Genomic DNA, 270,051 nt, shown 5'->3' on the forward strand with positions numbered 1-270,051 from the left:
CACACACACATATAATATATACATATATATATATATATATATATATATATATAGAGAGAGAGAGAGAGAGAGAGAGGGAGAGAGAGAGAGGGAGAGAGAAAGTAAGAGGAGTGTGTGAGAGAGAGAGGGAGGGAGAGAGAGAGACAGGGAGAGAGAGTTGCACCCAGCTGGAGAGAGGAGGTGGAGAGCACACTCTGAGCTCCTCCGAGCACATAATGAACGCAGGATGACAGAGAAGAGGAGAGAGAGACACCTGCAGCCTCAGGAAACTTTCTGCCGTACTGGTGTGTGTGTTGTGTGTGTGTGTGTGTGTGTGTGTGTGACAGAGCGAGAGCGCTAGGTAGAGGAGGGGAGAGCAGAGCTGAGTGGAGCTGAGAGAGGAGTCCAGCGGCCAGATAAGAGGTCAGAACAGAGGGAGCAGCAGAAGGACATGCTGCTCTGACCTCCAGGCTAAAGCACCTTCGGGAAGCAGGAATGCTCACTCAAAACGGATTTCTAAGGATTTTCTGTGATGCTCCTCTTCAACCCTAAAGTTCTGTACTTCATGGTGAGTGTCTTTAATTCTTTTATGTGTCTTTAGCCTAAAACCACCCTTATATTTGATATAACAGTGTATTTGTCAAGTAATTACAAATACAAATCCTGAGGAAACAAATAAAAAGAGCCAATTAAAAGAACAGCCGGCGGTCACATCTACCTCTTTAAGGAAAAGATGGAAACGTTGTTGCCTTTTAAATTATGCAAATGACAACAAAATATTATAAATATGGATGAGGTCAACGTAATCAGAATTTAACAATCAGAGCAGAAAGTGCTTTTTCTGTTTGTTCTTACAAGCAATTTGAACTGTTTCCATTCACATTCTGAAGACTAAACTTCCAAAGGCATTCCAGAAACACAGTACATTTTTACCCAGTAGCCAAAACAAAAAAAATCAACAAATTAACTGCAGAAATGGCACAGTGCTCTTGCTCTCATCACTTACATTTCTATATTACCGTACTTTGCTTTCTTTGCTCATGTAACAGGTGGACAGATCCACTGACCATTAGTGAATATAAACTGCTGGTCAAGTTCAGACACACTGAACTGAATATGCATTTTTAATCATTTTAAAGGCATTTTTATAAAGAGGAATATTCTTGATTGCCAATGAAATAAGAGCCAACTAACAGCCATTAAGTACATATAAGTTGTCCACCAGATAATTATACAGAAGCCACAAAACAACGGTCCATGCTTTGCCTTTATTACAGCTTCCTTTCCTTTTAGAAGATTTGCTTTAAGTTTTCCAAAGGAATCTGCAGGATTATCCGCAGGAAGTCTAAGATGTTGGTTACATTTTCTGCTTTTCACAATCCAAGTAATCCCAAACACATTCAGTGATGTTGAGGTCTGGACTCTGAAGTGGTCAGTCCATTGTTCTTTGTTTGATTTGTAATTTTTTTTTAAATCTATTTTTTTTTCTCAGTAACAGCTTCTTGACAGCCACACATCCTTTCAGACACATAGTGTTGAGTTGTTCTTCTCACAGCGGAAGGATGGACAGAAACAGCTGTGGATTTTTTTTATACTTGAATCAAGAGTGGAGCTTGATTTTCTCAGGTCTAAGAGTTCTAAGAGTTCCATTTTCTCTGTAACTTCTAATCTCCTCATAAATATCTCCTGAAAAAATGAATAACTTGTACTGAATACAAGATACTGATTGGTTTAACATTGTTTGGTCATTGCACAATTTCATATGTGTTATTTCACAGCTTTGTTGTCCTCACTATAGTTCCAAAAAGTGGAAAATAGTAAAAAGGGGAAAGCCCCTTCTATGAGTAGTGGTGTCCAAATGTTTAACTGGCAGCATTTGCGTCTTAAAGTTTCATATTTTATCCTGTATACTGTGTTCCACAGTGTGTAAGCAATCACAGCTAATAAGTTCACACTCCCCCACCACTGACCTCTTCCTCAGCACAGAATTCGGCCAAACAACGCTTCGACACTCACGTGGTATCTACACAGCTAGTTTATTGCTAGAGCTTTATTATCACAGGTCTTGGAAGCAGGGGAAGCTGACCCACTAACGAAACCTGCCGCCCACCCACACACGGGCCTTGGCCACGGGGCACGCACTGACATGGGTTGCTTTTTATCTCCATCGCTCCTCTGAAACTGCTCTTTTTAACAAGCAGCTGTTGTCCCATCTGCTCACAGCTGATCTGGGGCTTCATTTAGAGCTATTTAATCTCTAGTCATTTGGAACCTCACACAGTGGACATGGTCCAAAAGAACCGGACCAAAATCACTGGCTGGTGTCTGGAGCCCGGACAGGTACTTCTGTTGGCAGCTGAAGAGCATGGCAGCTGTTCCACCATGAACAAGAGCAGTTCCCTGTTAAGTGCACCAATGCTAACATATAAAGGTGACACCTGGATTCCATCACCATGCAGCTAATTAGGCCTATTATATCAATTAGGTTTAATTTATAGAGCTCTTGGGAGCTGTGGCGTCTCTGCCTCAGCTTTACATATTAGTGAGACTGGGAAATTAAGACTATTAATAAATACTAATAAATAAGCTCCTAAATGGTGCACCTGGTAGAAAGCAAGGCTTGGTGAATGCACAGTTGTGCCCTGTGGCTGAGGCTCACATTTGAAATGGGTGAAAGAATGGCAGAACAGCTGAGTCCTTTTTCCACTGCACAGCAGGCGTCAGCGGCATCAAACTGGTGCTGCTGACATGCTGGGTAGAGGGAATTGACTTTGATGTACCTGTGAGAAGATATTATATATATATATAAAAAGTTGACAAGTAATAGTTAACACAGCTAAAAAACTCTGCAGTTCATCAGCTATACTTCACTAAACACTATGTACAGGTTTCCTGGACACAGATTAAGCCTAATCTTGAACTAAATTGCAGTGTCAATGGTGAATCACCACTGGAAATTCTTTTTTTGTCTACGCTTAAGCTTAACCTAGGTCTAGGCCTGTCCCACTTTGTTGTAGTAACAGCCTTTATTTTTTTGAGAAAGCTTTAGAGTAGATGTTGGAACACTGCTGTGATAATTTTACTGCATTCAGCCACAAGAGCATTAGTGAGGTCAGGTACTGATGATGTATGATTAGATCGGGATCACAAATGCAACTCCAACTCATCCCAAAAGTACTGGATGGAGGTCCATCTTTCCAGAGAACGCAGTTCCACTGCCCCACAGCCCAATTTTTGGGGGGCTTTATAACCCTCTAGCTGACACTTGGCACTGGGCAAGGAGACGTTAGAGCATCCCATTCTATTGGCAGTCCTTTTCTATGGAAATTATCCAAGCTGTGTGTGCGCAAGTTTCACGTAATCGCATATAGCACTTCAGTACATAGCATACTTATATGATACAATTAATGTAAAAATAAACTGAAGTACCCAGATAAGAATAGATATAAGCTAACGGCATCATCCACACTTACTTGCAAAGGCAATTCAAAAAACTCTTTCACAGTGACTTGCCTTGAGGAATCATGTGGCGTTAATTTTCCTTTGTTTTCCCTTCTCATTCCACCATGCTGCGCAATTATGGTTCTCCTGGCACCTGGAGAGTGAGAAACAAGTTCATTAAGCCTTATAGCCACCTGACAGAGGGATCCACAGGTTGCTATGGTTTTGAGGCCTATGGTGGCATGTCCTGCCCACCTTTCCTGCCTGCCACTTCACATGATTTGGTGTGGTAAAGACAATTACTTCACATCTTGGGAGCAGCAAAGGGTGGAGGGCTTGTGGGTCGAGGAGGTGCTACTGAACATGCTATTTCAAGAATATAGTCAGTCCCTCAGGGTTAAATCTGTCAAATCCATCTTCCACGTTCGTGCTGAGAAGGAGGGGCTGGCGTTTCTGTAAAACTGGGCTGCCTGTCTTCGAACTCAGACAACAATAGAGAGCGAAGAAAAAATGAAGAAAAACAACTATGTCGGAACAGTTTACACCTACGCTCATCTCGTCACAATCGCAGAGTTCCCTGTGGAAGAGACTAGAGCGACTGAGTTTGCTTGTAATTCAGCAGCAGCTTGTGCCGTCGAATGCGGGAGTTCAGAAGCAGCATGAAAGGCTGTCACATGTGGAGCCTGTGAAAGGGCTCTCTCCAGCACGAGGCCACATTGGAGCAAGGGACTTTATTTAGCCAGTGGCTGTGCTATTGAGTATGTGTAGGTGTGTGTACACATGCAGCCACTAAGTTAAGGGGCAGTCAGACGGATAGCACTAACAGCAGCACAGCAGGTGCTCGTTACAACCACCAAACAATGCTTAGGGAGAAAAACAAAAACAGAGACTTACCCTCAGTTTATTTTCTTTTTAGCACTGACTTCCTACTTACACCATCCAAACTTTGTAGCTTTAACATTGTCCTACACACGTCACATTAGTTCATGTTAGCAAGGATTTACTTCAGTTTCAAGGAATTGTGGTTAACTGGAATCATTAGCAATTGGTATGCTGTCTAATATGAGTTAAAGATATATATCTTCTGTGATTGGCTACTGAACCTCGTCAATTCAACATAAACTCATACACATTCTTGTCAAGTTATCTTCACCATAAGGTTTTGATGAAAAATCGAAATGCATTCCAGGATATGGCACTGCATGAAGCCTATAGTTATGTAGACTCACTCAAGTCAAGTCAAGGGCTGAAGGACCTGCTGAATTCTTAACCCTATTTGGAGAATCAGAAGGTTTTTAATATGGCGGTGGGGATTCCCTCAAATCCAAGTCAGAGACATTCAGAACATTCATGTTAATGTTGACATTCCCGTTGAAATCTGAATGGATTAGCTTCTAACAGTGAAGATAACGGCCTGAGGGTGTTGCCAAGTTTGCTCCAGGGTAAACATACTCACAGTCTTAAAAATAAAATGGTTCTTTGGTACGATGCCATAAAAGAACCACTTTTGGTTCCCTAGATGAACCTTTCGATGTATTGTTCTTGAACAACTGTGTAAATGCCGTGCAAGTGTGAAAACCCTTTAAAAGTCAATTCATCATATCCTTACAAAGACTACATTGTTGTTTCTTTTTCTGACATTTTATTATGTTGCTATGCACCACTGGAGAAGCAACATTATACAGTCATGGGCAAAAGTTGAAATGACATGTTTTGTTAAAGGGAAAACAAGCTTCTGAATGTAATGTTGGAAAAAATAAAATAAAATTTGCACATACTGCATTTTAGTTTTTTTCCCCCAATGTGTTAAATTCAGCAAATAAACAGTAATTGTGCATTAAAATGTGCAGGCATTTTCTTTCTAGAGGATGTGTTAACCTTTTTTCACTGAGAAAATCAACATGCACTTTGACCAGTATGTTGTCCCTCCCCCTCCTCCTGCATCTCCTGTAGTACCGATTTTGTCCCCCTCCTACAATGCAAGGTGTTGCATAAGGCGAGTAGTCCTCTTCAACCAACTGCAGACTGGTGTCCGGGTCTGATTCCATGTTCATTTTGGAAAGCCCCCTTTTCATGATCCAATCAAATCCCGAAAGATCAAAATCATATCCCATCCATAAATCCCGCCTGAAGTCATGCTTTAGAAATGCGTCATGTTAAGCAAATAAAAAATATGTGCTAATCTGATTTCCGATTCATGTTAGTTTTAAATTTTAAAGAACCTCCACAGAAGAGGGTTAAAACCATAAACAAAGCACATAAACACCGAGATGCATACCTACACAACCAGCATAAACACCAAATACCCAAAACAGATGAAGATGTAAACGCCATAGCTAACATGCATGCAAACCTTCTGAGAATACGCAACCCGCTACAATCTTCCAGCTGGCCTCATCTCTGACTGAGGCTGGCGCTGTTCCTGCAGCTGATCTCTCAATTCATCTCATCACTGTCACTGTCCTCACAGTCTTCTGTTTCAGGAATTGGCTCAGTCTCTCGTGTCTTCCTCTGTTCCTTCTTCTAACTTTACTAATCGCTTGAATTGACAGCGATAGTGGGGCGGTGGTGTCCGCGGAAGAGTTTATAGCTCTTGGCACGTTAATGAAATTTCCCTTGTTTGGTGCAAACAGACATCTCTTTAAAATCTCATTACAATCTCCTGCCTGCCGTTTACACACAATGGCAGAATACAACCAACACCTCCACTGCCATGAGAAGTCTATACACCACTCTATCTTCACATGTAGAGAACAGCCCCTGTGAACACACACCACCGAATGCATTCATTCTGTTTATCATGGAAATTAAATGTGTTCTGAATACTAATAAATACGCTGAAAGACAGAAGCCGCTGACTGATCTTAGACATGGCACGATCAATGCTAAAGCACGGCAGTTTGCTTTGATTGAAAGATGGAGAATGAGCTAATCACGGATTTTATTGATGTCAGACTGTGCCTATGTGTGAGCGTGAAAATAAATGAAGCTGAATTCTTCTCACAGTTTCTTTATAACTGTTTAGTTTAGCCAGCAGCCGATGACAGGAAAGCTTTACTAGATTATGCTAGGAAAGCCCTTCATTAACCTCTGGGACAGAGATGTAAGGATGTAATCGATGGATGGACAGCAAGTGCTGCCACATGCATATAATTGCTCATATGTTACACACATACAGATCACCACATGACATCCTTTAGACTCATGCAGCTTAACACATCAGTCAATCAGTGTTGTAAAAATCAGAGATTCCCTCTAGTTTATTCAATTTCCGGTCAAAATGCAGATCAAATCCAAGTTATTCTTTTTTGTGTCAGATAAAAATAGTAAACATATATTTAACACACATAGAAGCATCCAACATTGAGTGAGTTTACACGCACTCAATAATTCAATCATAATCGGATTTCTGCAGTTATCTGATTATTCAAATGGTCATGTGAACACCATACTCTGATCTAGAAATCTGATTAAGAAATCTGATAAAGAGTGCTGGATTTTAGCTCAGTAATCAGATTTCTCAGTACATGTGAAACTCTTCCCCAGGTTTCTTTCGTATTTCTCAGTTAAACAGTAAAACGCTTTTGGAGCGATGCTAAAACCAATGACATGCTTGAAGAAATGAAGGACTTTTATATTTATATTTACATTTATATTTCAGGTAAAGTTTGAGTTTCACATTATGTTTACGTCATGTCTTCTTCTGTGAGTTTACTGGCTGGCAGCAAAGCAGAAATCCAATTACTGTCTGAGTCATGTAGACCCAGAGTTTCACATTATCTGATCACTTAAGTGAATATGAACACGTTGACTGAGTATAATATTGGATATGCTAACAACCGTGCAACACCTGGTAGACCACCAAAACTGTCACCATCAACAGAATTTAAAGCTTTTATCTTGGAGGGAGACGAGAAAATCAAGCTCCACTCTTGCTTCAGGTCTGAAAAATCCACAGGTGTTTCTGTCCATCCTTCCACTGTGAGAAGAACGACTCAGCACTATGAGTCTGAAAGGATGTGTAGCTGTAAAGAAGCTGTTTATGAGAAAACAAACTGGACAAAACAGAAAAAAAACATGCTTGAATGTGTTGGGGATTACTTGGATCATGAGAAGCAGAATGTGCAATCACCTTCTAAGACAGAACTTTGGAGATGTTGAAAAATAAGATTTTTTTGAAAAACAAAAAACTTAATTCCTGTAAAGCAGTGACCTTGTAATAAAGGCAAAGTGTGGACACATTAAACACTGAAGATGTTGTTATACTTACTTGTTGAGCTTTTGTATCATTTTCATTAAAATACATGCATTTCACCTTTTCCCCCCATGATGCTCAAAAATGAATAGATCGTACTTGATGGGGGTTTTGACTGGAAGTTACATTCCAGTCATGAAGAGTGTGCTCTGTCATTTGTACAGCCCAGCACACACACCAGCACACACTTGATAAAGACAAATAGCCATAATTACAAAATCTTTGTGGTGGCGCTTATGCATACTGCATGTGCAAATACACTCACAGCTGATCTATTTGTGTGTGCTGAAGCCTTTTTTCATGCACACAGGGTCGCCACTGAGATGCAGGTTTTAACAAGCCTGACTCCATTAGTTTATATTGTATGGAGTGTCACTGTTGGTCTGCAAAATAGGAGTAAAACTGATGAATCTAAACTGTCTCTGTGAAACGGGAAGCAAGATAAGCAGAGGGAGGTGCAAATACTTTGGAAATGGATACAGCCCTTTTTGTGAAAAGGTTCACAGGAACATGGTGGGCTGGTGGAGGATAGGGGGTGATAAAGCGAAGGGAGAATATTCAGAGAATATCACAGAATTATCCTCTTTCAGATTTGTGATTAACTCATTTTCACAGTAGCCACGAAAGCAATTTGTGCCTCTTCTGGAGGTCCCTCAGTCAGAACTGAGCTGTTTACTTCAATAAAGTTGCGGGAATAGATTTTAGATGGGAATGTGTATGATTTACAAAACCAATTGGACTTTCATCTTTGTAGGTGAGCAAGCAAGTCAGCAAGTCAACATTTATTGAGGTGTTTGATTGTATTTAAATGCTATTTTTTAATATTTTACTGTAGTTGTACTGTCCATTTTATCTCAGCACGGCCATCTTTGTTTAGAGATGTGAATTGTTTTTACAGTAGGGGGTTCTTACTCCTCCCCTTTCAACCCATCATTGCTCACTAGCAGCTCAACACAGAGTCACAATGTTTCAGACACAGGCAGCCAACAGTGCTCTAGTTAATGTGATATCAGAGTTGTAGTTGAAAGAGTTGAATTCCATTCTGCTGCAGAAACAGGCCACAGGCAAACTTCTATTTGTATCTTCAGATCTACTCTCTCATGACTCAAAACCAGGTGGTAACAGAGTCTGGGGGCTCGTTATACGGAGCCTTGCTGGTGACATCCCGTATAAATAAAAATAATGCTTGGCCACGACTTAGTAAGGCGTGGGAACAAGATAATTAAGTCGTGGCCATGACTTAGTAAGGCATGGGAATGAGATAATTAAGTTGTGGCCACGCATTAGGATCTTGTCCGCACACCTCACTAAGTCATGGGCACGACTTAATTATTTCATTCCCATGCCTTACAAATGCATGGCCATGACTTAGTAAGGCCTGGGAATGAGATAATTAAGTCATGGACATGCATTAGGATTTCGTCCCCATGCCTTACTAGGCCATGGCCATGACTTAATTATCTCATTCCCACATCTTACTAAGGCGCAGTACTACACTCAGAAAAAAAGGTACTAAATGTCTCAAGGGTATGTCTTTATTTAGGGAACATAACTATCATTTTCCATTACAGTTACATTTTTTAAGTTTCACTGATTCCACACACCCTGTCTTGACTCCAACATATTTAAGGTACAGTATCTTCGTTCCAGGCAGTGTATGGTCACTAAATTTTAGTGCGAGCACTCCTTAGTGGCCCCGTGGGGTGCTCATACATACACCTCAGACGCACATACATTGGCAGGTTCTTGTCTTCTCCATCCCCACTGAGCATCTATAAAAGGGGAATGTTGAAAAGGCTAGCAAAAGCTTGCTGTCTCATGACACAAATACCCTTTCAGTGCCCTCACAGGCATATCAGAATCCATCTCACACACATACAAACCAACATCCACATGAATTCACCCCCCATCCACCCAGGAATCTATAACCCTGATGGTTTCCCTTGCCTCCCACCAGAGACTGCATTGTCCCTAATGTCTCCCCCACCTCTCTGCCTGTCGGGGCCCTGATGGCTCCGCTCAATAGCCAGGTTGTTATAAATCTTCAAAAAGACATTCAGACTTACAAAGGAAATGTCACAGGCCACCGCCTGGTCGAATATCTCCAGCGCTTCCTCATAAATCAAAAGACTAATGGTGAAAAACACTTTCTGTCTCGACTTCTCTGACCATCTCAGGACAGGGAAAATTGTAACATGGTCCGATTTTCTACAAAATGTTCACACATGAAGCGCTTTGCTGAAGGTTTGACAGTACTGCTACTCTTTAGAACAAAACTGAACCCTTCAATGGCTTTAGTCACTTTTCCTTTCACACTCTGCAAGTGCGCTATGTCTTTTGTTGAATGAGCAGTGCCATGTGAGAAGCAGTTCCAGCTCAGACCTGCTGCGCTTTGATTGGAAGAGTGGTAATGAGAGACAGAAGGAGGGCTATAATTATAAATAACAGTAACAAGGGACAGAAGGAGGGCTGTAATTACCTTGACCACTCTTCATTGTTCCTGTTCTAGAGGAATGTGGCTGATTTGGCTCTTTCTGCAGTCTGGCTGCCGATTAGAGAGCCTGTGGAGCAGGAAATCTGTATGTGCTGGGCATGGCACAGAAAAGAGAAAAAAACAATTGGTTCACTCCAAGCAGAACCAATATTTTAATGTTTCTGTTTTATAACGTTCTCAAACCAGTTAGACCAGAAGTGAAAATATGCTCAATTCCGTTCCAGGTACACAGACCGTATGTAGGCCTAATATAATAAAATCGTAGGTTTGGAAAGCTGTTAGGTGTGTTTGTACTGGTGTAGACACGTCCACACACAGGCTATGGATAATAACTTATAGGTTATGATCAAAGTAAGTCCAAATGCAGTGTTACATGCTGTCAATAGTGTTCCCTGTTTAAAAATGCATAGACATGCTATGTGAATTGAATACAGCACATAGTCTCTTTGAATGCATAACATTTGTGGTTTTAAGCTTAAAATTTACAGCTTCAAAGAAATGTTACATCTGAGCAGACACCGCACAGGCTGCCAGCTTACACAAGTTGCAGCTAATAAAACTGTCTGGCTTGATGACTATCCTTTTAACCTCTCCCCTCACTACAACTGGCTACTGTCACTGACCACCAACTCTCACAAGGCCCACTGTCTACTTATAGGTCTTGATAACCAAATTAATCTATAGCTTAAGCACCAAGCATACCATTTACATGCCATAGAGATTTTGTAAAAAGAGACATGATGTTGATCCAAAATCATTTGGGAGTTTGGAAGTTATTAACCAGTAGGAGAGATGTAAAATTGAGGTTTCTGTTCTGGAGCAGTTAAAGATGATTACATTTTCTGAAAATGTTTTAAAGGAGAAAGTGAAAACCATTCAGTAATACAACCCCAATTCCAAAGAAGGTGGGACGCTGTGTAAAATGTAAATAAATGTAAATAAATGTAAATGCAATGATTTGCAAATGCAACGCAAATGTAATGATTTCCAAATCTCATAGACCCATATTTTATTAACAACAGAACATAGAACACGTATCAGATGTTGAAAGTGAGACATTTTACCATTTCATTAAAAACATTAACTCATTTAGAACTCGATGGCAGCAACACATCTCAAAAAAGTTGAGACAGGGGCAAGAAAAAGCTGGAAAAATGATTCAGAGCCAAAGCTCATTTAAAATGGACTGAGGCAAAATGGAAAACTGACCTGTGGTCAGATGAATCAAAATTTGAAATTCTTTTTGGAAACCACGGATGCTGTGTCCTGCAGACTCAAGAAGAGAGGGACCATCCAGCTTGTTATGAAGTGCACAGTTCAAAAGCCTGCACCTCTGATGGTATGGGGTTGCATTAGTGCCTATGGTGTGGGCAGCTTACACATCTGGGAAGTCACTATCAATGCTGAACAGTGTATAGAGGTTTTAGAATAACATATATTCCCATCCAGACAGCGTCTCTTTCAGGGAAGGCCTTGCATATTTCAGCAAGACAATGCTAAACCACACACTGCATCCATCACAACAGCATGGCTTCGCAGAAGAAGAGTCCGGGTGCTGAAATGGTCTGCCTGCAGTATGAAATACGACAGAAAAACAAGTTAATTTTAAGTTAATAAAATTAATTTAATTCTCTGAGCTAACACTCAGAGCTGGGTAGAGTAAAAGCCCATCCTTAAAATAATGATTCAAGTGGAAGTGAAAGCTTTTACCAGAAACAGCTTCACCAGTAGTAAAGATGCGTATATAAATACATACATCTGTGTAAAAGGAACCAGCTTCTATCCACCTCTGCATACGTCCATACATCCGGCTCTCTGAAGAGTACCTGCGTAGATGAGATTAGCAGGCATCCAGCCCCACTCGCAGTAAAAACAAGGTTTTGAATCAGTGTGTGCGGCTAATAAAGCGGCTCTAATCAGAGAACAGACGTTTGAGTGAACACAATGGAAAAGCCCTCATGCGTGAAGGTGGGGATGATTTGTAACATTTGCAATTGGCTTACGTGGCCACCGTGGTATTTAAAAGTTTATTAACGTGATTATTTTCACTGGACAAAAATGGATGTCCTTGTTTACCTCTGAGAAGACCAACTGTGTGCTGCTCAGGATTTGTGTTGTTTTATTAGCAGCTTCAAACATCCTGATCCTGATAAAAATCTCACCCTGTGTGCAATTTGTGGTGTTTTTTTTAATATGCTCCGTTCTTGTACGTTGCCTTCGTCCTGTCGCTCCTGTTACGCTGCGATCCCACTCGGGGTGACATTTACAGCGGAACGCTGGGTACAAGAGCCGTACAGATGGATTACCTGACTGACGAGTGCCAGGGACGCATCGGGGGAGTGTATGTGCGTGCGTGCATGTGTGTGTGTGTTTGTGTTCGGACAGCAGGGGATTAAGCAGATGCCTCGCAGACAAGCTTTTAAATTTCAATTAAAATCTACACAGTTAAACAGGCAGGAAGAGCTGTGAAGAGGAGTGTGAACAGCAGTGATGAAACTGCGAGTGTCGGCGATGGTGCTTGAGGGCAAGAATGAGGGAGGCCTTTAAAACACAGAGGATATCAAACAGATAATACAGACTCAAATCAAATGACATTTGGGACACCTTATGTTTAGGCTTTGATGGGTAGAACTGAGAGAGAGAGAGAGAGAGAGAGAGAGAGAGAGAGAGAGAGAGAGGGAAATAAAGAAAAAGAAGAGAAAAAGAGTAAGACGGAGAGAAATAAAAGAAAAAGGAGAGAGAGTCAATTGAAAAAGTGCAAGAAAGAAACAGAGAGAGAGGGTGTGAGAGAGTGAGAGACAGGGCAGGGGAGAAAAAAGAAAGAGAAAAGGACACAAAGAGAGAGAGGTAGAGAGAGAAGGGGGGAGAAAGAAAGAAAGAAAAAAGGAAGAGAACAAGAGTGAGACAGCGAGAGAAATAAAAGAAAGAGAGAGGGAGAAGATTGGAAACAAAGAAAAAGAAGGGAGGAGAGAGAAACAGAGAGAGAGAGAGAGAGATACCAACAGAGTGAGAGACGGGGCAGGGGAGAAAAAGAATGAGAAAGGGACACAGAGAGGGAGAGAGAGAGAGAGAGAGAGAGAGAGACGGAGAACAAAAAAGGTAGACAGCGAGGAAAGGTGAGAGGGAGAAAGAGTACAAAAAGAAAGAGATGTAAACACACAGAGATAGGGAGAGAGAAAAAGAGTGAGAGACAGAGAATGAAAACAATGGAGATAGAAAGAGAGAACAAAGAGAGAGAGGGATAAACAGGAAGACAGACAGAGAGAGTACAAGAAAGAGAGATGTAAAAGGACAGGGAGAAAGAGAGAAAGACAGAGGGGGGGGGACAGAAAGAGTGAAAGGTGAGGGTGAATGAGAGAGAGAGAGAGAGAGAGAGAGAGAGGATGTTCCTAGTCTTTATAAGTGTTGACAGAAAAGGAAAAAAAAACTTCTCTCAATTATGCGTTCTGATTAGGAGAAGCGGGCAGAGCCGCCTCATGTGAAGGAGGGAAACGGTGCGTCTGGGATTTTTATTTATGTGCATGTCGACAAGTGCCTCTCTTTTTATTCCGCTACGCACACCGCTGGGTGTCATGGCAACCCTCACCTGTAGTAGAGAGAGGAGAGAATTTCAAACGGTGCTACGGCGCGCTCTCATAGACGACCAGCGTCTTCTGATCCCCCTCTCCACGCTGCCTCACAGGAAACAGCGACTTCAGAGGCTTATCATAACAACAATGCTATTTCTGGAGACGCCATCAAAGACGCATCATTTACAATACCACCTAGTTTAAACCAATAAGAACAACAGTACACTGGAACAGCTTTAAGCTTGATTAAACACAGAAGGCAGAGTAGATAACAGAATTACAGAGTATTACCGCTGTTGGAATTAACCTCTCCAAAAGTTCATAGGAGAGGAAAAGAATGTTCTTAACGTTAATATATGAGATTTTTTTTCAGGTAAATCTGAACCATTTCTATTGATTTTGTGAAAGAGACTACTTAGGCAGTGTAAAGGGCAGTTGACATTTTCAAATTATGTAAGCAAACAAAAAAAGAAATTATGAGGTTATTGCTGATGACATGAAACATGGAGGACAGCAGGTAATGAACATGAGGAAAAACATGGATAGTAGTAAACAGGTTCCAGGAAAACATGCTTTTAGTCAAATTCTCATAGCAACATCGTCTGAGAATTTTGACAGCAATCAGACAGACATTTCTCAAGATGGACTCTTAAGACTGTTTTTATACTGATTATTGAGTGTGTATAATCACTCTCAATTATCGGTATAAAGTTCACACCTGTAATCCTTTTAATTTCATTGTTGGTGTCTATAATACCATATATTATATACCATTAAAATAATATAAGTACCATTTCGAAGCATGTCAACAAAGCACAGTCAGAGCTAACCAGGCTAAAGTACAGCCTCCATATGGCATGGTTAAGTTTAACTAGGGATGTGCAAAAGGGAAAAAAAAAGGAATTTGACCAAAAGTAGCATTCAGCTGTAGGCATACTTTTTAGATGACATATCTGGGGGTTAAAATTTGAAGTTTTTCTTATTTAAAAACAAGAGAAATCAATATGTTTTCATGTTGGGTGATTAATGGAAGTGACACTGATTAGCTCTACAACATGAGACTCATCTTCTTCCACATGAGGTCTTTTATCCTCAGTGGACAATGTACCAACATGTTATTTGTCAGAGAAATATACTGTCACTGTTTCTGGACCTCACACCAGCTAGAGTAGTTAACCTAGTTAGCCAAAAAAGCCACACCAGAACACGTCCTCAGTCACGTCTTTAATGACACATTCTTGGCAATGCACTCACATTCAGGCACTCGTTTCTGTAGTAGCGAAGTCTAATATATTTACTCATAAAACTGTCATATTTTACACGATTAGAAAGGAATTTTTAGTGTTTGAATACTGGCACCTCGAGTGGTTAACCAAGTACTCAAACACCTGTGCACATCCCCAGTTTTAATAGGGTGTTACAACTAAGCCTGCTAAAAAAATAAGAAAAGTCCATAATCCCCCCTATAATTTCAGACAGTCCATTTTTGGACATTTGCATGCACAGATTAATCAAAAGTGTATACAGAGGTCATATGATGGATTGAAATATATTTCAGTTTCACTGTGCCAATATTTATTTTAATACAATATTTGTATTAAAAACTGCCAAATTGTATTTGTTTTTCTCAAATACTTTGGTCCCTTCATGGCTGTGAGTGACTAAGAACCTTGCCTGATTAAGCACACCTCTTTTTTCGATCCTTTTTTTTTAGCAAGAGCAGTGATGACACTTACGGCATCTCTGTGACACTGTAGAGCTAAAAACTTGAAGTGAACTGCAATCAAACTTTTCCAAAAACAGCAAGTCGAGCACACATCCTATTCGCAGTTCTTTTCTAGCCTTGTTTTCACACGCGGTATCAGTGATGCAGATTGTGCCTGTACACAGTCGAGGCAGCCGTTTCAATTATCACCCCTCTTCTACTCCCACAGGTGCGTTTGCCTCCAGAAGTGAGGTGTGAGCATGGCAGCCGCGTGCACTGAAAACACGTCCTGGATGTTTGCCGCATGGAACCGGAACACGAGCCCCGTGGATGCTGACGCCATCGACCACGCCGCACCCAGCGCAGCGTTCTATGGGACTTTCTCAAGGTATACAGTGAGGAGAGATTAGAACAGCACCCATGATCTGCCAGAGTGGTTCAATGTGGGAATACATCTGTCCTCTATTTGGAAGTGAAGGAACATCAAATGGGACCATTTGTTATTTGATGATGACAGAGAGAGGGAGAGAGAGAGACAAAGTGTTAAGGCTACAATGTATATCATCGGCACACAACAGCTGTGTCTCAAAAGCCAAGGATGCAGCCGAAGAAGGCTGCGTTTCTCAGCTGTAACGTCTCATTTGTCCATATTTACATCATATCCATTCAGCTCTCTACAGTGTAATACTCCAGTACCCCCAGTGTAATAATGCAAACATACTGTACAATGCAATGGCGAACCGCAACTATTAGAGCTATTAGAGCTTCAATTTGGACCACAAATGTCAAGACTCAGTCAAAACATTAAGGAAAAAAAAACACCTCATCAATGATACTTACTAATTTATTCTAGCGTCCCTTTAGTACTTTGTTAAACTTGCTGACAGGGCTAAACTAAGCTACTTACTCAAATTATCTTTTCCACCTTAAGCAGTGCAGCAGTTACATTCTGGCACCTAAACGCACCCAAATTTAACTGCTGTAGCATTTAAGGCGAAATGGAAAATTTGTTGGCACCAGAATGTAACTGCTGCACTGTTTAAGGTGGGACAGAGCAGCTCTAGATTAAACACATCTGTAGCTTAAAATAATTCCTGATTGGCCAATTTTATCAGGTTTTTATTAACTGTATTGCATGATGGTGCAAACGTCACTAAAACTGTGAATGAAACTAACAATGAAATATATTTTAATATTTGTGTTTTCTCAGAAACATCTCCAAAAATCATGTTCTTTTTTTTTGGCTATGAAAATGGAGAGTAAACACCATGCCTGACTCTGTCAGGGTTTTGCGGTGTATACATATTACAAAAAACAAGGCATTTTCTATCGTTACAGTGGTGATTTCATAATTCAACTAACCACCAGGACACTTAAGCTGTACAGAAATTACTGCAAAGGTTACTCAGTAAATCACACACAGCAGAGACAATGGTAGATTTCACTCTACTGTAGCCTTTTAAAGGCCCCATTATAACTCAGCGTTAAAGTGAATAAAACATTATTTGTACATATGTATATACAAACAGGACCAGATGAACATTCTCTCCTTGTTTGAGCTAGCTGCTCTGGTCTAATAGCCAGTCACTTTAGCTCGGTTGTTTTACTGCAGCAAGTCATTTTGAAACAAGCTGAAGTTACAAAGCACGTCAGCATTTATTTTTATATATATATATTATATATTAGTTTTTTAACAAACTCTCTCTCTTTCTCAAACAAAAACTGACCTGCACCCCAAGGTTAGGCAGAGCTTATAATGGATTTGAGACACCTGGTTTAATATTACTCCAGTGACATCCCGCTGTCACTATAAGCTAAGGTGAGTGGCTGCACCTGCACTGAAAATGTAAGAATTATAGCGGCTGCAGTGACTGTGCAGCAGTTAGCCATGCAGCTAAACTAGCAGCTTACTTCACTATCTTATAAATATTACATAATTAATAGAGCATCCATCTGTGGAGCATTGGCCTCTCAGAAAAAGCCATCTGAAGCTAAATATTCGGTTACCTCACATGAGAACGTATTTTTGCCCATTAGCGTTATTAATTTTAGAACAGAGACATATTGCTTTGCTCACAATGACAGAGTTGCTATAAAGCTGTCAGATGTTTGCAAACATCCCAATTGAATTTAAAACTCTATTCACAGCCAAAATATATTGTTGATGTTTTGTTTGTTTATTGCCAGCAATGGTAGACATGCAAACACACAACCATGCAGACTCACTCATTCATTACACCGCTCACACAACTCCATAACCCTATTAAACTCCCCCACAGATGTTGACTACAGGCCAGCGTCAGAATCCGGGGGCACCATGGCCAGTAATGTGACGCCCAGCGATGGGCTGGAAGAGGCCCATGAACAGTACAACTACCTGGCTTTGGTGTGTGGCGTGCCCCTCATCCTCATCATAATCCTGGGCAATGTGCTTGTGTGCCTCAGCGTACTGACTGAGAGGTCCCTCAAAACTGCCACCAACTACTTTATCGTGAGCCTGGCAGTGGCAGACTTGCTGTTGGCAGTTCTAGTCCTGCCACTGTATGTGTACTCAGAGGTGAGTGCAGGATATGTCCTGTGGTGAATGATAAGGGCACTACTTCAAGTTATTGCCACCTATGAGCAGGATTCTAGGTCCATTTCCAGCCAAATGTTTGGACACACCAACTCTTAGAAGGATACAGTGGGGTCCAAAAGTCTGAGACCACTGGTGTAAATGATTATATTTTGTATTTGAGTGAAAAGTAGAAATGTTGAATGTTGAATTTTAGAGTTTAGATTTTAGAATTTCTAAGTCCCTTTTTTGCTTTAATGACTGCGCACTCGAGCTGGCATGGACTTCCTGAGAGTGGGCTGAACATGTGTTTCAATGTGTTTCATGTACAAAGGCCTTAACATGATCGATTTCACAAATTTGCTTAAAACTCGATTCGTTTTGAATAGTGATCTAGAAATAGTGCAGAATATTTATTCATTTTATTAGTCATACATTTTCTCTGTTATAACTTTTTCAAGATTCTAAAACTTTCTGTTGCTTATTTCTAGATTTAACTGGAAAAGATATCAGATTTTCAATGTGGTCTCAGACTTTTGGACTCCACTGTATTTCAGAATAATAGTGAAAGCATAAAAGCCATGAAATCACATAGCAACCAAAAAGCTTCAATCAAAACAATGTAATATCTTGTATTCTTTAAAAAGTAGCCTCATTTGCCCTCATGCAGCTTTATATACTCTTGGTATTCTTTCAAGCAGCTTCATGAAGGGATGCTTTTCAAGACGTTCCACAAATCAGCTGTGTCCAAACTTTGGCTTGCGCTGTAGCGGATGTAACACTGTTTGATCATGGTGATGGTGTAATGTGGTCTCTCACCTTTATTGAACTGCACTTCAAAAAGTTGCCCAAAAGCCTCTTTTAAATATCAGATGATAGATCTCTACCTCACCTTACACTGACTTCAGTTATCTAACACAGAGTTACTGTTAATAATACTTTTGGGAAGCCTCGCTTTAAAAAAGATCTTTATGTGGTTGGAGGCTTCCCAAAAACAAGTGAGTCCTTCAGGAGCTGTGTTGTCTATATTTGTCTGCTTTTCAGACGCTAGGAGAAGAGCTGTAACTTCTTGAAAGATCCCCTGACAACACCTCATTTACTGACTTTTTGCACTGTGAAGTCATCTTCCGCAGAGAATATCTCTGTTTTACTGTTGACGTTCTGCATTAAGGAAGGTTGTGCAAAGTTTGCGAATCAAATTCAGTATGATCCCCATACGCAGAGATGGGTAGTAACTGGTTTCATTATTCTCCATTTTTCGTGTCCTCAAGTAACATGTTTATATATTTGTACTATCCTGAGTGTTTTTAAATGATAATATTTTTACTTCCATTCAGGTATATTTGTGAGGAAATAATCTGTTTTTTTTATAATAATCAGTGCTTTCTTTCCTCTCACTTGCTTTAGCATTTTATTTTAAACCACTACACTCTCAGAATAAAAGGTATGAAACTGTCACTAGGGCAGTACCGCTCTTGTCACTGGGATCTCAGTACATTTAGACAGGGAACATAATTGTACCATAATCCATTGAAATGATATTTTCCACACCCCCCGTCTCGTCTCCAGGCTTTTTATTTTATTGTTCTGTTTTAAAACATTAGGATAGGAAAAGATACAAATGTGTACTTTTCACCTGGGAAAAACTTATTTACGGTACACAATGGGACCTTAAAACCACTGTTGCACCTTTGACGTTACATTTATGTTGTTTGCACCAAGATGCGTGAAAAATGTACCTGCACAGAACCTTTATTTCTAACAGTGTACAAAGAGTAGAGCCTAACAAACTTCAGTTCCTATGCTGATAGATGTAGTAAGATGTACTAAGAAGTTACTCAAGCAGTTTTGTCACTTGCCACTTCTGTGCTTTTACCCAATATGTTTTTGAAGAATTTCACTTTTCCTTGAGTTATTACTTCACAAACATAACAACACTTCTACTAGTGTTTGAGTTTTACTCTACTCACCTCCATCGATACGTTTTTTCAGCTGACCCATGTTTCACCCACAAATGCATTTTTATGTAGCTACTGTTGTGAGGTTGAACAGAATGCTGACAAAAAGCCCATTTCACCTAAAATTGAATATTTACTTGTAATTCAGTCTTTGTAAAAAGTATCTATATTTAGAGTGCAATATTAATTTCAAAAGGTTTTTATTTTGTATGTGTATGAAGGGTCAGACTCTTAGCACTGCGGCTGGCCAAACGTTAGCACGGTGACAGATTCTATGCTGTTGTTGTTTGCAACTTGTCCAATTTTGCTTAGCTACAAGTACATAGTGCAGCTCTGTAGCATAGCATTTTAATCAATGTTATCTAGCAGCCAATGGCGTCTCTACATTAGGGGCCGGTGTGGCCTGGCCCCACCAGATGTTGCTGTGGAGCAGTGCATGACATGATCAACAATTTAGTATAACAACTAATGTATATAAATATACGTAATATATTTGCAACAATGTTAGTTACGAAGGAAAAAAAAACAAAATGTGTGTGTGTGTATATATATATATATAAATATATATATATATATATATATATATAAATATATATATATATATATTACATATCACAATGGTAGTGCTGTCCAATACATTCCAAATATTTTCCTGTACATGTTGTGTAAATGCCAGTAGGCTACCTATTTCTCCTAGCAGTCTTCATTTGGTGAGCATAAGGCCGGCCCGTCAGCGTTTGTCTAACCGAGTGAACGGTTAAAAAACACTCTGCGCATATTCAAAGCGCCTTCAATAGCCAGCTGTGGGGCCCGGTCACATTGGTGCCATGCTGAGAGCAGCCAATAAAAAATTATAAATTTACATATGTCCAGACGTTTAGTAACGTCATTTATGGTATGGGTGATGCTATGCAGCTAACCACTGTTCTTCATCAGTTGCGATGGCCACTCATAATAACAAGGCAATATAATAAGTCAAGTCGAAAATGTAATAAAAGTTAAATTTGGTTTCCTGCCATTAGAGCAGAGATGAGAAATTAAATGTCTGGGACCACACCAGCCAGAGGATTTCAACATCATTCAGTCTGGAAAGGACAAAAACTGTTCCTTCAATCCAGAGAGGTTCAAGAGAAAAACGTGGCTAACTGCGAGTGCAGCTAAAAACACTCTTCTGCTCTCCTTGCCTGCCCCTGCTATGCCATCACTTGAATTCATTCATGGATTGGTGGAAAAGTTTTTGACGAGTTTGCCCAGATGAAAGATCGTTGTGCAGCTTTTCTTTTCAAGCAGTGAACGTCTCTGGTGAGTCATTCTGCATTATTATAAGGCGTGTTATTCATAATGCCTGGAAAGCGATGTGTTTCCCTGCTCTGATATGTTGCTTTGGATATGTAGTTGCAGACCACAGTGATCGTAATACTGTTAGATAACTTTGGATTTGTAATGTGATGCTGTATAACAAGGTTTCAAGGTTCATTGATGGAGTGTGTTTGTGTTTGGATCAGGTTTGTGTGTAGTTTCATTGACGAGTCGGCTGCTGCCCCTACAGTTTATTGTGCCCCACCAGGCTTTCTGTGCCAGAGACGTCACTGGTAGCAGCTATGATCAAATACTGTAATAGCCCAATGTGAATAAAAACTAAGCTGTCCACTACATTTCTCTTTGGGCTCAAATGAATTTTTGCCATCATTCTGTAAAGCCTGTCCAGCCTCACGACATATGGATATAAAACAATGCATCTGTGGGTGGAACATGGAAAGGTCAATTAATCTGAAACCAAGGGTCATGAAAAACTACACTCTATGCTCAGTTGAGCACTTAAAGAAGAGAGGCATTGCAACAGGATGTCCTGATAACAGCATCATATCCTCTGTGTCTGTAGGTATGTCTGACAGTGTGGGATATGTTGTTGGTAATGACTGTGTATGTTTTAGTTCCTTGGAGGAAAGTGGACTCTCAGCATGTATATTTGTGATGCCTTGATGACCATGGATGTGATGCTCTGCACTGCGTCCATCCTGAATCTTTGCGCTATCAGTGTCGACAGGTAAGACGAGTATAAACACCCACTGGAAAACTTATTTTGGAACATTTTAACAAACTGTTCTTATCTTTAGAGCTCTAGCACCAGAGGTTAGAAGAAACCAAAGCTTCTGAATGCTCACACTAGTAAAAACTGGAAAAATGTAGTGAAAAATTGTTTATCTATGACAAAACCAGTGTGGCATTTTCTGTGTGTGTTCAGAGGACAAAAATAACAGCGTAAACAACAAGATATTGGGCCACTTTCTTCATCTGAATAAAAATTTAATTTTGCGCACATTCAGCAGTTGCTCGGTGGTCTCTCGCCTTCCCTACGGTGAAGTAAGATGGTGAATCAGAAGCCAGTGCTTAAATACGGCCACTGCTCGCTGGGACTGCCTCCTGAGCGCAGCGTGAAACTAAACTCCTCTAATGAAGCCACCCAGCAAGCACGACCCCAGGCAAAGCACTCTACCTCCACACATGCAGTAAACAACATTTTACCACTTCAAGAGCTCCCAGGGCATAGAGGCACTACAAAAGCAGGCTTTGTTGGATGTGTTAAATATTTAATAGTCTCTGCATGTCTCTGGGATTTAATGTTTGAAATCTAATTCTAAAAGTGTAAATAGGAGACCATTTAATCACAGATAATTGTAGATAAAAATCCACAAATTTAAGGATATAAAAAATACTTTCAGCTGCACACACTGTGATTCCCAAGACAACTGAGTCCTACCCAGAAGCCAACTTAACCAGTGCTAATTACATGAATAAACAAAATCTCTCAAGCTAAATAAGAGCTTTGGCGTTTTTTACACTGCTGCAAAATCAGATGTGTTTATTTTACTGTTCTTCTGTACTGACAAACTGCCACACGTGAATGAAAAACAGAGGATAGAGTAAGACAGAATAAACACTTCAGCTACATCACTATCCTTGGTGCCCAATATTTGGTGTGCAACCCAAGAGAAAAATATTTTTTTCCAGATTTTGAATCACTGTGTGTAAAGAAACTGTTGTCTGGTTTGAGCTTGTGTGCTTGAGTGCAACAAAACTGTCTATAATCAATAACCAGAAAACACAGTCAGTATGTTCAGGACTTTAGTTGCTGTGATTCATGTTGTTAAACATTCTTCCTACACTGCCACTCAAAAAGAATGACTCATGCACACACATATGCTATCTAGTGATGTTTAGTTTTTATTTGTTTATGTGTCTGTTTAAGAAGAAAAACAGAACAAACGACTGATATTGTGACAAGACAGGATGACACACAGTTCATTAAGTGAAACTAACTGAGATTATGTGGGGTTACATTACATTGGGAAATGTGTAGAGAAGAAAAATCCAACCACTACACATGGAGTGTGGATAGGAGTAAAGAATGAGTGGGAAGCAGTTGAAATTAAAAACATTAGGAAAGTATGACAAGGCATACAAGGCTGTCTTCAAGACTAGAGAAGCACTACACTGTCAACAAGAATAGCTCAAAGGTTTTTTGTAATGATCACTGAATCACCAAAAAATGAAAGTAGAAGCATTTAATTATAGTGTTTATCAGAATTTTGTAGCTCCTTTAGTCCTGAAGGCAACCTCACACTACTTTGTACTTTGCATATTTTTTAGAAAAGGTTTAAATAAACTACTCCCCACACATTCTTCACTGCTGTCCTCAGACCACCCATAGTGGTTGGATATTTCTTCTCCACACTGAATTTCAAATAATGAACTGGATGGCCATCAGTGTATGACATACATGCATGTGAGTAGGGCTGTAACAGTTACTCAACATAACGACAGCAATAATGTTGACAATAGAAATCGTCCAAAAATATTGTTGTTGTTGATTTTCTGTTTACATTTTCAAAGTGACATCCAAACTTGAGTAATCATGACTTAACGTGAAGAAGGCAGCAGTTCACTTACACTGTCATACCTGTGTGAGCAGATAGAGACAGAAAAAGAACAGTTGCGGCTGAAAGTTAAAAAAACCTTTCTGTTGCAGGTACATAGCAGTGGTCGTTCCTCTGAAATACAACCGGAACCAGTTTAGTGTTCGTCAGCTGGCCCTGATCACGGCCACATGGGTGCTGTCCCTGGGTGTGGCCAGTCCCGTCATATTCGGCCTGAACCAGGTGCCCAACAGGAACAAGCACGTGTGCAAGCTGGAAGACAACAACTTTGTGGTCTACTCCTCCGTGTGCTCTTTCTTCGTACCCTGTCCTGTGATGCTCCTGCTCTACTACTGGATGTTCAGGGGCTTGAAGCGCTGGAGCTCGGGCCGCAGCCGCTCGCACCTCAGCCGGGCCCCCGGGGGCCGCCACAGTCTTTCTCTGCGACTGGGGGCAGCGCTGCAGAGGGAGAAGGGCAGGGCTAGAGAGAAAGTGGTGTACCTCATGCCGGGTGGCCTCAGCCCCACCTCGCTCTCAGCAGTGCCCGCCAGCCCGCTGTCCCCCACCAGCCCAGTCACCCTCAGCCCAGATGAGCTACCAGAGGGGCAAAGCCCAGCGGCTGACAGCGACCCAATGACCACACAGATGGACAGCGTGTCAGACGCGGAGAATGCGGAAAGGGCCGCTGAGGGTGGAAGCGTGCGAGAGAACGGCTTGGGGAAGCACCACGAGGTTCGAAGGGCACGGAGACACAGCAAGAGCAGCAGAGTGAGCGGGCGTGAACGCAAAGCCATGAAGGTGTTGCCTGTCGTTGTAGGTAAGCTGTTTTTCATTGTTTTCAGGCCACATACACATACAGTTGGTACAGCAGCTTAAAACCATACCAGAGTACAAAAACTGCTACCTGAATTAAATAATAACTTAAGTAGAAGTAAAAGTAGCAACTAAAGTTGGAGTAGGTTTGTCACAATCATGTAATGTTAGCTGATGATGTATTGCCATATAAATAACTGTAATGAACAACTGAACTGTCTTTATTTGAAAGACATTAAAGTGGCCAAATGGGCTAAGTAGCTATCTTGATTAACTATTTGTCGATGCTTAAACACTCCAAACTGACAACAGATACAGCTCAAGCTTAAATAAAAAAGCATCACTCACCGCTAAAAGCATTACAGCACTCTTCAGCAGTTAGAACATTTTCTGCTCTTTTATATGCTTTTGCCCCAACCCAACAGATAAAAACACACTAAAACATTACATAAAAAAAAATATGACTGTGGAAGCTAACAGCTGTGAAAAATAACAGCGGTCAGATGATTATGTAATAAGTGTGACAGGCATAAGTTCCCCATACAACTGCAATGGCACTTTTTAGTGCACCTAGCAACTATCAGCATTGGAACTAAGGGAGCAACAACTTAAATTCAGTACTGTAAAACTGAAAGAATAATGTTCAAACAGTGTATCAAAATTTTCTTCCAGTGACCTCTCATTTGCTGTTTTTTTTGTGGAAACCACAAACCATGAGAGAATTGTAACAGTGACTTAGTTGTAGGTAACACTCAGTATCAAAGTGTAGATTTTGCACATTTTGAGATCTCCAGAACCAAGACATTTAAACACATCAAATATAAAAAAAAACAACAAAAAAAAAAACCAATAAACAAAAAAACAAATCTTGAATCTTGACCTCATGTTGGAATCGTATCAAATCTGAAACTATATCATTACATCAGTAATAGGAAAGGACACTTGTTAGGCCCTGCTCTTCTCTTTGTGGCACTGACCAGTACCTCTTGGCAGTTTTAGGTTGGTTAAGGAATAAGCTTGAATTTACAGTGTTTAATTGGTCACTGCTGTTTTCTGAGAGAAAGAGAAAATGTACTGTAAACTGTACAAAATCTGCCTTTGTGTAGATAAAATGCAAGGAATATCAAAACAGTTTTTTTTTTTCAAATCGTACATAATCACAATTTGCATTCAAAGTCAAGCCGCAAGCCTTGAAACTGCTTCAGGTCAATTAAGAGGAAAAGGTTTTCTGTCAGGTTCTCTGCGTGCCATGACTTCTAATTAACCATTCTTGCATTACATACATATAAGATCAAAAGCTGATTATAACTTTTAGGCCAGAGTCTCTGACAATTTCACAAACTACACACAGCTGGATGTGGGAGCAGGCCACTTCTGCCACAGACCGAAAACTGCTCATACTGCTCTCTGAAACTGCTCATACTGCTCTCTATTTTAGCTGAACATAAATGTCCAATGAAGTAAACAAAAATTACTTGACCTGAAAACATGTTTGAGCCTGCCTGTACATCATATCACAGAAAGAATCTTTCAAATTCTTTCAAACTCAGAAACATAGACACTTCCATATGCAGGCCTTCACATGAATGCTGAAAGGCTCTACATTTACTTTTATATTTTGATGCTGAGACTTAAAAAATACTGTTTAAAAAATCTACGTAATATTGGAGATTCATCAGGTGCACAACCCTTTCAGACACAGCTAATATAGCTTATATGGACATATGAATCTCATTTCTGTGCCATCAATCTACTACTTAAATCTACTATCTTCTTGACTGTACATTAAAAGATAAATGAATAAATGAGTGGGTGAATTTCATATAATGAGTAGATAAATACATCAACAACAAACTAGCCAGATATTAGTGTAATGTTTAAATTGGGTTGTAGATGTTTCAAATACAAATTATGTGTCATTATTTTGTTACAAATCAAGCCTTAATTCATCAAATTTGTGTAACAAAGTCACATTGCTGAATCCCACCTTAATTACACAATCAAGACTATCAAACCTGCCTGTAGGTCTAATTAACATCTCTTACAGATTACTTTACACAGTTTACATTCGTTGAGTACAGCATATAGGGTTCTCACATGTCTTTTCTGTTCTGTACCATCAGTTTATCCAAAATGAACACAATACACACTCTGTCCTCACTCAAGATTGTGAACACACTGTTTGTGCAGGTATCAAAAAGTCTAGGAATGCACCAACCCAAGTTTTTCTCTTTTGATACCAATCCCAATATCTGAACTCAGGGTGTCAGCCAGTACCAATTAAATATCAGTGCTCTATTAAGACATTTATACTAGTAAAGCAATACTATATACAATACAACAGATAAGGGAGAGCGAGGCACAAACCAAGGACATTTTATGTAGTTGACAGGTTCAAGTAGAATGTGCTTTTAGTCATCTTCTCATATTCCCACAGCAACTGTGAATCATCTGTGAATTTTGATACCAATCAGACAGATGGATCCTGAAACCTGTTTTTGTACCATAGAAGTATTTTTTTCATTGATTACTGAGTTGTGTGTATAGGTCACAGAATTCACATCCATATGGTTTTATTCTCACTTTTGGTGTCTGAAACAAAGCACCGTTTTGAAGCATGTAAACAACTCCCAATGAGAGCTCGCCAGGCTAAAGCAACCACATGGCAGGGTTAGTTGTAATGCAGCACCCTAAAGTAAACAAAGAGAGAAGTCTATTTCCACCATATAAATTCAGAAGTTTTTTTTTTTTTAAAGTTTTTATACACAGATTAAAACATACGTCATTTAAATAAAGTACACTTCTTTTATAATAAGTTTATTGGTTTGATAATTGCTTTTTACTTTGTAGTCAAAAACAAATTTGACGCATTCAACACAGCCTTCTTTCACTAATGATACTTATTTTGATGAATATATTTAAGGTTGGAAAGCTAGTTTCAAAAACATAGAACTGCATTCATTTACCAGGCCTTAAGCAACTGCTACTACTCGCCACTGCATTAGTTACAATTAACCCCACCAACGGAGTGAGTTGTAACGTTTGCAGTAACTTGATTTTCAACTGTACTATTCATAGATGGGAGGTGTTTGAAACATAGTTTATGTTTTTCATAATAATTTTTTATTTATTCAACAAAAAACAAAATGTCTTGCACTGTGCTCTGCTCTCCCCTATTATATTGTCTCTTGTTGCTCTGACAAGCAGGTAAGTGCTACTAGCAGGCAGGCATTTGATTCTCTCCCACTCAGAATATCTTTTTAATCTGTATTTTATAATGATCACACACCAAATTATTTTTAGGATTGTGCAAAATGTTTAAATTCTTTTAGAAGGCTTATAAAACTGCATTGTTACTATTTCCTAATGACCGTGACTAAGAAACAAGATCTAACTTTGGATCGATCATGTCTGACTAATATCTCATTTCGCTTAACGTCAGTACCAGTGCTGACTGAGCCAGCATTTTGGATTGATACATCATTAAAAACATCTATAGGCTGAATGTCAGCAGTGTCCCCTAACTAACAGCTTATATGTTTCTCTCCAGGTGTGTTCCTGGCCTGTTGGACGCCCTTCTTTGTAGTCCATGTGACCAAAGTACTGTGTGAGTCATGTGACATTGGACCAACGCTGATCAGCGTGGTCACGTGGCTTGGGTACGTCAACAGTGCTGTCAACCCCATCATCTACACTGCCTTCAATGCTGAGTTCAGGAACGTCTTTCACAAACTCCTGTGCTGTCGGTCAGGAGACTGAGTTGTTCGGGGGGGGGCCTGGTTTCCTAGACTAATGCACAATGGTCCTTTATCAAGGTCGAATGGCTGTGAGGCTTGTGGGAAATGACTTGGTGTTGGACACCTGTTCACTCCTGGTAGCAGAACGACACTTTTGGAAAATGGAACCTTTGAGAATGAACTACTGACTTGATCAACACGCTTCAAATAAAAAGAAAGAGCAGATGGAGGAGTGTGTGATAAAGAAATACTACTGAGGCCTTAGTTGACAAAACTGATAAAAAGACTTTTTTCTTGTAAAATTGTTGCTTAACTACAATAGATTACTGAGTACTACTGATATCATAGCCCAGAGGCATAAAATATGTGAAAATGTGCACATTTGACATGATGGTTGTTGGTGTTTAATATGTGATCGTTATCAATGTTGATTTCATGATGTTCAAAATGGCCAAATGTTCTTCATCTGCTTTCTTGCATTTAGACAGTTTATATAAAGATGAGGCAAGTAGCTTCTAATGCATAGTCACAGCGAAGGCAGGGTTTTGGTCCTCACAACACCTGACGTACCTTAACAGACGCTCAACCTATAAATCTGAAACTCAAGTGTCAAATCGGAGCTGTAATGAAACTCAGTGGGAGCATATGATTTGGGAAGGAAGGTTGCTTACTTCAGCTCTGTTTATCAGTGTGAGAGAGTGTAACTTGAAGAGATTTAACACAGTATTGTTTCAATAAATCAAAATCATTGTACATAGAGCTGACCAAGTTAGCCAATGTTTTTTTTTTGCATTTGCTCACTGAGTTGACTAACATATTCAGCCTGTGGAATATGTATTCGTTACAAGCCTCCGCACTGACATAGCAATTCTGGAGGTCATGGGTGTTGTTGGAATTAAAATATTACTCATACGGTTAATAAATAGTAAACGTGTTGATGTTCTGTGAAGAGGCTAAAGCAGAAAAAGCTTTTGCTTTAAATACTGAGGGAAAATGTCAGTTGCTTTATTAAAAGGTTGTTTCTGCTCAGCAAGTTGTACACATACAATGTAATTTGACCTATTCATAATAAATATCTATTTCCAACAGTCATTAAGGGTGAGCCGAATCTTATTAGTGGCACTAACTGCAATTATATCAAACCATTCTCCACAGCACTCCTCAATGCACATAGCCAGAGAGTAACTGTAAACACTGACTTTGATGTGCTGTGAGTCATAAACAAGGACAAACTAGGCTGAAACAAAACCATAACCCACTCGAGAGCCGTGCCAGTACAGTCTTGTGCAAAAAAAATGGGCCAAGCCCAAAATACTAATGGTTATTACTCATGGTTTTGGTCTGGTCAGAGTCCAGATTTAAACTCTATAGAGAATGTTTGGTCTCATATTAAACACAAACTGGAAGAATATTGACTTTTCTTTCTGTTTAATGATTTGTTGTTGAGACTATTAAAAGTTAAATGTTTTGCCCCTTTGGGCTTTTATTTTGCACGGAGTGTGGCTACATATGGCACGCTGCGATTTAAAAATACTGTTACAGAATTACTGCATTAAAATGATCAGGAGATGCATCTTAGACAGCATGAATGATCATGTTCTCCACGGGCTGATAAGATAGCAAGCATGTAATTCCACCTCAAGCCTGATGCTTCAGCTGGCAGTTAATTGGACCACCTCCACACCGCTAAACCAACACAGCTGTCAAACTCAAGACGAGAATCCACCAGCGAGCTGACAAATGGGCGATGATGAGATATGTGGGTAATTTGGCACATCCATAGAATCAGAGGAGAACGCACAAGCCCAAAACACTTACAAGTAGTCATATACTCTCTTCCTACGATGTAACGTTCCCTAGAAATGACGAAGGAAGAATGAAAAAGTCATAACCCGCTCACCCACAGAAATATCACTTACAGGAGCAACAATCCTAAGTGAAAACAGATCCTACGGCTGACAGAAGGTAAACACAGCATGCCGATCAGTGCGCATAAGCGCATCGACTCTTTACAGTCTCATACAGTGAGTAGGTGTCCACATTCTCAGTGCACGAAAATAGATTAAAGAACGGTGCAATTGCTATGCGAACCTCTGAGTAACCACGGAAACAAGGCACAATGAGGCGGAGCGGAGGGCACACTTCATCTTAAGTGCACCAGGGCTATCAGCGTTCCGGCCCAACCACTCGACACCATCAATCCACTGAGTTTAATGGTCACCACGGCGGATTTTAAATGTCAAACACTGTCATCATGGTGCATATCTCTTATAAAGGTCCACTCTCACATGACAAGGTTAATGTGATTGCACCCGAAAGGCTGGTAAACACCAGCTTGGTGGCTTCTAAATGAAACACTGTGACATGCAAGAGATCATAAAATAAAATATATATGGCTTTAAATATATTAATGCAATAGACCACCCAGCAAAAGATAATCCTTAAGCACCAATATATCCCAGTCTCCGCACACAGGGAGGACTCAGCTGAAGCTAATCATCACACGCACCTGCAGGTGCTCAGAAATCAACATAGCTCAAAAGAGAAAAGAATGAGTGCGTGGGTGAGTCCAGTTGATCCCTGTTGTTCTGCTCTTGCAGACTTTAAGACAGAATCCAACTAGGCTGCCATTACTGCCTGAGCACTTCACAAGACAGCTTTTCCCCCACACAGACCCTATGAGAGAACACTACTGCTCCCTCTGTTGCCCTGTCTTACTCTCTTCACACCTGTCAAAGCGTCTACTGCTCCCAGGCTCAGGGATGTCAGGTAGGTCAGAGTCCATCTACTTTTACATGTACCATCCATTTGTATAGCATTTCAAATAGGCTAGGTAAACTACGCAACCGTCCAGACAATATAGAGGAGGCAGCTGCACTTGTTGAATCTCCAGACATATTCTTGAGCCAAGTGTTACGACACTCTCTGAATATGAACATGAAAGATTGCTCAAATGGTGGGAAATGAGCTAAAATCTTTTTACTTGAGTTAACACATTAATGTTAAAATTTATTAATATTTTCATGAAGAATTGTTCAAATAAAAGAGGACATGGTCTTAAAAATGAAAGCATTTAATCATAAATTAAAATGTTCCAAGAGTCTTACAGTATTTATAGCTTCACTATTACAAACACCTCTAAGCTGCTGGGGGTGCACAATCGGAATCAGCCAAAATTCGAATAGACATATTTTTGCTTTAACATGCAATCATAAATTGGCCATTTTATTATTTGATTTTGGTTGACCTGTGTTAAAATTTTAGAGGGGAAAATAACGTGAGTAACAATGCATGAGTTGTGCTAAACAGTCAGTTACTTTCGATGTAGCACTCATGTTATTTAAATAAGCAAACAATTTTTCATTTAAATGCCAGTTTTGCTTGTTGAAGAGTAAATAATGTTATTTAAAGTGCGACTTTGGTTTAAAAAATGGCTAATAAGAAATACCCTTAAAATATAGCAAGTTTGGTTGTAAAGAAATCGGAACTGGCCATAAAAAGTCACGATCGCGGATCCCTATCAGTTACTGCATACTTGATTCAAGCAAGATAATCCTTACAACAAGTGTGGGGAACTTGGTCCTGGAGGGCTGCATTTCTGCACACCATAGGGATTTTGCTGCTCAAACACACTTTTTACAGGTTTAGTTGGTGTGTTTGAGAAGGGAAATCACCAAACTGTACTGGACTCCAGCCCCAAGTTCCCCAACCCCGCCTTACAATCAAGCCTGTTGTGCAGGAACACTGTTACAAGAGTTAGGGTGCTGACATGCTAGAAGCTGACGCAGCATCAAAAACGCAGCTCATTCAATGTATTTTAGTTAGGACACTGCGTTAGCTCTGACAGACTAGAAAACACGCCTGTATTCAGAGAAAAGATGCTCCGTCGAACGTCTAAAGACAGGCAAAGTCAGAATACTTATTTGCTCGCTTGAATTCGAACCGTTTAAACCACATCCCCACTCCAGCTAGGCACATGCCTTCTAGACGGACGATCTGCATTTGCAACTATCATTCCATTCTTACTTTGTCTAGTGTAAGCAACCACAGCCAAGCACAACCGATTAACCATAATTAAACAGTGCTTACATAAAAAAAGAACAAAACTGTTCCTTTAATACAAGCACTCTGTTACAGGCACTCTGAATACAGGCAGTGGCATGAGAAGTGTCCAGCAACTGTCAACTACAGTCCAAGAGAAGTTATAAATCACTGCCTAGGCGTGGAGAATGGGCAGTGGTTGTATCTATTTTGGAGGGTTGTCCCAAAAGAAGCTCCATCTCCACACCCTGTTAGTGTACCTCACAACAAAGGAAGGCCATTCATGTCATCCTTTCCAGCAATGTGCAGAGATGCTCAATTTCCTCTCTGCACAGCAGAGAAGGCTGTTCCATTTACCAAAAGTAATGGTGAGGGAGATCCTGACCTTTCAACATGGGCCCTGGCAAGGGTGTTTTGCTGAGAGGTGTGAAGAGAGTGAAGAGAAAGGGAACAGCCTGGTCATGTCCTTTCCCCAGAAAAAGTGCTTCACCCGTTAAAAAGCGATTTGGTGGACATGGCAGACCTAGCGTCCAGCCATATTTTGCGAGAGTGAGAACAGGGCTCAACTGGGCTCAACTATGCTCACCACTACTGGGATGATGTCTGAGTGCTTGCAGGTGTGCGTGATGATTGACTGAGTGCGCTCCCCTCCTTATCCGTATGGTTCTTCTTCATAACTGTGCTGCAGTATGACAGACAGATCTTTTCTGTGACTGTGCGTCAGGCTGATGGAGCCAGAATTATCGCAAACAAAACTTCATCTGAAGCAAGTGTCTGCTTTTCAGACGCAACACACTCTAGGAGAATCCTAGACCACATCACTAAGAGAACATTACCAGTCCTGATTACTGATTTAATAACTTGGAGAGGGACCACTAACTGATGATGAAGGAAGACAATTCTGTACTTAACTAATAAAGCCACTGTAAAATAAATTTATGGTCAATCTTCAATGGCTCAGCGTCGGCCCTGGAACAGAGCTTGTGCATCAGTTTGAGTGCACAAGCTTCATCGCAACTGGGTGCCTCTGGTGTCAAACTGGAGTCTGTGACAATTTCCCCTCAGTAACTCTGACCTAACATGGTGTAGGTGCATCACCACAATGCTAAAAAACCCTCCAAACAAAGCACCAGTAATCTCTTCATAGCGCCACATTCCATAAGATGGATATTGTGTAGTATGGGTCACTAATAACATAGCAAACCATGTTGGGGATGCTGTGCAAAAATGTAAATAAATGTAAATTAAAACAGAATGCAAAGAGGGGATTCTACACAATGGTAGACATGGCCCTGTCCCAACTTCGAGATGTGTTGCTGCCATCAAGTTCTAAATGAGTTAAGATTTTTCATGAAATAGTAAAATGTCTCACTTTCAACATCTGATATGTGTTCTATGTTCTGTCGTGAATAAAACATGGGTCTATGAGATTTACAAATCATTGCATTCTGTTTTTATTTACATTTATTTACATTTTACACAGCATTTTTGGAATTGGGGTTCTAGTATCATACACTACACTTAACACTACAACTGTTGTGGAAAAAACTAGATTCAACGCATTGCTTCACTCTGAAACATGATTACACTGTTTCTCTAGATCAGCGTTCACACAATTTGCTATAAATTTAATGACATTTAATTCAAGTTCAGGTCACCCTTTTGTCCCCTTGAGCCCCAGCCCTCCAAAATGTCTGCGCAACAGGTCAAGCACAAAAAGTGTTGTTCCCTAACTGAATCTTAATACTTTGGACAGACAAAGTGGAGGCAAGTGAGCCTAAAGATGACTGTGACACTAAAACCTATGGCACTACGGCAAAAAAGAGCACTGAGGAAAATCTCATTCATAGGCCATCTGATTCATTCAGTAATGTCATAATGCCCTCCATGTAATGACTCATTTCAAGCTATTCAGGCTTCATGATCCGGTCTTTTCAAAGTGTTTAAATAAGAAATAACTTTCTGGTCCTATCCTTATAACTCTCACACTCTCCCTTCTTATCATACTGTCTCACTTCTGGGCCAACTACCATCTAAAGATTTGATTTTACCCCTCAAGCCTTCCCAGAGTGAATAATCAAATGGTGGATGGAGCTCTTTTCATATCCAGCAAGAGACACAAAGCCTGGACAGCTCTCAATTTTCATCTTATTCACACCTTCCTTGTATAAAGGTATAACTCATCCTCTGCATCCTTACACTCTGAAGGTTGAACATGCTTTGGTAAAAGCCTTCCTACAAAAAGTTAAAAGGAGAAGAAAGAAAAAGGTTACAAACTACATAATATATTAAAAGATTATATAAAAAGTCTGGCTATGTGAAATCAGGCAACACTGAGATCTTAGTAGAGCAAATAACTCTGATCTAATTATCTTAGTCATTGTTTTTTTTTAATTCAAAACTCTTCAATAGTTGCATATAATAGGAGTGGATGGTGTGGCTGACAGCCAAATCTTGGCAGGCTATCTACTGTTAGTGCACCTATAATACTCGTCACACCATCAGACTGGTAACCAACCACAAGACATGTTTTCAAAAGTGTTACTGCTGTAGTAATCAGTCATGTTTTTAGAATATTTAGCACTTCTTCATTAGTGCTGACTTCTAATCCACATTTACACTCCACAGGCCATTTTACACTTACTCTGAAGATGCAGATCCAGTTCAGGTCTTCATCTTCACCACATAAGGCCTTCGTTGTCATGTTTTGCACTTCATAATGCCCCACACATGTTCAATATGAGATAGGCATGCCAGTCTAGCACACCTATTCTCTGATTATCAGCCATGCTGCTTTAACATGTGAGGATTGTTTCTTGGCATTGTCATGTTGAAATAAGTAGGGATGCCCCTGAAAAAGACGGTGTCTAAAAGGCAGCGTATGTTGCTGCAAAATGTGTATACATCAATCAGTGTTCATGGTGCTTTCACAAATGTGCAAGTTACCCACTGATAACCTCCCTCACACCATGACAGACATTAGCATTTGAACTTTATACTAGTAACAATCTAGATAGTCCTTTACTACTTTGGCCCAGAGAACACAACATCCATTATTTCCATAAACAATCTGACCACAATACACATTTCCATTGTGCATCAGTCCATTTCAGATGAGCTCAAGCCCAGAGATGTCAACAGCATTTCTGGATGTTCTAGGTACAACCACATCGCATGCACACACAATACTGAATATGACATATAACAGCATTGAAACACAATGCACAGCAGAGCATTCCTTCATTGGTCACTGGCATTCAGTTGTGGTTTTTGGCTTTGCTTTTATGCATAGAGATTTGCACTGAATCTTTTGATAATATTATGCGCCGTACAGGATGAAATACTTATTTGTATTTCATATACTGTCCCGACTGTTTTGGAATGTAGAATGTGGGTTTGTAAATGAAAACTTGCCAGATAAAATACTGCAGTGATCGCAGTGAACAATGATGAGACCAAGTTAAGCATGTGGCTGTTTATTAGAAGGAATAGTGGCAAAAACCTGAAATGGAAACTGTTTAATAGTGAGGGGTGCAGACACAATATTCTCATTCAGAATATTCTGAGGTTACTTAAACTTCCAATTTACTGCACTTTAGTTTCACTTTCCCTTTTTTACACACGGTAGTCATCTCAAATTTTTTTTAGACATGTTAGACATTTTTAGACACGTTTATGTCGCTGTGCACACATCATCGGTTGTTTGCTAACAGACATAAAATCGATTATGGACCTCCATAAAATAGCACTTCCTAACTTGAGATAAGATAATGTGCTATAAGATGCAATTCCTAAATCAAGATAAGACTGGCTTCTGTAATACTAATCTGTGAAAATTCTTATCTTGACCTTGTCAGATCTTAACTTAGGACCGAAGACAGAATGTTTCCGTAACACGGCCCCTGAAGTAATGTTTTATTTTTTTGTTTAAATCAATTTATTTGACTATGTTATCACATTAAGTATATTTTTAGGTTGAACCTACAGCAAGTTTTTACAGCACAACAGTCACCAATGATTCAGTCAATTATGCTGAAATAACTGATAACAATCAGCTTACACGTGATTACACTTTTCTACCACTAAGAGTTTCTTACATACACATGGTCAGGAGTTAAAATATACAAACTCTCACGTAGAGAGAATGTAATAATGTACTTAATGTATTTAATCAGGATCATTATAAATTTTATTATCGTGATACACAAGATGCTTTTCAGAGCCATTCAGAGCATATTGTGGATATCGCCTATATATAAAGACCACAGAGCTACTGCTTTATTCTTCAAAATAGAACATAATTAGTGCACTTTAACTGGATTTAGTGCAGTGCCACATGTACACTGTTGAATAAAAAAAAGTCTGCTGTGATACGTATCATGTGTCATGAAAATGTCTTTAAGCATGATCATTTTGCCATATCGCCCACACCTACACAAGAAAATCATTGGTAAATCACATTCTATACATAAAACATGCATATACATTATTAATGCATAAACCTGTGCATTCACATGATTGACAAATAAGACCTCTTTCTCTTGATTGGATATTTTTAGGTGCATGACAACAGACAGCTGCAGTCTGGACAACTGTGAACAACTGTACAATTCTGACTTACATAAAGAGTGCAGGGAGTTTTAATAGAATGTAGGAGTTTCTCATCACGTGGAAGGTAAGTGTATGTACATACAGTGCACTACTTGATCCTTTAAATTAATCTGGTAATAATACCCTTTAGAAATACCTGTTTAATTGGGGCTTTAAGGAAGTCTCTTATAAAAAGGTTTTACAACATTTATTAACTCTTTCATTAAAGCGCAAGAATATAAATAATATCAAGGGCTTACTGGGGGCTCACTAACCCTTATTGCATGGAGTTGCTATAATGAGGGTAAGCCTGAAGCTTATTGTGCATCACACTGGCATTGATTCATGAGCCAGTTTAGCAGCGGAGTGATGGCGCTAGGAAATATGAACTCTCAAAAGGAGGGCTGTTATTTGTTATAGTTCCCCTAATCAGTGCATGTGTTCTGAACAAATTACAGCCACCTCAGAAGTCCGACAGCTTTGTTCTCTGGTCTGCCCTGGATTACAACATTACCAAAACTGAGTAAGTGACTAAGAGAACGAGGGAGGCAGTTAATAAGCGCGTGAGAGAGCAAACGCTTAGATGGGTGAATAAGCAAATTAACCTAATTATTCATCACAATCTGTTAACTTCACAGTCTGTTTCTGTTGATGTTTCAGTGTTTAATGTTTGAGTTTTTTAATTGCCTTTTGCACTGAATCAAAATGCATCTGTTTTGAACACACTGTGATCTTATAAAAAGTGACATATGCATTTATCTTTTAATAACTGTAATGAGTCAGAACGCAATATACCCAAGAACTGCATTAAATACTGTCAATTCTATTTTCTGGCTACCTCTTCATTTCTTATGCAACTGTAATAAAGTACAAAAATCTAACTGTGATTCTTCTGTATCTATATTGCAATGCACTTTAAATACCATGAATTTCTATAAAGTATGTTCCAGTTTTTTGCACATCTATTTGAATGCAGTGTGCCAGACTACGAGTTCACAAGCTCTGCAAACCTAAGAAAATGTTGAATAATGTATGAGTTCTTGTTTTTTTAGGTTGTTCACTATGCAAAAGTCTCACGTTTACAGTTCTCTTTGTGGGATGCTGAAGATGTTCTTCATGTCTGGTAAAGAGATGTCATGATGACAGATCCAGAGTATGACAAAGAATATATTTATTTATAGTTTGATACTGAACCATAAAAAATGAAAAACAATAAGAAAAAGAAATGGTATAGTCTAGTTTAGATCATAGTGTCCATACTGGAGTCATGCATACTAATACATTAAATAAGGATTGTGTGCAAGAGACACCTGAGCTGTTTCGATGGTTTATGAATAAGACTAATAGCATCCTTATGCTGTCTAGGGTTGTGGTGGGGAAATCTCGAGTGAGTAAAAACATACAGTACTTGAAAAGGCCTAAATTAGTTTGGTGGAAATTACTACAGCTTGGTTTGGAAACCTAACTGCCAGAAATAGGGTCGAGCTTTCCAGCAACATTGGCTGGCAAACTTACAGGTAGGCAGAAGAAGCAGCTAGATGAGCTGCATAGGGCTGCAGTAGGTTGAACTAAGTATTGTAAGGATTAATATTTGTAAGAATTGATGTTTTCTGTTATACATTGTTTGTTGAGAATGTTTGTACTATGATAGAGGAAGAAAAAAGACAAATGTTCAACACCGTTGGACAATAAAGTTGTATTCTATTCTATTATATTCTCTGCAGTGGGAACAGCAGGCCAGTTCCTCTAGGAATTGAAATGACAAATTCCAGCCCTTGCAACATCTATAAGGGCTTGTAATTTTGTCCCATGACTGCATTATTTTCACTTAACATTTGTAAATCACACAATTATTGTAAGTGTGCATCTTCTGTGCTACAGATAATGCTAATTGATTGATAATTGATAATCCTGATTTTTAAACAAGAAAATATGGTGCTAATTATTTCTAATATCACCAAGGCCTAGCTTAAAATAACATACTGGATGTTCCACCAAAATAAGTTAGAGAGCACTTTATTTTACTTCTTACTTCTTTATTTTACTTTCCTAAGTATTTTAAAGTAGAAGTACAATGCCATTTGTGAATACTAATAGTAAGTTGCAGTATATAATTTCAATATAAAATAATAAAACTTTTCTTTGAGAATATAAAATAAGTGTTAAAACATTTTTACATCTTAACTCTGTATGTACGTACAGTCATGTGACACAAATGAGGACACTCCATTACATATTTAATTCTTTATTAAGAACTATAGAAATATCAATATTTGATCTTCTTCCAAACAATATCTATGGATAAAGTGGTGTCATTCCTAACAGCTTGTATTTCCTCCTTTGGCTGAAATAACCTAATTAGATATTTCCTATAACCAGTCTCTGACATCAACTGAGAGAAAGTTTTTCCCACTCCTACATGCAGAATTCTTTCAGGTGGATAATGCTTGAAGGGTTTTCTTGCATGCACAGCCCATTTCAAATCACCCCACAGCAACAGGATTAAAATCTTGGCTTTGACTCTGCCATTCCAGGACTCTCCCTTTCTTTCTTTTGGGCCATTCCTTGGCGGATTTACTGGAATGTTATGGGTCATTGTCAAGTTGCGTGTTCTTCTCTGTTTCAGCTTCAGTTTTTGGACAGATGGTCTCACGTTTTCCTCAAGCACCCTCTGATACAATAACGAATTCATAGTAGATTCTATGATGAAGAGCTTGCCAGGCCCTGCTGCAGCAAAGCAGCCCCAAACCATGACACGTCCACCTCCATGTTTCACAGCTAATATGAGGTTCTTGTGCTCAAATGCAGTGTTTGGTTTGCGCCAAACATGTCTTCTGTTACTGAGCCTAAATAATTCAACTTTGGATTCATCTGTCTAAAGCACACTGTTCCAGAAGTCCTAGTCTTTGTCTAGGTGTTCTCTGGCAAACTTTAGTCTTGTCCTGATGGGTATTCTTTTGACAACAATGGTTTCCTCCTTGCACAGCTCCCATGAAAATCAAATTTGTGCAGTCTCTTTCTGACGGTAGATGCATGTACTTTGACATCAGCTGTGGCAAGAGTTACACGTAGGTCCTGTGATGACATTTTAGGATTGTTGGAGACTTTTTACGCATTTTACGGTCTGCCTTTGAGCTGAACTTGCTAGGACGGCCTGACCTGGCCATGGTGGCAGTTGTTTAAATGTCCTCCACTTGTAAATTATTTTACAGACAGTGGAATGGCTGATTTCTAATTGTTTTGAGACCATTTTAAATCCATTCCCAGACTCATGTGCATCCACCTCCGAGAGCTCTTTGGATCTAACCATGGTAATACCACTCACTTCAACAATCAAGAGCAAACAAAACTAAATGTCTGAGGATTAAATAAGACAGACTCCCCCAAAATCCTCTCTAACGATGTTCTAGTCATTTGCAGCTGATGTGGAGCACCTGATTGTTGTAATAAATGTGGGGGTGTCCTAAATTTTTCCTTTCAAGAAAACTGCATTCCTATTAATTACATTTTACAAATTACTTTTCAAAGATTTTCTTCAGTTTTACTTGTTTAGTTATATTATCTCCATCTCACAATATTGTGACAATGAAGATCAAATGTCCATCTGTTCAAATATGTTAAAAAACACAAAGGTTTCATGGGGTGTCCTAATTTTTTCACAAGTGTATGTTCTCGTTGTTCTCGTATTCATTTTCAAGTTCACTAGCATTTGAAACAAATTGAAGAAATATATCACAATCATTCCAAAGTTTTATTTCAACCCCCACCCCACCCCAACAAAAAACAAATTTATTCAAATATTGCTGCACATATTGAGAAAAGATGCTGCAGATTCAAGCATTTTAGCCCACATCAACCCAAAAAAGGCTGTGAGATCCTGGTGGGACTGACAAGCGATGATCAAAAACCACAAAACTACACAGAAAATTAAGACAGAAAATAGTTCAAAGCCTCAAAATGCTTTGCAAACTTAATGGACAAGCAGAAGAGAATAGACACAGGTACTTATCTCAATCCTAATGAGTCCTAAAATGAGGAACAGGTGTGGTTAATTAGTATTGGGAGACTGCTATGGTGGAGATATTCAGTAAGCTGGTGAAGCTGATAGACTGAGGAAAAAGAGGGTTCAGACAAGAGTGTGATACACTTTCAACATTAACGTTGCCAAAATATTTACTGACAGTCACAAAATTGAACTGAGTTCCTGTTTCATGCAAAAATTAGGCAGTAAGAGTGAGCGATATGGCAAAAAATCTAACATCAAAATACTTAAAGGCATTTTCAGATTCACAACATGTATCTCAATATGAGGTTTCTCTGAGGTTGGAATCGTCAAAATGCATCATCAAAAGACCAGTGCTACAATTTAAAAAGGCTATGAAAAACTGAGGTTAATGATCTGTTCAGAGAGCAAAAATAAGCTTTTTTTTAAAATGGAACAGGAAGACACAAACCTAGCAATTAGTAAATATGAATGAATAAAATAAGATAATGGCATAATGGGCTGCCACCCAGTCAGCTACTTGTTACTGTGCAGTAATACACTAGTTGTAATTCACAGGTTCTTTACAATTAGTTTACATCTGTTCTTTTTTAAAGATAAATTCTGTCCACTGTTATTTATGCACTGATAATACCTGGTATCCTCACGAAAGTGTTGTAATTCATTAAAATAACATTGTTCCAAAGCCCACCTCAATTAGGCAAGTTATTATTTGAGAACTGAGGGCCTTTTGGATGCACTGATATAACGAAAGGAACCGCAGATGAGGAGCTGAATGATGGGAAACTGTAAACCTGGGTTTATGTACCTAACATCCTGATTCATTTAGAAAAATATTCCTGACTCGAGTGCTCCCACCGTCTTGTTTAATTGTGTTGCCAGTCTTGAAGAAAGGTCAGCGGATTAGAACAATGGCAGAACGGTCACTAAACAAAATCAAGCCAAGTGAAGAAATTGGCCTTTAAAAGGGAGAGAGAAACAAAAGAGAAGTGATAGCATGAGACAGCGGGGGGTGTGGATGGTGAGTGACCCTATATGAGAACCTGTGCGCGTGAAAAAGAGAACAGAAATGCGAACATAAGCGTATGTGGTTTTAAGAAGTGAAGCAGACACAGACCAATATTTTCTGCTCATTAAATAGGACACTGGAAATGTGTCTCACAAATTAACGAGCACTTTTCAGAGCTCTTCTGAAAGGAATGCCAGTAAATGAGCCAATTATTCATTCAACAGTCAATCCCAATTGCTCGCTTTCATGCAGGCAGGACTTCCGTGCATTTCCTCTGAAACACTGCCCTCTAGCAGTGACCAGTGAGATAAACAGAACGGCTTCTACATTAGAGCATAGTTCATCTCACACAGTCCTCTAAGATATATATGTACAGAGGAGCAAGCCTGTATCGTCACAGAAAGCAACTGATGGCATAATTACAGTGAAGGAAACTATTATATTAAACTTAACTATGATATTTTTCTCATTCTCTACATATGAGGGAGCATTGCCTTGTTGCATGGCAACAAGTATTTCTATTAGGTGACAGGAACTGTTATGCAAGGTAGTCTGGTGAGAATAACAAATGCTTTGTTACTGTAATAGATGTGAGTGACCCAGAATCCTGAAAAGTTAATACAGAAACACTAATCTAAATCTGAATCAATTCCTCACACACACTGCACTCTGAGCCTGCTGTAACATGAAACATGAAATAATCACAGGGCTTTTTACGCAGTTAAATACAGGAAGAGGGTCTTTATGTTTACATTTCTAATACACTGTATGTCCACATGCTCATCCACTTCTTCTGAGATTAAGGATATTAGAATAGAAAGCGTGTCTCTTGGCCTCTACTCTTCTGGGAAGGCTTTACACTAGATGTTGGAACATTGCTGTGAGGATTTGAATGCCACAAGAGCATTAGTGAGGTCAGGTACTGATGTTGAATGATTAGTTCTGGATCACAAACGTCATTCCAACTCATCCCAAAGATATCGGATGGAGCTTCATCACTCCAGTCACACTGTTTCAGTGTTGCTTTATACCCCTCTAGCCAACATTTTTCTATGGGCATGGTGATCTTCTAAGGTTCATATGCAGCTGCTCAAGAGCATTCCATTCTACGCTTTTCTATGGAGATTATATAAGCTGTGTGTACACAACTGAACACCTGTGTCAGCTGTGAGTGCACCTTAAATTAGCCGAATTCACTCAGAAGGGTGTCTGGATACTTTTGGACATACATTACAAAATTTTGGAACTACTTTTTAGTTTTCAATAATATCAATCCAGTCTTACTGCAGAAAAATGTATAAAATAATTCTAATATGGTAGTCCTGGACAACAGTTTCAAACAATTAGTAGGACACAAGAAAGCTGCAAAAAAGAGTTACATGCATCCAGAACAATGAACGGAGCCTTACAAGATTCTGAAATGACTAAGAAAGTTTTATAACATTTAGAATTAATATCCAAATTTCACATTACTGCAAAAGCGGAATAAAAGCAGATAACTTGATAAAAAATGAATATGAATAGATAACTGCATTTCATTCCTTTTTTGTTAATAAAATTGTTTTTATAAAACATTAAATAAACCATTTTAAATTGTTTACAACATGTAAATCCACACTGTAAAGTTTTTGTTGTATATAAAAAATGTTAATAATCCAAGTAACTCCACAGTTTTGAATGCTAGCATGAAGCGTAACTGTTATGATCCTAAAAAATCAGTTGCAAAGTGTTTGGACACAAAAATCAGAGCAACCTTAACGTCAGTCGAGTGGCGCAACAACAGAATAACATGAGCTTAAACCCCAGCAATGTCACCAGTCTTGGAAGCCCAAAAGTAGAAAATGTCTAGTGGGATTGTGTGATGAAGACTAGCGGGGAATTTGAGTAAAACTTTTTTTTAAAGCACAAAAACTGATCACTATATAGACATTTGACCAAAGCTTATTTTAAATATGACATTGTTATAATTACTTGCAAATACAAGACATCATATTTAAATCGAACTCACTGATTATTCTGCCAAATGAGACTTTAAAGCCAAAAATTTAAGCCATCACTTGGAAACTAAACACAGCAAGTATGTATGTTTGCAGGTTTTATTTGCATTTGCAGCTTTCTGCTCTCCAGCCTGACATCCAGCCCTTGCTAGCCGCCAAACAACATGAGCCATCTGATTAGATGAGTCAGAAAAAATGATTAGTTGGGTTAAATCTTCTTGTGGTTGTTTGTGTGCAAAAGGTTGAGAACCCCTGGAGTGACAATATATTCTATACTCTACACTGAGATGCAGAACTAAACGAAATAGTTGAGGAAAACTTCTGACTAAATTAAGAAGTTTGAGCTGGGTGAACTCCAGTGCCCTCAAGTTGACTTAACCCAAAAAAGCTGTGTAGTAAGCTATCTTACAACTTTAAATTACTTCTTAAGTTACGGGACTACTATATTCTTATATGTAGCTATAAAAGGAATATTACACAGTGCATATTTGCATGCAATGCCTGTTCTCCTCCTGTGAGAATGCATGCTTGTGTGCATGACCCTTTAAGCGTGTTTGCAAATCTGACTCTGATCTCACACACGTGCACACCCGTATGTCTATATGTGTGGTGGCATGTGTACCAGTGTGTGTACTGAGCTTTAGTGTGTAACTGTCCTCACATGCGGGAGCAAAGGATCTAGAGGTGATCTCAGTCTAAGGCTGATCGATTCGAACTCTAGCGCAAGACAATCTCAAGCGGCCTTTGCGATCATTATAAGATAACGACAGGGAGGTGAGGGAGATTGTGAAGAATACCACCTGATGATCTAAGTCTATTCAACAGGCCCCAGTAATCAATGTAACGCAATTTTCCAGTTCACCTGATGATCCACAGACGAGAGGTACGTGGAAGAGCTGTCTGAAGTATGTGTAAATAGGTCTGCGGTGCCACATTATAGCTGGGAACAGTGGACACGTTTAATCTGTAATGGTGGTTAATCAGAGCACATGGGTAAAGGAGCCTAAGCCAATTTTTAATTATCACTTAGCTACACCCAAGGCTTTTACAGGGACCAGACATAATCAGTGCAACAGTCGCGTCCAACTGGCATCTAAAAGTAGGGGGGGGGGCGGTGGCCCAGCCTGAAGGCTGCATTTGACTTTGACATGCAGTGAAGAGGAGAGACAGAGAAACACCAGGCAGGCACTGTAATCCCTTGTCAAAGGTAATTAAAGGTCTGTGGAGTCAGCCAGAGGCTCCTGAAAGGTGACTTAGAGACAGGAGAGACAGGTGTGGATGCTCTCTCGCTGTGGCAGAGGAGCAACTATTCCTGCCAAAAGCAACTTCTCTGCTGTACTCCAGCTGAGTTCTACGTCTACTGATTCTGCACAACAAAGATATTTAACACTGGTGATATGCCGAAATGAAAGTCCTTGGCCAAAAAAACAAAACCAAGACCAAAACAGCTGACAATAAATAAAAACAGTTTACATAAGACGAACGTACTAAAATTATTACAGAAATTCAACATCCCTTAACGACAGAAACAGTTGGCCATTCAAGGCAGTGAATTCATTTTTTTTAGTTACGTTTTGATTGTTGGTACTGCCATTTGTAAAATTTTTCATCATTTCAAAAAATTCTTCAATTGATTTGCTATTTTCAAGTTGTATCAGATCTGTAGTTGAGAACTCATGGAGCACTGTAAGTGCTTGTCCCTCATTGAAACCATGAAAGTTCCACAAGGTCGATCATTTCTGTGTTAATATGCTGCTCTAACTGTTTAAACGCATCTGCTGACTGGCACAGGAGAATGACAGCAACAGCTTTTTTACTTACTATATCTCATTTTCATTACCATAAAAATAATTTGTAAATAAGATGGAACATAAGGTAGTATGCAAATAAAAACAGAAAGTAGTGACTTGTCAATTGATTTCGACCTTTATAATATTTAATGATTTAAAGATTCAAACTTCATCTTTTTTGTAAACATACGCTCATTCTGAAACATGTTCCAAACTATTTTGGTCAGGGGTTATTCAGGACTAGGAATGTTGTAAAATGTTCCAAAACATCCTAAACAGGTGATGCAGTCATGCGTGGGTATAAAAGGAGCTTTGGGAATACTTCAGAAAACGCTTGTCAATAAACACCATCAGTCGCTCCATCTACAAATGCAAGTTAAGACTACCACTCAAAATGGAAGTCATAGGTCAACAACATCCACAAACACCAATGACATCTCTGGGCTAAAGCTCATCCGAGATGGACTGATGCAAAGTGGAAACGTGCTGTGGCCCGATGAGTCCACCCCTCATATTATATGTAAAAATAAATGTCATGTTCCTCCGGGCTGAAAAAGAAAAGGGCTATTTCAATTGTCCATATGCAATTTGGAGCAACATATGCTGCCATCTAGATGACATATTTTTCAGGGATGTATCTGCTTGTTTCAGCTAGACAGTGCCAAGCCACGTTCTGCATGTGTTACAACAGCAGGGCTTTGTAGAAAAAGAATGCAGGTGCTAGACCGGCCTGCCTGCAGTCCAAACTTGTCTCCCACTGAAAATGTTTGGCGCATTATGTAGCACAATATACAACAAAAGAGACCCTGTTGTATTAAGTGTTATATCAAGCTAGAATGGAAAAATTCCACTTTCAACTACAACAATTGTTGTCTTCAGTCTCCAAACAATTACTGAATGTTCTTAAAAGGAAAGATGAAGTACCACAGTGGTAAATATGCCCCTATCCCCACATTTTTGGAGCAGGTTGCAGGCATCAAATTCAGAATAAGCAAATATGTACGTATATAAAACAATAATGCTAATTATGCTTAATCTTTGTCATTTTTAGTAAACATTTTCAGTCATAAATTTTCGGTGTCCATTTCAGTGCATCCCAAATTAACAAACCAAACACACCTCCCAGCTATGTGTTTCCAGCAACAGCATTGGTGGAGAAAGCGCTGTGCACACTCAACTTGGACAGCGTTAGCTCTTTAGCCCTTGTTCTCACTTTAACCTGTCTATCAGCAGGCAGAGAGTTATCCCGTCCTGGAAATGCCCTCTAAGCCCCATGTCTGCTCTACACGGAAGCTCTTAATACTCTCCAGCTAAACACTTTTCACTTGCTCTGACTCTCTCTCCCCCACTCTCTCTCTTCTCTTGTGGGACAGCTTGGCAGGCAGGGGAAATCCGTCACATTTGTTGCTGTGGCTCGGCTGCCGTCCTAAGCTGCACAGAGTCCAGACATCTAACCCCAAACAGCGGTGTGAGGCATGAGGCCGGGGAGGAAGGAGGCCACTATAGGGATGGGCTGCTGGATCCCCTGAGCTCGAAGCTAACAGCCACACAGAAAAGGTGAGGAAGACTGAGAGAAAGAAGTGTGGCTGTAGGTTTAAGCTGATAGTGTGCGCAGCTTGCAGCTGAATCTGAGTGTGTGTACTTTGTTCTCTATTTGTGTCCTTGAGTCCTTTTTTTGTTTCAGAGACCACTGGATGGTATCTGTTTGTGAATAAAACCATTGGAGCATAGTGTATGGAGGTCACTCTTAGAGACCACAATGGCACTGTGCACAGGGCTGCAATGCTCTGCTGTGCATTGTTAAATCGGTTCAGCATAGAGAAAGTTTCTGCTGGAGGCGTCAGAGAGAAAATGGATCAGACCAGTCATGACATCATAAATAGACCCTCAAGTCTCTAAAGCAGTCTGGCTACAACAGTCTGATAGAAAAAGCTTTTAATCTGTGTATACTTTTGTACTGGGTGTTTAGACAGTGAGCTTCACTTTTTAATACCAGTCAACAGTCTAATTCAATTGAAGTTATGTTTGTATGAAATAATGTAATCAATGACCTCATGGCTCAGCCCTGTTTAGTTCCGCTTTAACTTTAACTTTAGTAGCGTCACTCACTTCAACCTCACCTTTTGTTACAGACCCTTTTAAAAACACTGTTTTTCTTTCCTTTGTTTTTGTTCAGAGACCACTCAACCCTTATTGCATCTCACTAATTGCCTCCAAACTGCTCCATTTACATAGCTGGGCTAATGAGTTTGAAGGGCTTTTTTTTTGCAGACACAGGGTCATTAGGCTTCTATAGTAGCATTCCTTGATTTTGCCTCACAGGCCATTTCAACAGTGTTGTGCTCAAAACTATAAATCATTACTGAATACACTACAGCTTTCAATTTTCTGACTGGAACTAGGCATTGCAACAGAGGCAAATCTTTTATTTATACTTGTATAAGAGCATTAAATTTATCAAACAGCACCCATACACACACATACTACGCACAAGGCCAGGGTGACGTAGTGCACAAGGATACGAAATCATATTCTCACTGTGGTAATCTTATAATCTAAGAAGTGAAACAGACCTACTTCCTGTTTCACTAATCCTTATAGAGCCAGGAGTCCACAGGCAGCAGCTATTCCAGTAATCTGATAGTAAGTCTTACTGACACTGCCACCAATATCAGCTGTCTGCAGAATCAGAAGGGTTTTTTTGATTGTCTGTGTGTAATCAGACGGCGAAAAGGGAAAGAGAAAGTTTATTATATGGTTAAGATTCAGAGTGGTTTGATGTGAAATGTGCCGTTCTAGAGAAACTTAAGAGTCAGAATTAATCACAGTGGTGACAGGAACTGGACGTCTAACGCCTCTAAAAGCTACATCACATAATTACATGAAATGTTGACACTGAGATTGTTTTATATCAGTTTTTCTATATATTAAAGGCAGAGAGGTACATGCAGAGTGTTGTAAGGCAAAATAGTTAACAAAGAAAACTTATCTTTTCAGATTTACCAATATTGTACTATTATCAACAATACATGTAAAAACCTAGAAGACACATGTAGGATTGATTTGGACAGTAAATATACTGGCTATTTTTGTGTGGTTGACATCGTAAATTCCGGTTCCTGTCACCACCACTGTCAAGAAATTAGTACGTTTCCCTACAGTACTTAATTTCATATCAGAACATGCTGAATAACTTTTTATATCTTTTTTATATCTGTTTATATCTTAATAAGCAAAAGCATAACATTAAGAACACAGACCCTAAAATAACTTGGTCATTTAAAAAGCAATTTAAGAGCACGAGGAATAAAAGAGAGTTCATGTTATTTGGTTCTGCTCTTGAGCACTACACATCCCCTGCACTGACGAAGCAAGTAAGCGAGTGTTGAGACTGCAGGCAAGAAATCATGCAGTGGGGATGAACTATCCTTGAATATGTTTGCCAGGGTAGTGCAGTGAAAGGTGTGATGAGGCCACCCTCATTACACCTTTCACTCAGGAATATATATATTTTAAACCCTCTCCAGCTCCTTGGAAAGGCCTTTTGTCAGCCCACCCCAAAAAGACCGTCTCTTTTGGCAACACAGAGGTAATGGATCCTTGGCCTTGTCTTTGAGAGCAAGTAGTTAATGTGTGCATCCCAAGATAAATTAGATTATATGTAAACTCCAAACAGATTAAAAGGTGGAGACTCTGATATTTTACCATATATATGGTATTACTTCCATTCACTGCCAGTGAAAACCTCTGTCCTCATTCAACCACAGAATACAAGGCTTTCTGAGCCAAGCCAGGTAGAGACCCCATCAGGAAATCCATGATTGTAAGGTCATCGGCATATTTCAGAGATAGCAGAGGGAGGCAGATGTGAATCCAGGCTGTTGATGCAAATGACACCAAGCAATGGGAATAATAGCCCCCCTGGGGGACACCGGCTGGTACCGCCCAGGGATCAGACACTGCAGGAACCCCACTGCACCCTTTGCACTCTGTCACTCAGATAGCTTCTCACAATGAGCCAGAGGCAGCATCCGCATCTGCCAGACATGTCAACCAGTGTATGAAGCAACTGACAGTGCTTTATTGTGTAAACCAGACGTGGGAGAAATCAACAAAAACAGCATGAACATCCATTTTGGGATTGTGATTAAGTCCTGCATCGCAGGATCTGCATCAGAGCAGTGAGAGTTGATCTATTAGTCAGTGAACTATGTTGTGATGGGGCAATTTTGGAAATTGTGTCCTCCAGTAGGGCATCCCTTAGGAGTCCTACATAAACTTTGTCAACACAGCTGAATAATGAGATTTATGAAATGAAAACTGTGTCTAAAGAAGGCTAGCAGGCGGCCACCCTGGACCTGACCTTCGCCAGGTTCCTTAAGTATTTACTCGAGAAGTTCAAGGTAAGGTTACTCTCGTTTTACTAGTGTCAGTGGCATGGTTTTAACATTAAACAGCCTGACAGCCTAAACAGGATTGCCATTCATAATCTGGAGCCACTTTTGCAGGTAGCAGAAAACTGATGATGTGCACCATCTAGTGGTCATTTATTATTATTACACACATGAATGTTGCAGAATCTAGTTGATGAATCTTGTCAACCAAAATGAAACCATGGGGTCAAGGAACAAAATCAAACTGCTCAAAGTGAAAATTAGTAGAGCCACAGACAGGACTGTAGTTGGTGGGAAAAAATATATCTTAGACAGCTCTGTAGACATCACGTGTGGAGCCGAAAAAAAAGCATTATGGTGGTGGTGAAGTGTGTGCTGGTGTGTGTGTGTGTGTGTGTGTGTGCATGTGTGAGAGAGAGATAAGATACTAAAGTTAACCAAGGTCACATTACCAGCAGCTCAGTCAAAGGACATGGCTAATTACAAAGTACTAGGGTTTAAGCACTGGACAAAGAATAAAAAATGATTCTGGAATAAACTGATGAAAAGTAAAATCATATTAAGATTAATATTGAACTATTATAATAAAATTAAGTCTCCCACTTGATTGTTGAACTCATTCGAATCCTGTTTCTTTTACAGCGGGACACAGAGCAGGGAAAAGGCAAGGTGTTCCACCATGCTGGTGCCTTGGAGGGCACTCTTCTATCAGATGGTGCTAAATGTATCCTATCACATTGTAAAAGGTGTGTAAGACTCATGATATCATATATTCTGTAGAGCAACATAGTGAAGGGGAAGTTTTTTAATGGAGAAATGACTGAAATTTATAATCTACTTAACAGCCAGCACACAGCCACTGCCAGTGTGTGTGTGTTTTCCTCTCATGCAAAGATATGAATGAATGTGGCATGTTAACAAGCTTGATCTTGCACGTTTTGATAATAACTGTCCTGATGCATGAAGTACTGGGCAACAGCCAGAGACCACCCTTCATTTATTTAATTTCCAGTCAAAACAGCCTTTAAGTACAAGTTATTCATTTTAAAAGCCCCTTAAAAGCACTTAAAGCCCCATGGAAACAAAACCAATTTTTTCTTTCTAAGTGGGTTCATCTTCCTCTTGTACAAACATACTTGCACAATATACATATGCATGTTTTACATATACATGTTTTGCCACCATAGTCTTCTCTTGATGTGAACTGGGCAGTCCTAATCTTGGATAGAGCATATGTAAGCAATAGGGGTGGGAATCTCTAGGCACCTCACGATTCGTTTCGATTACGATTCAGAGGGCTGCGATGCGATTATAAAACGATTATCGATGCATCTTTTTTTATATACAGGATTTCTATTTTCTCATTGTGTGAGGATTTGATACTTTTAAAGCAAACTGTTTGTAATTATCTATAATGAATTCACTTCCAATAAATTTTATTAATAAATCAAATGGAAGTGATGTGGCAAGTGAACTGAACGACTCTCATTCACTGCTGTTGTCTGGAGCACGAGAAGCTGCTGCCACTCATCTGCGATAAAATGCGCAGTTATGGTGAAATAAGATCCAGTGGTAATGAATGACCACACAGCACGTTACAGCCGTCCTGCCCGTTTTCTTTAGTGATCTTATAACTTCGGTTTTGGTCTCGTTGTAGAGACGGGGGGGATCGCTGTGTCAGTAAAGTATCTTTGAGACGGGACGTGTTCGCATTTATAAGCAGCGCAGTTGGTTTCCTGGTACGTTAAATCTGCAACGAGAGACTGTCAAACACTAAAAAGTGAATGTCCTAGTATAATTTAGGTTAAAAATATAAACGAAAACGCGGACTTACTTCGCTCTGCTATAAGCTTCAATAGCCGCTTTTCACCCATCTCTGCCAGAAAACGTTTCCTCAAAAGTAGATCAGGTTCTTGTAAAATGTCTCTCAACGTTCGACTGTTTTACGAGGCGGAAGTCGCTTCTTATTCTCCAGCTTCTTGTTCGAATTCTCCCGTTCCACCTTAAATGGTGCCGCATTTACATTCGGCGCCTCAGTCAGAATTTAAGGTGGAACGGGAAACTCTGCACCACTCACATGCTGACTGTGAAAAGACAACTCAAAGCTATGAATCTGAAAGGACGTGTACATGTGAACAGGCCCATACTGAGAAACAAAAATAGACAAAAAGAAGAAAACGTGCAATAAAATAAAGAAGCTGCCGGTGTTCTCAGAGCAATGGACTGACTAGCCCAGAGTCCAGAACTCAAAATCACTGAATGTGTTTGGGATTACTTGGGATTATAAGCAGATGAAAATGCAATAAATGTCTCAGACCGAACTGAAAGCAAGTCTCCCAAAAAGAATGTAAGGTGTAAGTGTTGTTTAATCCAGAGCAACTTACAAAACATGGAAACAGTAGATGCCAGTACTGCAAGAATAAAAGACAAGAGCCATATCATAGATTGACACATTGTGGAGAATGAACTAAGTGCATTTTTTCATAATGTAATAAAGCACAGAGGTAAAGCGCAGAAGACTGAATAGAAAAGACGCAGTGATTCAGACATGAAGTGTGAATGAGCGCATTAAAGAACTGAGCAACTGTGCAGTGCTGAGGTCAGGCGCAAGTTCATTCCACCACTGAGGGGTAAGGACACTAAAGCAGCAAGACAGCCTTATGAGCATGTTTAGATTTTAAGCAAGGACATGTCAAGAGCCCAGAAGTTGAAGACCTCAGCTGTCATGCAGGTGTGCTATTCAGGTGCAGAGGTAGTCAGGAGCTGAGCTCACTGCAGCCTGGAATGTGAGAAGCAGAGCTTTTTTATCTGACTCCTGCTTCCACAGGAAGCAAGTGGAGTGATCTCAGCAGACAAGGCATAAATGGTGCCGCATTTACATTCGGCGCCTCAGTCAGAATTTAAGGTGGAACGGGAAAATACGAACAAGAAGCTGGAGAATAAGAAGCGACTTCCGCCTCGTAAAACAGTCGAACGTTGAGAGACATTTTACAAGAACCTGATCTACTTTTGAGGAAACGTTTTCTGGCAGAGATGGGTGAAAAGCGGCTATCGAAGCTTATAGCAGAGCGAAGTAAGTCCGCGTTTTCGTTTATATTTTTAACCTAAATTATACTAGGACATTCACACATACTGACACATACTGGACATTAAATGTTGCGGCTCCCAAGGTGGTTTGATTTTTGTTGAATGGACAAAATGTCTCTTCTTATCATGTGTGTTGTGACTGCTGATCTAACCTGGTTATTAATGCAGAGGGAGCCGGTCGGATTTCTCACTCATCCACTCGTGTTTTTGTTATGTGCCGCCACAGACTGTCCGGGCGCTGCACTTTCCCACTTCCAAGTTCCGCCCTTTGCGTTCCGTCAACATTACGTTATAAATTAAATATTTAGAAAATCTAAATTTTTGATTCAGAATCGTTCACGTCCGCATCGCGATGCATCTAAGAATCAATTTTTTCCCGCACCCCTAGTAAGCAGTGTCCGCACAGTTTTCACTTAAGTCTGATAAGTGATTTTAAGCCATGTTTAATTATAATTCCGTCTTTTTTCTTTCAACTCTGCTGGTTGTTTAATATTTTAATGTTATATAAACATTTTTAATAATGTACACTGTGTTTCCTTTGAGTTTAAAGTTTTCATCTTTGAGGGATATGCTTCAGATCTGAAAAAAATTATTGCCATTATTAAACGAAAAACTAGTTAAACATTGTATTATTGGCAGAACTTTGTTGCGATCTGTGAGAATTTCCACTATCTAGGTCTGATGAACAGCTCTGCAGCACAGACGCTGTGTACAAATGCACATCACATGCGAGCTGCAGCAGTCACTGTCACATCACTTGTGTCACACAGAGGACTGTCTGGCTCGCAGGATGGAGCAATTCTGAAGTGAGAGGGAACACTGATGCTTCAACTTTCTAAAAAGCTGCTCTGCGCTCTGCCATAAATCACATTGCTCCGCTCCCACTCTGCACCACTCACATGCTGACTGTGAAAAGACAACTCAAAGCTATGAATCTGAAAGGACGTGTACATGTGAACAGGCCCATACTGAGAAACAAAAATAGACAAAAAGAAGAAAACGTGCAATAAAATAAAGAAGCTGCCGGTGTTCTCAGAGCAATGGACTGACTAGCCCAGAGTCCAGAACTCAAAATCACTGAATGTGTTTGGGATTACTTGAGATTATAAGCAGATGAAAATGCAATAAATGTCTCAGACCGAACTGAAAGCAAGTCTCCCAAAAAGAATGTAATGTGTAAGTGTTGTTTAATCCAGAGCAACTTACAAAACATGGAAACAGTAGATGCCAGTACTGCAAGAATAAAAGACAAGAGCCATATCATAGATTGACACACTGTGGAGAATGAACTAAGTGCATTTTTTCATAATGTAATAAAGCACAGAGGTAAAGCGCAGAAGACTGAATAGAAAAGACACAGTGATTCAGACATGAAGTGTGAATGAGCACATTAAAGAACTGAGCAACTGTGCAGTGCTGAGGTCAGGCGGAAGTTCATTCCACCACTGAGGGGTAAGAACACTAAAGCAGCAAGACACAGCCTTATGAGCATGTTTAGATTTTAAGCAAGGACATGTCAAGAGCCCAGCAGTTGAAGACCTCAGCTGTCATGCAGGTGTGCTATTCAGGTGCAGAGGTAGTCAGGAGCTGAGCTCACTGCAGCCTGGAATGTGAGAAGCAGAGCTTTTTTATCTGACTCCTGCTTCCACAGGAAGCAAGTGGAGTGATCTCAGCAGACAAGTCACAGTGGAAAACTGGAGGTTATAGACCATACAAGCTGCAGCATTCCAAATGTTCTGTGGAGGAGAAATGAGGTATGATGGAAGGCCAGCAAGGGAGGAATTGCAAAAGTCTGGAAGCAACTGGAGCTTGAAGAAGAACTTCAGCAGCCTCTGCAGTCAGGAACGGTAGTATTCTCCTGATGCTGTGAAGTAGAATTCTGCAGATGTTATGCGATCTGAGAAATCTCAAGTTGAACGTTCAGGATAACTCAGAGGACTTCCTGAAAGGAAGGATGGTGAAGGAATCAATAATGATAGAGAGGTGTAGGGGAGTGCTTTGCAGGTGGCTGAATTGATGTTGTCTCGTATAGATTCATTTTCAGGTGGTGGGTTGTGATCAATGAAGAGCCAGTTGGATATCATCTATGAGGTGTCAGAGGTGGAAAGAAAACATAAAACTGGATGTAATCAGCATAAATTTCTATTTTCCCTGATTTCTTCCTGACACTTGAAAATGAACTTGTACTTATTGGCTGCTTTGACTTGAACTTAAACAAATGAATGGTGGTCTCTGACTTTTGCACAGTACTCTATTTACCATGAGAGGATTCATACACTCACCGTCCACTTTCTCAGAAACACCTACTTTGTACTTCTGCTCACTGGCCACTTTACAAGGTCCGCCTACCCTGTACATCCACTACATAGGTGTACAAGGTGTACAATTATACAATGTAATCTGTAATCTGTTGCCGCACAGTTTGATCCCTGTGCTGTCCTCAATCCTATTCATCATTGGTCAGTTTCTGACCACAAAGACCAATGATCACAGTTATTATTAGGGTGATGTATCATTCACAACACAGCAGTAACAGTGACACGGTAGTGTGGGTGGTACTGGTATGAGTGTATCACAGTGGTGTTGTGGAGTTTTTATACACCTCAGTGTCACTGCTAAGTTAAGAGTGGTCCACCACCCAAACATATTCAGCAAAGAGCAGCTCTATGATCAAAAACTTGGCATGCGTTATCTAACTGTACACAAGAAAGGCACAGAGGTGCAAGGTTGGTATCACTAATAAAACGACCAGTGAGTTTGCAATTCTTGTTGGTTCACAATCCAATGTCTCTTTTTTTTTTTTACCGACAGCCAGTTTATGCCATGGTGGTCATGACATTTTTGCAACGGTCAAAGAGAACAGTCCCATGGGGGAATTCATTGCAAACATCACCATTGCTGCAGAACCAGGGGCCAATAGCATTCGTCTGTGCCTCACTGGGGAGAATGCTGGTTGGTTTTACCTCGAGGGTCGAACAATCAGATTAAACTCATCGTTTTCAAGGGGCTTGGACCGAGAGGTAATCACATTTACTGGAATGTAGATCACAGCATAACAGTGAACACAGGGAACAGTGCACCTTAAAAGTGGTGGTCGACATTCCTGAGTGTTGTATGACTTTAAAGTGCTGTTTCACCAGGACTAGAGTCACGGATCGGCACGCAAAACGCTCATGCTTGCAAAAAGGAAACAAAAAAAAACATAAATTCTACTGAACAATTTCATAGCCGTTATTGATAATTACTGGGAAATTGATAAGTGGCTCCAGCCCTAGTAATAAACCAATAAACAAACAAGTACTAAACCATTAATTACATTTAATCAAATCATATTTGGGTTTCAGTGGCTTGTTACCCAATTTGTGATCCATCAACAGGTCCAGGGGCCAATTCTGATAGCCTCCTTAACATGTTATGAAGAGGACATGAAACAGGTATAGTGCGCCCGGGGGATTATCTTTCTGACCTAAAGAATACAAATCATACACTCACAGAGTTATGTAACCAGAAAGACACACACCAATCAAAACACACCAAAACTTGCTGTGAACAGGGTGTCTCTCATTTTTTTCAGAATGAATACAGAGTTATGGTGGAGATCTTGGATGAAAATGACAACATGCCATATTTTATTGAAAAGACTATTCAACCACGGTCTATTAGCGAGGTGAGGTGTGATATTTGTGGCATATTTAAAACAATCAAGTTAAAATTATATATATCTAAAGATTATTTAGAAAGCTAACTTTGTTGTACATTGCCTTGCCTTGTTTTTCTGCAGCTGACAGCAGTGAACTCCGTGGCATTTTCAGTTAAAGCCAAAGATGCAGATGGGGACACAATCACATATGTCATTGATAAATCGTCTGTAAGTTATGTTCTTACTGCGTCTCAAAGCTGCTGTGTACTTAAGACTATTCTGCTTGAGCCGCATGAAAAAAGTCTACAAAAATTCCATCTATTTTCCATTTGTCTTCTTCTTAGCCTGATGCCAGCTATTTTAGAATTGACCTTCCCAACAGTGGAATTGTCATCCTGAACAAACCGCTAGACTATGAAACTAAAACCCAGCTCGAGGTGGTCATTTATGCTGTGGTAAGTTATGAAACGATTTTCATTGTCAACAATTAATAACAAAAAAGAAGCTTTCCTTATCTCTTATTGGAACGTGTTATGATAACTACCAGCCCAATATAAATTTGACCCAAAACCCACAAGCAATTTGTCATCTGTAATAATCTGTCTTTGATTCTAAATGTTAAGGAAATGAACACAGCTGAGAAGTACAACACGACAGCAACAGTAAGAGTGAATGTGCTGGATGGAGATGACCAATATCCTCAGTTTCTGCCCTGCTCTCCAGTTTCAGAGCACACTATCTGCACCAATCCTCTATACATCGCTAACATCTCAGAGGAGGAGGAGGTAGTGTATATTTACAAGTGAAGTTGTCAGCACATTTCTCTTTCATACCACTCAGTGCACCCCTGGTACCACATAGACTGCACAGCCAAACATATGCAGATACCTGAAAAACTCATTCATATGTGCTTGCTGAACATCTCACAGAAAAACCATGGGCATTAATACGGAGCTGGTCTCTGTCTGCTGCCCTAACAGCCTTCACTCTTCCGGGAAGGCGTTCCATTAGATGTTGGAACATGGCTGAGAGCACTTTCTTCAGCCACAAGCGCATTAGTTGAGCACTGATGTTGAGACATAAGACCTGTCTTCCAGTGGCATTCCCATTCATCCCACAGGTGTTTCATGGGGTTGAGGTCAGGGCTCTGTGCAAGCTAGTCTTCTGCGGTTCTTCCACACCAAACTTGCCAAACCATATTCTGTACTTCACTGTTGCCAAGTTGGAAGCACACAATTCTCCTGGTATCCACCAAACCTAGATTTGTCTGTCAGACTGTGTAATTCATCAGCCCAGAGAATGTGTTTCCACTGCTCTAGAGTCCCACGATGACGCTGTCCACCACTCCAGGCAATGCTTGGCATTACTCATGGTGATCTTACACTTGTGTGTGGCTGCGCATCTACGGAAACGCAAACCATAAAGCTCCCAACAAACAGTTCTTGTTCTGATGCTGTATCCAGAGGCCTCGGTAGTGAGTAGACAGACACAATTTTACATTCTACATGCATCAACTCTCAGCACTCCGTTCTGTGTGTGTGTGCTTCACGGCTGAGCTGTTGCTCCAGACAGTTCCACTGCACAGCAACAGCATGTACAGCTGACCAGGCAGCTCTAAAATTGACAAACGGACATTTTGGACAGGCAGCATCCTATGACAGTGCCATGTTAAAAGTCACTTAGCTCTTCACTTTGACCCATTATACTGTTAATGTTTGTCTAAGGAGATTACACAGCTGTATGTGTAATTTTCGGCTAAACTAGCTATACTAACTAATTAGAAGGGGTGTCCGCATACTTTTGGCCATGTATGAGTGATAATTAACCCTAGGTGGAGGCAGGTGCATTGAAGTCTACCTGACATCATATAAGTGAGGCTTCAAACACACACTTTATGAAAACAATACCACTTCATAGAACGATACAAAACCTTTGTTTTTCACTTTCAAGCTTACTTATGAGATTAAATAAGCGAAGAATGAAGAACCATTGCAGGACATGGTCTTTTTTGGTCGGTTTTGCAGAACTCTGTCTTGCATTTCTCCCCTGGTCCCATTCATGCCGAGGACGGAGACAGAGACATAATGACACCCTTGATCTACACCATCTTGTCAGGTATCTGAGGCTTTAGCTATGTGTAAGGCTGCACGGCATATCTTTGTTAATCATTATATTATATTGGCCATCACAATAGTATCACAGAAGGCTTACAAATTAGCCCTCTAACCAATCTATGGTTTCTAACTTTGTGCTCTGAGCATCTTGACTAGTCACAGCTTCACACCAATTAGAATGTTTCTGCAGGTATTTTGATGAATCAAGGTATTCACATAATCCAACAAGTCAAATTTGTGGTAATAATGAGGTGATGCAGCACAATTAAAATATGTAGCAAAATAATTGCAGTACTAGTATTTGGACTGTATTGTGCATTTTATTATTATTATTTAATTAATTTAATCAATGGCTACAGGTGATGACAACGACAGATTTACCATCAACTATGAAACAGGTGAAATTACCCTGAGACGGCGCATTCACAGCAGACTGATGACTCCTTCTTTCCGACTTCTTATCATGGTATGGGTGATTTAACATAACAGCTGGATGTTAAAGATGGAAAAGTGGCACATACTAATTACAACCCAACAATTTGTTAAAATAACAAATGTTTCAGACTACCAAAGCACAACCAGACACTAGTAGTGGCTACTAGTTCGCAATGTTTTTCACCTTTCTCCCAACTGTTGTCAACAAAGCGGGTGGACAGGCAATTTATTGGTCTTATTTCTGTGTGGTTAGATGGACGTATTTGTAATGAGGACACAAAAATTCATCTCTTGTGATATTATAACAGTAGCAACGCTCTGTTTTTGACTGGCTTTCTGTTAACCCATGAAAGGCTGCCCAGGTGAATGATCCAAAAAAATACACCGTGACCACTGCATTGGTGCGTGTGGTGGCAGAGAACCGCTTTCCTCCCTACTTCAACAAGACCATCTACAAGGGTTTTGTCATTGAGAACTCAAGTCCTGCCTCACTGGTCTCCACGTATGGAAATGAGGTCCTCATAATTCAGGCAACAGACAGAGACTTCAGAGATGTACGGTGATAAACCTTTTCAAAAAAAAGCATACTATTAATCACAGATGCCCCAAAGCCAGCCCAATGTAGTCAATATGTGGCCACTACTGCATATCTGTTTCTCAGCACAAACCATTTTGTAACTTGCTTCAGGGAATCAACCCAAAAATTATCTACGCCCTTCACCCTGTGGCCTCCAGCGCCAAGCTGTACCATATCACTGAGGATGGTATCCTGATTGCAAAGGCCACTCACCTCAGCGCCTTTGACAGACACATCCTTGAGGTGACTATAAATCTAATGCATCCGGGCCAACACACTACAGTGTGTTGAATGTCTGAAGTACAACTGAGAGGAATACAATATGCACACAGCACCTAAAAGAGTACACGCTTCATATGCTCACTGCTACAGTGACATCTGTTGTTTTTACAGGTGGTAGCAACAGACCAAGAGTCAGGTGAGATTGCCAACGCTACCGTGGACATTGAAGTTCTACAAAGAGGTCAAGCAGGTAAACAGTGAGACAGATATTTCCTTTGAGTCCCAATATATATATTTCTAATCTGCTAATGTTATTGTAGTCTGTTGTGGTTATTAGGCCTTTAGGCTGAGCTATATTAAGTAGAATTGTTTACATTTGACAAGTTTGATGTAACTTCAAAATAACTTAAGCCCAAGCTCATGTTTCATGTGGGAAGATGTTCCATGCATGAGAGGTTAAAGCACAGCTTTATCTGTTAAGCAATTAGTGCTTTTAGGATCCCATTTGGTTCTATAAATAGGTGTAACCGCAATTAAACAATTTATTGGAAGAATGAAGTTGACTTTTAGCTTTGTGTCAACTATGCATCAGTAAATTATATCTATAGCACTCATCGTATTCTCTCAAACAGCTTCTTGAGGAGCCACCTGAAATTTAAAAAAGGGTAATAACAAAACTCCAGGACCGGAGTTTAAGACATCTGCATTCAACAGTACCAATGAACAGCTCTGCAATGACTGCAGCAGCAGTGCCTTTCTAACCATCTAATGATGCTCCAGTGAAAAAGCACATGCTTCTAGGCAGATTCAAGCTTGCAGAGGAAGTTTCACTGTCCTCTATTTCTCTTTACTGAAACGCTCCAATAGTTCCAAGAAGCCCCTTTGGAGAGGAGCGGTTATTCGGGGACGTGAATGTGGGCATAGCCGGAGGTCTGGCCTCTGTGCTGCTGCTGCTGCTGGCAGTGGCAGCACTTTGTCTGCTGGTTCGATTGCTGAGAAGATGGAGACACAGACGGGACCCTACAGACAGAGGGTCTGTGGCACTGGGCAAGCACCCAAATGTGGTAAGAAGTACATTAGTATGCTTTAGCTTGTTTGTTCTGTCTTAGAGGGTGAGTAGTTCCATCAGTGGCTTCTCTGTGCTGAGACAGATCTTAAACCTTTGAACTCTCGGCTAATATGTTATTTACGCAGGTGTTACAGTTTAGGAGGTTAAATAAATATATCATACTTACAGTCAAATGCAAAAGTCACGTTTTGTTGATTTTTTAAAACGAAAATAAGTAAGAAAAGTTAACACATCTCTACAGAGAGCACATTTTAAAGCACTATTACTGTTCATTTGCTGAATTTAACATAGCGGGAAAAAGCAAAACATAAAATATGACCTGTGCAAAAGTTTACTACATTTTATATTTTATGTTTTATGTCTTTTCCAATTGTTAAACTCAGCAAATACAACCGTTTCCAAAAAAGTTGGGACGCTTTGCAAAGTGTAAATAAAAAACAGAATGCAATGATGTGCAAATCATTTAAACCCTATATTTAATTGAAAATAGTAGAAAGACAAATATCAAAAATTGAAACTGAGAAATTGTATTGTTTTTTTTTTAAATATATGCCCATTTTGAATTTGACACCAACAACATATTTCAAAAAAGTTGGGACGGGTGCAACAAAAGACTGGTGAAGTTGTGTACTGCTAAAAAACACCTTGGCAATAAGATAGTAACATTTTTGTGTACAAAAAGAACATCCCAGAGAGGCTGAGTCTTTCAGAAGTAAAGATGGGGAGGAGTTCACCACTCTGAGAAAGACTGCATGGGCAAAATAGTGCAACAATTCTCGAATAACCTTTCTCATCGTAAAATAGCAAAGAACTTGGGGATTGTACATAAAAATTGTTCACTTAAATTTGCAGAAAAGGCTACCATAATTGGATGTGGTGAGGTGTTAACTTATTTTTACTTAGAAAATCAACAAAACACATACTTCAACCAAAAGTGGTAAAACTTTTACATACGACTGTCCATATACTCTTACATACAAGGGGGAAGTCCACTGCATGTCCCTTATACATTTATGTTTTTGAATGGACCTTGATACACATCTAAATTGGAATCTTTATCCAGCAATATTGATATTGAGAGGTATAATGTCATTAGAGCAAACAGGTATGCAAGATGAGGCACATATACATTGGTTCTGTGAGAATTCTTCTGAGCCCCTAAAGCTGCATTTGGCCTGGATGTCACAGGAACAGTAAATGAAACACTCAAGCTCCAGAGTCATAAATATCAAATCCATGAAATGGAAACATAATCCAAGTAAGAAAGCTAATAGATGGACTAAATTCACTGGTATGATAAGAGATGATGCAGAATGTCAGCGTCTGCTGTGACTCAGCCAGACAACCCTCTGCCCTTGTCACCCTTTCCCGATGCATCCCACAATAACGCCACTCATGTAGGTCTTAAAGTGGTTCCATCAGGTAAGTGTCTGAAATAAGCTCGCTTGTCGTGTGTACTGACGTGACGTGACTGTGGTTCGTGAAGGTTAAGCGTATTCGTGTGTGACGTCTGCGCTGTACAGAGACCAGCTTTAACAAGGATCTCAAAGTCACAACCTTCACTACTGAGTGATGTGCTGTAAGAATGACTCACGTATCCTGGCTAAGACTGGTCAGAATGTATGTGTATGTTTGGTGTCCAACTCTGTGTCCCAATGTGCATTTGGCCTGTTATTATACTGCTTAGGCTGTATGTTGTGTGCTTTGTGAAACTGTCTGCAGTGAACTGTGACAATAATAAATAACCAGTATTAAAGGGGCCATATCCAACATTGTTCTTGTATTTTATTTTATCTTCTAAGTCAGATGTCTGTCAAAAACAGCCATAATTCACTTTTATATTATACTTTCCCCAACTTCTTTTATCCATTTATTATTAAACAGACTGTTTTGTTACTGTGCCTGTAAGACTGTTAGAAGTACTTTAGAGATGACTCAGAATATTTGAATACTCAAATAGTCACGATTATTCAACACGATTACTCACTGACTTTGAAAACAAAAATATACTGTATCAAGATGCAAAAACAGAAATACACATTTATTGAACTTCGAACAGATTGAATTTCAGATGATTAAACAAATTGGTTGTATTGCCTTGTGCAGATACCACCGTGTAACAAATCATGCACAGCATCTGCTGTTATTCCTTGTCTGACTCCTTGAAACCAAAGACCCCAATTTATACCGGGTCACTTTATGCGACCAGTATCCGGATTGTATCCTGATAAGATTTTAGCCACACGCATTTACACTTGGAGGTTAAATGGGTCTCTGGTGTGGGATGGTGTGTGTATGCGACGGAATATGATGTGCGTATGGGACGGAATATGCAAATCCGCTGGTTATGTAGGAAACAATTACAAATTGCTTATTAAGACATCTGCAGTTTGTTTTGCACAGTAGTGTCTGTCCATATTGCTATTAAGCATGGGTGCGTTAACACTTGCATTTTTATGTACCTTGGCCTTATCCAGATATAATCCTGATACTAAGGACGCATGAAGTGACCAGATGTAAATGGGGTCAAAGTGTTTCCAAACAGCTCAACTGTCCACACATTTTCTTTCACTTACTTTTAGTTTTTTCTTTCATTCATCTCAATGTTAATCTAACTGAGCTTTTTAAGTTCATTTACAGCCAGGTCTTATGGCTGTAAACCACTCAACCATTCCCAGTTAACTCCGCAATCCAGGACTCTGTATAACGGACTAGCTATTAGAAGCTAAATCTCGCTGTGGAGTTTCTTCTTCAGCTTATTCAGAACCGGCACTTGGCACCAGTGTAGCTACTGCAACTCGCGTTTTCTTTTAGCTCTAGTAACTGAGACATTTGGTGAGTTATTGCATCTGATTCAGCTCCCCCTCAAATTCACAATCCCCTTTACAAATCAGGCCCTCGAGCATGCAAATTTACCAAACAGAAATCAATGCCAAGCAACACTGTAAATATGGAAAGCAAAAAAAAGTTAATGTTACACAGTCATTTGTTATTGATTGTGTCAGCCATAGAGTCTTCTTGAACTTTTTTGCTTTTCATAGTTCAGTGTTATCTGCTGTTAACTTCTGAAACCATTGACACTGTCACAAATTTTACTGCATGAAATCTAACAGACAAGCATGTACAGTCTCGTGACCCCTGTATTGGAAAAAAACGAGACCTTCATTATGAAACTGAATGCGGCACAATAACTGTTTCACCTCGGTTATCCTAATTTGATTAATCGCCCAGCTCTAAATTTAAGATTTTGATATGAAAATTAGTTTCTTCCTAACATTCAAGGTCTCACATATAAGAACTGTGAGAGACTCTATATTGATCTATTTAGTCCAAAGAAGGAAGCAAAGAAAGACTACTGTAGCCAGCTAAAGACTTCTGCTAGAGCAAAGCAGCAGACAGTACAAAGCGCAGCTATAGTTCATAGGAAGAGCTGCAGCAAAGCAATAATAAATAACAGGCTGAAATTCATTTTACACTCTATTCAGATAAATAACTCGTGATAAACTTATTCTTTTTGAGCTAAAAGGTATAAGGTGAAACTAGGCTAATAATGCTGAGGTGAAAACAGATGATTAGCATTTGTCTGCTGATCTAAAGACTTTTGACTGACACCTTTCTTGGTGTAAACTTACAGCCACATGTCATCCATTATGGATTCATGGCCTGGATCTGGGTAAAATAAGAGAGATGCTGAGTTTTATGATGCTGCACAGTGCATTTTGTCTGCCTGATGCTTCCCATGTGTGTTAGCCCATAGTAAAAAATAAAATGAGGTTTTCCATGATATGGGCCCCTTTAAAACTTGCTAAACAGTTAAATGTTGCAAAATGAATGTGCTGCTTTTGTAAGTCGCTCTGGATAAGATAAAATGCCATAAATCTAACTGTTAATGTCTATGTGACTGTTCTGTGAGCAGCAATGGACTTCTGTTCAGTTCAGCACCGGATATGCCAAGCACAATAAAAAATAGCCTGTTACAAGGTTGTTGGAGAAGAAGCTAAATGCCCTCTCTCCGTGATCAACAGGTCAAGTCAGGACAGCCCAAGTCTTTTTTAGAGGAAGCTGCCTACAACAACGAGGCATTCATGGACCACGAAGCCACCAACTCCAGCGGTTTGACTGGAAGGCCAGGGCTGTACACAAAAAGGGACGAAATGCCCCCGCTACCTGGCAGGGTGTATGGTAACAGATCCATGCCTCTTTCCGACATGCTGCCCATTCTGATGCCTCCAGAGTCCCTGCCTAAAATCAGCTCATTGTCTGTCACATCCAATGGAAAAACACCAGAAAAGTGTGTCTCGTTCGCAGACGAAATGGCAAAGAAGGTGAAAGAGAACCATTTTGGAGATCAAAATCGAACAGAGACCAGGGTAGATATTCTGATGCCCACCTCACAGCAGGCTACTTTTATGGCTGCATCAGAGGTGGCAAGTGCAGCGAACACTCAGGAGAGAGAAGATGTGAAGAGGATTGCAGGAGACAGCTGCGAACCAGAAATCTCGAGTGGACCAAGAGAGCAATGCACACCAGGAGTAGCAGACAAATCAAGTCATCGAGTGGAGACGAGGGTGAATGTTCTGATGCCCACCTCACCGCAGGCTACTTTTTTCCCTCCAGTAGAGAATATTCAAGAGAGACAGGACACAGAGAATGCAGCTGCCAGCTGTATGGAAAAAACCTTAACAGAACAAAGAGGAAGGTGCAGCTGTGATAACGATGATGACGGCAAAGACAACCCATACAGGTCTATGCACTCTGTGTTCTGTGTTGGTGATGATGAGGACACCACCACTGACGAAGAACAGCTTCACAAGGCCTGCAACATGGGCAACAGCCTACCTAGGCTTAAGAATGCAAAAGATCTGCATAAAGACGAGCTGTCAGAGTGTAGTGACCAAGAAACAATGAAACGGAATGAAACTCCTAGGAACAGACTGATGCCTAGTTCTTCAGTCCAAGGACCTTTATACTTTGTGGAGGATTCACCTGAGTTTTAATTTTTCCTTTTTTAAGGACGCTTGTGAAACGCAGTTCTCAGAATCATCAGAAGAAGAGTGAGTGATGGAAAAACACAATTATTTATAAAACCTAACCAAAGGTACTGCTTACCTGGAGAGACTGTACACGTCAAGTTTAAAACAGAACCCTGAAGAAGTTGTTAATGTATAATCACTAGATCAATTTACTCAACAATGTACACTTACATTCTGTTCACACCTCACACACACATGCGCTCCATTACCTGAACTGAAACACAAACACAGATTTTTTTAGCACTATGCTGAACTTTATAAGCTGCAGAAGAAGGAGACGTGCACCTGTCACCTCACACATTCTGTGTGTTTCCATGACGGCCGATGTTGTTGATCTGTACGAGTCGGAAAGCTCGGATGAGCTGTGCTACATGCTGTATTGCGTGCTCTGTGATGTCCAGGATGGGCTGCAGTATGTCCCTGACCCCAGCTGTCACACCAGTGAGACAGGTGATGAGTGGCTGAAGTGTTCTGTAATACACTGCCTCTGTGAGGGGCAAAATCACCTGCTCTCCTACCACTGCAACCAGTCCCACTACCAAACCCTGAGTACAAGCAAGAATTTTATATGCATAAGATTAGTGCTTGTCACAACTGCGAGCTGATAATTAAATGTCATAAATAATTGTGATTAACAATTTAACTGTCTTACGCAACTATTAAAGTATAAGCCTTAAGTGGACAGATTGGTTGATTAGCTATTCTGCCTCAGTGCTGTTGATAGTTAATAGCTCCCAACTGATCACAGACAAAGCTCAAGCTCATGTACACAAACACCCCGTCCTCTAAAGTAGTTATAATGCCAAGAAAAAGTTAGAACTTTTATTGTTTTCTTAAGATCCGTGATGTGTCTCAATATTTGCAGTCCGGAATCTTCTTTTTGCTTTTTTTGTTTCTTTTTTTACCACCAATGAAGTTTCAATAAGATGAGAATTCTCATCTTGGTAGATCTTGGATTTGAATGTCGTGAATGATCACTGCATGAATATGACTGCCGTGACTGTTAAACTACTGCAAGTTTATGATGTCTGAATTTCAGGATCTGCAAAAAGTCTGTCCTTCGTAAAGCTCTTACCTTAAACAGAGTCTGCATGAGGAAACTTAGCAGTTCAATAATGAAGATTGAGGTTATGCTGATAGGCACACTGATGCTCAGGAAGACTCTCCGCCAGCAGTGATGCATACACAGATTCAGTCTGCAAAACAGGTTCACTCTTATTAGTTCACATCTGTTCATAAGCATATGAAAGAAGTTTTTAAGTGTATTATGAATATACCACGTGCTCATACTTCTAAAATCTATAAATAAAATCAAAGCGTTGTTAGTAAACCTGACACATATTGGAAATTAAATGTTTGTAGGAAACCATTACACATTTAACACGTTGCTTAAGGGTATACACAGTATAGTGTATTAAATATGTAATTGTGTTTTTAAACAAAATACCTGCTCTATAGAAATCTACATTAAAAATAACATTTTTAAAACAAAACAAAAGTTACACTTTCTCCTATGTCCTCCGGGCATAATATAATTGTATGAACTTTAAGAAATACCATATCTAAACCTAAAACTTCAGGATATGTGCTTTAAGAAAGCAAATGTTTTTTCATCTACTGAAAATGGTAGTAATTCAATTGCTTCATTACAACCTTTGAATGAAGTTGTCCGAGGAGTCCTCTTTTTTGTCTGTTGAAACATTATCTGGTTCTCTTCTATAAGGAATAACATTAAAAGTGAATGTGTGAGGAAAATATTCAAAGAATTGTTTTATGGGAAATATAATTAGTTAAGCACATGCTATAAATCTTCTACAAAATGTTATTATGCCACAACATTGGTAGTTTTAGTTTACCTATCATCTGTGCTACAATCTGTCTCACTACTGTCATCCGTCTGTCTGTCTGCAGGAGCCTTCTTCTCCCATCCAGACTCACCAGGCCCCTTAGGAAGTAAAAGGCCACATCTGAATTACAGTTGTTCCAAACCCGACTGGTCATACTATACTTTACAGGACAGTTCTGGACTACAGAACTGCAGAACAGCAATTATCCCTGCCAGTGACAATCTCAGCACACTTTTTGGGAACCCTGACCCAGACCTATATGCTAAGGGGCTGGTATGTGATCAATGGGTTACCATGGACGTTGGAATCTCCGTACTCTCAGACTGTGGCTGCTGGCTTGAGTGGCTGTCATGGTCCGTCATCCTGCTATCCAGCTTTAGAAGGAGTTTCTGAAGTTTGTCCTTTTTGAGAGACAGCTCTTTGAAAAGAACACATGACTGACTTCAGGAGAGAAATCGTAGATTTTTCATAAATCAGCTGATCATTTCATGAATGACCAAATAAGCAGTCAGCATTTTAGCACACCTCTGTACATAACTCTTAATTCTTTTATTTAAGATTTGAATGTGTAAATTGTTAATGTTTTCCTAACAGAAAACGTCAAATATTTTATACAAAAGAATAGAAAACTGTTTTTATATTACTACACTTTAGCAGCCCGGATGACACTGTGCATAAAACTGCCAGAACAGTATTTATACACTGTGTATTTACACTACTACTCCAAAATGTAGAATCAAGTGTCATAAATAGTATTTTAATTTTAATTTATTTTATGCCATTTTGCAAACGTCTGCAATTCCATTTTATATTCTGGACACGCCTAAAATTATTTAAGACCTACAACATTCCACTGTACTAGGATCATATTAGAATCATTTTAATTATGTGTACACAATAAACATGGTTTTACACTATAAACATTGCGTTCAAATATTTGAGCATGAGTACCTGCCTCCAGTCCCTCTGTAATCTCAGAATTCTAATTATCACAGAAGTTACTTACTCACAAAAGTAGTCACCTTTCACACGAATGGACTAACTAAAAGCTCAAACTAAAAATTAAAAGACTAAAAGATTACTTTGTACCTTTCACATGCTTTTTCTTTTGAGCCTGGATGTGAGAGCTGGCTTGTTTCCTCATTAATAGTAAATACTCCATCTTATTCAGGGGCTCACCATCATCAGCATCTTTGTCCTCATCTTCATCAGATTTGGAGGGCTTGGGCTGGGGTGGTGTCTCTTTGGATGAAGATGGGAGCCCTGCAATCCTAGGATTATCCAGGGATGCCTCCACATACCGAAGGTTGCTGCTTATTAGGGTATTTTCAGACCATGCACTGCAAAAAATAATCAACTTCTATTTACACTCTTCTGGTTCTTCAAGGGTTCTTTACTAAAGACAGTGGTTCTATATAGAATCATTAACACTCAAAGAACCATCTGCATGCTTGGTGAAACTGTTATTCAGATAGATGGAGAATGTGTTGTATGTGGTTCTATGTAGCACCAAAGAAGGTTCTTCTGTTGTTGTGATGTCAAGCTTGTAACAACAGCAGAACCCTTTTTGGTGCTATAAAGAACCATTTTCAAAAAGGTTCTATATCAAACTATATACAACACATTTTCCATCAATCTGTTAAACTATTTCACCATGCAAAGAACCATTTAAGCATGCAAATGGCTCTCTGAATGTTCTTGGCCCTATACAGAACCAAGGTCTTTACTAAACCCTTTTTTAAGAGTGTAGTTAAAGGTAGTAAACACAAAAGCTGAATCCTTCGTTTTATTTTCAATATTCATCTTTTCGGCGCTAATAACATTTGAATGGACTGAGGAAGCCAGTAAAGACTCACATATTCACAAGAGTACCACCACAACATGTGATGCACACCTTTTCTTTTGTGGTTTGGGTGACATTTAATGTAATGTACCCTTTAATGTACCCTTCTTTATGTGTTAATAACCGAAAAACTGAGTCAAGATTTCCAATCAGAATAAAACGCATGCATTTCCAGACCACACCTACATCCGGGCACACGCATTTGTTTTCTCTCAAATTGCTTCAGTGCATTTAAAGTTCATTTTACTGTTCCAGTTAACAACAGACATAGTAAAGAAACATCCAAAAAATAGCTCCATAACCAAAAATTGATGTTACCTGTATACTGATATAAATTCTGTTTGATGATGGATGTTCAACATTTGGCAGACATTCACAGTTTTTAAGGTTCAATAAATGCTTAACTGTCTAGAATGTTTATTTGAAAAATTGTTTCCAGTCACATGAGAGTAACTGGAAACAATTTGACTGGAGAGTGAGAGAAAACATCTTATTTATTTTAAGTGGAATTATTTAATTGCAACTCAAAGATTTATAAACCCACCAAATACTCAGCCAGTCAAGTTAGGTTCCGTCTTCAAATAGACCACTTGGAGATATAACAGCACATCTGCAGTTGTGTCTGAATATTATTAATGAATGTAAAATATACATTGTATTATACCCAAAGTTGTCCATTATCCTAAAATCAGCTATAAAATGTGCAAACAGGTCACATTCATGATGGACAACCTATCCCAGCGATCTTTCGGCGGAAGGCAGGAAACACCCTGGACAGGTCACAATTAAATACCTCATTTACATTTTTAAATTTGAATTGCATTTCAACCACATTATATACAACGATAAAATCAACCACAAATGGTGCAAATAAGTGGGAATGATGACATGCAACTTTATTTTAAATGTAATACTTTACGTAATTTTTTTTTTTCCTTTTTGAGTTTCAATATCATTTTAGCTGCATTACATTCAACAGCGAAATCAGCAGTGTTTGGTGCAGCTAGGTGTCAGTAATGATGTATAAATTTTGAATTTTCACTTTGGATGTAATGCAGCGTATTTTAGTGCTGTATGTAATGCAGTTAAAATCCTTTTGAAATTAAAGATGGAAATATAAAGTAGTTATTGTATTATTTGTATTAATTAAGTCCAGAGGTTGTGCATTATTGCTGTAACTTAGCTACACCATTCACTACCAATTTTAGTATGGTACATAATGCAGCTGAAATGCTACTGAATGCTACATCCAAAATCCAAAGGTTGCAAATCATTGCTGACACTTCGCCACACCATACACCGTTGTTTTTAGTGTTGTATGTAATGCGACTGAAATATTATTGAAATTCTGAACAGATAAAAAATTAATGTAAAGCAGACATTGCTTTATATCCACAATCAAAAAATGTGCATGATTGATCAAATCTAGCTGCCCCATACACAGTTGTTTTTGGCGCTGTATGTAATGTGGCTGAAATGCTACAGAAAATCAAAATATATAAAATTCAAATAAAGTAGTTATTGTATTAAAATGCAAAATCTAAAGGTTGCGCATCGTTGCTGACACCTCGCTGCACTATACACAACTGTTTTAAACTGTTCATGACTGAGGTGACGGAATGTGCTAGCACACATGCTAACATTAGTGTTAGCTGCCTAACGTCAGTCAGTGTATTTTACCAGGGGTGGACAGTAATGAAGTAAATGTAATTCGTTACTGTACTTAAGTAGTTTTTTATGTATCTGTACTTTACTGAAGTATTTCATTTTGGGTGACTTTTTACTTTCACTCCACTACATTTCAAAGTCAAATATCTTACATTTACTCCACTACATTATGAGGAATCTGTCATTCCTTTTGGCTTATGTGTGTATAAAAACATAACATGTCAAAACGAAAGTAGTGTGAAACAAGCACACCAATCAGGGCACAGTGCACACTTTGTTTTGAGCTTGTTTTGACCTGTTGGACATACCGACCCAGCGCAAGCATACGGTTCAACGTCAGTGCAACAGCGTAGAATTTTGGGAGAGTCTATTCAACATAAATGAACTAACCTGACTTTGTGTAAATAGATCACAATATAGAAATATGTACACATATGCAGTTGAGACTGGCGTGTCTTTTTTCTGAATTTATACAAACAGAATTTCATTTTATAGAAAAGTTGTTTTTCCTAGTTTATGTTTATGAACAGAGACCTACAGATGTAATATAGTAAAGGAAAACTCATTTGCGAACCTGAGTTTAAATTAAGTTTTTATTAAACTTAAACTTGTAGCTAAGTTGCAAATAAGTCTTACACTGAAACTTTGCTTGTTCACAAAAAGTTATTTCAGAGCCACTCAGTTCTACCTAATGGAAATAGTTTGCCTTCAGTGTTTTGTGCTTATGATAATTTTAATAGACACAGCGTCAGACTAATTAATGACATTCTATAAAGATTGGTTCATGAAGAGCGACACTGGAGTAGTTTCATCTAAATGAGTTAATGAAGCAAGAGTTGTGTTACAAAAATGATAATAGGACATCAGAGCCATAATTAATCTTTTAGTACTTTCACTTTTAAAACTTAAGTACATCTGAAGGCAAATACTTTTGTGCTTTTACTCAAGTGGAGGTCTAAAGGGAGGAACTTCTACTTTTACTGGAGTAATATTTTACCTTGGGTATCTCTACTTTAACTCAAGTACAAGATTTGTGTACTTCGTCCACCACTGTATTTTACAACTAGCTTCAGTCTAATTAAACCAGAGTATTAACAGAGATTATGTATTTACAGAAAGCATTAAATTCTCAATAAGAACTCATTTTTATTTGCTAAGACTGGTCATGAAAATCCTCTTGGTTTGGAGGAAGAGAGGTGAACGGAGGCGTAATTTAACGTGAGGGGATTTTAGCTCATTTCTCTCTGCAGACTGTTCCACTGCTACCAGAACGTAAACTCGAAATGCATGTTGATGTGCTGACTGTCATTTTTAGAATTACCGTTGTGTAAAGAGTTCACTTTAGCTAACGAACACGAGTCTTGTCTTACCTCAGCCCACCCGCAGCAGCCTCCGAGGCCATCCTCAGTCACTCAGCAGTTCTGAGTCTGACTCTTGGTTGGTGACGCACTTATCTATTTATTTGTTCGAAGAAATCTGGAACGTTCGATCTCGAACAGATTCCACTGATTCTGTATGACGTATCCTTTTTGAACCCAGGTGTTCTAATGTGCGGTATACAGGGAGCGGGCCTACCGAGCATGCGCAAATCATAGTGCAGTAACTTAATGTTTCAAACGTTTTATTGTACTTTAATGTTAATTCAGTACAGACTCAGCTTAGTATTACTTCTTAACTGCCCGAAAAGGTGATTAGATTTAAAAGGGTAATATCCTAATTATTCTTTTAAATCTAGTAACGTTTTCTGATAGGGCGAGGATTTACATGCATATATTGAAAACATGCACAGCAATTAATTCGTTTTCATTGCTCTGTTAAAAAGCCAAATATATCACCGTATCTACTGTAACGCTAGTGCATATGTAACAAAAATCATATTACTACTACAATATTAAAGTAAAATGAAAACAGTTGCCAGATGAGTCTTTATTTCAGTCTCACAAACCTGGCAACAGCAAATAGTACCAGCATGTTTCAGCACTAGAATATTACGTGAATGATAAGAGCTCTGACAAAAATGACGCTATTAAAGATCGTGTGTACAACAGAGCAGCAGATATCACAAACCATTAAATCCATCCATCCGTGGTGTAAATTTGAGGAAGCACCACAAGAGGGAGCCATAATCTTCTCTTAAGAGGGGGTCTTTGCTGTACTCCGGGTTCTTTTAGTAGCAGAGATGAAAAACTGATGACTGATGTCCAGCAGTGCTGGGCAAGATGTGCGAAATGAAGTTATAGCTTTTAAGAAAAATCAGTGAATGGTAAACATGTTCACACTTGCCTGCTAAATGGAAAAAGAGGCAGACAAAGGCTTGTGCTATTTTTTTAGTTTTATTTTTTATTTTTTTGATGTCCCCGTGGACATCAGTATTGGTAGCCCTGATTGTAGACCCTACTGTGAGAATGTGAGTGCTGGAGAGGGACCTAAGGTAATAAGGACATAAGCTTCACAACATCAATAAAAAAGTAATGTCATATTCAAAGCACCTCCCCGGAGAGCTGTATCTGAGTCTGCTCTCCCTCAGCTGTAGTCTCAGCCTGTGCACATGCAGTGCACAGTTAAAGGAGAACGCCACCGAATTTTCAAAAACTCTACATAATTAAATGGTTGAGATGTAAACAAAGTCATTCAGAGTGGTTTGGTGTGAAAGGGTCTGTTCTAGAGAAACTAGAACAGTTTCTCTGGTGGTGATAGGAACCAGACATCCCCCTCTAAAAGCTCCCTCACGGATAGTTTTACATTAAATAGTCAGATATATGCTGCCTGATGTCTGAGATTTTTTTTTTTTATTTTATGATTGTTTTGTGACAAAGTTTTGGCTTAAAATGTATTTTAATCCATTTATTTTACTTAATTCATGGCGGAGGGGTACATGCAGGGCATTGGGGGGCAAAATAGTCCCCCAGAAAACATATTATTTTCAGGTTTATGACTGTTTTACCATCAATAACATTACATATAAAACTCAAAAGGTAAGTGTAGGTTCACTCGTGGCTTTGGATAATGAACCATTTTACATCAAACCACTCTGAACGACTCTGTTTACATCTCTGAATTATTCAGAAGTTTTGAAAAATGAGTAGAATTCCTCTTTAAATAGTCTGTATGTACTGACTGTTTCTGTTCGGTCACTTCATCATGTCGCTGTTGGACTTGTGCCGCCACAGTCCTAGGTCTTGTTGCTGGTTTGTTCTGCTCAGCTGACCATGACTAGGAACCTGACACATTGGGACACAACACGCATGCAACACACACACACGCGCACACACACTGCCCTCCTCTCTTACTGAGATCCTCAGGCCATCATTGGCTTCCTAACAACTATCAATGAGGCTAAAGAACATTTTGTGGAAAGATTTGGTGGACAAAGCTGGGTTACATAATTATCAAATAACCTCCCTCGGACATTTAGAATAATTGAAGATGATTGACTTACATACCGTGATGTTACGGGTTAGTGGCATCTTCTAATACACATCACAAACGGAATGGAAGCAGGATGCTTAATGAAGATAAAGGAAGGGTTGGCTGCACTGTGCATGTGAATATTTAACTTACTGTGAGCATGCACAGGCACACAGCCACATAAATGTGCTTCAAACAATTAGTTTAATCGGGTAGTAAAGAAAGATGTGCATTAAAAGGACTCCAGTTGCGTAATTGAAATAGAAAACAAATTCATCCATTCATCTTCTAAGCCACTTATCCTCCTGAGTCATGGGGAGTCCTGGAGCCTATCCCCGTGGTCATTGGGCAGAGGGCGGGAAACACCCTGGACAGGTTGCCAGTCCATCACAGGACAGACACACAGACATATACATTACACCTAGGGGCAATTTAGCATGTCCAGTTCTGTGTGATTACACAACTTAATCCCTTGGCATCGTCAGTGTGTTGCTACATGGCTGCTAGAGTGTTTTCACATGGTTGCTCTAGTGTTCCAGGTGGTTGCTAAGCTGTTTTCTAGGAGGTTGTTATGTTATCCCAGGTTGCTGCAGGGGTGTAGCTAAACATTTTCCAGGCTGTATCTAGGTGATTGCTGTTACAAAAATATAAACTGTTCTCCTTGACAGTCCCTTTATCCTAACAGTCGTCTACATAATCCTTGTGATAACCATTAGCTACGAATCCTGAATTAAAGGGCCTGTATTATAAAGAACCAAATTTCTTCACATTTTTGAAATAAGATTTTTAAAAAATCTGTTTTCTACTGGATAAAGACAGGTTGGACAATGTGATGTAAAAATTAATAACTGTTTTTGGCACATAAAACTACAAGTGGACCTTTCACTTTCATATTTTCATTAACCTGCATTGAACCAAAGTACGGAATCTCTGGTAGACAGACAGGTTTTCGTCTGAACTGTGGAACTACTGTGGCGTGGCCGCACCACGACAGATGTGTCAGCATACCCCTTCAGGACAGCAGCCTGCCAGTCCACCGTGATAGATTGCATCTTTCTCTCCACCTGCTGAGGTACCGCAAGCCCCACTTGTTTATTTCCAGCCTTTGCAGCTGTAGCTCTCCACCATCTGTGACCATCAGATGAGCTTGCTTTCATCAGAAAGAAAACTTTGTGAAGTTTCATCCAAAATATGTCTTAGGCTAATGACTGCGTATCACTTTCCTCACAGTGGTGCACTAGGTTGAGAACCGGACTGTTTGGGACGGGGCCTAGAATACGAGTTCGAGTGAGGCCTAAAACGCTCAAGACGATGTCTCATTAGAGTATGTGCGGTTGTGTTTCTCAGTCAGTGTGTCTCTGACACATACCCAAGATGGCTAGAGGGAGGCCAATGCTTATGTAAGAGTGAATCAGTCTTCAAGCAGATCTGTGTTATTCAAAACCGAGGGCTTACACTGTCATAGAACATCTGCACAGCTTTGACATTCTAGTATATATTCTGAAGCAGCTATGGTGGACACAAATGTAAGCAGAATCTAGGTGTAATTTGCTAACAAAGTCTAGAAGTGGTATCTGACTGTTGTCCCTTTAGTGCCATGTGGCTGTGACTGGGGTTGTGGAGAATGCTGTTGGCCCCTCGTGGAGAGCAAGGGCGATCTTTGCACTAGACAAAGGTAGCCCAGGCCCCCCATGAGACAAGGGCTTCACAAAAGTACAAATGTTATTCATATATTGTGTGCTATGTATTGCCCACTCAGGGGGGTGGTGAGTGTGTACAGTAGTGATATCACCCTGATTGGTGAAACTGGGGGTTACAACTCACCCCATGTTATGCAAAAACACCTGTTGTTGGGGCTATTTGTATGTATAGGCAATCAAAAAAAAAAACAGCCCTCATCTAAATAGACAGGACACCAATCTAATCTACTGATTTTGACCTGGAACATGAAGTGGCTCTACTCTATTGTTTAAGTCGTTTTTAGCTTCATGCAGCAAGTTGTGATTCATTTGTAGACAACCTAGAAAGAAAAATGGGAAAACACCAGGAGTCTGTCTCACTAAGCAAGTTCAGCTTAGACAGGGTTCCTAAATAAGTTTGAGCTCAACCTAACAAATGGAAGTGCAGTTAACTCATTTTACAAAGGCAGTTAACAACTTCCTCTGTTGACCTAATTTAGATAAGCTATGATTCGAGTGGCTAAATTCTCAAAGAAGGAAGATGTGACCTTGTAACTGCATTTTTAATCATTTGAAAATGCCAGCTGCAGTTTACACTGTGTGGGAATTCCATGACAAATGAAAATGCTCCAATATTACTTGAAAAATGACATTAAATTACATTAAAGCTGCACTATGTAGGTTTTGGGGATTTGGGGACCTCTCTGGTGGTAATGTATAACTGCATACAACGTGCAGAAGAACAATTTGTAATGTGGGTTGTGCTTCAGACCCCTTCTCCAAAGGGGAAGAATCTGATGATTGTGAGTACGTTGAAAGATTGTTCAAAGAGATTTCAGTCAAAACTTGAAGGACATATGTGAATTATCTACTATTGACATCATGTCTTCATAAACATAATGTTGATTTTGCATTTAACCCCTAAACATTGAGCCTGATCTTCTTTTTGAGCCTGTGCGCGTGATGTTCATACATAATGACGTACAACACTATCCAAAACTCCTGCGACCCAACATCTCTGGCTTTTAAATCTGGCTTTTAAATGAATATTTCAGGCTTTACAGTAATGCTACTTCTTTGTAAATCCTTACGTAGTGTCGATTTTTTCCCCCCTATTCTATGATGTTACCATTTTGGAGAAAAAAGCTTTTGTTCCAACAGACATTATGTAATTTTCTGTCAGAAAACCATAATAGATGCCCCAAATAAATGAGAAGTCGTATTAAATCTGCAATCTATCAGTCATGCTACTCACACCTGGTTATGAGCCTGAACCCATCAAAAGAAATCGATGGTTTCTCAATAAACACAACTGAACAAAAAGCCTTTTATAAACAGAAGAACCCAAAGGTGAGAACTGCTTCAGTGATTTTTCAAAGCCACTGTGTCTGTCTTTTATTTATTTTGCTTTAAAAGAAAGTTTAGCAAGTGTCCTTGCCTGACGTATAGTTGTATTGCAATACTTCTCTTGTATTGCAGCCACATGAAAGAGTCTGAAGGACCCTGAAAGGACATAAGAGAGCGAATGTGTCCACTTTGATCAGTGGACATCTGTCTCTTCTCTCACAATATGATCACTCTCTTCCATCCACATTGTCTCTCTCCCTCTCCTATCTTTCCCATCTGGACTTCTGAAGAGCTCTTTGTGGTCCAGTTTCAGCATCAGTGCTGCTGCAAAGTCTCTGTGTTTGAGTTTGTTGGCTTGGTTGAGTTCAGAGAAGTTCAAGCACTAACACCTGGCGCTAGAAATCAAAGTGTAAAAGAAAAACAAAACGTAAATTTGTCTTTTGCTGTAGTTGAACCCTCATCATCTTAGTCCTGATAGCCAGCTGCCATTTCTAACCTGAGCTCAGCCCTCATTCCAGCATGTGTGCAGCTTTATTTGCCCCACACAAGCTAACATTTCCAGCTGATGTCACGCAAGTCCTGCTGGCTAAGGCTGCCCTTAAGAGGACGGAGAGCCAGAAACTGATGATTTTACAGATGAAGAACGCTGTCTATAATCTGGAGAGCATGAGGAGGGATGTCAGTATCACACACCATCCACATTACCAGAGTCTTGGCAGACTGGGCAGTGGCACTGCTCCTGTTTTCATCAAAATGACTTTTCAAAGCAGCAGCCAGAGTGCGTGTGCTGCGGTGGGCTGCTCCTCTCCACGCATCTGCTCTCGCTTGGCCCTGGCCAGAGATAAGTTGCGTGAAACATTAGAAAGCAGGAACACAATTACAGCCTGGCTGTGTAGATAAACGGCCTGTCTATCTGGGTCTTTACTGAATGACTGGACCTTTCTGGGGCCCTATGTTTAGAGAAAGAATCAGTTTTAAAGGTTCTGCTGAGAGATAGGAAAAGGGTGTGCTGTCTTTTACCTCAGACTGACATCAGTTGGGGAGAATGGTGAATGTCACATGCACTCCTGATCTCAGAATGGGTTAGTTTCAGTTTGACAGGTGAAGCATTACATGAAAGTCAATGTTGTTGTTGTTGAGGCTGATCTATGCCAGGTGAATGACAAGAGGGAGGAATGGTACCTGCAACAATCAAGCACAGTTTTCAATGCAATGAATAACTGTTCCCAAGTGCTACAACCTGTTGCTGATAGCCACTGATGGTTTTGTTCAAAGCATGTCTAAAGCATTTTGTTGCTATACAAGGAAAAAAGAAAAAAAATAGATTTTTATTATGCTACATTCATTTAAACACCGCTGCTTTTTACATTGTATGAACATTTTATGATGAATGGACCATCAGAGATGCTCCAGAAGTCTCCATACACTATATTTTCATAGTTTATTCCAGATGCTTGGTCTGTCCTTTCAACGGAATATCTATTAAATGCTACTGAACTGAGGCTGAGCGTGATAGATTGTATTAAATCTAACCTTAATGCTAAGCTTAAAGGGGAATTTCATCAGTTTTTTAAAACTCCTGCATTGTTCAATCATTGAGATGGAAACATAATCATTCAGACTGGTTTGATGTGAAATGGTTCACTGTAAAGAAAACTTACCAGCTCAGATTTCTTTACAGTGGTGGTGATTGGAACTAGGGACTGCAATGCCTAGTAAAACCAAATATGTTCCTTTCATTTAATATTCAAGCCCAGTGAACCTACACATGTTCTCAGTTTTTATATGTAATGTTCATGATGCTAAAACAATGAATGAATTAAACAAAATATGTTTTGAGCCAAAACCTTCTCAAAACTATCACAAAAAAACAGCAATGCCTCATTCACCAAGCAGGGTATTCAAAGCCATTTCATGTAATAATTTTCCATGAGGGAGCTTTCAGAGATGGACATCTTTCCATCTTTATCACCACCACTGTGAACAATTCTGATGTGGTATTTTTCTCTAGAATGGAGCATTTCACACCAGACCACTCTAAATGACTTTGTTTATATTGCACTGCTTTAATTATGTGGATATTTTGAAAAATTGGTGGATTTTCCCTTTAACCTCAACCCAAAACCTACACCTACTCATTAAATCATTAATCATTAAATATTTAATAAAATAATATTTATTTCAGAAAAAAGCCAGAACATCAAACTGATGATGGACTATTTGTGTGGAGAAAGCCTGAAGGAGAATTCCAACCAGACTGCACTGAGAGTACTGTAAAGCTGTGGAAATATAAAACAGGGCTGTTTTTCTTACAGTGGTCTTGGTGAGGTAATTAGGTGTAGAAAGGAATTTGGGATGCAAAATCGCAGAAGTCTGCAATGAAATATTGAGTCAAAACAAACCAGCCACTTTTGTTATAATACTGCATTCAACATCATAATCCCAGATCCAGTGGCCAAAGCAATTTGTGAGCTCATCATTGCAGTTCTGGCAGAATACAGTATTTGACTATATGTAATATGTTTCACTCACAAATTATTTCTTTTAGTGCACTGAGCTACATTATGTATGTACTCCATTACTTCTAATTGAGCAAACTGGTCATGACATTTTTGTTGTCCAGACTAGATAAGATCCCGCTGCGGAAAATCAATGCAGGCTGCCTACTTTATTGAACTTTTGTTTTCTTCACATAGATTTAGTGTCAAGTCACACAAGTAAGTTTAAAGAAAATTCCTTTCAATGTAGAGATACAAATATGTGACCTTTTACTTTCAGTTTCTAATTACTGGAGATGAAATTTTTATGATTAAAGTTTTTTTAGTAAGCAATTCAATCTGAAATGTTTTTGTAGACTCCTCGTTGCTTAATGTTGCTGGGAAAACGCATTAAAGGCATTTTAGGGGAAGAACAGAGTATGAATGCCAGGATGCACTTTGTCAGTTAAGATCCTATGCAGTGCTCCTTTAGCGCAGCAGACAGATTCAGGTTAAGATTTGGAAAAGCCATCATAAATATATGAAGACCTCAGCATAGGACATAAAGTTCTGTTGTATTGTGTTATCCTGTGTTTGTGACACCACAGGAAAAACTTTCTCTCATGACCTCCCTTCAACTTCAGTTTTCTGTGAGAAACTGACATAGATTTGTGTTTGCCCCTCTTTGATCCAAAAAGATATGAATGTTTTCCACTGCACCCTCCTAGAATTCCCTTCAAAGCTGACTTTCATGAGAAAGTCATGGGAAAGAGCGAGGCTCTCTCTGCTAGACTATTGTGTTACAAGTCTTTTAGGTAAATGTACAAATATTGTTATTATCTGAAAAAATGTACTGATTTATGAATACTGTTTACAGCATTTATGTTTTTCTGATGGTAAATTACAATTACAATCTAAAGGTCAGTAGTCAATGGCTGCATTCGTGAATAGACCATACTGTCCCCCAGCCGCAATACATTTCTATAGGTTATATTTTGTCATGACATTGAAGACAGCATTGTGGTCCAAAAGAGTGTCTGTTAGATCACGTCACAATGGTTTAATCTCAAATGGCTCCCTATTGCCTACATAGTGCGCTACATTAGACTTTAAATACTGGGTCCTGCACCCAAACAGTGCATAATATGTCTAATAAATTGCCATTTGGGATACAGCCACATATGCAACTTCATACCCGACAAATAGAGTACTATTTGAGTGCAGAAGCCAGAATTTCATAAGATACATAGTGCACTATATAGGAAGGAGGGAGCTGACTGAGATTCAGCCAATGTTATTTTGTGCCAAAGTCGTAAGGCACACAAAGTCTGCATCAATTAGAAATCATAACGCATTTTACTTACATAAAGTGACGTATATCTGAGTATAAGGGAGGGTCCCTGAGCTAGCTAAGCTTTTTCTCTCCGAAGACAGGTGGAGTGGTCGTTGGGGGAAGTGAAACATGATATTTTGATATGATATGTTGAACCATGCTTAATATGATCAGGGACATGAAGTAACATGGTAAAAAAGGTCAGGTTGACTTTAAGGCTTTTAATAAACATGATAAACCAAAGTGTCCAGTTTAGCATGCAGGAACATCGGAAGGTGAAGGATAGAGTTTTTATCTTGAATATTTTATGTGTGTATATATATATATATTTACAAAGAACTACTCTCTCTTTGATGGTCACCAAACACACACGCACTCTCACTAACTCTGAGCTGGACACAAAATAACACAGTAAACACGTACACACACTGTAACTGAAGAACAATAACATAACAACATTAAATAACAATATTAACAGTCTGCGACCTGTTCAGGGTGTATCTTGCCTTCCGCCCAATGACAGCTGGGATAGGCTCCAGCACCCCACCGCGACCCAGAAGGATAAGCGGTTTAGATGATGTATGTATGTATGTATATTAACAGTCTGTTCAGCAGGTGGGGGGGGGCAAGGCTACAACACTTTACAGCATTATAATAGTATTCATTGTTTTATCTCAAGGTTCATTCCATATTTCCTGTTTGGCTTGCCATAATATATACATGTATTTATATATATATATATATACACACACACACACACACATGGCAATATGGTATGGTATATATATATATGGGTGGACATGGTGTTTAAAAACTCCAGCAGCACTGCTGTGTCTGATCCACTCGTACCAGCACAACACACACTAACACACCACCACCACGTCAGTGTTATTGCAGTGCTGAGAATGATCCACCACCCAAATAGTACCTGCTCTGTGAGGGTCCATGGGGGTCCTGGCCACTGAAGAACAGGGTAAAAGGGGGCTACAAAGTATGCAGAGAAACAGATGGACTACAGTCTGTAACTGTAGAACTACAAAGTGCACCTATATAGTAAGTGCAGCTGATAAAATGGACAATGAGCGTAGAAACAAGGTCATAATGTTATGCCTGATTAGTGTATATATTGTCGATATGGTAATAAGTAACAATCTGTAACCTTGTTAAGTAATTAATAAGGTTCATTTTAGACAATTCTCTGCTTCCAACTTTGTGGCAGCAGTTTGGGGAAGGCCCTTTCCTGTCCAGCATGACTGTGCCCCTGTGCACAATACAAGCTCAATAAATACATGGTTTGATGGCTTTGGGGTAGAGGAAGTACAGTTGCCTAAACAGAGCCCTCACTGACCACCATTGGGGACACCTTTGAATGTTGATTGCAAGCCAGGCCTTCTTGCCCAACATCAGTATCTGACCTCACAAATGCTCTTTTGAAAGAATGAGCACAAATTCCCACAGACACACTCCAGAATGTTGCAGAAAGCTGGCCCCAGAACAGTGGAGGCCATTATAGATGCAAAGGGGTGCAACTCCATATTAATCGCCATGGTTTTGGAATGGGCTGGCCAACAAGCTCATTTAGGTGTCCACACACTTTTGGCCATATAGTACAGCTTGATCTTTGATAAAAGACATTTTAACATAGACACTGTTTACTACACAGAAATATGCTTAAATGGTGCTGTGGACTCTCAACTCCCCTCATACTGTACTTGCCTTGACTGGGTCACGCATGCAGGCCTTACTGTATCTTGCCTGGCCAGGTAACACATAAAGGCTATGCTGGCACCACAGGAACATTTCAACAGCTCATGTTATTGAAAGGGGTCCCAATTAAAATGTAAAAGTCCTCAGTTGCCCTGGAAACAATTTCTCTGGGAGAATTAATGAATAAATTTGACTTGGCAGACCATGTGGGAAAAAGCCATTTTTTTCCACAGTGATTTTCATATCTCTTTAATTTGCAGCCATGCACACTTGTGAGGTGTTACAAGAACACAAGAAGAATTGTATAACAGAATGGATCATTTTCCCCTCTGAATTTTTTTTCATTCTAGGTTATGTACAGTACTGTAAAAAACAGTATTTGCCCTTTTTCTTATTTTCTCTATTTCTGCAAATTCACCACTCTTTGAAGAAAATGTAATATTAGACAAAGAGAACTGATTCATACACTAAACATATTTTTAATTTTTTTAGTTAAATGATTAAAGAAGCAAAGTTATCCTACCGGAAAATCACCCTTGTAAAAAAAATAATTGCCCCTGTAGTTACTCAAGCAATAGACTGACTAAATTCATTTGAAAATGAGATTCAGCTGATTGAACACAGCCAGGTCTGAATGAAGCCAACTCTGTTCAAGGAAAACTTAACTAGATCATGATCCAAAGAAAACCCAAAAGCTGTTGAAATATATCAGTCTAGAAAGGGTTCCTATAATTATGACATCAGTGAACCAGAGTGAGAGCCATTATTCACAAATTGAGAACTCTAGGAACATTGGTGAATCTTCCCAGGAGTGACTGGCCTGCCAAAATTTGGTATAGAGGGCACAGAAGCAACTCATTCTGGAAGTCATCAAAGGTTTCAGGAGAACATCCAAGGGCCTGCAGGTCTCTCCAGCCTCTGCTAAGGTCAGTGTTCATGACTTCATAGTAAGAAAGGGACTGGGCAAAAGTGTAAAAATGGCACTGCTAACCTCATCTCACTTTTTTCTTTTTTTTGCAAGAAATTATATATATATATACACACACACACACACACACACACACACACATACACACACACACACACACACACACATATATATATATATATATATATATATATATATATATATATATATATATATATATGTATATATATATGTCCCTAAGGCTTTTGGGATAACTTTCTAAGGACAGGCCAGTTTGAAGTGTAAGTTGCTGGACAAGACACAAGACAGGTCTCTTTATTATAGCCCCTTTTCTGCCACTGAAAAAAAATATATAGCCACTTAGTAAGTCATAAAAATGATAAAATGTCCCAGAATTATGACTCAGTATCTCATAATTATGATACATCATCTCATAATTATGACTTACTATCTCACTATTATGGCATAGCATCTCATAATTGTGAGCTAATAAGTCATTATAATGAGATCTCAAGTCATAATTATTAGAAACGTTCTCATTATTATGAGACACAAAATCATTATTATGAAATAGTAAGTCTTAACTTTCTCATTATTATAACATACTATATGGCTTGCATACTTTATATCTGCCATAAAGCAGAGAACAGAGAAGGAAAGTGTCAGTTTATCAAAATAATCAGGTTATGTAACCAGGGAGCAATTACTTTTTTCACATAGGAGATTCACATGGATATCTTTGCCCCTTTAAGAAATGAAATAATAATTTGGAAAATGTGTTTTGCGTTTTAATAAGGTTCTCTTTGTTCACAATTACATTTTGTTTAAATATACAAAAGCATTCACTGTGACAAATATACAGCAATCAGGAAACATCAGGGCTAAATACTTTTTCATGGCACTGTCATTATTGCAACCTTGTCATTTCCTAAGTGGGAGCTTGGTTATCCCATAAGATCTGCTGCTACCTGCTTCATTCTCTATATTCATATATTTAAGTACAGATAAATCATCCCAAAGAATTGTATGTGAATGATGCAGGGATGAAGAGATTTTATGTATTTTTATAGTTGCTGCTTGTCAGGATAAGTGTCTGTAAACTGTATTTGATCTTGAGTCCTCCAACATTTTCAGAGTTCTGTCTTGGGCATTCTTTGATATGTGCAAGGGATTTTGCAATGCATGTGAATGAATTTCCATAATTACTCCCTCGTTGCCATCCCTAACTGTTTTCATCTGTTTAACTGACATTTGTTTTGCTTGTTGTCTAAACCTATGCGCTTCAAGGCTTCCCCCATTACTATTTTAAATCAAAGCTTAATGGAAATAGAAAGCATAAAGGCTTCCACAGCACGAAAGCGCAGTCACAAAGGCTACGCCAAAAGAGATTTCTACTATAGCTTTTATAGACTTTTAATTTCAGTGTAACGCCTGGGGAGAATTTCCACCCCAGATCATCAAGAAATCATTTTAATAAAATGTAAATTGCTCTTTGCCCTGCAAATGCATTTTAATGAGCTACAGCATGTTTAAGAGGTTCTTCTCTTCACATTTTGCTTTTGTTTACTATTACTGGCAGTGGTAATTAGATGTTGAAACGAACTAGTTAAGCCCAAGAATTGGTTATAGAGGAAGAGTAGGTAGAACTGTCAAATGATGTGGATCATCCCGTTGTTAAGTACATTAATGGTGTCGTTTTTAAGTAACTTTATTACATAAAATGGACGAAACCAATGTAAGTACATTTCAATAAAAGAAAAATGTTTATGTTGAGCTAGCGAGAATTTTTTCCATCAACAATTGAATTTTGATTAGATTTTAATTTTAATTAGAATAGATTTTTTAAATAGATAACAAAGTTCCCATATATCAGCTATACTCAATTTGATTGAATGGAAATGTGTGGCATAATTAAGTTCATACAACAAATTATTTTTGTGAGTGTAGCAGCCTAAAACTAAAACTCAGTAACGCATTGGCTAAGTACATGTTAGTACTGTAGGTCTAAATGTTAAATCCCTGTTACGAGATGCAACAGATATGTTATTGTGATGAAGGGGAATTACGCTGATTCGCAAAACGCCTGCATGATTCAATCGTTGAGATGTAAACAACATAAATCAGAATGATTTAATGTAAATTGGTGCATTGTAGAGAACCTTACTATGTCAGTAAATTCTCACATGAAAGTTGAGGATGCTAGTATTTAACAGAGGAGCTGCAACAAGTCTTAGTAATAATAGTTATAATTATGCATTCATATTTTTTTTCTTTTCAGTCAATTGCTGGAAAACAAAGTACTTACTCAGCTGACATCTGGCAACATCTAGCCATGAGCTTCAAAGACTGAAGGTTTAATGTGAGCCTGAAACCATTCACCTTGCACAGCACAGTTACTGACTCGTCTATATCAACATCCAGTTCTTGAATAAGTGGCATTGTGAATTACCAATTGTGGCATCACACTTGATTTTAGAATGCATGGAAGGACATTTGTTGCACCCAAACCACCAATTTCCATCCACCCTAGGCTGCTCTGCTCCATCTCTCTCACTTTTAGCTCTCTCTTCATCAAGCCACTGTGAAGTCTTCATACTCTGCCATTATCCTTAACCCCATGTGTCAAACACAAGGCCCGCAGGCCAAGTCAGGCCCGTGGCCAGCGAAATTATTTTAATTTTCTATTATTATCATTAGCCCATATCACCCTGAGATGCACTACAGTTCCCAGCATGCACTGCAACATAATGTGCATTCCAACCTCCTTTCCCCAACAGTCTATGGGCCAGTGGTTACATAAAAAGCTACCGAAAACAATTTAATTTTATTTAGAATTATTTTTGAATACATATTCAGTGTCTATTTGCTGTTGCAGTTTTGGCATATTTAGAATATGCCAAACAATGGCCTGTTCAAAATGGCCCTCAGATTTGTTGAGATTTTTTTAATATGGCCCTTTTAGTGGTTGAGTTTGACACCCCTGCTCTTAACGATTGAATTATGCAGAAATTCCCCTTTCACTATCATTTCCTTAGAGTAGCACCCCCACTAACTGACTGTATACCAGTTGATGTCCTAACCCTGGTTTCATAAGAGTTAGCACTGTCATGACCAGCTGTGTTTACCCCATTGCTAATCCCTTACTAGCCATGACCACAAAGTCAATATCTGATAATACAGCAGCTGGTGCACGGCAAGTAATGAAGAAACATGGATAATACCTAAGCTATTAGTGTGGTGCTAGCTGGTGATACTCATTAGCTACTACTGCACTGGCACGTCCCATAACTGCTACTGCTCTCTCTTAGCTGTAGCAGTATCTACAATACCTCTAGCAGAGCTATGTTTCACTATCACACTGTGCATTACTTAGCCTATTATAGGCTGTGCCGGGCACCATTAAAGCCCCATCACAGTTGTGAGGTGGGCCCAGGCAGAACTGTGTGTGGACTGATGCGTGGTGTTAAAGCACATAGTGCCCACTGCTGCACAGAGGCTTTTAAAATAATAAAGGCTAATAAAGGCCACTGCCCTGCATGAAAGGTAGAACATTTCTTATTGTGCATAGATCTAATTAGGACCTTATCAATGGCACTCTATCCAGGCTCCATTCCTTCGACTGCTACTGTACTTGCTGAAGTTACTACCTGGTATCCTACCTGAGGTTTCTTACCCCTCAACGCTGATGGTCACAACAGACTCTTTTTTTTGACTCCTAATGCAGGACTCCACAGACACTACTTTGCTGCTTAGCTCTATACTCTCTGAGGATGCAACTTGTGACTCATGTCCAGCGGAGAGGCTGCCTTGTAAAGCACTATTAAATAAGTGGCTCATTAAGGTGTGTATATACCTCCCTCCTTCCCTAGCCTCCAGGTCCAGCTTAGTTTTTCTGCCTGCTTGCAGCATCACCTGAGTTTGCTATGCTAGCGTGCAAGCTTACTAATGCCTATACGGCTCACTTTTTGCGCTTGTGACCCAGCACAACAGCGAGAGGGAGAGCCAGCGTTCTCATTTGTAATCAAATCAGGTTTTTACTCCAATGTGCTGATGTGGAGCTGGCTGCTGGGAACTTCTTGAATCCTTCCACACTACAGTGGTTGAGATAGTGGCAAGCTTTTGTCTTCTATGACTTGTTCCTGCTGGCAAGTTTGACTGGATTAGTACCCACCTCCCTGAAACTTGTAGGTGCCTGCATGTCCACGTGTCCGCAGTAGCCCTCAAAGACAGAAGACAGACAGCAGGAGTGACCTGGCTTTGGGTTACATGCACTGTAAACACCAAGCCCCTTTCCTGAGGAAATAAGTCCTCTCACTAGCAGAGGCAAGGAAGTAGATCCTGCTGTTCGCATGTTTTTTTTAGTTGCCAGATATGTTGGTTTTAGATCTACATATGCTTAATTCTTTAGATGAACATTACCCTTGTGATAAATGACTATAGCTCTTCTTGGTTTTGCCCTAAAAACCGGTTGAGATCTGCAAAAGAGGGTTTCAGTTACCCATTGCCCCAACCACAGACAATTAATTTGTTTGCCTTCCAAGGTCAGGAATGCATCATTCGGTCTAGCCCCAAGCATACACATCAGGCCACACTGTTCTGACTACAATAAAAGGAGATTCTCCCATATGATCTCATATGAACAGAGCAGCTTTTTTGGAGCATGTGTCATGTTTTTTTTATATAGACCATCCAGTTCAAGGGCCTTCACACCTGGGACACTTTTGGTCTTCTTTTCCACATCAGGCTGGGCAAATTATGAAATTGATAATGCACTCTTTTCATAATTGACTGATTTGCTTACCTACAGTGACTTACGTTACATTCTAATAACATGCAACCCAATGACAATTGGGTGTATTTATAAAGACATGTATTTGAACTCACATTTTCTTTTGATTTCTTGTTGGTCAAGCAGCTATAAACATTTAAGCCTATTTACTGTGATTGGTCTTAGCCTCTATAGCAAGAAATTCTGGGAAACAGAAAACTGTTGAGTCTTTATTAATGCAGGCTTTGCTAAAAGCTGCACTAAGGGCACATAGGGGGTGCTCATGATCGCTGCTTTGACTCTCAAAATTAAAAATGGGACATGGAAACTTTGGCAGACATCACAGCAATGCAAAAATGCAGACCACAAGACTTTAAGTGCATCATCTGTGACATTCCCTTACCAGTTCCAGTTTTAGCAAATAGGCTTGCATTTACTTCCCCACAGATAGATGGTTCACAGTTATACCAGTGACTGTGGGGTTAGAGGTGCTTCTCTTGCACTGTGAGCCAGCACTCTGCGATACTTTTGGTCATGTGAGAGCCTTGTTGAAACATCATGTGTGCTCAGTGGCGCTATGGTTCCTACAGGGCTTACTGGTTAAAGCTGTTCTCCATTCACTCCTAAAGTGTACTGCTGCCTGATGACCACCATGTGGATGGACTGTCCCTAGATGCAGATAATTTAATCTGTGCGCAATATCTTCACCCACCACGCTTACACAGGAGCTCACTGTGGGATTGGACTTTATTAGACTTTATGTGCAACCACACCTAGAGCTGCTGACATAAGCAGAATTTAAGTGGATTTCACTGAAAACCACAAAAGCTGAGAGTATGAGGGAGCTGCAAGACCTGTCTGTGGGGCTGCTATGCATTTGGTGTATTTCTGATGATCTCATTGTCAGGCTCTGGCCAATGCGGTGTTTGTCTTTACAGCCTTATTGCCTCAATATTCGAATCAGGTCAGTGTCTCCAACTAAGTTCTGTGTGTTTTGCCTGCTTTAATACAGCAGATTGATTGAGCTCAAGAAGGACTTGATAGTTAGCTCATGATAAGAATCAGGTACAGGAAAAACACTAAACTGTAGAGTATGTGGATCTCCAAGACTGGAGTAAGGAAACACATTCAAATCAACTGCTGGACTGTCAAAAAATTGTGGAATTGTGGAAAAAAGTGGAAGTAATCCCCCTGCTAGGAAAAAACAGCAAAACCATTATATGTTGTGTTTTGATGCTGGAATGCTGTTCAGCAGCGATGAAAGTTAATATGCTGGTGACTAGAAAACCAGCATATGTTGTGTTTTGGATGCAGCACAACTGTGCTGGATGATCAGCTAAATCAGCACCAGAGCATCACAAGCCAGCAGGGTTAGTTTTTCAGTAGGGTTGTATGGCCTGCAAGTCCATCTAGCTGCCAATACTGAGTGGATGTTTTATCATTCTAGCCATAGTTTATCTTTGTCCTGGGCAATGCTGAAGGGTTTCAGGGCAGCCGCTACTTGGTCATTGACCTCTACACTCTCCTACTGCTAGGTGTCTATGTGGCCTGCATTGAGTTTGGATGTGCTACTTATCTCAGCATAACTCTGGGCTAGGGGTGCCCAAACCTTTTGTCTTGGGACGCCAAAGTGCAATGTTTGTGTTGGGCAGAGGGACAAAACAGTATACAAATAAAAATCTAGGTTGGCTTCAAATTGAGGTATTAAAATACGCAAACGCTATATTTACACTTTAATGTTCTTGTGAGCCAATTTTGGGTGTGGGCAGCCTTGAGCGATTGCCATTTGTTGGGACTTTATAGTTATTAATGTAACCGTGGTTCTTGATTCTGGATGACTAAAAGAATTATCAGATGGTTTCTTTGAAAAACTGAAACCAATTCTCCTGAACACAATGGAAGCTGTAATAATGGTAAAGAGTGGACACAGTAAATACAGAAGAATTTAATATTATGTTTAGTTGTTGAGACTTCTCTGTAATTTTCTGTTAATGTTTTCTGCTTTTTTTCCTGACACTGAAGAATGAATAACTTGTACTCAATAGCTGTTTTGACAGGAAATTAAATAAATGTGGAGTGTTTTTTGACTTTTGTTTATACCGTATGGGTTTTTGTTTCTCTTTTGCTTGGCCTATCACTATAATAGGAATCGGCTTGAGTGCCTTCTGGGTGGCTGCATCAGGGGGCGCTCCACTATACCGGGAGACAGGGAGAGCAACATGGAGGCGCTGGCTGCTTTTATCACACATGTAGGGGGTGAATTCCATGTTTTATTTATACTATGCTTGCTCCTGATTGTGATATAGATAGTTGGGTTTTGGGTGTCAGCTCACCCGAGGCCATTTTTCCGTTCTTATGATATTTTACTACTTCAGAATGAAAACACTGCTAATTCAAGCTGACAAAATCAAAGTGCTTAAAATGTGTAGGCCTCTAGCCTCCAGAACCAGGGCTGAGAGACACTGATCTAAGCTACTCTCTGCATCCCACCCACCGAGGCAGGGGTTCCCAAAGCCAGACCTAGTGACTCCACACTATGCACATTTTTGTGCTTTGTCTAATTGAGCACTCCTAGTTCAACTCATTAACTATTTATTAATCTCCTTGTGGGCTGTGCCAGGGGTGTTGAGTGAGGAAAATGCAAAAATGTGCAAAGCATGAGGTCACCAGTAGTAGAGTTGGGAACCCCTGCACTAAGCCAACCTCTAGTGACCCAAACAGCAGCTTCCCTCCCCCCAGTGAGGCCCACACTAATTCGAGAGATCCATAACATCACGCTCACCATCGTTTAGTGCTGAACTATGCAAAGCTGCCAGTTTGGATGAGGTAATATGGCGTAACGGGTGACCGGTCCCACTGTGAATGCACGCTGGCTTAGTCACTGTTTGTTTCATTCTTCCCTTTTTTTCCCCTTTTGCATTGAGAAAAAAGGCAGTACTACTCTTTTTTTCTCTGTCCATTTGCTTGTCCTCCTGTGACACCTTACTCCGCTTCCTTTCTTCAGTGCCATCTCTGAGGTGTGTTTGCTGACTGACATAGGGGAGTCTTGTGTGGTTGTGAGGAGACAGTGTAGCGTTGCTAGGCGACGGCCAAGAGCAGTGAATCCCCAGATAGCCGGCACTTAAAGCCCCACCTGCCCGTGCCACTAAACTCATTCAGCAAAAGCACATCCTGACTGACTTGAACACTGGGCTACAGGGATCAACCCTAGACTGTTTTTCTTCATTTCCTTTCATTATCATATATGGTGGAATTCTAAGCACCTTAGCAACCTGGCCTTAAATATGTTAGCAGGTTTTTAAGGCAGTTTTCCCAGTTATTATTCTCAGTAAAGTACATAACTCTCTAAGAGCAAGAGAAGAAACCTTGAGAGGAACCAAGACTTAAAGGGGAAGCCATCCTCCTCTGTTTGATGCTGAACAGCAAAACAATAACATAAGAGCCATATAAAGCTTAGAGAATCGACAATGAACACACAGTAGTGAACATGGCCTAAGAAAAGAAGTTAGTCTGTCAATGGACAGAAGTATTTAGATTAACCGATGATAACCAATAATGAAAGCATTAACATTAACCTGCCTAGTGCTAAGACACTCTGTTAGAGGCTTATCAGAGTAAAAGTGAGAATAATTTAAGAGAGCAAAACCAGTGACTTCTGTTTGAAGCCTATTATGACAACACATAAGTATGAATATGTAATTCAAAACAAAACTGTCTAATGTCACTTTGCAAAGATCCTCTACATGATAATACAGACTTTTTAGGGGTTTAACAAAAAACCGACTCATAAAATAGATTCGCATTGTATCATTTGAAAGAGGGATATACACATCCCTAGTCTTTTGGAAAAATGTTTGTGTCAGATGTTGCTAATACCATAGAATCACATATGAGCCATAAAACAAGGAGCAAGTTTGCCTAAAATCTTCATATGCCCTTGTGACATGTTCATTACTGTGAAGAGTCTTGTGGGGTGTATTATATTATATAAGTCTACAGTTTGCATTAGGCCTGCCCAACCCTATTCCTGGTGGTCTGCCCTACAAAGTTTGGTTACAGCCCTAATTTAACTCATCCACCTCTACTGTTCACATAATCCTGACTTGTTGATTAGATGAATCAAGTAAACCAAATTGGGGCTGGAAATAAAACCTGCAGGATGAGTGTGTCCCCAGGAGCAGGATTGGGCAACCCTGGGTTAGAATGTAAGTCTGTAGCATAAGGCAGCAGAATACATGCACTGAGTACCTTTATTTGGGGGCTTCCAACACTCATACAGCTATATATGAAAGCTTGGGTTAAAATAAGTTAACACATCCTCTACAGAGAACACACTTCTGCACATTTTAACAGACAATTACTGTTTATTTGCTGAATTTAACATATTGGGCAAGAAATAAAACATAAATGTGGCCTGTGCAAAAGTTATAGCACATTTTATATTTTAGATTTTTTTCCAATATGTTAAATTCAGCAAATAATCAGAAATTGTGCACTGAATGATGCAGAAAAACTATACTTAAGTTCCCTGTAGACGATGTATTAAAGAAAATCAACAAAACATGCAATTTGACAAGGGATGGACATGTAGTCATCATAACAGGCAGTGGTTAATGCAAGTGCATGAAGGTAAAAACACAGGGATGATCCAAAATCACAAACCAGAAAAAGACAGAGCAAAGGTCAAAACACCAGATGGAATAGATAATATAAACAAAAGGGAACCCGACTGCACGCCATTGCAGAGAAACACAGAAAGGAAAGACTTTGTAAATTACAAAGACAAACTAGGGATATATATAGTATATGTGAGTTAACGAGTCCTGAAACAAACTACAGGTGTGGGTGATTATGAGTAAGTGAAGCCAGGGTGGAGCTGGACAGCCCATGTGCAATAAACATTATAATACATACATTATTCATATGTTATACATTATATACATTGAGTCTTTTTTAGTCTCACTAAGTGCAGTGTGATTGTCTGCTTTTGGATCTCATCCACTTCACTCACACACACACAAACACACTCAGCTCCTCTAATATGCCCTGAACACAATCCTCATATTTGCTGAGCGCAGAGCGCCCTGCTTATTTGCTCGGTAAATACAGATTTCTCAGGTGTAATAGAAACTAAGGCAAGAGGCTTACTCCTTTTCACAGACCTACCCTGGCTGCAAACACAGCACATCCTTAATAGCACTGAAATCAACAGATCACACTACGTTCTCCAATATTAAACTTTAATTATTTGTATTGATTCACAATTTCTTTTTGTGAGACTTTGAAAATAATATTGCTGGGCATTGGCATTTACCACAAATGGTAATGGAAAATCTCATTGTGAGCAGAATCACAACATGTCTTATGTACATTATATTCACAAAGAAATGTCTTTTTTATATGTGGGATAAAAAGTTACTTTGTGAAAAGCAAATGATAGTTTGGGACAAAGAACCAGTTACTTCACTGTTGAAGTCAGCCTTCATTTTTAGTCACAGTCAGTCTTGTCGACAGCACAAAATTTCCCAGAAGATAAAAATAAATGGCTGGTGCTGGTTATTTTATAGTTCACTGGGCTGGGAACATGTTTCCTTTTAACCCCACCTCCCTTTCAAAATATCAGCTTTCGAATTCAAGGTCAACATTAAAGGAGAATTCCACCCATTTTTCTAAATTTCTGTGTAATTCAGCCATTGAGATGTCAAAGTCATTCCGAGTGGTTTGATGTGACATGGTTCATTGTAATGAAACTTAGAGACTAATTTCTTTACAGTGGTGGTGATAAGAACCAGGGGTCACTATGTCAACAACACAAATATAGCCGAAACCATCAGTGAACCTGCACATCTCATGAGTTTCTATATATATATATAATGTTAATAATGATAAAATAGTGGTAAATCTGAAAAAAGTTTTCTCTGGGTGTCATCTTGCCTTACAATGTCCGGAATGTACCTCTTAGCCATGAATGCATTAAAGACACAACATTTCAAACCAAAATCTTATCATAATGTAGTCAGTCATTAGGCAGCATATTCATAACCAGTTCATGTAATAACTTTAGGTGAGGGAACTTTTAGAGGCGCCTGGTTCCAATCACCACCATTGTGAAGGGGCAGCTGCAGCTTAGTTTCTTTATATGAGCTGTGTGAACTCAGGAGTGAATTGTATGCTTTGAAACTTTGTCTACATACTACATCAAGCTCTTTTATTTAGATAAAAAGGGTTTTTCATGATATGGGCCTTTTGAAGCATGCACACCGCCTCATCATTGTAACAGTTATGACCTGGGCTGTGGGACCACTGGGATAGAAAAGGTAAACTACTGACCTCACTGTTCTGGGAACTCTCCTAAATATGGGCCAGGGTCGTACTTTTGTGGCTTCGTGAGAATAATAAAGCTAAAAATGGGCTGGTAGGGGGGTGGGAGTGTGCGTGTGTGTGTGTGTGTGTGTGTGTGTGTGCGTGTGTGTCTATGTTCTCGGAGCGCCTTGTATGGAGAGCAGTGTGTAGTGGTGATGATGATCGCGCGCAGATGGGGGTGGGGGGGCCTGGAAAGCGATCTGCCCAGTCTGACACACACGCACACACACACACACACATACGCTCCCAGCGCCACAGACAGGCAGCAGCTCCGTTACCTCCACAGCATCCACACCTCCTTCTGTCAGCACCAGCTCTGGAGCCCCGCTCACAGGATCGCCTTCACTGGAGGAGAGAAAACATTACAAACTGGCTCTGGAGAGACGAGGCGCCCGCGACTGCTTTCCAAACTCCGTGTGATGGCGGTGGGTGGGCTTGTTTAGGTGGATTTTGGACTGTTTGGAGGTAAACACGAGAGGAAACTGCTCTATTAGTCCAAAGCCATGGACGCGCACAAACTCCCCGCAGCTGCTGCTGCACTCTTAGCGGTACTGCTGGTCTCTGTGTTCAGCTGGGTCTCCTCCGTCCAGTTCCCCGACTCACAGCAGTAAGTGAACGACACTCGTGTGACTTTGGAAAAAGTATTATTATTGTTTTTATTACGGTTTTATATTATTATTATCATTGTTATCTGAGGAGAAGGAAGCTGGCTGAGTTTTCCAGATGTAGCCGGAAGTGCTCGAGGAGCGGAGCAGCTGGGTGGGAGCCGTTCCAGTATGTTCTTGTGTTTGTTTCCAGTTTAGCTGTTAGCCACAAGTTGCTCCTGCCGGAGTCAGGCTAGCAGGAGCTAAATCCGCTCACGGTGAACTTTTACCAGGCTGAGCGGTCTGTCTGGTTGAAATTAAAGCAGAACATGCGAGAACTTCATGTCGAAGCCTCATAACTGACTCCTGAAGATGCTTATCTGAGCTGAAGTAACGGAGTTTGTCCTGTAGGAACAGCCTGAGAGACTTACAGTCCAGAAGCTAGTCTGTTCCATCTTCTGCTTTCTCCTGTCTTGTAACCGTCTTACACTTTTAAAAAAGATGGTTCTTCAAAGGTTCCTTAGTAAGAAAAATGGTTCTATTTAGAACCATGAATTCTGTATGGAGCCATTTCATGCTTAAACGGTTCTCTGCATGGTGAAACGGTTCATTAGATTGATGGTGAATGTGTTGAAAATGGTACCATGAAGCACCAAAAATGGTTCTTCTACTGTAACAAGCTTAACATTGTAACAATAGCAGAACCTCTTTTGGTGCTATGTAGAACCATTTTCAAAAAGGTTTTATGTAGAACCATATACAACACATTCTCCATCAATCTGATGAACCATTTCACAATGCAAAAGACGATTTAAGCATGAAGTGGCTCTAGAACTCATGGTTCTAAATAGAACCAATAGTCCTTATTCACCAATATCACCGAAGTTTTTTCTTAAATTTGTTCTTGAGACATAAGAAAAAGTCTACGTCACGTTCATGATGTGTTCTTAAACTGCAGAACTGTTTGAATCTTTGTGCTCTTGAGTGTGTGTAGATTCTGTTCTTACCTCAGAACAAATCCCAAGTAAGGAAACACTGTGTACACATGTGTAAGTGGGTTTTAAGAAGAAATCTTTTTTGAGAGTGTAGCACTGTGAGGGGTATTTGAGAGAAACCTCAGCACAGATGTGCACCACACGGTTCCTTTTTTTACTCCAGGGAAGTGAATTAAATCAGCGTAAGCCAAATCTGTGAATTCACTTCATCTTCGGCTCGAGGCCGCCGGTGGCTGTGCTCCCCGCGTGAGCTTCATTTCAGCCTTACTGTACGCAGACTGAGCAGAATTTGTACAGCAACAGGGACACAAGAAGGTGGGAACACAAAGCTGACTCACCTCCTCTCTCCTCCTACTTTCAGTGTGGTGTTTTCATATCATTTACACAGCGAGACTAAAGCCATGGTTTCATTCATAGTCGTCCCTTTTTAGTTCAGACATCCATGAAGCCGTTCTGTGTTCCCCACTTTGGTCACCCCACCTCAAACACAATTCACAATGCAAGCGTAGAACAACACCAAGATCGGCATTTGTTTTGCCACGTTCTTAGTTAATAATTGTTATTTTTTTAAAAGTTACAACTTGCCTTCAATATAGATGCCAAGATATTTATAGTATTTGAGCGTTGGCCTTATGATTTCAATACAAGTACTATGTACTTATATACTATGCTATACTTTATTGTGATGTATTTGAGCGTTTTAAATAATTTAAACAATTTTACTCTTTCTTTTCACTCTTTTACTCCTCTCTCCCTCATTCAGACGTCTAGTTTCATTGGGTTAATTAAGCTAAAAGCAGTCATTTGTTATTCGTCGCAGGTCCAAAAGCTGGTCATTTGCATTTTTCCCAAAATTTGGTGATGTTTAACTATGACTATGTGTGCAGAGCCCAGATCTCTCAAACAGAATGAAAAAATAAAGCAATTATTTGTGGGCTCTTGCAGACATCCAAGCTCTTCAGTTTGAGAACAGTTTCTTCAGTAATCTTTCTCTTCATTGATCTTTCTTAATAGTTGATGGTTATAGTTTGGGTGTGGCAAACTGATCTTAGATCTGCTCTACATGACACCTTGACATAGAGTAACACTGGCCAGGCTAAGGCTGCGTACTACACTGGACCACATCCAGCTGAAGCTTTGCTAATGGCAAAAAACAGCACACCAGCCAGCCAAATGATACATCAGTCCGATTACATGGGGCATGGGTTTGTGCCTTGAGAAGGACATCATGGAGGACATCACCCTCAGACCAAGAGCATGTTTCTGAAGTGCATTGTTACATTTTGAAAGAACTTTCCATTTCCATTTCAGCTTGTTGATTACTCACATTCTCACAGACAGTGGGTCGCATCCTTCCCTCCTTGCTTTGCCTTGAGTGACTGATTTATGATGACAACCTTCTAAGACAGATACAGTGTATTTTTGACTTTATCAATTAATGTCCACGCCCTGTCTGTGCTGGAGTGTAATTTTCACACCTCCATTGTTGGTAGAATATCACTATTTATCCCTCTGCCTCCTCAGCCGCCCCCCCCATTCCTTTTTTTCCCCTCGTCTGAAGCCCTCTCCCTCTCTGTCACAGTGCGTGACTGTATCTTTGTGCCCAGGCTCTAACCTCCACATGCCAGGCTTTGTCTGCTTCAGATGTTCTATGAGCGCATTGCATTTCTCTCTTTCTCTCCCTCTCTCGCACTTTCCAGCATTCTCTCTCCCTTCTTCCCCCCCCACGCTCCCTCCCCACGGGTGTCTTGTAGCACTTGCTGCGCTGAGAGGCAGATGATTAACATCATCCAAGCTGAAAAGTCTGATGTCATAGATTCTGCCCGTGAATGTCCCTCATGATTGGCATGGGGTTGAGGGGCAAGGAGGGCGGGGTGAGGTCTGGGGGGAGGTTACATTCACCTATATGCCATTTTATAGCCGTTACAGCTCTCCCCTCATGATTGGAGCCTCTATGATGCTACAGAACTTGTCATGTTCCAGTGCTCACTGCCCTGGATCCTCCTTGTTGCAACAGCACATTGGAATGTCCCTATGTCTTTATGTGACTCCCGAGGGCATGTTTAGTCAGTCTGCTGCAAGTATTGCTTTTTTCCCCCTCTCTCTCTCGTTTCCTCCGGTTGCCTTTCGGATTCATGCGCTCTGACTCCTTCTGTGGCACTCCGCTCGGATCAGTGTCCATTAAGTCATTGTATGCATCACGGCCTGATCGGGTCTCCACGTCCCTGCAGCTGCAGCGATGGCTCGCTGTCCTGCTTTTGGCTTCTGAAAAAGAGAGACGGCACCAGGCAGCTGGCCCGATCGCAATACCCACCGCTCTCAATCTCCCATCAGCACCGTTTCTGTCCTGGCCCTTGCCACGTTCCCCTCCGTCTCCAAGCCTAATTAGATTTCATGCTTAAGCAGCTAAATAGAGATGCTTTTCCAGTTACGTTCCCTATGCCCTCGCAGCAAATGGAATAATGGAAATGTCTGTAGCAATCAGATGGCGAAGGATTTGGGCCAAGATTTTAAATCTTCTGGTAAATAGAAGTAGTCAGTGTAATTGACCTATCCGTGCTCCGCCCACAAATGTGTTCTTTCGTAGCTACTGTTGCGAGGCTGACAAGCTTACACAATGTTAGCCAACATCTCATTAAACCTGTTGAGAGGTTGTAACTAAATGATTCATTTCAGACCACAAGTATGGTTTAAAATGGTGTGCTACTGAACTATCATAGATTGGAAAAAAAAAACTTCACCATGCTATTGTTTGATTTATTACATGACCAAAAGCTACACCTGGTCTATTGTAGAAGTATAATGTGTATACAAAATAAATATGGTTTTCAATTTATATCTCACTCTGAATATAGCAATTCTGACAGAGTTATGCACCCAAATCTTGCATTAGGTCAAATTAGTTTTTTTTCTCGACTTTATGTAAAACTTGTCCAGCCTAGAAACACTATTTACATTTATGCATTTTGGCAAACACTCTTACCCAGAACAATTTCCAATTTAATCCTTTTACAGAGTGAAATGTAGTGAATGTGAATGTAGTGTTAGGAGTCTTGCCCAAGGACTCTTATTTATATAGCATGGTGTGCCTGCCCGAGCAGGGAATTGAACCCCAGTCTCCTGCATAAAGGGCACCAGCTACTATACTAACTACTACAGAGCATATTTGTGGCTGGAGCATGGATAACAAGCATCTGCCGGTACATGAGATAACATTAGATACGTCTGTGTGGTGTAAGTGTTGGCCTCTCTGTGTGTTGGGGTAAGGCGAGGGCTAATTCTTCGATACTGCAGTCCACAGAAGTGAAAGAATATTTACAGGTATATATAAAGATGCAACCCCGAGCTCTTTGACAGCAGCTGGAAGCTATTCATATCACTCAAACATTTAGCCATATGGCCTTGGCTGGACATGAGTGCTCTCCCTGTTTGGAGGTCCCCTATACCCTCTCTATCTTATACCCTATGTTGTTGCTACAAATAGCTGCTTGGTGCTTGGTTGTTTTCTTCAGGCTTGGCAAATTAGATATTTTACTGGAGAATACACATTGGTAGTTTCATCAGTAAAGACTAGGCTATGGTGCATACAGTAAAGAGACTTTTATGGACATACACCATAAATTACTTTGTGATAAATGTTTTTGATAATATATAATCTGGTTTAGTAAGTAGTTTAACTGAATCAGTATTTATGGCTTCCTGTCCACATTCAATCCACATTTGTGAAATAATCTATTCCTGAGCGTCTTTACAGTACAATTAGCAGAGGTTATCTGTGTTTCTTGTTTCAGTTTTGTTTTCCATCTTGTATCAACTGATTGTATTTGTCATTATCACTGACACAAGCTTGACTAGTCTCTAGTGAGATCTTCAGTCCTGTTCTATATGGAGCAGTTGAGCTTAACTTTTACTTAATTTCAGTTGATGGAATGAAGTGTAATTCAGAGGTGGATAATCAAGGTCTAGTAAGTAAAAACCTCCCCCTTTTTACTTTATGGACCTGAACATAGGTTTTGCTTTGGACCTTCCCCCAAGCTAATGAATCAAATGATTGCAAACGTGCTGAAAAGGTATTCAAAGAGAACCCTGTCAAAACTTGGTGAAGGACGTGTCTTTTGACAATGTAAGTGAATTATCTGCTATTGCAATCATATCTTCATCAGTATAATGTTGATTTTGCATTTGAGGCCTAAACATTGAGCCAGAACTTCTTTTTGAGTCTGTGTGTGTGTAACATTAATATGTAAAGACGTATGACGTGGTCCGAAAACCTCCTGTGAAACTGATCACCGTCTTGTTGTACTGATGTTAGCCCTGCAATGGTCATAACAGAGTGTGCTGTTTTTATCCTTCGAGAGCCATAGGCCCTGTAGCCTCACGTCCTTTGAGCAGATATTCATCCACTCCACCATCGCTCAGCCACTTACCCCCACTGCACCAGTGGCCAGACTGATGCTAATTGGACGTTTTTCTCCTCTAAGGCCAATTTGTCTATTTATAATGCAGATATGGGACATTTTGTAGTAGAAAATCCACTGAGGCGGAGCAGGAGGAGGTGGTGGGGAGGGTCACGTTGGGGTGTTTGTGTGTGTGAAGAGGAATAGAGGAGCAGTGGGTGAGTGAGAGAGTGTGTGGTGTAGAGATGACAGCAGAAAAGAGACAGGTGTTGGTATATATATGACATCAGATTGGAGTGATGGACGGCTATTTTAGAGCTATTTCAGGGCAGAGTCTAGGATCATATTCATCCTCTGTTTAGATTCCATATAGGATTTTGCAGTCTCAGTCACAAAATACCACCCCCACCCCACAACCCCATGATCAGTTCTACTCTGATCAGCACTTCTACTCCTAGCTGCTATTTGAACACCAGCACTGAAGCTTTAACAGAAGTCAGGCAAAAATGGAAGAAAAATCTATACAGATGCTAAAGCCAAGTTTGAGGATTTTACAGCTACGTGTTTTCCTTTGGGAAAGAGGGGTAAATACATAATTGTGAGAGTTTTGAATGAGTGCTCTTCCTGTTTGGAGGTCCCCTATACCCTATCTATCTTAAACTAAATCTTGTTGCTACAAATAGCTGCTTGAAGTTGGGTTGTTTCCTTGTTACATTGTATTTTCTTGCACTCAGGTTCAGCCAGATTTGTGTTTCACTGGAGAACATACTTTAGATTCATTTAGTAAAGACTAGGCTTAAAGCCTGTGATGCAGACTAAGCAACATTTAAGCAACTAAGCAATCTTTTTTTAAGCTCTAGTCTCTTCACAAGGATACTCAGTGCTTTCCAGAATTATTGGCACCCTCAGAAAAAATGAAAAAAAAAATATTCTTTGAGAATTTTTAGCAATATATATATATTTTTATATAGAGTATAAAAAAAGATATAGAGTAGTTGACTTCACTGAAAGGTAAAGGTAAACTTATCTCATGTTTTCAGTGTAAGACCAAGCTGAAAAACAGCAAAAGTATTTTTCCACAGCCTTTTTATGCTCATCTTTACCAAGGGTGTCAATAATAAGAAGAATGCTCTGATCTGTGGCAAGAGGCCTGGAAAGTTTTGAGTGTGCGGAGTACAGGGCTCTATCTATTGATTATTTCTATAATGAATTAACCTCTATACTATTATTTGATGTATTAGGGTGACCATATGTTTTAAAAAAGAGGATACTAGGGGGGAGTAGGGCAGCATGGGGCAGACTGTGGAAGGCAAATGTCAACATGAAAGCAAAGCCAAATCTCTGACATTTTAAGCAATTTAGCAATCCTGGCTGGATGCGTTTTTTTGCTAAATAAAAGAGGACATCCTTGAAAAAAAACCATCTTTACCCTAACAGAGGTGTCCAGTCTTATCTGCAAAGGGCTGGTGTAGCTGCAGATTTTCATTCCAGCAAATCAGGAGCAAACACTCTCTCTACCAGTTAAGCTGATCTTAACCCTAAGATGCTTTTGGGAAACTGGGCCCAGATCAGTTGTTGAAGACTGAAACCAACTGATTAGACAAGCAGACAAGTCAGTTCCTGCTTGATGAGAATGAAAACCTGCAGCCACACTGGCCTTTTTCAGATAAGATTAGACACCCCCCGCGCTAACTTGCTTGACTATAGCTGCATTCCAAAAGATAGGCTGTGGTCCAGGTGGGCTGTAAGACACAATAATTGCTTAAAAAATGTATCATTATTAGGCTTTTTTTATTACTTTACTAATTTGTTAAAAAACTAATACAGATCTAGTAACACACGGTATTTCTGCTTCCTCTTCTTTTTTTCCAATTTTCTCCTCAGTTTGCTCATATCCAATTTCACCCACTACCCAGCAGTTACACAATACCACCAGTGTTAGGAGGGTGAAGGCAAACACAGACGTGTGAAGCCAGCCACTGCAGCTAACACAATATCATTGGACAGCTGAACACGCTTGGAGGAGAACTCTAACCGCCAGTTCTGCTACATCAGCTAACAGATGCATGCGCTGGCTAGTATCGCACTGAGTGGGGAAAGGGAGGGCCATCCTACCCACCCAGAGACAGTGAGGCCAATTGTGCTGTCTTGGACTCACAGCCGCAGATGACTATAGCTATGTAAGCTTAAACCTGTCAAATAACTTAATCCATTTTTTTCAAGGCAATAAGTTTACATGATAATAAATACACCTGAGAAATGCGTTTCCATTTCCATTTCCATTTGTGGAATTTAGTGACATTCCCAGCCAGAGCGACAGCAATGCTTTGTTGTCCACTGAGCTAAGACACTGCCAGAAACAAAAGCTAATGCTGAAACCTAGAAATAAAGATACAAAATACACAATTAAGACATTGCATAAGTGCAATACAGTACATTTCAGTAGGTGCTACAGTAGTGGTTATTTAAGTGCTTCACAAAGAGTTGGGTCTTCAGTCTGTATTTGAAGACAGTGAGGGACTCTGCTGGGGTTCGGAGAGCCAGGACAGAGTAGAGTCTTGGTTCTTGTCTTCCATGCGTCTTCGGGTCAAGCCGAAACTATGTTCTGGCAATTTTCGAGGACACTGCCAGAGTTTCCTTCACAGTCTTCCATTACCTACAAACATTTGTGCTTGTATCTGACCCAGTGTAACTTCAAGAGAAACACTGGCAGATAAAACCAACTTCTACATGTAGATTAAAAAGGCCAGGAAGATACATACACAGTAAGAGTGCGCTATTTCTTCAGTTGTGTGTCTGTTTAAAAGGGTGTAAACTGAATGCAAAGTATGAAATGTACCTGCTTTTAGTGCATTGAACAGTTTTCAGCTTGCAAGACAGCATTTAATTACAAACTGTTTTCAATTCATTACTCTGGCATCATTCACATTAACATTATTTTCTCCATTAAAGTTTGTGCACCAGCTCATTTATGATGGCATGACTACGAGGCTTTGGTGGACTGTTTCGTTTGGCATTATATAATACAAACAAGATGTTTATAGGACAGTGCTACCGAGATCCCACCTTTCTTGGCAGCAGCCTAGCTGGAACACAGCTTATGTTACATGTGTGCAACAAGCTGTTTCTTTTTTTATGGTGCAACTAAACTGGGCTGGGTTTCTAAAAAGCATTTTAGCACAGAGATGTTTCTTAAAAGGTTGAGCGAGCATCACACTGAACACTCTCTCTACTGGTGATCTTATCAAGGGGTGTAACGATATGCAAATTTCATGACAGAATACTCATTGCAGTCTTTGCATCACAATATGATACATTTTTGATACAGAATTAAGAAAGAAATACGAACAAAGCTTCTTATTGATTGATTGATTGATTGAATGATAGGTAATTCCCAGCTTTGCTTGTTGAAGGAATAACTGGCACAAGTTATTTTCTTAGACGTGTAAGACATAAAACAAACCAAAATAATATAAAAAAGTGCAAGATGTATATTACATGCTTATTATAATAAAGTTAATGAAAAAGTAAACAAAAACTTTTTTGGAATATAAGGCTACATCTCAAAATTACAAACTGAGCTTTAAAGGTAGTTTACAATCTGACTTTGTGTTTGTATATAAAGTGTGGCTCTTACCTTCTGGCTGAAATGAGTGTGAAAGGGGATTTTCTAACGTGCCTCTATTGTCCATTATGCAGAGTCCAGGATTCTACAACCGAGTAGATGTGCAAATCAGAAGCTTTAAGCATCTCCATGGATTTATTTGTTTCACCTGTTCTGAACTGCGTTTCCCAAAAGCTGCATTGAGCAGCCACTGTGGTAATCATTGAACTGTATTTGCTTCAAAGCGTGTATCATCTTGTGACCCCCATAACGGAATAAAATGAATATTAACATGCATATCATGACACTCCTAATTTTAACAGATCATTTTGGTAAGTTGGGCACAGGATGGTGCCACATCGCCCCCCACATTTCCTGCAGTGTATTGCAGTCTGTCAGAATGACTATGTGTGTCGTAAACATCATACAGTGCTTTTTTTAAAAGAAAACAATGTGTCAACAATAAAATTCCAAACACTTTTTTTCAGAATTCATTCGTTGATTTTGTTGACTAATCGCTGCAGCTGTAGTGGAGTGGATGCAATTGTCTGTACATAAGCTGTGTATGTAACCTTACACATGCTGTTGACTCACCACTCTTTTTCAAGGTCAGAGAACAGGGCAGGGCAGACTGACTGTAGCACGTTAAAGCCGTCCTGGAGCTTCTTGAAGTTAAGCGCCGGAAGGCACAACAGCAGTGGTCAGTGAAAGGGCAGACACATTTGAGCCTGCAGCCTGCAGGTACTGAGGCATCAGCCTAGGGTTTGATCAGCTTCTGCTTGGTGCTGTCATGCTCTCACCCACTGTGAAGCTGATGCCCTGTAGAAAACACGAGGTCAAGGTGAATGTACTGTACGTCTGAGCTGGGCTGAGTCCAAGGCATTTGCTGCTCATACAGACGTGCTGATGAAAAGGAAGTTGGAGAAGGAGGGAAATAGAGGAGAAGGGAGGCAGATAGGGAGAGATAGATCTGTGGAGACAGCTACAAATGCCAGGAGGAGGAGATTCGTCTTAACGTGTAAAGAGAGCGTACGCACATACATGCATGCATGTGTTCACACACACACACACACTCTCTTGCATTTGAGCTCCAGACAGCCTGTCACAGAGAGCACATGTTTGGATTTCCAATTTTTGTATTGCAATTCACTCTGACACGATTCGGCTTCAATCAGGAATTTCCATATCAACACCTCAGGGAATGCCTGAGTGAAACTCAATCAGGAAGAGACAAAGTGGGAGACAGAGGCAGGCTGAGCTGAGCTTTCAAAAGCCTACTTAAGTCCTTCTTTTCAGCTCTCATACAGCTTTGTGCGATGTAGTTCAGACTGTGAGCTATGTTCTCTTATTTGTAGACTAATCTCTTTTTTTTCTTTCTGTGTGTGCATATGTATTGTCACTGCTGGGACAAAACTTTATCTCCAAAATGGCATCTTAAAGACTTAATGACATTTTGAACCATTTATTTTGATCCGTTTATCATAAAACGTTCACTTGATAGGGGAGCTAGCATTGTCGAATTATTTTAAAAACTAAAGAATGACAAAAAAATTTATCAGTTATTCTACAATGACTGTATTCACCGATCAGCCATAACATTAAACCTTGGACACCTCATCGGCCGATAAAGAACTAGAGGATGACCAACACAAACTGTGCTGCAACAGAAGAGCTACTGTCACTGACTTTACATCTAGAAGGTGGACCAACAAGGTATGACTGTCTAAAATAGTAGACAGTGAGTGGCCAGAATGGTTAAAACTTCATTAGCACTGCTGTGTCTGATCCACTCATAGCAGCACAACACACACTAACACTCCACCACCACATCAGTGTAACTGCAGTGCTGAGAATGATCCACCACCCAAATAGTACCTGCTCTGTGGGGGTCCTGAGGATTGAAGAACAGAGTGAAGGGGGGCTAACAATGTATGCAGAGAAACAGATGGACTACAGTCTGTAATTGTAGAGTGAATTGTAAAGTGCTCCTGTATGGTGAGTGTAGCTGAATTGGACAGTGAGTGTAGAAACAAGGAGGTGGTTCTAAAGTTATGGCTGATCTGTGTATGTATCCACATCTATTACAGGAAACAGACGAATGTTTATTAACATGTACATGTTTAACATAGATATAAATAACATGAGCAGGATGTGGCTTGAAATAAGCATGGACATCCCATAAATTAGTGCCATGGTCATTAATACACCCCAATTACATGACTGACCCTGGCTTTTAAACTTTGCACTGGTAACAATCTGGATGGTCCTTTATTTCCTTGGCCTAGAGAACATGATGACCATTATTTCCATAAACAGTCTGAAAGGTTGACTTGTTAGACAACAGTACATGTTTCAGCTGGGCATGAGCTTGAGCCCTGAGAAGTTGTCTGTGTTTCTGGATGTTGCTGATAGCTGTGGATGCAGCAACAAACATTGTTTATTGACAACAGTTTGTCAAAGTATTCACAAGCCCATGCAGTGATATCCATCACAGATGCATGCTGGTTTTTAATGCAGTGCCGTCTGGGGAATCGAAGTTGTTGTTTTTTGGCCTTTTCATTTACGCACAGATATTTTTCAAGATTCTCTGAGTCTTTTGATGATATTGTGCACTGTAGCAGGTGAAATCTTTGCAAGTGCAACTTGAGCAAGGTTGTTCCTAAACTGTTGAATTATTCCCTGATTCATTTTTGTAGCAGGCACTAGACTTTTTCTGGATGCTCCTTTTATACCTAAGCCTGATTATCAGTTGTTTAAGGTGTTTTTCAAACATTTCACAACGTTTCTTGTCTTTAATTGTCCCGCCCCAACTTTTTTACAAACGTGCTGTGGGAATCAATTTCAGAAAGAGACTGTGTTTACAAAAACAATGAATTGCTGCTTTCTGCATTTCACATACTGTCCCAACTTTTTTGGCATTGTTTTACTGAGTTTTTGGGATCTTTTGAAAAGCTGTTCAGGATTTGTTATTGTTCCATTGTATGTTTCAGAACTCCAGAGTTAGGCCCAAACTAGCAGATGTTTTTTATCTTAGGCCTGGTGTCAGAAGTATAAGCCATATTATGTTACATTTGATAACAGTTCACTCTCAGCTCCAAGCCTGACTGTCCAGACTGCTGGGCCTCTGTATGATATGAATGTGTTTCGGAGCCTGCCCCCATTTAAACAGTGTCTAATAATACACTAGGCCCAACATCTCTGGCCATCCCCAATGTCACAGCAACTTTGTTTGCTGGCACACCTTTCTCTTTAGTATATTCAAGCTGGTTGAAGTGCAGCAATGCTGCTGTGCTAGATTTGTTGGAGAAACAGAATTTGGGGCACGGCCAAGTCAGGACGCGTTGCTGCTCACGCACCGTGATCTCGGTGTCATGGTGTCACGGCCGTCTCTTCGGGGGAAGGTAACACAGAACAGAATGTGATCAGTGTGTGATTTGTGTGGTGTGACAACCTGCACACACACTCACTCACACACGCTCCCTCCTGTCTACCCCTTCGGCAAGCGTCCCTGTGAAATGGAAAAAAATATCAATTTCTCCTCTGAAAGAGTCTACTCTGCTTTTAAAGGGCCCGTATTCATGGAAAACCTGATTTCCCTCCCTTTTTCTTAAAATAAAAAAATTGACATAATACGAAAACAAGGAAAAAAATATGGGCCCTTTAAAGATACAGCCTGTTTAATTCTAAAGAACAACGAGAGGTTGGAAAACGGTCACGTGAAAATGAATTGCGACTGTTTTTGGTGCATAAGCACTCACAAACGTCATAAGCGGACCTTAGTGGAAAAAACAAAGTAGAATGCGGACCCTTTAAAGTTCTCCTTCATGAGTCACTCCATGCACCAGCCTCCAATTTGGAGCTTGGTTTGGTACCAGCAATTTATAGAGTGATTTGCTGGAGGAGGAGCATTAGTAGTATTTATCTCATTGTAAGCAGTAATAAAGCTCACTCGTTGCTGTTTTGAACCTGCAATTACTCTCTGCCTGACCCCCGCTAGATAATAGGCTGCTGTTTCTTCATCTGCTGCTTCTCTTCCGCTCGCAAATTACACCCTCAGAGAGAGAGAGAAAGAGAGAGCGAGAGAGAGGCAGAACGTTTGTCTTCGCTTCCTTGTGTCAGGTTGCTTATTAAAGTTAGGCTCTTCTGCGTTGCCTCTTATTACTTATCTCCCAGAGACTCAATTAAATCCCCTGCATCAGCTTCTCTGTGCCTTCATGTCACTCTTATCTGCCTCTAAGAGCACATTAAAAGGCTGAATTACATCTATTAAGTAGGATTTGAGGTTTGAGAGAGGGACAGAGAGAGAATCACTTCCTTGAGGTGAAACTGAGCGCTTTGGTTTTGTGTGCGTGTGAGAGATTTCCCCTCGTTTCCCTCCGCTCCGTTTTGTCACTTCTGACAGTATTTTGAAAGATGCAGCGTGGATACAGGAACAGGCTTTGAGTGCTGAGAGTACTAAAAGTCAGTAAACGTCTGCAAAGAAAGTATCAGGAGTTGATATTTAAGTGCCTCGAGCTTAGCGTCTCCGCCTGTGTGTAGATGCAGACGCAGAGGTAGGCTTGAGCAGATGTAGCTGTGAGTTATCTGCTGTGAGCTGAGAGTGCGGCAGCGTCAGCAGTGCTGGTGACGTTTCCACTCCAGGACTGATGGAGCTGTGCGAGTTTACACAGTGCCCAGCCTAATGCAGGCAGAAGTAAACAGGCCGAAAATATGAAACTGTTCAAACGTGTGCTGCTCGCTGGAGTCGGGAGGGCTGTGTGTGCGTGAGTTTGTCTGCTCCTCGGGGGTCTTATCCATGAGGCTGAGTGGTTGTGAGGTCCCTATGGCAACAGACAGTGTGAGGTTTACTTAATAGGACTTAAGCGTTCGTGGGAGCGTTCGCATTGCCACGTTAACGAGGGCTTCAGGTGTTTTTAGACTGCGAAGGACACACAGAGTGCTGCTGATGAGTCTAAGGAAAAGTGGAGACCACCGTCAGCATGATTCACTCCACTTTGTGTTGTCGTCACGGGAGTGCGCTGTATATTGGTGTGTTTACCTCTGTTTTCTCCAGATGAGCCACTATAATAATACAGATGTTATTAGGGAGTGAATGAACTGTAGTACTGTAATCTTTCTTGCAGTGTGTTTAATCTCCAAGCGCCTTTTTTTTACATAACATCCATGTCCAGAGTGACCTCTCCACCCGAGAAAAGAAACAGACTACGTTTTTCATGGTGTGGTCTATTTGCTGTGCTGGCACTAACAGTGGAGCAGTTCGATGAGGAGAAAACAAAGAGAAGGTCAGAGGATGGAACAAAACAGAAGAGAGGATAAGAAGGGTAAGGAGAGCAGAAGAGAGGAGAAGGAAAAAGAGCAGAAGAGAAGAGAGGAAAAGAGAAGGAAAATGGAGAGAGGGAAAGATAAGACAACAGAAGAAAAGAGAGGAAAAGGAAAAAGGAAGAAGAGAGGGAAAGAAGAGAGGAGAAGAGAAGAAAAAGAAGAGAGGAAATGATAAGAAGGAAAAAGGTGGGGATATGAAGTGAAAAAGAAGACAAGATGAGAGGAGATGAGAAAGAAAAAGAGGAGAAGAGAAGGAAATGAAGGAGGGAAAAGTTAAGACAACAGAAGAGAATAGAGGAAAAGGAAAAAAGAAGAGAAGAGAAGGAAAACAAAGAAGGGAAGAGAGCGTTAGAAGACAGCAGGGGAGAAGAAAGGGAAAGAGAACAGAAAAGAGAAGGAAGAGTGGAGTTGAGAAGAAAAAGAAGAGAGCAAAAGAAAGAAAAGAGGTGATGATATGAAGTGAAAAAGAGAAGAAAAGATGAGAGGAGATGAGATAAAAAGGAGAAGGAGGAGAAGAGAAATAGAGAGTGAAAGATAAAAGAAGGGCAAGGGAGGAGATGAGAAAGGAAGAAAAGAAAACAACAGAAAGGGGAAAACAAGAAAAGAAGAAGAAGAGAGGGAAAGAGGAGAACAGAAGGGAAGATAAGGAGAAAGAGAACAGAGAAGAAGAGAACAAAGGAGAAGGAAAAAGAGGAAGAGAAGAGAAGGAACAAGATGAGAAGGGAAGAGGAGAGCAGAGGATATGGAGAAAAAAGAGAACAACAAAAGAGAAGAAAAAGGAAAGAGAAAAGGAAGAGTGGGGAACCAATGAGAAGGGAAGTGAGCAGAGGAAATAGGAGAAAAGAAAAGATCAGAAAAGAGAAGGGAAGACAACCGAAGAGAAGAGAAGAAAAGAGAGAAAAGAGAAGAGTAGAGAAGGGAAGAGATGGCAAGAGATAAAAAAAGAGAAGGGAAAAGAGGAGAGGACAGAGGAGAAAAGTAGGTATAGATGGCTTGAGATCAGGGTGGAGTCTGTGAGAGTGAAACCGGAGAGAAGGAGAGAAAAAGAGTAGGAGATGGTCTAGAAGGCTTGAGGTCAGGTTGGGGTCTGTGAAAGAGTGACACGGAGGGAGAGAAGGAGAGGAAAAGAGTAGCAGAAGGTGTAGAAGGCTTGAGATCAGGGTGGGGTCTGTGAGAGAGTGACACAGAGGGAGAGGAGGAGAGAAAAAGAGTAGAGGAAGGGGAGATGGCTGCAGCCAGGGGTCAAAAACCAGCGCTGTGCCTGTGACTCACACGCTCTATTTTAGGACACAGCTGTCGTTCTCTTGGACTGGCTACTTGAAGCATTAGCTGTGCATTGTGCCCCATCAGCGGCTGCTCATTCCTCCTCTCTAATCTCTCTGGATGCTAATGTTAACTATTGTGCCTTGTGCTTATGTTGAAATCTATCTTTCTATCTTGGTGCTTTGGTATCACTGTGTCTTTGATTGGCTGGGCCAGTCACCTTCCCTTATAAGCAGGCTTGTATCCTCATCTGACCCCACTTGACGATCTGCACTGTAAACCAGCTGCACCTGGCCCTCTGACCTTTGACCTTTTGCCATTATGAGTGTCCCCCAGAAAGCTCCACCATGAGAGTGACAGCTGTGACCGTGCCAGAGCTTCTCTCAGCGCTGCTGAAAGGACAGAGGCGTCCAGTCAAGCTGACCAAAGCCGTGTCTGTTTGTGTCATTAATACTTAAGTGACTGCTGTGCTTCTCAGTTCACTGGATAGGGATGTGAGACTCTCGTAATCTGTACAGTTGAGTAAGACACTGTTCATACTCAAGCGTGTCTTATAATTTATGTCACAGATAATGTTTGTGATCTGATTACAAGTGGATGGTACATAGTGGACACGACATTAGCATCTTTGAACCCCCCCCCTCCCCACCCACTACAACAATAATACATCTGTACAAACACCGACAGATACATTAAAAGCAATTATTAAAAAAAATCTGAAAAGTGAGATTAAGCAACAGTTCACTTTCATATTTACGTTTGGAACATTTTTTGAAAAATTTCATTGATGTGCAACATCCTGTTTTGTCTGCATCATAATGGTTTGTGCTTTTTTTGTAAGCTTTATGTGTCTGAAGACAAACAATACTATCACATATCATCTGAAATTTATCTTTGCTATCACAACAACCAGTTGTGGTATATTTAGCTCAATGATGCACCACACGTTTTCAATAGGAGAAGGTCTGGACTGCAAACAGGCCAGTCTAGCACCTGTGCTCTCTTACTATGAAGCCATGCAGCTGTAACACGTGCAGAATGTGGCCTGGCATTGTCTTGCTGAAACAAGCAGGGACATTGGCAAAAAAGATGTCGTCTAGATGGCAGCATATGTTGCTCCAAAATGTGTATGTACCCCTCAGCGTTAATGGTGCCCTCACAGATGAGCAAGTACCTCATGCCATTGTCACTGACACGCCCCCATACCATGACGCATGCTGGCTTTCGAACTTTGTGTTCGAACACTGGAGATGGTCCGTTATTTCCAAAAACTATTCGAAAGGTGGAATCGTCAGACCACAGCACATGTTTCCACTTTGTGTCAGTCTATTTCAGATAAGCTTTAGCCCAGAGAAGTTGGCGGCGTTTCTGGATGTTGTTGATATGTGGCTTCCGCTTTGCGTAGTAGAGTCTTTTGTAAATGCAGCAACAAACAGTTTTCCAAAGTATCCCCAAGCCCATTAGGTGATATTAATTGCAGAATTAGTTGCAGTGATAGTCTGTTTTTTTAATGCGGTGCCGTCTGAGGAATTGAAGATCACGGGCATTCACTATTGGTTTTCGGCCTTGCTCTTTATGCACAGACACCTTTTAATAATGTTATTGATGGTAGATGGTGAAACCCCTAAATTCTTTGGAGTGCCTAGAGAAAAGTTCATAAATTGTTGGACTACTCACTGAAGCAGTTTTTCACAAAGTGGCGACTGAGCCTTTTGTGATTGCTCCTGTTTATACCCAGTGATGATAGCATCACCTGTTAGATATTCACCTCTTTACCTGTTGCAAAACAGGTGTTTTTCATTCCACAGACTTCCCAGTTTTACATTGCTTGTCCCAACTTTGGACTGTGTCCCGAGCATCAAAATTGGAATTAGCGTATATTTACAAAAGTTAAAAGTTAAACAATATTAAACTCTTATTTGTACTGTTTTCAGTTAAATACCTGTAAAAGTTTATAAATCACTACTTTCTGATTTGCATTTTGCCTACTTGTCCTGGGCCTTTGAGTCACCCCCCGAGAACTCCCAAGACCCCTGGGAGTCATAGGCCCCTGAGCACTGGCCCCACTGGCCTGGTCAGTACTCCTTCCATGTTTTTGCACCTGGCATTTCCTTTTGTCTCGAAAGTGTCTCCAGTGACCATTTGTAACTGGTTTTCGTGATTGGAGGAAGGGTGCCATGCACATGTCCTGCATCAGTGTGTTGCTGCCTTTGATGTCAGACAAAAGTCCTTGTTTGTGTAAAAATGTGCAAACTGTTACAAATGGTGCAATCACATGGATTGCTAACACAACTTATAAAAACAAATGCAAGAAGAGATGAGGCTGTGGTTTGTTGCTGTCAGGGACGCTTAACTTGTTAACTAGACAGAAGTTATTTGTCTCTGACCACCTCCGAGGATGGTTTCAGAGATCGGATCCCTGTACATCTCTGAGATGCTCTAGACCCCGTTCACAACTGTAATTAATCCTTTTAGATTCAATGCTTGTGCAAATAATCATTTTAAAAAAAGAACAGGAAGAAAATTCAAAACAGAAAAAAGAAAACTAAAAAAAATAAATCAATAAAACTGATGTCCAATCAGCTGTATGTTTCTGCAGTTTAAGTATGGTATTGTTTACAGGCTCTCTATAATTGGTCTAAACTTTTTTTCATGATAGTTGAATGCAAAAGTTAGTGCACCCCTGGTCAAACAATGTTTTTGTGTGAAAATGACACTATAGAGCACACACTTACTGTTTGTTTGCTGTATTTAACATATTGAAATATGAAACATAAAATGTGGCCTGTGGAAAAGTTATGGCACATTTTATAATTTATGTTGAATTTTTTTTTCCGATACGCTAATAAATAGAAATCGTGGATTAAAATGTGCACAGAAATGCTATGTTTAAGTTGGTACTATGTAGAAGAGGTTATATTTCTCTTAGAAAACCAGAAAAATCATTCTCAGAAAAGTGCACTGTGACATAAAATATGATGATAACTGTAACATCTTGTCATACTGCCCACTCCTATAGTGGAATACAGTGAAACTGCAGCCCTAGTGTGGCTGTAAATGCAGAGGCCACTCATTGGGTTTCCTCAGGCATTGAAGTGTAAAGAGAGAGAGACTGTTTTGATGTGGGGTAGTTTAAATGAGAACAGTATGTTGTGTAAGAGACGCCTGTTAGAGACACAAGCGGCTCAGAGGACTCAGTGACACACACTCCAGGCCTGAAGCCCTCACAGCCAGCCAAGCAGAGAGGACATCATCATTTCCCCCTTCTCTCCATCCGTCCATCCATCCACCCATCTATCTCTTTAACAGAGTTCAGCATTTCCCCTTATACCCATCCCTTATTTTGCTTTTTTTCTCTTTTGCTTAGTTGAATAAACAGCGAATGTCTCTGACTCATTTCTGTTCCTTGGATAAGCACAAAATCTCTCTCTGTCTTTCTCTCTCTCTCTCTCTCTCTCTCTCTCTCTCTCTCTCTCTCCCTTCCTCCCTCCCTCCCTCCCTCCCTCGCTCTCTCTTGCTCATTTCATTGCCCACTTCTCTCTTAACTACAGTAAATCTACACCAGGCCATTTTGGTCACTCCCCTCCTCCTTTTTTGTTTAATTTCCTCCGAAGGGGAGGGGACGTTGGAGATGTTATCTCCATTTTCCATCCACTGCTCCAACTTTCCATTTCTTAATGCGGCTCTTGTGCTTCCCGTGCAGTGTTAAATGGTTTCTGTTATTTCACCTAGAACAGAAGTATTAGGTTTTCTAGATTTTTTACACAGTTTCTTACATCTTAAACATTGCTGTCGAAATGCAAGTAGTTTTAAAAGGATTTCTAATCAATATACAAACATACATTAATAGGATTGTAAAGCATTTGATTATTTAAGTGTGCTATGAATGAAAAAGGTCTTGGTTAATTGTAGTTGCAAAGGATTAAAGTTGACAATAAATAAATACAAATAAACAAGTAAACAGTACATTGTGATTCTCTCTCTGTGTGTGTTAGCTTAACTATACCATCCAACACCTGCTTCAGCTAATCAGTCCTTCATTAAATGAAATCAGCTTCTACTAACAGAATTTAACAGATCCAGGTAATAGCTGAAGAACAGCGAGATGCCAAACCTGTTTTCTTCTGTCTCAGTGGTGTCCAATCTTATCTGCTAGGGTCGATGTGGCTGCAGGTGTTTTATTCCAACAAGGCAGGAGCTCGCATGATCAAATCTTTGAAGACTGACCAATTGATTAAGCAGGTAGAATCAGGTGTGCTCTGCATGTTTGGAATAAAAACCTGCAGCCACGCCGACCATTTGCAGATACAATTGGACCCCCCCTGTTCTAACCCTTCTTCTAATCACTATTACAACTTTTTAAAACTAGTGATATGTAGTGTTTTACTGGCAGAAACACACTGCAGAGATATCAAATTTTAAACTATTTTATTGACTGCCTATCACTTGTGTGCGGTGCTGTATCTGGCCCTGATTGCAGTAACTTGCACTGTTTGGATTGTTCATACTGCACATTTACACCATATGGAAACAAGCATATGTTGTTTCCATAGCAATGGTCAAGTACAAGTGATTTGTAGAAACTTTTATGTCAATTTTCATAGGATTGATAAATGGATTGATGATAAATGGATTCTGTATGTAGAGTATGAGTTTGCTAAATGTTTTGTTTAGTGCTTTCATGGTTATTTGATGTGACTCATATTGACAATAATGCAGTACATGAAGGTCAGTTTAACTTAACAATACTACAAGCATATTACTTATTTTTTATTGCTTCTGTTTGTGTGTAGTAGGTATGAGGAACAGTGCTGTGTTGACAGTAATTTCCTGCACATTGTCATATCATTCCTAGAAAACTTACAAAGAAAAGTAAATCCTTTTTTTGAGAAATTCTGTGAACTTTTGAGCAGGACAGAAATGGTTGAAAAATGATGAAATAGTTCATTACTTCAGGATGTTTAACAGCTGTTGATTGACCTACCAGGATGCTAATTTTGAGATCATGTCTATAAGGGAGAAGAATCATAGGCTGTACATGTTTCTTAGACCCACTTTAAGCTTAAGCCTAAACAGGATCTCCAATGGTGATTGACTAGCACTGCAATTTAGTCTATAGCAGGAGCCCCTGTGAACTGATGCTGCCTTAAAGTTGTGCCGAATATTGTATTCATGAGATGAGCACAAATGAACGCCACCACAATGTATAACCTGTGTGACCTAGTAACCTCATACCTTCTAGTAGAAAACTCGGAGTGTCCATTGAGCCCTGAGTTTCCTAGTTGCTGGCGTGTCACCAGAAGCATTGGCAGCCACTGATGGTTGTATTGAATTAAATTGATTGAATTAAATTGAATAAACTTTATTTGTCGTCCCAGAGGGGCGATTCATAACTGGGTATATTAACACATGACACAAACATATAACACAGAGACATCTACAGACAACTAAAGAAGACATCTTCATAGATGTGATAAACAAATAAAATACATAGTAAGCACATAGATCGCCATGAGTGATCATTCGTCAACCTGATGGCCACCAGGGGGGTTTCACTTATTCAGCAGACACATCTGAACACTGCAGGCTACTAAAATCATCTGCATGTTAAAATACAAATATAAGCACATTCAACGTGATGCTTTTAAATGAATAAAAACAATCCTCATCTCATAAGCATCCTCTGCTCTTTTTGTCGCAGCAACACAAAATAAATAAAAGTAAACAAAAATTATTCCCAGTGTGTCCATTTTGTTTGCGACCAAAACCACTTGAACACAGATCACCTCATACTTACAACCTTGAGGAGGACTTGAGGAAGCAAAGATTAAGAGTTACAGTAGGTGCAACATTAATATTATTAACTAAACTAAATAAAATAAACAAGGTCATAATGTGCACTGATTTAGTATATAGGTTTCAACATGGAGTTTCAGCTTAAAATAAACTAGTAAATATAATGACATTATTAACTAAATAAAATTAACTGGCATCAAATCTGTTTAAGGCACAGTAATAGCAGTGTATAGAAGAATGGAGAGCAGTTGAGAAATTAACAAATGAGATGAAAAGGTACATAAAAATTATGGGTAATAAAGAGAGCAATGAATTGGTGAAAAGTGGTGTAACACTCACATTGGGCAGTTTCTTTACGGTTTATTTATTAACTGTGTGAACTTCAGATCAGTTTCTTCCAAATGGACCTCACCAAAACGTTGATTGTAGTTGCAGCCCTGATGACATAACGGAAGGCTGCACTTCATCGGTCATAGACTTTCTTTTCTGTCCAATTCTCATAAATCAAGCTTGTATATATTACAATGAGTGAATCTAAAGTACTTTCATTTGATTCCTGTGAGGGAAGGAAAATCAACTGATCTTTGTGGGGCTCCTTCGTTACCAGGACACTGAGAGGCGATATGGTTTTTAACTGTGTCCTCAGATGTTTCATTGCCAGTGAGTCTACACAATGTGCTTGAATTAGCTTTCTGCAAACACTAACGTCTTTCCTGTCCAGGCCAAGTACAGAGAAAATCACTCTTGCATGCATGTCCTGAATCAACGTTGAGACAGCTGATGTCATTTCTTGATTAATTTCCATGGATCATCTGATTAGTTCAGAGTGCAGGCATTTATCTTCATTGGAAGGTGCTGCTTTCAGATCAGACTTATCCCACGTATCGTCTCTTGGTGCCAGTGATCCTGGCTGGGTGACCGTGTGTCCGTCCTTGCTGCGTTCGTTGTGGTAACAGGCAGCCAGATAAATGATCCCTTTAATATTTAATGGAACATCAACACAACTCTTGACAAAAAAAGACATTTATAATAGCATAACTGGCTGAGCTGACTCGTGGAGTTTATTTAAATACTTTATGTGACCACACCACGTAAGATGGTAAAAAAACATGGATCAAGCCTAGTCTTGGACTAAATTGCTGTGTTACTAGTGAATCAAGACTGGGAATTCTTTTTAGTCCAGGATTAGTGTCCTGGGTCTGGGAAACTGTCCCAAAGAGAGCTTTTACTGTGAAGCATTATTGTTGCTGTCTCCTTTGTTCTCTCCTCATTCTGATAAATGTGCTTGTGATATCAGCTGGTATCAGGTACTGATCCAATACCAGTGTTTTCAGGCACTCTTTTAGCAGAGTACATACACAGTTTGAGTGCCGATACCAATCCAGTATAACGAAGACTTGTCACTATCGATTATATACGTAATTGAAGAATCAACAGATTATGCTAATGCTTTAATTGAATCATCAGAGTAGAATGTAAAATACACGATATGGCCAGAAGTATGTGGACACCATCACAGCTATATTGACTTTTTGGACATCCCATTCCAAAACCATGGGTGTTAGTAATTCCAATTCATCCCAGTGGTGTTCAGTATGGTTCAGGTCAGGGCTCTGTGCAGACCACTGGAGTTCCTCAACACCAAACTTGTCAAACCATGTTGGTATGGACCTCGCTTTGTGCACAGGGACTCGGTACTCAGTGCAGGGTTACAGTATTTGGCAGTCACACTCCGTAATTTTGTGAGGCCTACTGCTTCGTGGCTGAGCTGTTGTTGTCCCTAGATGCTTCCATTTCACACTGATAGCACTTACAGTTGCCTGGGGCGGATCTAGCAGCACAGAAATTTTACAAACTGAAATTTCACCATCCTTAACAATTAAGGTGCTATAGTTTTTTGGCAAAGGTGGCATCCTGTGATAGTGCCATGTTTAAAGTTACTGTGCTCTTCAGTACAACCCATTCTACTATCAGTGTTTGTCTATGGTAGATTGCATGGCTATGTGCTTGATTTTATACATTGTCTGCAGCGGGTGTGGCTGAAACACCTGAACCCAGTAATTAGGAAGTGTGTCCATATACTTTTGGCCACTTAGTGTATTTACTGTCATCGTGCTGATTGCCAGGTAATGACTGCTGATCCATTGTGAAGCCAAATTTTAATTGATAAATTTATTGAGTAAAGTTTAATCAAGTATTCATGCCAGCTCTACACTCTTAACAACTAAGCTGCTTTAGTTTTTTTGATGCAATGTCATAGAAGAACTATAGAACCCTAAAAAAGCTTAAGTAACCTTTCAGTGTCCTTAAAGAAACTTTCAAGTGGCAAAAATTCAATAGAAAAGTTCTTTTGGGGACCAAAAGTGGTTCTTCTATGGAATCACTTCAAAGGACCTTTTTTGGCACCTTATTTCCAAGAGTGCAGATTGAACAAAAGTGTTACTAATTAATTGTCAAGTGCATTTTATGTTTTCTATGCATGGCATTAAAATACATTGCATTTTTCACTGGGTTAGCTTTTACCTTTATTAGCACGCTCTGTCTATTTTTACCTGTAGAACAAATAGAGCTGCGCTGCTGGACAGAGAGAACATCTGGCACAGCTTCTCTTTGTAATGCTCTGAAGAGAAGGTCTTTTCTGTGATGTATGAAAAGGAACTTTGTACAGACGGTGTGTGTGTGTGTGTGTGTGTGTGCGTGTGTGTACGTGTGTGTGTGTGTGTGTGTGTGTGTGTGTGTATGTGTGCGAGACAGTACATTGCTATCTTCATATCTTCATAAGGCAGAAATATGCTGACATAGGGCCGGTACTTAGCTGTGGCCTGCGGGCAGCTGCCTCACACTGTGGCTAAGTAGACAGCCCCGCACACGTCCAGTCCACACGCTAACAGCTCTCAGCTTACACTGTGTTTTTAAATATAAAAACACTGCCAGAGTCCGGTTTCAGCCACTGCACCCGGCCAGCACCCTCCAGCACAAAGCTGTTACTTTCCTTTATGCTCCATTCATGATTGTGTTCATTCTCCACTTGGGAGATTGTGAATGCTTGTTTGCGTGTGTTTGTTTTCATAAATATTCAGAAAACATGGAAGATTTTGAAGTAAAAACCCAAGGAAAACAGGACTAACCTACAATGTTGGCTAACAAAATGCCTCTGACTTTGTAAAGTGCTTTTAAATAAAAAGCCCACTTATCCATTTATTTATTTATGTATTTATTTATTTTACCGAAAGGATAAAACAGTTTCTTTTTGGTTATTAAGGTTAGGGTTAGGCCCCTTAAAGTTAGGCTTAGAGTGTTATTATTACATACAGCATATTACAACCTCAGCAAATAAATATAATATCATGTTTTTTCACTGTTTAGTTTAGTTTTCAGTGTTTTTACCTTTATTACAGGTTCCATTCTTTTTGGGAGACTTACTTTCAGTTTTTCAAAAAAATCTGCAGAGATATTTTTTTACATCTCCGAAGTTCAGTCTTAAAGGTTAATTGCATATTCTGCTTCCCTCAGTCCAAGTAATATCAATTACAAGTTAGACTCATCTCAGATGGCCAGTTTCAGTGTTCTAGTTCAGATTCAGACACAACTTATAAACAAATGAACAAACGTTGTATTTTAATGTCTCTTGTGTATCAAAAGAATAACAGCTTTTGTTTCTGTAATACTTTTGATTCTTGGTTGCTGTATGTATATATATATATATATAAAATAAACAAAAGGGTGGTCTCTGACTTTTGCACCATGCTGTAGGGTAGGTACGTACAAATATACACTGCCCAGCTACTGCTTCTTTACCTGCACATTGTATCGACACTCATTGTCCATTTTATCAGCCCCATTTACCATATAGGTGCACTTTGTAGTTCTATAATTACAGCCTGTCCAGCTATCCTGCAGTTCATCTGTTTCTCTGCATACTTTGTTAGCTCCCTTTCACCCTGTTCTTCAGTGGTCAGGACCCCCACAGGACCACCACAGAGCAGGTATTATTTGGGTGGTGGCTCATTCTCAGCACTTCAGTGACACTGATGTGGCGATGTGTTAGTGTGTGTTCTGCTGGTACGAGTGGATCAGACACAGCAGTGCTGCTGGAGTTTTTAAACCCCTCAGTGTCACCAAGCAAAAATATCCAACCAAACAGCGTCCTGTGGGCAGTGTGCTCAGACCACTGACCACTGATCGCTGATGAAGGACCAGATTGTGCAGCAGCAGATGAACTACTGACTTTATGATCTACATGATCTCTCTGACTTTACATCTACAAGGTGGACCAACAAGGTAGGAGTGTTTATTAGAGTGGACAGTGAGTGGACACAGTGTTTACAGAGGACCTGCTCTGTAAAATCTGTAATTGTAAAACTGCACCTGTAGAGTAAGTGGAGCTGATAAAATGGACAAGGAATGTAGATGCAACGAGTACTTAATGAAGTGGCTGGTCAGTGTATGAGGACCTTAGGACATTGTATGTAAACAAACGTGTGTGGTTGTGTATGGTTGATGTTTATTCCTATGGGCTCATGCCTTCTCTTGCGTGTTCCGTGTCACTTGAAAAACTGTGTCTGTGACTTACTGATATTGGTAGCGATAGTGACAGCAGAGGTGTTCAGATGTGGAATTCCTTACACTCTCCACTTTCCCTTCACACCTCTCTCACCTCCCATCCAGCATTTCTCCTTCACTTCACACAGGCTAGTATGAGACGTGTGTGTCCTTGGAGAGAGGCTCCTCAGGCTTTATGTCTTGACGTCACTCTCAGACTTATACTCAGAATTTGAAACAGCAACTGGCCAGACAGTTTTTTTATGATTTGAAATGCAGCTTTACACTCATCATCAATACTCCAACTGCCCTACTCCAACTGAGGAGAGATATTAAAGCTCCTGTAAGTTCTTAATTGTTATTACTTTTTATATATCATGAAGTAATAATAATTTTTCTATAATATCTTTGCTTAAAATGTCAGTTTGGTGGAGTGCTCACTAAAAAGAGCTCTGTATATCCCTGAGACTGCCTTTTTACAGTTACAGATTTTCATGTTTAAGCTATAAATAACTGCAAAGGATAATAGCTGCTAAATCATGACCACTCACAGACCACTATATTAGAAATACTCATACCTACAAGTAGCTCCACCGTTCTGGTGTTCAGTTATGCCCAGTTATTAGTTATTATCTAAATCTCTGATCTTTTCCGGATTTGCAGACATACAGACTTAACGTGTGCATTACCGAGGCAGTCCTCAAAGCCGCAGGGCTGTCTAATTCTGCCATTCATCTCGGCTGTAAGGGGGATAATGCAGATTTTTGCAAACTTCCAGAAAGGCCACCTGGGATGCAGACTTCAGCAGACTTTGCTTGTGTAGCGAAAAATCACAGAATGAAGTAATGATTTTCAAATAAAAAATACAATAAGTAAGTAAAAAGTAAAAATTTCAAACAAATAAAGTAGTACACAATGCATCTGAAAATATGCAGAACTTTGTCGAGCTGAAGCTCCCCCTCGTTAGTGCTTTTTATGTGCTTGCAGCCCTGCGGCCTCGCAGATTTGACGTGATGACATTGAGCACGTCAGTGAACGTCACAAATTTTAGGTCCAAAGTCTTTGAGACCAGATGCCGGAGTCTGGAGAATTAGATTGGTCATTAGAGACTGTAGCTCATCTGTTGCCATGAATAATTTCTGTCATCCTCTAGCCCTTTATCTGTGGTCAGTTTCTGACTATAGAACCGCTTGTGGCTGGATGTTTTTGGTGGTGGGCCACTCTCAACCTAGCAGTGACATTGACGTGTTTGAAACCTCCAGCAACACCACTGTGTTGATACATTTATTAATGACACCACCATGTCAGTGTCGCCGCTATGTTGAGGATGCTCCACCACCCCGATAATATCTGGACAACAGCACTTCTGTGGTCAGAAACTGACCAGTGATAAATGAGGTATTGTGTATGACAGCAGGTTGGCTACACTCATACAGTGACCCATTACAGTGACAGTGACACCTAATAACACCTAACCTACCATGGGATTGAGCTTAATACCGTCATTACCGTATTGCTTTCATATTTAATTTTTTTTTTGTCGGCGAAAGTTGATTCACCATCATTAATCATGCTTGGCACCAGTTTAACTGCATGCTTATAAAAAAAGTGGATAGTAAGTGCATATTTTTGTGATCTGTATCAGTGTTGCATTATTATGTCACCTAGTTGACACCCCATTTGAGAGGATTGCAAAAGCAATTTGAGCCTATCATATGAAACTGACAGTGCTGTTGCGCTTCTACATGTTATAACGAGACAGAAATAGGATACGGTTCATATGAATGTATCACAGCTCATAACCAGCAGCATCCCTCCAGTGCCGGTGGCTGCTCTGGGAGTGGTGGCCAGTCAACAGCAAGTGCAAGTCAGGGTTCATTAAGCAGAGTGGAACAGGTGTTTTAATCTCCTCCCTCTCTCCTGCTCGCTCACTCAACTCTCTCTGCATGCATTAACCGGCCACTGACCCCAGCTACACTTCGGACTGCACCTGTTATCCAAAGCTTCCACACAGCAGTCCTTCCAAAACCTCTGAACTTCTGCAATAGTGGCGAATTTTTCTCTGGACAGGTTTGAGTGTGTTGTGAGGAGCCTTGCCAAGTGTCATTTTGCAGTGAAATATTATGCTGAACAATTAGAGGATTGCTTTACAGAATTGGACTGTGTGGTTTCAGAGGAGACTGTGAGGCGGAAACTCGGATCTCATGCTTAAGAAAAAACAGCTGAATCAGCTAAAAACGTTTCACTTTATCTACAAGCTGTTCATTAGTGCAGTGGTTTTCAACTCGTATGACATTTCGCTCGTTTAAAAGATATGTGTGAAATGTAAAGACACTTAATGACTCAGTTTTCTTTACAGCGATGGTGATAGGAGCTGGTTGGGATGACTACAATTTTATTTACTTTATTTACTATTTACTACATTTTAATTACTAACCAAAGCGACTAGTGAGCCTAAATGTGTATTTTGAATTTTTATACATACATTATACTTAATAATTGTATAGTGTAATATCATAGCATAATGTAAAATCTGCCTCTTTAAAAATAATATGTTTTAATCTTATTACGGAACTATGTCTCATGCAGAGGATAACTTTCTGTAAGGGAGCTTTTAAAGCCAATAAACTCTTCAGACGCCCAGTTCAGGTACCTGTAGTCGTGTCAGTTGTGTCTGATAAACAAATGTAACTGTAAAATGTTAGACTGTCATTCAGTCCTGAATGAATCTGATTGGCTGTTTTTGTCTCCAGGGCTCGGGAATGGGCGGATCACATACAGGAGGACCTCGTGCAGCTGATTAACGCTGAGAGTGGCATGGAGCATCTCGTTAAGGTAAAGTCACCTGACCCATCCCATCCCTACTGCTCTGCTACTCGTTGCCATTTCATAAATGACACCAAATGGAAATCAGTGCCTTTTATTTGCCGCACAGTCACTTCTCAGAAGCCTAGGTGCTAGAGTAGACTGCCATGCCTCTCAGCTGCAGTGTCTTCCATGTGCTCTGTAACCACATGGCGACTGTGAAGGCGGTCTTGCCCAGGGCTCCTCTGCTCTTTGCTCTTTCCGCTGATGCTCCACTTAGGTTTCCTCGTGCTGCCATGTTGAGGGTCTCCATCAGGCTTGCTCATGACTCAGGAAGAAGACTGAGGCCCTCCGGTGAAAAGCGTCAAATAATAAAGAAAGACTGCCGTCCTTCTGGAGGTTTAGCATCAGATGAGTAAAGACCCCCTGGCTGCTAAATAATTGGCTATTTGGCATTTCTGAGTTTTGCTTGCCACTGAAATATGCCATGATATGTCGTTCACCCTTAATTCTCTGTAATGTATGTATCTTGCATTAACTCGCAACTTATTTTTTGTGAATGACTGGACAGTAGGGGTGCAAACGTGGTCTGACAAGATATTGAGGGGCAGTTTCATGAGGATATAACCTCTATACGGGAATTCAAATGTAAAACTGGCTGAACATTAGCTCCTACAGTTACAGTTATCATATTCTCTAATATCTATTTGTAATGCCTTATGTCAGTATTAAAAAATGTCAGTATTAAAACATGAAAACAAACTATGGGCCTCATTCAACAATATGCTCCTAAGTTTTTTCTTAAATTTGTTCTTGAGAAGTGTCCTGAGAAAAAGTCTATGTCAGATTCATGATGTGTTTTTAAAGAAGAATTTCACAGCATTGTCCACACCTTAATGCACTTGAGTGTGTGTAGATTCTCTTCTTGCCTAAGTACGATGTCAGAAACTTCATGAAATCTGCTTAAGTGGGATTAAAGAAGAAATTTCTTCTTAAGAATGGTTGGTGAATGAGGCCTAATATTATTAACAATAATAATAACAGTGTTATTTTCTGTTACATTCAGTATTCAGTATAGAGATTCTTTAGTATTGCCTGTTGCACTGGCAGTTTATTTTCTTTTCACTGTGTCACTTAGTTTGATGTGCTTGTTGTTATTAGCAGTTTTTAGCATAGTTTCTCAATAATGTTCAACGGGATGAGAATGAATAAGAAACTTTAAGACTTCTGAAGAAGTTGCTTAGCTGTAGCAGCCTCCTCTCCAATGACACATGACTTTTTATTGTAGTGTTGGGAAAACTGAGATAACGATGTTCAATATCAGAGATGTGCTCTGCCTTTTCCAGCGAGCCCTGGATTGCATTGTTAGCCTGCAGGGAAAAGGAGATATGGATCCCAAAATCACCAGGCTTCTCATCTGTTGCCTTCTCTGAGGCATCCGTGTTGTTACTGTCATAATCACATGATCAGTGACTAGACAACATCAAGCTTAAAGGGTCATTACCAAGCAGTAAAGTCAACAAGTTGATTAGTTGACTAGTATATGTGACCCCTAGTTTGAACTAGACTGTAAGAAGTAAGATCTCCAGGACTAGGGCTGCTAACTACTGCTCTAAGTTCTTTAACACATCTAGATGTAAATATCTGTAAATAAAAGCTGAAATCTGCTCAGTTGTCTCGTATTACTTTTGTGATCTCAAGCCCAAATGTCTTCAGTGTTTCAAACGTTCAAGTAGGGATGCACGAATTGGTCAAGATTTGAAGTGGCACATTTGAGCTCATATCACAGCCTGCAACAATGTGCAAGGTATTATTTTGATTTTGGTTGGTCTGTGTTGAGGTTTTTATGTGGTAAATAACACGAGTCAGGTAAGTGCACTTCCTCTATATTTGAATGCTGCTGCTATAGCTGCACTAAATGTCATAGCGTAATGATACATGACTCATTGTGCTGAATAGCCAGTGACCTCTTACTCTTAATGTAGCACTCTGTTTGATTCATGTTATTTAAACGGGTGACTAATTGTTTGCCTGTTAAAGAGCAAATCATGTTATCTGCAGTCATATGCAAAAGTTTGGGCGTCCTGGTCATATTACGTTTGTGTTGATTTTCCCATTCTGTACATTTTAACGCACAGCTGTTTATTTGCTGAATATAACAGAGCTGGAAATAGAAATAATGCATAAAATGTGGCCTGTGCAGAATGTTGGCTGTAAAGAAATTGGAATCCGTAAAAAGTAATGTTAGATGCATCAATACTTTTAAGAAAACATTTGAATGGTTAAGAAATTGACTTCGACTTTATTCATTCACATACTCTCTCTCTCTCTCTCTCTCTCTCTTTCAGACTTTTCAAGATCTCAAGGAACGTTACAGTGTGGAAGAGAACAACGCTCAGCAGCTGGTGGCCAACGCTGCCCTCAACATTGAAAATCTGCTGGCCAACCGCTCCAAGGCTTTAAAGGTGAGCGCCTACTGTAGTCTGATCAGACAGAAGTAACAGAGCACAGAGCCCATCTAAATGATGAGCAGATTTCCCAAACTCAATAAGAGTCAGACTACAAAAAGGCAAGGTTGTCTAATAAAATCAGTGTTTATGAAATTATATTCTGATCTGTGTTGGCGAGGCATAGCGAGTGTGGATTCAAGATTGCATCGTATGTTGTCTTTTCTGCATTGTCTGTTTGGTCGACGTGTGGGTCTTGTATTTCTTCCTCATTACGTGGCCCCAGCCTTGGCAGCGGAGCTCCGTTGTAACTGAATTAGAAGCTGCAGGCGGTTCTCGTCCAGATCGATCGGCATTGATCAGAGTGTGGCAGCAGAAAGCAGTCTAGAAGGTGGGGTGGCGCTGTCCGGTCCAGGCCTGTAATTTCGCTGGAGACAGGAACACACCTTTATGCGCAGCTGAAGCTTGAGGGGTCTGCCAATGTGAGAACGGCCCCCCGCGGGGGCGGCAGTGCTGATGGAGATTTTTAAATGTACAATTTGCTCAGGCAGCAGAGAAAACACCATCTGTTGTTCTCGCACCTGCGTGTGTGTGAGTGTGTGTGGGTCGGTCGATGTTATGAATGTTTAACCGCGGCCACTGTAGTGGGGGATAATGTACGGTCCAGGCTGAGAAGGTGCTTTTATTGGTGAGCATTAAACACATCACTGACAGCTCGCCCTGATGACTAAATGAAAGTATTGACCTTTCCTCTCTCTCTCTCTCTGGTGGGCGCACACGCACACTGGCTCGCTCTCCCTCTCTCTCATTTCATGTCCTCAGGCCTGTGGAGGTGCAGATGTGAGGTTGGTGGTTATTGCAGGTGGCTGCAGTCACAGCAGAGCTCAGAGCTGAGCTGAGGCTCCGAAGCGGCTCTGTCTGTGTCTATTGTTGGAGCTAATGGCCTTCAGGCGCGGTCACCATGCCCCGAGAGTCTGCACTGTCCTCATATGAACCAATTTGGAAAATTACATGAACACACACACATTATAAGGTGACCATGAGAGGCTTTCAGCGTGCCCAACTTTAGAAGCAGTGAAGAGGACCACTGTAGCCTCGGTCTCTCTTGTCTCTGTCTCTCTTTCTCTCTTTCTTTCTTATTCTTTTTTTCATGTTCTCTTTTTCTCTCTTTCTCTTTCTTCCCTCTTTTTTCTTTTGTTCTTTCTTTCTGTCTCTTTTTTTGTCTGTCTTTCTCTCTCTGTCTTCCCTCTCTCTTTATTTCTTTCTGTCACTCTCAACCTTTTCTGTCTGTCTGTCTTCTTTCTGTCTTTCTCTCTTCTTTGCCCTCTCTCCTCCCTCATTTTCTTCCCTCTCTCTATCTCTGTCTTTTTTTGTCTCTGTCTGTCTCTCTGTCTCTCTCTCTTTTCTGTCTCTCTTTCTCTTTCCTCTCTCACTTTCTCTCTTCCCTTTTTTCCTCTCTCTCTCTCTCTCTCTCTCTCTCTCTCTCTCCTTCTCTCTCCTCTCTCTCTCTTCCCTTTTTCTTCCCTGTCTCTCTCTTTTTCTCTCTCTTTCTCTCTCTCTTCCCTTATTCTTCCCTGTCTCTCTCTCTCACTTTTTCTCTCCCACTCTTTCTATCTCTATTTATCTCTCACTCTCTCTCTTCCCTTTTTTCTTCTCTCTCTGTCTCTCTCTGTCTGTCTCTGTCTTTCTCTATTTCTCTTTCGCTCCCTCTGTCTCTTTCTCTGTCTCTCTCTCTGCCTTTCTATCTCTCTTTCCCTCTCTCTCTCATGTACATCAGACTATGGTAAAGGTTCTCTACAGTGATCGTAACTGTAGTTACTGTCTGAGAGACAGTACACTGAATTGACACGTGTGAAATCCTATAGACAATCGTTTCTCTGCACTGATATTTCTATATGAGCGCTGTGAAACTGTGATGATAAAGACAGACACAAAATAGTCATCTGTGATATTCCGAATAGATTTGGAATAGATTTACATTTGACAGATACTGTTCTCCAGAGAGTCTTACAGTAGTGCTTCGTGGTTAAAGGAATACTCCAGTATTCCTCTATCATCTCAGTCTGTATCATCTGTTAGCATATGGTCCATCCCTACAGACGATAACGTCTCTGTGCTTACAAAAGAACAGAAAATTCATTGACTCAGAACACCTGAAGCACCTGCCTGTTGATTTCTATCACCAGCGTTCTGAGTTAACAGGTTGTCTGTTCAGTAACTAAGTGCTGTGGAACACGTCTACATGATTGTCTGTGGTAACTGAAGTATTCCTTACAGCTCACAGATCATTTGTACAGGAGAGAAGGAGAGAGGGGGATACTGAAAACGCCCTTTTACATTGCCTTAGTTTCTTCAGCTTCAGCTCCCTCCCAGACAGCACGACACTGTAAACACACATCAGCCACACCCACTGAAACCGGATCAATCACCCAGACTGCTGCTGACGGACACAGCCGAGTTAAAGGCTCCCCCTAATCAACTTAACCTTCCTGTCAGTCAGTCAATCTAATCCAATCCCAGCACTCACAGAGATCACATTCAACCCACCAGCTCTCTCAGAGCATAACACAGCCCTGCTCACGCACCAGTGAGACCGCTCACGAGTGACGGAAGAACGTCCTTCACCTATTGAGAGAGAGAGATAGACAGAGATGGAGGGAGAGAGAGAGAGAGAGAGAGAGAGAGAGAGAGAGATGGAGAGAGAGGGAGAGAAAGAGGGAGAGAGATTGATGGAGAAATAGAGACAAAGAGACAGATAAAGACTAAGAAAAACACAGAGAAATTGATAGAGAGATAAAGACAGAGAGAAAGAGAAAAAGAAAGAAGTACTAAGACAAAGATAAAGACAGAGAGATATAGAGGTGAAGAGGGAGAAATAGAGAGAGGGGGAAAGCAGAGAAGGAGGCAAAGAGAGATTGATCGAGAGAGACAAAGACAGAGAGATAGAGAGATGGAAAGAAAAAGACAGGGAAGCAGAGAGAGAGAGACAGAGGGAGATACATAGACAAAGAGAGAGAGATAGAGCTGGAGAAGCAGAGAGATAGAGGGAGAGATGCAGAGAGAGAGACAGAGAAGAAAAAAGAACAGAGAGAGAGAGTGAGAGAGAGACAGAGATGGAGAGAGAGAGAGAGAGAGAGAGAGAGAGATTGATAGAGAAATAGAGACAAAGAGACAGATAAAGACTGAGAAAAATACACAGAGAATAGGAGTGAGACAAAGAGACCTAGAAAAAAATAGATAAACAAAAATTGATAGATAAAAACAAAGAGAGACAGAGAAAAAGAGAAATACTAAAATAAAGACAGAGAGAGAGATAGAAATAGAGAGAAAGAGATAGAGAGGGGAAAGCAGAGAAAGAAGCAAGAGATTGATAGAGAGAGACAAAGAGACAAACAAAGACAGAGAGAGAGGTGGGGAGAAAACAATGGGGGAAGCAGAGAGAGAGACAGATGGAGATACACAGGCAAAGAAAGAGAGATAGAGATGAGGGAGCAGAGAGAGATAGAGGGAGAGACGCAGACAGAAATAGAGACCTATTCTTCCTTTGCACTCCTCTGTAAGAGAAAATGGCATCAGGAAAGGGAAGCAGAGAGAAAGTGTGTTTGTTTTCTTTCTCTCTCTCTGCCTCTTTCTTTTTCTGAGCCTGTGTTCCCGCAGCCCTTTGATATGGCAGTTAAAACAGAGGCAGATGGATGAGTCAGCCTATGGGCTGTTTCTTAGACAGCTAAATATCATTAGAGCTGTGCTTCTGTAAGCAGACCTGCAGATTGCTGCCCTCAGAGAGAGCTGCTACTGTAAACACTAAACTTCCCTCCCTCTGTTTCTCTGTAATGTGTGTGGCTGTAGGCTGGGAGGACATGGCTCATAAACACAGCTGATAGAGGGAATATCTGACCACTCTAAGTAGCCTCTCAGAGGGCCTCCTAAAAGGACGGCTCAGACAGTGTTAATGTAAGCGAACCAACTTAAACTAGAATCTAACATCTGTTTTCCTACAATCATGTTACTGTCCTGAGTGTACACTCCACAAATACACACAAACACACACATTCCTATGTTTGCGGGTCGAGATGGCACAGATCTGACAGTGGGTACCAGAAGAAAGGCTGGTTCAGATATCAGAGAAAAAAAGAATCCAATCCAGTCCTGTAACAAACCTCACCTATGTAAATTAAAGTAAGTCATGTTATAACATCAGTAACCATGATAGCTTCTATGATAACAGCAAAGGTCAGATAGTAGGGAAAGGAAGAGGAAACCAATAACTAAAATAATGTGTATTTCAGTGTTACAGCTGCATGGAATTGTCTTGCTGCTGTAGTAGAGGTCATTTTCTCCTTTTGATATGACAGTTTCCCTCCTATCTTAGGTCTTATAAATTACTTAGCTGTATGCAGGGGAAGCCCAGTGTTAAAAGCTTTGTCTGAAATACCTGTACACACCCCTGAGTAATGTAGTCAGAGGTTTTGGATGGATGCTTATCCATCTATGCTAACATAATCGATCACACTTTATTTATTCAGAAAATGCTGCCCCATGTTTTCAAAGGGTTTTAGTCTGGAGGCGGAGCCTTATTTTAGAATACCCCTGCATTTTAGAGCATGAAATGAGAATGCATCCCTGTCCCTCATAGCCACAAGGTGAGCCGTTAGATCTTATTGTTTTGAAATGAATGTGTCGCAAAGTCTGAAAATTGGTGTGTAACAATAAGAATTGCGAAAAATTCCGACTACCGTCTTTGAATTCTGATCAAAATTAGCTAAAATTGTCAAAACCTAAGCAGTTATGATTGTTTGTTAGTGCCAAAATGAAATTTGTAATTTTATTAAAATAAACATAATTAAGATATTGTGTCACTCAAGGCAACAGGATTTTACTCCAAGTCCAAGTCACTTAAAAGTCTGAAAAGGGGTTTCAGCTCTTTTGAACCAGTTCTGTAGAATGATCCATATCGGAATCAGTATGAGGAGAGACCAAAGGTGACAGCAGCAATAGTGCTTCACAGTAAAAGCTCTCTTTGGGCCAGTTTCCCAGACCCAGGAGCCTAATCCTAGACTAAAAAGTATTCCCAATGTTGATTCACCATTGGCGCAGCAATATAGTCTAAGACTAGGCTTGATCCATGTCTGGGATCCCGGCCCTTTATCACTTCACGCTGTGTGATCACATACAGTATTTAAATTAGCTCCATGAGTCAGCTCAGCCAGTCATGTTATTATGAATGTCATTTTTTGCACTTACTGTATTGCTTTTTTAAAATTGCAAGAGTTGTGTTGATGCATTGTTAAACATTGAAGAGATCACTTATCAGGACTCATGAAGCAAGGCCTCTGGCTGCCTGTTACCGCAACAAATGCAGAGTGTTAAAGGACAGATGCAGTCACTCAGTTTCTGTAGTGTTGTGATTGTATTGGCAGTGACAAAATGGAAAGTTCAGTCATTTATTTTAATAAAATAAACAGAAGTAAGGTATAGTGTCACTGAGAGCAAAATGATTTTAGTCTAAAGTCCAGGTCAGTTAAATATCTGAAATGTGTTTTTATCTCTGACTTTGAACCAGTTCTGTAGAATTATCCATATATATGCTTACTTGTGTGGTTATATGTGATCTACTCAACATTGTGAAGATCAGTTTGCAACCACACAATTGATTTCAAATGTTCAAATTATTGTCATTAAGGATTAAGAATAAGCAGCTTAGATAATGTTTGTATGTGTGTGTATATATTATGTATTTCTTTATTTATTTTTTCCCCCACTTTAGTCATTGACAGTCTCGCCTATGACGAGATGCACGTGATTTTTTTTAGGAAACAGTTCAGTGCCTCATGAAATCTCAAATTTCAACATAATTCCATTACATTTGATTATTTTCAAATGATTCAGATTTATTGTTGTAAATACTAACTATAGAAATGTATTATTTACACAGTTGTAGAATATAGGGAGTGAAAATACTACACCAAACACTTTTTTGAATTTGTATATTAAAATATATTTGATTATGATTGTTTTGAACAATCCAAAATCAACGCAGTTGCCTTTTTACACCCAAACTTAAGGATCAAAAGTAAAAGAATTTTAAGTGGCTGTACAGGTTGTGTAAGATTTTAATGAATGGTTTCTATTAAGATCTGTGTGACTGCAAACATGAACAACTAACTCAGTTTTTCCCATCTCTTATACTGCACACCAGACCTGGTCCACATTTGTGTTATATAAATATCAGTCTTTTTGTATATTTATGTAGTATTTGTCAGGCCTTGTGATAGAAGCCCCTCTTTCACAGTGAAGTGTGGTTAGTGTTAGTGTGTAGAGTGCTCCCATCTATCTTGTTGTCAGATGAAATTAGATATAAATGTAATTTACATTCACTACATCCCCAATGTCTGTATAGACAAAGAGAGAAGGACACAAACACACCGCCCACCTTTTTACCTAGGATCCATCAGATAATAAGCACAAAAAGTCTCACATGTTTGAGTCCATCCTGCAGGCCAAAGTCTTTCCAGTTTCAATCCCATTAAAGTCTAGACTCGTTGATTAGATCTCGGAAAGGAGAACTCCACCTTGGGAATTTTTTAAAATCAGCCAGTCGGTGATGCGGGCTGGAAGCGCTACCGTTCTGGACATTAAGAAAGATGTGACATCAGACTACATTATCCTTAAGTGCTCAGATGTTTGGACTTTTGGTGGCCGTTTGAGGATAAAAGTCACTGCAGACTTTGGAGGAGACAAAGAGAGCGCGTGTGTGTGGATGTGTGTTTTTGGGCATTTAATCATTGATTTGTGGTGTACTCTGAGCTCGGGGAACGCATTTGGTCCCTGGCAGCCACTTTAAAAGGTTTTGGCTGCCCACCAACTGCACTTGTCCGTCAATGACTGTTCTGCTCCAAGTAATCTCTCCATTCTGAGCCTGTCATCTTGATTTAGCTTCATTTAGCTCTGAGAGAAATTAATGGCAAGCTTGAGAATTCATCCTGGCTGTGTAGCGACTTGGGACAGAAGTGTGGCGTTTAAAACTTTGAAGTATTAAATTAGTAAAGCAAATTTGTCCTGTTTGTTTGCCCATCACACGCTATGAGGAGCCTCCAGTAACTTCGTCTTTGCTACACATTGGCTGCTGGTTGCTATGACACTGGGTTGCTATGCTACCTTGGCTCCATAAACAGATAAAGTGATACAGTTTCCCGTCATATACCAGAAAGACGCGTAATGACAACTCTTAGCGAAGTGCGGCCTAACAGTCTTCTCCATACTTCTCATTGTGTTAACGTACAATGGAGCAAATCAGGCGCTAAGCAGAGAGAGCAGGTGCTAGTTTACCTTCATTTGGAGTGAGTTGCTATGAGGTTGAATGATTACACTCTTGTCTACCCACGCAGGATAGCTGTGTGAGATGTGTGCGCTCTTGTCTGTGGGACACAGCTCCACAGTGTAGTACAATGGGTCATTAACAGCTCCATTCTCACTCTTTATCCTCTCATCTGTGTTACTGATGGCCATTTAAACCATTGTTGACACTTGAATATCCACATATTTACATGAATAGTATTTGAATATCCCAGAGATTTTCTTTTAGATTTTAGATAGATTTTAAATATGTAATATGTTTATGTAATATTTTGCAAAATACAGAGGGTCCAGGATCCTCTAATTAACCTCTTAACCCTTAAAACATGCCTTGCTTATTACAGACTAAGGCTTATTATTCAGTAACTACAGGCACTCCAATGCAAACCGGTTGGGTTATTCTTAGGTTATAGAAGTGCGTAATAGGATTTTGGTCATTTAATGGGTTAAACCCCCTGAATGTCTCAAAATCAAAATTCCGGGGGTCCCTGAAAACAAACTTATTATGATGTTATGCTATCAGTTAGGGAAAACTAGATGCTCAAATACAAATTCCTGGAAAGGTCATTTTTTAGCCTGCTTTTAGCTTCTGTCTTTGGTATTCATAACTAACTAGTGATGCAGCACTGGTCTGATTCAGGGTGCTGCTGTAGCAAATGAGTTCACCCAGTTGGTGCTTCATAGCTTAGCAACTGTAACTATGCCTGGGATACTTCTGAAAAACTTTGCAATATGTCGTAGCATATTTGTAAATCTGAAAATTCACCCAGTTTACCGAGAAATTGGTGGAAAGACTGAATTGTTACTTGTTTCTCAAACCAATAACAAAAGAGCAGATGTGTAGGATCTGAATTAAGGTGCTGAAGACTGCATTACCAAACAAGAAAAGAACACTTTTAAAATCCAATGTTATGTGGTTTTAGAGGGAACATGTAGTTTTGTAAAAAACATTAACGTTAGCTGATTAATTAGGTAATTTATTTGCAGATGTGAAATAACAAGCGACATTTTGTTGACTGAAGAGCAATTTCTCCGAATAGTATTTTTCAGAAAGAAGTCGCCACAGTTTGCAGTCTTGTTTTCGAATGGCTGATGATTCCGAGGTTCACGAATTTGGGTTAAAGCTGATCTAGATGAACTTAGGGCGAAGCAAAATTAAACGCTACTGGAACTGGATTCTGTTTTTACACTCGCATGTCCTCATTCAAATGAACAGACCTTTTTACCTGGTAGATTTCAGTGGTGTTTGGTGTGACTGCAGCTTTAAACCTACAATTACTTGCACAGCTGTTCAAATTTGTCATCTTTTTGTTGACATTGTTTTGTTTCCATATATATCTCTGCTTAGGTGTGACTTAACACTATAACACCAAACTCCACACAGACCTCTATTGTGATGTCAGCTTTCATCAGTATTCCAAACTTTCAGCTGTTTAAAGGGGAATTCCACCATTTTTTCCAAATTTCTAGGTAATTCACTGATAAATCACTGAGATGTAAACAGAGTCATTCAGAGTGTTGTGATGTGAAATGATTCATTGTAGAGAAACTGATTCCTTTACAGTGGTGGTGATAGAAACCATGATATCTACAACACAAATACAGCCATTTTGTTTTCTATTCAAAAACACCACGCATGTCTTCTGAGTTTTTATATGTAAGGTTGATGATGGTAAAATTGTGGTAAATCTGAAAAAATACGATTTCTTTGGAGACTGTTTTCCCTCAAAACGACCTGCATGTATATATCTAGCATGCATAAAAACATTTTAAAACTACTGTAAAACAATGTCTCAGGCATCAGGCAGGATATCATAACCATCTTTCTGTGAGGGAATGTCTGGTTCCAGCCACCACCTTTGTGAACAATTCTGATTACGCAAGATGCTCTAGAACAGAGCAATTTACATCAAACCACTCTGAATGACTGTTCAAGCCTCAATGATTTAATAATGTAAAAAAAAATTTTTGAGTTTCCTGCCATGTGGATTATGGGTGACAGAAGATTGTCTGGATTTAGGCTGCATTTTTCAGCTGCATCTGAAGGTTCAACTGTATCTTCTGATTGGAAAAACCTTCAGTGGCGTAGCGATTTAGCAATGCAGCTGTCCTGGACAGCAGCCTAGCTTTTAACGCACAGCTAATATGTGCTTTTAACTATTGCTAAAAAAAAACCCAACATTATTTAGACAAAACTTGCTCTTCACACCCAAAGGGACACTCTGATGAACATGAAGCTGAGTCTTGTAGAAAATAGCCACAGTAGCTATTATACTAACAGGACTTCTTTTCTTACTTAACTGAAAAATAACAGTGAAAATCCATCAATATGTAGAAAATTTCCCAACAAACGTCCCCAAACTTTTGATGGGTAGTAGATTCTATAGAACTACATTTTTAATACAGTTCTATGGTGGATACAGTCTTTGCACACACATGCAAACATGCACACATACGTGTCCATACCCTCAAGTGCAAGCGCATGAACAGGCAGACACATACAGACACAAACAGAAGGCCATCTGTTTCTAAAGCACGCTCTCGCTCAGTGTAGCAGATCTTCTGGCCTTGCAGTATGCTTTCAGTGGTGGAGGCCTATTTTTTTCACACTGATCTTTGGCACGATGACAAGTGGCACAACCTCAATGAGTACGTACTTTGCGCCTTGAGCCAAGATGGCACCACTAGTTCTCTGCTTTCAACCTGCCAAGCTAACATAGTTTACCTTGCCTTGAGCCAAAATGGCTCCCGCTCTCTGTAGCACATTCCAGGATGAAGGATATTACTCCTACATTAGAGCACAACAGCTACATTAGAGCGAGTGCAAGTCAAATCTGGCAAATGGACAGTTATTTTTGGAATGCTGTTTCATCACTGATGCAAAAAATACCCTGTATGTCCAAAAGTATCCAGACAGACCTTCTAGTTAGTGAATTCTGCTACTCTGAGATGCATCCACTGCTAACACAGGCGTTCAATTGCAGCTTGTATAATCTCCATAGAAAACCATTGGCAATAGAATGTGAGCTCACCACACCCAGTGCCAAGCATTGATATAAAGCCCCCCAGCATTGGACTGTGGAGCAGTGGAACTGTGTTCTCTGGAATGTTGGGATGAGTTGGAGTGATCTCTGTGGTCCAGTACTAATCATACAACATCAGTAGCTGACTTTACTGATGCTCTTGTGGCGGAATACAATCAAATCCTCACATCAATGTTCCAGCATCTAATGTAAAGCCTCTTCAGAAGAGTAGCAAGGGGGTCAAAACTCCCCTGTTAATACAGTACTCCCTACATTAATGCAATGTAATGTATATTGTACAAAATGCATTTTTAAGAAGTTGTTGTAAATGTTTTCAAATCATGGTAAAGTTTACAGACCAAAGTCTATAGACATCTATATTTTATTTACCTTTTCTACTGTTTCTTTATCAGTACCAGATACTTGGTCCTGGATGACCCCTGATGTGGATGTGGGTTACAGCAGGGAAACACTTAAAAGTGTAGGACCAGGGTTGAGAACTTGTGCACTAGAGATAGCCTTAAAGGGGAATCCCACTGATTTTTCTAAATGTCTCCATAATTTAAAAAAATGTTTAGGATGTAAACAAAGTCATTCAGAGTGGTTTTGTGTAAAATGGTTTGTTATATAGAAACTTACCGACTACAGTGGTGCTGATAGGAACCAGGTTATCATTATGTTTACCATGTAAAAACAGACATTTTAGTTAATATCCAGAATGACCACTGAATCTATAAGTGTCTTCTGAGTTATTATATATAATGTTAATAATGGTAAAACTTTGCTAAATCCAAAAATAAGTTTCCTTTGAGGACTATTTTGCCTTACAGCACCCTGCATGTACCTCTCCACCATGAATGAATGTTAAAAAACATGATTTAGGTCAAAAATGTAATCGTATAACTTAGCCTATAAAACAATGTCTCAGATATCAGGAAGCCATTCATAACCATTACATGTAATAACTTTCTGTAATGTAGCTTTAAGAGGCATTACACTCTTCGACCGTCTGGTTCCTATCACCACCACCTTGAACAATCCTGAGGTTTCTCTAGACTGGGGCATTTTCAAATCAAACCACTCTGGATGACTGTTTACATCTTAAAAATTTAATTATGCAGACTTAACTTAGTGTGTCAGATTGATTTACTGTGGTATCATGAGGTATCAGAGAATATACTGTCTGCTGTTACGTCACAGTTGGAATTTACCCCTTGTTTTTATGACCTGTGTTGTCAGCAGTTGTAGTTGTCAGCTATGGAGACAGTTGTTCTGCCGATTGCAGATAGCAAAACAACTCTCCTCTTAAAGGTGCAAACACCTGCTTGACAGTGAGGTGAAAGCCATTGACCTGGCAGAAATTTGGCGTCACATTTGGGGTGGCCAATCTGATTTCAGACCACCCCAAGTTTTTACCGGCCACCTCATTAAAACTGTTCATGCTCATTAGCACCCTTATATACTCCTGTGTTCATGTCAGTGCTTTGCAAATGTTACTAACAGTAAAACAGTTCTAAACTGTTTTCTAAACTATATTTGTTTTAAGTCTGGTTTGGAACTCTGACCCTGTTTGTTTGTTTGTTTCTTTTTTACTTGTTAGAATTGTGTTAAATGTGCACAATCAGGTGCTAAACAATTGGAATAAACAATAAACATAGCAGAGTTTTTGTGTGTACACTATAAGCCAAGCATGCAAAAAGCAAGCAGAGGTTTTTTTCAAAAATCAGAACAGATAAGAATCAACTACACTGTTGCACTAGGCGTTTATTCAGACTCTTTTTTTTCTGGTTTTCTGTTAGTAGACGTTATTACTGTCTGCCTGTCTCTTGAAAAAATAATGCGTCTCTTCATTTTTACCAGGCTCCCTCAGTCAGACAGTCATGTTTGTTCTTTTAATTTTGAAACTTTCATGGGCAAGTTACTCAAAGCCAACAGCATGGCTCAATCCCAGTGTCTGCTTAGCCAGAAGCTCCTTCCCTGCTCTTTTTCACAGCTGCACCCTAATGAGACAAGATGAGATTAATTTGGAGTAGACTGTATAAAGAAGGCCTGTTCAAAGGGAGCCAAATAAATGTGCCAATTAATGTGCCGTACTTGGATACATGTGCTGTTCAGTTTGTGTATAGATCATTGTGTTTGTATTCATTAGTGCTGCACAAGAATATTGTTAATTGTTTTTATTGGTCTTTGTAGTAGGCTGCAATGTTCAAATGAGCATTCTAAACAATCATATTGTTGTCCCTGTGAACGTTTTGGTAAGCAAAGTAACTTTTTGAGGATACGTTATGGTTTCTAATGCATTTTGATTATATTTGATTGTAAGGTGTTTTGCAGTGACAATATGTAGCAATATACTTATGCAACAGAACACAAGAGTTTTTAAGTAGAACATCATGGCTGTGATTCGGGCACCACAGAACGTCACAACCATAATGTCATTCAAAGTAATGCCCCACCCTGTGTGTTCTGCTGCTTTTGCAAAACAAAAATAAAAGTAAAAAAGCAAAAAATATATATACGTCCCACCTTTTTTTGAATCGGGTTTGTAGAACCATTTTAAAAGGTTTTTAAAGTACCGTACACATCAGGTTTTCCACTGCAGAGAATAACTTCTTAACCATGCAAATAACCATTTATGTATTCAAGTGGTTCTTTGAGTTATAATCATTGCTTTTACTAAAGAAGAAGTACTTGAACCACTGAAGAGCCACTTTTTGGTTGTAAAAAATGAGACATTAGCAGAGCCTAGAATGATGAACAGAGCTGTGGATGATTCCTTAATGACTGAGAAAGCTGAATAACATTGAGAATGACGTTTGAAAAGTAGTGAATAAATCTCAAGGTAGATACAGTAATGTGCAAACATCAGATACCAGTGTGTTATGTAATTTGCCAGTCAAAACAGCTGTTAAGCACAAGTTATTTTTCAGCCACAGAAAATAGCAGACAACAGATCAGAAACATAACAGAAAATTACAGAGGCCACAAAATTCACCAGCAGCTTCCATTTATTTTATTTCCAATCAAAACTGTCATTATTCATTTAATTTCTCATTTTCAATGTCAGACAAAAACAGGATATTTAATATAACATTTTGCAGAAGCTTAACAACTAAATATAATATATATTTTTCAGTATTTAGTGTGTCCACTCTTTGCATTTATTACAGCTTTCGTTCTTTTCAGGAGATTTGCTTTCAGATTTTCAAATCTGCAGGGATATTTTTTCATACCTCCAAAGTTCAGTCTTAGAAGGCTGCATTTTCTGCTTCTCACAATCAAAGTAATCCAAACACATTCAGTGATGTTGAGATGAGTGATGTTGACTGTGACAGTTTGGTGATCTTTGTTAGAACTCCAGTTTTGGAAACTCCTGTTTTTTCAATTGTTTTCCTTTCACTGACTTTCTCCTTCCTTGTGTGAGTGGATCTTCTTTATATCTAATCTACCCAGAAATATCACTGAAAAATTAATGAATCATATTTAAAGACTGACTTTTGCAAACTTATCAGATTTATATACAAACAAATATGTACAGTATATTGTTTATTATTTAATTTTTGCATTCTCAGAAAATGAGAATATTGATTAAAACATCTGTCTAGCTTATAGTATATTAATCTAAACTTGTTATTGAATACAGCAACAACTATTAATATAACAAGTGATTCCAGTTAATATAACAAGTGATTATAAACTGGTGTTAAATTGTTGTTTGAATTGTTAAATATGTGTTGAATTAAAAAACGTTGAATTTTTAAATATTTTTAATATTAAAATATTTTTTAACATTTTAATATTTTTGATTTAGGTGATTTCTTCTGAAAAAAAATCAGAAATGGAGAATGAAGCGACCAATGTTGTTCTGGCAGAGTGATTTGTGAAAAAAAATACAGACTGATGTAACAACATGGAGAACTCTTCTCAGCCAATCAGATTGTGTGGTCAGAGCTAACTGTTGCATAATAGAATTTTGTCCAATTTATGAAGCCCTACTGTACATACAGTGTTGAATACAGCACCTCCACAGGCCATTGTATCGTGTGTGTGTGCACTGCAGACTGTAGTGTGCTGTTTGGCGAAACAATGAGCAAACAGCTGCTGGAAGATGCTGCTTCCCTGCTGGCAATGCAAACACAGTGCTTTTAAAAAGAGCGAGCGAGAGAAAGAGAGAGAGAGAGAGAGAGAGCAGACAATAGGACTGGCTCTATAGATGATCATGACTCATTATTCTCTACCTCATTATTATTTACCTCTTCCCCTGTCCTTTGTTAGTGTGTGTCTTTGGAAGTGTGTTCTTGTGTGTAAGTGTGTCTCTGTGTGAGCACACGTGTGTGTGTGTGTGTGTGTTTTTTCTGCCCTCCCAGCTGTCGGCTTCTCTTTCTCCGAGCCTCTGTTCTGTCAGACTGGGTTGGCTATAGAGAAAGACAGCTACAGCAGCTGTCGTCCTGCAAATGGACTGAGTGAGAAAAAGTGATCTGATGTGAGAGTTTTACTTTCCCAGGCAACACTCATTTCAGCCCTAACGCTTTGCTGCTTTTGCCCACGTTGTTAGGCCAGGTCTGCTCTCACAGGGCCAGTCTCATGCACGAGAGCAGCACACACATACTCACATATCGGCATATTGAAATGGAATACACTGCGCTGTGCCATCAGTGTATTCCAAAATTGATAGAGAAAATACTGATTATCAAAAATGTTTACACATTATAAAGGAAAGCTGGTATTTGTAAGTGGTGTAAAATGGTATATGTTTGACCAGAGTATACTTGGTTATATTTGGGATTATTTGGATTGTGAGAAAAACGGAGGAAATTAAAAAAAAGGAGAAAATGCCACCAACTTCTAAAACTGAGCTTTGGATCTGTGGAAAAATATCCCTGCAGATTTCTTTTAAAAACTGAAATTAAGTCTCCTGAAAAGAGTTGAGTTTAAGCTGTAATAACAAAGCTGTGAGACAAAGAGTGGACACACTAAATACTGAAAAAAATATATTTAACAGTTGAGCTTCTGTAAAATATTTTTATTAAATATCTTTTGTGGTCTGGCATTGAAAAATAAATAACTACATGAATAATGACAGTTTAGACTGGAAATAAAATAAATGGTGTTGGTGACTTTTGCACAGCACTGTATGATATGAGTCCTTGGGCAAGACTCCAAATACTGCCTTCACCTACCTGTGTAAAATGATCCGATTGCTGGATAAGAGCGTCTGCCAAAAAAAGTAAGATGTAAATGATTTGAGTTACTGTACAGTTTAGATTGTATTGTATATGTATATGTATATTACTATATCTTTACATTGTCGCTGTTGGTTCAAAAACCTTTTTGAAAATTTCTTGTAATAAAATTAATCTCACATTAATTTTAATTAATTTAAATTAAGAATTTTTTTGCTTCTCCTGTAAAATTCTTATTTTGGAGATTGTAGGTTTTGTTTTGATGATGCTACTTCTGGTACATGCACTAACACACGTGGACATTTATTGCTAAAGTATAGTTTGCTCCCCCCTGTCTTCTCTGTGTATATTGTTTTAATACTGCAAGGCACATCGTCACCCGTGGCTACTGAGACCGCTCCCAAAAGCCTTAACAAAAAAGAAAAGAAATGTAGAGCATGTAAAGCACAGAGGGAGACGAGAAGGATAAGAAAGGTCAAGCCTGTAGTCTTTTTACAGCACTTATCCAGTGTTTCTTTAACGTTATGGCAGCACTCTCAGCTAATTGGCTCATGCTTGGAGCCGTCGTCAGGGGCCACTCGCTGGAACGCAGCTGGAAAGCAACAGAGAATAATATGGAGCTGCTGTCTTTCATTTTGTCTCTCTCTCTTCTCTTTTTGTCCGCCGTCGTTCTCTCACACACAAATGCAAACGGCAAGCTGTGACGGGAGACAAATCTTCTTGTGTGACGTTAAAGGGACGTCCTCTAAAGAGGAATGCCACAGCGTTTCATAATTCAGGCAGTAATTAGTGTAGTAATGAATTAATGTAGCCAGAGGGAAACATAAGCATGCTTTATTCTCTGTGTGTGAGGTAGGAGGGGGATGAAGGGCTGCCAGTCATAACAGCAGATGCTCGTGTTCTTCCAGCGTCCTGGGAGTGTCGGTACATCCACAAGAACATGAGCAGGAGGGCTTTTATTAGTGAGTGACTAATGCAGATAACAAACCCATGTGGATGCGTATGTGTTTGTGCACCTCAGATAGTTGAGGGAAAAAAAACAGTGCTTTCCTCTGTTCAGCCATTTTCCAGCTTTTATTTGATTTGCCTTTATAGCTTTTCTAGGGGAGTGAACCTTGCAGTATTTCCTTGTCATGTGGGCTGGTATTGTGCACAAAGGTGCCCTCTGCTACCGTCTTCAACTTGTGTTTTGGGAGGCACTGATAATGAATTTCTTTGCTGAGAACAATAACCGTTATTTAATGCTTAGTTGTCGCTGATATCAATACCAATAACAGATCAATTTGCAGTTAAAATATGTTCACTCAATAACCTAACCTAAACACTTGCATTCAAAAAATAAAATAAAATGATTCTGTTAAGATGCTACTACTCCATAATTTCATTATTTCAGCTAATAAGTAGAAATCTGTAAAGAAAAAAAGGAAAAATGCTAGATGTGTCCAGTAAACAGTTGGTGAAGATGGTTCTGTAATGACTTTGAAAGATGTAAAGCAATGAGAATGAAGTTAAAGTAAAGTTAAAGTTCAATTAAATTGAAGTTATTCCTTGTGAGCCAATTATGATCGGATCACTCAAATCACATTCGGAGGTGGTCAGAGACGGATCTTGACCACATTGAACACATGTGTGAACAGAATCCGTTTTAGATATCCATATACACTTCCCTGAGCGGAAATGTGTCTGCAGGGTGCTGACTAGCAGGTGAGCGGGTGTTGGTGCCATTTTCTGTGTTTTATTTGATTTTCCTTTATAGCTTCTCTAGAAGAATGAATCATATTTCCGAGGAACATTGCAGTCTTTCCTTGTAAGTGCAGGAAGAGTAAGACAAGGTAAAACTCTAAGGCTGGATCACTGATTAATTTTACATAAAGCACAATATAGATAAATAATGCGTCACAGTGGTGTAATTACTTTTTTGCTGTAATCTTGTAATCACACTACAGTTACTGACTTAATAAGAAATAGAGAAAAAGTTTGCATTTAAAGCTTCATTTTGTTATAGGATTAGTATTGTACTACTATTACGTATATTAGTGTTATATAATTATTTCACTGTGCTGGCAATAGATTTTGCCTGTTTTAAGAAGTATGCTTGATACAAGTGAAATTATCTGCCAATATAGTGAGATAATTTTATTTAGTAAAACTAATTTGTAAAACACCACATGCACCAGATATCTCATTTGTATTTTTAGGGGGCTGTTGGCTCTTGGAGGGACCTGGGTGGCTGCCTCTCTTTGCCTAGTGCAAAAACCACCTTCTAACATTGGAGCAATAATCATAATAAAATGTTCTAGTTTATCAGCAAATAATACATTTCGTAGTTGTGTTAGTGAGAAGATTCACGGCTGAGCCTCAGTGCTTTTTGGGAAGAACAAAAATCGAACTGGAGTGTGAATAAGAGAACAAGACAGAGCATTGACCTTTGAACTGGCTCTGTTCCCTGGAGAAATAAGCAGTATCCTGGCCAATATCAGAATGCTGTGTGTGTGTGTGGGTGGGTGTGGGTGGGTGGGTGTGCACATTTGTGTATTTGCCTGTTTTTATATACATACTGGCAGTTAAAGGAGACCTGCTTTTACTATTTTAAGTATTTACGGTTTAAAGGTTTCTCCCCTAGCCTTGATGACCACCTCACACCTCTTTGTTATGTTTTCAAGAAGTTTCCCACACACTCTTTCCACGCATGCATCACTGCTGTCCACAGAACCATCCAAAGTGATTGGATTTTTCTTTTGGATTTCTCCACACATTTCCCAAAATATTCCCACAAGATCTCAATAGGATTGCTGATTTGAATCGATTGTGCCATCACTTGAATTTACTCATCCTTAAACCACTCCCTTACTTGACCTCTGCTTTGTTGTCTTGTTGGGGCTGAAAGATGAATCGAGCTCATAATCAACTTGCAGTTTGAAAGGGTCCAATTCTGAAATCTCAAAACTGCAGCAACGTTATCTTAGCAAGTTTTGAGTGGGGAAATCAAACCTCAGCAAGCTGAACACAGAGCTTGTGAGCTGCCTGTAGATGAGTTAGACCGATCAGAAACAAACCAAACACTCATGTCTTGTCTTGTGAACATATACACAAGCACGACTGACTGGTTGTCTGGTACATTGAGCATTCAAGCTTTAGTTCAGAAAAAGTGGATTGTGGACCTCAATTTACAGGAAATAATCACAATTATTGGCTACAATATTGATAATAACAATCACAGTTAAGTATTCCCCCCAAATCATTCAGACCTAAATGGAATATCCAGTTGTTTTTGGAGGTTGTTCTACTTTACGTGAATGGAAGGGATAGATCCATTTAAACACATAAAAAAAGAGTTACATATGATCATCTGCACAGTTCCTTTTAACTACCTGTCATTTCTTGAAGTCAGACCCTGAAGTCACTACTTCAATGCTTACATATCTGTTTTGTACATTTTCTTCTTATTCCTGTTATATCTTCTTGTGTTATTGTTGTTTTGTTGTGTAAATGTAACTGGATACACAGAAACAAGTAAAAATTCCAGTGCTTTCCTGCATGTGACCAGTTGCATGTGAAGTTAACAATAAGCTTAAAATCAGCCTGAACTCAAACCTTTTTTACCTTGTTAGTTCGTGCACTTGGTGATATTAAGCGCATCATGATCATCACATCATTTAAAATACAGATTTTTTACATGATCTTTGTTTTGAAGTGCACTGACCTTACCCACCTTCAAAACATCTATAAATGTGATTGCATTATTGTGCACCAGCAGGGAAAAAATAATGTTAACCTGTTCTTTTCTTGAGTGAAAAGGTTCAGCGTGCTCAGAGGCCCTCCCTGAGACCCTGTTTTACTCAGTAATATATCACGGTATGGAAGGAAAATGAAAACAAAAGATACTAAAGTTATCATGAACCTTTAATTCTGGATATTTGGAAAAGCTTACATGTGAATTCGACCAGATCACATTATTGTCTTCTTGGTGAGGTCATGATGAGTTCATGGCTTTATCAGTGTGCAGGCCTGTAGGCCAGTGGCTGCTGTCATAAAAATTAATGACTTTAATATTTATTTTACGCTAAATACTTAAGGGATGTATTTGCCTAAGCTAAGTGTATTAGACATCTTAACAGCTCTACTTAGTTAAAAATTAAATAGTTGGGATGTAATAGTCCTGGTTACCATAGCAACAAAGTTAAACACATAACATCAAGTTGGCTTTGTGTAGGCCTGTGTTAGTAAGACTCAATTTGCCCTTAAGGATTTTTGCATTTTCCATGTAAGAATTGAAATTTTGGAGGTGTTTTTGTTTTTTCTGTGGGTGTCAACAAGGTAAGGTTGTTCAATGTAGGTGGTATTATCTAGCGGTTTCATGCTGATATGAAAATGTGAAACAGCTTAATTAAGTCAATTAATTTACTTTGCTCTTTTTAGTAATGTTTGCGTCACAGTTTTTGCGTCAAAGCTATATTGTTTTGTGACAAAGACAAAAGGCAAACTAAAGCCTACTAAACTGGGGACATTAAACTCTGACATCAGGAACCCTTCCTGTCATGTTTAAGAGACTGGTGGTAGAGACAGTACAGTTTATCCACAGAACTTGTGCTGAATTTACTGCCAAAAGTTCAGTACCATCCAGTCAGATTTGAAACCTGCGTTTTTAAAACTACTGACAAGCCTAGCTTTCCTATCTAACATAACTAACCAATTTAACTCTGATACTAGCAATATTAATCTACAAACACTGCAAATGCGAGCTGTTAAAGGACACCTATCATGGAAAACTGAATTTTCCTTGCCAGTTTGAAATGTGTTTGATATAGTATGTCAACCTAATACAATATCAAAATGCTCCATTCTCTCCTCAGGCCTTCAGTCCATATATGGATATTAGGCTGAAAAAGCAGCCTGTGAGGTCACAAAAAACAATGCATTTGCATTTATCCCACACAGCAGTTTAGCTCTCGGGCTTGTTTCAGTCTGGACTGCTTTTTGAATGAGACAGAATACAGAGCAGCCAATCAGAAGAGAGTTCATGTACATATATAAGTATATAAGTAAAGTACATACATATATAAGTAAATAAAGCCATAGAAACATTATGAGTGAACCTCAGGTAAAATTATAGGATGTGGGCACTTTAATTGCAGTTAGCATCAGTCATTCAGCAAAACAGAAGACATAGTTATGTTGGTGGTCAAGTTTGCTTAGAACCCATTTACATGGAACAGGGCTATTATTTAAAGGTTCTGCATAATTCAGTTGTTAAACTGTAAACAAAGTCATTCAGAGTGGTTTGATGTGAAATGGTTCATTTGTAGAGAATCTTGCCGAATCTGATTTCTTTACAGTAGTGGTGATAGGAACCAGGAGTCGACACAAATACTGCCATTTTATTTACTATCAAAATGACCAGTGAACCTACACACAATTTTTGAGTTTAATATGTAAAATTGTTGATGGTGAAATGGTGATTAATCCGAATAAATACAGTGTTTTTGGGTACTATAGTGCCTTATAACGACCTGTCAGTACCTCTCCACCATGAATGGATTTATAAAAAAGTACATTTTAGGCCAAAAGCTTAGCACACTATCATAAAACAGTTTCTTTCCTGAGGGAGCTTTTAGAGGCAATAAACTCTTCAGACGTCTGGTTTCTATCACCACCACCGTGAACAATTCTGATTTGGTAAGTTAGAACAAAGTTGTAGAACAAAGCATTTCACCTCAAACCTTTCTGAATGACTTTTTAACGTCTTAACCATTTAATTTGGCAGACATTTTGAAAAATTGGTGGAATTCCCCTTTAAGCTTGTATAAAACAATGGAAGAGAGGCGTAATTTACATTAAACAACACAATAAAGCATTAGAAACACTAATATACAATACTATATTATTGATATACGAAGGCACAGTAGGACCACTCAACGGGTGGGATGAATGGCTCTGCTCCGGTGCACTCTGCCCCATTCACGCAACTTCAGGTAAAGAGGTGTGCAGGTGAAATCTTAAGGCCATATTTAGTTCTTATGATGATGATGATCCTGATAATCACTTTAACTTCTTAAAATCCAGGCTTATTACATACTAAGGCTTATTAGTCAGTAATTACAGGGACTGCAGTGCAAACTGGTTGAGTCATTCTTATGTTGTAGAAGTGTGTAATAAAACTTTGGGCCTGCCGGTGGACCCTGGCCATTTAAGGGGTTAATAATCACACCATACACTCTCCAGGAAATACAGACAGTCTTTTTATTTTATGTCTAATGTGGCTGTAGTGCTTGTAAACATGTCAGTGATGTGCTGATCAGCGGCCTGTAGCACGTCACCTTAAACACAAGGCTTATCTTCTCTACATCGCCGTAGCAGCAGGAGCCCACTCCATGACAACAGCCCAGCCCAGCCTTCGCTAATGAGACGCAACCGTCAGGGTTGTTATAGCAACAGCTCATCTAGTTAGGAGTGTGATTGGCTGAGCGGCTGTGAACGGTACTGGACGCTGGACTGTTGTGAGCTGTTTGGTCAGGGAGAGGGGAGAGAGTTTGTAGCAGACGATGAGTTATGCATGTTTGTTAACTCTGGATCAGTGTGCTCTGTGTGGGTGTTTGCACCTCCTGTGACCTTTCATCCAAAATTGCTGAGGAATGAATGTAAAAAGTGTTTTCAAAAGTGTTAGCACCCTCTGGATCTGTTCATTGTTGTGCTGATTTACCTTCTGTTACCATTTTTATTTATCATTTTTTTTACTAAGCTTCCCAGTTATATAGAGAGCTGCAGAATATTTTAAAAGAAAAATTTTTTGAAGTCAAAATAAGCTGACACAACCTCTACAGAGAACACCTAAATCTTTCTGCTAATTTTAGTGCACAGTTTCTATTTATTTAATAAGTGTAACATATGGGAAAAAAAAATGTGCCAGAACTTTTGCACAAGCCACAATTTATATTTTACTTTTTTCAGGGTGTTAAATTCAGCAAATAAACAGTAAATGAGCATTAAAATATGCAGAAGTGTGTTCTCTCTCTAGAGGATGTGTAACTTTCGTGATGAAAGGACCAATAGAAAAGGTCCAAAATGACTTAGAATAAAATCCTACGTTACATTAACGTACATTGAAAGTACAGAAGTTTGGCTCCTTCTCCTGCAAAGTTACAATGTTTTGGAGATACAGTGTTTAGTTCTGACAACAGCCATACGTTATACTTGCAGTAGATGTAGATTAGGTTGGAAAATGCTGAGTATTCCTTCAATTTAGTACAAAATAGCCACTGTTCCTGGATTTATTACATGACATTTCCCATAAACCCCCCCCAACACGATACTGAATCCTAACAGCAGTTTCAACACAACAGGCGCTTAATAACAGCATTAAGACAAGCGCAGAAGACATGATAATTAGTGTGCTGTTTAAGGCTTGACTACATTAAACAGATCCAGTATTTCTCGAAAAAAAAAGTGCAGACAAAGCCCTCGTTGTGTTGTGGCTGTGCTGCTTTTACTCTATGGCATTAATAATCTGCTTCTGTTGCCATTTTGGCTGGCAGCATTAATATCATGCTAATGCTAGCCTGGCACCTTACTAAAGTGAAATGGGGTTATTATGTAATCTGATGTATATCTGCTCTCCCTGCTGGCTTTTAGTAACAAACAAAGAGTGTAAAAGCTTTTGCCTTCGCCATTGCTACTGTGGACTGAGTTTGTGGTGAAAGAACGAGGCTCGTGTGGCCTGAGGAGCTTTTCTCCAGCTTTGGACCAAGACAGAAACTGACATACCACAGTTCTGTTCCAGCACTGAACACAGCTGCAGCCACAGTCTCCTCATTCCTCTCCTGTGAAAATGAAATACATTGTTGTTATGTCAGTATATTCAAACATGCTCTATGTATCCAGACACCCTTTTAATTAGCTACTTTAAAGTGAACTCACTGCTCGCACACTCCATAGAGACTGAGGCTGAGGTGTCCATGCCCAATACCAAGCATCAGCTAGAGGAGTATAAAGCCCCCCAAACACTTGGCTGTGGAGCAGTGGAACTGGGTTCTCTGGAGTGATATATGTAATAACTTTGGGATAAGCTGGAGTGGAGTTTGTGATCCAGAACTAATCATCCAAAATCATTATGTGACCTCACTAATGCTCTTGTGGCTGAATGCAATCAAGTCCTCACAGCAATGTTCTAACATCTAGCATAAAGCCTTCCCAGAAGAGTAGAGGCTGATATTGCAAGAAAGAGGGACAAACTTCCTATTAATACCCTTGAATTCGGAAGAAACATTAGATGAGCATGTACGATACTTTTGGACATATAGTGTATTAAAAGAATGCATTGTAATATACTTTTAACCCTTAAGGCCACCGCACATCAGGCACACTGCGTCATGCCCGGTGTGAGGTGTCCTTTAGATATCACAGTTATTGGTAGCAATAACAAAAGCATGCTGTGATTTTGCATTAGTTTCTTCCTCACTCGTGGCTCATTGAAACAAGCTGAGACATTCTGTGCAGGTACTATATCAATCGATACCGCATTTGTTTTCATAGAAGAGGAAGAGGAGGTGTTTTACTGTAGTGTCAGTGTTATTGAAAGCTTGTTGTTGTGTGAGCAGTCAAAAACTCTTTCAATCACCCTTCACATTTTTGCCATGTTTTGTCATTTCTTGATGTTTCTTTGTCATTATTTGTGTAAACAAATATGTAATTAACTCCTTAACAATCTACATTATTTCATACTAAGGCTTATTATTCAGTAACTACAGGGACTTCAGTGCAATCTAATGGAGCTATTTTTAGGTTATAATAAAATCTCGTGTGCAATAAAATCTTGAGCCTGTCGGCGGGCCATGTGCAAATGTTTATTACATTCTGATGAAAGTACATGTACTTTATAGGGGCACATTGTACATTTTAAAGCAATTTCTATTTCTATTTACTTTCTGAATTTAACATAATGGAAAAAAGAAAACAAAAAATTGGCCACATACCATATTGTATCTTTTAATTATTTTTTTAATATTGTATTTTTATTATAATATTTTAGATGAGTTTGTAGAGGATGTGTTTCATACTTATTTTCACTTAGGAAATGAACAAAACATGTAGGCAGCCAGGCTTTTGCATAAGACTGCCTGTAATTACATTTACATAGCATAGTAAAACTACAGAGGTAATGTTTGACTTCTAAGGGTTAATAAATTAAGGGTTAATTTCATTTATTTGTATGGGTTGTTCCTCTTCTTCTTCTGTTACATGTTTTTCGCGGTTGCCAGAAACTTGACAGGCTTTAGACTCCTCCCTTTTTTTCTAATTTTGGCCCAACTCCAGTAGCAGCCTTTACTTGACAGAATAAGAAATCAGTTATGGGTCTTCTCCGGGGAAATTAAGCGTACAGTCACTTTCTAGATCGGCCCCTATTATGTACCATTAACCTAGTCATTAGAGGAGATGTGGGGCAGAGCAGCATGTGATCTAATTTTAGCGTGACATCCTGTTATGCCAAAGCCTGTCTTCCCTCCTCAGGGTGCTGAACTTAATGTGGCTCTTACTGAGGAGGGCCATTCTTCAGCTGCTGCTGCATAGCACACTGCTGACACTATTTTTGTTGCCTGGTTCAAAGCTGTGCTTGGATTGCTGCAGGTTTAGTCACGTACATGCATGTGGGCTGTGCAGTTTGTCCATGTAGTTTGGGAAGTGTTGACAAAGCTGCACATTGTTGGTCAGTACTGAGCCAAACTGACCTGCCAAAGTTGCTTCAAGATAATGCACTACAAAACAGATGACATCCTGGCAAATGAAAACAAACTATATGTAGGTAATATGTGTAATGTTGTTTTATTATGTGATTTTGTAAGAACATAAAAAGATTATCCGACTTATTTGTAAACATTTTTACTTATAACATTTAGTAACAGTATAAGGGGACATTATAATGCTGTTATAATGCTCTTATTAAGCCTTAATAAGCCAGTAGCTACTGATTAACTGGCTGCTCCGTACATTGTTAAGTAGTAACCGCAAAGTAAGTAAAGCATTTTCCAGAGCACATTTATTTTTTGTATTACACATTAAGTTGAAGATCGGCCCCTAGTTAAATACTGAAGCTCCAGTTAGCTCTTTAAGTTTACTGGGGCTTCAGTATTTAACTTCTTTTCTTTTAGTATTTAACTTGAATGGTAAAATAAAAGTTTCTGGTCAACACATTCTAGTACTAGCATTAAGAAGATGTTAACTTCTCGTGTATCTGCCTTATTTGAGCACAGGGTCTACATGAACTGAGCTCTTTAACAGAGCCTTTAGTCAAATATAATAAATATATAAAGTATATATCTTTTTATATGTAACAACAGACACCTAAAATGTTGTGCAAAATCTTATTATGTATAATACATGAATATACATTCTCTTCTTTTTCTGTATTTTCAGACTCTGGCTAAAAAAGCTGAAGATTTACAGATGGAGCACCAGTGGAAAGATGATATAAGTGAGGTAAGAACACACACAAGCGCAAACATTGGCGCCTTGATTTAGAAAGTGTTGGTGTCGTCCAAGTCATGATGTTCACCTTCTGGACCTTATTAAATGTGGAGCGCAGAGGGCATAGCAGCCCATCTGTCTAACACGCACCCGTGCCAGTCCGAATTAGATTGCTTTCTGGATTCTCAGCTAATCAATGTGTTCCTGACCAGCAATGTAATCCTACCTCATTTCTGACCACTGTTTCATTGACACACCTCAAATTGACTACTGAATTGGAATATCAATCCTAATTTGAGGTTTTACAGATGCTGGCTGTCTCTTACAGATTTGTCTATCAGGTCCTGCCTGAACTTTCGAGTCATTTTAACAGAGTTATTTCCTGATTTATAGTCCAGATTAGGTATAATGAGGGGAGCCTGACAGTATAGGCAGTTGGCTTGATTCGAAGCGTTCTATTTTTCTGGGTGTGAGACTGAACTCCATTCCCACTCGCATTATCTCATTACCCTGGAAGGCCCCAAGTGGAGGACATAATCACAGACTTCAGCATGCCATTAATTATTTTCTATTTTTCTATTAAAAGTTACTTCATTTATTCACGCACGTCTCCTGTTCTCGGAGCTGTATCGGAGTGGGGATGATGTGTGGGAGAGAGGAAGGGGAGAGGAGGGAAATTAATCTCTGTTCTGTGCTGCAATGTGTGAAAGGAGGCGTGTTTGATTGCATCAGGATCCTTTATTAGTCAGTATCATTCCCTCTGCCCAAAATTACCTGAATGAACAGCATTTGTATTCAGCATAATCAACAAGTACTGGCTTTTAAGGCCCTGCATTGCAGGCCCTGTTCACAAATTGTGAAGTTCAGAAGTATAAGTAATAAAGAATGTGTTTTACAGCTTGTTTTGCTCATGTTTGCTAGGGGTGCCAATATTTGTGGAGGGCACTGTAGTTACAATGGATGAGATATAAAGTGTAAAGTCTGGTATTTTGATGCAAAACACAATTAATCCAATGCAGTTATATGTTTTTGAACCAGACAAGCTTGTTGCTGTTGTGATAAAAACCTCATAACTCAAAAATGGTAACTTTGCAGAAGGTAAAACTAGAACAAGATTTTTGTCTGAGTCATTTTGGATCATTTCTATTGGTCTATTCACTGTGAAACTGTGTTAACACATTAGAAAGGTTGGCTGGCATTTTCAAATTCTGTTAAAAAAATGTTACACAATGTTTTGTTCTGACAGCAATGATATGTATGCATCAAAATGAACATAAGTAGTGAAAAGCTTATATCAAGTTTATTTTTGACCACAACGTAGAAGACATTGTTTTTAGAGGTTAGTTTTTGTTTGCAGTAATATATAGTAATCTAAGTTTTGATTGACTTCTGTGTATAAATGTACTGTTTTGAAATTATATGAGCAGATATGGACTTCTCCCATTGTTTACTTTAGGAGGCTGAGTTGGAACACAGCATTAAAACTACCTCCACCATGTGGAAGCTGTGCTTTGGTCTGGCTAACTCTCACTATGGGTTATTTAAAAAAAAACCCAGGTGTGATTTCTACACACAATGCAGTGGTCAATGAACACTTATGATGAGCAAAACACCTCTGTGATACAAAAAACAGGCTTCTAGGAGAATCTTGAGAAATAGATTTGTTTACTGTCAGAATTTGCATATGATGTTGCTATGAGATTATGAAAAGATGACCAAAAGCACATTCTATTTGAACCTGTTTAAGTATATGAAAAATTCATGTTATATGTTTAGGTTGTGCCCACTCTGCCCTGTCCTTTTTCTCCAAAAGTCTGAAAAATGTTAAGATCATTTTTTTAAAACAGTATCACCCAGCCCTAACCCCAGAATAGCCACATCCAAGAGTCACAGTATCTGTTTAATCAGTCTTTGTTAGGGCAACAGTAAAATTACAGCAGAATAACAACTTCTGGGCTGCCATTATCTGAGGAAATACCGATAGCTCAGTGAGTAAGCTTGGAGCTAATCCAGGAGGAGCTAAGTTCCTGTTTGGGACTTTAAACCAATCACTGTACGTCCTGGTATGTGGATAGGAACAGGGTTTCCTCTGCACGGCTCTACTGAGGCACAGTGCTTGAGCTGAATACGAGAGTGACAGTGTGAGCCATGCTCTGTGAGAGGTTGGGATTACTGTCTTCATTCTGTAGTGCTTCCATTGCTTGTGGTCTGAGTCAGCATGTCACTGAGCTAAACCGCAATCATGATCGTATACTCGTATCACGTTTAATAATTCCACAAAGACTGAAAATTGATGCAGACTGCTTTGTCGATAGAACTGTCTCTGGGCACCACAGCCTCTTCTTTCATATGGTCAGTTTTCCTGACAGGAACAAGGAGCGTCATCTGCTACTGTGCTAATATGCTGCATGTACGAATGGGCCGGGTAGTGTTTGAAACGCCACGTGGTGAAATAAAACCCAATGATAGTTATACCATTTCAGATCTTCAACAGCGGGGGTCCTGGAACTACAGTATTGGGCGATGACCCACCAATTTTTGATTGGACTTGTTTCCTGTGGAAGATGAACAGGTTCCATTTTTGTTTGTTTTTGTCATTTTTAAGATTTTCTACTCAAGTTAGTTGCCAGTGGTGTAGTAGTGTAGTAATGGCCAGTTCTCCCCCTATTAAACAGTGCCACTAAGCTGGGAGAGTGAGGGCTAACATGGCCTTCTTCCAAGATAACGTGGTGAAGCGCCACCACGTCCTTCAAACTGCTACAAATGCAATGTAATTGCACAGCTTATTGCGCTTGGAGGACAACACTAACTGCCAATTTTATGACGCTAGATAACAGATGCCTGCATTGACTAGCATTGTGCTGAATGATGAGAGAGGGAGGACCATCCTACCTACCCAGACAGGGCGTGGCCAGTTATGCTTTCTTGGATTCCTGGCCATGGGTGACTGTGGTATCATTGGGGATCAAACTTGTAATCTCAATTAACTGCAGGGTTCGTACTTTCACTTCCTAATTAAATCTGCTCTCAAACACAGTAAACTTCAAAAATCTCTACTTCCCCAGAGTCGTAAATGTGACAGTCACCCTTTGATGAATCACAATGTAGGAGGCAGATGCCAACTTGAACTCAGCACTGCTGGGTTTTTTTGCTTCCCCAAAAACATCACAGCACAGTCATCGTTGTCATCCAGTAGAGAGAATTTCACTTTAAACTCTTCAGGTTATTTAAAGATGATCTCAGCTGTCTTGCATCACTAAGTGCACACATCATCAGTAACGACTGTAGAACTCAATAGTGCTTTAGATCAGGCTTAAAAAGTGTCTCTGTACAGGACGTTTCCTCAGAGAAAGCAGTGTTATGTAGATGTTTCAGGACCTTTTCTGCAAAGTAGAGACAGATACATGTTGGATTAATAGAAATGTTAACAGATGTCAGCAATATGCTGTAATGTGCATTTTAAAAACTGACAATGAAACATTTATGAATAGTCGCAACTGCATTTGACAGACTCATTAATCCTGCACTCCTTAGAACGTCATATTTCTGTAGCCATTCAAATCTCCTCTCATCTGCACTCACCCTTATGTCTAAATTTTCTTTCGGCCAGTGCTTACATAAAGGCAAAATGTGCAGTAGAAACACTGTCCATATAGTTGCCAGGAGTTGGAAATTATTTGATGGCACTTATTAAGGATAAATTCCTCAAATTTTACTTTAGTTTTACCTCATTTCAAGCTTGGTACAAAAAAAGGCAGTTAGTGAAAGGAGTGAGTACTCCAAATAGTGAGGGTTGAGTGTTTGTTTCTAAAGCTAGATCTACACTATGTGATTTTTGGCCCAATTTTAATTACAGTTTGGCCCTTTTAATAGGTTTTCACTATCTGAAGTGATTTTTTTCTGATAGTATGAGAGAGGAAATGAGTCAATCTAGCCTTCCGAACGAGTGCTGGAGTGATCGGAGGCCTTCTGCTATTTTCAGATGTTTGATTTTTACTGAAAACATTCAGGAGTCCTGTAGTGTGAGCTGGCCAGCGATGTAACTGAACGAGTGATTGGCAAAACTTGTTACATGTATGGCACCCTCGTTTTTTGCCTCATTGTCTGGTGTGTTCGCCCTAGTGAAAAAAGTACAGAAGAGAAGAGAAGAGAAGAGATGAGAAGAGAAGAAGGAGAAGAAAAGAAAGCAGTGGAGAGGCACAGCTGTGCTGTGATTTCAGCCAGTCCTCAGTGCCGAGAGCAGAATTCTCAGTTTCAGCAGCTCTCTGTGTGATCCTGCTCAGTGTCCTCACTGCCTCAAGTACTCTGTGAGTGTGTGTGTGTGTGTGTGTGTATGAGAGAGAGAGAGAGAGAGAAAGAGAGAGAGAGAGATTATACTATGACCCTCTGTGTGACCTAAGTGACCTGGAAATGGCCAGGTCGTCAAATTCTGTCACATGTATACATGTAAACATGCGTCTGTAACTCAGAGCTCCTTCTGGCTTCCCTGCTGTGTGTGTGTGTGTGAGAGAGAGAGAGAGAGAGAGAGAGAGAGAGAGACAGAGATGGAGCTCCTGTATTACACTCATTAAGTAAGTCTTGTTCTGCCAGTGGGGTCACAAAAGTTCACACCTCCTTTACTGGTCTTTATCCAAGAGCTCAGTGCCAGAGAGCTCTCATTATGCTGTAGCAGACAGCAGCTTTATCAAAGAGACAACACTCAGAGCTGTCAAACTCACACCATCTCACACACACACACTGAATTCTCACTTCAGCAGTCACATGTGTGCGCCCTGAGGACCAGTGACTAACTGTCACAGAGGTACTACACCCTTTACTACATTTTCACTACAATGAATTTTTATAAATCACTCACATCACAGAGTCAGAATCACTTTATAGGCCAAATACACTGGCATGTACTAGGAAAAATGTATGGGCTCCAAATGTATCAGGTTTTGAATATTTTGTTTATCACAGGACATGACAGCTGTGATTTTCAAAAACGACATTTATTTTTCTATAGAGCTCTGAAGTCGGCGTCATGACCATATTAGGAACTCTAAGGGTCTAATCAGGTGTTCTCTATGAGAAAAATGAATGACATTTTTCAAAATCACCACTATTACACCCTGTGGTAAACAAAAATGTCCCAAACCTGGTACGTTTCCCACTGTGTGTCACTGGATCCTCTGAATTATAGGATTGTTTAGCAGTCAAAATACAAATAATGCTACACACATGCAACAGGCAAGCTAACACTCCTGTGCACTGAAAAAGATGTCACATGAAAGGTAAGCCTGATTTTAGGACTAGTCCATGCGTAAATGGGTATTTTTAAACTGAGGTTTTCGTTTTAAAAAAAAATCCCATCCACACAAGCACTGTTTTTTAAAAAAAATCTCTGTCCTCATGAAAACGCAAAAACATGCAGTCAGCAGCTCACTCAACAACCACAACAATGTCCTTGACAGAAACTCCCTCGTCATTCTTCTGCAACAACCACTTCCATTTTCAGACTTGTTGCACCAGCTAGAGGTCCGACTAGGTCTCATCCAAAACTAGTGACGTTGGCGGTGGGGTCCGTGTGGTGGGAGTGCTGGATATAGCAGTGACTTCTGTAGCGCATTCTGATGCCTCTGTTCTTCAGTATGGTGTAAGAGTACATTTGTACTCTGTGCATTTATGTGTAAACTTTATGTGTAACAAGTCCTGTTAGCAATGCTAAAACCAGCTATTTTAGCTACGTTTGCCACTGTACAAAATCGCCTCATGTAAATAAAGGTGATAATGGTTCACAAACTGATGTCTAACAAAGCCGATAACGGCGCACACTCTTAACATAACAAGCCAAAAACTCATTTTTCCCTGTCTACACGACAACACTGAGGACAGAATTACTAAATATCTTCACCCTGGAAAGAGTTTTCCAAAAGGCCTGTTTTCAGTGACCTAAAAGCAGTTTGTGTGTGAATGAAAGAATGCACAGAAAAAGCTTTGTTTTAAAAACACCCTTGTATATGTGGACGAGGCCTTTAAACTTCAACACTATTATTTACCAACACTTAATTTAGCAACTTAACTACTGCAAAGCTTACTGGTTTATGTGGTGTATTTTGGTGAGGTTGCCAGTCTTATGACGTCAATTAGCAATAGTCATATTTCAAAACTAGCTTAGACCCAGAGTTCCTAATCCTGTGCATGATACCAGCTACAGACCTACAGAGTTCTTTGCGTCTATCTGTGTCTTTTTTTGAGTTATATCATGTTTTGCTCATGCTTAAATGTTATGGTTGGACACATTTTACATTTTTGCTATTGTAGCCATCATGATGTTTTGTGTTCATATTCACCGGTTCAGCCTGTATGTAGTCATATAGTTAAACAGGGGACTCTGAATTCTTGAATGTCACAGCTGTCTAAGGATTTGCCCTTTCATCACAAGATCAATAATGATAAAGCAACCAGCCGTCAATATTGGCCTATATTATCGATCAACCAATGTGTTGGTTGGGCTCTAATTCTTGCACTGTGGTTCATGCTTATTGGGAGCTAAACCGTGTTGGCCTCCAAGCACGGATTAATATAGTGCTCATGTTTTGTTTTGAGCCAGTGGGTTGTGATATGTGTGGGAGTTGTATTAAAATTCAGTGTGAGAATCAGACAAAGAGCTTCATACAGTCACTCAGCCCTCCATTCATGTCTGCTGATTCTCCCCACACACACTCACACAGACAACACAGCTGTTCTTCTTTCAGCTCCTCATTTCTCTGCTACGCCAGGCTGTATTGGGAAGAAGGTGGTTTTGAAGCATGAAGCATGAAGTACAATACTGCGTTCAGTATTAGATCTTATGTGTGTGTCAGTGTTTGTTTTGATATTGGGCGCATGCATTTTGCCCATTGAGCTGATGTGTATTTGCGTGTGTATGATCGCAGTAGGCATTGTTCAGACCAGAGGGAAAATGGGACTAAACTACAGTGTCAGGTGCAAGAATATGCCTTTGTAAAGCTACATGCGTATTTATTCATATGTTTGGGGTGGGAATTTTTATTAAATTTAGACATGTCCAAACAAAGTCCTTGGGAAAGTTTGTCTACTCAGTGACCATCAACACCTCCAGGTGGTTATTTCCAGGTTCCTATCTCATTAAATGGGAAGAGGCCCATAAATCCAAACCTGAGTGCCACAGTAACATTTCAAAACCAGATTGAAATCACTGAGAAATCTTTTTGTTTCAGGTTGTTTTAGCTGCATGTGCAGATCTCCACAATAAGGGGGGCTTTTCCTGCTGCTGCTTTACCAGGAAGTTAGTTGGCTATTTTTATTCACGGGTGGGACTTTCGGAGGGTGGGAGTATTCTGAGCTTTCCCATTCATTTTCCAGCAAGTCACCTGTCTCCTCCTCCAGATCCACCCACTAGCTAGGTCACCCCTATCACACAGTGCCACCAAACTGAGAGCGTGAAGGCTAGCACGTGAAGCGCAACCACATCTTTTCAAACTGCTTTTTATATGATTGGACAGGTCAACACACTTGGTGGAGAACTCTAACTGCCAATTCTGTTATGTTAGCTAGCAGATGCCCGCATTGACTAGCATCGTGCGAGTAATTAGAGGAGAGGGAGGCCAATGATGCTCTCTTGGAACCAGAGATATTTTTTTAAAATCACTCTGTTGATCAACTCAGGTGCTCGGTAACAAAGCAAAGTGCTGTAAACCTTTCTCTGTTATTGTGTGCAAGTGGATTCAGATAGTGTTTATATATACATTTGTATGTAAAAGTTTGCACCCTGGTCAAATTTCATGTTGATTTTCTAAGTGAAAATAGTTTAACACATCCTCCACAAAGAGCACGCTCCTGCACATTTCAGTGCACAATTACTGTTTATTTGCTCAATTTAACATAATGAAAAAAAAAACAAACAAATATAAAATGTGGCCTGTGCAAAAGTTATGGCACGTTTTGTATTTTATATTTATTTTTAAATATGTTACACTTCTCAAATAAATAGGTACAAGTAAATAGAATTTGTGCACAAAAATTGGCATAAAAAAATGTCATATTTAAGTGGGTTCTCTGTAGAGGATGTGTTAACCAGGGGTGTTTAAACTGTTAAATATGACCGTATAATATGTATGAGGCATATGTATGACTCCAAGGTGTGTGTGTGTGTTGTCATCTGTAACACTTCACAAATGCAGTTAGTATTTAATGCTCACACCAGCAGCTGTCACAGGTGTTCCTCATTAAGCTGTTGCCGGGGCAGCCGTTGTCATGCTTCATTTGATAGACAGGTGGCGCTAAGCAGTGTCTCCAGGGCGAGCGTCTGTCAGAGAGTGTGCGCGCTCGTTAACACCTGACTATCTCCCACCCTGACAGAGCCTTCACAGTGTGTGCAGAGTGTGTAGAGGAACCGAGGAGAGACAGACACACACACGCGCACACACACACACACACACACACACACACACACACACTCATGCACACACACACACACACACACACACACACACACACACACGCATGCACACACACACACACACACACACAAACACACACACACAATCAGTCCACGCAACTGCAGAAAAGAGACACAGTCATTCAGAAATGTTGTAGTCTAAATGAATATTGTATCTTTTGTCTTACAGGAGGATGTCGCTAAATATTACAATGCAAAAGTCGAGGTAAGCATGTTCTTATTTTCACAGTACAACTAAACTAACACTAAATACAACCAAAATGTGTTTGGCTAGTAAAGTTTTGAAGCAGATCATTCATGGCCTCATGAATACATGCCTGTAGATTATTGACATCATCATTTTTTTTTTATGTATGTAAGGATTTGCATATATACTATATGGATATGGATATACTCTACTATTCATGGGTTTGGAATCAATAATAGCAAACAAACAAACTTGGCTCCAGATAAATGTATTAGGAGAAAGTTGCAAAAGAAGGTGACCAGAATGATGCACAGAGCGGTAGTTGATTTCAAAATGACAGAGAAAGTTGGATGGCGTCAAGAAAAAAGTTATAATACAAGTTTAAATAAAATATCCAGAATGCCTCATTTTTCCGCCACACATTTAAAAACAAGAGCTGACCCAAACTGGAACCGAAGGAACTTATGGATCTAGTTCTAGGTCATTTTCCACCTGTTTGAAAGACAGCTGAAATGGTTAATAACCGTGATTACACACTGACGCAAATGTCTACATTTACACAGAAACATGCGTAGAATCAAAGAAAGCTTATATTTTTCTGTGAAGTGTGAAAATAGGAGCAAAAAACTTGTTTTGTAAGGTTAGCATAAACGCTGACACCGTTAGTGTTAGCTTCTGAACTAGCTTACCTTGGCAAACGTTTTGCAAAGTAATAATTCTAAAAATAGCAATCAATAGCAGCCTAGTTTACATTCTGGTGCACTTACTGGACATGTTATGGTGTTTGGTAACCTTATCTTCAATTAGAAGAGTAAAGAATTTGATCAATTCATTGTCTTAAGCTGCAACTATTAGCAAACACAGAGGAGAATGCTCTTGAGTACCGTTACGTCCTGTTTGTAGCTCTACTGATCAGGTAGTAAAAACAATAACCCTTTGATTCTGAACCAATGGCCAATGGAAAAAGCACATTCCAGTTTCCTGGTGCAAAACGTTCTGGTTCTACGTGTAGTGGAAAAATGCTCTGTATGTCCACGAGTTTGTAGACAAGGGGTATTAATGGGTATAAAAGCATATTAATAGGACGTTTGCCCCCCTTTCCTGCAGTAACAGCCTCTACTCTTCTGAGCAGGCTTTACACTAGATGTTGAAACATTGCTGTGAGGACTAAGCTGCGTTCAGCCACAAGAGCATTAGTGAGGAAGAAAAACAAATGTACATTTATTTGCTCGTATAAAAATGGATATGCTAATATTCGACTGTCACATTTTGTAACATTTAAATACATGAACATAATGTCTATATTGAAATATGTACACATATGCATATGAAATGTATGTAATAGTGACACTTTGTTATATTTATATATATGCCAAACATATTTTAAAATATACTACAAACATAACATATATTTTGAAAAATATATGGAAATATATGTCCTTTGCATAATGCTTTTTATTTAATAATTTCCTCTTCCACACATACTTGAAATATTGATTAAAACATCTAAAATTCCATTTGATGTCTAATTTAAATTGAACTCTACACTGTATTATTGTGTACAACTCTATAAAGTAATTGTTGTATGTAAATCAACAAAAATGTGTAACGGGACAGGCAATTCCAAGCAAAAACTTTTGAATGGTTGGTCTGTATTTGTGCATCTGTCCGTTTAGATGTTGTGTAACGCTGTTCTTTGTGTCTTCAGCTCAACGCCACAGAAGCAGAAAGACCAATCAAATTCAAAAAAGACCCAGTCTTTAAGCGCCTCGTATCATACAACTCCACAGCTGTTCATATCCCCACTGACATCTATGAGGGCTGTAAGTACACACAAACTCACCCCTACGCACATACATGGTTGCACATGGCTTGCAAATCAAAGTTGCTCAAACTGTGACTCATAAACCTGTGACTAAAATATCGCAGTGTCAGTCTTCCCATGCTCCTTTTGGTCACTTTATCACGTTGTGTCATGTGTGGACAGCTGAAGGCCCAGTGAAGCCTGCAGACTAAATTTAGTGAGTGGCCGTGGTGCGGGTGCAGCAGGCCTGGCCCCTGATTCACCTCTGCAACAGCTGTTCCTTCTCTCAGCATTCTCAAATAGTTTGTCTTTGCTGACATTGTATGTTTTTCATTTGGTTCAGTTCGATGCAATGGATAAAGTGTGGCAAATTATACATGTGCGTTTGTATATGGGTCAGACATTTTGCAGGAATACAAGTGCTCTGATACTCTGACCTTTGCCACCATTTAAGCCAAAAAAACTACTCTGCATGGAAATAGAGACACTTATTGTCTAATGTATCACAGTCAAAGTATAACAGTAAATCTTACTTGATATCTGCCTCTGAAATTTAACTGATTCTGGGCCAAATGTATGTTCTACGATCCATGTGCCAAAATCAAAAGCAAGAACGTTATGAGCATCTGTAAAGAATCAGATGTGAAAACAGGCAGATTATGTGGACAGTACAGCACTGATGTGCTGCTACAAGAAGAGCACAGCATGCTCTGATGTTGTATCCTCATTTGGTGATGCCCATTGTAAAAATGCTTAACCAGGGTTCACTAGAAGGCAGTTCAGCTGTTTGGTGTGCCCCTGAGCACAGGTGGAGTGTCCACACCTGTCAAAACAGACCAGACTGAAGAAAAACTTCAGCAGGTCCACACTAAACAAGTTAGGTGTCAGGCTGTTTTCACACCTAGTTTGTTTTCTAAAGTCTGAATCAGAGTCTGAGGTTTTGTGACATTATATCTTTTTTCATTTGGTTTTGATTGCACATGTACAGATATCCACCCATCTCATATGTACAGATATCCACACATCTCATATGTACAGATATCCACACATCTCTTCATAGTTCTTGCTAACAACGGCAGATGAGAAATAAAATAATAACAAAGCAATGCATTTGATTTTGGCACATGGACTGTGGAGCATACTTTTGGCTAAACATCACCAACCTGAATTCATCACTGACTGAATTCATACTGACAAACCGTTCAATTACTAAGCTGCAGAAATCAAATAAGATTCATTGATACTGCTTTAGTTGTGATTTATGTATTTTAAGCGTCTGTATTTTACTGCAAATTTTGGGGTAGGATAAAATATTTATATCAAGAAAAAGTGTGAGGCATAGATCTGTATTTAATTCAGTGATAGCCTAGAGAAAGGCTCAAATGTGAAACTGACTGAAAGTGACATTTTCTTAGCATAGAGTAGTAGTTTTCTGAAAGCATGGATTCATTAATCTGTAGAGACCCAGAACACTTGTTTCCCAGTCAAATTTCTGACCAATCAACAATGCCCTGTGTGTGTAATTTGATGCACTTTAGATGTTGCAGTGTACAGCGTGCACGATCACGATCACTTATGCAGTACATGTACACATTTTTTCCTCTCTCTTCTGATTTCCTCCTCTTTTTTGCTCTGTTGCCTTCACCTTCACACCTACCTTTTCATCTCCGACTGTGCTTTATTACGTGCTGCGTTGTGGGCCATGGAGCTTGTGTTGGTTCTTTTATTTATAAAGTGTCATGTATTGTCATCAGCATCTATTTGAGGATGTCATATGAAGATTGGCTGGGTAGTGAAATGTTGAAAGGTGTGTTATAGAATTGCACAGGTTGTAATTTCTCTCTGTGTCTCTCTCTGTTCTCTCTCTCTCTCTCTGTCTCTCTCTATGTCTCCCTCTCTCTCTCTGTTTCTCTGGCTCATCTTATTATTTTAGTGACTGCAGTGCAGTCCAGCTGAGGGTCTGATTACTTCAGTGTTTGAGTGTCTTGAGAGTCACTGGACCCCTGCCTATTATCTCTCTCCCACTCTTAAAAATAGAGCGTTCAGGAATAGACATGTACAGTGATTTGAAAAAGTATTTGCCCCTTCCCAGTTTCTTCTGTTTTTGCTTATATGTGTATATAAGTATTGTGCAAAAGTTCTGAGATCTGAGAAATGATATGTAAAGCTCAGAAATGATATGTAAAGCTATTTGTCTGGGCAGTAAGTGTTCATTTGTAAAAAAAAACAAAAAAAAACAGTTTGGTTTTAGATTGTTCTCGTTTCACACCTTGCAAAAGTCTTCATACCTTCACATGGTTCTAGAATGTTCTTCATTCACACTATTTTAGAATGCTATCGCCGTATTGACACTGTTCATGAGTTTTCTCGCCCTCTCACACTGTTCTAAAATGTTCTCCGTTCACATTCTTCTAGAATATTGTCCCACTTTTCACAATGTTCTAGAATGCTCTCCCATGCACACTCTTCTAGAACATTGTTCTACTTTCATATAGTTGTAGAATGTTCTCCCACATTCACATTGATCTCAGATGTTCTCCATTCATGCCATTCTAGAATGTTCTCAGACATTCACAATGTTCTAAAATGTTCTCATGTATTAAGACTGTTTTAGAGTGTTCTCAATTCTTACGGCTCTAGAATGTTCTCCTTCATTCACGTTGAACTTAATTGTTTTTCATTCATGACATTCTGAAATGTTCTCTTACAATCGCACTGTTCTGGCATGTCCTTGCTCGTTCACACTGTTCTAAAATGTTCTCCTACATTCACACTGTTCTAGAATGTTTTCCTCTATACAAACTGGTTAATTTGACTTGGCAGCTCTTATTCTGGAACATTATAGAGCCAACTGCTAACATTAGAATGCTGATGTTTGTTGGCTAATGTTGGGTCAGAGTCGCTGGCCTGTAGCGGAATTACAGTCTGTCTATGATACGTCTTTTCAGAATCTCAGTAATCATGAAACCTTCAAGTACAGCTGGATGCGGTTCTTCGTCTGGTCCTGGATTGGTAGGGTAAAGCTCACTTCAGAAACAGTCCTGCCTCCAGGGCAAGCTAAACAATCCTGACATGGTTCTACTGTACGGGAAAGATGTGTAATGCTCCCTGCTGTGTGCAGTTGATGGTGGTGAGATGTCCTGCAGAGTGATGTGTGTGGGAGACAGTGGGAGGGGGAGCTAGTGGGTGAAGCTGCAGGGGTCACACAGCAAGATCTGCCATGGTCATGTTCACAAGCCTGCCCGTGTCTTTATTTAGCCCATTATGGTGTACATGTCTGAGGGTCATGCTGGAGTTGGTGCGCAGTGCTACGAGACCCTAAGAGAGACTTTTTTGGCTTAAGTTGGTTCTTCAGAAGAGTGTGGGCATGTTTGTTCAAGTATAGGTGCATATTTGTGTCCATGCATGTGCAAGTGATTGCGTGTGACCAGGGACCAGTTGCACCACCTGTCTGTAAGTTCTGACCTAAGCTAGTTGTAACATTATTGTTTAATAAGTTCAGGTGCACATTACTAAATCAAAACAGCTTTCACCACACCAACTAGTTTTTACATTGAGCTTAGCAGTTACTAAATATTTACACCTCCTCCTAAGCAGAGGGAGCAAACTTGCCCTGACTGTTTTGGTTAAGATAACAAAGCTAAAACCAATAAATTCTATACGCCATGATTTTGCTTACAGCTCCAATCATAAACCTTTTAACTTTCAGCTCCAATCTTGAAGCTAAAACCTATAGCTCCAGTTCAGTGAAACACAACAGCAGCTGAAACGTCTAAACCAATGCTGCTGTTGTTGTTGGTTGGCCAGAAACTGCTTTTTAAAAAGGCTGCACATGCGGATATTGCAAGTAGGAATAGCAGTAGCAGGTAATAAACAAACAATACTGGTACTCGTCAGTTTAATTGTAAAAACATAAATTTGTACACATTATTCACATTCCATTTCCATGGAATGCAAAAAGTCATTGCAAGTTGCTGTTGTGTTTTAATGGCAGCAGGTTTATAGACTAGTTTTGAACAAGCAACGTATGCATTAGTTAGTTGTTACTAGTTGCAACAGGACTCAGTCACTAAAGGATAACTTTAACTAGTGTTAACTAATGACTTAGTAAAGACTTTATGAACAAACTTAAGTATAAACTTACACAAAACTGGTGCAGCCCAGTTCAGGGATTCCCCTTTTTTTTAACTATGTGGACCATGACGGACAGCTGGGGGGAGTTGGAGTGGTGCTCATGATCAGCCTATGTCTCCAAATGGCAAAATAACTGGACACACTGGACCACATGGTGGGTTTGTAGCTGTAATATCCCCAGCGATAAATCCGTATTTTATGTGGCTGTGTAATGTTTAGTTTTACGTGGCTGTATGGTGTTTTTTTTTCCTGGTATTGTTTTCATTTGAAATTTGCAGTCCCAATTAAAAGTTTGTTATGGTAGCAACCTACATGCATGGACATGGCCATACAGAGACCAACGTTTTTAAACTTACAAAAGAATTTGTTACATTTTAAAGCCAAGAATTAAAGTAGCACTGTGTGAGATTTTTTGTTAAAATTGAAAGTAGTAGCATTACTGAGTCAGGAGAAAAAACATGCAAAAATATGGTGTGTGTGCTGCTGTGAGTCTCTAAAGAATGATTTAAAGACGTCAGGACCGATTTTTCAGACCATGTCACACACCTTTGTGCATTAACGCAGACACACACAGGTTCAAAAAGAAACATCTCAAATGCAAAATAGACATTATACTGATGAAGATATGATGACTTAATAGTAGATCAATAGTAGATCATTCACTTACATCCTCAGAACACACGTCCTTCACCAAGTTTTGACTGAATTCTCATTGAATACTCTTTCAACGCACTTGCAATCATCAGATTCATCCATTTGGGGAAGGGATCCAAAGCACAGCCTACATTACAGAATGTTGTTCTGCATACTGTATGCAGTTACACATTTCCACCAGAGAGGTCTCCAGATCCCCCAAATGTGCATAGTGTAGCTTTAAGTTTGAAAAAAAAGTTAAATAATAATAATAATAATAATAATAATAATAGTATATACTGTTCTTGTGTAGTTATGCTACAAAATTTGCCCTATTCTCTGTCACATTGTTGTGGTCCCTGTATCAAATGACCCACGGGCTCGTACTGGTCCTTGGCCCAGGGGTTGGGAACCTCTGTGTTAGACTGAATCGTCACAGTCATATCAGAACTTTCTCATATAAAAAACTCCATAACTCCATTTTTACAGCGTTGGAAAATCCCAAAATTACACTGGACTAAAATCTCATTATAGTAATGTTCAGCAAGAATGTTTTTCCCTCTCTTACCATTTCAGAAATACAAGGATTTCTTATCATAGCAGCTATGTGCGTGTGTGTGGTATTTATCCAGTGCCCCCATTCTGTTTCCTGTACATGTGCTCTGAAGGCTTTTCAATATACACCTCTGCATGTTTTTGAATTGTAGGTTGTTGAATAGCCATTGAATGGTGGACTGACCACACAGCACCTGACAGGTCATGTAGCAACTAAGTGGTGAGATCAGCTTTCTGCCTGTCCATACTGATCTCATTCACTATAAACTACTGATCTGGAAGCAGCCCAGTAATTCTAATTATAGCTCCACTTCTCTGTGAGATAAGGCCACTCTGCCTGTAGGCCTCACTCTAACACTCTCTACTGTACTCTGTCAGTGCATCACTCACTAACTGAACAGAGGCAACTTGGCATTGGACATGGTGACCTTAGGCTCCGGAGCGTCCCATTCTATTGGCAGTGCTTTTCTATGGAGATTATACAAGCAGTGGAACACCTGTGTCAGCAAAGTGTGCACCTTAAAGTAGCTGAATTCACTAGAAAAAGTGTCTTGATACTTTTGGACATAGTGTTGTAGAATGTGGGAAGTGAGCTGGGGGCCTACTGACTTCTTATTCACTGCATTATACATTATATTATAAAAAATCAGTGAAATTGTGCCAGTGTTTTTCCTTTTGTTTAGAGGTTTTGTTCAGTAGGACGCTAGGCATTGTGGCTACTGAGTGCTGATTGGTTGGCTAGCTGAATCAGCTCATTCACTTCAGTAAAGCAATTCACAGTCACTAACATCTTCAAGCTGAGGTTAAAAAGCGTGAATAAACATTACAGTGGTGCATTTCTCTGTGAAAATGATTAACCATTTGCAATTTACCATTTTGTACAAAAGCTTCATAGATCCCTGTTCATTTTGGACTCTCAAGCACATTCCAAAGTGTGTTCAAACCAGAAGCCATGGCTATGTGGGAGTTCTACCTATTTAAAATCCTCTGATGTGCTGTCTTAGTGCACACAGTTTGATACCGACTTCCTGAATGCAGTTCAGGAACATAGTTATTAAAACTCTATTACCTCCTTTTTGAAGTGTCAGAGGTTGGCAAGACATGAAGAATCCTGCAGCAGCAGGCTGCCAGCATGTTTAACTGTTCATAGCGAAAACTGCTAATGTTTCCAGGCTGTCGTCTGTGGTCAAGGTGCCCTGATGCAGAAGAACAGAGTCACCCAGTTGCATCTCTTCAGCTCCGTCATTACTGAGGCACTGCGATTGCAATTTTTCACAGGCAAATGAGCGCGATGTGACTTCAGTGTGCTAAATGCTGATGAAGGCAGACGGGCGGCGCTTTGCATGATTCATCTCTCTCTCTCTCTCTCTCTCTCTCTCTCTCTCTCTCTCTCTCTTTTTCTCACTCTCTCTCTTTGTTCATACTACGATCAGGCTCTGCTTTACTCTTTGTCTGATATTCAGAAGATTGCTGCAACATCTCCATCCCACTCAAAACTCCATGAGGACTCAGTAGTCCAGCAGCTTCAGCTGTCATATCTGCCCAAAAACTTTATCCTTATATGTTTTCTCCAATATTTAATATATTCAAAATATCCTGTGTAACATATATAATATTAATAATTGTGAATAATTATTATTTTCTAATATGCAATGTTAAGTCTGAATTCTGAAGATAACAAATAATTATTCTGTTTGCTTTGAATCAAATTGACCCTTTTTTTTTTACCTTGCCTCTGGTCATATTAATCATGATTTACCATATCATTCAAAAGACAGAATTCTTGTTTTCCTCTAATCTTCTGTTGAAATTCAATGACTATAAAAATGTTTGCGTTTTTTTTTATTATTATTATGTCACTGTGCACCAACGGATGGGGAAAAATAATATTAACCATTAATATCATGTTTCATCTCATCTTCCCACCAACCCCACCTATCATTAGGCAAAAACTCAGAAATACATCATTTTATGGAAGAAAGATCTGACTTTAAATGCATTTTCACACTAGAGTGCAGACCCAGGACTGCTTGGTCTGCAAGTTCAGTATGTTTGGTTAAATGTGAAAGCTGTTTTCGAGCCCAGGAATGGTCCAGAGGACCGATGTCTGGTCCTCCTGAAATCTGTAGTTTGGGCTTTGCTCCAGTGGTCCGCTGCAGTTCACTGCACATGTGGAAGACCTCTGCTCCCATCACCATGCATGGGGTTGCATGTTTAGTTAATTTTGTAACATGACTGCTTCGACTCAAGTTTCCCTGCTGACTGAAAACCTTCTCACCGAGAACAGCCCCTAATTTGCAGATGCTCCTGCATGGTTAAATGCCATGTATCCAGAATGTGCTGTTCTTCACTGCTTCACTGTTTGTGTCCGAGGAAAATAATAAAAAGAGCAAATTGATGAAGCTGCCGTTTTGCAAACCTGCACACAGAACGATGACAGATGGAAATGTGCATTCAATCCATAGTTCAGATGGAAGTGTTGTGTCAAAAGCAAACCAATGATAATGAGTCCCTCCCCCAAACAAACCCATAACTAGTCCTGGATACGGACTAGTTAAGGTGAAAACACCTTAAGAAAACTTAACACGGTGTACCCTGCAGAGGGTGTGTGGCCTTTTTCCCCCACACTGTCCTCTTGTTCTGAGATGTTCTTCTCAAACCCATGGCCTTTTTTACATTTACTCTCCATAATTTCGCAGAAAATAGCTTGTAACCTAACTCTGCCAGTCACCCCACAGTTTGCGCTGTTGCAAGTGCATGGCAAGACTTCTTCATTATTTGTTCAAATTAGCTTTTACTGCTAATATGGTTTAAAGGAACAGAATGACAGATACCTTAAATGCGTTATTTCTTATTTACAGTTAATCTAGAATGTGTGAGCATATGTCCAGTAGTGGTATCATTGGATTACCGAACGGTACATTCTCTCTACTTTTTTCACTTAATCCTCATCCTGTTAAGCTTCTTTCTATCCTTGTGCCTCTCTCTGTCTCCCTCTTTCTGTAATGAGGTGTATTAATGGCAGTGTTGTGTGTCTGTGTGTAGTAGCTGTGCTAGACTGCTGTGTCTGTGCCTCATTAAAGTATAGAGCTGTGTTTCTGTGTTGTCCTGATGCCTGTTTACCTCAATGCTGTGTGTCACCTGTCACCTCAATCTCGTTGTAGAAACAGATGTGCTCACACTGTGAGTGTGAGAGCACATGCATGTGTGTGTGCATGTGTTTCTGTGCGTTGTGTGAGTGAGCGTGAGAGAGACTGGATGCATGTGCATGTTTTTATGTATGTGTGTGCAGAGAGAACATGCTGAGCATTGTAAATGCATGACTGTGCTTGTGTGAGTGAAAGGGGAGAGAAAGAGAGCGTGAAACAGGTTTTGTGTTTGTGTAGTACGTCACAGTCCTCTATGTGTAGGTGTATCCAGTTTTGGTCCCTTTGGTGTAGTCTTGCAGGGCCAGACGTGACCTCTTAATGAGAATACACATTTGGGGACAACTTCAAACTTAAAACGTTAAACTTTTGGTGCTGGATTGTGCCACAAACAAGGGTACGCCTCTAAGGCCCTGTCCACACATATCCGGATATGTCTGAAAACAGTTTTTTCTCTGCTTTTTGGCCTCCCACCCACATGAAAGTGGTGTTTTTTCACTGAAAACGGTGTTTTTTGAAAACCCAGTATTTCTGTGTGGACTGGAAAACACAGCTTTTTGAAGACAATGAAATCACACCATTAACTTGTATATGTCTATAGTTGTTTTCATGTGTTAAATATGCAAAACTCTATCTGAAATATGAATGACAACTGGGTTGTTTGTTTGCTAAGCAGTTTGCGAGTGATTTGGAAGTTATTAACATGTTTGTAATGAAATTCGGCTTACCTTTATTAAACCGTAGTACAGAGGTGTGAGAATGCCCTGTGCTCAGTTGAACTGCAGTATCGGTGTAGCCATGGCAAGCAGTTTTTTAAGCTTTTATTTTCAAACAAAATCCAACTTTGAACCTGTGTTAAAATATCAACTTACAGAAATCTCCTGACCTGCAATTCAAAGTCTGCTGCAGTTGTAACACGCCGCAATCGAGTTATTGGAAAACCTCCACAGAAAATGTGTGGTGAGCTGAATTGCTACTCAATAATGTCTTCCAGATTTTTCAGATGCTAGAGGGCGCTTCCAAGTGAATTCAAAATAAATGGGCTTCAATGGAGTTTTTGTGTAAAAGTATAGCTTGTTAAATGCTAAATCATTTTTATATACAGAGCAGTATATAACATTTCAATACTGCTGTTATATTTTTGAAAACTATTGACTTTCTAACAATGTCTAATGTACATTCATGATGTTAGTGAGTGTGAAGCGCTTCACTCAGCCATTGAGCTGATCAGCTCGCCAACCAATTAGCACTCAGTAGCAGTAGCACTAGCATCCTACTGCCCCAGTCCTATTTGATGTAGAAAAATGGCAAGATACAGATCGGTTTTTCTTTGATTTTTAAGGGAAATACATCCTTCTACTTTCCAAAATTAAAGGAAGCAACCAAACAAATGGTTAGAAACAAGCTTAACTTTAGCTGTCTAGCTTCATTTACCCCCATTCACTGAGCCTCTGCTTTAGCTTTGTTTCACGCTCTATATTTTGTGCAGCGTGCATGCTCACAATGTTCTTCTTGAGGTGTGTGACATCAAATTTTGGCTGGCATGCTCATGTGAACATTTTTGAGTAGATCTGTTTGAAAACTGAGGGAAAAGACTACATTTTTAAAAATATCTAGATACTTGTGGGAGAGGTCTAAAACCTGCTCCCCTCAAAAAACAACCCTCTAGTAGCACCACTATGTCCCACTGGGGGGCCACAGTCCGTAGTTTAAAAACCACTGCTGTGTTCCGTGTTCTTTTAATGTCCAGTGAATACAACTGATAATGCAAGCTAAAGAAGCTAGCGAAAAGCTAACGTTACCTAAATGTTTTTACCTTGTAAGAGGTAGTGTTTATTTTTACTGCATGTAATGTGTTCTCCACACATGCCACTACTGTATAAGTCAAAGTCAAGTCAAAGTTTATTTATATAGTGCTTTTTACAACAGGTGTTGTCACAAAGCAGTTTTACAGAAACGCTGTATTATACTATATTCTATAATTGGAGTTTTTTGGGGGACTTTTCAGCCATGCTTACTTGTGGTACATCCATAAGCTAATGGCAGGCCTGTCTATAGAACAATGCAGCATTAATTTGAACTCCGCCTTTAGAAGGTGTTGGATTGACTTAGAAATTTCACCCTCAGTTTGTTCCCACCCAAATGGATTTTTCTCGGTCCTGCTTATCGATAAATGCCCTAATTCATTGAACCTGCTGGATGTTCAACTGGAAAGAACAAATTGCTTCCATGCATTTCTCTCTCTCTCTCTCTCTCTCTCTCTCTCTCTCTCTGTCTTCTTTTTAAGTGAAGTAAAAGTCTGCTTTTTCACCTCTGTTTGGACAGTCCTTTCATGTAGCCTGTAAAGTGGCCTAAATCACATTTAACTCTCTCAAGCCTAACATATAATGTGTGGTACATTCAGCATCTTTGGCTTTGTTTTCTTTAACTGAGGAAGGAGTTAAAGAAGAACGAAGAAGAGTAGATTAAAACGCAGCTAATTATCTGCTGCAGGATTGAAAGGTTAACAAGTTTTAAAAGTGGTGATATCAAAACTACTACTGCCGCATAATTGCCTGACTGCCTAAAAGCAACTTTCAGGAGCTGTTTACACCTTAAATCAACATTTCCACTGTATGAACAGCCAGGTGTAAATACACTCAGGACACAATGTGATCAGATTACGATCAGATCACTCGAACCACTTCTGGAGACTGATCTTAACCACATTCAGCACAGAGTGTGTTGGAATGCCTTATTGATATCCGTATTCAGTTACGTGAGCAGATATGTGTCTGCCGAGCGCTGACTAGCAGGTGGGAGGATAAACAAGGAAACAAAAGATGGAGGATACAAAAGGCTGGAGTTCTTCTCAAACCAAGAGCCTTTGTACATGTATGGTAACAGGGATTAACTGGAAAGTAAAATAGAAACAGTAGATGTGTTGATGTGCTTTCTATGTGGAAAAGTAAAATCGCATTATCTGGTCACGCTGGGGGCACGCTTTAGTGAAAATTACAAATGAAGCCTGGCCAGAGGTCATCCAGAGATAATCCAGACCTAGGTCAGTTTTCTGGGAAAATAAAATCAGACTGAGCTGTTAGAATATGTATTTACACTAAAATGTAATCAGTCAGAAATATCAGTAATGACATAAGCCATTTGAGCATTTGTGAATTTATTTATGAATTTAACATACAGGGAAAAAATACATTTAATATTTTAATGTTTTTTTTTAAACATGTTGAACTCTGGTTATTTTTTGTGCACAATATGTTGAAATTATGCAGTAATATTAGCAGAAAAATGGCTTATTGAAGTGTGTTCTCTTATTTTCACTTAGAAAATCAATAAAACATGTCATTTGACCAGTTGTGTAAACTTTTGCTTATGACTTTGTTAAACCTATAAAAGAAGAAAAGCTAATGTAAGCCAACCTATTTTTAAACTGCTTTATTTATTTTACCGTTCACTTCAGCTAAAACATAGTATGATTGTGTGCATAGATAATTGGAATAGATGTTAAGCCATCTTATCTATAATTATACTATATGCAAAGAGAAATGTACTTACAAATGTGCTGTTAGTGTAATTTGGAAGTGAGCCCTGTTTCATCTTTGCGTAGAAAATGAGAGACCTCCCTCTGAGCACTAGAATCTCCAGTGGCTCCCTGCTCGCCGTATACTGCACTACATAGATCATGAATATTGGCCTCTACAAGCAAATAGTGCACTATGGGGGGCCAGTTCATATTCAACCAATATCTAGAAAAGCTGCCAGGCTGGGAAATGAAGGCACATATTGCCAGTTAGAAGATAATAAAACATTGACAGTGGAAAGGAAAGTTTGGTCAGTGACTACTCGAAAGAACAGTTTGAACAGACAAACAGTTTGAACCTGTACTTATGACTGGACACTGTTTGGGTTTATTGATTGAGACTTTGAAATTTAACTTTTGACCTCAAGAACTTCATGAACTGTATGTAACTGTATAAAAGAACTCTATAAACTGTATAAAATTGAGTCATTTATCTGATTTAATTCATACATTTAACTCGTACTGCAGTGTTCTTATGTTATTTGATTGCTGCATTTGAAATACATGACTTTCTGGATGTTTTATTATAAATTCATTTGTTTTATTTTGTACAGCTTTCCCAATAGTCAGTCACCTACAGCTCTTTTAATCATTCTGTGTCTAATTTTGTTTTTTAAATAATTGCACTTAAAAACACAATAACTTGTAGCCATTTAATGCTGACACAGAGTAACTGTTTCTACTCTTCTCCATTAATAAAGTGATGTAATAGTGTGGTGTCAGATTTATTTTAATGTGTAAAGCACATGCTGTCCATCTACTTTGGGGGCAAGTCTTAATGAGTTAAAGAGGATAAGACCTGGTCTCTGAATGTTTCACTGATGAGATATTAGCTTCAATAGAGTTGTCATGTCATGCAAAGAAATAGAAATTGTTAATAGCAGAAAATAATTAGCAGAAAATGCCATATTTTGGTATGTTTGGTCAAGTCTGAGAGCTGTTTTCGAGCTTGGGAGTGGTCCAGAGAACCGATCTCTGGTCCTCCTGAAATCTGTGGTCTGGGGTTTACTTCCAGTGGTCCGCTGTGTGTGTGGAAGCTATCCGCTCCCGGCACTGCATGTGGGGTCGTTAAAGTCTTATTTGGGGCGTCAGGCCTCTCCAAAACCCCTTATAATCCCCATCCTTGTCATAGTGTTCACATGGTCTTCTCTCATGGGATGGTTATTGACTCCAGGCTGAACTGATCTTGCAGTTTAGCTGAACTCTACTCTACACTGCCATTGCCACAGCAACTGTTTCCACATCCTCAACCGTGACTGCATCATCATCATCATCGTGTTTTCTGTCAGCGTGTGCGTGCGAGTGCATATGTGTTTGCTCATGGTGCTCCTCTTACGTGTCATAGATCATACAGGTTACACACTTGGAACAACAGCCCAAAGGTGTGAGATATGAGAGATGTAAGAGGCAGAGGAGAGAGATATGGAGTGATGGAAATAGAGGGGGATGAATGGTGACAGTTTGATCGATTTGCAGAAGTGGGGGGTTTTAGACAGAGTGAGAGAGTGAGGGATGGCGAGAGAGAGAGACGTTGAGGAGATTGATGGTGCCCCCTGGGTGGTGTCGTATCTCTCTTTCACTGGCTGGGAGCTGGAGAGGCGTTTGGTTTGGTCATTAGTGATTTTATGGACCTCTGCCACCCACACACTCACATGCACACATAAGCAAGAGTATTGAAAATGGGGCCTGACTGACGTGAACATCGTGACATGAATCACCTATATGAAATTTAAGGAGGTAAAAAGTCTGATAACATCGGATAATATATTTTTTCTATGGTTAAAAATTAAACTCTAGTAGTTTTAGTTAAACACTGCTTTACTGAGTGATTTGATTGTGATGCCTCTCATTAGCAGGGGTCAACATTGTTTACTGCTTGGCTCAAATGGCCACTTTTGTTGGACCTTTTAGTTTTTCTCTTTGTTCTCTTTTTTTTTGACATTTTGAAATATCCACTATTAATAACAAACAAGTACTTTTCATCATCCCATGCAAAGGCCGCTGCCTGTTTTGTTGGAATTCGCCAACTGTAACCACCACAATAGCAAATGTGGCAGCAATGTTCTTATTTAGGTACAGTTTTTAATAAATATTAGTTTTCTAAGCAATACCTGACTACTTTTTGGTACTAAAGAAAATTCTTCAGTGAACTCTAGTCATTACATTGTAAGTTAGCTCATGTTTTTGTAGACCATAACAGCGGTAGCTATAGCAACCTAGTGGCTAGTGTTCTATTGCTTTTATACCACCATCTTTACAGAAGGCAAAACGTTCTTTACTTTGAATATAAGTGCATGTAAAGAGGTTTTATTTCCGTTAATTTTGGAGCATTTCTGTTGGTCCATTCATCATGAAATGTTCACACAATGTAAGGGACAAATCAAAACAAATAAAGATGCTTTTTTTGGATAGTGACAGTATATGGACTGAATGGACTGGGAAGTAAGCAGTAGTTTAAACCATTCAATTGTTTCATTTAAAATAGGAAAGATAGGAAAGACAATCAGTTTCCAGTGATCTGACCCCTTTAACATCAGCCAATTTTATGGGTCAAGCCCCAGTTGAAAGGCCTACACACACATTCAGACCCTCAGAACGCTGAGAGCGCCCAGCCTCCAGCCACAGGGTGACCGTCTGTTTGGTGAGTTGACTGACCAGTGCTTCTGGCTGGGGTTCTGGCCGGCCCGTTTACCCTCTGACTCCAGTAAGTCTCCATCAGCGGTAGCGTACAGAGTGTTACCCTGGGGGAATTGTACTTTGCATGCATGAAGACGGATGTGTTTACAGGCGGCCTGCTGGACTCTCTCATTAGGGCCGACGCTGGGCCGCTGATGGGTCCACTTAAACATGATCAATAGAGCTGCAGCTGACGGCAGCGGCCCCGGGGTCTAACAGCAGTGCTGATATTGATTAGCAAGACACGCTGTGGAGGTGCATGATGATGCGAGACAGGAGCAGGGAGCGTGTGTGTGTGTGTGTGTTTTCCTGGAGCTGAGGTTAATGAATGAGTGGTCTCGGGGGATGCATCACGTGCACACGTTCTCTCTCACTCACAAACGCAATCACATAATTCTCGATTAGCACTGGATGCTCCGCTGATGTTTACCTCTTAAGGACTTGACCTCAGAATACTTTCCGATATTGATTAGATTAGATTATGACTCTTTAGGACTAGGGATGCACCGATATGGGATTTGAAAGCAGATAGCGATATTTCAAAATTTTCATATCTGCTAAAGCTGATACATAAATATTTATGAAAGTGTAGAAAATAGGTTAAAAAAACGTAGAAGTAATGCAACTCGGTAGCCAATAAAAATGTGTATGTGTTTATATACATATAGGCGTATACATAAAAAGACCTACGAAAATATACACACATACACATTTTCGGAATAGCTTATCCTTCTGGGTCACGGGGGGTGGGGGCTGGAGCCTATCCCAGCAGTCATCGGGTGGAAGGTAGGATACACCCTGGACAGGTTTGCCAGTTGATCGCTGTACGGAAATATAGTAAACTAAAATATTTCTTCACCATGTTTTGCACTATTTATGCAAAGTACATTACAAATATGCGCCTTAAAAATACAAATACACAATTTACAAACATTTTATCTTTACATATAATTCACACACATGACCAAAAATGTATATCTGGTTATACCGGTAACAATGGAATTTTGTCAACACCACAGTGTTCCGGTGTTTAAACAATCTAAATAAATAAATAAATAAATAATTCAGTGTAAAACTTGAAAAGTCTTTTAAACTCCTGTGATGATGCTAGCTGGTCTAGCACATCACCAACAGCAACAAGACTAAAAGAAACAAAGGTATGACTAAGCCTTTTATTTTAATTAACGTAAAGAGACAGTTTCCTGGAAAGAGTGACGGCCCGGGTCATTCGGTCCTCTTGTAGGTCTGCGGGCCTGGGAGGGACACAGGGACAGGGGGTGCACAGGTCAACCTGGGGAGAAAGAAAAACAAAACTGTTAATGAACTAATTGCAAATATTGAACACATGAGTGACATTTGTAGAGATATGTACTTGAAGTATATGCTGAATATGTTTGTACTGTGAATGGGAAGGTGACTATTTTGCCTGATGAATACCTGAATTTAATTTTGGTTTGGTTCACTGGGAGGGGCTATAGGTATTTAAGGAGAGGCCCAGTCTAGTCATAGAGGTCTAACTGCTGCAAGTAAGATGGCTAGTCTCGCTGCCGATATGCACCCTGAGTTAGAAAGGGAGATTAAGTGAGAATAGTCAAGGAAGAATAACAAAATGCCTGTTATGCATTTGAGTTTTATTTATTTTTTTGTGTGTAAATAGTTGTGTGCGAGTATCATGGTGATGGATCTTTTATAGTGCTGTTTGGATTTTTGATAACATGTGCAATAAAGAAACGGGGCAAGAGAATCATGTAACCAGCCTTCTGCTCGAACTTCTTGCAAACATGCCAACATGGTAACCTCCAGGCCACTTTGAGCCAACTCTACCACAACTCCAAAACCTAAAAACATAAACTTCACCGTAACTGTGTTTTAAGCAGGTCAACAGAAAACTAACCAGCTAACAAGCTAAAACTACAATAATAAAAGACACACTTCAAGCGCTGCTAGGAAAACCAGACCGGCATAGCTGATCACCATCAAAACTAGCACATGTTTTGTTTTGGATGCTGATATGCTGGTCAATGCAGACCATGGTCTGTTCTGTTTTGTTCAGCAGGGGTTCAGACCTTGAATAGAGTTAAAAAACTGAGACAAACAAAAAAGAATGTTACTTGCAGGCCTTTTACAAGCTTAAAATGTCTGTTTTAAACTAGAGCTAAGGTTAAAATCTCATGCTACTTTACCATGTTAAAACAGATTTCTACATTAGACACTGCTGTGTAATGGCATTACTTTATTAGTGTGAGTGCTTTGTGTCAGCAATAAATAGAATCATCAGGCTAAATTATTTCACTCATGCACGTTCAGGTTTCTGTTCACAGATCAGCTACAAAAATCGGCACACAAGCATTTAAGCATCCCAACAATTATTATTAAAGGATTATTTACAATTGTATTGATTCCCACAGGTTAGGATGTTATTAGCCTGTAATGTATTGTCTGTTTTCACTTCGCCAGAATTTTGTCCACAAGTCACTCAAAGCATCATGGGATGCAGGAATAAGGTAGATTATACCAAGAAAACATTTCCGACACAGATTACATACATGACACCCTGCATCCAGAGAAGCTCCCGTTTAGATAAACGTTCACAGAAAGGTTGTCTCCAAAAACAGGGCTCACTACAGTTATCACCCAGTGATGCTACATAGGAAAATTAAATTATTCTTTGTTTGTATTTTCCTGTACACTTGTGTAAACATCACTTGGTCTTTAACACAGTGCCTGTGGGCCGTTTCTTGTCAGTCGTGATCTCTCGTTTTCTCAGGAAAAGGGCTGCCATTTCCCCCTAATCACATTTAGGCTGCATTAGCTAATAGCCCCTCTGCAAAAGTCTTTTCCCTTCAGACTCAACATGCCCACCCTACTGCTCTGTATTACAAATGCTGCTCCCATACAGAACACTTAGCTCTTAGCTTTATTAGCTGAGATGTAGGGCGACACATTTAAAGTGCTGTACATTGGCTGAAAAGGTCAAGTGAGCATTTATGGGTTTGTACAATGTATTTCAGACAAAAGTTATTCGCTAAGGCTATCACTGTTGATAAAAGGAGTCATTGAGGATTAGTGTTACATGTATTTCTTTTGGGAGAGAAAACCTTTGAAATCTGAAATGCAAAAAACAAGTGAACAAACTGGAAAAACTGGGAAAACTTGAAACCTACATTCTGAATTGGAAGGGAGAAATCTGTTCGTATATCATAGTGAGATTATTGGAGAATGTTAGACGGCTAATGATGCTGCTGCAAAGATCCAGCATTTAACACACTGGGTACAGAATGGCATTAACCCAGTGTGTACTGTTTTGTGTGTGTGCGTGCATTGCAGCCACTATAGTTCTGAATGAGTTGTCCTGGACGGAAGCACTGGATGAGACGTTTAAGAAGAATAAGGAGGAGGACCCCTCACTGCTGTGGCAGGTGTTTGGCAGCGCTACTGGACTGGCCAGATACTTCCCAGGTCAGTTTCACACCCTGTGAGCTCAGACTTTGTGCATTTGTTTGTGTGTGTGTGAGTGTGGTGGTGTTTATGAATTGTGTTCTTTGTAGGGTTCCAGGATGGCACTGTTTTTTTACGCTCTATTGGAACGTTTATCTGGTCCCCATTTTTTTAAACAAACATGTAATTTTTTTATTTTATAAAATTGAGTTCCATTAATAATGTTAATAATGTCGTAACTTGATAAATTACTAACGACACTATATTTTTTAACACAGTTAAAGCATTTTCCTGAATTTGACCCTACAAGTCATTGGTAGTTCAATGCCAGGTGCTCAGCTGCTCATATGCTCTTGCTGTGACTGTGCGATATAGCGCTGTCCGTCACAGACAGTGTATGGGAAGAGCTCCATTAATGGCTTTCTTGATAGTTATTTCAGCTAATGTAATTCCATGAATTAGTTTATCATGGAAGTGCATCAAGTCTAAAGTATTATTTACAAGCAAAACTCACAAAACATAATGCTGTCAGCAATCCACTGATATCAGTATTAGCACCATCTTTGCCTTTGTTTACTTGCATACTTATAAAATATTGGAAGCTTTTATAGTGCTCTGTAAAATGTGCCTGATTCAAATTGTTGTAAGATTAAATAATAATAATAATAAGATTGATTAAAGATTAAAAGCAGGATGGAGTATCAGATAAAAATATGTCATGTGCAAAAGGTTTATTAGAAGGTCTGTTGATCTCAGTAGATGCCTGGTCCACTTTGCTTATTTCATTGTAGCCAAACAATTGGGAAGCTTGTTTGTTTGTTTGTTTTGTAGAGAAGAGTAAAGAGATCAGAGTGTGACACATTGTACTATATGTCAGAATCTCACACTCACAGGTTCCCAGGCATTCTATAGGATAATTACACCCGCTTTCATTTACACACATGTAAACCCACACATGTTCTATGCACACACACAGTAAACACTGAGTCACAATAGAGCTCTCCCGGCTTTCAGAATGTTTACAGGTCACATAACTTGACACGTTTAAAGATCTGATCACTGTAGGTCACCTTGAGACCCTAATTTCGAAAACTTTATAATAAACTCATTTTCTCCTTCAATACTCTCTCCAGCCTCCCCGTGGATGGATACTAGGAAAACTCCCAATAAAATCGACCTGTATGATGTACGGAGGAGGCCATGGTGAGTATAGAGTATGGGTGGGTGTACGTCCATAGGAGGTGTGTATGTATGTGTTTTTGTTCATGTACAGTTGTATACAAAAGTTATGTGTACATTTTGTTGATTTTGTGAAAATAACACATCCACAGTGTCATTCTGCACATTTTAACACGTAATTACTTATATTAGTTATTCATACTTAGTTTATTTGTTCAATTAAACACATTTGAAAGAAAAATATAACATAAAATATGTAATTTTCAGTATGTCACACTACACTATGTAAAATTTGGGGATTTGGAGACCTCGCTGGTGGAAGTGTGTAATTGCACACAGTGTACGTAAGAATGAAAGAACAGGGCGACTCACAGCAGCACACGCACTCCATATTTTAGTGTCTTTTTCTTCCTGACTCAATAATAATGCTTCTTTTAATTGTAACAATAAAAATGCATAGTGTAGTTTTAAATAAATACAATAAATAGAAATTATGTATAGAATAAAATCACTCAACATGTAATTTGACTGATTCAGACTTTTGCGTACGACTGTATTCAGTTTTTTCTATGGCTGGTCCTCACACTGAAAAATGCTTATTTGCAGTTTTTATTTGAAAATGTAAAAAGATTTCAGCATTTACAGTGTGTGTATGTGGGTGAGTGAGAGTGAAGCTGCCCAACAGCTGCCTAACAGTTCAATTCTACAATTCTCTCTCATGTTTAACCACTTCTTCTGACTGTGTATGTGTGCGTTCTGAACCGCAGGTACATTCAAGGTGCAGCCTCACCTAAGGACATGCTGATCTTGGTGGATGCGTGAGTCAAGCCTTTCTTCATTCATGATAGAGATTTTTTCTGTACGAGACTGGCATGTTGAATTTCATGTAACATATTAAATTCTTGTCCCCAATGGTTAGTTGAATCCACATAGTGTGCTATTTTTGCTTGTAAGACTGATTCTAACATACATGTTGTGTTGGACAAAACTTCCTCATCCAGTGTTTCTTCTGAAAACAAGGGTATCAATAATCAAATTGACCCCCCTTTGCTGCAGTAACAGCCTCTACTCTTCTGGGAAGACTTGCCAGATGCTGGAACATTGCCATGAGGCATTCAGCCACAAGAGCATCAGTGAGGTCAGCTACTGATGTTGGATGATCACAAATGTTCTGAATCACAAATGCTACTCCAGCTCATCCCAAAGACACTAGAGAACACAGTAGATGCACCTCAAAGTAGCTGAATTCACTAATTAGAAGGAGTCTGGATACTTTTGGACATATAGTGTATGTACATTATATGGCCAAAAGTATGCAGACATCCCTATGCAGACTAATTATTAAGTGGTAGAATGGGAACATACTGAAGAGCTCAGTGGCTTTAAATGTGACACTCTCATAGGATGTCACCTTTGCCACAAGTCATTTTATGAAATTTTTACCCTGCTAGATCTGCCCCAGTCAACTATAAGTGCCCTTATTGTCAAATGAAAGCTTCCAGAAGCAATAACAGCTCAGCCATGGAGCAGTAGACCACACAAACTTACAGAGCAGGCCTGCTGAGTGCTGAAGCGCCTTGGCATATAAAAATCATCTATCCTCTGTTGCATCATTCACTACAGAGTTCTAAACTGCCTCTGGAAGCAGCATCAGATTGAGAACTGAGTGTCAGGAGCTTCATGAAATGAGTTTCCACGAAGAGTGGAGGCTGTCGTAGCAGCAAAGTGGGGTCAACTCCATATTAATGCCCTTGAATTTGGAATGGGATGTCCAACAAGCTCATATCGGTGTCATGGTCAGGTGTCCACATGCTTTTGGCCATATAGTAAATGTACAGTCTCATGCAAATTACATGTCATATTTAAGTGTGCTCTCTGCATAGGATGTTAACTCATTTTCGCTTAGAATATCAACAAAACGTAATTTAACCGGGAATGTTCCAAGTTTTGCATACAAGATATACGTACAGATGGAGGGAGAGATTGAGTGAGCGAAGAAGGCTGTAAAAAGTGGCACTGTGGCACTATGCCAAGCCTAGATGAGAGGGTGATTAAAAATGAGGGGAAAAAAAAATCAATTTTTACCTTTTAGCTGGGAGCACAATGCAGATATAATTGGCGAATGTGATTGACAGACTGTATCGTTTTAATGTTGTTTATGAGACATCTGATGTGAAGCGCGATGAATATTAACAGCTTATGAATACAGAGGATTTGAACAAGTGGGACAAAAACAGATGAAAAAAGATTTGCCTTGTGAAAGAGCTCCAGATAATTCTACACTGTTTTGCATGCTGTAGGTGTTGATATTGCAGTGTATTAGCATAACTTTGTTCTTATTCTGTGTTAGCATTCTTTACCTGCATCCTTACTCTACTCCACTGTGTGTTTGTTAGCTCATGCCCATTAGCACGCAACATGAAGCAGTGATTAGCAATCCCACTACTAGGAAACTCCTAAGCACTCATTTCTCTCCCAAAACTTCCATCATGGGTTGAGTTTGCTTAGAGATTTTGAACTGAAGGCTTATTATTGAAATTTAATTCCAAGGCAAACAGAAAATCATTAATGATTATGTATACATGCATGCAAACGTTAATGTGTCTGAGACAGTCAGTTTGATAGAAGGCCGACGTTTCTTACTGGGGAAAGCCCATATGTATAAATCGTTAAGATCGTTACTCATTCGGAGTGGTTTAATGTGAAATATTTTAGTGTGGAGAATTGTTCACAGTGGTGGCGATAGGAACCAGACATCTGAAGCGTTCAATGCCTTTAAAAGATCCCCCCCTTTTGTTGCATGAAATGGGTGGTTTCGGATGTTCTGCCTGATGCCTCAAACATTGCTTTACGATAATTTCAAGCGCTGTTTTGCAATAGGTCCAAGATAAAGTTTTGATCTAAAATGTTTTTTTTAATGCACATTCATAGTTCAGGAGTACATGCAGAATGTTCTAGGGCAAAATAGTTCCTGAAGAAAATTCTTTTTTTTCAGATTTATCACTATTTTACCATCATCAACATTACATATAAACCCGTGCAGGTTCGCTGGTTGTTCTGGATAATGAATAAATGGTTATATTTGTGTTGTAGGCATTGTGACTCCTGGTTCCTATGGCCACCACTGTGAAGACATCTGATTCTGTAAATTTCTCTACAGTGAACCATTTCACATCAAAAACACTCTGAATGACCCTGTTTACATTTTAATGACTGAATGTTGCAGAAGTCTGAAAAATCAGACATTGAAACATTGTTGAATCATATAATTAAAATTGCAGCTGTCGTGATTTAAATCAACTGAAAGACAAAATTGCGTCGATGGAACATTGTATCAGTGTTGAAATGATGCACACATTTGAATCAGTTAAATTCAGTGCATCGCTTTTCTCAGAGAAAACAAAGCATGTGCACAGCACACAGTCTCTAATCCTGCTACTGAGTAAAGAATCGCTTGTAAGGTTATCATCGTCTGGGAGCATGAGCACTCTTTTGCATTTAAGCATGTGATGATGAGAGTTATTACATCCCAAAGCCGTTTATGAAGCTTCGAATCCCTTGTTGTATAATTACTCTCGTGGGGAAAGGCCTTGTATGGTGATGGCTTAAGTGGTCCTGTAGAGCCTTTCAAATTAGCTTAATGATAGATGCTGTAATCCCACACACCTCTCTGAATGATCAGACTGTGGTTATTAGCCTATAAAAGTTAGATGTAAAGCCTCAGGACTGTAGTCCTTCAAGGCTTTTTAGTGCCTCTATGTCTGTCCACGTATCCAATGCCGTTTGCTGGCCTTCTGGTATGTCCTGTTAAATGCTTCATTTCAGCTGCTACGTCAGAGACTGGAAGACTGAGGCAATTTTTTTTCTTTCCGTAATAATTTTTTTCCCATAGTAGTAATTTTCCTCTTTAATAAGCAGTACATTTTGTTATAGCAGTATGAATGGACAAAATAAGCTTGATAAGTATGCACTTATTATTTTCAATAATTCAATATGAACCACTGATCTCCAGTGAGCACTGTAGCGCAGTGTGTTCTACAGCGCTAAGGTTACTGATATTACTGATATCGCAGGCATCAGCACTCTGTTTTGCTTGGAAATGATACTTCAGACTCGATGTACTTCAGTGATAAACAAATTCATAGTGAGTCAGAAGCTCAAAATCACTTGGGATTTATTAAAGGGCCCATATCCACCATTTTTCTCGTAGTTTATTTTTGTCCCTTATAGCTTTAGTGTGGGTTTATGTACCAAAAACAGTCATAGTTCTTTTTTACATGACCATTTTCCAACCTTTCCAAACAGGCTGTTTTTGTTACTGTGCCTTTAAGACTGATAGATGTAAATAATCTCTGTTCTGATTGGCTGTCCTGTATTGTGCCTCATACAAAAAGCAGTCTGGACTGAAACACATCTTAGTAGGAGGGACTAAACTGCTGTAGGCTGAATAGGTGGATATATGTAAATGCTTTGTTTTATCATGAAACAATGAATTAAAAACTGGCTGTTTTGCAGCTTATTTTTCATTTATGAACTAAATGGACTGGGGAGTGAGCGGTATGTTTTGAGACGTCAACAGTACTATACACCAATCAGGCATAACATTATGACCACCTCCTTGTTTCTACGCTCATTGTCCATTTTATCAGCTCCACTTACTATATAGGTGCACTTTGTAGTTCTACAGTTACAGACTGTAGTCCATCTGTTTCTCTGCATACTTTGTAGCCCCCTTTCACCCTGTTCTTCAGTGGTCAGGACCCCCATGGACCCTCACAGAGCAGGTACTATTTGGGTGGTGGATCATTCTCAGCACTGCAGTAACACTGACGTGGTGGTGGTGTGTTGGTGTGTGTTGCGCTGGTCTGAGTGGATCAGACACAGCAGTGCTGCTGGAGTTTTTAAACACCTCAGTGTCACTGCTGGACTGAGAATAGTCCACCAACCAAAAATGTCCAGCCAACAGTGTCCTGTGGGCAGCGTCCTGTGACCACTGATGAAGGACTAGAGGATGACCAACACAAACTGTGCAGCAGCAGATGAGCTACTGTCTCTGACTTTACATCTACAAGGTGAACTGACAAGATAGGAGTGTCTAATAGAGTGGACAGTGAGTGGACACAGTGTTTAAAAACTCCAGCAGCACTGCTGTGTCTGATCCACTCGTACCAGCACAACACACACTAACACACCACCACCATGTCAGTGTTACTGCAGTGCTGAGAATGATCCACCACCCAAATAGTACCTGCTCTGTGAGGGTCCATGGGGGTCCTGACCACTGAAGAACAGGGTAAAAGGGGTCTAACAAAGTACACAGAGAAACAGATGGACTACAGTCTGTAACTGTAGAACTACAAAGTGCACCTATATAGTAAGTGGAGCTGATAAAATGGACAATGAGCGTAGAAACAAGGAGGTGGTCATAATGTTATGCCTGATCAGTGTATTAATCTGTTTTTTCATAAAATGCAAGGAAAAGTTGGTTTTCAATTATATGACCTCTTTAAAAGAGCCCCCACTTACTGTATAAAAGCTGCATTTGAATGAGAGGACTAAAGCTATGGAGTCATAGCAACAGGGCACATGAACAGCTCAGCTTCAGGCTGGAACTATGGATAGTTTGAAAGGTCAAATTAGGAAAATTTGTTAGTACTAAAATAAATAGTAGTGTCCATAATGTTTTGCAATAAATTATTAATGCCACTAATTATTAATTAACTAATTAACTCACCATAAATTGACACCACTAATTCCAAGTAGTTTTGCAGTTTCTTTTGGTCTGTTCTGGTTCTGTCATAACATTTTCACACAGTGCAGAGAGCAGCCGTCGCTTTCAATAGATGCAAAATAAAATATGACAGAAAAGAAGTTAATGCATGTTAATACATGTTAGTAGTGGTCTGTGTATAAACTGCCACAAGCATGAAATCATTTTGACTGTACTAGATTAAGTTCTGAACAGAACTGTGTTGTTCTCTGCAGGAGTGGGAGCGTGTCCGGATTGACGCTAAAGCTAATCCGCACTTCTGTTAGCGAGATGCTGGAGACACTCTCTGATGATGATTACGTCAATGTAGTTTCTGTGAGTATCTACAAAAAGGCAGTTGCCCCTCCCTTTCTCTCTCTGTCTCTCTCTCTTTCTCTCACTCTCTCTCTCTCTCTCTCTCTCTCTCTCTCTCTCTCCTTCTTACATACACTCAGTAACTTTGTTGCTTCCCGCCCTTGGACACAGGACGTTGTTCGCTGGATGTTTTTGGTGGACTATTCTCAGTCCAGCACTGACACTAAGCTGTTTAAATACTCCAGTAACACTACTGTATGTGATCTACACTGTGCCACTATGCATTTCACTAACATGTCAGTGTCACTACAGTGCTGAGCATGATCCACTACCCACTCTGTAACTGTACAACCTTGTTTCTAGAAAAGTTGGGACGCTGCACAAAATGTACATAAAAATAGAGTGCAATGATGTGCAAATCATTTAAACCCTATATTTAATAAAAGAAATAGTACAGAGACAACATATCAAATGTTGAAATTGAGAAATTTTATTGTTTTGAAAAATATATGCTTATTTTGAATTTGATACCAGCAACACGTTCCAAAAAAGTGGAATGAACTGTGTTCACAGAGCGTGGTTTTTGGAAGTGCAGAATCATGTCTGTTTTTAATGCAGTGCTGCCTGAGGGCCCGAAGATCATGGCCAGCCAGTATTGGTTTTTAGCCTTGTCTGTTGAATGAAAAGATTTCTCTGGATTCTCTCAATCTTTTAAAGATATTATGTACTTTAGATGATGAAATTCCCAGGTTCTTTGCAATTTTACGCTGTGAAACATAATTCCTGAATTCTTACATTATTAGCCTTTGTCAGTTGGTAGTTATTTTCAGTTGGTAGTTATTTTCATAAAATACGCTTGAGTCATTATCTTTCAATATATGAGGTGGCTTACTAAGTAAGATCAATTTCGACCATCTGTATAAATAAGGTAGGTGTACCTAATAAAGTGGCCAGTGTGTGTACACCTTTAACATTTCTTGGAAAAAAGCCTGTGTGACTGAGCTTGTTTGGATGCAGTGGAGTATGTAAGCGTGTGTTTACACCGAGGCCCATGGTGAGGTGAGACTGTTCGTGAATGATAAACTGTGGCCGAGCTCTCGTTCATCCTCTTGAGATGCTGAGTTTAATGTGGAGATCCTGCAGAGTCGTATAAAGCAAAATTGAATCTTGGAGAGTAACAGAGCTCTCTGGAGTTCTCTAAGCTAGACGAGTTGTGGGGAAGAAGAAACGTTCACTTATTACACTTCTCTAAAAAAACATCAGTCTGATCTGTTTAAATTGGGCTTTGGTGAAATGCGGGTACAGAAACTGTGAGGTATTAATATGTTATTGTCATTTCTCTTTCCCAAGTGTCTCATATATCAATGTAAAGCTGCCACTAGATCTTTTCAGATGGGATTGCAGTACAGTGTAATTCAGCCATTAAGTACAAGTTATTCATTTTTCAGTAGATATTTCTGAGGAGATTAGATATAAGATACTCCATGTGCATAGGAAAGGAAAGGTCAAAGGAAAATAAGTGAAAAATCAGTTTCCAAAACTAGAGTTCAAAAAATTATGAAAGCATATGGAGAAAATGTGAATCTTAACAACAGTGCAGGACCTGGGAGACCATCAAACCTGTCACCATCAGATAAACAGCACTTAAAGTTTTCATCTTTGAGAGAAGGGAGAAAATCAAGCTCAACATGATGAGTATGAAAGGATGTGTAGCTGTCAGGAAGCCCTTGTTGAGGAAAGCAAATAGATCAAAAAGAAGAAAATTTGCAGATTAAACAAAGGAGCTGCTGATGTTCTCAGAACAGTGGACTGACCACCCCAGAGTCCAGACCTTCATATCACTGAATGTGTTTGGGATTACTTTAGTTGGTGTGAAGCAGAAAATGCAACCAAGACTGAACTTTGGAGGTGTAGAAAAATAAGCCTGTAGATTGAAAGAGAGCTTCCTGAAAAGAAGAGAAGCTGTAATAAAGCCAACGAGTAGACACAGTAGAAAAATTGATAATATATAATTACTATGTTTTAAATTGAAAACTTGTATTAAGTGACTTTTTTGACTGGAAAGTAAAAAAATGAAAATGAGCTCTTGCACAGTACTGTATATCAGCTAAAAAAGGTTGTGTGTAGCGTTGTCGCCACACAGCAAAAAGGCCTGGGTTCGATTCCCCCTCCGGGCAACCCAGGTCCTTTCTGTGTGGAGTTTACATGTTGTCCCTGTGTCTGCATGTGTTTTCTCTGGTTTCATCCCACAGTCTAAAGACATGCAGTCAGGCATCCTTTTCACTGACTTGGACTTTACACTAAAATCCTTTAGCTTTGAGTGACTCTTTACCTTAATTATGTCTATTTTATTAAGTTTATGTTTTTTTCCATTTTGTTACTATTAAAACAATCATAACACTACTGAAACTTTATCAATATGTCACTCTGCCTGCTCTAATATGGCTAAAATAAGGTTCTACTTATGGACTAAAACTCTTTGTGTTTTGGTAGTGACATGAAAATGTGCGGCAGCATTTTTGAATAAATGTATGTTTTTTGGTTTTTTTACATCTTTCTACTTCACTTCAAAAAAATCAGGAAGATCTTTTAAAAAATAACATTGAAAATTTAAAAGCACTTTTTTAAAGTACACTATAAATGATGATTTTGCATATATTTAGTTTATTACTATCTCTGTGAATGTCTTTAAATAAATCATAACATAAACCTTGTAAATATGTGAGGGCTGAATACTTTTTTTATTGTGCGACCACAGTTGGAACTAAATCAGTAGAATGGTTCATATATACTTACAAAATTAAAAAAGTATACTATGAACAAGTGCTCACTCTGAGGTACATTTGAGGTCTACTTTTTGGGAATTTACTGGAATCATTTCATTTCATTTGCTGAGTTATTGACAGGAATAAACAGAGGCTAGGCATATGAGTTTTGATGAATATGAGTGGTCTGTTCCACTATGATTTCTCTTTCCATTCCTCTGATTAATTTTAGGCTGTATTTTATGCTGCAAGGCCAGCAGTGTGACCCTGGCTCAATGCTAATAAAATCAGTCAATACTGTCGTAAGTGTATCGATGGCACTGAGCCAAAGGACTTTTACTTGAACTAATGAAGTCATTTATCAAAGTGTTGTGGAATACCTTCTTAACAGCAGGGTGAGGGTATGTGAGTGTGTATCAGCCATCAGCCATTTGTTAACCACTCACTTTCCCCACCCCCACCCCTCTGTCCCATCAGTGAGATTACCCACAGTCCTTAGCTGTGGGAGTGTGTGCCGTGGGGCTGAGAGAGAATGTTAAGTCTGTCTATATCACTGTGAGTCACATGATCATGAGTGCTTAGATTAGACATAATTAGACTTTCTTTTTATAGGACAGTATGTTGTACAGGCAGCTGTCATTGATAAGACTCAGAGAGAAAACCATGTGTACGCAAAGATTTGTGTGTGCACACAGAGATGCGCTCAAAAGTTTAAGATCATTCCTTTTAATAAAATTTAATGTTGCAGATAAATGTATAGAATTATCCTGTTGTAATGCTGCTACTCTACAGATTTCAGCTAAAGCCCTTTTTAAGCTGGACTAGTTTTACCTAGCTAGGGGCTGTAATTTGAATGATTACTGACGAGATCTGTGATTTTAATCCAGCACAAATTTGCCATGTTTGTAGTTTTACTTTTTGAAGCCTGAAGGCAAGGCTACAGTTTAAATGGAGTTTGATTTGACCTAATTTCTTAACCTTCAAGTTCAAGACTTCTAAAATCCACAACAATTCACTGTATATTCCCTCCGTATGCTATGATTATGCACCATCACTTGGAATTGCTGTTGATAATGGGCGTCACCCAACACTGAAAGGAGATCTGAAGCCTTCTCCCTCATCCAGTCACACGTTTTTTGTGGCAACATATTTAACATTTAGCCACACAATGTATTGTTACTCTTCAGAAGTGTGGCGCCTGTCACATAACGTTCATGTAGATGTTTGCATGATGATTTTTGCATCCGGGCTATTTGAGGTAATTTGAGAAAATTACACAGATCATTTATTCTGTATGAACTGGCCAATCAAATCATGCACAAATTAGATTACCGGACCTTCTCTGGTGAAACTAATCCAGCTCAAATAGGGTTAATGAGTAGTAAGCTGTAAAAAATAAGAAATGTTAGATGTTTACATTTACCCTGATTTCGATATCACCAGATTCTACAGCAGCAAACTGATTTGACTTTGGAAGTAAACTCTTTCTCTCTTTCTCGTAATTCTCTGAAATACTACAATTTGACTGGCTATATATCTAAAATTAACTTGGAGTTTAATGCTGAAGGGAGCAAATATTAACAGCTCTGGAATGTGAAAAGAAATATGTGTCCCATGTATGATTTCTTTCTTTAATAGTTTTCGAACGATGGGTGCAAAATGTTAAAATATGTTTTCATGTGAAATTAATGGCTTTTCAACTTATAGTACCTGTCGATTTCTGTGGGATGCTGAGAGCACTGAAAGCTGAGGGACCACCTGCAAATTACGTCCAAGCACAAGGCACTAATATGAAACCTTATCAAGCAGTACAGGCCTTTTAGTAGCTAGAACACAAATGATGGGCAGTCAGAGTTTTCAGAATGGCCTCTGTTTGTAATTATTGTGATGAGGGGTATTAAAAGTAGGTTTGTACCAGATTGATCCTTTGGCTTTGGTACAGTAAACAACAGATTTTTTAACAAATAAGGCGGAATCCCAAGGGAGCAGTTTAGTTTTTGTCTGTATTACATTTGCATGTTGAACTCTGTGAACTGAACTGGATCACTCTACAGTGATTACTTGTTTCTCTGTGCTTTTAGTCTCAGTGTACCGAAATATTTAATTTTCTTGTTAAAACCACTCATTTTTACCAGGGGAGGTTTTTCACTGCTCCTAAGTATACATGTCTAAACTCAGACAAATGATACTGTACACATTTTTCATCTTCCTGTTTGAAATATTTCCACAAATGACTCCACTTAGATTTGGTTGTTTTGTTAAATGTGAAATCAGTGACCGTTTGTGTGAGGAACAACATTTAAGTCACTTATAATCTGTCGTTATATTTTAGAAAACAGTGCAGTGTTCCTGTCTGCCTTGTGTTAAATTCTTGTTGAAGAAGTCATGCTGAAATTATTTTGCTGTTGTCTTTCTTTCATTATACAATGTTAAACAGTCAAGTAATCCAACAGAAAGTACTCAGATTCCATTACTTTAATATAGTAATTCTTTGGATTAGGTTACAATTCCATTTGAACAGTAATTCTGTACCAGAGTACATTTTTAAATGTAAGCCTGCCTGATTTACACAGTGTTTTTAATCACAAATATGATCGCTGTACAGTCCTGTCTAATCTGACTGATGTATCAAGCTACCTGTCAGCTGCCAAATTGAACTAAGCAGCAGAAAAGCTAGTTTAGTTAACTGATCTTATCTATCTAAAATTATTTGTTATTTCTCATAATAAAATGGGTTATTAGCAACCCTAATAAAGATTAGCTTCAGACTAAGCACACATCTGCCTGTTCACAGTTTGGACACTGAACTGTGAGTGTGGTCGTCCACACAGTTTAACTCTCTGATCAGACTGCTTTAAACACAGGGGCACCTCAGGGATGTGTTTTATCACCATTATTATTTCTTTGTACACTGATGAGATGGAGCTGCAAAAGAGTAGTTTTAAGGTATTGAAATATGCGGATGACATATAAGAATTTATAGCATGCTTTATAAGAATTAAGATGTTTCTGGCTACTGATCATGCCGCTAGTCCATCGCAGGGTGGGTTTGTAATAATATTTTGGAAAAATTGTACATTAGCCTGATAGAGAGCATTGTTGTGTTTAGTATTTCTGTATGCTGTGGACAACATCAGTAAACAACAATAAATTGACAAGGATCATTAAGATGGCAGAGAAAATATTAGGATGCCGGCAAAAGTCATTTGATGATCTCTATAACAGCTGAAGAAGACTGTGATAATTATTAATGACCCAAAGCATCGTCTGAATCCTGAGCTTAAGCTGTTCCCGTTCGTGCAGCACTACAGAGTACCCCTGATAAATAAACAGATCTGTAAGACGTCTTTTTTATTAGTGCGATCAAGCTTGGCAACAAACTTTATTAATTCACACTAACGTACATCTTAGTCTTGAGTGTTTCTTGTTCATTGTATGTGTTGTTTACCTTTTTTCTACAATAAAGTTCTATTCTATTCTGTTTATATATATATATATCATTGCTGTCAGAACAGAACAAACAAAACCTCGTATCTCCAAAATGATAACTTTACAGGCAGAAGAAACATTACTTTTAAAGTAAGTCAGTGGAACTAGAATTTTTTCCAAGTAATTTGGGCTGTTTCCTTTTGTCCATTCATCATGAAGTTTACACACATGTCAAAAACCTGTCAAAAACTGAAAAAACGACAAATGGAGATAGAAGGTTTTGTTCTGATAAAAGCAATATATATACCTATATGTCGTGCTTTTTTAGAAATAAGAAATTTCTGTTACCTTTTATTGTATTTATGTTTATGTGCATCTATTGTAATTATGTTTTTTTACAAGCAGAAGTTCCCATATACATTTACATGAATCTCAGAACTGTTTAGCATTTGGTTTAATAACTGTGTACATTTGAGCTCCACAATCTTGTGCAAAAGCCTCTGATGAGTAGATCAGATCTAACCAACAGTCTTCTGAGCACATACTTCAGTGGAAGGGATAAGACAAAAAAATTGATATTTTCATACAAAGGCCTTAACATTGTCAGTGCCATCATAACTTCTTTTAAAAGTTGCTCCTAATTTTTCAAAATTCTACATCTTTCTGTTGTTTATTTACAGGTGTAAGCAGTGAATTTATCCACCCACTGCACTGAGCACTTAGCTGTATTGCTGTGAAAGTGTAATGCTTTGTTGTGATCACTACCCTAATCATTGTTGTTCTTCTGTTGTCTCAGTTCAGTGCAGAGGCCCAGCCAGTAGCCTGCTTCAATAACCTCGTCCAGGCCAACGTTCGCAACAAGAAGATCCTAAAGAAAGCAGTGCAGAACATCACAGCCAATGGTACCACCGACTACAAGAAAGGCTTCAGGATGGCCTTTGATCAGCTCTCTTTGGTCTGTGTTCCTTCACTCACATTACACCTGCAGTGCTTAATACTGGAAAACTGCTCTGTTAATTTGATGTATTTCAGTCTCACACAGCTCAGAAAGTTTGAGGACACCTGTCTTTTCCTTTTTTTCTTTCTTAGTTTACAATAGCTTTTTCATTTTAAAAGACTAAGCAGATTTATTGTGAGAAGAACAGGATCAGCTGTGTAGGTATTTGACAATACTAAGTTGTTATTTGTAATGCAATACCCTACAAATTTAGGCCACATTTAACCATAGTTTGGAAAAGAAAACTGTCAAATCATTATTTACACAAAACTTACTTTTCTTACTAGGAGGAAACATTGATAAGCATGAAACTGAGTTGTAAAATATACACAAAGGATACTAAATAGTTGTTTTATGTTACTCAAACTTTGCAGTTTGCAGGTTATTATTTCTTACATAATTGGCTGGCTCATATGGTGATAATACAATATAAGAGAGAACTATATTTTGAAGTGACTGCAATCTCAGTTACATTTTCAATAGATTTGTTCCTTGTTATAGGAGATGACAGTACACTTAACATTCACTTTGTCTCTATAGTACTTCCTCTAAGTGGCCACTTTATGAGCTTCATCTACGTAATATAGTACAGTGCAAAATTAGAGCACCATTCATTTATTTAATTTTTGGTCAAAAGTTATTCGTTTTTCCATTCAGAAAAAAGAATAGGAAACGTATGTAACAGAAAATGACTCAGAAGCCTCCAACAGTAAGTATAATATCCGATATGTCCGTGTTTAATATGTGCACGCATCTACCCAAACTCACCTCAGCTGCCGTGCAAATTTCTTTCTCATGTGCATCTAAAACGGCCAAAGGAGATATTTCTCAGGAGATTAGATATAAGATAATCCACTTGTGTGAGGAAGGTGAAAGTCAAAGGAAAAGAAGTGAAAAAAGTAATTTTGGTTTACTTTTATCGTGAGAGATCCAACATGTAAGACTAAACTTTGGAGGAGTGGGAAAATATCACTGCTGATTTTTGAAAAACTGAAAGCAAGTCTCCTGAAAAAAATGAAAACTGTAATAAAGGCAAAGAGGGGACACTAAACACTGAAACCTTTGACAGTATATTTAGCTGTCAGGAATCCTATGTAATTTCTGTTTTCTGCTTTTTCCTGATGCTGAGAAATTAAAAACTAATAGCCACCCTGCCTAGAGATTAAATAAGGAAAGGCTGGTCTCTGACTTTTGCACATTACTATAAGTCCGGTTCATAAGTGCACAATTACTGACTGTAATACATCAGTTGTTATGCACAGTTTGTCGGTTACGCACTGTTTGTCAGTTTCACTTTCACTGAAGAGGAAAAGTGAAAATCAAACATTAGTCTGAAAATTTCAATAGAAGGTGAGGTGTTCCCAAACTTTTGATGAGAAGTGTGCTCACAGGGCTGGACTATACTGTAGTTTACAGTTCAGTCCGAAGATAACAACAGAAAAGGGGAAAGCTAGTCATAGCCTGTCATTCCTGTGGCAGATCCAGTCAGGTAGATAAAAGAGTAGATAGTGCCATCTGCTGGCTGCTTAATGGCTTCATTACTGAACTTTGGCCTTCAGCAGTGATTCTCAACCCTAGTCTTCAAGTACTCCCTTTCCTATGAGTTTTTGTGTTTTTTCTTGTCCAACACTCTTGATCCAGGTAATCAGCTAATTAAAGGGGAATTCCAGTAATTTTTCAAAATTTCTGCATTTTTCTATCTGTGAGATTTCATTCGGAGTGGTTTTACGTGAAAGAGAAGCTTGCAGATATGGATTTGTTTTTACAGTGGTGGTGATAGGAAACAGGGTTTCAATACCCACACCACAGATATAGCTGCTTGATTTACTACCCGAAATTACCAGTTAATCTTGACGTCTTCTGAGTTTTAACAAGGAATGTTGAGAAAAGTATAACAGGGGTATATAAGTTTTCTTTGAAGACTACTTTGCCTTGAATTATATACCACTGTAAACAATTCTGACTCAAATCTCTCTAGAAAGGAGCGTTTCACATCAAACCACTCAGAATGACTGTTTATATCTTAATGAACTGAATTCTACAGAAAGTCTGAAAAAAATGCTGATTAAGTAGGTTTGTTACAGCAGAAAACACTAAAACATGCAGAGCAGGGAGTTTTCCAGGACCATGGTTCTACAATGTTATTTGGGATTTAAATTGTGGGAATAAAAAATGGTTGATGTGATCTGATGTCAGTGCTCAGAAACAGCATTTTATTCAATTTTGCTGATGAAATGTCTGTCTGTGTGTGTTATAGTTGAATGTGTCAAGGGCAAACTGCAATAAAATCATCATGCTCTTTACGGATGGAGGAGAAGACAGAGCGTCTGAGATCTTTGATGAGTTCAATCGTGATCGAAAGGTGAGTAAGTGCAACACACATGCACACACACCCAGGTATAAACACACCTTGATGGATAACAGCTCTAATGTCCAGTTACGTTTAAACCAATTCAGGTCCGCATCTTCACTTTCTCCGTGGGCCAACACAATTATGATAAGGGACCTATCAAGTGGATGGCCTGCTCAAATAAAGGTAAAAGAGTTTAGATTTAGAATGATAAATGACATAGACTTATTTGCAAACTTCAGTTGGGGCAGTATGTGAATTGCAAAGAAAAACAGAAAGCAGTGATTTGTTAATCCACTTTGACTTGTATTTTAACAACACCAGCACAAAAACAAGATATTTAATGTTTTATCTTATCAACTTCATTGTTTTTTGTAAATATGCACTCATTCCGAAATTGACGCCAGTAACACTTTCCAAGTAATTTGGGACAGGAGCAGTTTAAGACTGGAAACATTGTGAAATGTTGAAAAAACTGGGGATGTTATTATCCTCGAGTATAAAAAGAGCATCCAGTAAAGACAGAGTCCTTTATGAGCAAGGATATGTCAAGAAAAAATGTATCAGCAAAAATCCAACAGCATTCCTTAACAGAGGTATTTCACCCTCTACGGTGCATAATGTCATCAAAAGATTCAGGGGGTCCAGAGAAATGTCTGTCTGCAAAGGGCAAGAATGAATGCCCCTGATGTTCAAACTCTCAGATGACACTGCATTAAAAAACAACGTTTCTGTGACTGATATCACCACATGGGCTTAGGGAATACTTTGACCAACCGTCGTAAATAAACAGTTCTGTTGCTTCCACAATGCAAGTTAAGACTGTACTATGCACAGCAGAAGCCATACATCAACAACATCGAGAAACACAGCCTTCTCTGGGCTCGAGCTCATCTGAAATACACAGTGGAAGCGTGTATTGTGGTCTGATGTATTAACGTTTCAGATTGTTTATTTCAGATTGTTTATCTGTGAAAGCACCATTAATGCTGAACACATTTTGGAGCAACATATGCTGCCTTTTAGATGCCGTCTTTCTCAGGGCCGTCCATGCTTATTACAGCATGGCAACGGCAAGAAACATTCTGCATGTTACAGCAGCATGACTGTGTAATAAGAGAGTGCGGCTGCTAGACTGGCCTGTGTGCTATTAAAAATGTGGCGCATTATGAAGTGCAAAATATGATTACGAAGGCCCTGTAGGGTTTCAAAAAAAGAAAACAAAACAAAGTTCATAAGGTAAAACATCAAATCATTTCTCTATGTTTTTGAACTGTACAATACAGGTGAATATACAGAATTTACTGATCACTGCTTTCTGTTTTTATTAGCATTTCACTTTCCCATTTTTTTTGGAAATGAGGTTTGAGTAATGATACAATAATGATATAGTCCTCACTGTTACTAATCAGTTCTTAAAGCAATCTTACACTGTTAGATATGATCTAGCAGTATCATCATTTGTCATATCATGAAATGGGATATGTATGTCATTTTTCTCAAGGCTATTACTATGAGATTCCCATCTATTGGAGCCATCAGGATCAACACACAGGTAAGTCTTACCAGCTGAGCCAGTACTAAACTGGGCTGAACACAATGCCTTCCTTTAGGGAATTTATTTTTTGATTACAATGTCTGACCCCATTGTTTTAGACATGGAATAGAGGACTGTGTTGCCACTGCACTGGCTGAATTAGATGCAACCTGATGCTTGTACCGCCTGTAGAAGTTTTTCTATGTCTCCAAATGTTTCTTTTTTTTTGTTTCTTTTTTTTTTGATCTGGTGATCTTTTGAGTATTTCCTGGATGTCTTGCTAGCCTTTAAAAGGAAACAGAGCATACAGTAACGTAATTAAAGGAATAACTCATTTATACATGCTTATGTTGCTGACAGTGAATGGCCATCAATCACTATGATGTCACTTTCATAATGCTAATTATTGACTGTTCATTTTCATTCATTTGTTAGCAATGTTAGCATTTGTAGCTGAACCATTCCTCCAATATCTAGGAGTACCTGGATGTGTTGGGCAGACCCATGGTGAAAGCTGATGAGGAAGCCAAGAAAGTGCAGTGGACGAAACGTCTACCAGGATGCGCTGGTACGTCTTCTTTTTTGCCTGGACTGATCTGTGTAATTAGCTGAGTGTTATGGACAATACGACAATGAAGCCTCATATTGCTGCAAAAATTCATTTGGTGATCTTTTGAGTATTTAATGGATGTTGTGCTAGCCTTTAATATAAAAAAGCAGCATTAAAGCAACGTAATTAAAGGAAGAACTCACTGCCAGGATGTGCTGGTAAGCCCTGCTCTGTTGTTGTGTGATAGGAGCTTGGCCTGGTCATCACAGGAACGCTGCCAGTGTTTAACAAGACTGGCAAGACAAGCGGCAAGGACAAGAGCAAGGTAAAGTACAGAGCTGTGTTTGCATGTGTTTCAGTTTGAATTTCACAGCTGAAGCTCAACAGGATAATTGAGCCTATTTGTAAATAATAGATTAAACTGTACTCCTGAATTCAGTTCATTTCTTGAGCTGATTGACTTCAGAGCCAAACCCTGTGTGTATACACAGCCAAGCCTGTCTGACAAAAGCTGATAGGTTTTGTAATGAATAAGCAACATTAGGGTAGAATTTATATGGATGAAGTCATTAGATAAGTTGCTCGCATATGACTGGAGCAAGCACTGTCCAGCACAGTCACACTGCCCACTGCTAACATTACTGATGTCACTGGTAATGCAGGCATCGGCACTATATTTTGCTGGTAAATGACATTTCAGACTCAGCGCACTTCAGCGATATACTAATTCACAGCATTGCAGTAGCTCCACAGTCACTGAGTCATAGCAACACACAGTGCACAAGCTGCTGGGCTTCAAGTTGGATCTACAGATGGTTCAAAGGGTCAGACTAAAAGTACCTTAACGGCGTTAACAATTTGTTGTGTTAACTTTGTATTTGACACCATTAGTAATGACACAATTACATGCTGAATAGCATGGTTAGGTACATGTAATTAGATTTACATTTCATTTATATTTTGTATCAACAGATTTATGTCACTGTTTTTGTTTTTCATGTCAAGTAATGACAAACATTGCGATCATATACTTCCCCCAAAACAAGACTGTACATACAAAAATAACTTCCATCAAATTAATCGTGTTTTTAACTTCAAACCTCTAGCCACATATATTTTACTGTTTATTGGACTGTTTACAACACCAGCTCAGTTGTCGCATTTCTGCATATATTTTGGGATTGCAGTGAGATTCACAAGTTCTGGAAGTATATGTTTATCCACATTGCCAGATGTGCTTAAAATTCCTATTAACAAAAATCCTTGTGTCTGTTTACTAAGTGATGATAACTCTTTCTCCTTCACATTAGCTCAAAAACGACTAATCTTGGCTGGTCTAACCGCTGCTACAAAGACTATTATACATGGTTCAATCCAAAAATACGACTTTCGCAACACTGGCCATTTTCTGTTGTGATATTATCTCCCTTGAATAGACTGCGGTGATAAATAAAGCTATATCAGCTACAGTCTTTGTGTGGGATGCAGTTGCATCAGATCTTAAGGGTTTAATGTTAGTCCATTAGATGACTGCCCTTAAAACTGACCCTGTACTTATTTTTCGCAGCTGGTGTGACAGTGACTGTAATTGTGCTTTTATTGGCTGTAATTTTGACTGTACTTATTCATGTTTGTCTGCATTAGAGAGGAATGTAAGCTACATCATGATATTAAAAACTGATCACAGAAAAACTTCTAGCTATGAATAAACACATGGTTTGAAAGTTTAGAATCTGTACTTTTGATAGATTCACTGAAAATTACTTCAAGCTTTTGTTATGGTCAGTGATAGAGCAGCTTCTAAGGGCTGACTGAACGTAACTTCCTGTGAATATGCATTTGTGAACCTGTGTGCTCACACTATGAATTCTGTTGATACTGTGTAAACGTATCTCTCTTTTATGCAGCCGGGTAGTGAAAATCAGCTGATCCTGGGTGTGATGGCCATCGATGTGTCTCTGGACGACATCAAGAGACTGACTCCACGCTTCACTGTATGTTCAGGGTTTATCTTATACTCTAGTTATGCGTCTCTGTGAAATACTGCTCGGTTATGAAACTCACTGTAAAAACAACGCAGACCACGACTGTTACTACTGCTGGGTTCTCCTCACAGTCATCTGGCCTACATGTGTATAGAGATGTATTATGCATCATTACATTTTCCTGTATTCTATGATGTCCTATTTGATACAAATCTCAGAAAGCCGTAATCTCTCTCCCCTCACTCTGAAAGCTCGGCCCAAATGGATATTACTTTGCCATCGACCCGAATGGATACGTGCTGCTTCATCCCAATCTTCTGCCAGAGGTACTAGAAATATCTCTCTCCCCCTCTCTCTTTCTTTCTCTTTCTCCCTCCACTCTCTCTCTGTCTCTTGCACTCTCTCTCTGTTTCTCCATCTCTTTCTCTCTCTTTTTCTCGCTCTGTCTCTCTCTATCTCCTGTCTCTTTCTTGCTCTCTCTTTTTCTCCATTGCCTCTCTCTCTCTATTTCCTTCTTCTCTCTCTTTCTTTCTCTATCTCTCCCTCTTTCTCCATCTACTCCCTCTCTCGGTCTCGCTCTCTCCATCTCCATCTCCTCTCTCTCTCTCTCTCTGTCTTGCTCTCTCTCTGTTTCTCCATTTTCTCCCTCTTTTTCTCTTTCCCCGTCTTCTATTTCTGTCTTGCTCTCTCTCTTTCTCCATCTCTTCTCTCTCTCTCTTTTTCTATCTCTGCTCTCTCCCTCTTTCCCTCTTTCTCCGTCTTCTCCTTCTCTCTGTCTCACTCTCTTTCCTTCTCCATCTCATCTCTCTCTCGTTCTCTCTCTCTCTCTTTCTTTCTCCTTCTCCTCTCTCTCTTTCTCTGTCTCTTCTTTCTCGCTTTCCCTTTCTCTCTCTCTTTCTCCATCTACTCCATCTCTCTGTCTTGCTCTCTCTTTCTCCATCTCCTCTCTCTCCATCTTTCTCTCTTTTTCCGTCTTCCCCTTCTCTCTCTCACTCTGTCCCTTTCTTTTTCTGTCTTCCCCATCTCCCCTTTCTGTCTGTCTCCCTCTCTCTCCTCTTTCTCTTTTTATCTCTCTCTCTCTTTCTCTCTATCTCTCTCCTCCCCCTCTCTGTCTGTCTCTCTCACCTCAATCTCTGTCTCCCTCTCTCTCCTCTTTCTTTTTCTGTCCTTCTCCATCTCCTCTCTCTAAGCTCCACCCCCCTCCCCCACCCTGTTTCCTGGGGTCTCTCACTCATTACAAACTCTGTATCAGTGTAATGTGTCTGGATGGCGAACTGATCTGTTTATTTTAATGTCTAATATCCTCTAAGCTTCCTCAGAGCTGAGTGGATCAGTGCTGCTGCCTGACTAGCATGCTAATCATGGTTTTCACTGATGTGGAATAACCTGAACACATCTGACCATTTCCTGTCCGTTACCACAATGGCCGTTCCTATGATGTAAACCACACATAGACACGTACGTGTTTATGTGTTCCGTCAGAAGGTCAGATGACTCTGCTGTATCATTTATCCTGAACTTCCCAGCCTAACCGGCCAAATATTTACAGTTATCAGGACTGCTGGTAAACCGTAGTAACGTTATGAAGCAGCTCTTCGAGAGAACTGTTTGTCATGCCTTTGCCAGGAAACCCAATGAATCACATGCACATGCTGTTTCAGAATGAGCACTCTACATTGAGTTGCATGTAAAGCAGCCTTGCCGTACTGCGCCACTAAACTCTCTTTAATTCGGCAGAACACCAGGTTTGAGGAGCCGGTGACGTTAGACTTCTTGGATGCGGAGTTGGAGAACGAGAAGAAAGTGGAGGTAAAGTTTTGTTTGCATTTTTTAGATATTCGTTCTCATGATTATTGGTTGCTGACTGGATGATGGGCCTGTTGTAAATGTCTCCCACTCAGCATGCCAACAAACACACAACAATTCTAATAACAGAGTGTGATTTCGGAGAGGGCTCACCTGAGACTTCACAGACTGGAAAAATAAGATAAATACTCAACAGAAAATATTCTTGTAGGTAAAACTGGTTAAAGGTTTTTATACCTCTTTTCTCTCTGTGTGTAGATTAGAAAGATGATGATAGATAAAGGAAAAGGCAGTGAGACCTTCAGCACACTGGTGAAGTCCCAAGATGAGGTAATTTTATGTTATTTAATACTTATTTAATCCTAGCTGCATCATCTAAAGAGAGAGACCGTTATTGCTTTTTGAAATGACGTATTGATTAATTGGTAAGTCAACTAAAAGCTGGCTTCTTGATAAAATGAGTTGACTAAACTGCTTGAGGAAAGTTGTTGATGGTACAGTTTAAGTCTGATGTTTGTGGTGTTTGTCACTTTCCTCTGCAGCGTTACATAGACAGAGGCCTGAGAACATACACTTGGGCTCCAGTCAATGAAGCTGATTACAGGTAACACTAGAATCTGTGTGTGTCAGACAGACAGTGTGAGTGACTGCTGTAGTCTGTGAACTGACTAGAGGGATTTCTGAATCAGCCACTAGGGGGCGACATTTACATGACTAAAAGTTTTCTTGTAAAGAAATACCAAAAAATGATAATACAGGTAATACCTAGCCATGGAAATTCTCTGGGAAAAATGTGAGAATTTATCCAAAATGTGATCTTTATATGTTTTTATGTGCTTTCTTCCTCTCTATTTCTGTCTCGTTTTCTCTCCATCTGTTTCTCTTTCTCTCTCTCTGTTTCTCTGTTTCTGTTTCTCTCTCTTTCTTTCTCTTTCTATTTCTCTCCTTTTCTCTATATTTCTTTTTCTTTCTCTTTTTTCTGTTTTTCTTCCTCTATTTCTCTTTCTCTTATCCTTCTTCTCTCTCTCTGTCTCTCTATTTTCTTCTTTTTTCTTTCTTTCTTTCTCTTTTTTCTTTTCCTATTTTCGCTTTCTTTCTTTTTCTTTATCCCTTATTTCTCTATCTCTTCCTCTCTCTGTCTCTCTCTCTGTCTCTCTCTCTCTCTCTCTCTCTCTCTCTCTCTCTCTCTCTAGCCTTGCCTTAGTTCTCCCTGATTACAGTGTTCATTACATCCAGCCCAGGATAGGAGACACCATCACCCAGGCCAAATGTAAGTGCCTATTGAACATAAAGACATGTTTCTTTCTCCTCTGTGTAACTGAAGGGATACTTCAATGTAACCTCCTGCCGGAGTGCCCCCCACCACCACCACCACACTCACCTCCACTCCACACGTCCCTTTGAATCTGCCGCTCCTGCCCCGGAGAGCTGGGCCAGCGTGACTCCTCAGTTGTGGTTGGCTTCCCTGGGCTTTCGGCAGACGAGGCAACAGCTCACTTAAAGGCTCAATTGTGTATCCCTGCACATTTTCAAAGGCTCTTTGGCCTGTAAGACACCTCCGCTCCCATGTTTTACCCATACTGTTCCTCTCCCCTCTCTCATGTGGCTTTAGAAGTAGGAAATGAATCTAAAATTCTTTTAGGCTTCACAGCTGTACCCATTAAAGGAATAGTCCTGTGCTTTTCAGCCTAATCTCTGTCTGCCACATCTGCAGCATATGATCATTTACCACGGACAATCATTTCCCTGTACTTAGAAAAGAACAGAAAACCCCTTTATTCAAAGCATGCTTATAGAAGAAGGCGATGGGAAGGTGTTTCAGGGCCACTTGTCTATAATAAGTATGTTTTGAGTCAATGCGTTTTCTGTAAACATCTACTAAATGTCTCAGAATTGTTCTCCGTGGTAATCGACCACGCAGCACAGACGCAGCAGATAGCGGTTAGACTGAAAAATGCTGGAGTGTCCCTTTAATCTTACATTCTCAATACAATATTCTTATTCAAAGCTTCTGGAGTTGAATAAAATATTGGTTAATCCCTTATGTTCTTTCCTATTTTGTTCCCTCCCATCCTCTTTCCACCTCTCTCTCTCTCTCTCTCACTCTCACTCTCTCTCTCTCTCCCCCCTCTCCTCCCTGTCTGTCTGTAGACTGGAGACCCTTCGATCATTCTGGCAAGTATTTTCCTCCTGTTCTCTGACTCTCGCTCGCTCGCTATCTAACATTTGCACCTAGCTGTTCAAAATGAGCTTGGCTGACTGTCGCAGCTGAACCCACTCACACAGGTTGAATTCAGACCCCTTCACACAGCACACACAGGCACTGTGTCAGACGCTGTGGATGCAGAGAGCATGTGCTCGGTGTGCCGCCTGAGGCAGTGAGTTTTGGCTGCTCTAGCTGGTATACTTTGGCCTGGGCATTGGCGTTGTGTTTATGTGTGCAAATGATCTCTGCAATTGCTTTTATTAGCCTTTGCGTGTGTGTGTATGTGAGAGTGGGCTCAGCAAGGTCAGGGATGTTGAGTGGATGTTTGCATGGTTTGAAGGTGAGTAGTTGAAGCCATGACTGATCCAAACAACTGCCTCGATCTGGCTTTTTATGTCCCCTGTCACTTCTAAGCATTTAGTTGGCCTAACAGCTCTATTTGTTTCATGAGACACAGACTCACACATCTCCAGCGTATGTGTGTGTGTGTACACAGTCATATGCAAAAGTTTGAACATCCATGGTCAAATTACATGTTTTATTGATTTTCTAAGTGAAAATAAGTTAACACATTCTCTACGGAGAACACACTTAAATATGGCAAATTGAAAACTTTTAAAATATAAAATCTACCTATAAAACTTCTGCACAGGCCACATTTTCAGTTCAATGAGACAAATTTAGCAAATAAACAGAAATTACTGTTGATTTGCTGAATTTAACACAATGGAAAAAATTTAAACATAAAATATGCCCTATACAAAAGTTATAATTATGTTTTATATTTTTCAGTATATATATAAACTGAGCAAATAAGTACTTCATTTAGAAAATTAACAGAAAAGGTAATTAGACTGGAGTGTTGAAACGTTTGCATAAGACCTTATTACACTGTCTGGCTATTCTTTTAGAAACCCTTCTCTTGTATGTCTACCTTAAAGTGCAGTTAGAGACTGTAGACCATCTGTTGATGCACAATTTGCAAGTCATTCTCTAGCCCAGGGGTCTCAGTGACTCACTTTTGATCTGTGAGACAGTTTACAGTTTATCTTTAAATCTGGCCTTCATTTTTTTTTTTTTTTTTATTTTCTGCAGCTAAATTTTTACCTCTGATGGGTAAATTTGCCTTACCCACCAATGTGGCTGGTCACCTAGTGTAAGTTATATAACATCTACTGATACATTGACTGATAGACTGATACATTGTTAAAAGCAAAAATAGAGCACTTGTGAAAGGAAGCATTTAAATGAAGCCCTAGCATGAATGCTGCATAAGAAGCATGCATTACTGTAAAGCAGCTGTAACTAACTTAACTATTACTCTAATTTTGACCAATAGCTAGTTAAATCTGCCTTCATGGATTCATTAAATGTAAGTTTACCTTATTTAAGCGAACATATTATATTTATTATACACTCTGGGCTAATTTATTGTTACTCCCTGCCAAAGGGAGTAACAAAGTGTCTTGGGGGGGCCAAAGTGCAATGTTTGTAGGGGTCTGAAGGGCAAAAAAGACAAAACAATGCACAAATAAAGTAGGTAGGTAGGCAGTTACTAAAATACTCTGTATTTTGATGACTTTGATAAGTTATATATAGTATAAAAATGTTAGAAGTCAGAGGGTTCAACAGTCTGTTCTTGTGTACCTACATTTTGGATATTTAAGGTAGGTGGACCATATTAAGTGGCTAGTGAATGGAAGGTATATGTTTCTAATAAAGTGGACAGTGAGGGTATATATGCATGTAAAACTTAATCAGGACAGTGGTTCTGAGGCTGCTCTACAATAATACCGTTCTGAATGTGGCACCATAACACTGTATGGATTTCTGTATTATGTTTCGGTCTTCTTTAGATGTCCATGTCCTTCTCTACCTGTAACTCTTTTGCTGTAAATGCACCTCAAAAAGTTTATTCTTCAGTTTCAGGCCACTTGTACATATTTAGAGACCGCTTTCTGGACAGTACACAACAGTTTGAATTGGACCACATGACTCTTTCATGTCCAGCATGTTTTGGTGCAAAAATATGAACAACTGCAACTATTAATTATTTTTCTTCGGTAGTTACTCTGTCATTGCATCCATCAATCGTGCTTGAATGTGAAACTGTCGAATTTCTCGTAATGCATAATTCATGAACGATGCCGTAACATTGCTGTGGAGATGTGCTAGATGACCACATTTAAGACCCTCCTCACTGTTTTTTTTTCCATATGTGCTGAGAGAGAACCTTTTGATCAAAATGCAATATTTTTATTCAAGGCTTGCTCTGTGAATAAAATATTGGTGACTTTTAACCCGTGTGGTTTTACCCCCAATTCTCTGTCTCCCCTTCCTTCTCCCCTGCCTCGGTCAATTGCTCCCTCCCCTCTTTCCTCTCCTTGTGGGATTTGACCCTCCAGAGGACAATGGCAAGTATTTGTTTTTCCTTTTTTCTCCTCATGTCTTATCCTTCTTGTGTCACATACATGTACACACATGTGTTTGTATACATAGAGTTTTCAGTTATGTCATTTACTGCGATTAGCCCCTGAAATTGCCCCACCATTTTTTAGTTATTAACATAGTACTCACTAACTACTATGACTCATCAAGTAACTGTTCTGAAACTAATATGTAAGTTATGTGAGTGATGAGTTGACGTTAGTGAATTTAGCCACATTAGTGAAATTTAAGGGATTAAGAAATGTATGTTCAGTGTTATTCAGAAATGCGCCTAAAGAAAGGGAGCTACACACCTAGACATCCCAGATATGTCCAACAGTGTAGGTGATAAAGTAATATTCCTGGAGTGTTCAACCTAATTTCATTGTGCTGCATATTTATTGAACCATCGGTTACCATGAACAATAATTTTACCAGAAAACATACAAAAGAACAGAAAACGTACTGACACAAAATACACAACTATATAGAGCAAATTTGCAATTACACTCCAACAATACAAGTCTTAGGATGAAGCAGGCAAAGCTTTTCTTATAAAGTCGTAGCCAATGTTTATCCAAACTATAGTGAAACACAGTCAAACAGCAGTTACTTTCACTTTCCCTGAGGTTTTTCTGGCATCCATGCTGTGAAAACAACCATGTTGGTAACTTATTACCTTTACCACAAATTCTTCCCTAGTCCACTCTCTGAAATCACTATTTGTACAGATTTACAGTGTTTCACACAAACATTTACTGACAGAATTCAGCAACTTCTCAATGATTTCTATTATAATACACAGTGCTGTGAAAAAGTCAGAGACCATCATTCATTTATGTAACAACACTGCAGTTCGAAAAAGCTGCAAAGGAGATGGGACTCATAACAACCATGCAAGACCTGGGAGACCATCAAAACTGTCCCCATCAGGTAAACAGTACTTAAAGCTTTCATCTTTGAGAGAGAGGAGAAAATCAAGCTCCACTCTTGCTTCAGATCTGTTTCTGTCCATCCTTCCACTGTGAGAAGAACGACTCAACACTCTGAGTCTGAAAGGATGTGTAGCTGTAAAGAAGCTGTTACTGAGGAGAGAAAATAGACAAAAAAGAAGAATTTGCCAATCAAAAAGCTGTTGTTTTTCTCAGAACAGTAGACTGACCACCCAAGAGTCCAGGCCTCAACATCACTGAATGTGTTTGGATTACCAGGATTATGAGAAGCAGCAAATACAACCAATTTATAAGACTGAATTTTGGAGCAGTGGAAAAATATCTAAAAAGCAAGACTCCCAAAAAGGATGGAAGCTGTAATAAAGGTAAAGGGTGAACACACTAAATACTGAAAAAAGACGAATGAAAGGGTGGTCTCTGACTTCTACACAGTACTGTATTTTAAGTAAATGGAGTTTTGTTTCTTTTACAGGGAAATGCTTGGAAATGAATGGTGCTTCACCATGTGCTATAGATGAAACAGATAGAGAATAGAAACTGTGACATTATGATTTCAGTGTCAGTAGTGCCTAATCTGTAACCACACACTGTGTAAAACTAGCCTTAACAGTGTAGGTCTCCTTCCTGTTTCATTGTGCTGTATCACTGTGTGTCTGACTGCTGATGCTTTGGTCCGTGAGGTTCAGTCTTCCTGGATGTGACAGCTGGAGAGTAGCTGTGGCGCCTCCAGGCTAGCAGTGCTGTCTCAATCCATCATAATGTGTTTCAGCTAGCGCTGCGCTAAATAGCGTCCCTGTCCAAAACCGAACACAGGCGGGGGAATTAATGCAGTTAGATGTTTGTGTTAACGCAGTTGATCATGTGACCTTTCAGCGCTTGTCTTCACTTCACTGTCGTATCAGATATGTCTTTACTCTTTATTGCAGCGGTAAAACTCTCTCAAAGTCAGCAATTTGGCTATACTTTAAACAGGCCTCTGATTTGTTTCTCCTCCTTTTCAGTCTCTGAAAGCCTACAGGTGGATAAGTTTGATGAGTATGGATATACCTTCATAGCTCCCAGGTGAGTGATGTCACAGCGATACACAATTCCATCAGATTTCATCACGTGCATACGTCATAAATGTGAATCTGTGAGTTTTCACTGGATATGATTTTAATAAAGAGAGTTAAGTGGACTCTTGAGCCAGTACTGTGTTATATGACTTAACAGAATTGTTTGGTGAATAGTTTACCCAGTTCCTCAAATAGAGTCAGTCATCCAAGACATGTCTGATGGCTTTTATCTCACCAGGCTACACTCTTAAAAAAGATGGTTAGATGGTGCCTAAAGGGAAAGAAAGTGGTTCTATAGAACCATGAAATCTCAAAGAACCCTTTACATGATTAAAGGTTTTTTTGCTTCATGAAAATGTTCTTCAGATGTTCACAATGCTAAGAATTCTTCAAGAACCATCTTTTTTAAGAGTGAAGCATTTAACAATCTTTAATAGACTTTTGTAGACTTATTAAGAAATGATTACATTACAAAAGTAGGGACAACATTCAGGCTGTAAGATGGCTGCTACTATTTTTAGCTATGCAGTGTCCACTGTTATCAGGGGCTGCAACTGGGGTTTTGGAGGTGGTGGGGGGCCTGCTTTTTCCATTGGTGTATACAATGTGGGAAGAGTTTGTCAGTACTGACAAAATGAAAACGGTTCAGAAAAATAATAGCCGTCCTATTTCTATCATTGTATATCTTAATTATGGAAAATTTACATCACAGTTACTTCTGAAGATGAAACTGCATCAAACAGCGATGCCTCACATCTAATACCAAGAACCTTAGCAACCAACCTTAGGACCCAAAAACTTTAAAAGAGCTGCTTCTAATTTATGTCATGCTAATTTTGGTCTGATTGGTCAGCATAGACAAAAAAACACTTGTGAAGTAGGCTACTTAACTGCTTTGAGTTTCATTTTTTTCAACTCAGGGGTCCAGGGGTGCGCAAAAATCAGCTGCCCAACCTGCCAAAACAGCACACAAACGAATGTCTCTGATTGAAAACAATAGAAAAAAGGCATCTCACATTCCCATCATTTGCCATTCACAGTCAATCAGTCAATATGTAGCTAAAAACAGAAGCTCAGTTACTTGTTCCTGACTGGCTGGCTGCATGTTCTTCTACATTTATTGACTGATCGACTATATTTTGGAGAAGTGTAAATTAAATTTTTCGCTAAACTTTTCCTTTAGTGGTTCTCTTACGTTTTGTTTTGTAGAGAGTACTGCAAGGACCTAAAGCCGCAGAGTAGCAACAACACAGAGTTCCTGATCGAGTTCAACGAGTACATTGACAGGAAGACGCCCAACCATCCGCTGTGTGAGTGCTGGACAGATGGCTGTCCATCTTTCCTGGGTTCATTTCCCAGCAGTGGGAGGGCATAAATGTGGTGTTCACGAGTTCAAGTCAGCACTTTTTTCTGCTTCTTTTTGGTGACAGAAAATGACATTGTCAGTTTTCGCTCTGCAAAACAGAACAGCAATAAAGTTTCATTAAACTCGTAATACATTGATGTGCTTGAAAGTTGTGCATGGAGCTGTTAGCCTGCTGCACGAGCACCTGCAGCACATCCAAATTCACTCTACTTAGCACTAGCTAGTACTGGTAGCCTAACAGCTTCGCATATGACAAGACTAGGGTCAGTTCTGGCTAACTGGTGCCCCCTTGACACAAGTTTAGAGGATGAAGACTCAAATCTGAGTCTTTCTCCAAGGAAGTGACTTCAAATGATTGATGTTGGAGTAACAGAAAAACAGAATCTAACATGCTCTGTAGGGTATTGAGCTGTTAACCTGCTAGATAAGTCTTTTCTTCAGACTCTGAATGTGTATGAAGTTCAGACATAGAGGGGTGTATTTCAGCTCAGGTTGGTTGTTGTTATAGTGTAGTTCGCTGAAGCTTATAGCATAGTGTACACAGAATAAGCAGGAGTGATGGCAGGATTTTTGGGTTGCTTCTGTGGCATTTCTAGTTGGGATGAACTCCCAAATACTGGCCATTAATTGAAACTGCTTTGTCCTATTGTTGAGCATTGCAATGGCAGCATGGAGTAAGTCATTCAGGTGCTCCAGCAGCACTCTAACCTCCTCAACCCATTTCACCAGAGGAATAAGCTTTCATTTAGCCTACCTGATTAAATAAAGCTTTTGGTTGAGCGTGCCAAGTACGCACGTCTCTTGAGGTCCATTATTAAACATGCATATATCGAGTGATATTTATTGCTCTCCTGTTAGCTGTTGTGGGCTTGGGCCCTGCCCCCATCTTCTCCATCAAGCCCTTTGATCCGAACACTGGAGGTGCGGTAATCACTCGCTTCGGTGCACGTGTTAGGCGTGTGGGGGGGCTGGCCTTGTATCTGCACACTCAACCAACTCCAATTACCCTGTGTGAGTGAGAGAAAGCAGGACATGCCACAGAGAGAGAGAGATAGAGAGAGAGAGAGAGAGAGAGAGAGACGTAGTGAGGCATGGAAAGTGGGTGGGGGGGACATTGGGTTGGGTTATAACCATTCAAAATGTAGCACAATGAAAGGAGCCGTTCAGCGAGTTGATTGCTATTTCAGACATCCCAACAGACCACCAGTTGACCCAGAGTTTTTCTAGTGTATGTGTAGCTTCACTGCTATTTATCATCATTTCTAAACCATCTTTAATCACTTAAAGGTCTTTTTAAGTGTATTGTGTACTTATGGGTCTTTTTTATGGGCATCATCATTTGAGAACCGTCTTTATTCACTTAACGGTCTTTTTATATGTAGAACAAGGCTCAATTCATTATTCTGTAGCGTAATCCATAATCACAAAGCTGAAAATTGTTTATCTGAAAAAAAAAAAACATCTCAATTTAAACCATTCATATTTGTACAGATTTGTCATGGAGGCCCCTGTAATTGTCGTGTATGATCTTGGGATTATAAAGGGGGGTTACGGACAGATCGGTTGAGTTGAACTGAATTCCTGGGCTGCCTTCAATAAGGCCCTAATGAAAAGCACACAGTATTGGGAGGGCGCGGAGCAGCCTAAAGTGTTACACCAGCTGCCCTCTCTGAAGTGTGTGTGGTGTGTCATAAAGGAGTTACCCCGGCCTGCACATTAATGAACTGCAGCGTGACACTTTAAAGCGTTCAAAGGAGGCTGAACGCACCCCAAGAAAAAAAAAACAACACTGCCCCTTTGATGGGTTGTTGCAGTCATATGCAGCCATACAATACAGACATGTTTCACGTCACGCAGAATTAATCTGCACATTACTTTACTTGCTTGGTTTCTCGCCTGCTCTTTTTTATGAACTCCTACTCCTCACTGACTTCTGCAGTAACTCCGTCAGAGGTCAGGATCTGGAACCTGTTCTCCACAATATGAACCAAATAGGCATTAACACATGTATGTCAAGATCAAAATCAAGTAAAGTTTGTAATCAGAACCACATAAACAGTGCAGCGTACAAGACAGTGTTTACTGGACCACACAACACAAGTGACCAAGGCATACACCATGTGACCAAAAGTATGTGGACATCACACCTATTTGAGCTTGCTGAATCTCCCATTACCATGGGTATTAATATGGAGTTGCCCCCTTTGCAGCTATAACAACCTCCATTTTGGAAATTTGTGCCCTTTCAGTCAAAAGAGCATTTGTGAGGTCAGGCATTGATGTAGGATGAAAAGTTCTGGCTCACAATCAACGTTCCAGTTCATCCCAAATGTGTTCAGTGGGGTTGAGGTCAGGGCTCTGTGCAGGCCACTGGAGTTCCTCCACTCCAAACTCATCAAGCCATGTCTTCATGGACCTTGCTTAGTGCACAGGGACACAGTCGTGATGGAGCAGGAAAGGGCCTTCCCCAAACTGCTGCCACAAAGCTAAAATCATATATAAATAAATATATAGTCTAAAATGTCTCTGTATGTTGTAGTCTTCACATTACCCTTCACTGGAACTAAGGAAAACAGTCCCAGACCATTATCCCTCCTCCACCAAACTTTACTGTTGGCACTATGCATTCCGGTAGGTAGCATTTTTCTGGCATCTGCCAAACCCAGATTTGTCAACCAGACTGCCAGGTAGTAAAGTGTGATTCGTCTCTCCGGAGAACACGTTGTCATTGCTCCAGAGTCCAGTGGCGTGTTGGCATTGCAGAGTGACCTCATGTTTGTTTACCGCTGCCATGGAAACCCATTTCATGAAGCTCCTGACGCACAGTTCTTGTGTTGGTGTTTGTTTCCAGAGGCAGTTTGGAACTGTAGTGAATGATGCAACAGAGAGTAGGGCTACATACTACAGCAGTTAGCAGCCTGCTCTTTGAGGTAGCTTGATCTGCCACTTTGTGGCTGGGCTGTTGTTACTCCTAAATGCTTCCATTTTTACAGTAATAGCACTTACAGTTGACTGGGGCAGATCTAGCAGGGCAGTAATTTTACAGACTGACTTCTGGCAAAGGTGGCGTCCTATGACAGTGTCATGTTTAAAGTCACTGAGCTCTTCAGAATGACCCATTTTACTGACAGTGTTTGTCTATGGAGATTACAAGGCTATGTGCTTGATTTTATACACCTGTTAGCAATGGGTGTGGCTGAAACATGTCCCCATACTTTTGGCCATACGATGTATGTAACACATGGTGCAGTTAAAGAAATACCATAGCATTTTTAAGTCTGATCTCTAATATATCTGTATCGTACTGTCTGTCAACACAGACAATCATTCCAACATATTTCCTCGTAGTTAGAAATTAGTACAAAGTCTTGTTAACTCAAAACTAGAACTCACTTGTAATAGAAGCCAAAAGACAATTGCTTCAGCGCCTGCCCAGTGGCATCTATTGTAAGTGTGTTTTTTAAAGTTTCTGTTCTTTTGTTAAGTACATGGTAAATAATAAATAAATTATTAGGCCAAAGGTTTGTGTCAAACTGACGTAAAACAGTGTCTCATACATCAGGCAACCTTTTCAAGACAATGTTGTCTAAGAGATGACTGTGAGGTTTTTTGAGTCATTAAACGTTTATATACATGTATCTTGTTTTTCATCCCCAGTTTTGATTAAGTACGTTTCTCTACAACGGTGTATTTCACAACAAACTATTTTGCTTGCATTGTTCACTTCACAAATTGTGAAATTTCTGCCGAAATTGTGAAATTGTTCCCCGTTATACAAGACAGTGCATTACAGTACTCAATTACAATACAATAAACACACAACTGTGTAAAACTGGGCCCCAAACACAGCAATAAATACAATGCTGTAAATATACTGGACAAGACTGTTCAAGAAAATGTATAAGAATGTGATTTGCGCATAAGCAAACAGACCTGAGTACATCAACATACAAAATATATGTAAACCAAATCAAGGTCTGGTTGAAACATGAAGGGATATATTCTGTAAGTTGGACTTGAATCCTCTCAAGTTGCACTTTGTGCCTCTTCTGAGTTACATCTGAGAAGATAACACTCATCAAAACAGGCCAGTGTGCCAACCAAAAAAACTAAGACTACATTTTATTATGCGTTTGTTTCTTATGCACACTTTTTTATGTGGTTAGGCAATGTGGATCTGGTAAACCGGTTGTTGCTGGACGCTGGTGTTACATCTGAAATGGTGAAACAGTGGCGTACACAGGACTTGTGAGTCATGATAGCACACACACACACATACACACACACACACACACATACACACACACACACACTCATTTAAATGTTGCTAAATGAAACTGCATTCTGTATAAATCACATGATGACGTGCATGCCAGCTATCTTCATTCACATCCTTACTAATTCATTACATACAGCCTGTTCACTTCATGTGAACTGTAGGAAACTACTTAAACTGTAAACACCCACCTTTCAGTCCCTCGGTCTCATAAAAACATAGCTTAGGTATTAGTTTCATGGTTGTTAGAGCTTCATGACATGGACAAAACAGCAGATTGTAATTATACTGCTACATACTGCGGTTTTTTAAAACATAATGCTGTGAACCAAAATGGTTCAAGTTTGCTGGATGACATGAACCACTTAATTAATCTTAAATCCCAGAAAAACTCATCTATATCATCTGAGGTTGGTCATGATGCTCAGAGTGCTCATGATACAGAGGTTTGTTTGCATATTGCAGCCATTTGTGAAATCATGTTTCCAAGCAAAATATTATAATAACCATTAACAAACAATATATTGTGCAGATAGAATAGACACTAGGGCTAACTAGTTCATAGTAGCTACTGAATGGTAAGGCTAAAGTTGGAGTTTAAGGAATTAACTCTTCCTGTCCTGTTATGTGTTAAACGTTCTATTGTTTGTCTGAACACGTGTGATTGGCAGGAGTGAACGAATCAGCGCAAGGTTTGTGGCCACAGATGGAGGCATTACCAGGGTCTATCCCAAGAGGTATGAGTCTGCTTTAAATACTTTAGGTTTACATCTTTGTCCAGTTGCTTAAACAGCTTTCATTGAACTACGCTCCACTTTTCCGAAGCAGTAAACACACCCTTCAAATCTGTTGACTAGTTTAATTGCACACCACTAATGTCAAATTCTGAGAACGGAATGATTTAGATTTTGAGCTTTAGTGTAAACAGGATTTATGGCGGAGTGTACACACAGGGATGATGGAGTGTTTACTACTTTAGAAACAAAGTTTAGTATGGTAATCCTACAGAGGCTGCATTGAAGATCCAGACAAACAAAGGTGCCTTAAGGTCACCAAGATGTGTGCTGTATGTGTGTTGTATTACATATAAGTATGTACATATTATTGCTGTCCAAAAAAAATTGTCAGTTTTTATTTTTCTACATCATTTGAACACAGCAGTAGTCCTTGTGTGAAAAATTCACAATGAATGAACCAATACAAATGTTTTGGTTTAGTTTACATTAATTTACGTTAACATTTTTGTCTTTTCTTGTATATTTACTATTTTTGAGATATATGTTTCATGTACGTTTTCATCCATGTAAGGCTTATACATACAACTCAGTCATCAAAAAGCACCTGGGACCAAAAAAAACTTACTTTTATGGTACAAAATCATCAGGTCGAATGTCCGATTGCTGTCAAAATTGACATGTGCATCTAAATGAGAACGAGAAGATGGCCAGAAGCATGTTCTACTTGAATCTGTTTAACTACATAAAAAGTCATGTTACATGATACATATTAACTACACTTGCCATGATGGGACGTTTGGAAATGATTAAACAAACACCTACAGAAAACCAGTATTTATTGTATGCATGCTATTTGTGTTTATGCTAGTATTATTTTTTTCTCAGTAAATACATATTTGTTGCCCAGATAACTTACGTTTTAAATATCATTTTTTCAGGTGCCTAAAACTGCACAGTAGAGTACATATGGTCAGATGTATGACCCCATGTCCTGAGTAAAAGGTGTATAAATGTATGTGTGCTTGTGAATGTTCTACAGTGCTGGTCTAGATTGGAATGAGGAACCAGAGACATATGAGTCCAGTTTCTACAAGAGGAGCCTGGATAATGATATTTACATCTTCACACCGTCTTTACCGTTACCAGACAATGACAGCCGTAAGTCTGTTTCTGTGTGTGTGTGTGTGTGTGTGCGTGTGTGTGTGTGTGTGTGCGTGTGTGTGTGTCTGTGAGTGTGTTTGACTGATGTTAAAGGAAAGTCTCTCTCTCACTCTGTCAGATGCAAGCGAGACCATTTTAGTGAGCAAAGCAGTGGATCTTAGGATAAATGGAGTGACGCTTAAACCAGCAGGTAAGGCTAAATAATGGACAGATGGATGGCCAGACGTACTGATGTACATTGAGAAATAATAATAATAATAATAATAATAGTAATAATAATAATTATAATAATAATAACTTTATTTATATGTAAATGTTACATTACTGTAATAATGTAGGTGTTATATTGCATTGTGTAAAGTGTGACTCTTCCAAAAAGACCCTTCATGAAGAGCTGATAATGGTGCTCTGCTGTTATTTGTTCTAGTGGTTGGTGTGAAACTGGACATCACAAATTGGATGGAAAGCTTCACAAATGCTACCGAGAAGTCTAATGTGAGTCAGAAACACAGAAGCATTCTTTTTCACCCCTCAGTAAAGAGTATCATAGCTTTTTTCCAGTGGACCCTGTGCATTATCTTAAATATTCCCTAGACATTCCTGGACAGACTCACACCAAAACCGTATAAATTAATATATTCATTTTACAGTTCAGCTTTAATTACTGTGGCGTTCAAAGACTGTGTTAATGATGAGGCTTGTGGTTTTTGTCTATCCCTCACAGTGTAATGATGAGATATGTGGCTGCAAAAGAAATGATCAGGTGAGACTTTACACTGTTTACTTACTGAATTCTTAAATTGTTTAATTAAAACTCTAAGCACTAAATACCTCAGCAGTCTGTTTTTCCACCTTCACCACTTCACTGTGTCCTCCCTGTTCTCCATCACTCTTACATTCCACTCCTGAATGTTCAGCACAAGGGGGTCTGACCTTCCAGCACAAATCAGAATCCACTCAAAATTCCAAAACCCACCCACAACTCCAGTTCTCTCTTTTTTCCACCTTTTTTGCATTCACTCCTTGATCAGTCAGTTGTAGGTGTGGTGCCCACACACAAAATATTGCACAAAACACAATCACTGCATTTGCAGTGTTCATTTAAATTCATTTCAGTAAAGTACACTTACGGTAAACTTCACAAAACCTTCTGTCTCCAAAATGGTAACTTTACAGGAGAAGGTAAAATCAATCTTAACTTGATTGTAAATGTAGCAAGATTTTATTGCAAGGAACTTTGGACCATTGCTATTGGTCATTTCTTCATTCTACATCTTAGCAAATGTAAAGGGCAGCTAGCATTTTCAAATGATGTATACAATTATAAAAAAGACATAAATGGAGATACAAGGTTACAACAATATAGTACTGATCTCTTGTCTGAATTAAGGTTTTTTAGTTTGTACTAGTGTTCTCAGTGTATTCCAAAGATTCTATTATAATTCTAACAGTCTTCAATATGGCAAAAATAACATTGTTTATCACTCATACTTTGTGATTTATATATTGTGACCCCATTTTTTCAAAATATTAAAATATAGCAAAACTTATCTAACAAAAATTTGCCTTTTGGCTAACCCTGGCTAGTTCTGTTGACACTGTTTATTAATAGGCAATTTCCTTGACAAATAAATTAGTAAATAATAAAAATAAATAAATTATTTTGCTGCTGTTCTGACAGTTTTACATTATCATGGCAGTTTGTATACCTCTGTGTATTAGATATAAGTGCTGGGCTTCTAATGAAACATTGATGTATTTGGTGTTAAGTCTATTTTAATCCTCTCTCCTGATTGTCTCCACAGAACATTGACTGCGTGCTCCTAGACGACGGGGGATTCTTAGTCATGGCCAATCAGGATCATTATATCGATAAGGTTGGTTTTTCTTTTCTCACATTAAAGTCCCTCATCTGTCAGTCAACCACACTACAGGCTCCCCCTTGCTCCCCCCTGCTGTAGCAGAGTAAATGTTTGTGGTTGGGCTTAGTGAGGGAGGCCCATTGGAGTGGAGTGCGTGCGGGATAAATCATGGTGCTGAGCTAAAGCCAACCTGGACCTAACCCTCCTCTCACAGCCTCTCCAGGGTCCACGCTGACCGCTGCCGGCACTGACTGCCCATTCGTTAGGGGTGTTATTGCTTGCAGAGAGGGCTAGAAAGCGGAGAGCGCTTTATACACACCCAGATTTATGCTTCCTCTGGACTTGTAGTCTCACACACACATACACACACAGTGCGCTGCTGACAGGACATTGTTTCTTCTGGAGCTGAGTTGGGAGCTATTCGCTCTGTGTTCTTAACAGTAACCAGAACAAGGGCAGGCCAAGGGTACTTTTTTCTCTTCCCACATGCACACACACAATCTGTATCACACCTCAGAGATTTTCTTGGCTCAAAGACAACACTTCCATCAGGTTAGTTTATGGTAATGTAGTGAGCTGTGTTAATGAGATTAGTACGGATCCTGTTGACCTCCCATGAGCCCACACACTCAAACTCAATCACAGCAGGATGCCTGTACAAAGGGTATCGTCACTGTCGGAACAAAACCCTTTATCTCCAAAATGGTAACTTTACAGGAGAAGGAAAAAAGACTTTATTAACTTGTAATGAAAGTTTTTGTAAGAAATTTATTCTGGACCTTTTGTACTGGTCCCTGTAATGTGAAATCTTAACACAATGTAAAGGATGAGCAGAGTTTTCAAACGTATATATATATATATATATATATATATATATATATATATATATATATATATATATATATATATATATATATATATATATATGTTTAGAATTTGTAAAAGTACCGCACTGTGTAAAAGTCATTATTATTATTTAATTTCCAGTCAAAATGGCCATTAACTACATAAGGAAGAGGAAAATAAAAGGAAAATAAGTGAAAAAACAGAAGTTCAAAACTTAATGAAAAAGTGTTCAAAAGGTATATATATATATATATATATATATTGTTTATTATATATATTTATTAACACTAGGAGTCTGGAAGTATGTGTAGCTGTCAAGAAGGCCTTACTAAGAAAATAGAAAGAATATTCAAAGTGGAAAATTCTACCAACTCCTAAGACTGAACTTCAGAGGTGTGGAAAAATATCCCTACAGATTTCTTTGAAAAACTGAAAGCAAGTCTCCTGAAAAGAATGGAAACTTTAATAAAGGCTGGACAGACTAAATACTGAACTACATATAAATACTCATTTATATGTAGTTATTGAGCTTTCTGTATAGTTTATGTTAAATGTATGTTTTCTGCTTTTATCTGACACTGATAAATGAATAACGTGTACTTTATGGCCGTTTTGACTGGAAATCAAATAACTGGAAAAAAGTCTGTGGCTGAAATCCAATCAGCTGCTTGATGCTACGCATTTTTACACAGTGAAACACTAGTTGTTAAAGTTTACTCTCTATAATTGATCTAAATAAAAAAAAAAGATTTCTACATTATGATGTATGCAGTTGTTCAAAAAGAGTTGATAATACTTGATTATATACTTCAAAAAACATTGTGACAGAAGCTTTTTCCAATAACCACATATTGCTAACACGTAAATTTAAAGGAGCTCTAAACTTAACAGACATTTTCATGGAAGACCTTCTTTAGTATTAGTAAGCAGACACGTCCCACTTTAAACAGTTACAGATAAAATTCCTGTTGTAAAATCCAAACTGTAACCTTGGCCTTAACATAATGTGAGTTAAAGTCGTATAATCACACATGTACACCAAAATCTGCTTTGCTCAGCTTTGCTTTCTCTTTTCTTGCTTTTGTCTTGTTTTTGTGGAACAGCAAACCTGCTGAAAAACAGTTCTTATACTGAGACAGGCCAATAAATTTTAATGATGTGTTTTAACTGTAACATCTGTTCAGGCACACTGTTACTTTTAAATATGCTGCAGATGACGTGTGTTGCAATGTCACTCTTGGTAGCTATTCAGATGAAATTGTCATACATGTAGTAAATGATCACATATTTCTGTGTGAAACACTTACCAAACGATCACAGCTAAAAGAAAGATTGTCTGTGTTTGTGTGTCTCCGTCTATCTGTCTGTTAGATCGGCCAGTTCTTCGGTGTGATTGACCCCATTCTGATGATCAACTTGCTGAATGAGTCTCTGTTCTCCTTCAACAAAACCTACGACTACCAGTCGGTCTGTTACCCCGTCAAAGAAAACAGATCATCTGCAGGCCTCAGATCAGTATATGTGGTGAGTTCAATAGTGACTGACATTTACAACTAAACTTAACGATCACTGAGTGGAGCGGCAGGTCATAGTGGCCAAAACAAGTTTCTTTTGAAACTGTTGGAGGATTCAGCTGAATTTGTTGCTGACATATAGTCATAGCGACGAGACTACACAGTCGGCAGTGACTGGTTCTCAGGAGAGAACAGCTGTGGTATGGACATAGACTTGACTGTGTTTACCCAGTGCACAGGTATACAACACACATACTATAGGCTAACATACAACATAGCTATGATAAAATACATGTTTATGAGGGTAACTAACAGATTATGCTTGTGAAATGCAAGGCATATAATTTTATTTATTTATTTTTTAAGTTTAGACCCCTTGAAATGTTGCTTGCTAAGTCAGCAGGCTTTAGTCTACATTCTCAGAAATAGAGGTATGAAACTGTCACTGGAGCAGTTCCCCTCTTGTCACTGGGGTGGAACCCTCAAGGGTACATCTCCATACCTTTAGTCAGGGAACATAACTGTACCATAATCCATTGTAATGATATTTTCTAAGTTGTACTGACTCCACACCCCCCGTCTCGTCTCCAGGCTTTTATTTTATTGTTCTGTTTTAAAACATTAGATTATGAAAAGATACAAATATGTACTTTTCACCTGGAAAAACTTAATTTAAGGTCTACAACTTGACCTTAACACCACTGTTGTACCTTTGAGGGAACATTTACATTGTTTGTACCTTGATGAACGAAAATGTACCAGTACAGAACCTTTATTTCTAACAGTGTACTAGCTGGTCAGTGGAGGCTACATGGTAGTTAGTTATATTATGGGTGTACAATAATATTTATTGTTATCATGATAAGTAATGTTACAAGACACTTTTCTGAGCATATTGCGGATACTGTCAATACTTAAGGAACATGTTTCATTACAAAGAGAGCATCATTAGTACTGTTTTACTGGATTTATTTCAGTGCAGTTTGTGAAACATTTTAGTTTGGCAGTTTGTTGGTTTATTATAGTATTTTTAGTAGTATTTGTTCTTTGTGGCACTATTTTGTCTGTTTCAGCTTTTAAACCTCAGAAACATGAAATATTGTGTTGTATATTCTGAATTGTGAAAATGTTGTGAAATATCATGATACAATGTTTTTGCTATATCGCCCCACCCCACTATATTAGCTAACAAATGATGAATCCAGAGTGGTTCAGAGTTGTTGTATTATGTATTTATGATGAAGTAAATGAAGTAAAACAACAAGCATTAAAAAGTTCACTGTTAACTAGCATACTGATGGCGTAGTATTATGGCATTAGGCTATATTTAGTCTGGTTATGAGTTGCTTACCTTCCCGTTCACTGGGCTTTGGTAGAGACAGACTTTTAACGTTTTTCAGTATCAGTGAAGACGAAGAAATGAGAGAGAGAAAAAGATAGAGAGGTGAATTCAATAAAATCAATGTACAACAACTGATTTCGTATATATAGGTTTCAGCATGTATTTTTGGCTGACAGTAAGTAGGTAAATAAATAATTAAATAATGATCTAATACAGTTAAACAGGGTAGCTGGAGTCAATTCAGTTCATGGAACAGTGATAGCAGTTTATGGAAGAATGGGGGGAGGGAAAGCAAACAAATGAAAGAACAAGGTACATAATTTACCTAAAGGCTAAACTGACAGTTGGTATTCAGCAGCTAGTTTATTCACCATATGATGTATGTCACTGTTCTGCAAACTGGACCTCTTGCAAATTTTGATCCTAGTTATGACACTGCAAGTCTTAATCAAATGCCTTTAATCTTAGAGCACCATGTCTGCTACCTCCGTCGTGGAAGTTGCTTGGCCCGCTAAAAACGTTACCGCCTGCTAAAAATAGCTGTTTGTGCTCAGGCCTTCAGTCGGCCCTGTAAACTCTGGCAGGCCATAAAGCGAAAGTGAGCCTCAGCAATCAGTGGCGTGTGATCGCTCTATAATCAACCCACAGGGCCGGCTCACGCTCCCTCTCTGATCTTCAGTGAGTTTAAACTTATGGGTCAGTCTGGCCCCGGTGACTAAACCGTCCAAAACACAAACACTCAGTCCTGAATCAGCGCACAGGGATGCGTCCTCTCCAGCGTTAATTAAAGCAGCGTGTGCGTTCTTGCTAATGCAGCCCAGATCTCACTTGTTGCCCTGTTTGTAAATTTACACTAGCGTCTGTAGTGGTCCGCTCTGAGCTCGTTCCTCCAGCTTCCTTGGCCTTGTGTTTCTTCATTTGGCAGAGGCCGCAGCGGAGCCTTGCCAATGAAAAGCAGGATGTTTGGGTGCTCCTCCGCTCCTCTGCTCATGGAGTCACTCTGCACTGCAGAGTCTGGAAAGCTAGCGCTGTGTATTTTGGATCTGAGAGTAACACGCTGTGTATTTTGTCCCTCGTAGCCGACCATAGCGGATATACTGAATGTGGGCTGGTGGGCCTCTGCAGCAGCCTGGTGAGTGGACTTCTGATGTAAAAGCAGAGTTTATGCATGGACAGAGAAAGCTAATCAATTTAAAGCTGCATTATGTTAGTGTTTTTTAATTAAAATTATACTAAATAGCAATACAGAGTCAGGAGATAAAACCCATGCTGGAATATGTTATGTGTGAGCTGCTGTGCGTCACACTGTGAAGCCTGAAATTATCATGTACATGTTCCTTAGACCACATCATACATCTTCATGTATTAACATCACATGCACAGACTCAAAAAGAAGCTCCTGCTTGATGGCTCTGAAATGCAGATCAAAATTATAGTGATGAAGATATGTTGACAATAGTAGATAATTCACTCACATCCTCAGAAGACACGACCTTCACCAAGTTTAGAGTGAGTTTCTTTGAATAATCTTTCTACGCACTCGCAATCATCAAATTCATCCATTCAGAGAAGGGGTCCGAACTACAACCCACATTACAAAATGTTCTTCCGCACGTGGCATGCAATTACACATTTCTACCAGAGAGGTCTCCAAATCCCTAAAACTAACACAGTGCAGCTTTAACCTCTGTTCTCAAACCTTTCTCTGGTCATTTTATACACACTTACCTCTTTTGTTACCTGTCTTTAAGGGAATACTCCAGTGATTTCCAACCTAATCTCTATCTGCCACTTCTGTAGCATATAGTCGATTGACATAGACAATAATTTAGGCACATATTTCTGTAAATAGAAAAGAACAAAAACACGTTGACTCAAAACTCACTCACAGTAGAATCTAATGGGCAGCTGCTAAATTCCATGAGTAAACATTTGGAGCATGAGAGTGTATAATATAGATTCAAACCTACAACATTGCACTCTAGGATGAGACGGACGTGAGAGAATGAGAGGTCTTACCAAAGCTGTTTTTGTGAGATTTTATCCAACTTTTATACACTGGAGCAAATCAGTAAAAAAGTAATCCCGGTTATATTTGCTAAGGCTGTCTGGTGTCAATGCGCGATAAGACAGATCATGTGAAAACCTAAGCCACACTATATCTGTAATGTACAGTGGTGAAGCATGACTATTAGAGCTAGGCTTTCAACTTAGGCTGTAAATGTCAAAACTTGATCAAAACTTGAAAAAAAAAAAACTGTTACTACGATAATGCTAATTTCAGCTAGAGTCCCTATAGGATTCTGGTAGTTTGTTAGCACAAAGCTAACAATGATTCACATGAACATTTGAAGCTTCTAAAAGCTATCTGAAGCTTGTGACAGACATATTAGCATATGTCTTACACTCACCATGAACACTCAAAAACCATTTGCATGCTTGAAGGGTTCTGAGCATCATGAAATAATCCTTCAGATTATTGGAGAGTGTGTTGTATATGCTTCTATATAGAACCTTTGTCTTTACTAAAGAACCCTTGAAGAACCATCTTTTTAAGAGTGTACTTTGTAATTCTTTTAGTAGAGAGAGCCTAGTAGAGATTGATTAGACTGCTGCTCGTATTGACAGTCTGTGACGTATCTAGAACTTCCAGAAAGCTTAGAGTGACATTTTTTTTCTCACGTCGTTGGTCCCATGATATCTACCTCGACACCATGGCGGAAAATGTTTGATTGACTAATGTTATAGTGGGTGTTTCAAGAATTTAACCCTTTTGTTTCCATCTTAAACTTAACAATGAAACAAGAAAAATACAGAGTTTAAATATAAGCGTGACTCTGTTGAATACAAATAACCTAAACATTATTTTGTTATTATTTGGTGTTTTTAGTTTCCAGAGAACATTAGGCCTTCTCTGAATGAGGGTTCCCATCCAGTAATGTATTACCACAACTTCCTCTCTCTGGAAAATGAGTCCCATCCTGAAAGTACAAATAATACAGATTTTCCTAAAATAACTCACAAAATGTATTACACAAAATTACATGTTTCGCATAAATCTTTACAGAAATCAGCCACTGCCCTTCTGTTGTAAGTGTATTTTGAGTCAACAGGTTTATTTTCAGGGGTAGCTGTACGTACACTACAGATGCCGCAGACAGAGATGAGGTTTAATGTCCCTCTCTTATGTCTACGAATTAACTTCTTAAGTTTAACTGATAGCTTCATTGCCAAGATCACTTTTGACCCTTTATTCCTGCTTGTAGAGGAGTCATTATTTGAGTCAGACATACTAAAGTTGAGTATGTGGGTCTGTGCTGTGTTATTGTTTAAAATGATCGTCTGCTGGTTTGTTTTGATTTCCAGGTCAATACTGCAGCAGCTGTTTGTTAGCATAACGTTCCCTAATTTCCTGGAAGCAGGTAAGAAACCAAACTCTGAAAGTCATTACGGACAAAGTCATTGCCGTCTGCTAGAAGTGCGTGTAATGCCGTGTTATGAAACAATGACATTGTTAGTGCTAAGTGACTGGATAAAAACCTAGCCGCACATTGATGATCAAGTTGTTGTGAAATGCCAGATGTGATTGTTTGTGGTGATGTCAAATTTGACAGCAGCCATGTGGGGGCCTGAGTGACTTTTTCTAAGCCCTGAAATCTTCTCAGAGAGTTTAGATGAATCACTAGACAGGAACACTTGTTCCATTGAGACTCTATCCACACTTATGTGTTTGAAAACATCATTTTAGGCCTCTACATACTGAGCTTTTGGAAGAAAGTTTCCAGGAAAGAGACTTTTATAACCTAATGTTATCATGTGGGTGGATAAAATGTATCTTTTGGACAATTCTGACTTTATAGAGTCAACTTGTGCATTGTCAGTGCTGCTTTCATGTGTTGATGCTTCCATATATCTGACATCACTGAATGGCCAGGGTGTTTCTGTGTGATGGGTGATGGATTACATTGGTTTCTGCCTATGATTTTTAGATTTTGAACATGTAAGCTCTTTAAGTGTCTTTTTACAATTAGGTATTCAATTCCAAGATGTTGAAAAGATGTAAATACGACAACATTTTACTCATCACTTAAGCATCATGAGTGATTTCTTTACTTCAAACACTGCTCTGTACTTTGATCTTCAGCGGAGACAGATGATGACGTCTTGGAGAAAGAAAGCTGCATCACTGAACAGACTCAATACTTCTTTGCAAACAAAGAGAGAAGCTTCAAAGGAAACATGGAGTGTGCCAACTGCTCCAGGTAAGACAATCATTTACAGCTCATCCACAAGTGAATATGGACATATGGGGAAGAGGACTGGCAGAGGGGGCATGGAGCATGGGGACTGCACAGTCCTCTTTCAATAGAATTTAAATCTCTCTCTCTCTCTCTCTCTCTCTCTCTCTCTCTCTCTCTCTCACCAGGCAGTTCATTGCTGAGAAGCTATTGAAGACCAATCTGGTGCTGATTATTGCAGATGCTAAGGAGAGCTGCAAGACGTGTGATGTAAAGCCGCTCATCCAGGCTGAGCAGCCCTGTATCCTGCGTCAACACACACACACACACCAAGTGCATAGGTTTGGCCTCAAGATTGGTAGGGACACAACCCCCTACCCCCCTGGGGCTGTATACATTGCAAAAGGTCTAATGCAAAACTAATAATAACAGTGCATGTTTAATGTGCAGTATCATTTTAAGACCTAACCTGAAGCCCTGAAGGTCCAGCTGCTTCTCCCTCAGTCTGCCTTACAGCATCTTAACTCAATTTCTAAATTTCCAGTGTGTAATAAAATGATGCGCTGATGAATAAGATACATACAAACTTATGATTAAACCTTGGGTCCCATTTATTTTTGTGAGCAATTTTAAATATTGAATGACTAGGATCTTACGAAGCCAACTGATATGATCATTTCGACCAAATATGTTGACTTTCAAAGGTTATATTTGCTGAACGTCGTAAGACATACTTCAGTGCTAATGTCTCTCTATCATTCCACTATATATGACTATATAATTATGACTATAATTCATAATTACCACCTCACCTAAAACCTTGAAGGTGTACCCGTTTCCTCGTCAGCCGGCTCTACGTCTCTAGCCTGCCGCTGTGTTTACTGCAGTGCATACAAACTAATTCATTAATGGTGACATTTTTGTGAAATTTCTAGACTGAAATTCAAATCCTATTTTAATATGTTCACCCATTTTATGTTTACTGCTGCTCGCAACCTGACTGCGAACCTACAGATGACAGAAGCCAGGGTTAGTTTGCTAGTTAATGCTAGCTAACATGGTTAACTAGTATCACTCTTTCTTGGTGGCTTGATATCTACAAAGCACCAAATGTGCTGGCATGGACAAAATTACGTTATGTGTGCTGTGTAGTTCAGGCAATAGAGGAAAGGGAGTAAGTCTTCTGAAAGATTAAATAGCCACCCTCATTTTTAGCCAAGCAAATGCTAGCATACCTAAATCAATCAAAATATTTCCCATATAGGCAAATGGCAAAACCAGAACATGTGATAATATTGGGCCTCAAGTTATATCAATAAATTCAAGCTACTCAGTGACAGCAACAGAGAGAGACAAATTTAGGTGGTTAGAGACCACCTTTCATTCATTTAATTTTCAGTCAAAACAGCCAATATGTTACTCATTTTTCAGGAGGCATTTCTGAGGAGGTTAGATATAATCACATAATCTACTGCATAAGAATAAATAAAGGAAGGAAGATAAGCAAAAAACTTTTTTTTTTTTTTCAAAATTAGTGTATAACAAAGGATTAAAAGACAAAAAGAAAATGGGACTCCTAACAACTATGCAAGACCTGGTAGATCACCATCAGATAAACAGCACTTAAAGCTTTTATCTTTGAGAGATCAAGCTCCACTCTTGCTTCAGATGCGTATCTGTCATACTTTTGCAATTTTGACTGGAAATTAAATAAAGGGGGAGGAGGGGTGGGGGTCGCTGACTTTTTCACATTACTCTACCACATGTCATTTTTGACATTAATAACACATTCTAAATTCAGGTATTTTGAGTAAAACTGAGATTCACACTACATTTTGGTACTGCGTCGAATGGAAGTGAGTCTCTAGCTAGCTTGCAAATTCCAAATTAGCATATAGCTATAAATGCTACGGTATATGATTTCAGACTACGTGTACTTCTCTATATTCAAGTCTCCGTTCTTATTAAATAAACACGAAGTAAATAAATAAACATTTTTACCGACATTCTGTAGGGTTTGTACAGCCTCACAGCAGTAGCTATGAAAAAAAACACAGCTGAGGGCGGAGCATGGGCAGGTCAGTTCTTAAAATGCTGGAACCACTGTCAGTCTGTGTGATTTGAAACATGGTCTGCTGCTTGAGAGAATTCATTCACATGAGTCTGTTTTGTCTAAGAGCTCTCAGGGACATCGACACAGATGATGTCTAAGAAGGCAGTTTGGAATTTCATTTATTTATCATATTTTATTCTTTTACGTTGCGACTGATGGGAGTAATCAGGCAAAATGAGAGGCCTGTTCAGTGTTTATTTGGTCTTGCTGATTGACACCTATGAATGGGTAAATACGAAGCTTTCAGAACAAGTGTGTTTTTCTGGGTTTTTTTCCTGAACATGTGGTCTCAGCTTCAGGTCCAGACCCCTGCGATATAGCCAACAACCCACGGTACCGGAAAGGTCCGACTGAGTGCTTTGACGACAATGAAAGTGTAAGTCAAACACTGTTCATGATAAATCACTTGCTGTGTGTAAATCAGCCTGCAAGCAACCAAACTCAGAAGCACTGCATGTGCTTGATGTTCAGACTGCTTGTCTTTTACTCTCTGTACTATCTATAACCAGTTAACAACATCTGTCACACAGGAACCTGTTTGGTTTATGAGAATCAGTGGATATCGGAGATCTGATAGCGTATATTGAAGGAGACAAATGTCTGTGTGGGGAGAAGCCTTCGCTCTTCAGCAGGTCTCTGTGTGACAGATCTCTGTGCTTGAATGCTTGGTCTCGACAGTTTTTCCAGTTTCATGTTTTATTAACTTTGCTTCACACTCCTGCACACACGTTTGCACACTCGTTCTTTTTCCTCTTGCTTAACTGCTTCTTCCATGCACTTCTTCACACTTTACTCCGTGCTCTGTTTTTGCTGCATGACTATCTCTCTCTCTCTCCCTCTCTCTCTGTCTCTCTCTCTCTGTCTCTCTCTCTGCTGTGCGCTGGGCTGTGTAATGTGTGTTAGGATGAGGCCGTGTGTAGGAGAAGCGCTGGCTCTCCGCTGCTCTCCTCTCTGCTCATGTTACTGCTGCCAGTGTTCATGTGCTGTCTCGGGTCAGTCCATCTCTCTCTCTATCTCTATCTTTCTTTCTCTAACTCTCTCTCTCTCTCTCTCTCTCTCTCTCTATCTATCTATCTATCTATCTATCCCGCTTTCTGTCTTTCTGTCTCTATTTCTCTGTCTCTCCTTCTTACTATCTCTCCTGCTTTCTCTCTCTCTTTCTCTCTGTCCCACCCTCTTCCTCTTTCTTATTCTCTCTCTCTGTCGTTCCCCCTCTCTCTATCTCTTCTTCTATCTGTCATTCCCGCTCTCTCTTTTTATCTTTATCGCTCTCTCACTGTGTCTCTCTGTTACCCTCACTTTCTGTCTTCCTCCTTTATTCCTTTCTCTGTCCCTCTTTCTCACTCTGTCTTCCCCTCCAATTCTCTCTTTCTGTTTGTCTATCTTTCTTTCTCTCTATTTCTTCCTCTCTCTCTCCTTCTTACTATCTCTCCTTCTGTCTCTCTTGCTTCCTCTCCCTCTTGATCTCTGTCCCACATTCTTCCGTTTTCTTATTTTCGCTCTCTGTTTCACCTCTCTCTTTTTATCTCTTTCTCTTTCTGTGTCTGTCACCCTCTCTTTCTGTCTTCCTCCTTCATTCCTTTCTCTCTCCCTCTTTCTCTCTCTGTCTTTCTCTCATTCTCTCTCTCCCTCCTTTCGTTGTTTTCTTCTCTCATTCTTTCTCTTTCTCTCACTCTATCTTTCAATTTCCCTTCTTCTCTTCTCCCTTCTTTCTCTTTCTTTCTTACTTTCTTTCTTTCTTTCTTTCTTCTTCCTTAGTCATAGATATTTACCTTCTTTTTTCACCTATATCTCTCTGTTAAGCCGGCAGTGTGCTTCAAATGAAAACAGTGTTTCAAAGCAAAATAATGTTTTTTTGTTGCCAAAACAATGCAGTGGTTTAAGCTCATATGGTGCGTGTTTCGCTGAACAGAGCTCCTAATCACCACCTCATTTGTTCTGAGACTCCTCCTGACTGTGATGGATCCAGTGCACGAATCGGCTTCTAGCCTTTAGTCTTTTAGGTGCATTTACAACAGTGTGTTTGGCCGTAGTTCAGTTTAGTTTGTTTGTCGTTTGAATTACACTGTTGGCTTTTGTCTCATTTGCTTACATTTGCACGAATCCGACTAATAAACTTAACTTAGCGCTTCTTGGTTCCAAACCTTTAATCTGCTCTATTACCCCAACTCTTTACTATTGACAGATTAATTAAAACCTTAATGTTATGGTCTACATTTAAAAGATTTGATGCCACAGACATTCAGCTATGCTATTTAAAAATGTGTCACAGTCTGTAACCAGTATTAGGCCTCAGTATACATGCTGTCATGGGAGACCCTCGATGTGACTTGCTTACTCTGTCTCACTCTGGATAAAGGAACAGGGTGTGGACTGTGGCGGGGCGTCCGGTCTGATTCCACCCGTTTGGCTCATGGCCATCTTTCAGCTGCTGCTGCTCTGGTGCCTGAGTGGACTAGGATGCTGCCCATCGTGACCTCAGCCTAGAGACGCCCCCCCCCTTGATGACGCCAAAATCCTTGACCGAATCCTGCCACACAAGTTTTTTTATTCGAATCCTGGGCACCAACGTGCCTGGTTACGACGAGGAAGCCTTCGACCCAGGAAGCAAAGACTGATGAAGTGTTCGCTCATTGCCTAGAAGTCACGGTGGGTCAGCAGATGACAAATGAGCTACGACCTTCGACCTTTGACCTCTGAGGCCAGTCTCGGCCCACGTGGGCAACAGGGTGGACAGCCTTACCTTTACCCCAGCAAAACAGAGACCCTCTACCCGCATCCACCTACACCAGTCATGACTGATATCATCACTGCCAAATACACTGCTCTCTCCTCTGCCTGTCTGTTTTGTCAATTTTATAACATCTGTTCCTTTTCTTTGGTTTTCTTGAGCATCTCATAGAGGCTAGTTGCTCAGTATTATTAATGTTAATGTTTTGTCTTCATGGGCCCATGTTTTTTAAATTTTGGCCATCTGGTTGGACCGTAGAGTAAACTGGGTCCATGTCCATTTCAGAAAAGTTGCTGAAAAAAGTGGTCGAAACACTGAGGTCCCAAAATAGACCTTTGAGGAAGTGCCATCATTTTGCAGTTTGCCATTAGCATCTGGACAAGCCCCGGGTCTGAACTGTTTTTGTCTGTTTAGAAAAATAAATGACATTTCTTGGAAAATCCCTGTGATGCTCTATGGTTAGCCGAAGAGTCCAAAGCCTATACATTTAATCCTTCATAGATTTTCACCCCCAAATTTCACTGTGTAATTTGAATTATGTGGTTGTCAAAGTTTCTGTATAATTAAGTGAAAATGATTCAAAGTAGTTTGATGTGAAATGGTACATTGTAGAGAAACTTGCCAGTTTAGGTTTCTTTACAATGGTGGCGATAAGAAATGGGTAATGATGATAACAGAATAAATATAACCGTTTAATTTATTATACAAAATCAGTGAATCTATAAACTCTCAGAAAAAAGGTATGAAACTAACCGGGGCAGTACCCCTCTTGTCACTGGGGTGGAACCCTCAGTACCTTTTGTCAGGGAACATAATATGGTACATCATATGTACCATAATCCTTTGAAATTATATTGTCGTGTATTATAAGTTGTATTGACTCCACACACCCCCTCTCGTCTCTTTTTAAATGATCAGGTTTTGAAAAGGTACAAATATGTACATTTCACCTGGAAAACTTATTTAAGGTTCACAATTGGACTTTAAAACCGCTGCTGTACCTTTGAGGGCATATTTACATTGTTTGTACCTTGATGAATGAAAAATGTACCTGCCCAGAACCTTTATTTCTAACAGTGTACGTGTCTCCTAGATTTTTATATGTTGAGAATAGAAAAATGGAGGCAACACTGAATAGAAAAAGAAGGCTAAAATATTAAACTCACCAGACGTCTGGTTCCTATCACCACCACTGTGAACAATTCTGGCTGTACGTTTCTCTAGAATGGAGGATTTCACACCAAACCACTCTGAATGACTTTGTTTACATATTAATTATATAATTATGCAATTGGAAGAATTCCCCTTTAAGTAGTCTGCATATATGTGCAAACATTCCTGTGTGTTTAATAAAACTGGCAGCCAAAAATACCATGAAACCCAAACCAGCAAGCTTCATCAAGTGTAGTAGTTCTGTGTCTTTGTCAGTAACAGGCTACAGTTTGAGTAGCTGGTGTTGTTATATAATAGTGCTGATTTTAGCCTGGCTTTGATGTAACTTGGTGATGTCAGTTCAATGCACAAGAGTTTGTTAACTTGCTTTTAGCATATATGACCTTAATAACCTCACAATTCAGAGGACTCAGTGACATGCGGGGGAATATGTACGCAGGACAAAAAGTGTCACGTTTGTGACTTTTTTGTTTGTCACAGCAGCTGTTTTCAAAAAAGCTGTTCATTTATCCCCATAGGGAAAAATGGTTAAGACCCAGAGTCCTTATTTGGACGTCACTGACTGCAAAATGACACATGACCTCAGGGGTGTATTCCCTAGTGATGTCCACCTCAGTGCCTGTGGATTCTCCTGTTTTTAACCAGTAGCTTATTGCTATGTCCTCCATCACTCTAGTCATGGCTGTTCTGTAGGCCCTCTACTCCACGGCCCTGGAACAGTTTACATCCACCCACTGTGCATTAATAAGTGCACCTGCCAAAAAATAGCTCCCCGTCCGCCCCCTCTATGTGTGGGCTTGCCATGTAGTTGGTCCACTTTTTATCTTGTCCAAACGGCGGCTTATTGGCTCCAAATTAAAAGCTTGAGGGGTTTAACTGTGTACGGCAGGAATAGCTACACTTATTTTTAATTAATGAGGAAGGGTGTTGTTGCATGTGAGTGAGTTTAGCTATGTTTATTTAAGCAAAAAAAAGTGGAAAATGGCTCTCACTGAAGAGTTTTTGTGCTTGCTACTGTATCTTTATATGTGATACTCATTTTGATCAGAAGAGGTTTTTTTAGATTATCATTAATATGTTTATCCTTTCCAAACTTGTTGAATCCATCAAAAGCATTGTTTATTAATTTGGCAGGAAGCTATTTTAGTAATGTTAAAACTGCTCTTCCAAGGTGTATTTTCTGTTTCTTTTGTTAATTTATCCCTGTCTTTTGGGTTCAAGATGTCTTCTGATCTGAACTGTTCTGTCTTTGCTGTGTGCCTTGATGTGTTCACACCTTTTGAAATGGTGGAAAGGTATTTCTGAGAGGCGCTGGTTTCATTGTTTACTAATAGAGTTGCATAATGTTATGCAATGGAGCCCAGCCCTGGAAATCTACTGCGCTGTTTAGTGTTTTGCACCATCCCTAACCCAACACACCTGCCTCTAATATTCACGTGCTTAGAAGACCTTGGTTAAGTGTGCTAAAGTACGCTCCCTTACGTTATGAATTCTTTAAGAAAAATGCCTGATAGGTCATAAAAGCTACTTCAGATTCTTTAAAGCATACACACTCTGATGTATGTAAAACAGAGGACATTGCATAGAATCACCAGTAGCAAACATGGCTAGTTTATAATACATGAAAATATTACACCTTTATTTTAAGTAACATAATGAGACGAGTTGTTTTCTATGTAATTACTGTGCAATGTAACCACCTTCTAGTAATTTCAGTGGAGGCAGGTTACAGTATGTAGTCTGACCATTGGGATTCTGACTTAGTACTAAATCTAAAGATTCTGGCTGGAAAACTGCCAACCTTTAAGAGATCTTACGGTGAGAATAGTAATGCATAGTAATTACTAGGTTTAAAAGCATGCATCATTTCCACATGAATACAGTATAGTACATCATCACAAGTAGGTACACTGAAAGACAGAACTGTGTTGATGTATTTTATCTATATATTTATGTGGAAGTGATGTACACATTTGAACTCACTATGTCCATCGCTTTACTTTTTTTCAATGAAATTAGATCTGTGTGCCTCGAAGAACATAGGACCAAACTCTGGAATCCATGAGGTAATCCCAAACAACAGGAGTAAAACCATAAACAAAGGCAGTTTAACAAGATTACTGTTTATTGTGTGCATGTTTCTAGAGAACGATTAAAAATGACAATCTGTAGCAAGTCACTGGATAATTCACAATTCAGTTGTTGCTTTTTTCTTTGGGTTTGTGTTTTTCAACAGGGAAGGGAAGCACTAAATGCCCAGCTGTTGTATTTTATACTTTATGTAATAGTACTTTGATTGGAATATATGCAGTCTGAGCTGAGACGCCTGCGTCATGTGGATATTCGGGGGTGTTCTTGGCAAAATGTTCTATTTGCATCATTGTCAGACCTGATTTCGGCCTCTTAATTGGCCGTGATAAAAGTTTGGGTTGGCAACATTGATTGCCTTGATTAATTTGGTTAGAAGGTCACTGATGATGCTCATGGAATTCAGCAGAAACAGGCCTTAAAATTCTTTTGGTAGCGTCAGGGGCTTTTGATGCACCATTTCCTGTGGTCACTGGAAGATGTGTCGTTAATGTGGCGTGCACACGATTGAGCAATGCGGTGTTGCCATCAATGACTGCACTGTAATTAGGCATGCCTTTTTGAGTCATGCTGCGTAAATCCAAGTTTTCCATTCTCCTGTGTTATCTGTTATCTCCTGAGAGTTATGGCGAGATAAGCTTGATTACAAGAGTGCTTAGAATTATTCAGTACTTTGTTAGAAATAAAATAACAGGGTGCCAAAAAAAGGGAAATGTGGGAAATTGTAGTAAAAGAACAGAACATCTGTTGACTCAAAATTTTTATAATAGACGTGTATTCGATCCTAAGTGTCAATGGATATTCTGCTCTTTTCTAAATACAGGGAAGAATTATTGTCTATAGTAAATCAGCCGTGCAACACAGTGAGATTAGGTTAAAAAAATGCTGGAGAGTTCCATTAAAGAACCACCTGATGAAAGGTTCTTTAAGGAACAGAAGATACTTCTCCAAAAACTGTTCTGGCACCTTTAATGATATTTGTATGATTATTGTTTTTATTTTTTATTATTCCAATCATCTGCCAGACTATGATTATACAGAATCATTGCATCAGACAATACAACTCAAACCAGCCCTCATACCATATCGGTGACTGTGTAACAGTTAAATTAAGATTCAAAAATCGAGATTCCATATAAATTTGTTTCATCAATGTTATGTGTCAAGATCATACTATAATAAAGCATCGACTCTTCAGGTCCTATATCTACTGGAGATCAATAATAGTAAGTGCCATATAACTCTCTGTCTCTTTGTCTAACTCTGTCTTTCTCTTGCTCTCTTTCTCTCTTTAAAACAAGGAAACCTTTATGAACATGTGATGACAGTAAAACCTTTAAATGCAAAGCTCTTCAAACTTCAGACCTTTTTGATATGCTCTTGCTGGTCTGCATGTAATTGTGATGGCAGGGAGAATACTGTGTGTGTTTGTGTGCTCGTGCACGCTTTTACCATGGTGTGCAAATGCGATTTTGAGATGTTTACTGCTGTTGGTGTTCGACAATGTTAAATCACTTGGGTCTCAATTTCACTGCCTTTCTCTTGGGGAGACAGCATTTGGTTAGGACCCTTCCATAGACAAATTCATCAGTGTGGAGGCCAAGATTTTTCTGAACAGGAATGGTCCACAAAACTTGTAGAATCAAACATCCAGTACCCTAGCAGCAAATCTAGTAATACAGGAATGGGCCACCAAGCTTGTATTCCACTCAGCTAGTAACCCAGGAACAGTCAACCAAGCTTGTACGTTCAAACATCTAGTACGCTAAGAGAGGTCCACCAAGCTTTCAGGTTCAGACAGCTATTAACTTAGAAACAGTCCACCAAGCTTTCAGGTTCAGACAGCTATTAACTTAGAAACAGTCCACCAAGCTTTCAGGTTCAGACAGCTATTAACTTAGAAACAATCCAACAATCTAGTAACCTAGGAGCAGTCGACCTAGCTTGTCCGGTCAAACATCTAGTAATGTAGAACCATCCACTAAGCATCTGCTGATGGAGGAACAGTCCATCAAGCTTGTAGGTTTAAACATATAGTAATGGAGGATCAGGCTACCAATCTTGAAGGTTCAGACATCTAGTAACAGAAGAACAGTCCACCATACAGTTTCAAACACAAAGTACGCTAGGAACAGTCCACCAACCTCATAGATTGAAACATCGTGAAAGCTAGGCACAGTCCACAAACATTGTGTGGTCAAACATCTAGTAAGTCCACCAACCTTGTTGGTTCAATCATCTAGTGATGTAGGAACAGTCCACCAAGCTTGTGAAGTCTGTTAACCTGGGAACAGTCCACCAAGCTTGTCTGGTCAAACATGTAGTAACGTAGAAAGAGTCCACCAAGCTTGTGAAGTCTGTTAACTTGTGAACAGTCTGCCGAGCTTGTAGGTTAAAACATATAGTAATGTAGGAACAGTCAATCAGTCTAGTAACCTAGGAACAGTCCACCAAGCTTGTGGAGTCAAACATCTAGAAACCTTGGAATAGTTCACAAAGTGTGTGTGTTCAAATGTCAGCTGCCATATCTGATGAGATCTGTAGACAATAAAGAATTGGGTACAGGGTATAATGTCTTGACTAAAATGCTTTAAGAGACATTTAGATGGCCCTGAAATGCTGCTTAAAATTAGGGAAGGAGAAAGACCAAATTCACCACTGCTTTCCAAATGAAAGCAGAGGGATTTTACCCTTTTGATGCAATTGTTTGCAAAAGTGCCGCAATCACATGCTGTCACCTCAGGAACAGAACAATTGCAAAATGTTACTGAACGTGTTTTGATGCTGACGGCATTGGTGCTCTTTCTCTGGGTTTTGCTTTTCCTGGACTTCTCTCTAAAGATTCTCTAAATCTATTTTTAGTGGAATGTTCCACTCTGCTTCCATCCTTCAGAAGGCTGTTGACTGGCATCTTTGCCAATAGTTGCTGAATGCTGATTGCCCTTAAAACAGAACATTATCCAGTCTGTCCATCAACCTGTCTTGACCAGCCTCCACAGGCTAGGTGATCGCTGGGCTTCTCGTCCGTCTCTGTGCTGTAATACATTTATCTTTAATTTATTCATTTTTGGTTTGCCTGAATCAAATGGTGTGTACATTTGTATGATAATGTTATACAAAAAAAGAACTATTTATAATCCCAGAATTGTGTCAATTCATGTGCAAATACTAGTATATTCCAAATAAAAAGGTTTATCATTATTAGCTGAGGAGCTGTGTGTGTTACTGTGAAGCTGCAGTGCTGTTATGTAGATCTCTGCTTCTCTTCTCCAGCTCACATTGCTTCAGCTTGCATTTGTCCTGCTGCCAAAACACATTTCCCCCCCTGAATGTGCGTGTGAGAAGGAAGCCAGGGTCTACAATCTCTCCCCTGCGGCACCGTCCAGTCATCGAAGGAGAAGACTGAGGCCAACCACAACACAGCCACCATAATAGAGAAATCTATCCATATAATCATATAAGTTGCACTGATTATCACACCGCATCATTAGTTCTATTGAATTTAGCTCTTTTGTTTTGTGAGCAATGGACACCCACTGCTTGGAATGTTCCCTGTGCCACTCACAGGCCTCTGTAGGTGTAATATTAAATGGATAGTTCTGTGAAAAATCAGATTTATACAGTTTTCCCCCTTACTCAAAATGCAGTCAATCAGCCAAGACATGTTTGGTGTCTGAAGTTTGCTTCTTGAGTCGTGCACTGGAGTTATGTGGGTAATATAGCTAACAAGTAATGGAAGCATTTATCTCATTAATTAGCATCACGCAAACCATACTGACTTGTTAAAGAGCCCATATCCTCCATACTTTTATATTATATTATATATGCATATTGCTGTTGTCAGAAGAAAACCTTGTATCTCCATTTTTGTTGTTTTTCAGTTTTTGACATAATTTGAAAATGCCTGTTGCCCTTTACACTGTGTGTAAAAATCATGAAGAATGAACCAAAAGAAACGGCCCAAAATGGTTCCATTGACTTCCTCTTGCTGTAAAGTTACCATCTTGGAGATACAAGATTTTCTTCAGACAACAGCGATATATGTATATATATTAAATATACATATATAATGTGGGTTCATGTACCAAAAACGGCCAAAACTCATTTTCCCAGTCTTCCTTTATCCCATAGAAGTAAACAAGCTGTTTTGGTAATGTCGTGAAGACTGATATATGTAAATGACCTGTTATACACTGTGCCTAATTCAGAAAACAGTTCAAGCTGAAACACATTTTTATAAGTTGGTGTGAATGGGCGGGGCTAAACTGTTGTAGGCTGAATAGCTTACAAACTACATCAAACATCAAACCTTTACTTCCAGAAAGTTAAAGTAATCTCAAATAGAGTTGTTATATGCTTTCTGACACTCTAGAACATAGTTATCTATAAAAATGGACAAAAGAATGAAGAAAACTCAGGCTTTAAGATGGCTGCTGCTACTGTTTTTAGCTATGTAGCATAATTTTTTCCACTTAAGTCTGCACAGCGCTTACAGATAGCATCCATTACTTCCTGCTTCCCCAAGATGGTCAAGCTGGTCGACCAGCATACCGTTGTCCAAAACACGACATATCCTGGTTTTGATGGTGATCAGCCATGCTGTTCTATGCTGTTTTTTGTAGCAGGGTTGTTAGCTACATTAGCCTCATAGCTCCATTACAAAACTAACGAAGCAAACTTCAGACACCAAAAATTCTGTGACTACACTTGGTGGTAAGGGGAACATTGTGTCATTTTTTTTACTGTCACTTTAAGAGGTTCAGTAGCTCAGCCTCACCTTGGAGTTGATTGTGAAAGCAGCTGTAGACGAGCAAAGATTCCACTAAAAAGCAGCTCCCATCATCTCCTCTCCTGAGAACAAGTCCCGTCAGCCTGGTACACTGTTTATTACCGACATTAAAACAACTCCTTCTGCTGGATATGATATAGTACATGGCTGTGAAGGGCTGCTTAAAGCTATATGGAGCTCAGGGACATTTCAAATAGGACCAATTACAAAACCTCCAGTACTTGCCTTTAATAAAAGGGCCTTTTTTGTGTTTGCAGAGTGGCTGGGGGAACTACTACGAGGACACACAATATGAAATTACATATTTTACTGACTGGAGGCAGGAAATTGGCCATAATATTAACGGCCAAGGTATTATTAAAAGTGTCAGTCTTCTCCTGCCGCCCTGTTCAGAGGAGAAATGTAAAATATCTAGTGGACTGTAAAGCAACGCCATAAACATTTGATTGTGTGTCATGGTATGCATTAAAAGTGCAGTGGTCAGTGAGTGGTATGGAGCAGGTGTGGGTAGAAATAACTCGCTTAAGTGCCGCACTCACTGTAGGCAGCACTGAACAGAGTTCAATTTATGTTTCACTACTTTTTTAAAAGCAGTAAAGTGACTGTTGTTGTTTTTTTATTTCTGGAAAAAGTGAAGGGATCTGTACTTTAACGTAAAAGTACATTATTAAAATTAGCATTTAAATGATCACAAAAAAGTCCTTAACCATCTTATGGTAAAATGGTGATTTTGTCTAGCCTCACTGACATTGAAATTCTCTATTATATATATTTATTAAAAACTTTCAGTAACACCAAAAATACAATGTTATTTTCATATGTTCCAAGTAATTTAATGTTAAAATAATTATTTTCTCCCTAATATTTATTTTCACAAAAAAGTAATTTTAACCTATGTCACATATTTCATGCACAACCCTGTAACCTAAACCTGTTCTCCCTCATAAAAAAATGGAACTTGATATTATGATGCAACCCCATTTAGAAAAAGTTGGGACTTTTGCAAACATGTGCAAAATGTAAATAAAAACAGAATACAATGATGTGCAAATCATTTGAGCCCTATATTTAATTGAGAACAGTACGAAGACAAATCAAATGTTGAAACCGAGAAATTTTACTGTTTTTTTTTTAAATGCCCATTTAGAATTTGATGCCAGCAACAGGTTTCAGAAGCTGGGACAGGGGCATGTTTACCACTGTGTTTCATCACCTCTTCTTTTAACAACACTCTGTAAGCGTTTGGGAACTGAGGAGACAAACTGCTGTTTTGAAAGTGAAATGTTATCCATTCTTGCTTGATGTAGGATTTCTGCTTCTCAGCCGTTCTGGGTCTCCTTTGTCATATTTTCATTTCATAAGGCACCCAATGTTTTCAACAGGTGACACGTCTGCACTGCCAGCAGGGCAGTTTAACTCCCGGGCTCTCTTACTACAGAGCCATGCTGTTATTATACATGCCGATTGTGGTTTGAAGTTTGTCTTGCTGAAATAAGCAAGGCCTTCCCTGAAAAAGACGTCGTCTGGATGGCAGCAAAATCTGTATATATCATTCAGCATTAATGTTGCCTCCAAAGATGTGCAAGTCACCAATGCCATGTTGATAACAAGCTGGATGGTCCCTCTCCTCTTCCGCCTGGAGGACAAGGAATCCATGATTTTCAAAAAGAATTTCAAATTTTGATTCGTGGGACCACACGACACTTTTCCACTTCACCTCAGTCCATTTTAAATGAGCTCGGGCCCAGAGAGGGTGGCAGCATTTCTGGTTCATGTTTATATATGGTTTCTTCTTTGCATGATAGAGTTTTACCTGCATTTGTGGATGCAGCGATGAACGGTTTTCACAGACAGTGGTTTTTAGAAGTGTTCCTGAGCCCATGCAGTGACTTCCAGTACAGAATCATACCTGTTTTTAATGTAGTGTTGCCTGAGGGCCCGAAGATCACAGCCAGCCGACACTGGTTTTCGGCTTTGTCCCTTGCATACAGAGATTTCTCCATGTTATTTGACTCTTTTAATGGTATTATGTACTGTAGATAATAAAAGCCCCAAGTTCTTTGCTATTTACATTGAGAAAAGTTATTCTTGAATTGTAGCACTATTTGCCTGTGCGGTCTTTCATAGAGTGGTGAATCCCTCCTATCTTTACTTCTGAAAGAAAAAGATGCTCTCTTTATACCCAGTCATGTTTCTGACCTGTTGTCAATTGACCTAATTAGCTGTGAGATGTTCCACCAGGTGTTCTTTTAGCATTACACAACTTTACAAGTCTTTTGTTGCCTCCGTCCCAACTTTTTTGAAACATGTTGCTGGCATCAAATTCAAAATGAGCATATTAAAAAATATATTTCAGTTTCAACATCTGATATGTTGTCTTTGTACTATTTTCATATAGATTAAACATAGGGTTTAAATGATTTGCACATCGATGCATTCTGCTTTTATTTATATTGTGCACAGCGTCCAAACTTTTATGGAAACAGGGTTGTATATATAAGAAGTTACATCTTCTTGTTGTTTTCTGCAGAATGAACATCAGACAAGTATGAATTCGCTTTCTGTTTTCTCAACTTACACAGAAAAAACTGATTTGGCTGCATGAGTAAAACTTGACCACTGAATCCTGTTACTAAAATTATTGTTAGAAGAAAGAATATATATTTATATTTTAACTATAGGCTCCAGCACCCCCCCCTCAACCCAGAAGGATAAGCGGTTTAGATGATGTGTGTGTGTGTGTATTTTTTAAACTTAACAGTTAATTGTAGTTAGCATGCAACTTGTGCACCCTGCCAAGCTAACCTCTCCTGAATTCTAGCTTATTTCAGGGTAAATTTGCAACTCTGTTACTTGCAACCCTGTTACCCACTTTTTTAACAGTTATTTTAAATGAAAATGAAATTAAAATGTACTGTAGTACTGTAGTACATTTGTAAAGAGTTTCAAGGCATAAAATGAACTCTATTCATGGAAAGTGCCAGGTGTCCAATGAATAGCTTTTTCTTGCTTCTTTCCCTAAAAAAATCTGTTGCATGAAAAAAAATAGCTCCAAAACATGCCGTAGCTACAAGCAGTATCTTGATCACGCAGCCGAGCTTATGGACGTCGATGTAGATGTATTTCCATGTGGGCACTGCAATGATTAGGAAAGGGAGTATCTTCCATAGACAGCCCAGCAGAAAAGGAGAAACAGGAGCAGGACAGCATTTGTCCTCTTTTCCCAGAAGACAAAGCCAGCGTACCCACAGACCTGTCATCTCTGTGGCTTGGGTGTTTGTTCTGTTTTATCGTAAAGTGGCACTATGGTTTGAGTTGTTGAAACCATATTTACTTCTCTTCCTTAATGCTTTTGACCAAGAAGTGGCTTACAAATGGACTGTGTCCAAGTTTCTTCCTTTCTCAGCAAATAACAGGCTGGATTGAGAGCTATGCATGCTTAAGTACAGGGTTTCAGAGAAAAAATTCACACAATTGTTCCCATTTCCCAAACGTAATCAACCAAGACATTTGTCCAGTCTTGCACTGGAGCTAAAAGGCTAATGTAGCTAACAGGTAATGGTAGCTAATACTCTACTGATTAGCATTGTGCAAACAGCATCCCTAAATCATCACACTACCTTCAAACCGTGAGCTGTTTAGTAATGTCAAGTAGTCATTTATGAGCTTCAATTATTTGTTAGCTATATTAGCCTTATAGCTCTAGTGCAAAACTATGAAAGCAAGCTTTGAACCCCAAGTCTTATCTGATCAACTACATGTGTGGCAAGGGAAAAAATGTAATTAATTTTATTGTCCTTCCTATCTTATTCAAAATGTATGGTTACATTACGTCTATTCAAATTCAAGCAATGTTTTTCTGTTTTACTGATCAGCTAGTGTCAGGCCTCTATGAGCAGTGAACAGCAGCAGACTGACACTGCAGCATACTGGTACCAGCCCAGCTCAGACTAAGTGCCCACAGAGCCAATATTTTTGTTCCACTAGAGATACTAATGTTATGTGGCTGTTTTGAAGATAAAACAGTGGACTCTTGGGTTTTGTGGAGACCATCCCTTCTGACCTCGAATGAAATCCAATCTAAGTATAAAACCTCCACTCCTCTGACGCGGCTTGTGATTCCTCCACAAATGCCATCCTGCAGGCTATGTGGTAAATGTTTTGGAGGCGAAATTCTTGATTGCGAGACATTTCATTTTTGATTTGACTCCACTATTTGTAGTAGATCTCTTGTAGAGAGGCCACCTGATTTCCATTACAAAGGCAGGAAGAGGATAAGCTTTTTTAAATTCCCAGACTTAGATTAGCTGGTAAATACACAGTAATGATGGTAAAGGCTTTTCTGTATAATGCTCAAAGACTCAGTGCTTGGAAAGCTTGTAATCGGATGGGTCAGTGTCCAAGGGGTCAGAAAAGAGTTTTATGAGAGCAGTATGAGCGCATAACATTCAACAGAAGATGCAGTTAATAGCATTTTTGATGTACATTTCTAGAACACTCTTACAGAGTTTTATCTCCAGAACTTTTGTATTTGAGCTTGGCATCATCAGCACAGTGCTAAAATGCCACAAAAACATCCAAATACTGTAATAAAGTTACAAAGCAAATAAAAATTGCTTTGTGTTCATTTACAGGTTCTTTCTTCTACATTTCTGTGTACTTTACTTTTTTTTCTACAATGTCACCATCACAGCACAACTGTAATGACTAGCACACATCCCAGAAAGTAATCAATCTCCAAGGTCAGTCTCAGTGAGTCTAATGCAGTGGTCACCAATCCAGGAGTAGTGACCACTGGTGCATAGCAAATACAGTGGAAAGATCTGATCCTCTGAGCAGTTTTGAGAAGCCACTGTCAGCTGTACATGCCTGTAGCCCTAATAGTTCAGAGACACCAGCTCTGGGCTCCTGAGTGATGCAACCATCTACATATTGAAATAATCAATGTTTAAAAAATGTTCAATCTCAAATCTATATATCTAATATTTTGCATTTTAAGATTGTTTGTCTGTCAAACCTGATGCTGTCTATACTAACATTAATACTACTATTATGTACGGCCTGTTTTAGCCTGTGCAGCACTCTGTTCTGACTGAAAAAACAAAGTTGGCTTTGGGAGTGCAGCAACAAACTTGCTTTCCACCCACTTTTTTGCCTTCCTCTGCTGCACCTGGATGACTTTATTTGATTTTCTCTCATCCCAGAAAATCACACTGACGAGCCTCCTCTCCATAATCTAGATTATCACTTAATTGCCTTTTGCATACCAGTCTGTCTTCATGAGGTTGTGTCATCAAGTAACCACATGAAATAGTCCATCATAACCATAATCGAGGGTGGCGCTGCACTGACATTACTGTCAATAATCGCTACAATTGCAAACAACAGCTATTTCAAAAATGTGTATATATACCCATTAGGGGTGGGAATCTCTAGGCACCTCACGATTCAGAGGGCTGCGATGCGATTATAAAATGATTATTGATGCATCTCGATGCATCTTTTTTTCTATATAGCATTTATATTTTCTTACTGTGTGAGCTCAAGTTTCGAGTTCAAGTTTCAAGTTTATTTGTCATTTGCACAACATTTCAGGACATTTATGCATTGAAATGCTTGTGGTGAGGCTCAGCTAATCAGCTGAACAGCAGAAAATAAATAAGTAAAAATAAAAATACAAGAAAAACCAACTGAAATATATTAAATATACACAGAATATACACAGAATATACACAGAATATAGAGACAATATACATTTTTAAAGTGACTAAGTGACTCAGTGTTATTGTTATTTAAAGTGACTTGGTAGTTTTAAAGCAAAGTATTTGTAATGATCCATAAAGAATTTACTTCCAATATCTTTTTTAATAAAACAAATGGAAGTGATGTGGCAAGTGAACTAGAAGACTCTCATTCAGTGCTCTTGTTTGGAGCACAAGAAGCTGCTGCTACTCATCTGCGATAAAATGCGCAGTTACGGTGAAATAAGATCCAGTGGTGATGAATGTCCATGCAGCACATTACAGCTATTCTACCCATTTTCTTTAGTGATTTTATAACTTCAGCTTTAGTCTCATTGTAGAGACGGGGGGGATCGCTGTGTCAGTAAAGTATCTTTGAGACGGGACGTGTGCAACATAGCGCGAAAGCCGTGTTTCGCAACGACTGAGAACCAGCGTGCAGACTGCAGGTCACATAGCATAGCGATGCGTTATTTGCATTTATAAGCAGTGCAGCTGGTTTACTGGTATGTTAAACCTGCAACGAGAGACTGTCAAACACTAAAAAGTGGCAAAGCTGAAGTCGCTTCTCTTTCGAATTCTCCCGTTCCACCTTAAATGGTGCCGCATTTACATTCGGCCCCTCAGTTAGAATTTAAGGTGGAACGGGAAAATTCGAACAAGAAGCTGGAGAATAAGAAGCGACTTCAGCCTCGTAAAACAGTTGAACGCTGAGAGACATTTAACTGATCAACTTCTGAGGAAACGTTTTCTGGCGGAGATGGGAGGAAAGCGTCTGTAGGCGAAGCTTAAAGCAGAGCGAAGTAAGTCCGCGCTCTCGTTTATATTGTTTAGCCTATACTAGGACATTATCACATACTGAGACATACTGGACATTAAATGTTGTGGCTCCCAATGTGGTTTGATTTTTGTTGAAAGGACAAAGTGGCTCTTCTTAACATTTGTGTTGTGACTCCTGATCTAACCTGGCTTTTAATGCAGAGGGAGCTGGTCGGATTTCTCGCTCATCCAGTTGTGTTTTTGTTGTGTGCTGTCACAGACTGTCCGGGCGCTGCACTTACCCACTTCCAAGTTTCGCCTTTTGCGTTCCGTCAACATTACGGTATAAATTAAATATTTAGAAAATCGATTTTTGACATTTGTGAATCGATTCAGAATCGTTCACGTCCGCATCGCGATGCATCTAAGAATCGATTTTTTCCCGCACCCCTAATACCCATACAGTATATCTAAATTGTATTTTCATGGGACCCTCGGCTCAGGGGGGGCCTTGGCGGCTGCCTACCTTTGCCTAGTGCAAACACTGCCCCTGCTGATAGGACATAGTGCCAGACATGATGTAATACCAAACACACTTTTGTTCCCACTATGTAATCATGTATTCAAAAATTCTGTTTCCTTCACTGTTTTCCTGCAGCTCTTATCAGTAAGCCAACTTTTCTACCTCATCCAAGTGTAAAAACTTGATAAGTTCATTTGTTCTTTTTTTCTTCAAATTTATGATGATGCATGTGTTTATTTGGGAATTTTCAAAAGAGGTGGATGGAAAACCCACAACTGACTTTAAATATGCTTGGTCTACAAATGTATTCCTTCAGAAAAATGGCAAAATCCCATTCATTCTAATGAAATATTGGAGCACAATGTAAATGTAGGTGTTTTGATTAAAAAATAAGATTGAATGTGATCTTTGCCAACTTTCTGTAAAGCTCATTCAGCCACACAACAGAAGAATGAACGCATTTTTGGGCAGAGCGAGGATTACAGCAAAGTTCCATAGAATCTGAAACAATAAAGGCCAGAGTGCACTGATGGGGCAAGCACCAATATTCCAGTATTCCTTGGACTGTTCAGAAAAAGAGCTTACAAGTAAAAAGAACTAGAGTGAATGAGAGCAGAACATTGTAGTGTCTAACGATCAAACACAGATATGACACACCAACCAAACGGTTGCGTTTGTCTGTGTTTGTCATGTTGATGTGCTTTCGCCATAAGACGTCACGTTTTGAAGTGTTTTGGAGCCAAAAGGTGTTACTCACTTATATTGTGGTTTTTGCATTCATGCTGCTTGTTGAGAAAAACAAAATAAGTGATAAAAAACATCTGCTGGTTCATGTAGCAGGATGCTTTGTGTGTCTGACTCTATGAGCTGTCCTGTGCAGATGTTCAGTGGCGTGTTACAGGTGCTGTAAACAAAGTGTTCAGAATGTCTACATGGTGGAAGGTGGGCAGCTCTTCAAACACAATGAACTACTACAGTGATGAGCAACACGGGAAGTCCATCGTCAGCTAATTCTTCTCTGTGGCGACCTGGGTCTTAGTAATACAAGAGGAAAAGTTTTTCTCTCTCCCTCTCACTTTTCTCCATCTTTCTCTTTCTTTCTCTCTGCTGCTGTGTGGCCCTCCGACTCAGCGCTGAAGTCCTCTGGCTCATCTGCAGGTCATTTAATGCTTTAATGACCGGAGTCTGGTAGCGGTCTTGCTTTTCATGTTCTTTCATGTCCAGCCGTCGTGAAAGTGAACCAGCCCGGGCGCTCCAGAGGCCAAAGCACTCCCAGCTGTCAGTGTGGCCGTGTCCAGCTGAAAGAGGCACGGGCAGCGGCACAGCAGGTCTGCTTTCGCTGAGAGAGCTCATGGAGCAAATGAAAAGCCTATGAAACTCATTACATCCAGAGGCATGGCTTCTAGTATGTCCAGCAGAGGTCTTAAACAGGAGCATAGCCAAAGAATGGCTGGAGGCACAGGTGGATGTTCAGATGATAAATAAGATTAGACAGTCCAAATGTTAGATGTTCAGATGATCAAAGGAACGGATTGATAACAGGGAATAGATAATAGTGGAAACAATTACATTACATACTGCATTCAGTGATGGACACATCATGGCTTTTCTACACATGAAAAGGGCAGAGAGGTAGAGTGATAGAGAAGAGAGGGAAAGAAAGGGAGAGAGAAATAGGAGAGAGTGAGTGCAGAAGCGGTCCATAAGTACAGCTGCCTCAAATGCTTTAGTAAACTTGAAGTTCTCTGAGGTTCTTTAGGTTGCCTAATGAAATGTTTAAAAAGAAAACAACATCAAACTGATGGTGGAAAGCCTGGAGAAGAATTCCAACAAGACTGCACTAAGAGTACTGTAAAGCACAGATGTGGAAAAGTCTGGGGCTGTTTTTCCTCACCAAGGTATCTGTGAGCTTGTGCTTACTGATGGGATCATGAACTCCAAAGTGTAGAAAGGAATTCTGGATGCAAACCTGCACAAGTCTGTAAAAAACTGCTCAAATGATAACAATCCAAAACACACCAGCTGCACAAATCACAAATGTTATGCTTGTGGCATCAGTTCAAAAAATGTAATGTTTATAAAATTACATTCATATACAGTATCTCAACTAAAAACAAATTATAGAGCCCAAAGCCACAGAGCCCATTTGACTGTAATATTTTCTTGGTATAGTGTAAATGCATATTGTTCATGACGCAACATTAAGTTAGCAGATAGGTTGATAAGACGGTAATATGTTCAGACATGTCTGCCAAATCCTCATAGCAGACCACTGCAACCATTCAAAATGAGATATTAGATAATGCCAATGTACTGTAGCCCAGGGGTCGGCAACATGCAGCTCTTTTACTGCCCTGTTGTGGCTTCACAGCAGAATTAGATTTTTTAGGTAAAAATAATATAATCCTCGTTTGCAGTAAAATAAAGCTTTGCTGATAGTTCTAACACAGTTTTAACAATAAACAGTCTAGAGTTGTACTATGTATAACTGCTTATTCACCCTTTAACCTTGAAGATTGGTGCACAGACTGCTGGTCACCATAGCAACACAGACAATCTAAGATTTAAGAAAAACATCGATAATTTGGAGACAAATTAACTTATTTGCATTTATAAGCACACCAGCTGGTTTCCTAACACGTTTAATCTGCAATGAGCTACTGTCAAACACTAAAAAGTTGGAGGCTGAAGTCAGTTTCTCGCTCGCCAGCTTCTTGTTCGAATTTTCCCGTTTCACCTTAAATGGTGCAGCAGTATTCCACTTTAGCGGAAAAGTTTCCTGCCGGAGATGCAAGAAAAGTGGCTATAGCTGAGCTAAAGCTTAAAACAGAGCAAAGTAAGTCTGTGTTTTCATTTATATATTTTTCAGCCTATACTAGTACATCAGCACATACTGAGACATATTTACAGCCAAGATGGTAAAATGGACATAAAATGTTGTGGCTCCCACGGTGGTTTAAGTTTTAACATTTGCGTTGCTGACCCCTGCTGTAGCCTATTAAAGACAATATAAGTTAATGTTAAAAAGGATGAGGTTGAGCCTGTTCCCATTAAAATGAATGTGAGGACCTGTGGTGTTTGCGTGGGTGTACATGCTGCATCTTTGGCTGGTGTGTGCAGGTGTGTGATTCGACTACATACTGTCAGCATTTTGACTTTGTGACTCACACACATTAGTCTGGAGAAGGTCTGTGTAAGTGTATCTGTGCGTGTAGATAAAGATCCTGTGACACGCAGGTCTGCACACTGTTTCATCTTTCTTCCACACACACACTAACACACACACAAACATACACACACTCCCAATGGTGCGCAGGGGCGTAATGAGGATCTTACAGGCTCCGTTGCAAAAACAACAAAAAAGAATGAATAGGCCTCATACAAAAATGACTTACAATGAATAAAAAATGACTGCTTGTTTACTCATTATTGTTGTGTCTTAAACAAGTCAATGCTCTCAAGGTACACCACTCCACCCACTAATATCTAAGGTTGACTTCAATGTTGCTAGACTAACTATTTAGGATTTTAATATTATGAATAATAAATATAACATTGACAGGGTTGGGCAAAATACTTTGCAACAGTAGCGATGGCTGAATACTGAATACGCTGTCTTAAATGTACTCAGTAATGTATTCCATTACAATACATAAAAAAGTTAAAAAAAAAAAAGTTAAGAACTTATTTAATATATATATATATATTCATTAGAGTATGTGGGAAAAACCCTGCTGCAATATTGAGTCATTTCACACTCAGCGTTACTGGCTGGCTATTTTGTTTATGTGATTCTTCTGTAAAAAATGTTTCATGAAAAATTTAATTATTCAAATGAAAACAAAAATGATCATACAATGAAAATGATGATACAAAATTCTCAACATTATTTTGGCTCTCATGGCCTGCTTCAGTCCACTGCTGCTCCTGTCATCCCACAGCTTTTTCATGACCTAAGCCAACAATTCGCATGGGCTTATATCCCAATATCCCAACAACAAGTAACTTACCACAAAAATGTACACACAAGTCCAGTGCAACACCAGTGTTAAGCTTATCACATTATGAAAATATGCACTACTCAGAAGACTGTTCAGTTCAGTCATCCCTTGAAGAAGTTTAGTAACATTAAGATTAATAACAGACTCTTCACATTGGTTTATCGGTCTACAAAGGCTTTAGCAGGACGTTTTTGTAAAGAAGTCATTTATTGAGTTCTTTAAAGTTCTTTACATACCTTGCTGATTTTAAAATAGTTAATAGACATTCACTGATGGTGTTTCTCTTGAAGATTGTAGGTTTTTTATTTAGTGGATAAATATTCTAAAAGTATTCGCGTAAATTGTAAAAAGTAACTGTATTCTGAATACTGCCTTTACAAAATGTAACTTGGACTGAATACAGATACTTAATCAATGTATTCTGAATACATATTCCTATATGTAATATATACTTGTATCCCATTACACCCCAACCATGATAAAGGATGAGCAAGGGTGAGATGCAGAATTAGATCAAGAGTGAGATAAACAGACATCACAGCTGTCTGTGTAGTGTTGATGGAAGTTAACTGGTGAAATATGTTGTTAAGAAACTGTACCTTTCTGTGAGTCATGGGTGTACAGATTTTAAGGGGGGGGGGCTTCAACTCTCTTGTCATGTTACACTTAAAAACTTTTATTATTCAGAAACAGCTGAGGGAAAGCAGTAGGCTTTGTGTTGAATGAGAAGCAGAGGCTGCCTCTTCAGATGAGCTAATGAGCTCACTGTCTTCTACAACAGGTGTTTTCTCCTCAGCGGATGATGTGCAACCATGTTATTCGTCAGAGATTTGCATTTCATTGTTTAAGGATGAAGCTAACATCAGCTAGAGTAATTAGCTTATTTAGTGATTCAGCAGCGCAACATCACTCATTCACATTTTTAACAATGCCTCCTCAGCAACACACTCATGTTGAGGCCCTCAAGTAGAACATAACTCGATCCATTACAATATATTAACCTTATATTAACATCATCATGATAGTGACTTTACCAAGATCTCTGATTGCTATTAGTACAAAAGAATTCGTTTAAAAGAACCGCTTTTCTTAACGTTTCTCCATAATTCTGTTTTTTAGGGCTCATGTACAAAGTAGTTACACCACTGATGGTGTGCAAGGAATCTCCTCTAGCAGACAAAGCTGCAAAAGGTGTGGCCACACACACATGTCTAAACCCAGTCTTTGTGCATATGTGTGTGTGTGTGTGTGTTTGTGTGTGTGTGCACAGGACACAGGTAGGTCTGTGTGCTTGGATGTTTATGGGTCCCTGTGGTGTTTTTTGGGCAAGTGCCTGTGTTTCTATAATCTGTGTGAGGGCAGGCATGTGCATGTGCGTGTTTTGCTTTGATGGGCATATGCTCTTTACACATGTGTGCATTCTTAGGGTAGTTATACATCTGTACCAACTGTACACGGGAAGATCCAATAAGTTAAGTGTTAAGTGACCCTTATTAGTCCCACAACGGGGAAATTTCACATCTTCAGCAATTTATTTAGAAAGAGTCAATCACACTAAGCATGATTTTAAAAAAATGTCAGTATCCCTGCCTTTAAACAAGACACAGACAGTTATGCTGATTAAAATTGTAAAGGTTGTAAAGGTAATTGTAAATTGCTGTTTGAAACAGTTTAGAAGCAGCTGCCTCCAAATAAAATCTTCATGAATGAAATGCAAAGCTTACAGAGCTGTTTCTCTATGAAAATGAGTCTGGCCTACTTAGATGAGATTGGGGCTCTTTTTCAGGATGGGGATCTTTATCTATCAGTTTATAGTTTGGCAAGTAAAATTATTTAGGGTCTAGATGATATATCTAATATTTCTTATTTTGAGATTTGATTTTGTAAGATTATTTAAAGGAGCAGTGTTTAAGATTTAGTGTGTCCTGCCTTCCGTCCAATGACAGCCAGGATAGGCTCCAGGACCCCACCGCGACCCAGAAGGATAAGCGGTTTAGACGATGTGTGTGTGTGTGTGTTTAAGATTTAGTGGCATCTAGTGGTGAGGTTGTAGATTACAACCAAACTAAACACCCCTCCCTCACCCCTCCCTTTCCAAGCGTGTAGTAGAACCTACAGTGGCCATCAGGTTTTCTGCCATCAGCTGTCCCAATATTGTTTTGTATTTTCATGTTTTCGCTTCTTTGATGACAAGGGTTCACCCTCAGTTGCTTTTTCTTGGGCTAAATAGTAGGTATGACTGTCCATTTGTCAAAATTTGCGTTCTCTAACTTCTCACAACACAAAATGGTTAGCCAACACTGGCAACAACCACTGGTTCTTCTTCTTTCTACATCTTCCAACCAGTGCTATAGCACCACAGAATTCAAGCTGCCACTTCAAGGTAAAGGTGTTTGGTTTATCTGTTCTGGGCTACTATAGAAAAATGCTCTGCTGGAAGAAGACCCACTCCCTATGTAGATATGACTTATTTTAATCTAATGAAAACACAACAACTCACAGTTTGACAGTGATTATACACCAATGAAAACATGGTTTTGTATACTATATTCCATTTCTGCTAATAGATCCCCCTAAATCTTACACACTGAACCTTTAACTTATGTTTAGACATTTTTACTTGTTTTAAGTGATTTTAGTAAGTGAAACTGTCTCACTATATTGGCAGATAATTTTACTTGTTTCAAGTCTACTTTTTACAACAAGCAAAAAAATTGGCCAATATAGTTATATAACTCAATAATTTAAAACAAAAAATAAATAATCTAATTATAAGCTTATAACAATCACAAAATAAGAAATGTTAGATGACAAATTAGATTTAAGGTAATTTCACTTGCCAAAATATGTTTTGGCATCTATTCACAACCAGGCACAAGGTGTTACACTACTTTGTTACTGGGAAAAGTAATCAGGTTACTCTAACACTTTCATCTGTACCATATTACCAAAACTGCATGTGTGTGATTTTTGAGACCATAGCGTGTGCAAGCATGTACCTGTGTGTGCATGTCCAATACATGGAAAAAAATTAACATTAAATTTATTTATTTATTTAAATTTATTTATATAATTTCAAATGTATACTATTTGTTCATGTTCAATATTTGACATCAACACAATCATTTCTGAAAGCACATTAAAAAAAGTAGAACTGGCTCTTGTATCTTGTGTTAAGAAAACAAATCAAGTTGATATTAGTTGAACTGACCCATTTTAAAACTGTATTTACAGTATTAGTGTTGAAAGAATGTAATTATGAGTGTTAAATCAGCCAAAGCAAATCATGTCAAAAAAAACAGAATGAGTCTTGTTTTTCCAAGTCTCGTGGGCTTTCTACCTGTGTCTGTGGTACTCAAAGTAGGATATATCACACATTATTCATCTAATAGATGAACCTTCTTTAATGATTTATTTTTATTTAAAGAATTTGTTGGCTTCTGCCTCCATCTATTTACATGTTGGGCATGTCTTTCCCTATTTTTTACTTACCATCGCTCTGTTGTCTTTTCTCCAAGGCTACCTTCCCTAAAGTGTATGCTTACAGTCTATACTTGAGTCAAATGCCTTGCCTCATTACTGTTGGCTGTAGGAGTGCATGACTATATTCTCTAATACTGACTGTGGTTCCAAACTGATTGGGCACTAAAGTGACCACTTGTAAGCCAACTCTAGTAAGATAAATTAGACTAACATGAGTGAAATCAACACTAGTAAATCTAGTTGGAAAGCTTCAATAAGTAGAGTTGGAAAGGCAATAGCAGATTAAGTTTAGCCAATTTTAGTAAATTATGCTGGATCAACAAATTGCTTTATTTTGAAATTTTAATCAGGGTAAATCCTTTCCATAATTTAATCAGGTTTTGGCAAAGAGTAATTTTCTTTTGGCATAGCTAAACTGAAGGACAAAATTGTTTTATTCATGTGGAAATTATGTACATATCACACTCTGTTCATCACTTATCCTATAATGTCCAATAATGTCACAATGAATGAGCGTGAATGTGTCCTTAGAGCGGTCATGGTGAGGGTGGGTGTGTTAGAATGGGGGTCAGATTGGGGGTCAAAAAGAGTAATTTGCTGCAAATGAAACTGGAGCTCAGCATGGCAGAAACAAAGCCATCAGACATGAAGTAGAGGAGCTTTACAAAACTGCAGGAAATCTATTAGCACCTGCCCAGCTAGCCCCCCAACCCACCACCCACCCCCGTCTCTCTGTAATAATGCCACACAGGACTACAGTCCTTCCCCCTCCACTCTGAGCCATCTCAGCAGGGTGCTGGGGTGGCCGTGTGTGTGAGTGAGTTGGCGGGTTCAGCAATTTATTTAGACTCGTTCCCTCACACGTGGAGCCACTTAACAGGCAATGAGGTGCCAGACGACCCCGCAGCTGCAGCGGCAGCGGCAGCAGGACTTCAGCCCTTCACTCAGACCAGCGAGCTGTGGACCATATTTCAGCCTGTGCACCCTTACAAAGGCAGTGCTGGCAGTGTGTATACTTCTTGGAATGAGTTACAGTAACTGGCTCTGTGTCCACCAATGGTTTAACCATTCTTGGAAGCTTTGTGTCATTGCCACAGAGTCCTGCTTCTGTCTGTAAAACAGTGGACTACTGTCACTGGAGAACGGGAGCCAAATCTAATGTAGGACAGGATGTGGATTTATTAGATCTGACATTATCAAGTAAACATCCATTCCTGCAGCGCTCTTACAAGAGTAGTCCAACCTTTTTTTAATCCAGTTTACAAAATGTTTATCAAATAGTTTTGAAGCTTTTTTTTTTTTTTTTAAATCTGTGCTTCTAAAGTAAGACTGGACAAAAAAAGATCTCCACAGGGCCCAGTATGAGACAGCAAAACTGCTTTTATAAACTCTAATATACTGGCAATGCAATGAGAAAATATTCACTATCATTTCCATTTTATAGTATACCTTAAAAAAGAACAGAACGCATGTATAACATAACTCACCCTGAACTACTTCACTGCTCTGTGCTCCACATGAATGCTGTTTGTAGTGATACGTTTCCTCCAAAACTCATAAAAAGAATAAACAGGCTTTACGTAGACCTAATATAATTGAACAGTAGGTTTGGAAATCTATTAGAACTGGCTGTTGTGTTTGTATTGATTTGGACATGCACATACACACTTAGGCTATGGAATTTTACTGTTTGTGAATCAGTAAGTTGTTCCGAAATAAAGCATATAGTCCATCATTTTTACAAGAGGTTGTTTTGATCCCTGCTGAACAAAGACATTTAGAACTGTTATGATTTAAACCTGATGTTTTTGCTTGTAATGGGAATTGGCTTAATAGTTGTATTTTTCCGGCGTAAAATGTATAACCAAGGTTGTGCAAAGTAGCAGCAATGAAATATAACAAAACTAAATCAGTTTTCCTTTAATTGAGTAAATAAAAAATCAATCTAAATTTAAAAGTAAAATTTTTAACAGTGCAGTCTGTGCTGTGTCTACATTTGCTGCAACTAAATTTTACAGTCACAGGTCTTTACTGAAACGGAGGAAAGTCAGCATCTCTCCATGCTCCTGTGAGAGTCTCGCTCTCCTCTGAGAGCAGATGCTCCCCACTGCAGAGGAGACGCGCTCTGATGGAGCGGATGGGAAAGTGGCGAATGTTTGTGGAAAACTTCTCTATGAAGAGTTAAATTAACGATTTTGTGAAAAGTTTAATTTCAACGGTAACCCTTCGCCCAGCTACCCTCTGTGTTCGCGGAGAAAAACCTCCTTAAACTGTTAGCGAGTGGAGCTAAACGTTCCCGGAGGACAGAGACCTGTTTGTAAACGCTCTCTGCGTTCGCCGAATTTGACCGCATCAGTGGCCTCGATTTTAAGACGTTTACAGTGTTTAAAACTGTAAACGTTATCTTGAACGTGAACAGGGTCGCTGTGAATAATGGTTACTTGCTTCTCTGTTCCAACTCCATTAATGATTCCAGAGAACATGCATTTATAAATGTTACAGCTCAGCTCAGAACATTACGTAGGACTTATCTTACCGAGATGAATCTTCGTCATCGAGTGACGAGTTTCCTCTTCAGATGCTCCATCATGGAGGATGTGCTCCGTGCCAGCTAAGGTCGGCTTTACAAACAGCACATCTGACAACCTTTTTTCTGAGTTTAGCTCCACACTTTTGAGGATTTTGTTCTTGCGGCTGCCATCGCGCTGTTGTTAACTCTCCAGTGAGCGTTAATGTTAAAACATTCCTAGTGAGCTCGAGAAAGATGTGTAATGACGTCACCAACTAATCGACTACTGAATTAGTTGCCGACTAATTTGGTTGTGGATTATAGTCGACTAAGTCGAATAATCGTTGCACCCTTATTCTACAGAAACGTCCACTTTTCTATCTATCCATAGGTGTCACTAGTGTTACCTGTCCTCATTGGTGTTACACATAAGAAAGGTAACACCAGAGACATTTTTAATGAAAAACGCGTTTTACAAAATGGCTGCTACAGAGCACCAAACCACATGTAGTCAATCATGGAATATCCACTAAAATATGTAATTTAGTTCATTTGCATTCTATTTTTTCACAATTAGTTAAAGTAATTAATAAATAAAGTAGGTCACACCAGTGACGTCAACTAAAAGCTTCATATGAAATCATGAGCTAAATGAGAAAATTTCTGATAACTGAAAGACACAGTGGACTTACCATGTGCTTTTCTTCATAGATCTTCGGAAAATATGTAAAAGGAAGTCGAGTGATGTCATCAGAGTGATTTTTTGTTACGTGGTAGCACCAGAGAACTTGTAGAGAGGAGAATTCCCAGTCTGCAATGTCTTCCGGTTTTCTCAAACGCTAGAGGGCGCTCCTGAGTGAGTCCAAAATGAATGGGTTGATATGGAGCATTTGAGCAAAATCATAGTTTATAAATGCTTAAACATTTTTAATGTAAAAGAAAACAATTATTTCTTTAACACTGAATATCATAACAAATTTTAACACCGCTGTTATATTTTTAAGAGCTTTCAAACTCGAGTTATAGGAGTTTAAAACGGCACCTCATGCATGTTCATGACGTCAGTGAGCGCGAACAGCCAATGGGCTGCTCCCCTCGCCAATCAATCATCACGCTCTAGCAGTAAAGTCCGCCTCCTGCTGTCTAAAACCCGTTTGCTGTAGAAAAAAGAAAATATATCGGTAAGATTTCTTTTTTTTTTTTAGTGAAATACATCCTTCTACTTTCTAAAATTAGAGAAACGTTCTGGGCGAGTGATTAGAAACTATTTAAACTTTTAGTTTTTAGCCGTTGAGCACCATTTACTCCCATTCATTGAGGACTCACTCGCGAGCGCCCTCTGCTGTTTAAGCAGTCCTGTTTTTGATATAACGGCAGAAGTAGGAAGTAGCCAGGCTCCTCATAAACCAGCTCTGGTAACACCAGTGACACGACTCCTGGGGACAACAACTTTCATTATATATTTTATAACATTTATTTGGCATTTGTTTTCTTTATGTCAATTAATTCATATATTTCATAGTCGTGTATAGATTATTGCAGTTAAAATAGCAGAAAAACGTTTTTTACTTCAAAATATTGGAAGGCAAAACCATCAGTCTTTAATACTAACGGTTGTTTTTTCAGCAGAGTGAACCAAGGGCTTGAACCAGTACAGCCAGAATGCTACTTAGTTATCAAGCTAATAGGTAAGAAACACGTTTTTACTAATCTTTTCAGTGAATACCTTAAAAGACTCATTCATATTTCACGTAACTGTTTATGTTAAGTTAACCCAGGAGGCTTTACTGTGCACTGAAAAACTGTGAAAACTGGGGAAAACAGGCTAAACATGCTGCTGAAAACAGCGTGTTTATGCTCGTTTGGCTGGTCAGCGAGCAAGCCGCATCCAAAACACAACCTGCTGGTCTACGCTGTTTTACTGTAGCAGGAATATTTCTTGGGAAGAACTTAAACAGGTTATTTGTCCTGTTAAGCGGCTGACGGTGCTGAAATCCAGCGGCGAATGTACTCATTTCCCCCTTAATGTAGTTTAGTTCGCCATAATTTGGTTTCGATTTGCTTCAGTGACCCCAGTTCATCCGTGTGTGTGTGTGTGTGTGTGTGTGTGCGCGCGCGCGCTGACGACGGACTGATATTAGCTCAGTTTGTCGACGTGCCTCGGTTTCGTCTTTAACCTTGTTATGTGAGTAAACGGGAGAGTTTCGGGGAAGTAGTCGGGGGGCTCGGGCGCGCGCGAGCCGAGATCGAAGGACCTGCTCGTTCGTAATTGGATTTATGTGGAGGAATGTTTTTCCAAGGCGCGACTTGTGAAACGGTCCGCCATCTGCTCCTCATTAGAGCGCGGGGCAGGACGAAAGACACACCGGCCAGGGGAAAAGCCCCTAACGCCCTGATTCATGGCGCTGTAGAGCTGCTTTATGGCTGCGCGCGAGAGCCAGGACCGTTTCTCGCGCGCTCTCACTTGCTTCTTCCTTCCTCTCTCGCCTTTTCTCTCAAAGTGCACACCTCTTCAGCCCGCACTGCCCTTCGTCGCCTTTATTTTCCTTGGTGCTCTCGTCTTCTTTCCCCACAACTCCGTTTCGTTCTCTTTTCATCCAAAACTCTCGTTTCAGCTCCATTTTCAGCCAGTTATTCGCCTCCAGCCTTCAGGCTTCTTTAAAAATCTCCCATCTCCATTCCTCCATCCCATTCTCTCCTGTTCAGTCAGTCAGCAGCTTGATTTCTTCCCTCAGACTCCTGGCTCACAGAAAGACGGGTGGAGGGGAGAGAGAGTTTGACCTTAAATCAGTCATCCTGCTGTAGGGCCAGCTCTCTCCTAATTGGTAGGGGTGAGGAAGCTGTTACTCTGACATGGCAGGGTCAGAGGTCACAGTGAGGTGATGGTACTGGAGATTAGGTTCCCCTTGGTGAGTTTCAGGTTCTCTGCAGAAGGAGAGGAGACTGGGGAAAGGGTGGAGGAGTAATTGAGGAGATGGCGAGTGTGTGTGTGGGGGTTAGCTGTATGTATGTGGCCTAACGTAGCCTGCAGGCCTTGTAGAGTGAAGGTCTTGCAGAGTGATCTCGCTGCTCTTCTTGTGTGGCAAATAAAGCTGTTAGAACTTCTCTATTTCAGTATCCTTCCCATGGCCTCTCAAGCCTACAGCGGTAAAGAGAGAGAATATAAATGCACTGGCTGGATCAGGGGATTCCAATAGAAGGATAATTAGATAATAATATGCAATGACAGTTAGTACAGATACACAGATCATAAACGTTCATGGCCGATTCCAATCCTAATTTCTTTGCAGCCAAACTGACTGATAGCCCTTTTTTTTGCTCACACTGTGTGGCCTAGATTAACATGTGAAACACACTAGCCTATATTTCAATATAAATAACATTATTTGCTCTTTAATAAGTCAACCTGACATTTTAAATGTGTAGAGAAGGAGTCGGTTGCCTATTTAAATAACATGAATCAAATAAAGTACTTCGTCTATAATAGGAGGCAGCTGGCTATTTAGCACCATGAGTCATGCATAATTGTGCTACAACATTTGTGTATAGGTGTTGTAACAGCATTAAAATACAGTGCAGTATAGTGCATGCATTTACCTGCATTAACTCATAAAACCTCAGCAGAGATCAGCCAATATAAAAATAATGAATTGGCTGATTTTGATTGTGCACTACCGAAGATAGATAGATAGATAGATAGATAGATAGATTACAAATAATTACACATACATAAAGTGCAAAAAAGTAAAACAATAAGTAAAGTGCATAAGGCCACCAGGGTGAAAAACATCAGGCAAAACACAGTATGAATTAAGTGGTCTAAAAACATTACAGTGCTATATCTACTCAGTCAGACTTCTTACAAAACCATCCGTCTTTTCATCTCCATTTTCTCTCTCCAGAACTGCAACCTCCCAGTGGCCCTCAACAAGTAAATTCCTGGTTGGTTGTGAACAGTGGTGTAGCCATAAATGAGTGTTTTAATAGAGTAGGTCTGTGAAAATGTGTTTTTTTTATTACATTTTCCAAATGCTCTATCATAACATCATATATAGCTATAGGCTATTTCTGATAGCAGTGCAGTCATCATCCTACCTAATCCAAAGCTTCCACCCCATGGTGATGCAAAGCAGTGGCAAGGCTGTGCTGTGTACACATCAACCAGAATACTAGATTCACATAAACACAACCAAGATAGTCACACCCTTCGTTATTAAGTGTGTGTCTGCTCACCACAGACGTTTTCCCAATGAAGACAACATAGCTGAGTTCGAATTGGACAGCTGAGATGTACAGAGACAACAAAAAAGAATACAGCAAGCTTAAAAAAACATAATCATGCTAGGCTAAAGCATACTGCCACAGTGAGCATGAAGAATGTTTATTTGTATTATACCTTTGATGACTGAATGTATTGACATAGATGTTAGCTTTTACATTTTAGCACAGCCTATTTTAACTTTGGTAGTAAAAGAGCACTGTAAGCAAAAAAATCACAGAAAACTGTTGGTGACAGTGTTTTTTAAAATTCGCTGGTCTCCCGGGTACATCTTTTTTCAAATTCAAACATTCAAAGCCTGCTGATCAAGAACTGAAGGCTTGAGGTAATGATTAATAAGAAGTGATTAAAGGGATGAGAAAATAAAGCGGGGTATGGGACTGGTAAATTCGACCATAGCTCGTACTTCAAGGGATGCTGTTGAGGGTGTAATGATTTTGATTGGCCATAACACAATGACAGCACTTACAGAAAAGCAATCAAATTTTGTTATCTTCAATATTAAAATGCAATGTAATAAGTATTCTTTTCCCATTTGATTGGGGCTGAGCCTGTGAGCACCTTTTTGTGCAAATGCAGTGTATGTGTGCCTATGCATACTTGTAGAGCTGCATGCTGTGTTTGAATATCTCTGTCTTCCCAGTTTCCTCTGGCAGCACGGGCTGGACGAGTGTTTGTCCTAAAGTGACTCTGGGGCCGTTTTCCTTGTAGTTGAGATTTCCTCCCCAGACACTGAACTTCACTTTGTCCAGCTGAAACATAATGCCTGAAATCATCTCCTCTATTCAGTGCACAGATGGAGGGGGGCAAGGCCTGGAACACAAGAGAGATGTGTAGAAAAGAAAAAAATAAGAAAAAGGAAAGAAAGGAAAGGACACAAAAGAGTGTGTCATAAAATAAGAGTTTCATAAAAAAGACATGATGAGACAAGAAACAAAAGGACAGAGGGTGAGAAAGTGAGAGAGAGAGAGAGAGAGAGAGAGAGAAAGAGAAAGAGAGAGAGAGAGAGAGATTCCAGCCTTAGTGAGTAAACAAGGGGAGGGCAAATGGGACTTTAATGAGGCATTTTTCTTAAAGACACGGAGCATTTTGGAGCAAGATCACAAACACACATATCTTTGGTCCTGCTGTCATCGAGCCAGGCCATTCTGGCCACACACTTAACTGGGTCATCCAGATAGAAAGAGCAGGAGAGGTGAAGGTGGGGAGAGAGGGAGAGTGGACAGGAACATCTCTGGCCTCTCAGTTAATGGACACCAATTTCTCCATATCTTACTTTCAGCTAAGATGCTGTAACCAGATCTATTATTCCAAAGTCACATAATAGCACATAATAGCACAAAAAGACCTAATAAAATTCCTAAATTTGAAACTCTCTGGGACATGTTCTACATTTTTCTCTTAGTTTTATTATTTTTTCCCTTCCATTCTTAAAATATGTGTTTTTGTATATCTAAAACAGTTGTGATTTTTTCTAACATGACCTCTGTGCTTTATAAATGATACATGTAAGTGACTGCTGTTCTGATTGACTACCCTGTATTGTAGCTCGATCCAAAAGCAGCCCAGGCTGAAATGTACAGAACAAACTGTTATGTTCGAACTGAAATCCTCAGAGACTCTGGGAAAACAAACTTCAGTCACTCCTTTTGGATGTCTGAGTCCCTTTGAAGACTGCAATGATGCATTCACCCCCTACAGCCAGGAACAGCACAATGTTTACAAGTTTTCCCTCACATCTGCTTCAATAACTCTGCTACAGACATTCTGCAGTAACAACACTCCTTATCACTTTAGTATGAATGGGCAGGCTAACCTGCTTTAAGTTGGTAACAACATTACCAACAGGTTGTGGACTTCTGAATAGTGGATTTGACTATTTCAGCCACACCCAATCAGGCATACAGCCATGCAGTCTCCAAAGACAGACATTGGCAATATTAAGTGTCATACTGAAGAGCTAAGTAACTTTCATCATGGCGTTGTCATTGAATGCCATTTGTTCAACAAGTCAGTTCCTTAAAGGTTTAACGTGCTAGAACAGACATATGAACAGTAAGTGCTATTATTGTGAAGCAGAAACAACTTTAGCGAAGTTTTAGGCCACACAGAATGGGACCATATAAATTGTCTGTCCTTCTCCAACTGTTCATTGGGAGCTTCATGGATTCATTTTTCCATGGATGCGCAGCATCACACAAGCCCAAGATCACCATGCACAATGCCAAGCATCAGCTAGAGTGGTGTAAAGCATACTTCACCATCTGGCAGTCTTATGGATGAATCTGGGTTTGGTGGATGCCGGGAGAATGCTACCTGCTGGAATACAAAGTGCCAAATGTTTTTCATGGTTTGGGAGCTTTGGTTCCAGTGAAGAGAAACCTTAAAGCTACATCCTACAATGACAATCTAGAGAACTGTGTGCCTCCAATAGCTTAGGAAATGCTCCTTGCTGGTAAAGCATAACAATGCCCAAAGCAGGTTCCATAAAAGAGGTATGCTGAGTTTGGGAGTATAAAATAACTTAATTGCACAAAGCCCTGACCTCAACCTAATCCAACACCTTTGGGATATATTGGAGCACTGCAATCCAGACTGTATCACCCAACATCAGTACCTGACCTTATTAATGAGTAGATTGAATCCATGCAGTCATGTTCCAAAATCTAGTGCAGGGGTCGGCAACCCAAATCTTAAGAAGAGCCATTTTGTCCTTTCAACAAAAATCAATCCGCCTTGGGAGCCGCAACATTTTATGTCCACTTTATTGAAGTAACGTTTTACCATCTTGACTGAAAATATGTCTGATTGTGTGCTAGCTAATGTCCTAGTACAGACTAAAAAATATGATATAAATGAAAACGCAGACTTACTTTGCACTGCTTTAAGCTTTAACTCAGCTATAACCGCTTTTCTCACATCTCTGGCAGGAAACTCTTACGCAAAAGTGGAACAGTTTCTCGTAAAATGTCTCTCAACGTTTGACTTTTTATGAGGCTGAAGTCAGCTTCTCATTCACCAGCTTCTTGTTTGAATTTTCCCGTTCATGCTTAAATGGTGCCAGAGGTGCCAGTATGCAACTACTGCACCATTTAAGGTGGAATGTGAAAACTCCAACATGAAGCTGAAGAATGAGAAGCTGACTTCAGCTTCGCGACTTTTTAGTGTTTGACAATTTCTTCTTGCAGATTAAATGTATTGTGCTTATAGTGCTTATAAATGCAGGTAAGTCCATTGGTCTCCAAATTATCGTTGTTCGTCTTAAATCTTTCTCCTTGCCTTTTTGTTAGCTACTATCTAGGCGAGGTTGTCTGCGTTGCTATGTGACCAGCACTCTGTGCACCAACCTTCAGGGTTAAAGGTTAGTGAATTAGCAGACACACACACAGATCTTCTAAGCTGCTTCTCCTTACGGGTCGAGGGGGGGAGCTGGAGCCTATCCTAGCAGTCATTGGATGGAAGGCAGGATACGCCCTGGACAGGTCACCAGTCCGTTGAGTTCTCAGAGGAGTGAAGGTTGTTATTGCAGCAAAAACAGGACCAACTCAATATGAAAGTTTTTTCATTTTTAGTTTTAGAATGAGATGTTCAGCAAGCAAATAAATATGTGATGAATGGGGTGTCCATGTACGTTTGCACATGTAGTGTATGTAAACGTGTTCATGGTTTTGTCATCACACCATGATGAATTCAAAGTGGGCTGTTTTTGCAGATTCCTTTCCATACATGGACTATATGGCCTGGAGTAAGTTTTATTTTACAGTACAGTTTTTATTTAAAAAATATAAGGCAAATTAGTTTTTTATGATATGGCCCCGGTTGTGCTGTAGCTCCTGCCTGTACCTGTGGACCCGTGCACATGCCGTATCACTCAGCTGGGCTCAGGGCCAAGCCCACTCTAATGGATTAAGCTGTAGTTCCACTCTGGCCACAGCTCTGCAACACAGCCTCGCTCACAGTCTGGCTGTGACTGACGTGAAACACTGACACCTGGAGTCACGCGCTGCCGTCCAGCACACGCTTCAGACACACCTGTTTACCACACACCCACACACAGGCATGCTGCAAGTGAGGGGGACTTTTTAAGCTGGGCACGAGTTAATTAGAGACATTTCGGATATTTGCATTTCTCTTGAACTCTCATCCTTTTCTATCTGTCCCTTTCTCTCTCTTTCTCATTTGTCCTCTTTTTCTATCTTCCCCAGTTTCTTCTGTCTTCTCCTTTTCTCCTCTTCTGTTTCTCTTTCTTTTCCTCCTTTTTCTCTCTCTCCCATTGTATTCCTCCATTCCTCTCTTCCTCTCTCTTTTTCTCTCTCTTCCCTTTTGTTTCTCTCGTTTTTCACCCTTTCTCCGTCTTTTTCTTTCTTTTTCTTTCTCCCTTGGTCTTTTTTGCTCTCTTCTCTGCTATCTTTTTCATTCTGACTGTTGCTCTTTTCCTCTTGTTCTCTCCCACCTTTCTTTTTCTCTCCTCTTCTTTCTCTTTATTTCTCTCTATTCCTGTTTTCTCTCTTTCACTCTCACTCTTTACTTTCACTCTTTCTGTCTTTCTTTCTCTCTCCTTTCCTTTCTTTTTCGTCTCCTCTCCTGTTCCCCTCTTTATCTCCCTCACTCCCCTCTCACTTCCTCCCCCCTTCTCTTCCTCTATTTCTCATTCTTTTCCTCCCTTTTTCTATTTCTTCTCCTCTATTTATTTCTGTCTCCCTTTCTTTCTCTCCTTTCCTCTTTTCTCTGTCTACCCTTATATTTCTCTCTCTGTCTTTTTGCTTTTATTTCTTACTATTTATTTTGCTTTTTCTCTTTCTCATTTCCTCCATGTTTCATATTCAGTTTTTCTCTTGCTCTCTCTTCCATCTTTTTATCTCTTCTCTCTCTCTATTCCTGTTTTCTTTCTCTTACCTATTCATTATTTACTTTCACTCTTTCTCTCTCTCACTCACTCTCTTTTTCTCTTTTCTTTTTCTTTCCTCCCCCTCAATTTCCCTCGCTTTTTCTCACTCTTCCCCCTCTATCTCTTTCACCTCTCTCCCTCCCTCTCTCTCTCTCTCTCTCTCTCTCTCTTCCTCAGGAGGGCTTTCAGAGTCGTGTGTTAATGGCCAAAGTGTGGATTTCCTGTGAAATAATGATCGCGCCCTCCGCAGGGTTTGAGTCTAAAACTCAGGAACACTTAGTTAAAGCCAGCGAGTGGCTATCGGATTGGGATTGCTTCCAGCTGTGGGCGCCTGAGTGCCACACCACACCAACTGAGGGGGGGCGGTGTAGTGCTTGGGGTGCAGATGTGATGTTCTCCCAGCAGGGTGGCCTGTATGATTGATGCCTCAGTATCAGATCTGCCGCTTTATTGATGGAGGAACAAAAAAAGAACTATCAGGACGTAATGGCATTTCTCTGCAGCACCAGTGCTGTTATGAAGTGGTCAGCCTCTCACATTCCGCCTCCTCTCTGTTGTTTCTCAATGCAGATGTGCTTTTACCGATTACCATCTAGCCACAAAGTGCCTGAGAGAAGAAGTGGTGGACAACAGCTTTAATGTCTCAGATGGTTTATTTTTATGACCAAGCACTTTGAAGAGCAACTCCTTCACAAGTCCTGTATATCCTCTCCAGTGGCACAGCTTGTATATTTTGGCCCTGGCTAAATCTGTAGGACATAGCGTAGCCCATGTCTCTGAGCTTTTCATGTGCTTATGGTGCTTTTGTGGTATGTTTCAATTCTGTTCAATCACCAAAGCCTTTAAAACATGCCCATGCATGGCATTCCCACATATGCAGCTTGAGACAAATCTCTGTAAGGGGTTTCGAGGCTTTATGGACTCAGATGCTCAGTTTTGTTTCAGCAACGTCAAAATGTGTGCAATTCATCAGCGAAGAATGTGGCTCAGTGGTTTAGCAGGGATGTAGAAAGCTAAACACCAGTTGTTCCGCACGTATGCCTTTGAAAGTCAGTGGAACATAGTTTTATGGAACATTCCTTGCACTTGTGTTTGATTAGTAAGAAACACCTGACTGCAGACACGGTACCACCTACATGGTCCCATCTAGTCTTCTGGCTCAATTAAAAGAATCCTGACCCACGCCTCAGCAGACTCACCACTCAGTGTGTGTACTTGTGTGTATGTACATCGGCATAACTAGGATCTCATGGGTGCCAGTGCTAAAAAAATAATGGCACCCCCATACAATGACTTTCGGTGCACAAAAAATAACTGTAATATGCTTGTTTACTCACAATTGTTACTTCTCAACAGGTTGATGCTCTCAAGGCACACCACTCACACATTAACCTAAATGTTTATGTTAGACGTTTAGTTAATTTCATTTTATTCATTTTTGATTTCTTTTTAAAAAATCTTTTCTACATAATTTTTAGACATAATTTCAAGTTTTTCAGTACTTCAACCTCCTTCAGTACCACACCTCCAAAGTTCAGTGTTAGAAGTTCTCCTCGAGGATGCAATCCTCAAGAAATCTAGTGTAGATTAATTCTATTCTAAATTAAGTGTGCAGATTTTCTTCTTTTTGTCTATTTTATTTTCTCAGTAACAGCTTTTCGACAGCTACACATCCTTCCAGACTCACAGTGGAAGACTGTTTATATGATGGGTACAGTGTTAGTGGTGTACCAGGTCTTGCATGGTTGTTAGGTGTCCCATATTCTCTGTAGCTTTAATTTAAACTCCAGTTTTACTTTTTCCTATGATTTTCTCCTTCCTTACACTGTAAAAAATGTCTCGTCAGATCAACCTAAAAAATTTACTTCAGGTAGTAACAAGCAATTAAACTCATTTATTCAACTCAGAAAATTACATTGATTGATAGAATTGTTCGTTCAAAGGATTCATTTAGTTTAGTGACGAGCCATTTTTTACAGTGTATGCAAGTCTTGTATCTAATCTCCTCAGAAATATCTCCTGAAAAATGAATGACACACACACTGTGTGATATTTGTATATCAAATCAGGGTCTAATGTCTGAGTGTTTGAGAGAACAGCTCCCCCATCACACACACACAGACACAGTGATGAGATATGGCCAGCCTTAACCAGT

General features: G+C 39.5%; 2 protein-coding genes across 2 annotated transcripts; both read left to right on the plus strand.

Moving 5' to 3' along the window:
* Window positions 1-226: 226 nt before the first annotated feature.
* Window positions 227-29,182, plus strand: drd4-rs (dopamine receptor D4 related sequence). Its single transcript, XM_036575503.1, has 6 exons — window positions 227-547; window positions 15,673-15,831; window positions 17,723-18,000; window positions 21,890-22,002; window positions 23,986-24,689; window positions 28,236-29,182. Exons 2-6 carry the CDS (start codon window positions 15,774-15,776, stop codon window positions 28,442-28,444), a joined length of 1,362 nt encoding a protein of 453 aa, XP_036431396.1. The 5' UTR covers window positions 227-547; window positions 15,673-15,773; the 3' UTR covers window positions 28,445-29,182.
* Window positions 29,183-95,959: 66,777 nt separating this feature from the next.
* On the plus strand, window positions 95,960-240,128 carry cacna2d1a (calcium channel, voltage-dependent, alpha 2/delta subunit 1a). The gene is given in 42 exon segments (XM_036576782.1): window positions 95,960-96,398; window positions 125,048-125,129; window positions 127,448-127,564; window positions 153,513-153,575; window positions 162,194-162,229; window positions 163,920-164,034; window positions 182,064-182,195; window positions 183,308-183,377; window positions 184,121-184,171; window positions 189,339-189,438; window positions 196,408-196,566; window positions 198,866-198,970; window positions 199,066-199,144; window positions 200,463-200,479; window positions 200,481-200,513; window positions 200,973-201,041; window positions 201,043-201,063; window positions 201,293-201,370; window positions 202,953-203,039; window positions 203,282-203,356; window positions 204,768-204,839; window positions 205,095-205,166; window positions 205,379-205,440; window positions 206,030-206,106; window positions 206,988-207,011; window positions 209,448-209,456; window positions 211,424-211,484; window positions 212,687-212,787; window positions 217,010-217,091; window positions 217,791-217,856; window positions 218,896-219,014; window positions 219,136-219,207; window positions 219,445-219,512; window positions 219,742-219,780; window positions 220,823-220,894; window positions 223,097-223,249; window positions 225,661-225,713; window positions 227,948-228,003; window positions 228,726-228,843; window positions 229,008-229,120; window positions 231,226-231,308; window positions 233,292-240,128. Coding segments are annotated over 42 exon segments (3,282 nt in total). The 5' UTR covers window positions 95,960-96,294; the 3' UTR covers window positions 233,409-240,128.
* The last annotated feature ends 29,923 nt before the right edge of the window (window positions 240,129-270,051 follow it).

This window comes from Colossoma macropomum, unplaced genomic scaffold, assembly GCF_904425465.1.
Source record: "Colossoma macropomum unplaced genomic scaffold, Colossoma_macropomum, whole genome shotgun sequence".
Lineage (NCBI taxonomy): Eukaryota > Metazoa > Chordata > Actinopteri > Characiformes > Serrasalmidae > Colossoma > Colossoma macropomum.

What these genes read in the sequence shown, in the direction of transcription:
- drd4-rs (XM_036575503.1), top strand. Translation starts at nt 15,774, where the DNA reads ATGCTGACGCCATCGACCACGCCGCACCCAGCGCAGCGTTCTATGGGA. An exon ending in TGCGCTATCAGTGTCGACAG is followed by an intron (nt 22,003 to 23,985) that starts GTAAGACGAGTA and finishes TTTCTGTTGCAG; the next exon opens with GTACATAGCAGTGGTCGTTC. An exon ending in GGTGTTGCCTGTCGTTGTAG is followed by an intron (nt 24,690 to 28,235) that starts GTAAGCTGTTTT and finishes GTTTCTCTCCAG; the next exon opens with GTGTGTTCCTGGCCTGTTGG.